The 252,974-nt window shown below is 42.0% G+C and overlaps 9 protein-coding genes and 1 long non-coding RNA gene across 30 annotated transcripts; 8 read left to right on the forward strand and 2 right to left on the reverse strand.

Moving 5' to 3' along the window:
- Positions 1-1,437: 1,437 nt before the first annotated feature.
- On the forward strand, positions 1,438-74,993 carry ptk7b (protein tyrosine kinase 7b). 2 transcript variants are annotated; one of them, XM_056395806.1, is made up of 20 exons: positions 1,438-2,009; positions 51,475-51,771; positions 58,187-58,289; positions 58,578-58,762; positions 60,460-60,607; positions 62,737-62,867; positions 64,594-64,860; positions 65,564-65,700; positions 65,835-65,970; positions 66,598-66,717; positions 67,041-67,190; positions 67,520-67,667; positions 68,807-68,934; positions 69,709-69,912; positions 71,049-71,210; positions 71,390-71,622; positions 71,724-71,804; positions 72,335-72,486; positions 72,638-72,816; positions 73,049-74,993. In XM_056395806.1, the coding sequence occupies exons 1-20, from the start codon at positions 1,889-1,891 to the stop codon at positions 73,207-73,209; spliced, it is 3,243 nt and encodes a 1,080-aa protein (XP_056251781.1). In that variant the 5' UTR covers positions 1,438-1,888; the 3' UTR covers positions 73,210-74,993. The 2 variants fall into 2 exon arrangements, with proteins under 2 accessions (XP_056251781.1, XP_056251782.1); XM_056395807.1 differs by having other exon boundaries at positions 1,439-2,009; positions 69,712-69,912.
- Positions 74,994-77,513: 2,520 nt separating this feature from the next.
- Positions 77,514-98,021, forward strand: srfb (serum response factor b). 4 transcript variants are annotated; one of them, XM_056395830.1, is made up of 8 exons: positions 77,514-78,397; positions 82,291-82,557; positions 92,339-92,579; positions 95,094-95,258; positions 95,505-95,615; positions 96,202-96,399; positions 96,556-96,657; positions 97,255-98,021. In XM_056395830.1, the coding sequence occupies exons 1-8, from the start codon at positions 77,747-77,749 to the stop codon at positions 97,290-97,292; spliced, it is 1,773 nt and encodes a 590-aa protein (XP_056251805.1). In that variant the 5' UTR covers positions 77,514-77,746; the 3' UTR covers positions 97,293-98,021. The 4 variants fall into 4 exon arrangements, with proteins under 4 accessions (XP_056251805.1, XP_056251803.1, XP_056251804.1 ...); XM_056395828.1 differs by having other exon boundaries at positions 96,556-96,632; XM_056395829.1 differs by having other exon boundaries at positions 95,097-95,258; positions 96,556-96,632.
- A 1,354-nt stretch (positions 98,022-99,375) lies between these two features.
- fhip2a (FHF complex subunit HOOK interacting protein 2) lies at positions 99,376-111,873 on the reverse strand. The gene is made up of 17 exons (XM_056395827.1): positions 111,564-111,873; positions 110,405-110,483; positions 108,924-109,093; positions 108,464-108,568; positions 108,210-108,332; positions 107,854-108,087; positions 107,546-107,742; positions 106,847-106,961; positions 106,621-106,697; positions 106,325-106,517; positions 105,790-105,953; positions 104,970-105,116; positions 104,793-104,883; positions 104,503-104,646; positions 103,299-103,439; positions 102,374-102,477; positions 99,376-102,289 (listed from the first exon to the last, which is right to left on the reverse strand). The coding sequence occupies exons 1-17, from the start codon at positions 111,606-111,608 to the stop codon at positions 102,178-102,180; spliced, it is 2,241 nt and encodes a 746-aa protein (XP_056251802.1). The 5' UTR covers positions 111,609-111,873; the 3' UTR covers positions 99,376-102,177.
- ablim1a (actin binding LIM protein 1a) lies at positions 111,263-152,232 on the forward strand. 13 transcript variants are annotated; one of them, XM_056395816.1, is made up of 27 exons: positions 111,263-111,287; positions 112,722-112,790; positions 131,219-131,356; positions 134,621-134,804; positions 135,491-135,600; positions 137,446-137,572; positions 137,697-137,790; positions 139,779-139,866; positions 141,040-141,104; positions 141,481-141,525; positions 142,175-142,252; positions 142,463-142,621; positions 142,899-142,943; positions 143,200-143,235; positions 143,457-143,586; positions 144,202-144,321; positions 145,080-145,184; positions 145,583-145,630; positions 147,025-147,165; positions 147,923-148,017; positions 148,221-148,344; positions 148,592-148,653; positions 148,920-148,980; positions 149,203-149,210; positions 149,777-149,851; positions 150,876-150,956; positions 151,180-152,232. In XM_056395816.1, the coding sequence occupies exons 1-27, from the start codon at positions 111,284-111,286 to the stop codon at positions 151,291-151,293; spliced, it is 2,406 nt and encodes an 801-aa protein (XP_056251791.1). In that variant the 5' UTR covers positions 111,263-111,283; the 3' UTR covers positions 151,294-152,232. The 13 variants fall into 13 exon arrangements, 11 of the variants coding, with proteins under 11 accessions (XP_056251791.1, XP_056251794.1, XP_056251790.1 ...); XM_056395819.1 differs by lacking the exon at positions 111,263-111,287 and adding an exon at positions 112,031-112,046; XM_056395815.1 differs by lacking the exons at positions 111,263-111,287; positions 112,722-112,790 and adding an exon at positions 116,333-116,571.
- A 3,071-nt stretch (positions 152,233-155,303) lies between these two features.
- On the forward strand, positions 155,304-157,247 carry LOC130181667 (probable E3 ubiquitin-protein ligase TRIML1). The gene is made up of 6 exons (XM_056396034.1): positions 155,304-155,345; positions 155,524-155,619; positions 155,790-156,023; positions 156,173-156,219; positions 156,315-156,457; positions 156,556-157,247. Exons 1-6 carry the CDS (start codon positions 155,304-155,306, stop codon positions 157,125-157,127), a joined length of 1,134 nt encoding a protein of 377 aa, XP_056252009.1. The 3' UTR covers positions 157,128-157,247.
- Positions 157,248-158,510: 1,263 nt separating this feature from the next.
- LOC130180940 (hyaluronan-binding protein 2-like) lies at positions 158,511-162,648 on the forward strand. Its single transcript, XM_056394605.1, has 13 exons — positions 158,511-158,665; positions 158,912-159,026; positions 159,223-159,321; positions 159,464-159,574; positions 159,702-159,818; positions 159,919-160,029; positions 160,127-160,298; positions 160,382-160,479; positions 160,567-160,939; positions 161,063-161,205; positions 161,477-161,611; positions 161,801-161,946; positions 162,072-162,648. The coding sequence occupies exons 1-13, from the start codon at positions 158,603-158,605 to the stop codon at positions 162,237-162,239; spliced, it is 1,851 nt and encodes a 616-aa protein (XP_056250580.1). The 5' UTR covers positions 158,511-158,602; the 3' UTR covers positions 162,240-162,648.
- Positions 162,649-162,690: 42 nt separating this feature from the next.
- On the reverse strand, positions 162,691-166,098 carry LOC130180941 (tripartite motif-containing protein 14-like). Its single transcript, XM_056394606.1, has 6 exons — positions 165,325-166,098; positions 165,106-165,201; positions 164,764-164,997; positions 164,619-164,641; positions 164,409-164,542; positions 162,691-164,321 (listed from the first exon to the last, which is right to left on the reverse strand). The coding sequence occupies exons 1-6, from the start codon at positions 165,919-165,921 to the stop codon at positions 163,759-163,761; spliced, it is 1,647 nt and encodes a 548-aa protein (XP_056250581.1). The 5' UTR covers positions 165,922-166,098; the 3' UTR covers positions 162,691-163,758.
- Positions 166,099-166,707: 609 nt separating this feature from the next.
- LOC130181834 (delta-1-pyrroline-5-carboxylate synthase-like) lies at positions 166,708-173,604 on the forward strand. 2 transcript variants are annotated; one of them, XM_056396285.1, is made up of 17 exons: positions 166,708-166,861; positions 167,420-167,537; positions 167,663-167,814; positions 167,992-168,141; positions 168,241-168,345; positions 168,438-168,596; positions 168,991-169,081; positions 169,664-169,788; positions 169,885-170,029; positions 170,127-170,200; positions 170,646-170,745; positions 171,164-171,384; positions 171,506-171,643; positions 171,726-171,921; positions 172,120-172,241; positions 172,436-172,718; positions 172,867-173,604. In XM_056396285.1, the coding sequence occupies exons 2-17, from the start codon at positions 167,441-167,443 to the stop codon at positions 173,046-173,048; spliced, it is 2,340 nt and encodes a 779-aa protein (XP_056252260.1). In that variant the 5' UTR covers positions 166,708-166,861; positions 167,420-167,440; the 3' UTR covers positions 173,049-173,604. The 2 variants fall into 2 exon arrangements, with proteins under 2 accessions (XP_056252260.1, XP_056252261.1); XM_056396286.1 differs by having other exon boundaries at positions 168,438-168,590.
- Positions 173,605-174,024: 420 nt separating this feature from the next.
- On the forward strand, positions 174,025-224,333 carry LOC130181646 (arginyl-tRNA--protein transferase 1). 3 transcript variants are annotated; one of them, XM_056396010.1, is made up of 12 exons: positions 174,025-174,184; positions 177,958-178,021; positions 178,162-178,224; positions 178,406-178,509; positions 178,787-179,023; positions 183,480-183,694; positions 186,342-186,470; positions 193,687-193,719; positions 199,309-199,490; positions 203,430-203,529; positions 216,752-216,889; positions 223,430-223,581. In XM_056396010.1, the coding sequence occupies exons 1-12, from the start codon at positions 174,085-174,087 to the stop codon at positions 223,445-223,447; spliced, it is 1,383 nt and encodes a 460-aa protein (XP_056251985.1). In that variant the 5' UTR covers positions 174,025-174,084; the 3' UTR covers positions 223,448-223,581. The 3 variants fall into 3 exon arrangements, with proteins under 3 accessions (XP_056251985.1, XP_056251983.1, XP_056251984.1); XM_056396008.1 differs by having other exon boundaries at positions 174,026-174,184; positions 216,752-216,872; positions 223,430-224,333; XM_056396009.1 differs by lacking the exon at positions 186,342-186,470 and adding an exon at positions 188,001-188,129 and having other exon boundaries at positions 174,026-174,184; positions 216,752-216,872; positions 223,430-224,333.
- A 12,085-nt stretch (positions 224,334-236,418) lies between these two features.
- On the forward strand, positions 236,419-249,821 carry LOC130181533 (uncharacterized). 2 transcript variants are annotated; one of them, XR_008829588.1, is made up of 3 exons: positions 236,419-236,498; positions 236,818-236,915; positions 248,727-249,821. It is a non-coding gene; the product is annotated as an uncharacterized LOC130181533 (long non-coding RNA). The 2 variants fall into 2 exon arrangements; XR_008829587.1 differs by lacking the exon at positions 236,419-236,498 and having other exon boundaries at positions 236,543-236,915.
- The last annotated feature ends 3,153 nt before the right edge of the window (positions 249,822-252,974 follow it).

Here is a 252,974-nt window from a genome sequence, read left to right on the forward strand (position 1 = left end):
GTTCATTAGTGCATGAATGTTGACACCATGCACGCAGAACCTTCAAATGCAAGATGTGTGCAGGTTGTAGCTGTTGCCTCCTGCTTCAAGCACTCCTGTTCCCTCATAAATCAGTAATTCACAGAGAATAAGGCAAGTGGCTGTCAGACTTTAATTTAATTTTACTACAATAGCCCCTTCAAAACACCCACTAACACTGTTTTTGACCCTTTAATCTTTTTGTCTGCTTGACTGCATGTTACTATCAGCCACAGTTATCCAGGTGCCAGCTGGACCAGCAACATGGCACCAGTCCCAGACACAGTACTACCAGTAGTGCCAGCAAGGGCTGTCCCGTTGTGCTGAGAGTGTGTATGTGCAAAGGCAGGACACACTGAGCTGGTGTCATTAGTTACCTGTCAACACTTAAATGTAAGGAATGTGTTAAATAACAGATGTGTGCGTTCCTGTTGGTTTAACTATATTATATGATATGATATGATATGATATGATATGATATGAGAGCATTATGATAAATGCTTTTCCAAAAACACCACTGTATTAATCACACTGAGGGGACTTTATACAACATTACAGTTGTTATTAGTCACAACATAGACCTACAGGAAGAATAGAATTACAGATATATCATATAGAGAAAACTATGGAGAAACCAATTTGATAGATTGTAATAGTATAAAAAATAGGTGAAGTTACTGTGAACTGACAATTTTTCTTTCCTTTTCAGATAATTTTGCATTTATTTTGCATTTTGACCAAATTAAATCAATTTCCAGATGCTGCCCTTAATATAATTTTTTTTTTATTGAGTTGCATGTCATGAAAGGATTCTGCACATTTGCAGTCGAAGGAAACAGTGATTCGGTTCAACCAGGGGGTCGCAGTGTTGTATTCCTTATCCCAGGTCAGGTACGGGCACCGGAAGCTGCACCGAGGGGAAAGAGGGAATATACGTCAAGCGATCAGCGATACACAGATTGATATAGGATATTTAAATTTCAAAATAAAAAGACTTATGTTCTGGTCTGTAAATTATGAATGAAAATATATTTCCTCACTTATATCATTAATTACAACCTACAAATGTGCAAAAACAATGAATGGGGCAAACAAATAAATGTGTGAAAGATATTGAACATTTACTGTACATAACGTGAAATATGAAAACACTACCTTATTGCTGCACCTGCAATAAGGTAGTGTTTGAGATTCTCTGCACAAATTTGCGTTTTCTAACACTATCTTCACATAGCACGAAAAGGTAGCTTTCTTCAGAGAATAAGCCTACTGTTGCTAAAAAGTAAAAGAAGAGATCAGACTTTGTAACATTTATTTTGAAAGTCCACACAGGAACTCACTCTTATTGTTTCGTGAGAATTGACGCTGGTGTAAAAAATCACACAGGCGGGTGGGAGGAAGCCAACTTGGAAACACCGCGGAGCGAAACTCCCTCTTGTAGGAGACTGAACTGGCCCGGCGGTCGGCGGCTCTGGACGCAGGCAAACGGCGGCAATACAGACCGGGTTGTTACGAACCATTGCGGCCTAAATTCACACCTAACCTCTGCTCCGTAAGCCACCTGGAAGTTTAAACTTCGCTTCAAACTTTCGGCGGTGCTTCTCAGTCTGGACTCGTTAAGTCGTTTGTCCGGCTGGCCTGTACACCGAAGCGTCCGTCCCACATGTTTCTGCCTTGTTCTCGCTAGTCTCCAAAACAACCAGGTGAGCAGGCCGTCTGGCTTCCCAGGGGACCTGCGCAGGTAACGGGGCTAGTTTACCTGTGCGCACACGGTGACGCACGGACCTCTTTGACGCTCCCTTTTCGCCCTACGGCTCTCCCGTAACCACCGGAGAACAGGACCGGGGAGCTGCGGAGCACCAGGACGGTCATGGATCTACCAGGAGAGAGCCAGACCCGGCGGAGGCGAGGCAGGAGAAACCCCGCGGCGATTAACAGGAGAAAAACACCGGTGGATACGGTGGTCGCCGTCAGTATTATCTGCTTCCAAGGTTGGTAACAAAACTACTGTACATTTCATACACACATTACACATACATTTGTGTTTGTTTCTATTCGCTTGTTGCTGTGAAACAAGACAAACGTTGAAATAAGACAAGACCCCGACATTGACCTCCATGCTTTTCTATGGGATTTTGCTGTCGCTGGTTCAAGTTGGTTCGTTGGGGTAACTGCGTGCATTGTGAGAGAAACAACAGAAACACTACCGAGGGTGAAAGTTGTGTCTGCAGCCGCTTTTCTCATTCATTTCTTCAGGCGAACACTTACCATGAAGTTTACTACTATGAAGAAATTTAAGGAATTTAAAGTACATTTTGTCTGGGGGGTTCATTGGGGGAAGGGGGCACCCCTCCCTTTCCCTCCCCTCCCCCATAACCTCAGTTTTGGGGGGGGCAACAACTGCAATTTTGTGGGTAAATCCAGCCTGCTGTCCTCAAAATGGCAGTTTATTTCATCCATATGTTTTAATGAAATTTTACTGGAAAATGATAGGATACTCTTAGTGTGCAAAAAAAAAAATGCTGAAAACAAGATTGCACAGTTTTACTCTATGTAACAACAGTCCTGTTTGAATATTACTCTAGTGACAGAGTAGTTAAATTTCTCATGTGGAGCAGGGGAATGGCAGGATGATAGCAGGTTTTCATCACTGAAGGCAGCCATGCCATGTCATTATGTATTCCCAGGAGTATACTACCATCCTCACACAACACATTGGATACACCATTTCTGATTATCATATTCATAACTCTGTTTGCATGTTTGAGCTGCCTCTCTGAGCCCCAGCTCCAAGTGCTTTTATGGGTGCCATTCATATGCATGGGTGGCGGAGAGCAGTGCTGTATCTGTGTCTGACTGTTACCCAAAAGAGAAGAGCAAGGAAAAAGAACAATTAACATGACGTGACGCCCTCCCACATTGTGGAAGCCTCTTTAAGTTCATAACCTCAGCAGAGTGAGAAGAAAGCCAGGATAGGATCCTTCCTAGTTTGTGCAAGGAATGCTCTTATCCTGCAAACGATCAGGCTCATTAACTCACCGCTCATCATGTCACAACTGAGTCACTTTTATCTGATCTCCACATGTAGACTGAAATGTAGACGAGTACAGAATGTGTTTGCCTGCGCCTTCAACACAGCCATGATAGTCAAAGTGGCTGAAAAATTCCTTTAAGTTGAAGTGTGTCTACGGCCCCCCCCCCCAAGTTCCCTCATGGTGCCCACTTTGGGATGAATGTGTCCTCTGTGTGCAAGCAGCAGGGGAGACCGGAGGCTGCTATGGGTTTGTGTTTATAAGATGCATGAATTGAGGCAAGCCAGGTAATGTCATGACTGCCTCGCGCTTTAGCCCGCTTTAGAAATGTCCTATTTTTAAAAGTGCTCTCTGAATATGTGAAAGCACTGCAAAGGCCAGAAATGGCGGTAAGTGAGACACTGTTTTTATTGTGGCTTTGTGCCCACATGAAGACGTCCACACCAAACACACCATGTTTCTGGAGGTTTGTCTAATCTGCAGGATCTGGGCACTGTGGTCAAATATTTACCCATATTTCTTTTTGTAGTCTACAATAATCACCCTGTTTTGCTGTTCCACTCTTTGCTTTTCTGTATCTTGCTCTGGTTTCTATTTGTAGTTCACCAGCGACCTGCTCTGAAGCAGCTCTCAGAGCAGATGAAAGCCACTTATGGAGTTAATGTCCATAATTCTAATGCAGCATCTCTCCCATTCGCCCCTCCTATTGCTTCCACCCTTCTTTCACTTTTCCCCTCTGCTTCATCAATGCCGTCTGATTCCTGAGGTATTTGTGTGAAAAAATGACTGGGCTTATTGCCGAAGTGCTGAGATGGATGTGAAATGTTTAAGTAACATCCACACACACTCGCCTCTTTTCAGATTCAGACCCTCCTCTTTGATCTCTTTCCCTCACGGTGCAGCTGGAGAAGATCTACATTTCAGGTCTCCCAGTGCATTAATAATTTGGATTCCTGTGCAAAAAAATAATAATCTCTTCACGATGATTTAGAGGTGTGCAGTCAAACTTCTTGATTGAATTCCCCAGTAAATCCAGACTGAGCTGACTTTGGAATCTTCTCTCTGGCTTCTACAACCCACTATGACTAAACAGCAGGAATAGAAAACCACAGTTGATATTATTGGGTTTGTGTGATGGATTTGTTTTTCTGTCAATGAATGGATGGTATTTTGTAGTATACAGATGAAGAATCAACTCGTATTTTGCTAAGTGGTGGTTCCACTGCATCTATTAGAAGGTCCATGAAGCTGAACTGCAGCATTTGCACCATATCAGCCCAGCGTCTGGAGTGCAACTCTAAACAGAGCCCATGAGGGCTTTTTTTCAGGATGTTTTGTTGGCATGCCCACCTGCCACTGCGTTATTTAAAATCCATATGTTTGGCTCTTATTAACCCCGCTTTGCCTGTAGGCTGTTTGGCTGCACACTGGTCCCGATTCTCTGAATGATCAGATTCAGAGATGAAAGCATGAACTAAATAAACATATATTGTATGATGCAAAATCTGTCGGGTACTACAGTGGTTTTCAATCCTGTGGTGGAAAATAATCATCAAAATGAAAATGTAGCCTTGGTATATATAGAATAGATCTGAGTGGATTACATTACAGAGCACAGCTTGAGATTGGTATCTGTCATGCACAGCTGTTGATCCAGCAAACCGCTGTTACCTCTATAGTTTTATCATATGACAGGACATTTTCCAGATTAATTTCCTTTAAACATAACTCTTAGTATGTAAATTTAATCTGGGCCTTGTTGTATTGTGTTTTTTTTTTTCTCCACTACACCAGGTGATTCTGATGTGTTGTTATTTCACTTTAGTGCACCATGGTTCAGATGTTATATGAACATCTTTGCAATCCACCACAACAGCCCTGTAACATGCTATGTCTGCTGTGCTTTGTTAAGCAACGTTAAATTTTTGTTAAGGCAGTGATTTGTGGTTATAACTATAGTTTGTCTAAGTGCTGGATAAGTTTTCTTTCAATCGATTAATCGCCTCGTCATTGCAGCTCCAGATGTGATCTTATTATATTATTGTTTTACATGGTTCTGTTGTCTAAATGAAGGATTCAGGACAAGTTGTAATTGAAACTAAATCAACTTTAAATTGGTCATTAAAGATTTTATCTATATATTGTTTTTTTTTAATATCGAAGGTGTGGTCAGTGTTTGAACATCAGTTTGATCATTTTCCATCTAAATTTGATCAGAACTGGACTTGAGGTTGGCATCGATGTCGATAGTTGAGAGTTTATGATTCAATTTCTAAATCCTCTTTTTTTTTCATTTTTGTATTGACATGATAACATAATGTGAACAAATACCTTTTGATAAAGATGCTTAAAGTGGTTTTTAACAGAAATGTGAAAAGATGGTGCACTGATGACATATACATTGATTACAGAGAGATCTGTAACAATCTATACTGGGCAATATACCAGTCTGACCAGATTAATTTAGCTTTGATTAACAATTTCTGATTCTTGAAAATAATATTGTGATGTTGATTTGAACCACATCACCCAGCCCTGGTTTGTGGTTTTGTATTGTTATTAGTTATTATTGTAAAGTGTAGGGTTTTTTGGTTGTTATTTCTGTTAAATAATAAGATCTAGTTCTCAGTGTTTTTTCACATGTCAGAAAGTTTGACTGGTAGCACAAGTTTTGAGACTGGTGGAGGATTTCTCAAGGTCTCCTATGGCTGTTGTTTCTGGTCATTTATCAGACAGTGTTTATTCAGGTTTAGGTGAAGCCTTTTGAACTTGAGAGTCATCTTTTTCAGCCAGTTGGTGTGTGCCGTTTGCACTCACTCCATTATAGAGGGCTCTTCTCTCAAGGGAGGATCTTCTTGCACTCTCTCAGAGATTACTATCATGGCTGCCTAGCCTCTCAGATTTAGGGTCCTTGGCATTTCTAAACTGATGAGCCCTCATCTTCTTGGTTGTCTGTCTTCCAGCTCATGACCCTGAATTTGATCTGGGTCTGCCATTTTTAAGGGTTTTTGGAGGAGCAATCGAGCAAAGAGCCTTATAGAGGATCCTGAAGTGAAGACACAAATGTGGCGTAACTGCAAATATACAACCGTGTCGCAACTTTGTGTAATTGTATCATTTGGGATGATGTTTAACTGAACAAGCTTTGCCATTTGTCAAATACATGTTACCCCAATGCTTCTATTCTCAGGTTCCTCCTCATGTCAGTGAATGAAGAAAGGAGGACATGCAGGTTGCATAAGTAGGAAATTAAAGATAACCGCCTCCTTCTTTCTTGCTGTAATTGTCCTCTCTGGACTTTTTCCTATGACTAAAATAAATTGCTGTAAGAGGAGAAAAATGCTTCATGCGTTTAGTGTCATTTTGTTTTTAGTTTTCTTTCCAGCATCTTTAAAATGTGTTCATTAGAATCATTTTGAAGTTATGGATCAACGGTTGCCAAAAACCACATTCTCATCGCCCTGGGGGACGGATTAATGAGAGAGAGATTGATATGATGATTTATAAGCTGTTGTGTATGCTAATATTTTCCAAGTGGTGACATTAAATATTTGGTATGAGTATGGAGTTAACATATATCTGCTGATCTGAGCAGGAAAGGACGAATTTCCCTGATCTACCTTTCTTGGACCAAAAAATAATATGATAATAACCACTGCTCTCCATGGCCCCCGCTGGCTTTGTGTGATCGATAAAGCCAAATAAACAAACGACTGCGAGAATCAAGCTGCTCACTTTAAATGCTGATTGCTGCACCTAATGACTTGTGCTTTAGCTGCTGTGTGTATGTGTGAGTGACAAAGTGCATGCGTGTTGGCTCATGTGTTTGAGGCTTAGCTGGCTCTGATGTTGGACCCTGTGGTTGTGATTGGATTCAGGCCTAGTAGATCTGTCTCTTTTTCCTTCTTTCCTGTCGTAGTTGGTCTGTTGCCCCTCGTGGCTGCCAGTCTTGTCTGGAAGGATCTCTGTTGTTTATTGACTTGGTGCCTGCCTGCACAGCTCTGTCTCCTGTCTGGGCTGGAGGAGGAGTTAGCCTGTACCCCAAACCGCCATTGCTGCTGACTTTGTTGTGTAACTCTCAGAAAAGTTTTTTTTGTCTTTTTGTTCTGTGTTATTTGTGATTGCTTGCTGCCGTGCTTCAGTGAGATACTATACCATAAGTCTCAAGACGGCTAAATATAACATTTAGTGGTGAACAGGGCTGTTAGTTAATTGTTAAGCAAAAACAGTTACAACTTCTTCAACTTCTCTTACTTGCCTTTCTTATACACCACAGTAAACTGAATATCTTTGGGTTAGAACTGATGGTCAAAGACAAATTAAAAATATCTTAAGTCATCTCCTTGGGGTATGAAAAATTACAGCAAGCATTTTTCATTTCATCGACAAAACAAATGGTCAATTAACTAAGAAAATATCAGCATATTAATCGATAATCGATAATTACAGCCCTGGTGGTGAGTTTTATTAACACAAGCAATACATACTAGATGTAGCTATACTTCTTAAAATGTTTTATTTTGAAGTAACACGTTTTCAAGGTTTAAGGTGGAAGTCCTTATGGCTCTAAAATTTAGGAAAATTACATTTAAAAAGACTAACAATTCATATCTGCCTTCAGTTCAAAGTTCTCCATGTTCATTGGAGATGATAGGCCTTTCAGATCCACTCAGGTATTACACACATTGACACAAAGACATGAGACCCACAGAAATGCAGTTCGATTAGACTGAGTATAATTTGAGTCTGGCCTGACTGGGTTGAATGGTTGTGGTCGGCGACGTTGATAAAATCTTTATCATGGTTCACATGTATAATTTCACACAGTGATATTGATATATATACTTTTGAGATGTAATGAAATTTCTCTATTGTGTAAAGTGTGTATAGATAAAATGGTCAGACGGGAATGTTGGGATTAAATACCCAAGAAATCAAGATTCCTCATCACTTATATGCAAAAAGTTATAATCCAATAAATAAAAATCCAGTAATCTCCTCTTGTTTCGTTGCCATGATCCCTCAATAATGTCACATTATTGTTCTCTTATCAGATGTAGTCGCCGACTATCTTTAACCATAACCCTTTCTAAATTGCTGTGGCTGGATCACTTTTCTGCTATTAGTGATAACCTGCGGTTTCAGGTTCACTTTTAAAATGATGAATAGAAATGTTTTTACTAGTTTGACAGATATCACCCACTCCGTAAGTTGTAAATCCTTACGACAACTTTCCCCCCGCAGGGCAGGTGTGAGGCCCTGGTGAGGGGAAGCTCGCCTACAGACTGAAACAAAATCCCTGTTTTGTTCCCATGTCAGTGCCAAAGCATGTGCGGCGCTGCCACAGCATTCAAATGCATCTGATCGAAACGTGCAGGAATGCCTAATTTGGCTTCAGCCCGTTTGAAGGGGAGGAGGGAAGAAAGGAGGGCAGGAGAGGAGAAAGGCGTCTGGCATGCCATTGCATAATCCCAACAGCTATTAACTCTTTGTGTCCCGAGGCTGAATGAACTCATCATAGCAACGGGCCACAGGCAGAGTGACATCAGGCAGCTCTCAATCAGCCCTCGGCTCCTCCCTGCCACACCAGCAGATTTAAACAAACTGAATGGGCCACTGGTGTTTAATGGGAAGGGCCTTCAACTCTGTTTGATTTCCAAATGAATGGGGTCAGCTGGCTACAACTGACCCTGCGGAGGGCCCAGTTGTTGTTTGGTAAGAATATATTTTCTTTGAGTCTTTGATATGTCCTCTTATCTGAGCTGGTTTACTGTATCACCTAGCTTACTTGATCTCTGTAGTGTTTGGCGGTGCATCTCATTATGCTGTGTTTTGTCTTCCTGCTGTGGGTTGCAGCTGAGCTCAAAGGCCACAGGAGGGCTAGATCTGTCTCCATGGCAGCCTGTACTGCGTTAACCTCCTAGTCCTGATACCTGACTAAACCTGCGCAGCTGGGATTTACCGTGTGCGATGGAACCAGCATAATGTGTGACTGAAGCGGGTGGCTTTATCTTGGCATGGGGAGCCTGTGAATGTTTTAGAGCTTCCCAGTTCTTTTGAATCCATGCTCATACATTTTGGATGTGCACCAAGTGCCACAGTTCTACTGGTGCTCTCCCAGGCGTTTGAGGAACACAGTTCTATCTTTTCAGCTGTTCACACAAAGAAGAATTTACCTTCATAATATTTCTTGAAAGGATTTTTTGGTGAAATTGACCCTTAAGAAATGTACAGTTGAAAGAAACAAAAAGGGTACAGAATTTTGCATTTGCAAATTTCCCATTTTTTTCCTTTTAACAAGCAGTCCTAAGAATTTGTTGGCTTAACGAGACTGAGTCTGTCTGTGCCACCACTGGCTGCTTCTACACTGCTTTAATATTCATAAGTGGAAAAGTTTTGTATCGCCATTGCCTTTGTTTACATATCCAACCAATGTCAATCTACACTTGATATCATTACTTGTGGTTTGATTTAGCTGACTAACTCTCCATCTCCTTCATTCTCATTTGTTTTCTTTTCTCTGCATAAAATACTTATTATAAAGTATCTTGAAATAATTTCATCGCTGTTGCTGTCGGAGCTTTGGTCATCATCCTTCCCTTTCCGTGGCCTCTTTGATTTTATGCCATGCTAGCATATGTATTCAGTGGTAAGTTTAGACCTCATTTTGCTATGTTTGGTTTCCTCCAATAGTAATGTTGTGATATAGCTTTGTAATTTTCTCTTTTAGCAAATATTTGGTCCTTTACGTTAGCTAGCAAGCTGGCAAGCTGGCAACTATCTTGTTTGCACAAGACACTGAGGCGTGTCGGTGATCACGGCCAAAATCAAAACACAACAGGTTTCTGATGTCCTAGTTTTATGGCTTGAGATCAAACTTCACCCTCTCTGCTAGGCTGAATATCTAGGCTATTTAACTTGTGGAATAAGAAGAGTAGAAGGAAAAATAACAAAATGTCCACCTCCGGCAGTTAATTGTTTTTAATTAGCAGAGCACTCCCAATGACCCAGCGAGTAATTCATTCAGACATTCATTTGCCTACTCACAGTGACTGCTAGACACATTAAACCATTATTGTAGTTCTGCAGAGCTGTGTGGGTTGTTCACTGAGTATGAGCCTATGTAGTATGCCTAACAATATGAAAATGTTGAAAAGTGGATTTATCTTTGATCTTTTCTCTTTCTTTGCCTCTTTTGCAGAGTTGCACTTGAGTAACGTTTGTATGTCACTCTTGTGCTCGGGTCAAGTTATATAGGCAGCATTTTATGTCTTTTGTTTTCATTCAAGTTAAATATATTTATATTTGTTTTCAGTGTTCATGAACGCGTTCAAATATATCGGCCGATATATTGATATTGGAATTTTTTTACTCCCTAATATCGGCATCGGCCCCAAAAATCCAATATCAATCAGGCTCTACTGCTGACCCATGGTCTGTTACCCTGCCATGTTTGATGATTATACATCTCTCCTGCAGCCGGTGCACCCAGCAGCATTAGTACATTATGACCAGCATTGTTCTGTATTAGTAGACAGTAATTACCACAGCAAAGAGGGAAGCTCATTACACAGCCAGCATCGTTATGTTCTGTGGTTTTAATTATGTTAAACAATCTCAGCAGCCTCCCCGGCCCCATCTTCATCTCTGCTGCTGCTGTCCTCGCACTCTATTTCACCCTTCTCTGCTCCTTTTCACTTTGTTCGTTCCACTTTCACAAACTATGCCAACTACCGAATCTCTTTAAACTCCATCTTCCTCTCTTCTGTCCTCTATCTGAACCTCCCCCTGAGTCTGCATTAAGCCAGACTTCAGTGTATTTTTAATCAGTTCTGACAGAGGGATGGCACAGAAGAAGCAGAATCACTGAGTAGGTCTGCTGCAAGAGGTTTTGGTAAAGCTGCACCTCTCTGCTCAGTGTTTGGGAAGTGAGTCTCTGGATGGGTTGAGATGAGCTCATAGCTGTTATATTCTGTCAGACAGTTTCTGTGGGGAAGTTGTGGTTATATCCAAACAAATTGTCTTTCTGTCCCTGGTCTGTGCTGACACGAAGGAGTCTGGTTCTTTACTCAGTATCAGGACTCTTGCTTATGTCCTGTCCCCATTTCTGACCAAAACGCCTCCAGAGCCTTTTTAATGTCCAACAGCTAGGTGTCATGTCAAGAGAAAATCTGTTGGTTTGTTTGGTGAGTTGTTTTTTTTACCAGTGCAGCAAGAGGTCACAGTAGTCCGGTAACATCAGCTACACGAAGGTGCTTCCTGTTTGTCTTGCATTATTCCCTCCATCCTTCCACCCTACTGTAGCTGTTATTTGGGAGACTGATATGATGTATTGGGCTATTCTTGGTGTTTTATTAAAACTTTGTTCATTGTACATTGTACAGTATATTTGTTGGAAACTACTCTGGCTGTTTAAGGCATTGAAAATGTTTCTGGTTTTTCTGGGTTTCCATGGAATTTTAGGACTTCATGGTCTACAAACTGTTTTAAAAGGATTTTCTGCTCTGCCAAAAATAAAAGTCTTGAGGGGCAAACTTGATCTTTGTATTTTTAGGGATTTTTTTCACATGAAAATGGTCCAGTATAAAGATACTGAATATCTGCACAGACTGGAAAACACCAACCCACGCTAACACTAAATATGGATAAAACATTTCCATTGATGAATCACTGAAAACTTTTTGAGATGACAACGCCTGAATTTATCTTTTACTCACTTGCGTTCTACCCTGTTGAATTACAAACTTGCTTAATTGTGTGAGTGAACAAGATCTGAGATACCGTTGTCCCCTTTTAAATTAAGGTTTCCTACAGCATTTTATAGTTGAGGTGCATGAAAGGAAGCTGCGCTAACATCAGAAGAAATTATCATATGTTTACAAACAATAACTTACGACTTACTAAGCCAATTAGGGCTGCAATTATTGATCTTTAAAATTTTGCCAGTTATTTTCTTTATTAATTAATTAAAAATGAATCTATAAAACACACTAAATAGTAAAAAACGCCCGATTCTAACTTTCCACAGTACAACCTGACGTATTCAGAGCTCTTGTTTTGTCCGACCAACAGCCATAACCCCAAAGATATTCAGTTTACTTTCATGTAGGATTAAGTAAAACATTGAGTTGTCATCTTAGAAGCCTGAATCAGAGAATATTGGGCATTAATTAGTGTTTTTGCTGTAAAAACTGCTGTAAAAACAAAAAAATTATTTGATAATCAGAATAGTTGCAGATTAATTGCTGTCGATCGACAAATCGGGTAATTGTTGCTGCTATAAAGCACGTTGCAGCATATTTGAGTGTGCAGCGGTCTCTTAACCAGGTCTCTGTTGAATGTATAATGGCACCGAAGACGTTCAACGCTGCACATTGATGAAGATGTTTACAAGTAATTATGGCCAGTTCACATTATCCCTGGCTGGTGTTATTTTAGCTCATCAGTCGTCTGTGGGTGAAATGAAAAGTTAATTCCAGACATTGTTATCAGTATCAGTTATTACCAGCCTGAGTCAATAATATCAGTATTTACCCTCATAAATCCCACAATAGTTGATGCTCACAGAGGACCAACATAATACACACCACTACAATAGGCTGCTCTGTGCAGGTGCAGCCAGCTAACACAGCCGTGTTGATTGGGGAGCACAGGGCAACACTTCCTGTACTTATCTGCTGAGGTGACAACAGATAGAAATGCCAGTGTTGTGTCTGACCATTGACAATGGTCCCCGGTTCCCCCTCCTGTGCCACATAGCAGAGGAAGTAGATGTTTTGTTGCGGTTGCTTCCTCCTGGCATTACGTCAGAGCAAATGAGGATCACTGCAGCGTCCCCTCTGTTCCAGGTTAGAGCTTTCACCACTGCTTTGTGTCCTCATCCAGGTTAGGACCCAGACAGAGGGCCACGTTCCTGTCTTTCCTCACCATGAACATTGTAGCTGGGGGTGTCAGCTCTGTTTGTGTGTGTGTGCGTGTGTGTGTGTGTGTGTGTGTGTGTGTGTGTGTGTGTGTGTGTGTGTGTGTGTGTGTGTGTGTGTGTGTGTGTGTGTGTGTTGTGTGTGTGTGTGGTCAGAATGGAGGGCAAAGGCTATGGTCTCCCAGAGGGTCTGGACAACAGCCGTGGCAGGAGAAGGCTGGCGGCTGCTTGGCTGTGGACTTCCTGTGGTGCAGATGGGGGGGGACCTGTGCGCCTGAACACACAGGGGCTTTTACTGCCTCTGGAATCTAAAGAATATGTAAACGCAGACTGACGCCACACAGGAAAGGCCATTTATGTATGTGCATGTGTTAGTATGGTATACACATGTAGCTTTAGCACCTGTGGGCACATATCTGTCATATCTGTATTTTTATAGCAAGTACTTTATATGTCCTTTTTACTGACCCTTGAATTTGCTGTTTCAAAAACTTTACCCCTTGTTTATCCTTCCTGCCCTGTTCTCATACATGACTGATGACAAAATTTTAAGTGAGTTCATCACTGCATGACAGCTGCTTCCCGAAATTATAAGTAAATAACCTTGTAGACCTACTTTGCAGCTGACAACATACAGGAAGCTTCAGTTAGGAGGGAGTGCCAGCTATTTATTTTATCTGAATTGGGCATTGGCCAGCCTACTTAGTAATTAGTTTCAGTGTCTGACAATTTCTGTAACTTTCCGAAACAACGTGACATTCACACCCACTTCATGCAGCAGTTGGCCAGGTATGTGTTGGTGAAAAAGCTGGCAGGGTTTGAATTCCTCCCATATGTGAATGGCCGAGAGCAACACCATGAATGCTTCCAAGGACAGACACCATGAAAATACCATTGAGTGTATTCCAGTGTGGCCGTTCAGAACATTTTCTTTTGTCTCTTAACGTGGTTGCATGACACATTGTACAAACTAGTTCTTATTGAGCATACTTGTCCCAGTTTCAAAAAGAGCTCAGTATCTACAGTACATAATGCCATCTACCAGTGATTTGTGCTGTGTATGTAATGACAAATTATCCATGTTGCATCACGCCGTTATATCAATATCCACTATCCTTAGGTCCTTTTCCGTGTCTTGTGCTTTCTCTGTCTTTTGGAAAAATCTGCTCGCCCATTATTCGGAGATAGAGCTGTGTATTTTTGCCTGTTGAATTTTTGCAACATGACTTCACCGGGGCTCTTTCATCTCTCTGTGGATGGTTTCCAGGCAGACGTCTTACTCTGCCTTTGTGTGCGCCCTCTCGTACTGTCATTTTGGAGCAAGCAAAGAAAAGGTTGCAGTGAAAGGTACACCCCTGCCTTCCCTGCAACCTCACAGGTCTAACTTAAAATGAGGTCAGATGACACACGAGCCCCGGGTGCACCTCTCGCTTCCTCCCTCTCCTTTTATATTCCTCCCTCGTGCTCTTTGAACACTCACAACATGGTGGTGTGCTTTTAGTAGAGAGAACTACTCTCTGACTGTGGAACAGAAAGTGCCTTGCACTCTGATGTAAAGAGAAACCCCGCTGTCTGTTTTCAAAAAATGCCATGTTGGAACTGTATGTGTCTCGAGTGACAATCAAATACGCATTACCGCATTCTTGACATGCAGACGTCAAAAGAAAGGAAATGTGTCAAACTGTCCCTGTCATGTGTTCCTTTTTGGATATTGAAATGTCGTAACCCTGGTTCATCAACGGTCATCAATACCGCCCCTTTTCACTTAAGTAATTTACAATGAAAAGCTGCTATGCTTTAATTTGATTCCCTTAAATCATGAAGAGCGTGAACATCACTGCATCCTGTCGAAAACAGCAGTTGTCTTGACATCAGGGCCACTTACTAGAAAAGCAAGTCTTCAGATTTTCAGCCAGCCAGGCTACACTTGACAACACCTCGCGGGAAAGAGGCTAGTCATGAATTAAACAAGCTCCTCTATTCAGAGACACCCGCACAAATGTTTCTCATCTCCTTCAAGAGCAAGAGTTGGATGTCCTGCAGCTTTTCCTCCACCCCTCCTCCTTTGTTTGATCTTTTTTTTTTTGTCTGGCAATGTAACTCTTTCTAAAACTCTGTGGCTGTTCAAAAGGCATTAAACATGAGCGAGTTCCCCAGTGCAAGGAAACGGTGAGAGACATTCACAGAATATGCTGAGTGTATTAAAGCCATACAACAGGCCCGAGCCTCCCAGGGCTGTTGGCCCCTGCACCCCGTTTCCCTCTGTAAACACTCACACTCACATTCACAAACTCACACTCACATTAGTTATTTTTTTAGAAATGTTTTACTTTGAAGTTACCGTTTGGGATTCTCTTAACTCTGTGCATTTCCTGAAGTCATTACTTTGGACCTTATTTTCTGGTAAGTGGTTGGTTTACTTTGGAAATATGAATATATTACGTAAATGTCTATGGAAAGCCAAGTGCACTTGGGCTTTGTTTTTATGCCTGGTGAGACCACATTTGGCTTACTATGAATAAATGTAAAATGCCCAGGATGGTATCATAATAAAGTTCATGTCTTTATTATGTCCCTTTTTAGAATTTAAGTGCCGAAATATTGGGAAAACACAAACTTGAGCTTGAAAACAGGGTTATCCAATCCGAGGCTGTTTTTTAAATGTCCCAAAGTAATTAGAACACTTGACTGATCAGTGAAAAACCTAACAGTCACAAATTTACATCTATAAGTTGGACATGAACTGCCTCCTCCTTTTTCATGTCACAGCTGGAAATCAGGAGTGAAAGGTTTAGCCGCTGCCTGTATTTCAAAGTAACATTTATTGCTGTTGGTGGGTTAGTCCATAAAAACACGGACAGTGGTTTACTGTGCTTCTAAAAATGTCCTAATGAAGACTTTAATTTCAGGCAGGAGTATGGGTAATTTGGGCAGCTGGAGGACATCAGACCATGAGGGAGAGAGGGAGGGAGGCCAGAGGGTCAGAGAGAAGACCTGCTCAGGTTTCAATACAGATGGACTCTAACAAGCACCGATCTGATTCAAACTGAGCAAGGGACGCAGGTTTTAAGCCACTACAGATGGAAGTGTGAGCTCCCAAGCGGAACCCCGTCAAGTTGAAAAGTGTAATGGATTATTATATGTCAGGGTCACACCAAGGATCCATTAGCTTCAGATACACTTTTTTCACAAATGGCTCCAAATTGGCTACATTTTTGACAATAGGTACTTGAATAGATCGCATGCCGATTTTTTACAGAGGAAATACAATGCAACACCTCATTCCAGCTGTGCCCTGATGACCAGGGCTTTGCTCAAGGAAAGAACGGCACTTTTCATTAGACACAGGGCTGCACTTAAATTTCAGAAATGCATGTTTAGGTGACTGTGTGTGCTTGGGGAAAAACTGACAGATACGTTCCGGTCACTTCCTTTCTTCCAGTTTGTCCAGACTCTCTGGCCCTGGCACTCACCAGCTTGATCTTGTGATCCTGATCTGATTTTCTCCGTGGATCAGGTGATGTGAAATGGCCAGGGCCTGTCCTACTGTGCTCCCATATTGATTTATTAAATACCAGTCTGAACCATGATGCATCAGCCTTTGACGCTACATGTAATCCCAGCAAACCCAGTATGGTTTACAAACGCACATTCAAACTTCCACAGAACAACTGTGAGGATGGTTCATGTTTACTCCCCCTGACAGTCATCATGAAGTCATCGTAACATTCATTCAAGTGCTTTGCGGTTACAGGATCATAAATTACAATACTAATGTGTCTTTTTTACAAGGTACTTCTCATGAGTTTTTTTTTTTTGCTTGTGTTATAATTAAATTACCACTACATATTACAGCAGCTTTCAGTGTTTCTGTAACTACCTGCAGGTTTTGCTAATCCTTCCTCAAACCTACACACATTTATGGTCACTGTCATGTATACATTTTGGGCAGGCACAATGTGTTTGAATATTGATTTGAGATTAGATTGATTCAGTTGCACGTCAGGAATGCTCAAGTAGATTTTTATAGTAATTGTTAACTGTTGCTGGATAATGTTGTTTATCATTTGTTGACAGTTAGATTTAGTGGTGACATTTTGGCACTTTTACAGCCAAATTTTATGAGCAAAATATGACTTCCCTCGTAGTGAGTCAGTCCTGAACATGACTCTTTCTGTACATATGCCTGTGAGGAAAATCACTGTACAGGATCTTGTGGTGTGTCTGATGTCTCTCTAAGGTCTTTTTCTTTCTTTTTTTTTTTTAAATGAATGAGTGCTGCTTTTAGGTGGCTAGTTCCTGAGGTCACCATGAGCCGTGTGGCTAGATTATTCCTCTGCAAGTTGTGCAGTGAACAAGTGGCTCTTGTAAAAATGTGAGCCGCAGAGAAAATGGCTGTAATTGAATGTAAAACCATATGCTTCTTATTTGGTAAAAATGCTTTTTTTTGTTTTAGATCTAGTTAAATATACTGTTGCCAGACTACTCAGTACATGCCATAAACAATGGCCCATTTTCAGCGTTTTATGATGGGAGTATTACTGTATGATGAAGACCAGTTCCCAAATAAGCTTCACGTAATTTAATGTGAGGCTTTCATTGATTTTTCCAGTTTGTAAATGAAACCTTTGTGCTTTTCTTTCCTTTGAGGCTCTGTTCTTTTCATTGACATGGTTCACTGAGAGTCTTATTCCATTGATGTGCTGTAGAAATGATGAATGAGTGAATCCCGGGGAAAATTCTGTACTAATAATTTTCATGTGATTTTAGCCCTGCAGCACATGATTGTACCAGACATCACTCTTCTGTAGTTTAACAATGTTATCCTCCTTTGAGAGACAACAAGAGCATCTTTGACTGCTCACCAATCTTCAGCCATCTTAACGATGGTACATTGCTAATAATGCCATTTGCTCTTAACTCGCTTAACACATGTGGCGTCGAGCAGGTGGTGCATGAATCTGAAATATAGGTTGGGTGGAGGTATTTGACGAGGTAGAGCTCGAGTGTGCTGTTTCTTTTGGCTGCATTCCAACAGAGCTATGCTAATCCAAATGAAATAACGGCTCGCTCTGCAAAATAAACAGAAATTTACTTGTACCTATTTTCAGGCAGCCTGCACATTTTTTCCTCTTTACATTCAATGTTTGCTTTAGCTTGTTAGTTGCTGGTTCGGTTGAAGCCCTTTGATGTCTCAAGAGGTTTGCACTTCATATGCTATAGAGAAGAAGAGGTGGGTTGTGGTAAAAGAATATATTTGCTACTGCAGAATATTAAGTTTCAGAGCTGTGAAATGTTTCTTCATTTGAGCTGTAAGTGGCACACTTGTCAGAAAGGTATTTTCATGGATTCGTGGCAGTGCAAGGAAGCTGGGTGTGTCTTCAGACTGTTATGGGTGAAATTCAGTTGCCTGGATCAGTGGCTCTTTGTTACTGCGTGTTATAAAATGACTATTCTGACCTTCAGTTGTGAGCCACAGTCTCCGTAGTTATAGGCCTGACCCTGGGTGTCAGACTGTCGGACAGAGTTGGAGCTTTTTGATCAAAGGTCAGGACATATGTTTTAACCTCAGGTCCTGAAACACTGGGGCTTCTGTATAACATGACCTCTCACCTTTTAAACAAGGCAAACCTGCTCCTTACAGGGTTATTATCTGATTATCCCCACCATGTAATTTCACACAGGAAACGCCATCTTAACCAGCAGCAGCCATGTTGTGTATTTAACAAGGTTTTAAATCTTTACAAATTGTCACTTTTCTCTAAACAGTCTCAGCTGCTGTCCATTGTCTGTTTACTCAGACAAAAGCGGGACTGTTGCAGTGTTGATAACTCTCAGGATGTAAATTCTTGTGTTCCTTGTGCTACGCAGACAAAGTCTCCACAGAAAATACAGTTTATCCAAACTTTAGTAAACTAACAATGTGCTGATGCAGTGGCTGTCACCGGCTGCTCGACCCCTCTCTTTTTGTTTGTGTGAAACTCAAACAAAGCCCATTCACCTTGCATACCTTCACATAGTGTAATAGATTTTTTTTGTCCACACTGTCAACAAAATGTATCATTCTCAAGGCGAAACAGTCAGAGGCAACCTCATCGGGCAGCTTTTCAGCACTGAGGTGTGGGACAGGGAGCAGGCAGAAAAACAGGTTCCCGGTGATAAATAGCAGGCCCGGTTTGGAGAGTGTCTCCTTTCTGACAGAGGATCGGGCTTTGTCTTGAAATGTGAGCTTCCTCTCTGCAGCCACTGGCAGCTTCTCAGGGGCTCTGACTTTTAACAGGGCAGAAAGAGAGGGGTGGAGGGAAGAGAGAAAGATTTATGTTACGGGGGGGATGCCTCGGGGTGACATGGAGGGATAAAAAGATTTGAGTAGCTGTTGCTGTCTGTTAAAGGGGATTACCATTTAATTAGAGTTATGGTCAAGTATTTTCCAATCAGTATATTTCAACATGAAGAGCTGCCTATCAGTGTCCTATGCTCACATCTTTGATAATATCAAGAGGCAATGAATTGGAAAATTTTTTTTTTTTTCTATACACATTTAACTTTATTAGAGCCACCGGTTTTATCTTTTACTTTAATGTTTAGAACACACACACACACTCATTGTGGTGTGTCTCTATGGGTTAGTGATAGTATGCGACTAGCTGTACTCTGAGCTTTAATGTGTAGTTGATATACTTATTTTAAGCTCATTTAACTGTTTAATTGGTCACTGTCACAGATGAAGAAACTGTTGAGCTTGAGATGAGCAGTTTTCAGTTGAATTTATGACTAATATTGTTTTTTTTGTTGTCTGTGAAACATTGCATTCATTCTGTGTGGTAAAAGTCCCCTTCAAGCTTTTAAATAAGCTTAACTAATCGAAAGACATGACACAGATTAGAGGGCCGGAATGATTTCTGCTTTTTCTTTCAAACAGTTACTGTATGTTATGACAAAAAGTGGAAATTCAAGGACCAGAAGAGCCTCATGTTTCACTCCAGAATTGTACCTGTACTCCCTTTAAAGACCTAATGTTTGGAGCTGATGTGGTCCATTAGAGCTGGCCGGCGGGATATGTCGAAGCTAACGTTTATAACAAGATCCCTCTGCTGTGGGCCTCTCTGTATTCCTGTTATAATGAATCAGGCTGCCAGGGTAACGCTGACCTTGCGTTTCCCATGATCTGGGTTTAGGCCAACCTTGCTTCAGCTCATCTCTTCCTGCACCTTGTTCCTCGTCTCCTCAGGTGTGATATGAATGTGGGTTTATCTCTGTGTTTGTGTGTAGGTGAGGTTTGTTATGCCAGGTGGTAAATTGAAATGGGGATTTGCGTCCAGCAGGAGCTTGGGTACCCAGCGTCCCTTTTCACGGGTCACAGATCTCACTTCAGTACATCCCTCTGGCACACTGGTATAGTCCCTGCTGTGCCCACAGCTGCACTCTATACTGAAAGACCTCCTTCCAAATTGACAAATACACTCGTATATATACTCAGGGGAGTGAAGCAGTGTGTTCCAGATCATGTTTCCTTGGAAGCCAGTCTGCAGGAGTAGTGTGTAATGTCAAGTGATGGATGCAGTCCTTCTAATCTGCACCCCATGTGTCATTGATGGATGTGGATGACTGGTTGACTGGTTAGGAGATTGTGTAAGCTCATTAGCATCGCTATCAGTGTCAAGGTGCCTGGACTCCTCTGCCCTTAGTGATCCCTGCATGCACATGCATGCATAGAATAACACTTGTTTGGTTTTACTCTGACCCTGCATCTACTAAATGCATAATGGATGGTGTGGTCAGCTTATGCTTTCGAAATGCATATCAGCTTGGCGAGGGCAAGTGTGACTCATTAGATTCAATGAGTTTCATTTTAATGTGTTTTCCGAAACCATGACTGGGTTTTTTGTCATACTCAAGAGCACTTTAAATGTTTACCCCCTACACATCATCTAAACACAGACAGAATGAAACACTTAACCTGTGGCTGATACAGCTGGGAGATCTGGGCTGTGAGAGATTCAAACAATGTGTGTCAGGCATTCCTGCCGGTGGGAGTGTGGTTTCCTGGACTTGTTAATATTAGCTATGAAGTCAGAAGAATACACAGTCTGAGCTCTGTCACAGAAGGCTTTGATCAGCCAATGAGACCAACAGGGAGTCGGCAAGAGTCATCCAAAGTGGGCGAATCTTGTGGGCAGCAACAGAATGGGGTCTTGCAGGACTAAACGGAAATGTGGTGGGGGATTGTTTATTGCTTCTTAAAAACATAGGTACGGACCATTTGGATATCTATTTTTGTGCAATATGTCCATAAGAAGGCAAAACCAATACAACAAAAGACGAAACTACATGTGTAGGTGCCCATTTGAGTGCATGTTATTGAGATGTGCCCTGAGGTTGCTAGTGCTGGAATTGTAGGCTAGGCTAACTGTATCTTACAGAGCTTGCATACAACTTTATCTTGAGGTGCCACAATTTTGCCGTCTACTGACCAAAGTCTTAAGTATTTCCAAATGGGGCTTTTTGGATTGCTCAGAGTGTAACTCACTCTCTCTGCGGCCGAACTGGGTTGTGAAACTTTTTGAAACCTTTTGTAATTGAATTGAAAAAACATTGGATAAAAGGTTGGGTGATTGATTGTTTATCAAGGTATTTATCAAGCAAAAATAACAAAAATCATCTGGTTCCTTTTTAACAAATATGAGGAGTTTATGCATTTCTTTGTTTCATATCACTTTGTTTATGTTGAGATTCTGCTCAGACAGAACTGCAATCTGAAGATGTATCTTGGGCTCTGGGAGCTTATGATGGGATGTTGCAGTTAGTTGATGTTTTAACAAGACAAGAATTCACTTCAGTACTTCCTCACAGCAGTAAAATGCTAACATACTCACAATGAGAATGCTAACATGTTGATGTTAATGTGGTGTTATGTTTACCACGTTCACCATCTTAGTATGTTAGCTTGCTAACATTTGCCAATTAGCACTAAACACAAAGTACAGCTGAGGCTGATGGAAATGTCATTAGTTTTGCAGGTATTTGGTCATGAACCAATTCAAACAAATTGAAATTTTGACCTTAAGGGATAAAAAGATTTGAGTAGCTGTTGCTGTCTGTTAAAGGGGATTGCCATTTAATTGGAGTTATGGTCAAGTATTTTCCACATCAGTATATTTCAACATGAAGAGCTGTCTATCAGTGTCCTATGCTCACGTCTTTGATAATAACAAGAGGCAATGAAGATGACGTTAGATGAAAAGTTAAGTAATCACCAAAGTAATTTTAACTCAGTTGTCATACCCAATGCTAGCATGGCTAAAAGGTACTACCTTCAAGATAGCATGGTACTAATATGCATTAGCATTTACTATTTCACATTATTCACGTAGCAGCGCAAACTGTGGTATATCAGGCAGATCATCCTCATGCATGAATATTCAAATTAAGCATCAATGTCGTGACATTCAACTCACTCACTTATCATTAATGATCAGTACTGGTAATGAATACATGTGATCTGAACATGTAATCACACCTACTAGCTTAATCTAATCAGATGGTTTTATGTTTGTAGTTGAAAATATGATTTACATTGCTGGAGTGCAGCTGTTTAATTGAACCATTTCATTAGCACTTGCCAATCCCTTTCTCCCTTTTTTTTTCCATGCCGTTGATGTTGCCCATCCCACTCTGGGCGAGCTGTTACCCATACTAATGCAGAGCAGGATTTTAGCGGAACCACTGTAGAGAGCTCATTCAAGGGGTTTTAAAGGGGGGTTGGGTTTAGCAGGGCTGTCACTCTCTCATTGAGGAGCAGAGTAGTCCGCCTCAACACATCTTACTTCAATACAAAGAGAGGCTGTGATGTACATACAAATGAGCCCATAATAGGTGGTTTTGTCACTCAATTCCTTCTTAGTTTAATCTGACAAATACACCCTCTGTGTGCCTATGTGTGTATGTGTATCATTTGTGCGTTCAAGTGTGCGTATGTGCACTTTTCACACATTCATGCTCGTGTTTTGAAGAGTCTGGTAAATAGAAACTCAACTCAGCCCCCCGTATTCTTACTCAATCCCCTCACTCCTGCCCTCACTCCCCCCTCAGCCTAAATCCTGGGAAAAGCAAAACATTGTTCATTCTCGGTGTGCATGACCTGCAGGAGATGGTGTGTAAAGCAGGAAGTAATTAGAGCTAATTATTCTGCTTTAATCATAGAAAAAAACTCCATGGCTGCCGCCTCGCCAGTGTCGTTGGTTAACCAGCGTTCTCACCATATAATTATTGTTCATAGTGGTTCGTTGTTCACAGTGAGACAGAAAGGCAAAGGCACATGATGCCCTTGGTTACAGTCAATCTGAGTCATCTGAATGTGCGTCAGAAATCTCTGATAAATTTGCTGGTATCAGACGCCAAACACGTCCACATTCCACATCTTTGTTGTTATACAACTCCCCTCAAACCTTCATTTAAAGCCCTTTCCTGTATTTTTTTGTTTTTAATGCTTTAGACCTCTCATCCTTTCCAGTAGGAACAAATTCTCATAGGAAACTTTGTTCATTTATTGCAAGTCATTCTGGACAAGTTGAACGACATCTCTGGAGTTCTCAGTTAATTTCTCTTCTACCCTTGCGGGCCAGCACTGCTGTCTGTCATCTCGATTTGCAATTCACAGCTAAAGTCCTGGCCTGACAATATCCGAAAATGTGCAGTCAGTGCACAGAGTCCATGTGCTCATAAATTTTGGTCTGCAATCTGCCCATTTCCATATGGACATTACAAAGCTTTACTTGCTGCTATGTGAATATGCAAAGTATCATTTGTGCTTCACCAAGGGATTATTGGTGTAACATCTGCATGTGAACAGCTGTATTACAAAATTGTATGTCTGCTGTTTGGAAATCAATGCACAAAATTTAATTTTTAATTAAGATATGATGTTTTTGGAAAGCATCTCCAGATGTGTACCAGGTGCAATTGCAAAACTTTTAAGGATTGTTGTTCTTTTTTTTCGGAAGTTTACTTTGCTCTGATGAAGCTTTTTTCTGCTGAAACTCATAAATCTGATAAATCAAACAATGGTAAATTACATCTACAAGGCTGCATCATCCTTTTATCTATTGAGAGTTCTACTTCAGTTGATATGATAGTTCACTATTCAGAGTACATTCTAATAAACTAACCAAATGAGTTATTTAAGTTTTTATTTGACACGTGTGAAGAGTTTTGTCTACTATAATACATAACAGTGGAACACCGTCCACTGCATGAACATCAGCTGATAATATTACCTGTTTTCTTTACACATTTCCCTTACAGTGATACCTATTCAGTGGCAGCTCAGTGAGCCACCTCTCTTCCTCTCTGTCACATCAATGTAGTGGCAGCATCCAGGCACGAATCTGTTGTGTCCCACACACTATAGATTACTAGCAGCTGACAGGTGGAATCTGGTCCACATGCCAAGGCTCAGTCACACGAGTGTCGACCCCACGGCTTGTTCACAAGTACCTGGGGGGAAGTGAGCCCTAATTGCCAGGGGAAATGGGACGGCCTTACAGGGAGGCTTCTATTGTACCCAAGGCAATTAACTTAGCTTCTTTCATCTGAGCGTCTCCTTTGAAAAAAGACATTGTACTTAGCTGCCCGGTGAGCACCAGGATGGGATTGAGCAGCTGCATTCCACCGCAGTGCCAGCAGGAAGGTGTGTGTGTATGTCAGGGATTGTTATTGGGACACCACAGACGCACTGTCCTTGATTGCTTGACCGTGTCGTGTCCCCAATGCTTGTCCAGTGAAAGACTTCCACTTCTTCAATGCTGTCAAGACAATAAGCATTGTGATCCCTGGGCCTCTACAGTTAAATAACAGCTGAGTCTGTCTAGACCTTCAACTCTGTGATTTCTCTTCACTATTTTACCTCAGAGAAGTTAGCACGGAGCCTGAACTTACTTTATAGCCCAGTTGTTGCAGTGAGCTGCTTGATCTTCTGCCTGACTTCTTATTGCTCTTTTTGAAGCCAGAGAACTGTTTGGGCGATTGGATATATGCCTTCAGGGACTTGGCTTACTGTAGCAAACCCTGGACCAAAATGGGCCCAGCTCTTTACATCTTTGAAAGAGGTAGATGATGTGTGCCGAACCAGGGTTGAGGCGATACTGGAGGGGAGTGGGGGGGGGTCGCGACACATCATGCTAGACACCATAACCAGGTTAAGGGAACAATGGGAGACCTGAGGAGGAGGGGATGAGACGCTGGTCTGTGAAGTTCTGCAGCCAAGCATTTACGATAGTCCTCTGCATGTCTGCTTCCCAGTGGAGTGGAAAGGAGGCCATGCAAGGCTGAGGGAAGCCAAGCTGTGCTGGGCCAAGGCATGTGGAGGAAGAGGTGGGATCCAAAGAATGGTGGGGGCAGACACCCCACACCCTGAACACTACACTGTGAAAGAGAAACTGACAGCCACAAATTAATTCAACATTTCAGTGAATCATCTCTTCATTTGGTTTCACTAATCCACCGCTCCCCTCTTTCTTTCCTGTACTCCCTCTTCTATTCTCCCCCCTCTGTACCCACGCACCCTTTGTAACCCTCTTCAAACCATCCAAACTCCTAAAACTCCAGGATGTCTGGAAAGAAAATTTCAGCTGGGTTGCATTATCTTTCCCTTCCTCCTACTCATCTACATTTAATTAAAACATCAGAGATAACACACAAGTGTTTGGGAGTGTGAAACAGTGCTGATCTTTGGGGAACATATGGCACTGAGTTTCTGTGACCCACTTTTTCATTAACCGCTGTACCCTGCAGGAATTTTGCAACTGATTAAGTTGTTACTGTGTTTGGAGATCTTTTTTTTTTTTTTTCCTACTATGTGGTTCAAGCACAGTTCTTAAGAACCTCAAATGACTGTATGTAAAGTTCAGTTGGGGACAATAATTGATTCTTAGATGCTTTGTGTGAACAATTCGACATCAATGCAACAACTCCTTAATCAGAATTTTAAATTAGTGCTTTATGAATAAATCTTTTTTATTGAGGAGTAGGCAGAGTTCAAGAAACCAGAATGTTAAAAGAACAAAGTGTGCGAGGTTAATAGTTTGAATCTTAAACCATTTGTATTTTGAAAAGAAGAAAGGCAGACTAGGGGAATCAGAAATTAAGATGAATCAAGAATTGTTTTGTAATTAAATCCTGGCACTTTGAATAGAGATTATACCAAATTGCAGTACACCTAGTACCTGCCAGTCCTGATGTTAAGTAGATTCATTTGTTTATGTTCATTGCACTAATGTAGTTCTGCAGTTATCATGCCCACTGTCATCTTACCTCCTCGCCTTATGTCTTCACAAACAGTAAACATAGTTGACCTCCTGGTTTCTGCTCCAGAGAAACTGATGAGATTGAGGACCTTCCTTCCAGCACCATGTGCAGGTCACCAGAGGAAAATAACCGAAAGACACCTTCTTAATAAAACATTCATCATGGTTTCATTACCTCACAGTGGTTTGTGTCTGTGTGGCTGCACTGTTGTAATATACATGTCGGTAGCTGGTCTCTGTTGAGTGCTCATGGTTGCTAAAGCAGTAGTGGTGCTTTAGACCTCTCGTCCTGCAGCCCCAGCCTTCCCTTTGCCCTTATGCTGCTCACTCAAGGAAAGGAGCTTGACGGTCCAGTGGCTCTCGCTGTGAATACCTATCATTGTCCCTGTGGTTTGGGGGAACTCTAGAGGCTGGCGTAGGACACGCTGGCTGGCGTTCAGGAACTCTGCAGGGCCAGAGATTAGCAAGGCATGGCAGGATCCCTGATAACTGACACCCTCCACGCAGGCATCTGAGCCGCTCTCCCATCCCGCTAAAGACTACAGCCACAAAGACGCCTTTCAGCGCTCGGCACGGTGGCGCTAATCCCCTTAGCACAAAGACCTGAGCCACCGATAGCATCTAAATAACTCTTCAGTAAATGTCATTTGCCTGAATTAGCTGTATAGTATCTCCCGATGCCGCTGGATTGCATTATGGGGCGTACAGAAAATATTTGTGCCTGTTGTGATTTCTCTTAATGTGCTGTTGAGTGCTGGCGTTTAATAAGCCATGAGGACAGGTCGCCCACTGAGCTGGTCTGCCAGTGGCTGTTTGGCCCGAGGGTTGGGGTCAATTTAGTACTGCCCCTTTGTCAAATGCATCCTTAACATTCATGTGGCATCTGACCGTCTTACTGTTGGCCCTCACTGACACCATAGCCTTTTAACCCTTGGAGGGGAGCGTCTGGATGGGGCAGGACTTGGTGGGTGAACACTTAACATCCATACAGTTGATATTGCCTCAGATTTCTTTTATGTGAAATGGCCTCAAGGCATTGTCTCGACTGCAGGCTTATTCAGGTCACCAAATGTCCTATTGAGGTTAGATTGAACTTGCAGTGTGGTTGTCACATAAAGGGTAAAGAAGCATTGATGCCTGTGAGGAGACGGAGGACAAACAGCGAAGGAAAACTGCCTTTTTCTGCTCTGGTTTAACAAACAGTTTCTACTGCAGAGTATTTCTGAAAATGCTTTTTGCAAGACCAGAATCATGCCATGCTCATATTAAATATCAATGAAGGAAAATATTTAACAAGTCAGCATGAAGCAAACAAAATACAGCAGCCAAAGGAAACTGTCACTGGTGAATTAACATTAACTCTCCTGCCTTTGAAGGATAAACATACTGGGAGGGTGGCTGCTTGAAGATAGGAGGATCATTGCCTCTCTCAGCAAAAATAAATTACCCTTAATTGACCTTTGACCACTGGTGAGGCTCCCTCTCCCAGGAGGATTATTGTCCTGCCTGCTCGTGGTTGCCACGGAAACGCCTGTTGGAAGATGCTGTCTGGTCAGAGAAATGCATGGGGGATGCTCTGAGTGCCTCAGGTTACCCCAACCCACCTTTCATATTGTGACACACAAACCACCACCTTCTTACAAACAAATTGTGTAAACGCTCAACCTTCCCTCGTGTGCTCTTGTACTTGCATCTGGTTATATGATGTGTTCATTTCACGATTGATGACCAGTAGGCTACTCCCATAACCAAAGGAGAATTCTTTCCATCTCTTTATAATGCAGCTCACATTCCCTCCTTGTGTCAGCCTATCAGCCACTTACAAGGGCATGTCTGGGTCTTCCTTAGACAAGACCTTGAGCAGCGCAGGGCTGCAGATCAATACATTTCACTGAAATGGAGAATGGAAACAAACAGCCTGTTTGTAGAGGTCTTCAAAGCATGAATGATCCTTAGCCCAGTGTTTTCGCTCTCCTCCCTGCTGTCCCACTGGTCCAGGATGAGTTTCAGAGTTTGAAAGGGGAGTTTTACTCACTACAGTGCCTTGTACCTCCCAGCTTCAATTCAATAGGGCTGATACCTGAGAACTGGACCAGGGCTGTGTTAGCCCTATAGCCTGGCTTGTGGTTGGAAAAACAGACCAGACTGTTACTGGACGCCAGAGATGGGTGGGCCATGGGGCTGAAATTAGACATGCAGATACTCCTGTTTTTACTGTGTAACATGATCCATTATTGTTTGGCATTTGCTAGTAAAGCATCACTGTTCTGTCGGGAAAGAGATCTTTTTGGTAGCAACAGGCAATTTAAAAGTCAAGGGAATGCTCTTTCACTGAAGCTCGCCCCGTCCATGAAGCCTGAGGAAAATCATTAAATCACTAGGTCTGGAGGCAGCGGTCACCATTGATGTGAGGAGAGGCAGAGCTGCTCTTTGTGCTACTGATACACGGGTGGGGGCGAGACAGTTACTGATGATGCTTAACAACGAGGGGTTTCCTTTACACCTTTTAAAAGCTGTGTGAGATTTATTGGACATCCTTCTTTTGAAGATGTTCAAAGATGAACTTGAGGCAGTGGGACTCAGGTGGGTTATGCTCATGTTAGTTAACTCTGGTTTGTTAACTGGAGTTTCATGTTGGTCTTTTGTCCTCTGTAAGGCAACAGCATGGAGAACTCAGTCTATTAAACAACAAGCATAGACTTTGCTCTGTGGTTTGACTTGCTTGTTTCCAGAGGTTTGGTGACATAGTGAGTACTCACAGGGCTGGTTGGTAAACCACTGTACTGCACAGTACTACTGTAATTGACCAGCTAGGGAACATGTTAATGCTAGTCAGTCAATTTCATTCAATAAAGAGTTTTTCAATGGGAATAAAACCTGTGTGAGCTAACGTTTACACAATTAATAAAAAAAAAAAAATCAAAAAGACGCATTTGTGCTATTGACTCTTATTTCATAACTGTTGCCAAACCATTCCTCACAGGTGAAACTGTAAAAGAGGAAGTTGGATCAAAGTGGATGGTCCAACAGAGCTAATATGTGATGAAAGCTTCCTCTGCTTTGGCCTCTCCAGCTGTTCATTTTCACCATAATCAAGACGGCTTGTTATCCGTCCATAGTACAAATTTCATCATTTCAATCATTGTGCCTTTTTTTTTTGAGTGAGGACAGTAGAGTGAGGACAGGAAATGAGGGCAAAGAGATAGGGAAAGACCTGCAACAAAAGCCTCCGGCCAGAGTCAAACCAGAGCTCATGGTCTATTTTAGGGCTGCACAATTAATTGAAATATTATCGAAATCGCAATATGGCCAAGTGCAATATCCAAGTCCCTGGAGCTGTAATTTTGTTGATAAAGGTAAATGAAGCTCTGAGATGCCCCAGCCTACAAATCATATTCTTCAGACGTAGGCTAAGGGAACATGCTTGTTTGGTACAAGACCCAACAAACTCATCATCATTTTGTATTTTTTTTCAGTGAAGATTAAATGAAAAAATTACCATTCCAACTGAAATCGTGAACTACGCCACAATCAGAATATCTGCCAAAATAGTTGAAGTATTATTTATTTTATTTTTTTTATTTTTTCACCTCTGGTCCAAACCTCAAAGTCCAAAGTTGAACTTGACCCAAAATATATGTATTGGTTTACTTTCACCCCCCAAGATTAAATCTTCTGATGGTGGCAATTCGATTTACATGACTGTGTACATGACTCTGTTGACATACTTCAGCGTATCTACTTGTCGTCTGAAAGTAACTCATTCCAGTGTCTCAATGATGTCAAGGCACCCAGAAGCCACTATCGGGGTTGTGTGACTCTGTGAATAGCTTGTGCATATACCTCCAAACCAGACGGTGTCCTGGAAACATTCACCTCGTACGAGCTCTGCGTTGAGTCGAACATCACGTCAGGCTACATATATGTGTTGCATTGTCCTTGTAATGGGACCTCCCCCTCAGGCTGGGAGAACTGGCAGAGACAGAACACCCTCCTGCTGTCTTTCTTTCTTTACTTAATCCTCTTATAAATAGGCCACTGTGTCTATTTTACAGGCAATAAAGCAATGTGTTCTGAGCATGTTAGTAAGATTCAGGGTTGAGCGAGAGGGCAAGGGCTATCCCGTGGTGGCAAAGGTCTTACTTTTTTTTTTTTTTTTTTTTCTTTTGAAGACACTGCAAATCAGTTATCCACCTTTCTCTCACTTTTCGATGTTTGCTTTTATTAAGCTTTTCCTTCTCTGCTCTCTCTCCTCCTGTGGCGTTCAGACTGAGGCAAGATGAGCCCAAAACACTGGGAAGATAAATGGGGAGAGGGAGCCAGTGAAGGGGAAAAAAATAGATTTATGTTGCACCGCTCACGGGGCCCTTTAGAAAATGTAGTAGGTGCACCTTTTCATAGATCGTCCCTCTGAGGCAGAGAGAAAGCAAGAGAGGAAGATGTGTTGACCTGAACCGCTCTTTCCTGGATGAAAGCATTACCCACAAGCCCTTTGTTTTGGCCCACGAGACTACTCCTGCTGCTGCCGCCAAGGCTGATACTGCCAGCAATGATGAACCGTAAATCCATCATGGCCATGTAGTTATGGGGAAATATATAAAGGATGAATAGATAGACTCATGTTTACACCTGGATTGATTTATCTCATCCAGTGCTCCATTCACATGCACAGAGGTTTATGTGCCAGGAGGCATCAAGCTGTTACAACAGTGCTGCATTTTGTGAGAAGTACATTAAAGAAAAGCACCTTTCAGATAGAAATGTTCATGTTGCCCCTAAGGTCATACTAAAAAAAAAAAAAAAAAAAATACCAAAGTGATGCTGAAGAAAAGAATCCCTCTCCTGTTTGTGCCGTTGAGCCCATGGGTAACATTCTTGTTTTCTTTCTTCTCTCCTCATGTCTGCTTGGATGTGACTGATGCGGCCATTATCGTCAAAGGTAAGCTTAAATACATTTCCACTGCCTTGCAAGCCAAATACATTTAGTTTGAGGTCATGGGAAATGGCCAGTTGACTGCTTCACAGTAAGACTTGTACTGTCAGTATTGCCTAGCTGCTTAACCTTTTCGGGAAAACATTGATCTTAAAGAGAAGAGCTGACTTTGTTGAAATACATGACTAAAAAGCGTCTGTTTACAGTGATACAATAGTTTGTACTACATTTCTGATTAGAACAAGAAAACGTCTGAGCTCCTTCTCTTGTTTGTTTGTAGAATATAAATAACTGATCAGGTAATAACAGAAGCTGAGTAAAAACTGAGCAATAGATAGCAGAATAATAACTCATTGTCAAACAAAGCAATTATAGACACAAGAGGCTGTATCATTTCATGTGCAAATGAAGCAATCTAAATTTAGTGGGGATAAATGAGTCCCTGGTTTGATTAGAGGTTTTCTGTAGATGCACTTTCTGTTATATCCTGTTGCATTCTGGGATGTCCTATTTTCAAGTTACTCTTGCTACACTAGTGTTGTATTTGAACACTGGTGCTTCTGCCTTTGCTCTGGAGTTGTTGATAGCTGATTCAACACTTAACACCTCTGCTGATATGTTTTGTGAAGGAAAATCCTGTATAATATTAGTCTAATTTCAAATGTGTGTGTTTTTCTGTCATGGATATAAAAGGTCTTTTTTTCTATACTGTATAAAATATATGATTACTTGAAACTGAGCCCTGGGGCCTATCCACCAGTTAATGTAGTTCAAGAAGCTTATCACATATAGAAATCCTAAGCTTTACAAATGTAGGACTTATTGCAGGGTTCTGGTATTGGGTTGCATCATATAGTACAAGATTAGCCAGTAATGGGTAAGTCAGAGTAAGCTTTTGTGTGGTAAAGATAAGTCAAGTGTAAGCTGGCAGGCAAACTTCAGCTTTCTAACTCGTGTATAGATAAAGTGCCTACCCTTAGACAGACCACCTCTTCACTTCCATGACTTCAAACTGTCTTGAAGAACTTCTGCTCTTCTGCTGCTGCATCTGTTAAAATAGGTCAAAATATACTTAGGCAGCCATTAGTATATCTGGGCAGGTCACCCAGTACAGGCTATACAGTATGTGGGGAAACACTAAACCCCTATATAATGCAGGCTGCCTCCTCTCTGTAGAGGGAAATGTAAAGCAACTTAAGGGCAGAGGGAACAAAAATATTTGAAAGGGCACCAGCAGAGCGCTGATGTGGCCTGTGTGGGGTGGGTAAGGATGGCAATGATTATGGGATAGCAGCCTTACAGTGGTCTCCTAGGCAGGAGGCACAACTCCGACAGTAAACCGCATTGTCCAATCGTGCTTAAAGACAAGCTCTGACAGAAAGACAGGAAGGGCTCCAGCTTCACACACAGGTAATTGGCTGTCGGCATGGGGGACAACTCAGCATGAGACCAGATTCTTTATTCCAGACACGCAGACGCACGTGCACACACACACACACACTCTCTTCCTCTTCTCTTCCTCCTCTCTTCACCTTTGAGAGAACTGCCTATAACAACAGCTGTGGCTCCGAACTCAGTTAGTATTCACACACAGCCAAGCAAGCCAATTAGTGGCCTTAGAGCGTATAATTGTGTGTGTGTGTGTGTGTGTGTGTGTGTGTGTGTGTGTGTGTGTGTGTGTGTGTGTGTGTGTGTGTGTGTGTGTGTGTAGGTGTCATTTCATTAAGTCTCAGGGGGTCGCGCCACCTCCTGCAGTGAGGTGTCTCTCCCCAGAGTGTGAGTGACAGTACTCTCGTAGGGAAGCCATTGTGTCAGTCAGGCCTCACTGGTTTCAAATGCTGTTTACATTAAAGGGGAGAGAAAACCAGTATGTTGTCGTCTTTTTTGTGTGTGTCTGCGTGTGTACGTGTGTGTACTGAAGCCTGAACCAACTCATAAACCTCTCATTCCACAAATGGTGGGAAAATGTGTGTGTGTGTGTGTTAAAAGTTAAAATTCAATTTATAATAGTTTGGACAAGTTTACTTGGTTATTACTTAAAAGATCAACTCTGTGTTGCTTTTAAAGTTGGCTTTTGTATATACAAAAAAATGTTGAGAAGAACTCCCACACACTATATTGCTTACTGCTGAAATATTTGACTACAGTGTTTTCGTTCTGTCCGACCATCAAAAACATGTCGCTCATTCAGTTGTGCAGAGATTTTTTTTCTAATTTGAGATATACAGCTTTTGCACAGTTTTGGAGAAATACATTGATGTAAATCTGTAGTCTTCCCTGTCTGACATGATATATTTAGGGTGAACTCTCGGTTTCCCATTTCCCTCTTTATTTACTGTGTGGTATGGACTTGAGACTGCCAGAGCAAACTCACTTTCCTTACAGTACAGGAAGTGCTATAAAGGCGAGTACTTCCTGTACTTAAGAAGAGAAAGCCTCTCTCCATTAAGAGAGGAGATAGATGGAGCTGTACATTAAATACCTTGTCAGAGACATCAGACTACTTCCCTCATATCATGGGATAATGTTGCTTTAGCAAATTGAGTGCTATATCCAAAGTCAGGCTAGTACAGATCCTTGAGCTGTAGCATTAAAATCAGCCTGCATGTTGGCCCATACAGTGTGGTCTGAAAGTCTGAGACCTCTTTCCCATTTTCATATCACCCAAATGATTCTATGACAAATTGCAGCTCTCCCCTATTTCATTTAAATTTGAAGAGACATCTTGTAGAATTAGTAGTTTGCATGAGGTCAAGCATTAGTGAGCTTGAGTCACAACCACCATTTCCCACTTCACATTTGTGCGAATCCGTCTACTCTTCCCTTCACTAATTGCACCCGCTACTCAGCTACAAATTTAGGTGATGAAAAAATAAATAGGAAGTGAATCCAGTAATTTTTCTTCACTCTTCTGAAATGCAACCATGAATCTCCACTGAGCCCGGAGTGAAGGGGGGATGGAGCTTGACTTGCTGGTCAGGATCACCGCTGGCCAAGCTGCGGTCTGTAACTCCATACACTGGCATCCTCATTAGACCAGAGCCCTGAGCAGAAACAGAACATCCAGATGAGAGCACACTGTCCATTTGATCCTCAAGATACATCCACATTGCCCCTGATCACAACCAGCATCTCGGCCATCAACAAACCAACAGAATGAAAAGCCTAAAGGCAAATAAACAGACATACTGACATGCATCGAACACATTCTCCACTTTGTCTCCCCCTCTCTCATTATTTCTGTTTTAAGATTTACCTCCCTGTTTGCCTGCCTCAGTTTCTCAATTTCCTCCAATGACAGCACACACCCATTCAACATGGACATTTGTACAACAGATGTAGAGATGGAAACCAGCTGCAGTTCTGCTCTGAAGTCTTTCCTCTTCTTGGAAGCTGATGAGTAGAAAGAGAAATGCGTCCCCGACCCCCACATCTCTGTCTCTCTCTTTCTCTCTCTCTCTTTCTCTCTCTCTCTGTCTCTTGTTGACTGTCCCTACTCTTCCCTGTATTTTCCTTTCCGCCAGTGGATTGCTACAATGGTGGGAAATTTGAGGGATTTTAAGTGTGAAAAGTAGACTAAGAAACCAAACTAAGTGATGTGTCCATTGACCTCCTCCGCTCCATTTCAATACGGGTACGGGTCACGTACAGACAACGAACAGCGCTGTCCGTGGTTCTGAAACAAGGACGAGACATAAGACATAAAGCCTATTTAACAGCACAGGTCTTTGCTTAAATGCCAGTCGGTTGGTCGGAGCGTGTGTGTGTGCACGTGTCGGTGTTGCAGGTGTCGGCTACATGCAGGAGATGCCGACTTAAATCTATGGCTAACAATTTGAAATGACAGAATAGAATAGGATTAATTTATTGTCATTGCACGCCGTCATTCAACGAAATGTGCTGTGCTGCTCCTGAAAACGTTTCACACATTAATTATTTCACACATATACCTGTCTGTGCAGGTAATACACATACAATAATAATACAAAAACATATTAGGTGCTATTGCATCTATGAGATGTAAATGCAAAGTGTACAGATTATTGTATATTCACAATTTTGGCATAATTCCTTCCATTTCATAGTGTAATTTTGTAGTGTTTCATTCATTTAGTCCTGTGGTGTGTTGGGAGAGGGGCAGTGTTTGTGGAGATCAGTTCAGTGATGGCTCTTAGGTAAAACTTTTTGAGCCTCAAAGTGCAGGTCTTTCAGGCCCTGTAGTGCCTTCTTGATGGGTGCACAGATAAGAGATGGTGAAATGGGTGAGTAACATCCTTCAGGATTCTGTTGGATCTGTTGAAGCAGTGTGATCTGAATGTCTTCCAGTGGGGGCAGGAGAAGTCGGATTATATTCTGTGATGTGGTAATGACGCTCTGGAGAGCTTTCCTGTCTGCTGCTGAACAGTTGGCATACCATGTTATGATGCAATACGTCAAGATGCTCTCTATAGAGCAGTGGTAGAAGGACTTAAGCAGCTTTGCAGACAGTGTCCTTAAAAAGCAGAGCTGCTGTTGAGCCTTCTTGATCAGAGCAGAGTTGGAGTTGGAGTTGATTTTCCATGTGAGGTCCTCAGAACTGTGGGTTCCCTGAAACTTAAAGCTGGAAACCCCCTCCACTTCCTCTCCGTTGATGTTGAAGAAGGAGTGGTCCTCACGGTGTCTCCTGAAGTCTAAAATGAGCTCTTGTTTTTTTGTTTGTTTTTTTGTTTGTTTTTTTGATGATCAGTGATGATTGTTGTTGGTAAATTGTAATCAAGCTGTTTTTTCCATAGATGAATATTCCTTCAGCTGTAAAGCAGACAGACAGAACCGTGCTTGTTGTTTAACAAAGACTTCAGGTTCTTTAGGTTGTTGATAGCTGTTTGTGGTATATGAAGGTGAAAGCCTACTGATAGCTTGGAGCCTTTAAGTTATTTGAGCAGGAAGGTCGTATACTGGTTCAGTTGTACCCACCATCTTAAACCCCCTTTGTGTTGGCGTTTATCGGTCACACTTATCCCCAAGGAAGTCTGTCTTCCTGTGCTATCTCAGATCGTCGCCTTCACTTTGTTGGTGTCTAGATGCCTATCAACAGGTGCAGTACCTGGACAAACACTTCACACAGCTATGACTCGGAGAGACCAAACATTTCATTTCCTGTCCATAAACCCATAATCTACAGTGCATAGGAGGTGGCGAGCCTACAGTAATCTGGCTTTGGTTGGTACAGCCCATGCTGCCTTATTTCTTGCGTGCTTGCAGTGTGAACACAAAGCGCTTTTCTCAGCACAGAGGTGTGGTGGGTGAGAGCTGAGCTCTTGAATTGTTCATAGAAACAACATAATCACTTTGACCGTGTTCAGCTCAACCTGTGTGGGTGGAAGCACGACAAGTGGCGTGTGTTGCCAAGTAACAGTACCCGTGATTAGCTGTGTGATCGTCCATAGTAATTATTTGATTTTGAAAGTCAGAGTCATTTCTCAAGGCTGGCAGACTATTGTTCCTATGGAAATGGGGCGATATCTGTTTGTTTGAGGGATTTTTCTTTGTTTTTGCCTATAATTTGATTCATCTGTGCTCTGCTCAGTACTTGCATCAGTTAGTTATCCTTCATCAGTATGTATCCCTGTGCTACAGCCAGCACCCACCTGATAGTCTGTTGGTGATTTACGACTAAATGGAACATAGATTATACAAGGAACCACTAAATCAGATATTCTTTCAACATGTCTGGCAGTAAAAAAGGAGACATTAAACATTTGTGGGTGATTTTCTTTTTTCTTTCCTCCTAATTGCTCTTTTTCCTCCCAGTTCTTCTCTCTTCACCACTCAGATGCAGCTCTCTCTATGCTAATACAAACATTGCTTTCAAAGCTAAATGCTGAACCTCACTGGGGGTCTGCCACATCCTGCCCATTCCTCTGTTATTGAAATTATCGCAGGCGCTTCAAATGTCATGAACCCCCTACAGCACACACAAAGTCATCCCTTGAGATTCTAAAGTGGCACTTACTCTGCAATGTCCTTTTGATATATTACGCTAAATGGCAACTGTAAATGAAACAGAGATTGATGCATTTAAATCTCAAAGGGAAATATCTCCTAATGGTTTTCTCAAACTCTCGCTGCATAAAAGATGCATGTGGAAATATGCTATTTTCTTTCTTTTTTTTAGGTGGAAAAAGTCAAGTCAGTTCGAATTGTTTCCAGTACATTTGAATCCATTCTGACATTCTTAATGGCCTTTTCACCTTTTGTTAAAAAATAGTTTTAAGCTTTCATAACTAAGAAAAATTACTTATTTAAATGGTTATGATTGCACGTATGCAGACATCACCACAGTTTTCTGTCCCAAAGAACTCACCAGTTGATACTGAGAAGCCCCTATGCTCCTGTTAACACTAGGCACTAAAATATGTCTTGAAATCCAGTCACAAATGACGGCTCTAAATACAACAGTAAAAATACCCTAAAATACATTAAGTAAACAAAAGGATCAAATCAATTGAGCCATGTTTTAATGTCAGAGTACCGCCCGTCCCACAGACCTCCCACATACCATGGACATACCAAAAAACTACTCCATGCCTAAAATGAAGTAGTGAAAAAGGCATGATGAGTTTTTCTCAGTGCATCACCTCATAAAACAAAATCCCATCACAGATGGCTGGCCAAGACATTGTTTAAACAGATTCTGATGCCAGGTGTGCACTGTAGTTTCATGTGGATCAAACTGGACTCAGTATGTGTATAGAAGATACCGAATCTGAACAGAGTCCCAAATAAGACCCTACATGGATATATGTAGGCTGTTCAAATGGACCACCTGTTGGCTTGTAAAATGATGGCACAGAGTGCCTTGTTTATTTAAAAGATAATACCGATAATGATTTGGGATACACATGCATGAAAAACATCAGGAAAAGTGTTGGAATGACACTTGCTCTTAAACTCTCACAATGGGATGCTTTTAATGTCAGATTACATAATCACATAATCATCAAGTGTGCAATTAGTTCAGTATGTTTCATGTCTGTTCTCACTGGTGTTTGGACCTGGTTCTGTGTTATGAATTACAGAGGCTGAGGGAGTTTGTTCTGTGTAGTTTTTGTTACTGCTTTAGCGTTGCTTTTCTTATGTTAGAATGCTCTGATAAGTTAATACTGTGTGTGGTGTGTTCAAATGTGGCATTAGTTTCAAACAATTGAAAAATCTCTATATTTCCTGTTAGTTTTGGACATGGCCAACTTCCCAGTGCTGATTTGAGACAGTTTGCTGTCCTTGTTGAGTTGAATTGTTTCCTGTTGTGGATAAAATTATAATCCCAGTACAATAAGTATAAATAAGTTGTGGGAGCTTTAATGAAACGAGCTGACACCCTGTGACGTTTGTTGTTACTGATGTCCTGCTGCTGGATGTTAACTTTCTAGCTTGAAATGGCTTTAATCAACCTTTTGTCATAGTGTTCATTTAAATAAATTGCGTCAGTGTTGAAATAAAGAAGTTAAAAGCTTGTTGACTGAAAACACCTCCACTGATCATTACAGAATATAAAGCAAATGCATCTTTGCTCACCTTCAGACTACATGTATGCAGTGTTGGATATCTCCCACTGAAACTCTCTGCTGTTTACAGAGTCAACACATTCATGAAAACACACAGTTGCACCTATGTGGTCCGCAGTCACAGGGACCTTTCTTACAGCTGTAGAGACTCCAGTGACTGCACTCACAGTAGACGTCTGTCCAAAGAGGTTGTGGCTAATTAAACCGTGGTGACTACACTGAGCTCACTCTGCAGAGCCAGCCAAGCTCTGCTAGGAAACCTATACCACAGAGTAGCTTGGTCCTGGAAACAACCTGGTTGCCATGTTTGTTTGATTCACGCCCCCCCCCCCCCCCCCGCCAGCATCAACATCTGTTTGTGTTTGTGTGTGGAGGAGAGGTAGATACAAAGAGGCCAGGAGGCCACCCATGTCTTTTTTTTTTCTTTTCTTTTTTTTTTTTTTTTTTCTGAATGAACTGATTGATACACACACCGTCCTGTTGCCTAGCTTTCATGACATTTCATGTCAAAGGTCTTTTTTTGAGTCAGCTTTAGACATGAAGTGGCATCAGGAGGAATTCAGTAGAAAAGCAAAAATAATTCTGTTTCACAGTTTCTTCAACGGGGATATTGCAGGTTGCTTTTACCAGAGGGATTCAGAAAGCTTTTAAAAACAGACTTCCGAAGGCCAGTGGCAGATGGACTGTTAAAGTGTGATGAGAGAGACAACAAGGCAGAATGAGAGAGAAACTGGGGTTTAATGGAGTCTTTATTTTACTCTGGAGCCCCATTCAGTGACTGTAAGAATCTGACTCTCAAGAATGGGCATATTCATCCATCCATCCATCATTAAGTATTCCATCCTCTCGTCTTTGTAAATTGTCTCATTAGATCATGAAATTGATACTGCCCTGACAGAGGAATCTCATTTCAAACCTCTTTTTTAATTATCTTGCTTAAATATATTAGCAGTTGGATGCTGTAGCAGAAACCTGACATTGGATTGACCTAGAATAAAATTGTAATCCTCATATCTCCCACACAATCTCCTGTCCTTCTTAGTTTGGTAGGTAATAGAGTAATGACGCTAGCAGACCCTCTTTTACAGCCTTCATGAAACCAAAAGCCCCAGTGACTCTGGGCATAATATAAGTTGTCCGAGTGACAGAAACAAGTGTTCAGGCCTCTTCTCCTGAATACATTTTCTTTTTTCTATCATTTTTTCTTAAAATCTTCCTTCTTTCTTATCTTGCCTTACTTTCTTCCATACTGGGTAGTTTGCCAAGGGATTGTAGAGTGCCACCACATGCCCAGTTGGCAGTCACGTCTGGACATAGCCGAGGTGCAGGCGTTAGCCAGAGCCGCCTGCAGAGAGGAGACCAACACTGGCAGCCAGGGACTCAGCACTCATCTGCTACCAGAGCCAGTGAGGGAACCATCATTTATTACCTCCGCTGATGCGAAAAGCAGCTCCTGTCACTCTGGAGACATATTGTCCTGTGATTTCTGCACTCTATAAGGTTTCCGTCCCAAGTCTGCTTGTTTGGCCCTGGGTTGTGCAGCGGAGGTATTTTTCCCTTCTCTCTGTTTAATCCATTGAAGTTGTTCATCCTCACAGATCATATTTCACAAGGCAGGAGAGTTGGAAACAGCATCCCACTTCTTCCAACTCTGCTTTATCTCATATCTGTCATTTTACTCTATTGAGGCTACGTCTGCAGGCCTGCAGAGGAAGGTTTAACCATGCAGCTGCCTACAGTTCTCTAACTCCCACTTACCCAGCAGACTCTTCAGCCTGTAACATCTATCAGACTGGTGTGTTTAGCCTGGCTGCAAACTGCTGAGCTCCTCTGATCCACTGTGACTTAATCTTCCATCTTTGGCTCATAATGCTGGAAAAATATTGTGAGTGTGACCCCAGATGTTTGACATTAGTGTTCCTTTATATGTAGTTTGATACTAAATCCTCCGTTAAGTTTAGCACATGCCCTCTGCAGGGTAGTTATAGCACTTACTTGTGTAAACAGTTTGCATTAGGCTTTCATGTCTGCTGTGTGTGGAGCCTTTGTTGTGTATATAAAAAAAACTAAACATATGTACAAGAAATGGCGGCCTTTATTCTCCACTGCTGCACTTTTCCCTCTAAAAAGTGGTCTCATTACTGGATTAGTGCCCAGTTTTTCAGGACCAAAGACACAGGAATGGCCCAGCCTACCTTACCTGAGCAAAGCCTAATCCGTCTTAATCTAATAATTGCTCCCATATTCATTCTGTCTCACAAGAGCACAGCTGCAGGGGATGGCTGTGGCTCCAGATTGCTGTGCACCATGGATAATGATACCCATGGTCCCTTTCATGGCCAGGATCAGATCGTTGGATGTCGCAAAGGTTTTTCATCATCATCGTTTGGGCGTTCCAGACAAATTGTATAACTTCTTATCAGTGTGCCTTTCTTGCCTCTGTTCCTCTTTCTTTCCCTCCCTCCTTCTCAGCTCATGTTTTGTTGGCGTGCGTAGGTTACACTGAGATGCATTAGGCTGCCTGTGTTTCAACAGTCAGCCTTTTATGAGTGGGTGTTGAAAATTGATGAGAGTTGGCCATGCTCACATGTCTATATGTTTATATTTAAGATACAGCATGACAGTTATGAAGCCTAGTGTAGAAGGACGGGGGGGGGTGATGAGCGATTGGGGTCATATCTCCCCTGGGAGGCGTCTTCATGTGCTGGAGCTTCATCTGTCATAAAGCAGGCAGATGACTCTCCGTGAACCACCATTTACACACCATACGATAACAAGGAATAGCATGACAATGTGATGCCATGGTAATGCTCTATGTTAAAGTTAAATTACCACAGCAGTGACATAAAAGAAGAGAGTCAATCCTTGGACACAGAAACATCTGCTTCTACAAACTGGTGACATGGAATTGGAGCAAAAATGTTATAGTAAGCGTACAGGAACAGAACTATTTGTAATTGTGAGCTATTTAGAAACACAAACGCCTTTTTCCAAAATCCAAAAATGTAAAATGATTCAGTTGAATTTATTTCTCATTCTTAAACTCTGAGCTATGATTATGTATGTTCCCCCTGCTGGCTATATAATGGAGATCCTTATTAGTGTTCCTCAGGGTCTAAACTAGTCCCAGTCCTCAGTCCCAGCCTAAAGCCTGCCGCAGGCCTCCTAGTACAACTAATAAGGCAGTAATGGCCTAGGATGGGTGGCCTATTAAAATAGATTTGGAGTAGTGTTTGGGTGGGGCCTGGCCAACACTTTGATCCTGTTGACCTCCCCCTGGTGCGTTTATTAAGACATAAGTGCACCAGCGCTTATCTCTTCTCCCTCCCCTCCTCCACAACTCACACTGTCACATGAGTGTTTTTATTATTTTTCTTGCCATGGAGACTATTTGGAGCACTTCTTTATAAAGGCAGATGTGTGCGGGCAAGCAGGGGCTCGTTGGGAGGCATGAGAGGGCATTTCATAATTGCATAGGAGAGGTGACATAACCTAAAGTATTCTTTGGAGGAAAATGAATTTCTGTCTATGGAGGAGCTGATTTTAAGAGTTAATTGTCAAAATGGGATCACACTAGAAAACTCCATTGGGGTGTCATGGATGAGGAAGGAGTGAAGAAAAACGTTGCGGTATTGTTCACCTGGAGAGGTTGCATGCCGGTTGCCATGCCAATGTTGCCTGGTAATAAGGTGGGGAGGGGGGGGTCTTTGTCTAGGTGGCGCAGAGCTCGCTCCCTGCCATCAGCGTTAAGATGAAGCGAAACGAGCTTAAACTGATAGTGATCTCAGCGAGGTTTTTTATAATGAGCCCGACCTTCTCATTGCACAGGAGCAAGTCACTCTGCAGAGCGCAACCCCTCCACAGTGCATTTACCTGCTACAATAAGAGCAGTGATTGAATTAAGGTAGCAGGTGTGCATACCACTGTCACTCGTAAAAAGGCAACTCGGCTCTGCTGCTTTGAACATGGTTTTCAATTAAAAGCAGCATAATGAACACAGAGATGTGTTCTGCTGATGTATGCCCCGCAGAGAATAAAATACTACCTGAGGTCAGTTTTTTTCGACGTAACGGAAAGAGACAGCAGGGACTCATTCTTTTGTGTTACTTTGATCCATTTCAACTTGATAGTGTGTGGGTGCACCTGTAATGGCTGAGGTTGAACATAGTGTATTTGGACAGAGCCAGGCTAGTTTGGAAAAACTCCATGTTTCTAGTGTTTATACTAAGCTAAGCTAACTGGCTGCTAGCTTCATTTTTAGCATCCATATGAGTGTAGTATTGATATTTTCATCTAACTCTAAAAAGCAAACGCTTCTCAAACTATTCTAAAAATCATTTATCAAACATTAATGCCTAACATCTCCTTCCAACAGTGTGAGGGTTTGTTTGTTTATCTATCACTGTGAATTTAATATTTTAGCATTTGGGACTCATGGTTGGACAGAATAAGCATCATCTTTCAGTAAATGCTTAATCAATCAATCCAGTAATTGAGATCAGTCAGTAATAAAAAAAATTGTTGCAATTAGTTGCAACCCCTGACTAGATTGGGATTCAATACATGAACGTCCTCTGGTATTGCACCTTGATTTCCCTGCATGAAGAAATTCTAGGAGAAAGTCACCGAGTTGAGTCCAACTCTACAGACGCAAACAGAGGTCAATAATGAGATCAGTCTGTGGTGAACCAAACTGTCACTTCCATTACAATGGTTTGACAGAGACATTGTACCTGGCCTGACTCCGTCCTGTTGAACGTCTCTGCTGTCAGGCTAAATAAGGCATCTTGACCTCTTTGTTTGGACGGCATTTCAGCTTCATGCACTGGTGAATTCTCTGTGTAATTCATGTTGGAAATACCAAACTACTGCTGACACACAGCATTGTTGAAAATACTGACCGAGAGGTCGGTGAAGCATGAAAATGCACTTTTAGTAAAATAAACTAAATTTGACATCAGTATCTGAGTTGAGCTCCCACTTTTCTTTGCTTTGTTTAGTAATAAAAATTATATTTTTTATCTCTCTTGTTTGTTTTAATAACAAAGAATAAATCTTAATTTTAGACCGGTTTGTTTATCTGAGGTACCCATGCATCTCATTATTTTTTGTTGTAGACGGAATTTAAGTTGTGATTTGTCGTCATATCACTTAATAAATCAGAATACATTTTATCATGCGGCCTGTTACCTGTTTCGTACTCTTTTGGGTTTTTCCACTGTGTTTATGAGACCATAAACCCTGTCAGTTTTAAGAAAGATCTTCTGCCAACAAGTTTTCATGGAGACAGCCATGAGAGGCTACTCAGTCAGTGGAAAACTCAAACACACACATGCACACACGCACACACGCACACTCACACACCCAGTAATTTGTTGACGGGACATGAAAGCTCTTTCAGTAGGCTTCAGTGCTTCCCATGACTTTGCCCTTCATTCCCACTCCAATTTATCTTCCAGACATCTCGGTCCACAAACACAACTGAGGATGAATCTATCACAGTTTTTCATCTGAGGTTTTACTTCATCCTTTAAAAACATGCTTGCACTGTGACAGATGGTTATCAGCCTCTTTTTTTTACTCCCCACCTCATTACATGAGCCCAAGCATGAAGAGGAGGCTCCACTCTGATTTTCAATCTTCCCTTTTTCCTCAAAAAGTCGACTGTAGCGCAGTAGATGTGTTTATCCTACAGCAGCTGCTAAAATAGATGCTTTTAAAGAGAGAGTCGTTTGCGTCAGTGTTTTCTCTACCCATCCTTTGTATTTTGAAAAATTGATGACATGTTTTTCCAGACTGTAGTCTTTGTGTTGGCCTTTGTCTGACCTTCTGATTGACATTAACTAAACAAGATGTTTCATTCAGACTCCAAATCATGCCAAGCTCACTTTTAGATCTTATGGGAACTCTTGGAGTTGTTAATAATTGATCCGATCAGAGGAGCTCTTATCGTGTCTGTGCCAAACCTTTTTTTTTTTTTTTTTTTTTTCTGATACTCTTTTGAAGTTGCACTGTTTGTTGTTAGTGTGTGCAGTTTTAGCAAAGAGGAGTGATGTTATCTGGAGTCTTGATGCTCTTATCCTTAATTGGGTTATGTAGATTTTGCAGCCGGGAGGAGGAGGGAGTAATGAAAATACAGTGATTATGGATCATAGTCATGTCCTCATAGGTTTGTGCTATTTTCATAGATCACAGAGTTTAAACTTGTGAATTTGGTAGCAAAATATTTGACAGAGGTTTGATGGATATCTGCAGCAGTTTAATGTGTGAGACTCTGGGAATTGCGTCTCTGTGAGGCTGAGGTGATGTTGAGATAAATATCTGTTAGCAGCCATGTTGAACGTTCCAATCACTGTCTCACGCTCCGTCAGCAGCCCTGATCTCTGCGACTCCAAGATTCCTCGTTGTGCTGTCCTCTCACTCTAAAACGTTTTAGAGCAGCTGCCTCTCTTCGACACGGTCCACTGAGAAGCTGTTAAAGCACACACATAGGGGCTATTTGAGCTCACACAGCGGGCGTGCCTGGTGCCAAGTGCTGGTGGGTGCTGCTGTCTGTGTCTGTGCAAGTGCTGGCGTCTTCCCCCCTTAACCTCTTGCAGCCTCAGTACTGTGTGTCATCCCTGGCTGTCGGCACCCTGCTGCAGCTTGTTTAGAGAAAGTTTCAGAGATAACATTGGGTTAGATGACCTGGTGGAGACACACAGTCCTGATTACAGGATCTTCACTGATAAGATAACATCATCTTTGATGCCTCTTTTTTTCTTTCATTTTTAAAATTTTTTTTTATTTACAAAACGCTGGTATTTTGACCTGATTTTCAGATGTTTGGGGTTGACGTCTGCACATCTTTGGTCAAGGCTCCGCTCCATGTGACGCTGATAACACTTGTGTACTACTACTATGGCCACCAGTGAATTGATCGCAGCTTGTTATATACAGGAAAGTCCCAATTCAACTTTTTATGCATCAGATCATCATTTGGAGCTCATTAAGCTCAGAGTATTTGGTTGAAGTGAAAAATTAGGTACTAGTATTTTCCAGCGGTTATTTCACTGACACTACAATCAATATCAATCATTAATCAATATTTCCGATCATCTGCTGCTCAGTTCATTTTCTACAAGTTGTCATCATAAATTAGGCCAGTTTCATTAATTTTGAAAATTTGATTCATTTAGTAGCTGTCAATGCAAATTGTAGGATTTCTGGCTTAGTGCCCAACAACAGCTGATCCCAGATCTGAGCTGAATCTGTGAGTTTTTCTTTAGAACTGAAAAATGATTAAATATAAATTTAATGATTTGATAAAGAGATTAGACTACTTGTACATGCTAACTCACAAACTCTCTTTCTTTGACCCAGACTTCATCTTGGATTCAGCCCTATGCTGGAGGTATAGTGTAGTTTTTCTTGAAATATGATTCAGCTCAGCCACCTCTGCCTGCCCGTGGCAGCAGACAAAGTTGAGAAAGAGAGAAGGGAGGCGGGAGCTGCTGATGAGCCCATTATGGTGGGTTCTGGCTGTCAGGCCGACTTAAAGGCGACTTCCACCTGACAGCCTTGACAGCCGAGCCAGGCTTAATGGGGTCGGCAGTGCAGCAAGTTTAGAAGGAGAATCCCTGTGTATAGACATTTTACCCCTCTCAGCAGTTTCCCTCTTCATCTTTAACCTACTTTCTGTCTCTTCCAACTTATTTTCAGATACCTAGATCGAAATCCAGGAAAAGTCAAACTTGTGAGAGAGTAGAGCTATTAATATTTCATAACTTTCGCTGCTCATACGGGTGCATTAGCTTGTTCGTCGTAAGCTTTTCCCGGTAAGTGCATATTGATTGGAATCGAAGCCAGAACTCTTATTGTTTTCTGTTTTTCTCAATCTATGAAGAAAGGGAAAGAGAGAGGCTCCCTAAAGAGCGAGAGAGGAACAGTTTTCTCCAGCTTTGATTTCAAATTGACATTAAATATCAATTGCATAAATTATCAAGACATTACATTCTTTCACAGTTATGAAGGTTTCTGGGTTTAAAAAAAAAAACACTTATTTAGTGCTGAATCAATTACTTGATTAATCGATAAGATGATTGGCAGTAACTTATCCATCTTACAAAATGTGAGGATTTGTTGCTTTTCTTTGTTTGATACATTTTTAAAAACCCCAGAATTTGGATTTTTGATCAGGCAAAGCCAGAAATCTGAACACAACACCCTGGCCTCTTAAAATAGGGAATTTTCAATTTGTTAATTTCATTTTAATATTTCATAAACAAAAAATAATAATATAAATAATCTACCTAAGTTATTATTTTCAATGAAAAAACTCATTTTAAAGCTAATTTTAAAAGGTGCTCTGTCAAGTTTTTGTGTAAACGAAGCGTTTCATTGCATGCATTTCCTTCTTCATAAAACATTTAAACACACACACACACACACACACACACACATATATATATATATATATATATATATATACACACATAGCATTACTAGTGGGCCTTTTAATGATCTACGTCACTGTATTTCTTAGTGTTATTATTAGTGCAGTTGTGGAGGGTTTGTCAGTTTAACTTCACCAATTTCTATACCTCACTCTTTGCATTAGAGAGTTTTTGTCTTAAGAAAATTCCGATCCCTCTGTCCTTGGTTTTAGCTGTTTGTTTCCCCCTTTATCTATAGCTTTTCCTTTCAACCACTCTGACTTTGAAGGGGCCCTCAGTAAGAGTTTCGATAGCATTTGCCCCGCTTATCTGTCAAATGTCACTCTGTGCAGATCCAAGCATTTCTCTCCCTCCAGCACTTCTGTGGCTCAATAAAGAAACATTGATTTGGTCAGACGGATGCATCATAGTGGAATTTGTGTTGCTGAGTGACTGTGTGATTGTGGTAGAGGGGATATTTGTGTGTGTGTTCACCCTTGAAGTTTCTTCTTGTGTATCTGTTTATAATAAGATTGTTAGAGAGACAGAGCTGCAGTGTGAGTGAGAGATGTAGGTCACCGGTGCCTTCTCTGTTTGAACGGTACAGTAAACTTGGCAGACTTCCTCACATGTGATTGACTGTGCCTCACTCTACCCCTCCCCCTCTCTTTCTCTTGTCTGTCATCCTGTGGTATGTAAAAACACCTTATCTGCCTGCACTCTCTCTGCTGGACTTTTCCCGGAAGTCATTCCCTCTGTACACAGATCTAAACACACACACACACACACACACACACACACACACACACACTGTATGTCAACATGCATCTGAAATTAAACCATCAACTGCATGCCACAGCTCCGCCGTGTCTCCACCAAAGCTCGTAACATTGCTGCACAGAGGAGGCTCAGTGTGATGGAAGTTGGCACGCTACCTCACACCCCAGCTGTAAGCTTGGCGTGGAGGCAGAGTGCTGTCTGTGCACATTACTTGATAGAATGTTTGAGGTGGATGTTGGGGATGACTCTGCTGGTGTTTCCAGCCCATCTGCTGCCTTTTATCCCAGTTTTACACAGATGGAACAAATTCACAGCCTCTTTGGGGAATTGTTAGACACCATTTGGTTATACAGAAGAGGAGTTGTAACAATCCTTTGCGCAATAAATCATGTGGGGCAATCTCACTGGAGCTCAGTTCAGATGATGAAAGAATGATTTATGAACAATGGCTAACTATTGTTTTATAAACAATAAATCTCTTGATTATTTCATTCTATTAATAGATTGTTTGGTCTTGAAATGTCAGAAAATAGTGAAAGATTTTCGTGAGCCAGTGTGACATCTTTAAGTTGCTTGTTTGACAGTCTAAAACTCAAATATATCTAATTAACAACGAGATAAAGCAGAGAAAAGCAGCAAATCCTCCAAATAATTTAAAGAACGTGTTGATCATCAAAACTTTTGTCCGATAATTATAACTAATTGTGGGAGGACACCACTTTTGGTCATTGTAAGTTAGTAAGTTAGGCTCTAACTTCAGTCTACAAACCATGACCCCATGTTGAGACAGAGCATGAAAGGAGAATGAGAATAAAAGAGAGAGAGAATAAAAGATATAAAGTCTATGTGTAGACATGAAGTGAGATGGTTGCCACTTCAGCTGAGGTGGCACAAATTGAGGTTAAGAGGTGACGTTTTATATCATGCGAGACATTTTAGCTTGATACTGTGAAGTAAAAGCCAATCATCTGCCAGCAAATGTTACTCCTCGTGGAGCCTGTAAATTTCTCTCTAACAGTGTATTCACAGCTGAGAGTAAAGCTGCGGGGCTGTCACCTCTAATACGCTGTCTCCAAGAAAAAAAAGAAAGAAAAAAAACTTTGATTCCCCACAGAAAGCATCGATCGCCCTTGGCTGCCAGACATGTGTGAAATTTAAAAAAAAAAAAAAAAAACATGATGGACTAAAAATAATAACACTGGAGCACAGTGTCATTGCTCCCTTACTCCTGGCTATTTTAACCGGTCAACAAAAGTGTAACCAACCTGAGGATTTTCCTTTTTGATTAAATGTGTTCACATATAGATCCAAAAGGAATAAGTGCATCAATAGAAAACTGGTTTGTAAGGAGCAGTCGGTGCAAAGCTCCTACAGGACATTTTAGAGACTAACTTTGATCAGCTTGATGTTAATTTCATAGCTGTCCTTGCTGTCAGTCACGATCACTCTTTTCTCAGCTGTAGCTTGTCAGAATGAGTGAGTTTGTGTTCGAGCGCTGAAGGGACAAGTTTCTCTGTGTGCTCTGTGAAACATAGAGTATGTCTTCTTCTACACTCATTTTTTAAATGCAAATCTGTAGCTGTGCATCACTGGATACGTCTGTGGATTTGTCCCACTGTAGGAAAGTATTTAATGGTGATTGTAGTCTTCAGTGCAGCTTGCTATTATCCATACAGTGAAAAGTGGAGGTGTTCAGTTAACAGATGTCCTTACTTGTGCTATAGCCGATTATGTGCTTTTGCATATAAAGAACACACCAGTCATGTTGTTTTATTTTGACTGAGTATGTGAGTCAATATTGCATATGGTCAACACTTTCTCCTGATTTTTTTTATAGCAGAGTTTGATCCACTTGCCCACCTTGTCTGTAACAGCAGATGGTAGTTCTGGAGTTTTGACTCTCTGACACAACTTGAAGTGGCCCACCTCTCCATCTGACACACTTATGTAGGTCAAACCCTCTTGACTGTGAAATTTAAGTTAAGGGGGCATTTAATGCAAATTTGTTTGTCCTTGTCCCACTTGGCCTACCCACAGCCTCTCTGGATGTCTTGTTTGACCTGCCTTTCTGCCTTGCTGCGTCTTTTTTTGCCTGCCTGTCTGTCAGCTCGCCACCTGCAGCTGAGACAAAGGTGAGCCTGATGAAGAGATGGACAGGCAGTAGAAGGACAGCGGTGGGATGAGGAGGGTCAAAGATGGAAGGATTACCTTGGCTCATCTTCAACAGGCTTTTTGATTAAACATTATTGAAAGATCCCCCTTTTTACTTGGCTCCAGTCCTGCAAGAAGCCTTGAAGATACACACACACACATGCGCACACACACACATTGTCATGCAGGTGTAGCTATGCTCGATCGACTCAGCACTGGACCGTTCCTTATGATAACAAACCGTGACATCAGGTGTGATAACATTGTGCAGAGGAGGGCCTGTCTTGACAAAGGGAGATGGAGATGGGCATTGATGAATAGTGCGATGTGGTGGTTGTGCAGATGGAACAGCTGTTGCGTTTAAATTAGAAAGAGCCAATCAGACTCTAAGACTGAGATTTTTCTAATTAACAACAATCATGAGAGCAGCTTGAACTGAACTGAAACAGAAATTATCTCTTTTTTTGTTTGTTTTTTTTGTTTGTTTGTTTGTTTTGGTCCTTCCACAGGAGTTGGACAGAAGAAAAATCAGATAGAGATGGATGATTTTCAATATTACACTGAGCTACAACAAGCAAGTGTAAAATCTCATCTGTGAGTCTATGTAAAAGATGAATTGTTTAGCTGCTGGATGTTGACCATTACACTGCTACCACATGCAACCATGTGCTCATTCAATGAATAAGAATAAGAATGTGAAACAGGAACAGAAACAGAAAATTCCCAGTGATGTGGAACCAAGACCAGACAGAGGAGAGATGCACATGCACATCTAGCTACCAACACTGTGACTCCATTCTTCTGTTTTCATTTTCTTCCCCCTGCATTTGCTTCTCACACGCTGTGATCTCTTACATTATAACCATATTGAATATCAGATGTGCTGTGACTGTGCAGTAGAATTGAATAGTATTCGTTCCGTGTTTACTGCAAGTCACACTCTACTCATTTCCTCCAGTGACATGTGGGTAACTGGAGCAGAAAACACATCTCTCACACAAAGCTTGTTCACAGTATCATAAGGGGAAATAAAAGTGTGTGTGTGTGTGTGTGTGTGTGTGTGTGTGTGTGTGTGTGTGTGGCACATCATGTCTTGTTTAGGAGACTTGTCTCACTGAGCTGATGGCACATGACTGGCGGCGGCACTCACAGCCTCGCTAACGGGGAAAAAGTATTTTCTCTGTGTTGGGTTTGATAATTTTACGACTAAATAATTCACAGTTGGCCAGTATTGTCTAAACATCACATTCCTCCACGAGGCTAAGTGGTCACCATGGCACACACTTAATGAACGGAAAAAGCAGTAAAATGTTAACAGCAGCCCCATTCTAATCCTCTGTCATTTCATTTCCCTCTCCATCTTTTTTCCTCTTTTCCAGTTCTGTCCATCCAAGCTGCAGCCATCCAGTTCACCAAGGAGCCCAAGTCCCAGGATGCCTTGCACGGCCGCAGCGCCATGCTACGCTGCGAGGTCAGCGATCCGGCTGACATCGCCTACAGCTGGCTCCACAACGGCCAGCCTCTGGAAAGCAGCGAGAGGCGTTTCCAGGAGGGCAGCAACCTCAAGTTCACCGCTGTGGATCGGCGGCTGGACGCAGGAAACTTTGAGTGCGTCGCACAAAACACGGCGTCAGGAGAGATGCTCCACTCCACCAACGCCTCCTTTAATATCAAGTGTGAGTGTTTCATTTCAAACCTAGAACAAACCCTGTGATTTCCTGAGTGTAATTTGCCAGCTGACAGGGTTTCATAATGGCAACATGGGTGTGCATCCAGTTTCTGGATCAAAAAAGCAAAACAAAAGTCACGGTATAAGATGACAGGTAGTATGAGCTGTAGGAATGTTTCCACCTTGTTGCCTTGTTCTCTGTGGCTTCATCTCCCTCTATCCAAAGGAAACTGGATATGTGTGCCACCAAGCATGTGTTTCTTGTTGCTTGTATCTTTTTTTTCTGTGTTGTGTAACACTCTTTTTTCCCATATGCTGTCAAAAGGCTTTTGTCTGGAAATTACTAAACAGCGTAATTTACCTTCCAGCTATAGAATTATTTAGGTTCAGATTAGCACCACCGTCCTTGCTCCAGCTTTTTATTCATGTCAAGTTTTTCACTCTGTCACTTTGTAAACGTTTTTTTCCCATTAGGGGGAGGCACACTAGTATCTTAATTTTATTGTTTAGCCCCATAACCAAACCACTCGATTACCCTCTTAAATTTCAGAGGAAGCCATGGGAATTCTGCACAGCCCTTTCTGGGATAAATAAAAACCTTGTTTGCGTATTGTGGAAGGCCCGCAGGTACCAGTCGTTACTGAAAAGCCTTTGTGTCTCACAATCACAGAGTTTGTACTGATGGCAAGAGAAAACAAAAAGCAGAACAGGGTGAAAAAAAGCTCCTTATGGAGTATGTTGTCCTCTCTCACTACACTCAGCCGGGAGGTTTTGTTTTTGTGCCGCTGTTACTTGTTCAAAGGCTGATTACAAGAACAGATGAGTGTCCGGACCTCCTGTAGCAAACTGAGAGATAAACTGAGAGGGACAGACGGAGGGAGAGAGCCGAGGTTTAACCTTTGCTCTGTGAAGTGTCTCCACCAGTGGATATTTGTGGTCTGTGATGTTGAGCCACTGACTGAATACAAAATTTTTAGCCAGATAAACCAAAGAAGCACATCAGTTTTCCAAACCTCGTCTGATCTGAAGGAAACTGCTTTTATGTGTTGCAATTAAACATGATCTAGTGTGTCAATAAAGCTCAACTGACAAACTCCCACAGATTGAAAAGAAAAAAAAACAAGTCAGACATGAAATACCAGTTCTTAAGAGCTGTCCCAGAATAAACTGTATCTTCTGCCAGGTCATTAACATTCCCACGCACTGGAAAAGAGAGGCATATTTTATTGTAAGGAATGTGCTGAATTAATTTTAATTTTGAAAAATCTAATTTTACCAGCTGCAGCAGCGAGGCTGGTATTAAATTCACCCTGTGTGTGTGTGTGTGTGCGTGCGTGTGCGTGCGTGTGTCTTGTCTCATCATGGCAAAATGTGGTCCTGGAGTCACCTACTGTAACGGGAACTACCACAGAGGCAGTTTTGACGACATTAGCAGGTGTTAATATGTCTGTTGGTTTTCCGGCTCACTACTTGACAATTCTGGTCCCCTCTCACCCCTCTTAAAGGGCGTCATTTCTAGATACAACAGTCGTGTGTTTTCTGCAAAAACGTTGATTGACCTTTTAGTGAGACAAAATTAGATGGACTAGGTGATGAACATAGAGCAGCATTTAGTGGCTAACAAGCCAGATATTTCCCTCAGGAGCTGGTGGAAACTCCAAATGAATGCTAATGTTGCTCGGTATCTGCTGGATGTGTAAATAAGCACTTTATGCCACATCTGTCATATGTCCATATTGGCCAAGAGATAAATTAATGCATATTGAAATAATTAGTCTTCACAAAACACATAGAAAGTTTTAAATGTAGGTCTTTGAAACTTGCTTGCTGCTAGTTTATTTGTAACCAGATGTAATGTATTTAATACACACAATACACACATTCTTCACTATTTGGAGGTATTAATAAATGTATATATTTGCATGCATGGACTCCCATCTGTCTCTGGGGGTGATGACAGGGCTTCATATCAAGTAGCCTTTCAAGGACACCTTAGAGATTGGCTGCTGGAGTGTCTCTCAGCCAATCCACCGCGAGCACAGAACATGATGCAAGATGATGGGGGTACACTTACTACACATTTTTCTCTTCTCAGATACGACAGTACTGTGGACATGCACTACACAAAGCGAGACATGAGCAGCAGATTAATAGCAGAGAGGCAGACATTAATGGATGTGGTGTTTTTAATGCATCAAACATTAACATTCTGCTCGGAATATGATCGATAGATTTGTGTCAGTTGGATGAGTATCCAACAACTTGAGTGGATTCCTCAGGCATTTCTTCAGATAAGAAACCACCTACAGTAGATTTTCTCTCCTCTGTTAGAGAATAAACAAGATAATTTATAGCACAGCACAGATATTTCAGAATCAAACGGACAAGGTGAAGTATCAAAAAGCAGTAAATCACCTCTAATCACTTTTGCACGCTGCATCTGTCTGTGTATATCAACAAATTTCTCTATCTGTCATAATGTGCAGGTTGGCTGGTCATCTATGGATCACTGTAGGTGGATCAGACAATGTTATGACAGATGTTCTCATATTTCCCCAACATACATTTAACAGGCGATAAAGCCGCACGCAGCTTTAAAGCAAAGACCCCTCTGGCATTAATCTTGTATGTGCGTTCACTCATGTGTATGCTTGTTTGCGTGCGTAGTAGTAAGTGTGGGTTGTGGGGGGGGGGCAAGTATTCCATATGTACTGTACATGGACTGTACCCGAGTAGTTTGTTCCCCCTCCCCCTTCCGCCCTCTGCAGAGAGAGAGAGTTAATTTGTCTCGCTCTCAATGGTGGGTGGGCAAATCCTGCCAGTTGAGAGTTATTCAGAGTAATTATCCCCCCTCTGTTTTCTCTAATAGAGGTTTTAGTCCCCCCCCCCCAGACAGACAGTGCTTTGATATTCTTTGACATAACTTGTAGGTAGAAGGGAAACATACAGTAGAAACACAGCCAAGCGGGCAACTGTTCCTGCCTATTTAATCTTCAAAATCACAGAGCTACTTGCACACGAGTACTCACACACGCCATCTCGGTTTAATCACAGCTTGTGTCCTTAACCTACATTTGCTCAGCAGATGCATTTTAGAGCATCCTCACTGATCACTAGCACAGCTCCACTTTTTTCTCATCCTCTCACAATGCCTCCAACCCCTTGCTTTTTTTCCCCCTGTCTTCTGTGAGCTGACAAAATGCAGCTCCTCATGCTTAATGACCCAAACTCCATCCGTCAGCTTCTCCCCTGCAGAGTGACTTTGCTCCAGTGTCAGAGTCTCTTTTTTCCCTTTATTCCGCCTCCTCGTGCCTTGTCACAGCAGCAGCAGCAGCATCTCTCTGAATTGCTGTAGTTTGCAGGCTGGCCTGTTGACCTCTGTCAGCCACAGCTGATAAAATCTGACACCTCATCTACCACAGTGCGCTGGGTCTGTCATGCTTTTTCCCGGGTCTGTGCTAGGGCATTTTTTTTCCACAAAGTTTACAATATGAAGCCACTCTGCCACATGTTTTAGTTATTTCCATACCCACATGGTGCTGTCAGTCAAATCACATCCCCAGTGCTCCCCTGGATAACACTATCTACCCTGCCTCTCTGTCGCAGAAACCGTTCTCCATGGCAACAAATCAGCTCACTGAATGAACCAGACACACACATACAGCTGCCTTTTGGCACAGTGAGGGATGAATGGTCCAAGCATCTGCCTTGACAATATCCTCACAATTCATCTGTTATCATCCCTGTGTTGATAGAGCTTACTGTTCTGCCTCCAACATAATAATTATACACCCCTAATTATGGCGTTAGCTGCCAGGCCTGCTCCAACACTTAGTCATGCATTCTGAGAGGGATTATGGGGAAGTATTTGCCACTAATAGGCTATGAAAGAGCGCCTTCTGTTTGTCGACTGGACAGCTGAGGAAACCTGAACTGTGAATGGCGCTATTAGTGGAGGAAAGGGTTCGAATGTGTGACTGTCCACAAAATCCAGGTCAAATTGGAAATGAATACCAAGAATTGGTTTTAACCTGCTGGATGACAAAATAGGTCAGGAGTGGTAGAAACTGTGGACAGTCACAAGGCAGTTTGAGTTGATGAGCGCTCAGTGTTGTAGAGTCTGCATACATGTAGAGGTCACTCATCAGTCACTGCGCCTGGTATTGTGATGACTTTTTCCCATTTTATGCACTTCTTTTCTTAATCCCTTCAGCCTTACTGCTCACTTCTTTTATGCTTTTATTTCAGACTCATGCTGCTGGGTTTTTTTATTCTTTGGACAGAAAACAACAGAAAAAAAACACATGGACTCTTATGAATGTAGCACAGAATATAAAATTTAGCCTTCTTGCTTGACAGTTTGACACCACCTGATACAGGAAACCTTCACCTGTTACTCCAGAAAGGTCAAAACACATTGTATGACTTCATTTGCAAATAACTGTCAGATGTGCTGCAGATGATACTTGTTGTTCCTTCCATCAAACTTTTTCTTACTCTCTCCTCCTCCTCCTCCTCTGTGACTCACTGTTTCCCCTTCTGGTTTTGTCGGGTTTTTATGCTTCCATTGCACTAATAGCAGGTCTGTCTGAGTGTCTGGCCCCAGGTCCCCGTTACTGGGTTGGCCTTCATCACCTCCTCCTCCTCCTCACTAAGTTACTGGAGCTATTTACTGGAATGTCCTTGAGTGAGACACACAAACAATTAGTATCCTGCGCTGAACTGTTAAAGGCATTTGAGCACACATGCATTCATGCTTAGGGGCACAAAATCATCAACTCTGTTTCCCTCCTCACCACCACATACACACACAGTTGTTGGGGCATCTGTGTTAGGTTGGAGCTAATGAGCGTTGCTTGCCCTAGATGAGGATAGAAGCGAGGGGGATGTAGGCCCTGTTACTGTAGACACGGTTTCCCATCATCCCCCTGTGTGCAGAGAACTGCCAGGTTGCTGTGTAATTCACTGTGACAGGTCTTCCTCTAGCGCCCCCTCTAACCTCACAGGGGTGGTGCTGCGCCCCCCCCTCCACTGCTTTCTCAGGTGGAGGCTCATGCCATGCATATTTCATAGATGATCCACACAGGGGCAGAGATGCAGACACACAATTCAGCCACAGGCCATAGGAATGAAGCTCAGCATGATGGAATGTGTTACACTAACACGCTAACACACAGTATACATACACACAAAACCTCCATAGACTCATGTAGAAGCCAGGGTAACCATAACAAACATGCTGTCTCAGAGAATGCATGTATGCACTCAGTAACCACACAGCGTGCACAGTTACTGCATGTCAGCTTATACATCATCACATTATAACAATTAGCACTTGTTCCCATTCAGTGTAAACACCAAGTATTTGTATCGTCAACACATTCAGGAGGGGAAGGGGAATTCCTGCAAGGTACACTAACTGTTCTCAGTGAAGGAGACAACTTTGGTCTCACTAAGTAACTGTTTATATTATTTTTATTTGTGCAGTACTCTTTAGTGTGCATCTAGCTCAGCAGCAGGCAGCCACTTTATCAGGAGATCAGTGCTGTGTCTGTCAGATCAAATATAGCATTTTTATGGCTACACTAAAAAGTCTTAGTTTACATCAACCACCACTGTCCTTTTTATTGAAAGAGGGGATGAAACGCCTCAGTACATCATGAGATATATGTACTATATGTCTCCTTGGACATTTTGGAGAATAAAACCCTGAAAATGTTTCAGTGTACTGGGTCACATCCTTGATGGGGAAACCACGCTGCACTGCATTTCTCCCTGTACCGTGATGCATTCAGGGGACGACTGTCGCCATCTGTTTTCTTCACTTGTCCTGTTATTCATGTGTCACTCAGACACCATTGATCAGGTTTCATGTTACTTGTGGGTGATGTCTCCCGTCACTTTGTTTTTATTTTGTTTTTTCTACTTACAGTGGTGCAAGTCTGCAGACTCCACTGATCAGAGTCAAAGGATTTTCTTAGCTAAGGATGCACCTCACAACTTTTCAAGCATTTTACAGACTATAAAGCGAGGCGCTATTGCTAAAAGTGAAACATGTTCACTGTTTCAGTTTATGGGCTGCTCTGACAGCGGAGTAGCCTTTTTAACAGAGCAAGTCAACGGACTGTCCATTAAATGTCCATAAAAAGCATTGTAAGAGCCCCTCTTGCTCTTGTGAGTGCAGGACAGTGGTATGCTGATGTAAGCTGACCCAGTGATGTCGTAGGTCCCTGCTCTGTCTCTCTGTTCCTGAGTCATAGTCCTGTCAAGTGCATTAGCATTGTCGTGTCTCCCGAGAGGACAGATGACAGGACCACCACTTAACTCAATTTTTCCTCCTGTCCTTCTCCTCAGTTATTCCCCTCGTCCTCCCATGCCCCGTCCCTCCTCCCGCTCACAGTCCGTTCTGTTTTCCTCTGCAGGGTTGGAAAGTGGTGGTGTGACTTTGAAGGAGCCCTCCTCAGAAGGAGAGATCGAGAGTTCTGCACCGGTCACGTTGCGCTGTCATATTGATGGACATCCACGGTGAGTCTCCCTCCCTGTCACCTCAGGTTCAGAGTTCACAGGGTTGAGGATCATGTTGAGGACTGTACTGGAAAAACTACTCTTCTGTCCTAACTGGCCTCTCTCATGCCCTTATGTTCCTCTTTACCTATTCTTCTTCTGTCCCCCCTCAACACAACTTTGTATCTGATCTTTTTTACTCTTTTTTTTTTTTTTTACATCAATCATCCTGCCCCTCTTCCCAAATTTTGTCTTCCTCTTCTAAACCTCTCTCACGCCTATTCTCTTTAATCCTCCTCTCCCTGTCAGGCCGACATGCCAGTGGTTCAAGGACGGGTTGAAGCTGACAGAGAAGAGCCATCAGATCAACAACAAGGAGAGGACACTCACCTTCAAGAGCGCCAGTCCAGACGACAACGGCCTGTACTACTGCTGTGCCAAGAATGCAGCAGGGCACGTCTGCAGCAACAGCAACTTCACGCTTAACATCATAGGTGTGTGTGTGTGTGTGTGTGTGTGTGTGTCTTTGCATGACAGTGTGCTGAGCCACTGCAACATATAAATGACATGAGGTTTCTTGAAAAATGACTTTAACAAAAAAACTGAAATTTGTTTATTACATTTCTGTTAAATAAACTAGTCAATGAACTGAATAGTTTCAGCTCTAGTTTTCATGTAAGAAATAATGTGATATTTTATGCTCTCAGTGAATTTTGCACATTTGCATACCTGCCAGGAAGTGTGCTGAAGAGGAGGGTGCGTAAGGACCATTAGTAGTGAGAGAGAGTAGGAAATGAAAGCGATGGAGCTCCTAATATGATTACCAGAGAGTGTGTTAGCACCTTCCTCTTCCGCCGCCCACGCAGACAGAAACAACATCATAAGCATCCACAGAGAAAACAATAACAGCGGTTCCCTCAGCAGCAGCATTGTTCTGTTGATTTCTCTTTGTAACCGTAGATTTCACAGACAGTTTGTTGTGTTGGGAGGCTATTTGTTTTTCTGCAGGCTCACAACATGACTTCTGCTGTTTACTCTGCGTGTGTGTGTGTGTGTGTGTGTGCGCGCACCCGTCGATTATCCCCCCCAGCACCGCAAAGAGCTGGTACAGTACATACAGCAGCACATCTGTGCATGAAACCTGATGCCCTGTTCCACTCTAATTAGCCACCTGCAACGCGCATACACAGACACGCTAGGTTAGCACCTGGGTCGAGGAAGAATGGATAATTGTTGAGTTTCCAGTTACCATGATGCCACCCTCTGCTCTTCTATAGGGCTTCACCTTAAGGAAAGGTTGACAGATTTAAACTTTTTTTTTTTTTTTTTTCAATGCACAATGCTCTTTGAGTTGAGGCCTCTCCACCGACTTCCTGGGTGGGCCAGGTGTGCTCTGAGTGCACGCCTTTCTGTTTCTTCACACTAACCAGTTGCCATGTAGTAATACTACTACTGGCACCATACCTCCTCTAGCTGTGCAGATTTGAAATACTCACACATAAAGTTGGATTAGGGATATTTTCGTGTTCTTGTTTCTTTATTGAGCTCGATGCCCTTTAGCTTTATATTTGGAGTGTAACAATGTCTTAAAATCTGTGTGGTAATTACTACTCCTCTAGGTTGTACTCTGCCTAATCTCTGCTTTTGGCAGGTCAGAGCAGCCTGGTCCAGTGTTAGCCAAAGCTAGGGGGTTTGAAGGCAGCTGGCAGGGAAGCAAAGGGCCAAAGAATGTGAATGGTGGGAAAAAACAATGCAGTTTAAGAACTTTTGTGTGATTGAAATTGACTGCATAAAATCCTGCATCCTCAAGTTTAAAAAAAAAAACCCAAAATGACCAGTTGACCCACCTGAGCCCTAACTCCAGTTTCTTGGAATAGCATGACTTTAGATCATCACAGCGAAGAGAGGGAGGATCTACCATGTGTGATTCTACTGTCCAGGTGGTAATAAAGGAAGGAGATAATGGTCCAGATAAGCTGCAGGGTCTGTTCCCTGACCTCATTACGGCTCCCCAGGGCCCCTGAGTTGTTGACACACGCACCGCCACCTGAAGGCTGCCTGCTCACCGGCCTCACACTGCTGTTGGCAGCTTTTAATAAACCTTGGAGTAAGAGTATCCACCCAGATGGAGCTTGATGGTCTGATGCCTGCAGATGTAATCATGCAGATGTTTGTCTACCTCTCTTAACAGATAAGAGTTTCCCGCGGCCGGTGGTCACTCCTGAGGACCAGGTGGTGTTGAAGAATGAGGAGGCCGTGTTCCACTGCCAGTTCACCGCTGTGCCGGCCCCCACGTTAGAGTGGTACCACGAAAACGAGCTGCTGGCAAACAAGTCTCGGTACGTTGTGAGCTAGATCCTCCTCCTCCTTCTCATCATCCATCTAACTCCCCCAGTTCTTCCTCTCACTCTCAAACTCCCCTCTCCCTCCATATCCTGCCCCTACTCCATTCCCTCTCCTCACTTACCATTATGTAAGCTTCAGCTTCGGGTATTCCTTTCAACCCAATGAGGTGGAACCTTGTGTCGGGCTCTCAGCTCTCTGAATGAATTGCACATTAAAGAATGTTATTACTGGAACAGAACACCGTAAAGTTATTCTGCGGTTTACTATACATCACTGGAACACAGCCTTTCTCTCCAGCCTATCAGAAAAGACTCTGCAGCTCTCCAGTGTTCACGCACTGAGCGGAAAAACCCCTCTGGCTACAATCAGCTTACCAGCATGTGCCTTATAAACGCATAAGCACTAGATAATAACCAATTTCTATACATCGTGCCAAGTATACCCTCTGGGTTCATAGCACCTCATGGTAATACATAGTCAGTCTGTAGGCAGCCTGTTCCACATGGAATGTAAAAGCCTGGTTTTCGATTGTAAAGTGATTATTGTGCTCACTGAGCGAGGGAGGTTAAGGAGTGCAATATCAATAGTTAGTCATTTGTGTAATGAGCCTGTCGGAGGCGGGGTTTGGTCACTTAGGTAGTGATGACTCGGCACCAGGAGTGCAGGGGGAAGAATAATAAAGTGTGGTTAAAAACACACACACACACACACACACACACACACACACACACACACACACACACACACACACACACACACACACAGACTATGTCTTTAAAAACCTGGCATAGTTGTGGTTAAGGTATTTCAGGCAGCCTTGTCTTTCGTGTGTTTATTGATCAGGGCTGATTATAATGCCAGAGGAATGCAGCTCTGCAGAGGATATCATCTGTTTTGCACCTGCACTCTTTAGACGACCCCACACACACACCCTACTCAGATTATGTGAATATTTGATGTGGATTGTTTTTCATATGTGTGAAACTAACTAAATATAATACCATTAACCTCAAGGCTATTTTTGCAGACAGAAAAATTCTGCCCCATGGGTCATACCAACTCCGGAGGCAAAACTGTGAAACCATACCCATTCTTTCTGTGAAGGATCCATGTAGCTATAAAGATGATTGCCTTGAGAGAAGAAAAATCAGTCTTTGTTCATTTTGTTTTGTGGTTATTTTAGAATATTTCCTCAGAGTGAAGTAATCTTCCACAGACTAGGTTTTTCTCACATGGAAACATACACAAGCTCCCAAAGCTCATTTCCCTCCCACTATTGAACAGAGAAGGAGAGATGAGATGACAGAGAAATATCACTTCTTCTCAGGGAATCCACTGCAGAGCCATTTAGTCCTGGATATATTCTGCTTTCAGAAACTCTTCTCAGGAATTATACAGCACCCCAAATGCATCCAGCACTGCCTGAACTTATTCCTCTCTGCTTTACATATTCACTTTCCCCATGAACTCTGTAATGACTTTGTCACACAGCAGTGACTAGCTGTTGATTTGTCCACTCTGTGGAGCAGATTTCTGTGCTGTGTGGGATTTGCAGCTCCCTATCTGTCATCCCTGGAGCTGGCCTAAGGTCAGCCTTTAATTACTTCTCATCCCGTCCATCTCTGGCACTGATACTCCCTGCAGCCTGGCAGAGGCCAGCCATCAGGATGGGCCTCCTAAAGCACAAGACTTTTTAAAATTAACTAGGACAGTTTTTTTTGTGTTCTATGGACAAATTCTTAGCATTTACTTCAACCTACTTGGAGCAGCAGATGGCTTGGGTTTAGTGAATCAGGGCAATTCAGATAGCGTCAGGTAAGATGCCAAGGATAAAAAAGTAGGCCTCTGTTAAAACATAGCCTAAATTTTCTGGCACTCATGTATTGTCCTGTTTGGCAGAGCATTTCCATCTGCTGTTCCAGGCAGGCCAAAACAAATGCTAAGAGTTATTTGCAGAAGGCATCTGAGTGAGATCTGGTGGGGGGGTAGTTGCACTAGTACATTCTGTGACATTTGTTGGTCTGTTATGTATAAGTAATATGTGACACATTGTTTGTTGGTCAGTGGTTGTGAGAAAGCCGTAATATGTAGATTTATAAACTGATCTGTTTCCTCTCCACAGAGTGATTCTGCTCTCCAACGGCACACTGCTGATCACGCAGGTCAAACCCAGGAACACAGGGACCTACAAATGTGTCGGCCGTGGCCTAAGAGGGTCCCAGGTTCCTTTGGAGGCCTCCCTCCTCATAGCTGGTACACACACACAACACACCCCCACACACACACACACACACACACACACACAAATTTGCAGTTGTTGAACTGGTGACGGATAAACACCTGTGATTCTGTAATCTGAGAGTGAGAGGGGCATTTGGGTTACATATTTATCCTGCCCTCCATCTCATTCTGCTCTCCCCTCCCTCCTTCTTCTGGCTCTTTCACTTAGAGCCAGATCTCTCCGATGATAATCACATCCCCTTATTGACATCCGGCCCAGCTGTATCCACTACACACACTGCACTGGAGCATTTTCCTGCCTTCCCTCCATACTATTTCCTCCAACAGACCAGCTGTGTGCCAAGCTTGATTAGCTCAACAAGCTTCCTCCGAAGTGTAAAAGCACCTGGCTGAGCAAGCAGCAAAAGTAACATTAGATAACATACCACAGGGACTCAAATGGGCAAACAAGCAGTGTAATTATGAGCTTGTTTAAATGTTTAATGTCATTAGAATTCCCCCCATGATTTCTATCCAACATTAGTTGAAACTTGCCAGGAAGAAATTATAAATTCCAGATGGGCAGGTTTATGAAATCAAAAAATATCAGCGGTATAACAAATATAACTTTGTGGTTGTGCATAAAGGTCAGATTCAGATACATGCAAGAAAAACAATGTAATATGCAAGTCGAGGCACATCAAAGCTGTTTTAATATTGCATAGAACAGCGCCCCCTCTTTTCCTTTCCAACCCTGACGCCAAAAAGAACTTAACAGCTTTTAAATGGCTGCTGGAGCTTAAAGCAAGAACAAGCCGTAGTATCTTCTCATCTTACTAATCAGCCAGCATTTTGAAATGCAAGTGCATGCAAGTCAAATATTTTGGATAAGCTTAGGGCTGGAATTTCTATGCGTTTCAGTGTCCCAAACACTTTATTCCTCTCAAACAGCCCCTTTTCCCCAAGGGTTTTGGATTAATGAGGTACGACTGTATCTGCAGTTTTAACCCAGTGAACCACAGCTCCATTTAAATACCTTAATTCACTTAATCTGATGGTAATCCCTGCAGGCATTATAGGGGATTGTGTCACAGTAGAATTCAGCATTTAGGGACAAGTTTAAACAGTCACTCCATCATTGCTCCACTTCATTCATTTCACTGCGCCCCCCTCCATCTTCCAGCTCGACTTCTCTTTCATCTGCTAAGAAATGTGTGTTTTCTTCTGTTCTCATTAATTGATTTAGATCTCAGACTTGTAGAAGGTCGTAACCGCTCACCAGCTTTCAGGGCAGTGTTGGCCAATAAAGTATTAATGACTTCCATTCGGGACACACAGTATTAAACCACACAGTAGTGGGAGGTCTTGTGAGTCTTTGGACTACAGATCACATTCCACTTTCTGTATAAGGGCTGCCAGTTTTGATATGACCCACCTCACACAGGCCCGAGTTAATTCCCATACTAAGAACAACCTATATACTCAGTTCGCCTACTGTGCGCTTTGTTCTCTAATTACTGTGGTCTGTGCTTCAAATCAGAAGTCCTTTCCTAACAAGATAGGAAATCTGTTAACAGAACTGTGAGTTGGAATTAAGTGTGCTCAGGGCCGCTCATGAAATTCAAAATCAGTAATGCCTCGCTGGCTTTGAAGACAGTTTGATGATTATCAGGGTCTTGCATACATGGAAATCAATTTCACCATTCAAATTGTTCCTTCACACTGAAAATCCTCTTGCTCTCTCTGCTCTCCATTACAGAGATAGAAGACATGGTGCCCAAGATGTCAAAGGTTTTCACCGCAGACACCCTGCAGAGAGTAGCCTGTCGCCCCCCACGCGGTCGACCTGAGCCCGAGGTGTGGTGGGAGAGAGAAGGTCAGCGGGTCCCCACAGAGGGCAGAGTGTACCAGGACGGCCTGGACCTGGTCTTCAGTCCCACAGAGGAGGGAGATTCAGGCACTTACACCTGTGTGGCTCAGAACAAGGCCGGACGCAAGACACAGGAGGTCACCTTCACTGTGGCCAGTGAGTCATCCACAGTCCATTCTAAAGGGGGGCGCCACCAATTTTACACATTTAAGTTTGTTTTACAGGGCGAACTACTCTGGTGAAATCTGTTGTGTAACAGAATTTTGTCGCATCAACAAGACAGGGCGAATTATGGGAAATGTAGGAACCAGTGTTTTTGGAGCTTTACCCATATTATATTTTTAAAATTTGTCTGTTATGAGTTTCGTAACTTTATTGAAGTAGAATGCTAAACCACTTAAGACAGAGAGAGAAAAATCAGATTAAATGATTTAAAGAACAGCTAGTGGTCAGTTGTCGCTATAAATCAATTCATTATTTTATTATCATAATATAGGAATTTAGCATTACATAATTTAAATGTCATGATTTAGTTTTAGAAATAGGGCAAATCAGTAGAACTACAGCTGAAAAAGTACACAAGTAACAGAAGATTGGGTAATTTATAGCTCATTGAATCACTCCTTAATAAAATAATAACTCATGTTCAGGATCAAGGTAGGAACACTGGGAACATCTACCACAGGGTTTATTTATGATGTCTTTGTCCAATAGGCCAAAGATTATCATTATCATTAACACTTTGCATATCCCTTCAAGGGTGTGCCACGCAGCTGAAGAACAGCTGTTTATACTGAATGTGTTAATGTAAAATGTCATGATTGGTTAATGTATTCTGTGTGTGTGTGTGTCTCCACAGCTGCCCCTGTGTGGGTGACAAGACCTCTTGACAGCTACTTAGAGGAAGGTAAACCAGGTTTCCTTCACTGTCACGCTCAAGCAAACCCTGAACCTGAGGTCACCTGGCTCCGCAACAACATCATGATCACACCTGAGGTGAGTTAGCACACACACAAACACACACAGTGTGTCTTTTTTCTGACAGGAAAACTCAATTGATTTAGATTATTTTGTGATATAACAGAATTTGACTTAAAATTAAAAAAACACCCTTTTTTCCTCCCCCCCAGGACTCTCGTTTTAAGTTGTTTCCTAATGGCACCCTCAGGATCAATAATGTAGAAGTTTATGATGGACAGATGTACGGCTGCGAAACCAAGACTGTCGGCGGCCGACTGTCTGGGCAAGCGAGAGTTATTGTGCTTGGTAAGCTGTGGGGGAATCACTCGGTTGATCAATATCTACAGTAGATTATACATTTCAAGTTATTCCCCAGACTGACTGAATGATAATTTGTAATGAGTGAAATCTTATTCAGGGTATAATGAGTCATACAGCACTGAGAGAAAATATAAAACAAATGTGGTCTTGCCCGTAGGCGTGTGTGTGCATGAGTGTGTGGGTTTCCTAAAATAGGAAGAGTGTGTCCATGTTGTGTCTCTGGGCGTCCTGCAGGACACCCACGGAGGTGTAAAATATGACTCATGCCCGGCAGCTTTATTCCAGCCTCCATTTTAACACATTACCTCCATGATAAATTCCTATCTGCTGCTACAGAGTTACTGTGATAGATGGCCTGGCATGTCAGTGTTTTGTCTGGCCAATCCCTGTTAATGTGATCTCAGCCTCAGATAGACCTCACTTGTTATACTCATCAGATCTGTGTGCCTGTAGCCACATTTCCCTGAATGTGTCTGAACATGATTTGCATCAGCTTAGTGTCATTTCATCTGCAGTGTGAGTTGCACAAAAGAGGCTTTGACATGCACTGCTCCCCGCTTTTGTGTTTACCACATATGTAATGTGCGTGTATTGTTTTGACTTGTGTTTCAGAGAAGCTGAAGTTCACTCCGACCCCCCAGCCTTCTCAGTGCCTGGAGCTGGATAATGAGATCACCATCCAGTGCTCTGCTAAAGGCAGAGAGATCCCCACCATCCGCTGGACCAAAGCAGGTGTGCACGTCGCTGGCTTAACCATAGCTCACACTATCTTAACTAAGATAAGGATTGACTGTTTCTGAAGGAAATATCTCATCCGAAAAGCAGCAATACACTTCATTCCTTTGTGACTAATGCTGTTTCCAAAGGAATATGTGGAGACCTGTACAAAATCTGCACTGTACAGGATGTGAGGAAGATTCATCATCATGGATCATTTCTCCCTTCATCTGCGTTAGCCATGATGGAGTCGATTTAACTTGACTTCGACATGCAGAGACAGACACAGCCCTGCTAACCCCCCTCGTCCCTGTGTGTCTCTCTGTCTCCCCCTGTAGACGGAGGAGAGCTGCCGCCTCACGTGGAGCAGAGGAACGGCCAGCTGCACTTCACCAAAGTCACACGGAGCGACGCCGGCAACTATACCTGCATCGCTTCCAACAGCCTCCAGGGGGAGATCAGAGCCATGGTGACCCTCACTGTGGCCGGTAAGCAGCTCACTCAGGGGTCAGGGTCACGCTACCATATAAATGATCGGTGCCACATCAGAAGTGCTTGTGGTCTCAGTACTTCTGTGGGTGGTTTTATGAGGAGACAGTCATTGATCATTATCATCAAGTGGCAAATGCAGCAGCATTTATTGTGTGCTTGGCGGTCTTTTTATACCCCAGTAATGAATTGCTTTTGGGCTGTAGAGTGTAACTGAGAGGATGTTAACCACAGTCACCACAGTCTGTAAATGAGATGTTATGGCCCAGTTGTTTTGTATTAATGAGCTTGTTTGTGTCTCCATGTGTTTGTTCTTGTGCACAAATAGTGTACATTCGCTTTAAGGTGGAGCCAGAGAATACAACAGTGTACCAGGGTCACCAAGCCGTCCTGCACTGTCAGGCCACCGGCGACCCCGAGCCTCACATCCACTGGATGGTTAAAGACAAGACGCTGGACATCAGCAAGAACTGGAGGTACATGAGACACTTCTGTGCAGCTCAGACGTTGTGTATTAGGATTACAGTTTGTAATTACAGGTTCCAAACAGAATTGATGCAGTTTCATTGCTGTGCATTCATTGTAGATTTAGCTTGTGCTAATATAGTATTACACACCTGAGTACAATGGGCCTTATGCAAGAACGTCTCGTGCAAACAGATTTGCTCTTAAGTGGCATGAAAGAGGGATTTAAGAGAACCAGTAATGCTTTCTCTCAAGTGTGAACAAAATTGGTTGAGACCAGTTGCACAAGTCACGAACAGATGCCTGCCTCCCTCCACAGGGACATAAAAACATCTTCACAGGTTTAATGCCTTAATGTGAATTAATTGGAGTTTAAATGTGTTTCCAAAGTCAACCAAAATAAAGACTAATAATAATATTTGAATTACCATGTCATTGGCTTGGCAATTTACTGAAAGTTTTGTTTGTTTTTTATATGTATTGGCATATTTTGGCACGGCAGCTTGTACATTTCAGTCGTCAGATAAGTTGTCTCATTCCAACAGCTGCCTCAGGGTTTTTAGGCTGGTCACTGTCCATGTGAACATCTGTCATTATAACACCTGACAGTGTAACATCACCTACATGAGCAGTGTAATATTCTGTTGTCCATCTCTGTGACTGTCACATATCCACTCGACTGCCTCCTGTCTAAGTTGGCTTTGCTGATGTTTTTCAGGCTCTAACTTCATGTCAAACCATTCTCTTCTCTTTCTGCCACAGTGCAGCGCTGCTCAGTTGACAGCTGTACTAATAATGTTTTCTAATCTGTTAAGAATCCTCTAATATCACTATTGACACAGCTGAATCTGTGCCTCTCTAATCTTAACATTTTTGTGAATGAAACCTGCCCACAAACAGAGTGCAACAGGCGTCCTTATATAACAATTTTCGGGGTGTTGATTATGCTAATAGTCAAATCTCACAAACGGCTATCTGCTCATGAATAGCTTGCGTTCATCGACTGAAAGAAGCGATGTATGGGAAGTTTGTGCAGCTAAACTGTGAATTTCAGAATGTTCCTGGCCTCCTTCTACTCTTCCCATCTTGTTTGCTGTGAATTGACATCCAGATCTCCACCTTCATCTTTGCTGACCTTTCTGTCTTCCAGGTTCCAGAAGATGCCCAATGGCTCCTTGGTGATTACAGATGTGACTACAGATGACACAGGCAGATATACCTGTGTGGCCGGAAACAGCTGCAGCATCAAAGACCGTGTGGCTCAGTTGTATGTAGTGGGTAAGTTTATCACACACACACACACACACACACACACAAAAACATATTTACACAAGTTTCCTTTATCAGGAACAAAGGAGCACACATGAGGCATAAGCCACAATCACAAGTTTAGGATGAAAGTATTAATTAAACCTTCACCCTCTGCATGTCATCCATCTTGACAGGTTAATAACCATGGCCACATCTCTGACGCCACGGCTGTCACTGAGGTGATAGGAATGGGCAGACGTTAGATCTAATAACGCTTCATACGCTGCGGCTCTTTATGTGCTGACTGAAGCTGAAAATTACAGTCACACACTTGTACTGGTGTCCCATATCAACAAATTTAGTAGCAGGACAGAATTCCAGATTAGTTCAAAGTAGGAGACAATTGAATTTAGTTGTTTCTCAAAGCTTGTCAGGGTTAGCGAGACAGCACAGCACTGTGCGAACTCAGGAAAATTTCCTTTTTATAGGCTTTATAAGCTTAAAAAGGAAGGGACAAGGTTAAACTTTTCAAATCATTACTCTCATGGATCTGTAACATGGAAAACCATGTCTTATTCAAGGAATATGATCTGCATATTTGCATCTACTTTTTCACTCTTGCAGCTTTTATTTCAAAGCGCCTGTTTTTGGAAAAAAAATTAGCTTAAATGCTAAATACTTCTAAAACAACAAAATGTTGTGTTTAATGATGTAACAGAATATGTTATGTTGATTAAAGGTTGTGATGTGTTGACAACACGTCAAGTACTTTTTCAGTGCATAACTAGTGCCTGTGTCCAGCAGACAAACCAGTTCATGGCAGTGAAGAGGATGAGGACAGGGCTCCTTACAAGATGATCCAAACCATCGGCCTGTCGGTGGGAGCGGCTGTGGCTTATATCATTGTGGTGCTGGGTCTCATGTTCTACTGCAAAAAGAGACGCAACGCCAAACGACTGCAGAAAGGCCAGGACGGAGAGGAGCCAGAGATGGAGTGTCTCAATGGTATGACTGAGAGATGGAGGAGAAAGTGAAGGAATTTGTGGGTAGACAGTTAGGGAAGGTTAAGTTAGTAGTTGATATTCCCACAACTTCATGTGTTTTGAAGCATTGTTGAGAAGTTTAGGATATTTGCTGCCATCTAGTGTTAATCCTGGGTGTTGCATTTAACATATAAAATGTTAGTTTGATGAGACATCAGCTGTGTCTCTGTTCCAACCTACACACCGTCTCTGAGCAGAATTCAGTATATTCAAAACATATATGATATACATACAAAATACTTTTTTCTGACATTTTTGAGTGCGTTATGGAGAAGCTGCTCACAGCTTCAAAACATTAAAACTGTTTATGGATGATGGTGGAAAAGTTCTTGGAACATTACACAACACAACAAAGTACTTTTCCAACTTCTTTATTTTGGAAAAACATTTGCTTTCTCTTTATGAAGTTTGAACTGGTAGTCCAAAGTCGCAGTTTGATTTACATTTGACAGTGTAACTACAAACTGTATATTTTGAAGATGAACTAGAATGACACTCAGTAGAGCACATACTTCTGCCAAGACCAAGCATTTTCTTCCACCAGATCCAGATGATCATCTGGATCTGCTTCAGATTGTACAAACTCATAAATATGTCTGATTTTTTGCATCAGGATCCAAACATTATTTCCTTAGACATGACAAAAATGTTGAAAAATCTCACCGTGTGTTAAAGAAAGTGATAAAACAAATTCTGGGTCCACCTTTTTAACCACATCAGCACCAAATTTTAAGTGGTTCTTCCCTGGCCGAAGACCCATCCCTCACCAGGTTTGTGCAAATCAGTTCAGTACTTTTACATAATGTTGCTTACAAACAAATATGGGTGGAAATATAACCTCCTTGGTAATAAAAAGCACATACTGTACAGAGTTTGTATGCAGTATGGAACTGGGACAGAGCAATAGTGGCATATGTGCAGACACCATTTTGTCTTTTTGTTTTTTCAACATCCCACACTGTCTCAATGTGTACTCAATGTAATTTCTAAACATCGTCTGTGCTCGAGCTTCTTTAACACTCACCTTAGATCAATATCCATTGAGATTTGCACTGTGTATGGCCTTTGACCCTGGGGTGTGTGTGTTGCGTTCATCAGGCGGGGCTATTCAACAGAATGGCCACACCACCACTGAGATCCAGGAAGAGGTGGCCCTCACCAACATGGGTACCATTGCAACAACGGAGAAACGCCACAGCCACATCAACAACGATAAGCTCCACTTTCCACGAGCAAACCTACAAACCATCACTACTTTAGGTAGACTTGTTGAAACAATTCTGTTTTGCAAATATTAACTGAGAATGAAATGGCCTGACCTTAAAGCTGCAATGTAATAGTGCGTCCGGGCTATTCACCATATAAAAACAAGATGTGTGACATTGATTGCTGAGCATCTGCTCTGACATGTGCTTTGTGGTGGGTGAATGTTTACACAGGTAAAGGGGAGTTTGGCGAGGTGTTGCTATCCAAGGCTAAGGGTATCGAGGAGAGCGAGGAGGAGACGGTGGTGCTGGTGAAGAGCCTCCAGACCAGAGATGAACAGCTCCAGCTCGACTTCCGCCGTGAAGCTGAAATGTTTGCCAAGCTCAGCCACCCCAACGTCGTCCGCCTGCTGGGCCTCTGCAGGGAGGCAGAACCCCACTACATGATCTTAGAGTACTATGACCTGGTAATTACACAGCAGCAGAACCTGGCACACATGTATCATGATGTTTTGTTTTATTTTTTTGCCTGATGTAACGCATTCTGTTTTTGCTTTCATCATCCCAGGGAGACCTTAAGCAGTTCCTGAGAATTTCCAAAAGCAAAGATGACAAGGTCAAATCTCAGCCTATCAGCACCAAGACCAAAGTAAGTGTTGAATGTCGCACCATGATTGACAACCCATAGCATACTGCTCACCTTCTGCCGTGCAAATAATACAACATATAAATTAATCAGTTTAGGCATATAAAGATATTTTAATACGAGTTGTGCTGTTCCCATTCCTCGTGAGCTCATGTTCCCTTAAAGCAATATTTAGGCATTTTAGAAAATACTTTTGGTGAGAAGATCAGTACCAGTCTGTCTGTATTTTAAGCAGAAAGCTAGAACCCTTCAAAGGTAAATAAAAGGTAAAAAAAAATCCACCTAGCAGCACCTTCAAAGCTCACGAATTAACACAGAATACCTTCTTTGTAGAAAGAAAAATGAGAAGTAGTGGTTTTAGTGGGGTTATGACTATTTCTTGGAGTCTTGTTGTCACTGTCAGGTTGCCCGGCAACAAGAGGAGTTTTTTTCAAATAAGAGCTAACTAATTTCTGCTGCCATTTTAAACTTATTTTCAAAGTCACATTACCATAACAGTTCCTTTGTTCTATGTTCTGCTGTTTCCTCTTCAGGTTTCCATCTGTGCCCAGGTGGCTCATGGGATGGAGCATCTGTCCAATCATCGTTTCGTTCACAAAGACTTAGCCGCTCGAAACTGTCTGATCAACAGTCAGAGGCGCGTGAAAGTGTCATCGCTCAGCCTCAGCAAGGACGTCTACAACAGGTCTGTCAGAAAATAATAATAATAATCCCACGCTCAAAACATCAATTACAGTAGAATGAATAAGTGAATTCTGGGACATCTCTTCGCCTTTCATCTGGCTAATCATCTTGTTTCCATCTCCTTGTCATTTCTCTTGTGTGCTTGTATGTAGTGAGTACTACCACTACAGACAGGCATGGATCCCACTGCGCTGGCTCCCAGCAGAGTCTGTGTTTGAGGACGACTTCTCCACCAAGTCTGATGTGTGGGCCTTTGGAGTGCTGATGTGGGAAGTGTTCAGTCATGGGGAAATGCCACATACCAAACTCAGTGATGACGAGGTTCTGGAAGGTCAGTATTTTTAGTCCAGGTTCTGATTCAGCAGACAACAAACAACATGAGAAGCTCTTTCCTGAGAAAACATCGCTATTGGTGAATCACTTGTTTGAATTGTCAGTTAATGTAAAATAGAGAGGTGACACATTTGTGTCTCCAAACAAGGATTTTTTCAGTCAACATCCTCGTCTCCTTGTTTCTGATTTGGTTTAACCGCCTTCTCTGTGCTTATCCTCCACTCCTCTAGGTCTGCAGGCAGGGAAGCTCAAGCTTCCCATCCCAGACGGATGTCCTTCCAAAATCTACAAGCTCATGGTGCGCTGCTGGGCGCTAAGTCTCAAAGAGCGCCCTTCCTTCACAGATATCGTCCACGCCCTGGGAGAGCTACCCTCTGACAGCAAAGTCTGAGACAACCATAACCGCACATGAGAGGGGAACTTTTACCAACATCTCTTCCCCAAAAGAAAGACAGGAATGCTGGATGTTAGTCTCACACATTTCAGGGAAGAAGGTTGAGGAGAAAACACTTTTTTTATATGCATTTCAAAACATGGCTGTGTGGATAAGACTTCTTTGCTATATCAGTGGAAACACACTCGCATATGTGTGGATGGCTTCTCGTGAGCAGTGCCAGGAGTTTACCTTTGCCTTAACCGCAGCATGGATGACCCTCCCCTCCTGTCCCTGTCTGTGGTTCCACTGTGACCCTGCCTGCCTGTCTGCAGCCGCTCTGTCCCAGAGACACTGTTTCACGGAGCCTCACAACCTCAGTGCCTCTACCCCTCCACACACACACGCACTCGCCTAAACTTCCAACTGCTTTGTAGGGATTTTAGTTACATTGCTTTCACTGGCTCTGATCAAATAAAAGTTATTGGACAGAACTTTAGGAAAACCCCTTGAAATTTAGGTTCACCGCTCTGATAAGTCCTCAGTGTTTTCTCATTAATTAGAAAGAATCTTGAAGGGAAAGTGGGATATAATGTGACTTCAGTGGAGCGTCGATGCTTCTTTAATATTCTATCATATTCCACTTAGGAGTGTGTTGAGTGAGATTGTTTCAGCTGGTCTGCTTGAACTTAAAATCCAGTCAGCTGCATCCTGAGTCTGCCACCCTAATCCTGGAGGAGACACACAGCTACTCTGACAACCAGGGACCCACCACCATCCTTCGGTGTGTGTGTGTGTGTGTGTGTGAGTGTGTGTGCGCGCCACTGAACTGTTCCCATGCTACAATGTACGTTCAAAGTGGAAGAGGAATGGGGTTTGTATGAAGGTTTGTTGTCGTGAGGAAACTTGTGGAAAAAGTCATCCATGTTATGATAACAATTCAGGAACAAAAAAAAAGATCAAGTTTATAGCCAAGGAATATAATGAATGGATGAGATTGTGCTAGTGTGGGCTTTGTATGTTTTTTTGTTTTTTTTTTATGAGTGTGTTCTGTTTTTGTATTAACTTTAAGGTGCTTATTGGTCACTACCTTTGGGTAAGAATACCCATTATACCACATTAATGTCATGGTGTCTCAGTTGCAGGGATACAGCCTATCACTGTTTAATCCGCAACATAATTTCTTCAGAGGTCCAATCACAATTTCCCTCTCGGTCCAGTTGTTTTGTGCAATGCTGCAAAGTGGACCATCACACCAGGCAATGTGTACATAATGTAGAAGCCATGCACTAACTTCACTTAAAAGAATATCCCTCTTTATCTCTATCATGTTGTGTAGAAGGACATGCAGGCGCCTGTTTATTTATGATGAAGGTCCTGTCTTTTTTTTTTTTTTTTTACTATGTTTATAATAGAAAGGTACTTCTCTGATGCTATGTATTCATTCTCATGGTCCATCTCCGTGTGCGTTCAGTCTGGTAACCAGCTGAATATGCTAACACAAAGTACAAAGGAGGTCAAAAGAGTGACTGCTGGTCACCAGAACTCATTTAAGTGCCTGGTAAATGAAGGATTATCTTAACTATTTCCCTCTTTTTTTACATTATCTAATCAAATGCAATGGCCTTTGTTTATGAACTTGTTTTTATACGTTATTTTTAGTGTAATGTTTTGTTTTTATGAATGCTAGGCACTCACACCTAGACCTCTTTTTTTAATCTGCTTCAGCAAATGTTCACAGTAATCACAGATATATACAAAAGTATACATGCTGCTGTCAATAAAGGTTCACAGTGTTTTTACCCATTGTGTTGTCATTCCTAATGCAGTTGGCAATGCAGCTTCAAGAACCACATCCGTGACAGTTTTTTGGTGTTTTTTGGTGTTTTTTTTCTTCTACCCTGGTAAGTTCGGTATGGAAACCAACTGAACTTTCAAATAATTTAAGCTTGCTTGAGATGAATCGCACTGAACACTCCCTTTAGCCCAAGTTTATGTGCTAATGCAGTTGCAAACATTTTGAAACGCATAAAACCAAAATATTGTGAAAAGGATAACGGAAATGTGTTTGTTTGCTTCATTCGTTTTAAAAATGTTACTACTTCTTAGCCAACTGAAGTGTTTCCATCATTGCTTCTGCTTGAAACTACATTACCTCGCAATACTGTGTTCAGTAAAAATAACAAAGGTGACAAAATGTTCACCTACCTCCATACAAGTTGAAACAAGATTTTCATATTGTGTGTAACAACAGCTGAGTGTAAGTACACCATTAATCTGAGAACCTCCCTTTTAATAGGGTCACAAGTAATAAAAACTATGCAGTTTATAGCTGATGTGGGCTGTTATTTGTAAGAGCACCTAAAGTCATAGCCCTTCTTTGTACTAGGAAATCCAAAGAGTTTTCAGATTAACCACTAGAGGGTGGGGTGGTACTTTTGTAGGTCTTTAAAACCTGACCCCAAAAGCTTGCCAATTTTTTTTTTCTTCACATAATTATGTTTAGAGTTTAATAGGATAACATAGCCTTTTATAGCTGCAAAAGATACTTCCATTATGAATCCATGCTGTCTTGTGTCAGTGACAGTGTTCTACTTTCATCTGATAAATGTCATTATTTAAAATGTCAGCTTTTATCTGTCCACAGGCAACTTCAGCAGGTCATCATTGATTATGAGGCATCATGGGTCTCCTCCTCTAAATTTTGATAAGAATTTCCCCTGTATTGTAGCCTATGCTGCACCTGGTTGGTGTGCTGCAGCTTTATAGTGATGGATGAAGAGGCTCAACTTCACACATTGATACAGACAATGAGAAAACTGATTTTCATAGCCTCAAAACCTATAATGACAGCAGTCATTCGATGTGTGTTGTCATGTGCATAGTTTTATGAAAAACCGAGGTTAAGTCTCTGAAACGTCAACTCAGTCAGTATTGGGATACCATAATAACCTCTTCCAGGTGCATATACACTTTAGTGAGCTCCTGTAAAAGCCTTTATATTTCAATAAATATCCTCCTTGCATCTTTCCAACAAATCTTGGATGAGAAACTTTCAAATACCACAATACATGGCATTTGTTTTAACCTGCCTGGAGTACCAGTGGGGTGGCGGTTTATTGCATCATTAAGTACTATCAGATCAGTTGCCAGACACACGCATAGCTCAATTCACATGTCAGTCTCACAGAAGATTTAGTTAGTAGGAAAAGAATAGGTGTAAATAAGATAAATGGCTGAATTTTATTTAGCTGCTTCAATATGGTGTGTATGCTGCGCTCACTGTAATGACGTACACTACTGGGACACTTGAATAGAACAGAGCCATCTTTAATGTTATTAGTAACACCTGTGCTTTTCCTACTATGTTGTAAGGTCTGCTGTGAAAACGGCCTGCTGTAAAAACTATGCAGGATTAGAATTGGTACGTGGCACAGCTACTTGTTTAATACAACTTGCATATACATTTCTTTCAAAGAAAGTCATTACAAATAATTATAGGCTCTGCTTGAACAGTGTTGTTGCAATTCTTGAGAAAGTCTGATATAGGTTTAACCTTCAACGTAAATACCGTGTGATAGGTGAGTATATTCTACTTTTTTGCAGGGGAAAGAGATTAGTTAAAGTAAAAAATAAAAACAGACACAACAGACCTTCACATTTGATTGTAAGAATAATCCTTGACCTTAAGTAGCCACATCTGACTGTCTGGATTTGCCTATACATAGGCTATATCTACTAACTATAACACAGTACAGAATCAGCTCAAGACCTTCAGCCAGCAGTGATGTATAAAAAGATATTCTGGCATAAAAACTTTGGGAAAACATGGGTTTATGACATAGCGCAACCTGTGGGGAATAAAAAGTTGGATGTTCTGTTATTTTGGTGCCTCTGCTTGTCCACTGTGACGTTGTCAGTAGCGCAACCATTTTGGTATTTATTCTAATGAGTGAGTCTTATTGACCAATGACAGCGCTACTCAGATAATCCTCAGCCAATCGATAGGCGACGCTGTGACTCACCAAATAAGGAGAGACAGCACCAAATAAGGAAACATTGTATCTCTTTATAAGGCGGGAAGTAGTTCCTCGGTTGTAATATTACTCCGCTGTCGTAAACACCGTTCTAAAATTAGACATTTTTATACATTTCTGAACCACAGGAAGAAAGATATTGTGACACTGAATGAGTAAAAATAGATAAATCGATATTAGCAGGCCTACAGTAGCGTTACTTTTGGTTCACAATGCGGACTACGCAACATGGCGGAGCCGCATCGCGGGCGTTCTTCGCGTTTTCCTTTTTGAGAAAGTGCTCAGAGTTTTGGAAATAGAGGAGGAGGGTGAACCAGCTGAGCCGGGGTTGAAGGTTTTGGGGGCAGCATCACTTTCGAAAGTTTGTTTCGGTTATTTCCTGGAGTCTCCAAACTATCTCCTGGCCTGGTTTGTTTACATTTTGTGGCCGAGGCGTGTGTGCGTTTTATCAGTCACTTACGACACAACGCGCTCCAGCTTCTTTGGCTGGTGTTTAGAGACTCGGTCCAGTAAATAGAATGTTACCGAGCCAGGTTGGATCTGCACCATCTGGAAACGGGTCAGCTTCAGGCAGGGGTACCACAGGACACGGTTCGGGGATTGTTGGTAGCGGGATCCGTCCCGTTTTGGTCAGGGCAGGGCAAGCTTTAGCTGGGGTCAGCGACAGCACTGGTGCTGCCGGGCGACTGGGGGAAAGAGACGCCATCGGGATGCTGGGGGCTAATGGTCCAGGGGGTCCGAGAGGTACGAGACCGGGGAACGGGACAGGGGTGACACCTCTACAGACCGCCGTCCAGGGAAACATGGTGGGGTTGAACACGGGAGTTGTGTTGCCTCACGGAGCCCGGTTCGACCCGGACAGAGAGAGTGCTCCGCTCTGCAGCGGCTCGGATAATGACTCGGACTCGGGAGATGATGACGACCCCGTGGGTTCACTCGGGGACAGCAGGAGAGGGGTGAAGCGGGAGAGAGGGGAGATGGAAGCTGCGGTGACGGGGCAGGAGGTGGGAGTACCTCCTGGAGGTTACGGCATGGTGCCCGGAGGGGTCGCCGGGGCAAAGCCGGGAAAGAAGACACGTGGGCGCGTAAAGATAAAGATGGAATTTATTGACAACAAGTTGAGACGCTACACGACTTTCAGCAAGAGGAAGACGGGTATTATGAAAAAGGTGAGTCAAATGATTGCCTTTGGATCTCATCCAACTACGTAACATTTGATTAGAGTGTCACTCAGATGTTGCTTGGCCTACAAATACTGCAGTATAATCTATGGCGCTTTGTGTTCATTACTTCATGGAAAACAGTGTCGTAGATTACACCATAATTACCTGTATAATCAGAACACCTGTTGGAACATTTGTATTGTTAATTATAATAACCACCAGAAACTAATGAGCTGCAGTAAATCTAATTTCAATTTCTTTCTCAAAAGACAAACAATAGTGGCACAAACTGACTGGATGTGAGGATGTCATAGCATTTATGACAGGCCACGGGCTTTAAATAAACTTGAGCAAATGACAAATCTATTTATGACCATGCCCACCCCCAGCTATGGCACACACATGGCCTCTCTCTCTCTCTCACACACACACACACACACACACACACACACACACACACACACACACAACACACACACACACACACACACACACACACACACACACACACACACACACACACACACACACACACACAAACACACACACACAGATTTCCAGCAGACTAATTCATACACACATAGCCTAACACCTTAGTAAACTGACTGACAGGCCTAGAACCGTCGGAGGTGGTTTCCATCGGTAGCCATCAGTGCACAGGCTGTTCCCTCTGCCACTGTGAAGCAGGGCTTTGCTTACAGGCAGCAGCCATGTGGTAATGAGCAGCAGCGGGCCTGTAGGTGCCAACAGCTGACCCAAATCAGAGGACAGTCAAAGAGCACTCAAACAGAAGAGAGAATGCAGGGACTGTCTGTGCATGCATTATGGCAGTGTACATTGTGGTACAAGCCTCATACAGTTTTGTTTTAGTTTTGTCCGGTCTGACAGACAAGCAGCTGTCATTAAAGATGGCACAACTTGCTGCATGGTAGTCATAACTGCCCTTGTACTGTCTACTAAGTTCAGCACCGAGCCATATTTCACTGGAAATGCACAACTCAACCACACAATCGCTGTCATGATAAAGTATTGCTATGTGGCATTTGGCGTCAAGGCATCCAAAGTTGATTATTTGGAGATGAGGTCAGCTGTTGACCAGAGCCACAGCAGTTGTTTTGCTGTAGACATGGCTATCTTTCATTATGACTTTAAATAAACACTTGTAAGCCATGCTTTATTGTAGTGCAAGAGTTTATCTGTCCTCATGTTACTTTGAAGCGCCTGTACTGTGTACTCTTTTGTATTTCTCTCTCCTTTTTTTTTTTTTTTTTTTTAAATTTATTAATTTATTTATTTATTTTATATATCCCAGACTGTTGTCGTGGAAACTGGGGTGTCTTTATGTAGGCTCTTGGCAACATGAACACTATTTGACACACTGTGGGGATAGAGATTTTGAAAATGTTGCCTACACTATGTCAGCCATCATAGAAACTGACAGGTGGGTGGAGTGGGAAGATTCATAGTAGACTGGTTTCAAATCGGTTTCAAGGATGAGCCTCGTTTCATTTGAAGGATGTGGTGAGTGAAGTCTGTGCCCTCTCTTCTCCTATCTGCCTTCGATCATGTGAACGCTTTCTCAATACAGCATTATTAGTGTTTCACAGGATTACTCAATTAATATTGGTGGTTCCTGTTTTTGGTTCCATTATTTGTCCAGAAAAGGGCACGTTTCCATTTGAACTCTTGCAGTAACCATGCTCAATAAACAATTTTTTATGGGAGACGCGTTGACTTGTCATGGCAAGAAAAGCACAAGTGTAACTAACAACATTAATAGTGGTTCCATTCAATTTAGGTTTCACAAAAACCTATGCGAGTGAGACGGCATGCAGAACACCAGGACTCTGAAACTGGTTTACCCAAATTGAATGTAGTCATTACTAATGTTATTATTTACACATTGGCTTTTATTGCGTACCTTGACAAGTCTAGTGCTGACACAATTGGTCAGTTAATTGATTGACCAAAAGTTAATCAACAAACATTTTTGTTAATTATTTGTCAAATGATCAGTGGCTCCAGCTTTTTAATGTGAAGAGTTAGGAATGCAGTCAAAACTGTTGTCATACATACATTTCTGTCAATCAGCCAATTACCTTCTAGACTAATTGTCTCAGCACTACTTCCGGTGCCTGCAAGCCACAGTTACTGACTTTGCACCCTTATATTGCACTCTTGCTTTAGGTCACTCCAACAGATGTTGTTGAGGGATTTAAACTAGTGCCTGTTTAGACTCATGACTTTGGGACTAATGATCTAGCTACATCAGACAAACAACAACAAGACGAAATTTGAAAAATAAGGCCACATGGATAACAAGCCTTGTTTTGTTTCTGTTTTGTTTTTTTGTCATCTTTGAATTTCACAACTGTATATATCCATGTTAGCGCTTGTGAGTGTGTCTTTTGCTCCTTCTTTAGGTGATATATAGGCTCGACGAGAAATTTGCACGTTGCAGAGGAACCAATTACAGCTGGAGCTGACCCCCCAACACACACACACACACACCCTGCAGTCATGAATATTTATGAGAAAATCAGCAGAGCAAGGAAACTTATTAAAGCATTGTGTAGGTCTAGTTTGTGCCGCCACCTAGCACACTTAAGTTGACAAATTAGTCCTTCTCTGTCTTGGACGCAGGCCAAACATCAGACTCTGTTGTTAGACACCCCTCTGTAGCTGCTGCACAGCCAATCAAGGGACACAGTGGACGAGGGTGACTAGAGCTGTAGTTCATTACCTGCCTCTGAAAGGCTGTATTAGCACTGGGTAAGGTGAATTATACAACCAGCCAGAGGTTCCTTCAACACTATCCTTCATTACACATAGAATAGCTCGACATTATAGAAGTTTGAAGTGTTCAGGTGTAATAAACACAGTATAGCATTGAACATTTATAGCAGTCACTGGTCATCATTGGCCTTTCTGTTCTCTGTCATCACATTATCACACACAAAAGTCAATTATGTGGTCAGCTTCAGCCAGCATGCCCATTTATAGAGGATTGGACTGATGGGACTTATAAGGAAGATAGTGTTTAAGAACAGTGAGCATGATGCAGTAGACTATGGTGAATGCACAGTTTTATAACGGCTCAATAAAATCCTTTTAATTTGAATGTGATTTGTCTCCTCCTCTTTGCTCCGTCTGACAGAGTATTACGCTCCAGCTTACAATTGCACATCTATCAGCTAGCTCCGGCTGCGCTATGTGCACCAAGGTGATGGTAATGGTACTGTGCCTTCATAGCACCAGAAGCATCCTCCACATAACTGATGACTCATTTAGATAAAAAGGCCTTCTCAGGAGTTCACTCTGAGTGCTGTGTGTGAGTGTGTGTGTGTGAGAGAGAGAGAGAGATGAAGTTGAGTCTCATTGTTGTCTGCATGCTGTATAATGAATGACAAGGCAGGCAGAGCGTGATGGTGGCCTCACGTTTCACAGCCAGCTACCTCTGGTGTTAAGAATGATTCCTCGTTTCCGCCGTCAGGAGTGCTACCACTCCCCCTGCCTGTGCAAGCCAATCCCCTGCTGCAATCAGTCTCTCAGCTATATCACACTCTCTATTCTGGGAGCCTTATCTCATGTTATTTTAGCTTCATTTGTGCTATACGTCAGAGTTCACCACAGGGGTATTTTGAAACACCTCACTCCGTTATCAAAGAACTGGGGATTACGTTAAGTAACTCAAAGTTTTCTTGGCTTGAGAATTTTTTTCCTAGAGGTTCATCTTTGGAATCTCTTACAGTCCCTCCTCCGTTGAGATTACTTTGTGTATGGTGGTGTATGTGTATGAAGGTAATCCAAGCCCTAATTTGGTGAACGATACATACATGATGTTTGAAAGGACCATTCATTCCATCAGATACTCACACTTTCTTCTTTCTCTTTCCCAGGCCTATGAACTCTCCACCCTGACGGGAACCCAGGTTCTGTTGCTTGTGGCCAGTGAAACTGGTCACGTTTACACTTTTGCCACCCGCAAACTCCAGCCAATGATCACCAGTGAAACGGGCAAAGCCCTGATCCAAACATGCCTCAACTCGCCGGACTCACCACCACGCTCTGACCCCTCCACGGACCAGCGCATGAGTGCCACAGGCTTCGAGGAGACGGACCTCACCTACCAGGTGTCGGAGTCGGAGAGCATGGGCGACACAAAGGTGAGAATTCAAAAAGTGGAAAGGTCTGCTTCTATAGACAAAGTTAAGAATGCACTCCATCTCTTTTGGGTAAGATCAAAGTGAGGCTGCAGCTGTGAATCTCCAAAATTGCATGCACTCATTTCTGTACCTGTCACCACAGCCCATTTCTCTTACATTCAGCAACAGTGGTGCTGGAGTTAAAGTTTTTCTGACTCACTGACTATCTGCTCTTTAATTGCAGTTCAAATTTTGAAAATAAAAAAGAATGGATAAAGTACCATAAAGAGTCACTAATGGATATATTGGGAAATCTCTCCAGAAAAGGCTCGACAAGCACACGAGGAGAGCAAATAAATCAAACCCACAAGCAGCTGCAGAAAAAAATCTTTGTCCTACTGTAAACAGTTCTGAACTTTCGGCTGTTATATGTGAGGCCTCTGTGTTGGGCTTGTGGTTTGGTTCTGAGCACCAAGTCATTTTTTTTTTAGTTAGAACAAAAAAGCCTCGGTGGTCCTTTAAAGGGCTCGAGACTGAGGGGAGAGGCAGATAAGATGTGGGGTATTATTCTACTCAGCTAAAGGGAGCTGACTACGTTTTACCTTTCTGACCTCTCATTCAGGAGGCCCTCTCTTAAAGATAAATCACAGCAGGTCTGGGGTGTATTAGGATGAGAAATATGCAGCCTGCTGTATGGAGGACTTTGGTGTTTATCTTTGATTTTGGGATGGTGCTGTCTTCACTGAGCTAGTTAAACAGAGATTATATTTCTGAGAATATTGGAAAATAACCATGACAGAAATTCATTTAGGACATGATGAGGTTTTTAAAAGATGAATTTATGCAGTCTTCATTGTTGTGTCTTTGTATTTCCCCTCTACGTTGCTGCGAGTGTTCTTAAACTTTGAGTGTTTGAGAGTTGAGAGTTAGAAGTGGAACGATAAATTAATCAGCAGACACACTTCAGCGTCCACACCTTTGTGCAATCACGTGCTGGAAGCTGAGATTCCCCCCATTCTTTACACGGCTTAAGGACGCCCCTTTGAAGACAGACACTTCGAGGCCTGTTTGCCTGCGTGCCGTTTTTGCAAGGCACTAACTAACACGTACCATACACCGTCAAGGATGAGAGATCAACCTTTGCACGTTAAGCCACTCTCATGCCCGCTCTCCTCATTGATAAAAATTAGATTCTGCCTCTGTTGCCATATATGGTATGGTTTCCCTGCCTGTTCTCTTGGCTGAGGCCCCTCACATTCCTTATAAGCTGCAGCTGTCTTTGGAGTCCTGTGATTTCTTCCCCCCCCCCCCCCCCTCACTCATTTAGTGATATGGAGGGGGAGGTATGGATGTAGATATGAGTGGGTGGAATGGAAACATTTGAACGATACTTTACGTCCCGTTTCATGTGATGTCTGTTTAGGTGGCTGTTAGTTACACTCTGACCTCTGCCCCCCGCTGCAGTTAGTGGGAGTGTGGGAGTCCAACATGGCTCCCCCCTGAGCCCTCCTCAACCAGAGGAACCAGTAGAAATTTTCATTGTGTTGTACATGTCAGAATCAGTTATGCTGTTATGACTCGGGCATGGCAGGTGGACACGGAGGTTTTCCATTCTGAGGGATCATCTCCGTGCAGTAGATCTGTTGCGTGATCGCCGTGTGCACCTCTGCAGCATCTGGACACTGTTCATCAAGAGAGTAGTATGTCATACATACAGTCCAAGCTAGTCTAAACAGTTCAGAGTTTGCGATGGCTGGTGGGGGAAGTGGAGGACATTTTGGAGACGCACAAGAGCGTGAAGTAAAGTAGACTCAAAAAATCAAGTGACAGTAGTAATTCTGGGGCTTACATGGTGTTACTTTTGCAGGATTAAAAAGAAAATTAAAGTGGAAAAGTATTAAAACTATTTAAACAGCTATTGGTAATGTAACTAGGCATCCATTTTGAAAGAAGATAAGAAGTAGTCTGCCACATGACCACCTGTAAACACCACAGCATGTAATTTTGGTATGGATTGCACAAACAAGATATAAAGTGTTAATTAGTGAGCTTTAGAGGTGCTGGTAGATGGATTTTGTTACCTTTGGATGGAGCCAGGCTAGCTGTTTCCACCCGTTTCCAGTCTTTATGCTAAGCTAAGCTAACCAGTTGCTGGCTATAGCCTGATGTTGGTTGATTGATTAGTCTTTAAACATTGCAGTTGATCCTCTTCTCATTTGACTCGATGCCGAGGATGCTTCTTTTTTTCCCAAAATGTCAAGGTGTTCCTTTTAAATATTGTGAATAATATTCATTATATTTAATATTGTGAATAATGGGCTAATTGCTGCCACAAGCTGTTTCATCATTAAGTTTTAGTGTTAGTCCTTCAGGATAATAGCATTGTCTAGCATATAACATCATTGATGAATTAGCTGTCCAGTAACGGGCCAGCAGTTCCTTCTTTCCCTCAACATAAACTCTTCCCTACACCTGTCCGCGGGAATGCACCACTAGCTGGGCTGTTGTTGGTCTTCGTTTCTGAACCTCAATGTGGGAAAACACGGCATCTGCTCTAGAAATGTTGTTATATTTTCCTGAACTATTCACCACAATTAGTTTCTAAATTAATTTTAAGGCGACAAATGGGCCGTGCAGTTTCGGAGTCACGCTTCGTATCACACCACAACTTGTTTTCATAGCTGATAGCTATGTGTGAGTGTTTCTTAAAGTATGAGACTTTGAAAAGGCCTGTGAGTCACATTATTATCATCTAATCATCTGCTGATTGGTGTGATGCATGGCTACATGGGCTGAACTCATTCTTGAGTCTGCGTCAGACCTGACACCGCTACTGAAAATTGAGCTCTCGGGATCATAGTGGAAGGCACGCACTTCTTTCTCAAAACATTATTTGGCATATTCGTTCAGCAATCACACCGGGAGGAATCATTATTCCATTGGGAGCGCCTTTAGCTGATCAGAGAGCAGCGTTAAGATGATAAGTCATTAAGTTTAACGTGTGTGACTCACTTTATGTCTGCAAAACCCAGCTTTTCTATTACTACTGCTCTCTCAGCTGAAAGCAACACATTCAAGACTGTTCTCTAAGGGCTGTTTGAATGCATTTAGGGAAATATAAAGTCTTGTGTAGAGGGGAGTGAGGTATGTTGAGGGGCAACTAGGGTGCACCAGAAATTAAAGGCCAGCACTTCACCAACTGGGCAGATTTGTATCTATTGTGCCTTCCCTGCATCCCCCAACAGATCCTTGGATTGTTTACAGCTGCTTCTTAATATTAGACGAGCCGAGAGGGCAGATGTTTTTATGTGTTTCGGGATTATTTTTGGAAAGGGATGGCAAATCCCACAACTCCTGTTTTTGCTCAGAGGATCCATGTTAGCACTAAATTCTAAGTATTGCAGGATCCTCCTCCCTCCTCCCTCCTCTCACTTTCTCTCTCTCCCTTCCTCCCTTTGCTCCATCCCTCTCTCTCCCTCTCTCTTTCTTTTTCTCTCTCTGTCTTCCCTCATTACCACAAATGACATTTCCATTGCCACTGTAATGTTGCAAGAAACACTGACCTGAAAACTTCCAGACTGAGGCTGCTGTCTTGACCACCAGCTGACATGTTTGTTTTTCCCTGTGTTGTGGCTCTTTAGACATACTGCGGCAGATTTGACAGCCTCGCTATTCAACATATTGTACATCCATGAATGTGTATGAATTTGATTTGGTCTCCCTAGAGAAATAACACTGATTTGATAATTAATTCAGTCTTAACTGGGGGGACTATGCTTAAATAGATAAAGTGTTTATCTTTTTACAACTGTCTGCTGTTGTTCTGTCTAACTGCTGTTGTAAGGGCAGAGTGGTGGCCTGAAGTAGGTGAGCAGAGAGAATCACTGAGATATTGGAAAGTTAATTTACTCAGATATGTGCTCTTATCACAGGGCTGCCGCTGAGCAGCGAGGTGGTGGTGGTGGTGTCTGAGGGATTCTAACTGTGTCGGCAGGGAGAACAGCATGTTGGCTGTGTTAGAGGGGGAGGAAAGCAACGTTATGTCACCCTCCACCCCACCACCTCCACCCCGTCTTCCGCCCCCCACCCCCCCACCCCCTTATTTTACAGCAAGCAACTGGACAGGTCAGCCGCCATTGGCTGCACCTCCTCCACTTGGGCTGCCTTGCCTTTTTTAGCAGTCCCAAATGGAGCTGCAAATTCCATGTTGCTGGCAGGGTGACAGACTGGGAGATGGGAGCCAGCAAATGGGAGATTAGACGAGGGCCAGCCACCAGTAAACTGCAACACTGGACTGGCCTGCCAGTTGTCACCTTCAATTTGGAATGATTAATCCCTCCATGAATAGGGAATCATTTGTGTCCTTCTCTTTTTAATTATTCTCTCATTTCCTCTTCCTTTAAAACAAGGTCCTTCGTATGATGTCTGTGAATGTAAGAAGGGCAAATGAGGCTTTTATTCTTTTACCATATATAGAACTCCTCAGAAGGCACAAAATTTTGGAAACCAGCATATTGAAACAACTCTTAAAGAGAAAACGTTTAGTCACCTTTGAGTTTTTGTAGCACCACTACCAAAACCTAACCTTAAAAGTGTGTAAATGAGATCGCTGGTGTCTTTCACGGTTGCGATTGTTAAATTCTGCTCCCTGATCCTTTTCATAGTAGGATTTCTCATATGTTGACAGGACAGTATGTATAATACTTAAGATCTCTCTGTTGCTGGAGTAAAATAATGTCCCTCTCTGCTAAAATGTATTACATAGCATGTTATAGAGGGTGCTCTCAGAGGCTGTGTAGTCTAGTCTGGAGGATTCATTGCTTATTCCAGACGACTCAGCCCTCCATTCGCACGACTATAAATTGTGACTTAATTTTTTATGCTCTGGTATCTCATTATACCAAGTGGAGTGTTTCCCCAGGTCGTGCTCTTTTTTTTTTTTTTCTTTTTTCAAAGCAAGGAGAACAGGAGGGAGGTTGGTTTGAAAACATGTGGTTAAAAGGGGGAATCTGATATAAATCTGTGAGATACTATTTCCTCTCAAGCTGATTTATTATCATAATGCAGAATCAACAACCCAACTCACCTAGTATCCAACAAGTAGTAATATATGATATTATAAAATAATAAATATACTGTAGGGCTGCAATTTGCTAAATAAAAGATTATTAGCTTTAAAAGATGTCACAAATGCTCATCAAAATTTCCTGAAACCCTGGGTGGCATCGTTAAAGCACTCCGGCCAACAGAGAGAAAATAACCTGCAAACCATTAATTGACTAATCAACTAATTGATTCAGGTTTAATATAGTATATTGCGTAATATACTGTACGTATGTTCCAGAATGACTGGAGCTGGTTTCCATTTTTACTCATGGAGATAATATGTATTAGTGTGTACGAGTGTATCAGAGGGAACAGGAGATGGACAGGACTTTAGGAGGAAATGAGAGTGCTGAGGCTGTGGCTACATCACAAAGATGATTCTCTGCTCTCACTTCTGGTCTGAAGGAATGCATTACACCATTGTGGCCTATGTTTACTATGCACTGCCTTGACTCTGAACTAAAAGCCAGCGCTGTTTATGGACTGGCCAGTTGAACAGGAGACACATGGAGATGGTCTAACAAAGCAGTAGGTCAGTAGAAGCTCTCTATGTAGGTCACTGAGATTGTAGCAGTAGGCTCTTAGATCACCACAGAGGTTAAAACCTGGATGCTCAAAACTGGTTTCACCTTCTGAGGCAGAACTGTGCTCCGAGTATAAAGGTATATGTTTCTCCACTGAGCAGTGTGACATGGAGAAGCTGGAACACAGTGACCTTGTCTCTGTAGAAAGCTGTGTTGTCTTTTTGACAATTGAAAAAGATGACGCGACTCAGTCGGTTTCCGGAGCTCAGTTGTTCAGTGGTGAGAACTGCTCAGCATCAGATGGCGGCTGTCTTTGCACGTGGCCTCCTGCTGCCTCAGCTGGCCTGCAAGGAGTTAATTCCCCCTCAGAGGTGCTCAGGTTTCCCGCCAGCTGTCTGTACTCTCAGCTGTCTGTACTCTCACCCCCATCCTGTCCCCTGTCCCGTACCTCACACAGGTCTGACTCTGCTTAGCCTGCCACACACAGACACACACTCTCTGTTACCACTGTGGCTACAATGTGCTACTTGCTCTGTTACCACTGTGGCTACAATGTGCTACTTGCTGCCACTCCGCTGTTAGCTTTCTTGATGTATGTTATCTAATGTGGCTGGAGTTTTCTTCTGCCTTCATTGGCACTATCATCTTCTTCTGGTACCATCTTAAAGAATTTTTTTTTTTTTTTTTTTTTACCTGTTATCATGACGTACAGTAATATCTGTAACGCCTCCGCCAGTGTAGAGTTGAGTAGTCCCCCATTTATCTTGTGAACATTAATGAAACAACCGTCACTTTAACTCAAAATCTGAAAGTCTCCCCGGAGAATGAAGACGTGGTGACAGCTGTGTCACAGTCTGACTGTCAGCAGTCACTGTGTGATGAATAGCAGGGCTGACAGTTGTATAGTAAATGGATTGTAGGTTGTTGTTGTGTGAATTTATTCAGTTTACCCTTTTGGTCGAAAGGGCAGAACAACTGTGAGTCCTCGGTGTAGCCCCCCCCTCCAACTTTCCAGCTGCTGTTTAACTAAAGAGGTAAAGGACCTTGGACCGTCAGAACCCCTCAGCAGTGCCTGGGTCTGAGCGGCAGACGAGCTAACTAACTGCTCTGTACTCTGTGGCACTGTTTCCCTGTTGATTCATAGCAGCTTGTATAAGACAACACCTGCTTAGCCATCTGTATGCCTAGAAGACTCTGAGTTCGCTGCAACACCCTTGATCATTTATTGGTTATTAATTAAGGAAAAATCTCCAAACATTGCATAGTTCTATCTCCTCAAAGGATTTTACAGTTTTTTATTAACTGAATTTGGACGGTTGTGGACCAAACAACCCATCAAATTAAACTCATACTAAAAGACTTTATTGAATACCAAGATGCGAGTAGACTGCAATGTGGCTGAAGACTGGGAGCTCGTCTGTACAGTAGCTCCACCTCCATGTTTGCATGATAGTGTGTGGTTGGACGGCCTTATCAGTTGAGTCCATGCTGGATCCTCCAACTCTCACCCATGTAATCAGTCACATATAAAAACCAATAGTGCTTTACTAAGAGAGGTTGGCCTTGCCTGCTCACACGCTACCTTTCTGTTATTCATAATGAAAGTGTCAGAATTTCAAGCTTAGAAGTTGTAACACAACTCATCCTCTTGCTTTCTCATAGTAAGCCTGTCTGTTGGGACACGTGGTTTTGTTTCCAGACACTAAACCTGGATCATTTACTCACTATTTCTGTTACACTGTTGCACTGTGAAGAGTGATTTGCATCATGACACAAACTTTGTCCCAGTTCCGTGGCTAGGACACAGCCACCAAAGATATGTCCCTTGTAGGACCTGATTTAAATGCTGACCCTGCACCTTCTCTCCAAATAATATTGTCTAGCATCAGAGTCAAAAATTATGGTTTTCAACTTGTAACATCAAATATCAATCAAATAAGGCTGCCCTCAAACAGCCAACTAAGTGTAACTTTGGCAAACTCCAGAGTTTTGAGTGCGAGTTGAGAATACATGATGTACAACTAACATATCGACACCCTCTTAAAATAATGGCCTAAGTCATTTTTTCAGGTTTTTCAGGAAACACAAAAAACTCAACAAAAGAGTCACACTTTTGACATAGGCCATTATACAACCGGGGGTAGAATTGCATGTTCCCCTCAACTGAGGATTCAGGCGATTTTACCAGAGGTGGCCAGCATCATGAGGGGGTGATTTAGGCAAAAAAAACATTTTTGTCAAAACATGACTTAGGCCATTATTTTAGGAAGGTGACGATATAGTGTACCAGGTTAATGGTAAAGACAGTGTAACTTGCACTTCTATGAAGCTGGGATGACTCAGAAGAGACAGACATAAAAAGAAATTGTCAAAATCAAACCAGGAGGACGGATATCCAAGATATCCTGACTGATAGCCCCTAGTGTGGGTCAAGCCCAATCAAGCAATACTGGATCCTACGTTTCCCATAAAACATCATTTCCTCAGAAGATGTTATGAAAATGTTTTCACAGACTGAGTTGTACTGTCCATGACTATTTAATTACAACAAAGAGTGGAGTTTATGTCTGGCCTCCATTATTTACATCTTGCAATCGATTTTTTTATTTGTACAGTTCGAGTGATGGCCAGTGATCCTGGTATTTCTTTTAATATATTTTTGGGCTTTAGTAGATGGTATGTGGTAGAGAGCAAACAGGATGGGGGGGGGGGGGGCATACAGCAAAGGTCCCTGACTGGACTCGAGTGCGGGATTGAAGAGGGGCACTGAGGACTGCAAAGGACAGACGAGGTTGTGTCCTCCAAATTCAGGGAAAAGAAAGCTGCATCCGGTGGAACGTCTGAAATGGGACAGGTTATGTGATTTTTCCCATGTACCGTACAAATGTAGAGAATCAGAAGATCCAGCCTCTAAAATGAGAGTGAGCACATGTATCCTTGATGCGCTCGCATGCAGCTGGTTTCTATGTTTGAAGCCCCCCCACTTTGCTTCATTTCATACTGTATAAATGCACATCTGTATTCACATTTAATCACCTGGAATCAAACCCTCCAAGAATATTGAACCCACATAAAAAATGCAAACTCTTTCATGCCTTCTAATGTGCTGGCCTATTCCCATTCTGCTATTACAGATCATTAGTATCACGTGATAAGTGTTTTTGTAAGTGCATAGAAACAGGCATGGTGGGTTTAGATGTTCTTTATAGTCCCGGCCTAACGCCTACCCTGCTCTTATCATGCAGCCCACTCACCAATACATACTGCTCTGCTGTTCAATGGATGTTCACATTAGTGTGTGTTTTGATGCTACATCTCACCTCCTTTGATCTTAAGTAAATGCGACCATCTCACCTGTCTGATTTCTGCCCCTTTTTACAGATGAAGTAACATGTTCTGTGGTCAGTTAGTTGTTATAGTAACTGGACAAAATAAATGATTTCTGTTCCTTGTCAGTGGAGTTAGGATACACAGCCATGTTACTAAAGCTGAATGATTTATAAGTCTTTCTTATCGTTGTGTCACCATCTTATATCGAAATTCCTACATTCATTGTTGAAAACAAGATTTTTTTTCTCCAACTTACATTTTAGACACTCTGAGAAACGCTCTCACTTTCTGCACTGCTTTGTATTTTACATATGGATGCTATTAGAGGGGTCCCGGCCTGTTTCTCCACCCTATTCATGTCATTTGCCCTGAGTCTATTAAAGCCCACTCTGGTTTCTGTCAGCCATCCATTGATCCCTGAGCATACTGCAATTATTAAAGACTTCTCCTCCTCCCTGCTTTCAGCTCCTCAAAGAGGAAAAGCCCCATTAATGGTGTTGTTTTAGGTGTCCTCATGTGAAACTCTCCCTCTCATGTTGCTTTTACATGCTCTATTTATTTATTTATTCATTTATTTCTTTATTTATTGTTAGCAGAGTGGAGCAAGTGCTAATGTGTGGAAATACTAGCAACTTCCAGGTAGTCATAAATACCTTAAAGAGGTTTCACACATCAAGTTCAGTTTACCCCTCAAGGTAAACCTGATGATGTATTCAGGTTTACCTTGGATTTTACTTCAGACTTCGGATTTTTATTATCTATTTTATTATTTATTATCATCATGTCATAAAAATGGTCTGCCTCTGACTTCCCTGCTCACAGCGTTTGCTTCCTCCCCACAGGATACACTGAAGCCGACGTTCACGGTAGCCAGCCTACCAGGCACTACCAGCAGCTCCCAGTCCACGGTACCCACCACCTCCACCACCATGCAGGTGAGCAGCGGGCCCTCTTTTCCCATCACCAACTACCTGGCGCCCGTCTCGGCCAGCAGCAACGTCAGCGCCAACGGCACCGTCCTCAAGACTGCCGGTGCCTCCACGGGGGTCATGCAGCTGCCCGGTGGCTTCACTTTCATGCCCGGTAGGTCGGGGAGCAAAAACACGGGGTGTCTTGTCCTCAACATCCAGATCTATGTTGCAATTCTTAATTCTTTCTTCTTCTTTATGGCTTGTTTATCTTACCGCCATCCTTTAGAATCTAAATGAGACTTCTGCAGACCTTTGTGTTTTGTTAATGTCACCGTGTTGTATAGTTTATTAGCTAATTAGAATTTGAATGCCATCCCCCCGTGACCTCAGCCGTCATCTCAGGGGGTTTGTGCCTCTCTCTCCAAGCTGTTCACGTCACACAACAACTCTTCATAGCCCGTCACTAACACTCAGCACCCTCCGTTTTTACAAAGCCGCCCGTATCCAGGAAAGCCATGTCTATTGGCGACTGGCCCTGCCTTTGATTATCACTTGGGGACAGGAATAATTAGATGAGAGGGACACAATAGACCTGGCAATGAGGGTTGAAGAACACGGCTCCTAATTAGTCATGAATATTCAATAAAGGATCAGTGGCTTGTGCTGAAATTATAATTGAGGTGTACTTTGTGGAGCTGGAGCCTTGTGACAGAGTGGTCCTGAACTAGACACGACCCTTCATTAAGGGGGACTTCACAGACACACTCTGCAACACAAGGGATCAGTGCATCAACTCAATTGAGGACTTTGGGGCAGCAGCCTCTGATGTGGGGATCCCCAAAGTGTTTTTAAATTGGTTTTCCCCAGTAATTATTTATTACACTTCCTTTTCATGGTGCATGTGCTGGGAAAATATTGGATCTACATTTGGGGGGCTCCAAGAGGGACCTGTGGAAGCCAAGAGGTCACGATTCCCCCAAAGACATGAGGAATATTTGAATTTCACAATAATTTGATATTATCCCATCTCTATGAGAAGCTCAGTGCGCTGGACCATTTATCTGGACTGTCCATGACATAAACAGGCTGGCTGACACTGAAACTCTGACTGGTGCAATCTCTTTCTATTGTGTAAGTTGTTGTTGTTGTTACCATGTAGACAAGGGTCCGTGTTGCACGTGTGAAGCCGAACAGGCCCAGTGCTTGTCAGCCTTTTCTCAGTACTGGCAGTAATGTCTCTAGTGAGCTGTTGCAGTGTGTTGGTTGACAGCGCTCTGCCACAACCGAACGGACGGACACATGATGCCCACTAATGGGTCCTATGTTATTTTGACGGACAGCTGAAGGACAGCCAGGCTTCTGTGTCTCTGTTCCCTTTCCTCCCTTTTTTTTCTTCCACCATCTTTCTCTTCCTTTTACAAGCTTCTCTCTCACCATCGCTCTCGTTCCACCCTCTCCCTCCCTCTACTGCTCTCTCTCTTGCCCACTTGCTCACTCCCTCTCTCCTCTTCACCACCTGTCTGGCACATAGCAGCAATGCCAGGTGGAACAACACACCCTCCCACACTCAAACCTCCTCAGCTGGCAGCTTGGACGGGCCTGCCCACCCGACTGCAGCAACTGTCTATAATGAAGCATATGACGAAATGTGAGGGCGTAACTCCGCAGTCATGTGCTCAAATGAAATATCTGTCATTTGTTAAGAAAAAGCAAGTTGAAAATGGAAACATCACGCAACATTTGCAAAGGATTTGGGGCTCACAAAATGATGCACATCTTAAGAATTTTAAATGTCACGTCATAGATTTACTGATTCATTTTTACATCCCTTAAAAATTACTAGAACACACAGAGATTTTTAAAGTAAACAAAAATGTCATTGTGCTATCCAATCACTTAATAAAGTCGTACAGTATGTGTCACTTGACTCAAACTTTAAATTAGAACGTAACACCAACTTAAAGGCACCCTGTGGAGGTTTTGACCACTAGTATTGCTATGGAGCAATGTGTTTAACAGTGAATCCCTGTTTTGTGCACATGCACAAGGATGCAAAACCGTTTGCACGTGCATGCAGGCAGTGCAGTTCACATCCTGCCGTAGGATTCTGACAAGGCAGTTGGTGTCGGTAACGTGCCAGCAAACGCAGCAATGTGCCAACAAAGGCAGGGAAGAACATGTAGACATAAAGAAATGTACAATAAATTAAAATGAACTTCACATTTAGAAATTGGCTTTGCAAATGTTTTATGAGGAAGAAAATGCACTCAACACGAGTAAACAACTTTTGTTCACTCCACCTTCGAAGATCTAATACTTGAAAATTAAGAAAAAAAATCACTCAAGTTGCTGCTTTCTTTGTTGCGCTGCAGTTATTGTATGTTATCCTCCAATCATATTGACTAATAGATAAATAATAATTTTCAATAAATATTTTAGTGAACCTTGCATCCCTCACTAAACAGGGTTCATCTGCTGCCATTCTCTTTCAGTCTTGAGCAACTGAAGATTGTAGAAACGTTCACTGGCTGAAATGAACTGAAGTTATTTGCACTTTTTCAAACTGTTCTATCCTTTCGCATTTAGTCTTATCCCTCCCGTGTGTATATGTGTGTGTGTGTGTGTGTGTGTGGTGTGTGTGTGTGTGTGTGTGTGTGTGTGTGTGTGTGTGTGTGTGCCTCTTCAGCAGGCACTCCTCTCCCCCCTGGTACCCCCACCATTCCTCTGAGCCAGCTGCAGCAGCACTCTCTGGCCCTCCAGGGGCAGCATGGTCAGACCCTGGCTGCCGCCCAGCAGCCACAGCAGGGACAGCAGGCTGTATTCCGCTTCCCTGCTGCTGTCTCCCTCACAGGTGACCTGCTCTGCATGCTGCCACCACTCTGTCTGCTTTTACTAATCACAATCATATCTTCATCTTAAATGGCTGCTGCTAATGCTACCTCTTCTGCTGTGAATGATAATGATGCACCTTATGCTAGTAAGTGCTACTGTATGCCAACCCCACTGCTGCACCCCCAGTGCAGGGGTATGTTCTACTCCCTGTGTGGGGAGTTTGATGACTTACTGTAGCCGCTGTGTGCCCGCTGTGTGTCTCCAGGAGCGGGGGTTCCCCAGCAGCTTCAGGCTATCCAGGTCCACCCCAACACCCAGTCCACCTCCAACAACGACAGCAGCCCCGAGATCTCCCACACCTCCACAAACTCCACGGGTAGGTCAGATCCCCTCTCTGGGAAAGACTCTGCTGTCCTGTCTCCTTCTGGTTGGATTAAAGTTTCTTTAACCTCTCTGTGGATGAGAATTTGTAGATTTTTTTCAGAGAACCATATTCATTTAAAAACTATGTACGTAGGTGCTCCAAATGGTGGCAGGAGGTCACCAGAAAATAAAAGTCAAGTATCCAAAATTAATGTAATCTAATGACGACATAGTAGGATTTTAGTTTCACTTGTGTACAAACCCACGATCAGAATTTTAGTTTGGCCTAAAGATGCGAATATACACCGTCTCCATGAGTGGAGATAGTGCGTGTTGCTGTCCCACTTTGTGCCACATAATAGACAAAAGTGTTTTTTTCTGCTCGCAATATTCTGTGTTTCATTCTGTTCTTGTTTGGGTTGAGCTGAGTCCTAAAGCTAAATATTGTGGTGCTGCCTCACTCGGCATAAGTAGGAGTTAGTAGTTGAATTTGGATAGATGTGAAGCGCCATCTGCTGGCCTACATCTGTGCACAGCTCTTACCGTGAGTATGACGAGCTTTCTTTCCCTCCTCCGCCCTCCCACCGCTCGCCTTTCAGCAACGGTGAGTCTCCCAGCAACCATCGTCACCTCGTCGGTGCCAACGTCTGTGGCGGGTCACATGATGTACCCCAGCCCCCACACAGTAATGTACGCCTCCACGCCGGCGCTGGCTGACGGGGGGCTGGCCGTGCTCAACGCCTTCTCCCAGGGCACCTCGGCCATGCAGGTGTCCCACGCACAGGCCCAAGACACAGGTGAGACACTGATCTACTGTCTTTGAACTCTTTCCTGGATCACAGAGGAGGATTAATATGTAATTTGTAAATCAATTCAAATTAAGATAAATATGCTGGTTATCCTGGAGAGTTTGCTGATGGAAAATTATGGGGGTTTTTTTTTATTCTCCACAGGTGCTGTCCCTCAGGTGTTCCTCACAGCACCTCCAGGCACGGTGCAGATCCCTGTCTCAGCGGTGCAGCTACACCCAGTACGGCAAGATCTGCATTTTACAAGTGAAACTCTCATATTCCCTATGCAACCAGCATGCCACGTGACCGCACTTATGCATCCTAACAGAGCACTGTCACACAGAGGCAGCAGGGGTTATTGCCTGTTGCTTCTTTGTCTGAATGTGGATGATCAGCCGGCATCTTGTGTTACCTGTGATTTGCAGCAAAATACACATGCAGTAGACTAAACAAAACACCACTGTTACAGTGCATGGAAATCAAACGTTTGATGTTTTTATTTACTTTATAGAATCCAGTCTAATGAAGGAAATCATAGGAATTACTTATTGTAAGATGGTTTAAAATATGTTGGTATTTTTTGAATATATACAGCTGGAAAAATCCCATAAAACGATAGGTTATAAAAACACACCTGTCCTATTAATGTGAATTTCACACTACAGAATATGATTTCTTAGAGTGAGCATCTTAATTGTTACAGGAAACATGATCTATTACAGTGTTACATCGCTCCATGATAAACAGCATGCAGTTTAGCAGGATCTCCATCTGTGCTGGGTGCTGTGTGATGTGATGACTTGTGATTGGCTGTCTGATAGGCCCTGTACTCTCTGCTGACGTAGCTGCATTGTGTTCCAGATGGTGATTGGCCAGCAGTCGAGCGGCAGCAGCAGTAACCTGACGGAGCTCCAGGTGGTCAATTTGGACGCCACACAGAACTCGAAGAGCGACTGACAGACGGCTGGAGCTGTTTAACACAGCAGACCCAGGGACACAGACAAACAGACAGACTGACTGACATCTCTATTTATTGATGCCTTCCGACAGAGTTTCACATCACACTTCTGAATGTGACTTTAAAGAACATATATATATATACACACACAATCAAGGGCATATGTGTGGCTGACCCTTATACAGTATACAGTATGTTTTGGTATATAAATATATATATATTCGCAAATGCATAGGAAATATATATCACTACATCCATCATCGGAACCTATTTTCTATGCCGTTAGATGGTGTCTTTTTTTTGTGTGTGTGCGTGTGTGTTTTTTGAAAATGTGTAATTACATGTACACACACTGCAAGGTGCCACAGCTTCACACCAGCCAAAGAGACATTTGTTTGTCTGAATGTTCCAGTGTGAGCAATTTGTGCACAAGCGTGTGTCTGTGTGCGCGTGCATATCTGGGGTTTGTAAATGGGCGGGGGAGAAGCTTATTGACTTAAAAAAAAAAAAGAAAAAAAGACACATTTGGAAATGTACATATTTTTTTTAAAATTGAAAACTCGTATTTTTAGCCTGGTTTAGTTTGTGCAACGGCATGTAGTTGTTTTTTACGTAGTGGTTTTGTATGTACATGAAAATGATTTGCATAAAGAAAATGAATTATTTACATGTATATGTAAATTAATTTAATATACCATCATATGTTGCGATACTGTCATGCAGTTGGGAGCTTTCACTACAAGATGGAGAAAGAACGCTGGATGTTTTTCTACATTTTTTTGATTGTGGCATTTGTAGGACTGTCCCTGACACAGTATCAAGTACCTGGGTCACAAAATGTAAACATAGGATATTTATGATTTGCTGTAAACACATATTTCGCTTTAGCTGGGAAGCTTTCGGTGCATCTGATGGCATGATTGTTTAGCATGACATCAGTTTAGCATGAGATGTTTCCTAATGAAGCCCTGACCTGGCACTTTGAGTGTAGAAAATGTTTAAACTATGACAATCTGATGGAAATCATTTTCATTTATCTCAACTTTTAGCATAATGCTATCTACATGTTCACCAGTGTTCACACACAAATGTGAATACAATTCTAACATTTAAAAAACTTGACTGTCACACACAGTTAATATCCTTAAGTGACTTGTTCACTTACTTTGAAGTGTGTGACTCGTTTCTCTGGGTAAAAACCTGAGCGTGCCAAACAGGTTTTCAGGACATCAGACAAATAAATGAACTCTATGTTGTCTAACGTGAGCCACTGTAAACCTGATTTGCCTCCACCAGACTGCAGAATTTTGATTATGTGATGCTACTACTGACTTAAGTCAGGGCATTGGACACAAATCTCATTTAACAAGACAGTGTATTAGACCTGGCAATTCCACTTAACACTGCAATCAAAGCATTAGTGTTTCCTCTAATGGAAGCACCGTGTGATTCACTGTTGTCTCAATGCTGTAATATTAAAACGGTAATGACTAGGAAGACTTTTAGGAGAACAAGGTTCTCTTAATTTGGAAAGGTTACTTCAGATATGATACTCCTTTAACGAGAACTGTAAGACCATAGCTGACTGCAATCTCAGTATGTACCTCAGCAATCATTAAGAATGAACAAGAGTTATTAGACTGAGAGCCTTCTTTCTGCACCATAGTGCCTCTTTTCCGTGGCTGTTTCCTAAATCACTGCAAGGCAAGGGAAATGTAGGATTTACTTATTTCCAGACCACCTCACATGACTTTGGACCTGTCATACAATCCTCAGCTGTGCCCGGAGAGTGAGATTTTTGACTCATTTCTACAGAATTAGCTGGATGACTGAGCATGGCAGGCTGGAAGCCAAAGAGAATCTGACATAGGATAAAGTACCCATGCTGACTGCTATTCAGTTACTCACTGGCGAGAGAGGTCATTTTCACGCTCGATGTTCTCTGGTATGTTCCTGTAGGCTACATGTTGTCATGTCATCCTGCAGTGCTGTTTGAATACAAAAAAAAAAACTCACACGATGAAGACTTTCAATTGTCCCATTTTATCTGGTGGTTGAGAGGAAAGATTTTTTTTTTAAAAGGAGATTGAACAGAATTTGTGGTTTTCACCTTGTCACTGAAAGAAGTGGTTATTTTGTGTATTTTTGTTTTGTTGTACAGACATTTTGTAATAAAAAACAAGATAAAACACAGTGAACTGTTCAAAGAATGACCACATCTGCTGGAGAGCTTTTTTTTTTTTTTTTAATTGGGACGGAGAATGTTAAACAAAACCATATTGTCCTGAATGAGACCTAATACATGTGTATAACAGCAGTGATGAAATGAAGACGGCTGATGAGGAATAAATGAACTGCAGTGATCGCTTCTTATTACTCTGTGAAGCACTGGGAGGCAGGAGGAGTGAGCATGCACATTACCTTAATGTTTCAGTTATGCATTGCACAATCACATAATCAAACTGGCCATGAGATAGAAGAAGTGTAATGAGACTCATCCCGTTTCACACCAGAGGAAAGAAGCGATGAACGTGATGAAATGCAGCACAATGATACAGTGATTGGTCTAAGCCGACACAAGGAAAGAAATCAGTTGGCATCAGATTTTTTGACTATACCGAGAGTCCTGTACATCTTCACGAACCAAATAAAGTCTATGTAACACAAGAGAAGCATAATAAGATCACAACAAACTGTAGTGAAGCAGAAACCCCTTACACATCGATTCTAGGAGTCCTCAGAGATCCACAGTGTGAAGTAAGGCATCATATCTCCCTGTCAGAACAAAGTGCTGACAGCTAAGAAATCATCACAGATGGCTGGACTGCCTTTTTTTTCTCCTTTCTTTAAACAAAGAAAAATAATGTATAAGCATGCATTTACACCAGGTAGTATATCTCTATTGCTATTGTACACATACAATATACAACTGTACAGAAAAAGTTGGAAAGATAGTTGATTAAAAAATGTGCATGATTGACAATTTAAAAAAAGTTTCCCATTAAAATAGAAATGTTACTCCTGGTTCAGGCTAGATTTTGTTTTTGGTTTATGAAACAAAACATTTGGAAAGCAAACAAACAAAAGCTTTTTGTTGTGTATATTTACAATATGAACAAGGATGAAGAAAGACAATGTGCAAATCTGATTCCATGCAAGCCGTTGCATAATGTAGCTTAGGTGCTTGAGTGATATGAGTTAAAGGTGGGACCAGAAGAGAGAAAGGGGGGTGGGGGCTTCAATGAACGACTCTGCCCATTCTCCACCGCATTAAGTCGTCACACACACCTAAATAAGCTCGTCGCCAAACATACCAACCCACCAATCATGGAAATATTCACACTGGGAACATAAGATGAGAACCTAAGTTACAAAAAGTAGCATCTTAATTTAGACTAACTGGAATCTCTGATCTGTGAGATGAGATGAGATTTATAGTTTCCGACTGAGATATCCAGGTAACGTGCAACCCGACAACCTGTTCCAGCAATACACAGCACCGTGAGTATATTTCATCATCATTTACTGGGGGGTCACTGGGGGTGTGCACCGCAAAAATGTTTTTTTTTTTTTAGACTTTCTTCTAATTTTTTGTTTTTTTTCTGGTGAATTACTGGATGATTTCAAATAAATACAACAATCTGATCCAGAAACCACAGCTGTAATTAAATAAAATCAAGGTTATCTCCCTCTGCACCCTACCATGGTCTTTTACACAAAACGAATACTGATGTGTGAGAAATGCAACACTGTGTCCGTAGAACGACATTTCGGAACAAAAACTTAAGCAGAATCAAAATCAAGGTATCTTTTTCCATAAATGCCAACCTGACATTTCCTGAACGCCAACCAAAAAAACTAAAAGCATGAAGAAACTTGAATAATGTAACAAGTGCAATGTAATGAGGTCCATGTGCAAATTCACATAACTTGCAAAATTCACCATTTCATTGAGCAAAATGTGATGGATGGTGATGTCTTTGGGTGACGGTGATTACAGATGAGCTTTGACAGCACAAGCACTTAAAGACAAACGAAGGAAAGACGAGGAAAACAAACAAAGTAAATAGCATCCGCTTAGTCAGTCATGACTTTGACTGTTTTAAATTCGTTCCATCTTAATATGACATTAGTTAAAAAGGCAACCTGAAAGCAAACAAATAAATAAAAGGACTTGGCATTTAAAATGAGTGCAGTATCGTAAATACTGCAGCTCACTATTCATGTAACTACAGGGCTGAGGGTCGTGGACTCTGGGTGGGTCTCTGCAGCCTCTTGTCTTCAAACAGACAACGTGAGGGGTTAAGATAAAAATGTTTCAAAAGGAAACAATTTTCTGTAACTGAAAGGTGTGACACCACACTAAGGCAATGACGTTTACAAATGGGTGACAATGGGAGAGGAAATAAATACACAAACATCTTTTCTCCTTGACATAATAATTACAGGGCTTTCATTTTTTGGCTGGTGAGAAGGAAAGATGGAAGGGGGTGGGGCAGTGAGAGAAAATGCAGAGGCTGAAAAAAGTCCAGTGAAAATCTCTCTGCCCCTCCTCCTCCTCCTCCTATTCCCCTGCCGGCTGGGCAGTGTCTGTGCTCTGACCTGCTCAAAAACAAGACCAAAGACTTTTTCTGGTGGAGCCCGAGAGGCCAGAAGAGGGGGAGTGATGAAACCCATCGGTGTGGGCATTAACAGTCTTGCAGGGATGAGCAATTAGTGGTAATGTTTTGCCGACCCTGTGCCACCGGTAGCACCACACCCCAAAGGCCCAGTTTTATCATGACCTGTCTGCCTGGCCGAGGCAGATGGATGAGCAGCAGGAAAGATTACGGTGAGGAGGACGCAGCTGCATGGTATTTGACAAAGGCGATGGCTGCCAGCTCTTTGCAGAACTCCTCTAGCACGATCACCCCCTCCAGCAGAGTCATGTGGTCGATACTAAAAGAGGAAAAGACAGATTAAAAACTGCATCCACAAAAATAAACAGAAGATAAGTGCACCGATCCATGTGGAAGTCCGTACTTGATGCCCTCTGGCTCTAGACCTAATAATCTCTTCCTCACGAGCAGCAGTTTGGGTGTGAAGTCTGGGATGCGATGAATCCTCAACATGAGATCTCCCACCACCTAACACATGCAGGAACAGAGACAAATACCAAAACTCAACATCACTGCTTCAATCCCTGGGTTACGGTGCAACACCACGGCCCTGTTCAGACCTGGCATTAACATGTGTCTTCAGTGCTCCGATCACCAGCGGAGAGAAGAGAGTGGAGTAGGCAGTAGGCGGTCCTTCATTGTGGCCCAGGATGCATTTGCGTTCACACTTCTAAAAGAATGTGGCCACATGTGTCCCAGACCATCTCTGAATGTGGTCTGAGTGATCAGTTCTCAAATGTGTCCTCAATGCGTCTTGGGTGCATTCACACATGAACTTAGAGCTGTCCACTTGTGATCAGATCACCCGTGACAGATGTTAATGCCAGGTCTGAACATGACCCATGACTGTAATAATTACCACAAACAAAAGAGAACATCAACATGAAAATTAGCTGCTTCCACCAGCCTATTAACTGTTGTTTACACTGTGCCACTGGGACAGATTTCAAAGAAAAGGAATTGCAGTGATTCACAGAATAAGACAGTCAGAGAGGTGCTGTTCTTCCAGTCAGAAGCAGGTCGAGTAGCAGCATGCTCACGAGATTACTGGGAAATGAGTTTCAGAGAAACACTTGCCCTTAGTTTACACACAGGCCAACAGTTGTCTCAAACATGATTGTTTTACTTTTGTTGCACCAAACACTTTTGGAAATACAATACTACACCTGACAAAATAAACATCAAGCAAGACAAGGAAGAAACCTCAACACGCCCAGACAACTGCATGGCAGTGTCAGCTATCAGTGATGGATAAGATAACCAATGTCTAATCTAGACAGGAGTCTTACCCTGACAATGACAGAGAACAGAGACCTGCAGCCAGGGGCCAGGCTGATATAAGGGTCCAGCAGGTACTCGTGCAAGTGGGGGTGTGGTAACAAAGACAGCTTGGACAGCACAGCGGTCACCTGCAGGTTAACATCGTAGGGCTGGAAGACATAGGAGACATCAGACATAAACCTGTACACTGAGACAGGAAATGAACCGGGGACGAAGTGTGAAAAATGTGAGGAAATTTTAAAATCTGTCCATACAACATAAATGTGTGTAGAAACACGGGCATTAATAAATAACAGAATGCCTCACATTAGTCAGAAGGTGTTAATGAGAAACACGATAATTAATATAAACTCTCCCTTGAAGCATTTTGAAAATCAAATTAAATAGTTGATTTCCCAAAACGCACAGAAAACCTAAGAGCTGCCAAAAATTGCATTTTGTTTCTGAATCGCATTTAGTCGTCTTCATAGCTCCATTTAACATCATTTGTCAAATTATGTTTATCGCGAGCCTTCGTTATCTATGTTTTTTGTTTTTCACAAAATAGATGGCCTCTGCATAATCAGCAGCTCATTTTTCTCTTCACTTTGCATTAGTGGAATCAATTTTAAACATAAGAGTAACTCATTTACATTCAGCTGCACTGAACTGTTTTCTTGTGGCGAGAAATTACAGTTGTGTGTATGGGATCATTAAATCTGAGTGACAATCAGTTTGAATTGATCTGCTTCTTAAAAAACAAATAAGGATTTTTGGTTAAAATCAGTAAAAACAGAAATGCTGGCTCTCACTTAGTTTGACCTTAAATACAATTTTGTGCATGCAGAAAGCTTAATTCACTCACTGGAATCTGGTTGTGCATGTCAAGCTGGATCAACCAGTTTATCTCACAAAACCTTGCCTTGGAAACTTATCATCTGAGATTCACTGAGTTTGATAGGTCTTCATATTTCCATCAACTAAAAGGCAGTTTAATTTTTATTCAAATGGCGCTCCCTGCACAGCACAGTACCTGTTCTGTTTGCTTCATTTACTTTCTAGAGCCGATGGGGCATTTGTGATTTCCAAGAGATCGCTTTTACTGTGGGAGTCTTGCTATTCAGACTTGTGGACTAGTGGAGTGTATTCGATATTTCAACAGTAAAGCGTCCGGTTGTTCTGAACAATGCCAGTATTACTACGTATGTTTACTATATGGTGAATCAAACTGACCTGATCGAGGATGCGACCCATCCTGTCGAAAAGAACCTTGAGGAAATGGCCTTCAAAGAACGCAATGTCCAAGTTACATTTCTCAAGAGGCTTTGGATTTCCTCTCCAGTCCCACCGCTGGCAGACCCCACAATAGTCCCTGAACTGAGGGGAACAATTAAGCAAAAATAATTAGCAACAGTAGCTAAGAAGCTGCCTCGGAATTATTAATAAGGTAAAAACACAGCTAGGAAAAACTAAAACTTAATTTTCTCTTCAATGTTATTTGTCCAGTGTATCTGCAGCCTTACCTGTCTGTGTGCATCTCTGAGGTAGGTGTCATACCCTGTGCCTTCAACATGATACGATGACTTGGCCTCATCAGGCACCAAACACAGGAAACTGCATGAATAAAATTCTTAGTTAGAACTTTAAAGTGAAGGCAGGCTGAGCACCTCACATGTTGTACCATGAGCAGGACACTACACCTGTTGACAATCTTGTGGACCTCTGTCTTCCCGTCAGACTTAGCGTGGTCAGGACTCTGCTGTGGAGAGGAGCTGAGCCAATCAGAACCAGACAACCTGTTCTCTGGAGAGAGGTCGTCACCGAACAGTGGATCCTCCTCAAGGTCTCTGCACAAAAGGCACAGGTTCAGTAAAAATTACTTATTATTATTATTACTTATCAGATTTCAATGATTTCTTCATCCCTCAACACAATGCATAGCTTGGTCGAGAGACTCACTGGTTGCAATATTGTGAGCTATTTTATCTGTTCTAACATTTCAAACAGAGAGTTCAGAACTACATGGGCTGATAGTAATTTATAACACTATGGGTCTGTTGTATAATGTGGTAGACAGATTTTAAATTGAGTTTTTCTGGAAAGACGTGTGTTTGAAGATATACTTAACAAAAAATAAGCATACAAGAAAACTAATCAACTATAAATTTAGACATCTTGGGGGTTTATGTCTTATTGTGATTTTCATTCATCACATAAACCTAAGCAAGAATAAACAAGCAAATTATTTATCATTATGTTTCAGTCTCCCAAAAGTGACTTATAGTAGTAAGTGGCTGACATGCATTATCATGATCCCACTTAATCAGGACTCAAAAGAATCCCACCAGTTGAACAGACAGTAATGAATGATGCAGAGGAGGTGGCAGGACATCTGAAAAACACAGCTAGTTGATGCATTGACTTTATTTCAGCCGATGTGTGTCTGTGCAAAGGATTTTCCACAAAGTGCATGTAAAGCAGGCAGCTCAGCGAGGTCAAAGGTCAGACGCAGGTCCTTACACAGCATCATGGGGCTGGCCGTTCTCCAGGGGCTCCCGCTCCTCCTGCGGCTTGTTCTCCAGGTAGTTCCTCTCCTCCAGGCTCCGCAGCACCAAGCTGTGGAGGATGTGCTGGTTGGGCTTCTGGATCAGCTGCTCAAATAGCCGCAGTGTCATGATGCTGATCTGGGGACAAGGAAAAGATGAGGCTTAGCTCCCACTAAAAATCCATGGCAATATGCCAAGTCTTTGCTTTCTGTCAGAAAAGTAGGCAGGGGCTGCTTAAACATCAAAGAGATGATTCATCCCTCTTTTGTGTGGTGAAAATGTCTGCAATGGCTCTGCCAGATACTAATTAAAATTCATGTGCTTTTGGTTAATCATAAGATTCACTGGAACTCAGAATCTTTGAAGGGCAGATGGCCATTTGTACTTTTGAAAAAGAAAAAATTATAAATATTAATGCCAATGCCATCAAGAAAGGATGTACTAAAAAGTCTCATCAGCCAGACATAAATGATGTTAAACCTGAATAATAACAATTGTGTGAGAAGAACCTCATCTGACAGGTGGTCGCAGTGCTCAATCAGTCTGTGTCTGAGTGGATTCTGAGCGATAGTGGCTGGAGTCTCTGGCTCTCTCTCCTCCCCCAGCAGGAAGTAAACCATCTCCTGCAGCAGAGCCTCTGATGTCACCTGCCTGATGATCCTGTTCAGCAGGGCTGTGGAGGTCAGGATGCCCACCTCAGACCTACATGAACCCATAAACACACCACATGTGTAACTGAGCCATCACAACACATAACACACTGACAAGACTAATTTCAGCATAGGATGATTGATTGATGACTTACGTCTGCATAAGCTGTGGCTCCATCACAGACACAAAGAATCTCTCTCTCACTGCTTTTGCCATCACTACAGCTGCTGACTGAAAGACAGTGAAGAAAAACAAAAAATGTATTTCAGCCTTCTGTGGCTTTTAGATACAAAGCAACTTCTTTGGAGAGATTATTATTCTGTCAATTCTTAATACAATATGATGCATCGAAACACAGTGAGTCAACATTGGTTAAGGACCTTGTGAGCCTCCTTGATTAGTTGGTCACAGTAATCTAGCCACGACAGGAAGGAGATGAGAGCCCTCTTCCCTGTAAAGACAGCAGCGTCTTCCTTCAGGTTATATACATCGAGCCTGAAAGAAAGAGAGATAAAAATATGAAAGGTTTGAAACTACTCTTCAACTTTATCCATAGAGAATATCATTTGACAGAGGATGCTATTTAAAGGATACCTGCAAAGTCAAATTAAATCAAAACTTTAGATCATGACATATTTGAATCGTATGCAAGTGGCAGTTACAAATGATTGCACTGATCCTGATCATGTTGATAGACTTGTGTTTCTGGCAAATAATATGAGAAATTAGGTCGGACCGTTTGGCTTGACTATTGGTTCCATGTTTTACCTTGCTACATTTTTAGTTCAAAGCTGACGGAGCTCCCTCCTATTATCTGTGATGTGACTTTTTTTAGGCTTATTCATCATACTATGTGTTCTATGTTACTGTAGCACTTTGAGAGTTTTATTGAGAGCAAGGTAGAAGTGTGGGGTGTGTGTGTGTGGGGGGGAGAGAGAGAGAGAGAGAGAGAGAGAGAGAGAGAATTAGGATTATTTTGAATTTGTCTGATTTTTTGAAGTGACAGCCCTACAAGTGATTACACTTCTGATTTCATTAAATATGTGGTTTTCGGACATAAACACTAGAAAGATATTTACCCCCAGTTGACCGACTCCACTGTCTCAATGTCCAAGGGGTCCATGGACTGTGGCAGGGCTTTATAGAAGGAGACCAGCCTGTCAGTCAGAAGCTCACAGAGCTCGGTGTTTTCAGTTAAACACTTGGCAGCAGCCGGCTCTGGTAAACTGACCAACAACATCAGGCCTTCACACGCCTTCACCACTATTCGGCCATCCTGAATAAGGAATGGATGGATACAAAGGAGAACATGGGTTATGGATACCAACTTTGAACACACCAAAAGGAAAAGACATATAATACTTAACTTAAATCATGGGTTACTCACAGGGCTCTTTGTGAGGTTGAGCAGGGAGGTGACAAGATTGTAATTGCTGTTGTTATTGTTGTTGCTTGTTGGACTAGAGGTGGAGGCGGCAGCAGCAGCAGCAGCAGCCTGTGGCTCCTCTGGGCAGTCAGCCTGTTCCCCTGCTGGAGACTGACCAGTGTCTGGAGCCAAAACATCCTCCTTTACCTCCCCTGCTCTTTCAGGACTCTTGGTCTCTGGTCTCTTCAACTTGTTCTGCAAGTAAAATCACAAAATAATTTTGAAATCCTGTAAGGCTCTTGCTAGTAATACATACAGATGAATATTTATGACTGTGCAGCTCAACTTTTATTCCCGCTGGTGTCATAGCAACGCACCTCAAGGAAGAAGTTGACGAGGTATGGGTCCTGCTTCAGTTTGGCACAGACTATACAAAGGAACTGAATCTCTTCATTTTCTGTAGGAGCAGCCAGCACCTCCCCACACAGACGAACCAGTTTCTGACAGAGCAATGTCACAGCCACAGAAAAAAAAAGTTACAAATAAGTTACATAAGCTGTCCGTTAGTGGACCATTTTGAGGAGAAGAACTGTCAAAAACACACAGAAATCCAGACTGTAACACTTCTCACCTGTACGGGTCTGTGGACATTGATGTGCGGCAGGAGAGGCTGACGAATATGTGCTAGCAGCTTTGTGTAGAAGGTAAGCACCTGCTGCTTCATCCCCGGAGGACACTGATGGGAGATCATACAAACAGAATACGTTAGAATTTATTTGGGTGCTCCACCAAAACAGATGTGCCCTCTCTCCATGTGGAAATGCAACTCACAGTGCTGATTAACTGAAGAGTCTACCTAAATTGTGCATTCACATATAATCATTTGAATTCACTGTTGAACTTCAGCCAATTGCATACTTGAAGCTGCGTCCAGCTGTCCCAACCTCCGGGGGCTCAGTGGCCAAAATTAATTCTCAACCTTGATTTCTTTTAGATTTTCATCCAATATCACATATATAGGTACCATATCATGATATATTTATTTTCCTGGAGGTATAGTTCATGTAGTTACCAAAGTATGACTGTCTTACATCAGCCTTGCCCAAGGTGTAGAGAGTCTCCAGGATCTTATGGTGTAGGAGATACTCCATGCAGGGTCCTGTCTCTCCAGACTCCCTTTCCCCTTCCTCCTGGGTCAGGATGTCCAGCATCTGTTCCAGGTGAGATGGGATGTTGGTGTCTGTGACTGGAGCTTTGTCATCTAAAACACAGGGGAAAACACAGAAACATGTTTAAGAAACCTTTGCTTGTCCATGAGGTATAAACACAAGGGAAAAGGCCTCTCAACCTCAGCATAAAAGCTTCTGAACTTTTATCTGACCACTTCACCTGTGCAAAGCCAATTGTTTTCCTTTCTCTCTTTTTTTTTGCTCACATGCAAAAACAAAACTACTAAACTACATGGCTTCCATGTAACATTCATTTCACTTTTATTGTGACACACATGCTAAAAGTGGTGAGTTATTGACAACTGCCAAAATTTGCTTAACCCAGTACATGAAGGTAACATGAGAGAAAACAACAGTGCTATATTATGCACAAGCGGTTGAAACTGTGGATCACATCAGTTGAAATAAAATACCAATGTATGTATTGTGCTTAATCTAGCAAAGGACAAAATGCTAAAATGTGGTCAGTGATGCAAGAATAACAAGTGTGTGAAATTAGGTTTCTAAGATAAAAAACAACCACTTAACCACAAAATAACCTTATGATTTCTAAAAATCAACAATCATGCGGCCTGATGAAGGTCGAGCTGCTCAAAAGTTCGCCAGTGATACATGAAAACAAATCTGCTAATACTAGTGCTGATAATCCTCTAGCGGCTGTTCAGAGTGAATTTTGTTAAACTGCCCAAACTAAGAGAACTACAGCAAAGAAGTTGTTCAGAGTGAAGAATAAGAAAAGGAGACTTTCCTGGTCCAAACACGAAAAGAGGCACCGTCATAGAGAAGGGCTGCTTTAGTCCAGAGAGAATTGTTGAAGTATATTGCAAATTCAAGCAGCATGGCATTCCCAGCATACTTCTCAACTAGCCTTTCCATTTGGATTTTCTTTATAACCATTCCCTTTGCACTGCCTGAGCCCAGTGGTACTACATGAGTAAGTAATTAGTCAACCAATAGAAAATTTTATAATCAATGATAGTTGAGGAAAAATAGTAAATGTTAGTAATGCAGTTAAAACTTTAAAACACTGCCTTTTGCTTTCTTTTCAATTAAGTTTAAGGCAAATCTATAGGATCTGGAAACTAGTTATTATCATTATACATTATTTATCATCTTTAGTATACTGAATATTATCAGATTAAGTAATAGATGGATTAATCAACAGTGTATACATCATTATCTGTAACCATAGAACTGTTTCAAGTATGAACAACTTATGAACAGATCAGTTTCCTGCAAGTGTACACAAACTTTTGACTTGTGCCCTTGGTACAAAAGACATTAACATCTTTGAAGGCAATCAAGCTACTTCTGTTATGCTTATTCTTTCAGACTTTTCTTACCAGAAGTCTCAATGTAATAATGTGTAATGGCCTTCCAGTGATAGACAAAGTCCTCCTGCAGGGGCAGCGATGGGGCAAGCTGAAAAAGACAGATTATAAACATAAGCATATTTTATGTTTAAACTGCAGGCCCATAGAAACCCCACTAATTATAATGACAACATGTCTACATGTCTCAGTCATTTTAAGATTTCAAACAGAGACTGAGAAGACTGTTTGGAAGATGTGGGTCTTATGCTCAGGCTACTAGTTCCACATAACACCTTCTCATTTTTTAAATGGATCTAATGTACAAATTAACACACTGTTGTGAACCGAGACACAACAACTTTCAAAACGTGTAAAGATTAGGATAGGGTAAAAAATTTCACTTTCATGTGACATGGTCTACACTTATCGTTGCTCCTATCCTCATACGCTCCAATAAACTCCATGACAGAATAATTAGTTGGTATTAGACGTTTGCCTATCAACTCACATCTACGCCGTAAGTCAAAGGTTTTCGTCTATTGTTTGAAACCCCTAACAGGAGCAACTTGAGAACAGGTTTCAGACAGGTTACTACTGGTTTCTGACTAGTTAGCTAGCTAGGTAACGTCTAACATTAAGCTCTCCAAAAAGAGATGTGCGAAATGCTCCGTAGACTGGGGCTTTATTATTAACGTTAAAACTTTTGCGCAACATTAAAAAAGGGTGTCATGTCATTTCAACATCACTCCTTATGATAAAACCCTGCTATTTGAACGACATAGCTAACTAGCTAGCTACGACGTTAGCTTAGCTTCTTGAAGCGGTTATCAGCTGACGTCGGGGGCTAACTAGCTCAGTTTGTGAAGCTACATTTAACACAGATGACTCGCTGCAATTAAGAAAATTGTAATGGGTAAGTATGTTAGTTAGGATCGCAAGTGAGTAGACAAACAAACACACTTATAGGTATACAGTAGCTAACAAGAAAAAAAAATACAAATTGAAAACACAAACACAAAACGCTAACATTCGCTTATGCTAATTAGTTAGCTCGCTAGTTAGCAACGTATCCCTAATGCTGACGTTATGATATGTTGATGTCTGGTCGACCAAAGGCCCCTTCTAACCTAAATAGATACTACACAAAAGCAAGCCAATGGACAGACATATATTTTTGGTTAACACTCACCGCTTCCACGGCATGCTGGAGAATGGACGTAAATTTGGAGAACATTTTGTTCTTCGACTGGACTAGTTTCTCCCGAGAAGACCTAGAGAATTCCTCTATCTTCTTCTTCCTGTTGCTACCGCCTCGATCCAGATTGGAGGTTTCATATAATGACCCTTGTAACGAAAGAATAAATGTGAGCAATAAAACCGTAACACGTTGCTGGCCACACGACTTCACGGGCCTGGCACAACCACTGTAAACAAGACGTCTACAGACTCAAGTAACGTATGCTCACTTTGGACACGGTGGCACTTCCCTCGCCAAACGCTACTCTTCAGAACCACCAGGGGGCGCAGGAACACAAGACACTGCCTTATAATTACTGACAGCGATCGATGCATACAAATGGAGACAGCAACCAATACACTCAATGTGGGACGATGATCAATATCTTCAGCATGGAAACGAGGATCAATAAGCCCACTTCAAATGTATAAGCAAGTATGGGATTCCGATAACCGAGAAATATAAATTATCCCGAAAATCTCAGTGAGCTGGGAAATCAACTGATTATCTTCCCACATGATGCACTGATTTGGGTTATATCTCAGAATTCCCAGTTTTTCTCACAATAGGGTGGAGGTTACGCTTGCTTAAAGTGTCACTGCTTTTCGGAAAAAAAGTTAAGGAATCCACGTGATGAAGAGATTGCCAAATATTTTTTCAAAGCAGCCAGGTTAACGGGGGGGAAATGAAAAGCAACATTCATTGCTCCAGAGCGCCTGTCAACTTTACGATTTAGCCCAACTACCACGTCCAGAACAGCACAGTCATCCCAGACAAAAAAGTAGGCTAGCCGGTTTAAGATTTAGGTGACCTGACAGCAGCTGCAGGCGAGGAATTTCAAAAATTAGTTAATTTATAAATCCGCTATTCTGTGATATTATGTTCAAATATGGAAATAAACTTGTTGGAAAATAAGAAGGATGCTGTCTGTTCCAGGACACGCCCTGTCGCTGGGAAAGTGCTCTCTCCATCGCGCAGCCTAGTCTAGTCTCCCAAATCGCAGGCTGTATGTTTCCCTGCGTTTAATCCCATTAGATGACAGCCAAAAACTTAAAGCATAGATAATATCAGACTGTCAACCGGTCTTTTCCCTCTTCTTCTAAACTGCAGCGGGGCATCTCCTCCTGATAATCTCGGCAAAGAAAGAGAAGCTCTACCTACCAGGCATGTCTGCTAGAGGTGAGTATCTTTTGCCGCAGAAGCCTTCATAACAATACATATAAAGGAGAAAAGTCTCTTAATTTTGGGAGTGGAGTGGGGTCTTGGTTCAAGGATGGATGCAATGGAGAAGAGAGCCCATTTGCGTCGTCTTTCGGAGGATCAGGCTCTGATAATGGCTCTGTTATTCTAAGTAGGTTACACCGGTGCATAGCTGGAACTACAGCTTCCACTGCTGCAGCCTTTTCTAGACAACTTATTTTCTTGTTATGAATACTATGCATTGTGATTCAACCTATAAATAGATTACACTTTTTTTTTTTTTTTTTTTTTTTTTTTTTTAAATCCCAGCAGTGATAATAGACCTCCTCTGACTGCTGTTCCTTTTGACATTTCATATTGTCTTTAATCAGGGATGGTGCATATCATTAGTTGAAAGCTGCACTCACTCTAATTGTTGCCTAAATGAATGCTGTTGCTGGAGGACTGCATATTCTGCACATTCCTAACTGACTGGTTGTGATACAATGGAGTTGTGAAATTTGATGATGACTTCTTTCAAGTGTTGAGCTGGAGAGGGGTCAAAACAAGTGGGAGTACAATCTTTTTGGAAAGAAATGCAAACTATTTTTTGGTGCAACAATCTCACCCTGTCTGAGTTGAGGAGATTTTTTAATTTCCTGTTGAGTATAAAACAAACTGATACCTGCAAACAGTGCAGGTGAACCATGTTTGTTCCCATCAGCTGGGCTTTTGTGCTGTCCTGGATCTGTGTCAGGTGACTGTGTTCTCTGGCAGAGGAGATAAAGAGCCTCCAGCTGCTATAGGTTAAGATCAGACGGGCTGACTGACTGATTGAGATCTGGATAAAAGCAGAGGTTACAATATTATCATGACCTCAAGGTTATTATTGTGTTAAATCTGCAGCTGGATTCATCTCTATGGGCCTGATCCTGTTATTGGGTAAAACATAAGCCTTTTATAAAGCAGCTCTAGCTGTACAGTATGTCGCTCTTCTTCAGGCTCAGTATGGCTGAGCATATGTAGCAAGATGGCTTTGAACTCCCCCTGTCACTGATGTGGCCTACTGTATCTGTCCTCCATGGCTGCTGGTCGAGATTGATGGAACTCAGAGCCCCCCTTGACAGCCCCCCTGTGGTACATGGATCTGATTAGCACGCTTAAGCCCCTGCAAACAGCTATCAATATTCATGATAAGTAACTACCCCACACCCTACAGTTGTCCGATAGTGAAGTGCCAATTATCTCTATGTTGGTTAGATGAATGAGGCAATATTCATTAATTATCGCAGATAAATCAGGCACATTGTCACAAATACAAATGTTTGTAAGAATTTGTCAAATCAAATACGTATTTGTCATGGGCCAACCTGAGCCAATGCTTGTTCAGTTGCACTGGTCATTTATGTACTTTAGAAGCTTAATTTCTTTTATTTTCACAATATTTAACAAGGGTGCATAAAGTATTTTTGTAATAAGATAATGATTGAAAATATTTTTTGATTAGTCCATTGACAGAATCACACATATTTTGATTGTCACAAAATTTTCCACTTTTGTGAACACAATGGGCTAAAGAAATTTCTGATGGAATTTTCTGACATTTTATGGACGAACAGATTGAGAAAAGAATCACAAGTTGCAGCTTTAAAGGAGCTATTTGTACGTTTTGCTATTGCTATTGCTACATAGCCAGCGTTAGCATTTACAGCCAACATTACCGGTCTAGAGGAAACGTTGCAATTCAGCATCAAACTTCATTCCTTTCCTCGCCAAGAGCTGTCTCCAGTGATGGAAAACTACACCAATGTTAACTCTTGTTTCTATCACATACTTTCTTCTATTGAAGTTCGCATTCTAATCAGCTAGCCCCATCCACTTTCATCACTTTCCAATAGTGAGTCATTGAAGCCTCCAAACTACTTCTTGTATCTTCTTGAACTTAATGGACATGATCCTGCAACTTTTATGAATGTTCTAGTAGCACCCATCAAAAAATATAGGCAAGAAAAACATGTTCAAGGCAATTGATTTTGTTCCCACAGTATGCAGGAAGTGAAAAAACAATGGCTGAAATGTCTCCACTTTCCCCTCTCAGTATACATTTATGTTTACCAGTGACCTTCTCAGTTGTCCAGCGAGCATCAGCCATTACTGTGCTCTCAGTCTTGCAGTCGCCTACCCCCCACCCTTTCATCGGCATAGGGCCATCAGCTTTTACCTTGGTAGTGATGCCCCTCCATTAGTCACCCCACCTTATAATACACCCTTGCGGCCATACTACTTTATCTGGGCTTTTCAGTGTCATCATATTTCCTGTGCTGTTTTTTTTTTTGTCTGGAATCTCTTAACATGATTTTATAAAAACCTTTATTATCCTGGGGTTGTTGACAGAGTGCATACTATATATTATTTCAAGCAGTGCAGTCACTTTCATTTCTACCTATGAGCTGCTCAGTGTGAGTGTGCTGCTCATGGCTATTGAGCAGAGAGGTTAAGTGCATTGTTCAAGGTCACCCCAGTAATGCCATGTGAGGGATGGCGGGGCGGTTCTCATCAAATCCCTCCATCCACAGTACATTCTCGCTCTTGGTGTGGGAAACCTCCCACAGTTTTGCCATTTAGCATAATCTCCTCATTTGTTTTTATAGCTGAATGTTTTGTTACTGCTAATGCTTTTGGTTCTTCACTGTTTTGGTTAGCTTTGTGGGAGAATTTATTGTTCAACTTGGTCCATTTAAGCTGGTTGTCGCTGCTCCACTGGAGAAACTTAAAGCAACATGTTGGACGGCAGAGTGCTCACATATGTGGGTCAGTGTTATTCATTCAGGTTTCTGCTACTCCTGGGCTGTTGTAGAAGTTGGTCATATTTTATATTAGATTTTATAGACCTCTTTGAAGGCATTGTTGTGAAGTAGTAAAGTGGACTGAATTTATGCATTTTAGGTCTTTCCTATCTTCCTAATGAAACTTTAAACAAGGTTTCAGTGTCGAAACGTGTAATGTTTAAGCCTGTGATCAAACTCAATATCAATAAAAGCTATTTTATTTTCTGAAAAACAATTATTATGTCATTCCGTTATTTTCATGTAGATTTGGTCATGGTTATGCTCTGTTTTTTCCCCATCTTCAACAGACCAGATTATTGATGTGATTTATTTTCTTCCAGTAATCAGATCTTTAATTAATCGTTGCATTTGGATGTGTAGATAGCTTTAAATGACCAGCACCAAAGAGAGTCCCCCCTGCCCCCAACACCTGGTACCTCTCCAGTTTTGCCTCACTCTGACTTCCTTCTCCGCCCCGCCCTTTCCTTGAGCAGGGTTAGCACATCTTGAACACTGTACCTGTTACACTGCAGTGCAATCTGGATGATCAATGGTGGATGAAAAAGGAGGCATGGCTCCATTCTGCAGTAACCCAATCTGATGCCTCTTCCTTATCCGACCACTGGAGAGGGCTGCTCATGCTCCAGCAGCACGACCCTCTGCATCAGCACTTTTATCTCTCTCTCTCTCTCTCTCTCTCTCTCTCTCTCTCACTGTGTGTGTGTGTGTATACTATATGTCGCGTAGGAGGATTGGTGTGCACGCGCATGCATGTGTCCTGGCAAAAGCCTGAATAATTAATGAGCAGGGGAAGGAGTGAAAGTGCTGCCGGACGGGACGGTGTGTGTGGGAGTGTGTAGAGATGGGGGAGAGGAATTCAGAGAGGCAGCAGCCTGGCTACGATGGGCTCTGCAACTACGCCCAAAAAATCACCTCCTGCTTCGGACTGGATGGTAAGACAAGGCAAACATGAAGAGCAGGGGGGTGTGTTTCTGCTAGTGTGGAGCAGGATGCAGAAACGGCAGAGGCTATGAGAAACATTCAGGATGTATTTTGTGTGCGATGCGAATTTGTCTGTGTGCAGAGGCAGCAGTCTTGTTTTACGAGCATGTATGTGTTGATTTGCGAGTGTGTGGGTAGTTGAGTCAAAGCTACCACAGAGTGGATGACGATTGGAGGGCAGTGCCTCACTGCAGCAGAGTAGCATGTCCTTAGGTACACCCAGGTCCATGTGTCTGCATGTGTGGGTGTAGGTGAACCTAAATCAGTTAAGTACTGCATCGATGTAAATTGTAAACTAAGGCAGCTGAGCTCCAGCCATCCTGTCCTTGTGCACCCTCTCAGACAAAGAGGAAATTCATTAAATCTGAAGTGCAGGCCAAGCCCGACATCTCAGACAAAAAGGATATTTTGTGCTTTGTCATTGTCTGCTGTGCTTTTCATCATATCTACTTACCTCATTTGGTGGGGGAAAGTAGATAGCTGTAATTACCCTTATCTGTTTGATGAATATTAGATGTCATGGAGAGTTTTTTTTTTGTTATTAATCTGTGTATATGCCAGAGCCAGTGCTGTCTTTTCAGTGCCAGTTTTTATGTTTTCATGAAACCATAATGTTTCTGCTTGTTTTCAAACATACCTTTGGGGTTATGTTGTTTTTGTTGAGTTTGCTCAGATTCTCGTAAATTTTCACCTCCCACCATAACAATTTGATGACTCAAAAATTACCTCATACTTATCTCACATTTCTGAGGAGGGTCAATATATCTTTGACTCAAGAAAGATCATCCAGGTCATGAGACTCAAGAAATACTGCTTATAAAAATTCAAAGGCTAGATTTTGGTTATATGGATTTGGCTTGTTAAGATGACGTTCTGGAAATTTTTGCAGAAACAAATCCATCCCAACATTAGATGCTTTGAAGATTAAGAACTCAGAACATGGCTTCTTACTAAGTTACATATTCCAAAATCCTATTGCTTCATCCAGCGATTTTATCGGATAATAGAGAGCCACTGCTGGCATTTCCACCCCAGTGCTGATGTAGTCACACCATCTTTTATTTTGCAGGATCCTGCTGATCATTAACAGTGGGTTTGTGCATTGTTGGCCATTGCAATGACCTTGCTGGTTTCTGACCTCCTAAAGGACTGGCAGACTTCCAAGGCAATCTACCCTGAAAGTATGTCTTGGCTCACTGTGATGCTGTACACTGATATGCATCCATTCATCTGCCTTTCTGTACCTGAATCCACCTGAACGAAAATAACATTTCACACAAAACCACCTTGTGTGAACAGAATGGGATCCAGATGCATCTAAAACGTTCTCAGAAAAGATCTGGTTGTTTATTGTCACGTACTTTGATGTAAATTGTGACTGTCAAGGTCTGACAGATTCTCAACATCATTGGACAGATGCGAAAAAAAAACAGAGCAGTGATGGGGATGCACATGGGTCACATCAGGTATAGAGACTCCCACCATACACTGGGCCAACCTGATGTAGAGCTACCTAACCCCACCCAGAAGATAATCATAGGCTCGACGTCAGCCCTAAGCTGCTTAAGGCACCAGGCTGGTTATGCTGAAGACACTCGCAGTGTAAGCTTCTTTCTATGTGTCTCACTCTGCTCTACCTGCAGCGGAGTGCTTTGTAATACCTGCTGCCTGATGTTTGGTGTCTCCACCTCAAGGTGGACATCAGTGTTCCTCTTCTTACATCTGCTGCACATCTGAGGTGACAGGTGGAGGGATCCTAACAGGAGGAGTTTCCACCAGAGGCCTCACTGGATATTGCCATGGTTTAATGATGAGCTGCTGTGAAGTTTCCCGTCAAGCTCTGGCTCCTTTGCTTCTGTTTTGTGCCTCTATGAACACCCCTCATTCTACATGACTGAAGACAACTGGATTTTAGAGCAGGTGTGAGCTCGATCCTGGCTGACGTCTACTTGCTGTGCTTCACCCTTTTCTGTGGGACGGTGGAAGGGGAGGAAGCCACCATGCCCACTCTGCCCAATCTCAACAGCCTTGGCAAGCTGTGCAGCTCCAGCCGCAGTCACAGTGTCGACCGCGTCCGGGTGAAGCGCAAGAGCTCGGTCAAGCGCATGTCCATTATTGAGGATGGGCATGTGGCTGAGGTCCTGTACCTCATTCCCAAACAGTACATGGAGCAGCTGCCCTACCTCAACCCAAACGATTATTACCTAAGTGAGAGGCTGAACGATGTCGCTACAGGTAGGACCAGAGAAAAGATGCATCTAGATCTATCCGTGTAAAACACTTTTTTACCCATCTTCCATTGCAGCCATCCATCCTAGCTGTGGCTAACATCAGTCAGCTTTAGTGATGATTGCTTATTCAATGAGTAATAAAAACGGACCATTAAAATGGATTCAATGCTAGAAAATTGTTCTACCTTTTGACACTTTGGACACTTTAATTAAAGTTACATTCCATTTTATTATTTCTTTCCTCTTTTCCTTTCCTTCTCTTCTACTTTCCCCCCTTCAACAGTCATTTGTTAACACCATGAGAAAATTCTGTTTTAGTCCCGTACTGCAGTTCGGCTGCTCTGCTTTGAACTCTCTTTGCGAGTAGGTGTCTGCAAGTGAATTGATTAGTTGATGCTCAGAGATAACTTGATTTTAATTGGATGACAGTAAGTGATTACACGTCTTGTGGCTTTTCACATCTGACCTGTGTGCATGTGTGAAAGCTCCCATGCACAAGTTACACAACCAAACCTCCCGACGCCAAAAAGTCCTACTAAAAATGTTTGTAAAAGTCAGGAAATTAATCACCATGCTCTCCATAGTTATATAATGCAAACCCATATGCAAGGGCAGACCTACTGGACTATGCCAAGCAACAGTACATGACGAAGCGACTTGGTGGCTTACATCAGGATTACAATATGGGCATGAGGACAAGTTGAGATTTCAGACCTTATGTAGCCTCTGACTGCATGCCAGACACAGTAGTAAAATCATCATTGCTTGGCACTAAGCTGTTTGCAAATGCTGCAGACAACAGCACCTTCTATTTTAGAGCTAAAGTTTGATTTTGACTTTTAGCCCTGGTTCAAGGAAGGTTTGTCTCTGCAAACTGACCCCGGGGTCAAAGATCACAGAAGTCAAGGCTTATTGTAGCCCCTACATTTCCTCAGTGACAGCTAAAATCAATCAAACAGTGACAGTGACAGTTGATTGCTGCTGATATTCAGCGAGTTCTGTAGAGGCCAAGTCTGGGTCATTTCACTGCTGCTTTAAATTTTTTGGACAGGAAAAATTCTTCCATGACTCTTCTGAGACCCAGTATCAGTAAAAAAAAGAAATAATGGGTCTCAAGTGAGTTTGCAAGAATTTCAAACTCACAAAGAAACAATAGTCGTCATTTTATTCACCCCGAACCTTTTCTTTACCATGTTAGTGTTGAGACATCAGCCCCAACAAAGCTGCAACATTGTGTTCACTCTTTCCATACTGTAAACAATGCTGCATTATTTCACCAGCTGAGTGCTTTTGAATATGAGTGGCAATGATTCTGCTCCACAATTATCCAGTGAGCATTTGATGTTACCACAAAGAAACATTTCACATGACAATAAGTCAGCAGACCAAGCTTCCTGTTGGGTTGTGGATAGGAAAACATGCTCTTTATGTTTGTAGATTTTTTAAATTTAAAATGCAATGTTTTTAATTGGTAGGTTCTTGTGAAAACACATTTCTGTTTGCTCAAAGTAGCTGCAAAACAGGAATGTTAATGTAGCCTGTGTGAAATGCACTATGAAGGAGTGAACCTGGTAGCCCAGGATTGCTGTTTAAATGGTTCTCACTGTTTTGTAACCCATTTTAAAATAGAAACAAGCTGGTGAAGTGCTTGTCATTATCCAGAGACAGAAAGGCAGGTCTGCCTATGCTCCGAAAGAGTTGAGAAGTTCATCTTTGTTATTAGTATTTACTGACAGCTACGTTATGTGTCTGTTGGACCTGCAAATCATCATCCAGTGCATAGGATGTGTAGCTAAGAGTGTTGACACATATAGGTTCTGTATGCAATTTTGTGTGCGTCTGTATGTAGAGTCTGGCATCCGTCAATCCTAATTTTAATTAATGTGATAAATGTGTAGTATATCCACACAAACCACTGTTGTTTACTGTAAATGTGACCTTTTGCATTATAATGTCAGTCTGGTTTTACAACCCAATGCAATAGTCTATAACTGTAGATCAAATGGCTTTTATTGCTGTCTATGAAATACACATGCTATGTGATAACCGTGCTTAATGTCAGTGATATGAGGGCTGTGCTGTCTAAAGCTCCCTGGTCAGGTTATTAATGGACGGTCAGACATGGATCATCCATAGGTGAGCCAAATACAGTAGAAACCTTTCATCCATTGATAATAGGCTTTGCTACTCAGGAATTGCTCTTGGCAGGCCTTATGTGGCATGAATGTCCAGTAGCTCCTACAGTGATTATTAAATAGGCAAGATGATAATAGGTCCATTGCACACAGTAACAGGCCATCTTTATGTTGCATTTAGCTGTTAGTAGCCACACTGTAAAACTCTAATTTTCTTAAGTAGGTGGTTTTTGACCAAACACAGCATTTGGAAAACATTTTTTTTTTTTTTTTAAAAAAACACTCAAATCCTCAGTCATCACAAACTCATGACATATTTCCCTCCCTTCATAATAAAAAAGGGCGTAGTGCTGAAGAAACGTCCGCTAACTATTTATACCGTTTGCCTCACAGGCATGTCGCCATCGCCTGATGAGAGGAAAACGCCCCTGTGGTATCTGATGCACATTGATGGGTATCCAGCAGGTGGCACAGTTGACACTGCAGTGGATGAATGCATGCTGAATGCATAATGCGCTGCATGCATCAGCAATTACAGAGGTGGTGCTGATGCAAAACTAACCCCCCTCTCTCTCAGCCATAGAAAGAAACAGTGAGGTTCCAGCATGGGACACATGGATCAGTGACTGTGTGGTCACCAGTATCTGCTGGTGTGACATGGCTGAGTTACTTATGAAATCATATTTCATTTCAAACATTGTATTGGTTGATGTTATTTGCTCCCTAAGAGGCAAATACAGAGCTTTATTAACACGTTATACTGTAGAGCACTGTCTCAGTTAGTTAGTCAGTTAGTGTTAGGGAGTAGCAGTACGGTTACAATTTATGCTATACTAAAACAGTGTGATATCCCAAGCAACAAAATAAAAAAAATAAAAGTGATTTGCATTCATTTTTCATGCTGCAAATGTTTTTTTTTTTTTATCCCCCTTGCAGATGGGAAACTTGCTTATGCTTTGCAACATTCTTATGATAGAGTAAACTCTCTAAAGCAGAGTTTACAAGTAATGTCAACATTTCATACAGTCATTTCAGAGGCATATGATATAAGAGCTGGTGTGTTTGCCGGGATCACAGGAAGTGCTCTCCCGTGCTCTCTGTAATTGGATTACAGAGGATCCACTAAAGATATTAATACAAAGCTCATGCTAGGAGCAGTGCGATTATTAGCAACTTAGGGCTGTCACTCAAGGTGAGCCTGGCTTTAGTTCATGATGATCAGTTCGACAGTGTTGAATGGATTTGATTAGATAACCCTAATTCTCACATGATCAAAAAGCGCTTAACATCCTACCAGCATTTTCTGAAGTGTGGGTACTCTGTTTAGTACATTTTTTATTGAATTTTAATTATTAATTTTGGTGCTATAACCACCTCCGGTTACTGTCACGAAAGACCACAATTTCCAAAAGAACTCAGTCTTTTGCTGTGTGGCTTCATATTTCATGATTTTCAGGCTCATGCTCTTTTACTATTTGTCAAATACAGTCATCTTTGTTAAACGAAACTGGTCTTTCAGTGCAGCAGGCTAATTACTGCACTGGAGAAAGTAATTAATCTCTGCCTGCTGCCCTGTTGTAGTGATAAAAAGTCTTGGTGTCGAGGTGTGTGTTATACAGTACAGTGATGTGGTAAAGGATTATTCCAAGTTAAACTTAGCTTGCTGAGTTCTTTAATCATAGCACATCATACCTATAGTTTGCAGTGGAAGCAGAGTCAAACTGACGTGTCATGAGGACAAGATGTTATAGCTGAAAAAGAAGAAAAACAGATGTTACAGATTATATATATATATACACATGTAGGGGATTTTGGGTCAAACAGAGGCAGCAGCAGCAGCCACCTGGTTGCTGCAATGAGGAGGCGGCTGACACAACAGAGGGGCTGAGAAAGGGACTAGGAGGGGAAGAGGAGGGAGGAGGAGGGGGAGGAGTGGGCAGAGGAGGAGGAGGAGGAGAGGGATGGGAGGAAAGCAGCCAGTCAGGAGGCAAACCCCACGCTGTAACGGTGATTTCAGGAGGAGAGCTCAGCAGCGCCTACACCTCTCTCTCCTCTCTCTCTCTCTCTCTCTCTCTCTCTCTCTCTCTCTCTTCGTGGGGGCTCTCTTTCTCCAGTCTTGACTAAGAAAAGGAAGTAGCAGCTCCTGTGTTACTGGTGATCGATTCTCAGATCCTTTTCTGGTGCAGATTTACCTGGATTCCAATGGTCATGGTCAAAGAAAAAGGTATTCCAGCGGTCTCGGTCAGAGAGCGTGTGTGTATGTGTGTGTGTGTGTGTAGGAGTATGTTTTTTATGGGATGTGCTTTGCCTGTTGTGTTGTTGACTGTCTGCACTGTGTGTAGATGTGCAGCATGTCCAGTCTGATCTGCACTCTTGTGTCTGGCTGCTTGAATTAGATTTAGTTTGACTAAATCCAGAGACTCTGGTTTGGTTAAATGTGTGGCTATATGATGTAGTCATGGGAATGTGGATATGGGTTTCGTTATATGGCTGTGTGTTGCTTGGAAGAATCATGACTAATGACACAGTATAAATGTGCATCTTCAACATAACACTCTCTATGTTCAAGACTTGAACATGCTACGCCCTTCTCGATACTCTCTAGCAGCTGATGCTTGGGTTGAAGCTTCATTTGGCAGCGTCAGGCTTTATGTAAATGTATGTGTTGGAACAAAGCATCTGGCTTGTTGTGTAGGAGCGTGACACCAAATGTAAAATGGTCAGGGCTGCGATGTGATCGTTCTCGCTGAACACACTATGGAGACCGAGGTAAAGAGGTAACATGTATAGGGAGGAAAAGTGGAGCACTAGTGTAGGGATCCACACTGCGCAGAGCTATGGACCTGCACTCTCCGTCTCTCTCTCTCCCTCTCTCTCGCTCTGTCTGCAGCCGTTGCCATGGCGACCATCTAAAAGGTACACTCCATTGTTGTCAGCTGTGGCCTCATTCATAGTGTCGTGTTAAGAGAAAAAGATGATTGTTTCCACCTATAACTGAGGTCACCCAGCTGTGTGGGATGAATTAGGTGAAATTAAGGGGCATGGTCCGGAGATGTTAACATTCCCAGCAATTTACTGGGGTATGTCAGGTTGACCATTGTTTGTCAGTATGACTCACAGCAAGCAGAAACGTAGACACAATTTTCTATGATACAAAAAGCTCCTGTTTAAAATCATTCAAAAAATAAGTAACGGCAATAATTCTCTACCACTGAGTAAAATTAAGAACAAATATTTAATTGAAATTAAACTGAAATAGCTTCTGTAGCCTCAACATATATACATTCCTTAGACTTTATTTGCTGTAATGGAAAAGGCAAAGTATTACATCACCTTCCCGCTTGGCTCACTGGACTGGAAATGAACATAAGAGCCATTAATCACAGTAATAAGTCGGTCTACGTCATCACCAGTTAGTATTACACTCAAGTCCCTTCTAAAGTGAAATGAACTTGATATATTACTGCTGTGTTTCAGTGGTTGTTTAATGGGTTAATCTTCCAGCTTGTGTAGATAGAGTTTGCGTTCTATGTGTGGGCAAGTGATATTTTTGTTTTTTGTCTGAAAATATTTCTATCACAAAAAAAAAAGAAAAAAAAAAGAAAATCCAAATGTGAGCGTGTAGGTTTGTTTATGTATTTGACAGTACACTGGTGGCTGGAGGCGGCGTCTGACTCTGGAGCTGTCCTCTTGATGTGGATTCGACAGGCCACAAAGAAAAGGCCTTTGCCACTGAGTTCCCCGTGCTGGCAGAACACCCGTAACCTCTGGCTGCCACATGTTCATCTTCCACAGTCCCTCTCTGAAAGTTTTCCGTTAGACTTAACCCGCTACTTCGCCTGCCGACTCTTGGGATTTGTTGGTGGCAGGCGGCTTGTCTGGGTTTGTTGTTCACATTTGGAGGCCTGTACTTTTTCGTTCCTCTAAACAGAAAGCTATGGGAATTTGCTTTTGCAACCTAAGATTTCTTCATGTATCCTCCAGGGATCTCATCTTGCAACCTGTCAGGAGGCCAGCCAGGTGGGCTCTGTACCATCAGCTTGCAAAGCTGACCAAATAGTACGCTCAGAATGATGAATCATAATCAAGGGATTGCAGTGTTAGCGTTTTGAGCGCGTGCAGGCGGTTGTCCTATTTTCAAAGCCAAGAATACCCTTGAAGTAGTTTGTAATTTATTGGGGCCATGTGTACCCAAGGCAGTCTGATCTTTTTTTTACCTTGATTTACACATGATTCTGAGATTTGTTGCACGTTGAACATCCCGCTGATTTATTTGTGCACTTTCTCTTTCTCACGTTGTCTGCATTAAATTGCGTAAGAAGCCCTGCTGACTGCACTCTGTGAAATTAGATCATCGTCTTCACATGTACGTCGGCTGCCTCGTGCACAGAAACACCAACTCCCTGCACTCTCTCTGCATTCAAAATCTGAACATTTTCTTTTGACATGAAAGTCCAGTATCATGTGCCTCTGTAGCTGCCTAACGTGATTTCGCAGAGTGCTGCAGACAAACTGCAGTGGTGCCTCATCTTTGAAGCTTGCCAGTGTCTACCCCCTGAAAGAGGAGCTAAACCCTTTCACAGACATCAATGCAACACACACCCTCATAGACACATACTGTTTGTACAGCTGGCACAGAGGACCAGAATATACAGATGAGATAAGTGGTCGGCCGGGGGAGAGACAGTCACTGACCTAAAATATGCAGGCTAAAACAACATGGGAGACATGAGAATCGCATGAAAGAAATACAGACTGTAGCCATACATCAACAAACATCCTCCCTGTCTGGCATCAATCGGTTTGATTATCAGAGGAAACACGGCACAGGAGTGTGGGGCCGTAACGGGCTGCCATTCAGAGGCAAAGAGCCAAGGCCTTCATCAGCTCCACTTCTGCAAACACAATGACTTCTGCAGTTCATGAAGCCACCATTGTCTCCTCTCAGATAAGTGACTGGGACTGGAAGTCTCTCTCTCTCTCTCTGTTTATCAGCGCATTATTATTCTTGTGTACCTGCCCAGCAACAAACGCTCCGCACTGTGGCGTTCAACCATTCAGAGCAGATCATTATTCCAAACCCAGGTCCCTGAGGATTAGCTATTCAAGGTTGGGGGGCCTGGTGGAGGCCAATAGAGTTCTCCCCCCGCAATTTGTGCCCGCGTTTGAAGTGCTTTGTCTGGGACACTGGTAGTGGGGCACAGGGTTGGGGAGGCGGTGAATACAGCCATACATATTCATGGAGGGGAGGGTTAAGAGCTCCTTGTTATGTCTGGGTGATAAAGAGCTCCAAATGCCCTCCCCCCAAATGCATGCACAAGCAAGCACGCGCGCGCACACACACACACACACACACACACACACACACACTCTCGTCAGATCAGGCTTTGGGATTTCATGGTGGGCATATTTTGTGCCCTTTGATATTCCAAACTGACTGGGATGGATATAAGTATATATAAGTATATAGTAAAAAGTGAAAGTGTGTGCGTGTGTGTGTGTGTGTGTGTGTGTGTGTGTGTGTGTGTGTGTGTGTGTGTGTGTGTGTGTGCCCGTTTGTGTGCTTTGTTGCCAATGAAGCAGACACATCTGGAGCCAAAAGTATTGGCATAGATGCCAGAAGTGGAGATGACTGCTTTTACCTCTCTCTTCATCTGCCCTCATCTTTGTCACTCACACTTGAGCACATGCATGCATACTGTACAGACACACACACACACACAAGCATGCACACACACTCCTTTGGGTCTGCTGTCTGTCTGTACTGGAAACTCTTGTGTCTGTGAATCTTACGGTAACAAAGGCAGCGAGCGACTGAATATTTTATTAGGCCTTTTCATCTTTCCTCTATTGTTTAATTGAATTCCCCCCTCTCCCACTGCATTTCCAAACTGCTACTATGGTTATACATTCCTCTGGGTTTATGGTAGGAAATGAAGTCAACAAAGTCGGAATCTTCCTAAGCAAATCCTGCACTCTCTATCAATAGCCCCACTCTTATTGTTATTTACTAGCGAGGCCGGGGCACGTGTTATGGGAAAATCTGTCCTCAGGGGATTCAAGATGGCCTTCTTCACTTCCCTCTAGAGTATCATCTGCAGCCTTTATTATTGCCAACGCAGCTAGGCTTTGCTTAAATGGGTGTGGGGGTGGGGGGCTTGGGTGGGATGTAGGGGTGGAGAGAGCACCCCCCTTTCCTCTGTGCCTGGCTTTGGGATGCTCTGCTGGTTATTGTTCCCTCTGTGCCATGGTTTTGTGTGCGTGTGTGTGTGTGTGTGTGTGTGTGTGTGTGTGCGGGCGTGTGTGTGTGTGTGTGTGTGTGTGTGAGTGTGTGTGTGTTCATTGTGTGTTTAGGCTCATATCAGTCACTTTATCCCCTGGTGATGAGGCAGGACAGATCACTCTGTCAGCACAGCCAACACCAGCCCAGAATGAGGAATGTGAGCACCAGTCGGAAAAATTGTGCTACTGTATATTTCACAGTAAGTTGCTCTGCGCTGAGGTTGCTTCGTGTACCGCATGCTTATGTATTTATAGAGTTACATAATATATACAGTATATATCCTGGCAAATCAAGCGCCATTTTGCTGTTATCACAAGAACCCTTAAAGACCCACTAATGGATTTATTTCAAGTCCATGTTACTGAAGTAAAACTGCTTGAAGTCATGCTTTTGTAGACACACAGTGATAAGTGTGGCAGCCTGCTAAACATTTGAAAGAGATCTCACTGATGGATTTTATATCCAAACAAATCCTATAAATCTAAATCATTTCAACAAATTTAACAGCCCCTTTTATGTGTGTTTTTGTAATGTATGAAGAGTTGCCCTCCTGGCTTGATTTTGCCAGTCTCACTCCCCTCCCATGCAGCCGCTGCTGAGGCAAACACAGAGCTTTACAGTGGAAGAGGCAGGGTTAAGCTGGAAAAACACACAGTGCTCACAGATTCCCATCCAAACCTCATTTTTTTAGATCCTCTGTGCAAGGAATTCAAACATCTGTCTTGGATTTTTGTCAAACTGTTATGACGTTAGCAGTGTTGACTTTTCCATTCTGGGTTGTCCCTACTGACAGCACAACACTCAATGAAATGTTAAAGATAGTAAGTCAGCAACAGAAACAGGCTCAAAGGGAGATTATTGGCATCACAGCAATGAAAAATATATACTTTAAAGCTGCTCTTATATTGATGTTGAATAAAATGACTGTGTAATGTGAAAGATTTTTATCATAGTGACAAACCCACAAAGAATTAGATCTGTCCCTCAGGAGTTGATGGAGACCAGAGCAGCTAACAGGAGAGTGAATATTGTATTAAGGAGTAGGAATAAGCAAAATCTTGGCTTTATTATATCAACTCCATGAAGTGAAAATGTCAGTGTTGTGTTTACAGCGTGTTGCATGTTAAAAATATGTCAATTTCTTGACTCCATTACTTCAAAAATATATAAAGGTGGTGGTATTTTGTTTACTAAAATAAGAGTTAATCTACGCTATGTTGGAAACAAGTTGAACTACCCTAAGAAGATATTGGCTGAGTGATCAAATAAAAATATAGCAGATTTCAGGTAAATAGAAAATAAGTATTGCATGGTTGGATGGTGGGGTCCAGGTGGGATGGTCTTGGGGCATGGCTGAGGTGACTGCTTTGTTATGACATCACAAAGTTACAGAAGTCCTGACAGCTAAGCTGTTAAGGCTCAGTGTCTGAATACAGGCTGTGTGCATTTCTCTGTGGGCGCTTTGATGCTTTTACAGTATTAATATAGAACCTAGACCTGCTTCATAATCAAACAACACATGGACATCTACCTTTATACTATATGGACATTTAAAGGATTTATCAGTTTATCAAAACTTGGGTCTCATTTTGTAGTTTCGGCCATCATTACCATCAGTAATAATAACAGTAATAATAGCAGTGTACTCAGAGGATAGACAGACTTCTGACTGCTTATTTCTTGCCCTGTCACACGTTGTATAGTGATGTCTGTGTTCTCAGATCTGAGCAAATGCTTTTATGAGTGTAGTGTTATCCTAACCAATAAAAACGATGGCCAAAACTATGTAAATAAGACCTAAATTGTTGTGAACTTGAATTCTCCTTTAAGTTGCTCCAGTGTGTGCACAAGGCTTCAGTAACTTGTTAGGCTGGATATTTTTGCAATGTGCAGTTACACAGATGGCCTCTGTTTTCTATGGAGGTGCAATGTCACACACAGAGGTGCTGAGATTCAGTTCACTGTCACAGTAGTCTGGTTCACCCATAGATGACTCATTGTCCTGCTGAGTGTGATCACATTAGAGATACCAGGGAGACAGATCCTCCCACCCCACCCACGCCCCCCTGCCCCTTGTACCCACATTCTTTCCAGCCTCCCTCCTGCCACACTGTCTTCTTCTTCCACTGATTTTCACCATTTCAGCCCTCTATCTGTTCCTCCAATCCAAATTATGAATAGACTGATGCTCTCTGAATTGTATCCACAAGAACTGGCATAGGACATTCCAGACTGCCCCTAGAGGATGAATCAAAGAGTGCTCAAGTGTCTCATTAAAAAAAATAATGTTTTGAAGACTGGGCTCTCAATATCAGACAGCCAGTGCGACTCTAGAAGTGGGATACAAGCTAGGCCAAGTCATCAATAATCCAGAGTAATGTCTCTCTTTAATGGGCCATCGATTGGTCATCATGCTATTTCTGTGCCTTTGGTGGTGTCTTATTTTAGCCTTGCCGACTAATGATTCATTGCAGAGCAGAAAGAGCAGAGATCCTTTCATGTATATTCTTAGTGTGTGTGTGTGTGTGTGTGCATGTTTGTGTCTGTGTGTGTATCTTTGTTTGCAAAAGAGACAGAAAGAGGAAATGAGAGGATGAAAGAGTGAGGCTGCCTTGCTAGTTAAAGCTCCTGAATGTGAAATAATCTGCTGCTCCCCTCAATAGCTGATAAGCTGTGTGCAGTGCGGCACTGCAGCAGTGTTTACGCCCCATACACTAGTGCTGGATTCATGTCTGTCTATGTCTCTGTCTAACCCTAACTTTTTACTGAGGAGGGCCACAGACTGACATGGATCTAAACATAGTACTTGATACTGCTTGTATGGATAAAGCAAGTTGATAATAGCTTCTCTGTCCTGTGTAATTATGATGGTTGTCAAAATACTCTCATTAAGAACGTGATGTCTAAAGCTTTACTCAGATTAAGAGCTATGCATGCTAGCGAAACCAGAGTAGTTTCATGGATTGGCCAAAAACCTGTGACATGTTCACGGTTCCCAGACGATGGATCCTGCTGACTTTGGTGATCCCCTTGACTTTTTCCCCAGCACCAACATGAGGTTGAGATTTGCAGCCTGCGTCGAATGTCTCGGCAAATAGTGGGCGGACTGGCCATGAAATTTAGTTCAGATACTCTACTCAGGATGAATTGTAATCACTTTGCTGAGCCCCTGACTTTTCACATAGCAGTGATCCGGTCAAATTTTTCATTTGTCAAATGCAGTTTTTGACCACTAATAACATACCTATCAAGGACTGTTAACATAAACAATACACCTGATACACATCAACATGACGGTAGCATGTAGCTCAAATTAACACTGTGTTTCGATTATTTTATTCATTGTCTTTGATAGCATATGATAGAGGTTAAACTCAAGCTGTGTTTGTGATTAAAACTTACTTTTTAAAGATGGTAAAAAAGAAAGAAGTCACAGTGGGATAGTTAGATAATTGCTGGGAACATACGCGAAGTATAGAAGGGAAATGGCCCATAAATTAAATTGATATTTTCCTTTGAGGATGAAAGTACAGTAAACTCAGTAGTGAAAGAGATTTCGTCAATACCCTTTTAGCGTGCCATTTACCAAGCCCTGCTCCCCTCAGCATTTTGACTTTCCATCCGCCACTGATCAAGGCAGACTATATTTAGGTTATTGCTCCCTAGAGAGCCTATCTGGGACGTGAACCCCAAGTTCTGCTGTCCTTCTTAATGTTATTCTGTTTTTTTTTTTGTTTTTTTTTTACCCTGACAGCCTCACAGCAGTTGGTTTTTATCTGTGGTGTTTGTGTGATGCTGCAGATTCAGGTGCTTGTGCAGAGCGTGTCTTCAGATAAACTTAAAAAAAACAGCAATGTCACAAATAATGCAGAGACTACCACATCCAGAGACCACGATGACTCATCAACATTACAATTCAATAGTAATGCTAATGTCTCCTCTCTTGCAGTGGCTCATGCGCAGGACACACACCACCACCCCTCAGAGAAGCCCCTGATTCAGTGTTACAAGTGTGGGGAGCCATGTAAGGGTGAGGTGCTGCGGGTACAGAACAAGCACTTCCACCTCAAGTGCTTCACCTGTAAAGGTACGGTGTTACACAGCTGATTAATGAAGAAAATAATGAAACCATTTCAGTAAAGATACTATTTGCCATTGGTAATTGGGCTTTTTATGTAATGAAATATCTGGTGTTGAATGGGTTTTTCTTGTATTTACTACTTGTGAATTAGCTCAGCCTTACTCTCTACTTGATCACCCTAATATTATGATGAAAAAGACCGGTCTTTTGTAAATAAGTAAACATGTTTACAATTTAAAAATGAGCCATCAGACAGTTTAGACAGTATTTTTTTCTGAATAGAAGAAGGAGAATGTGGGAGTTGCGTGAAAATTGGCAGCTAATGTGTGAAGTTTTAAAATTCATTGCTAATTTGATACTGTCACAATAGTAGGACATTTCCTTCCTTCCATTCAGTACATGCTATCTAATGAACAACATATGATTCTCCTCTATGAGGTGTGTACTGGTGAAGTATGATAGTCAACTACAGAGGGACAAGTATAGAGGGACTGATGTGTCTTAAAATAAAAAGACAAAAGTGTAAGTGAATAAATTATTTTTCCATGACTGTCCCAAAAAGCATCCCAATCACCCAGCTGGATAGGAACTGTACAAGCCCCTAAAGGCCACAACGTCCTTTCCATCTTCCTCTAATGAGGGAGATACATGGAGGCAGAACTCATGTTCACTTCTCAGACCTCAGACTTCAAATAAAGTACAATCCAGACTGCTGTGACAAGCGACAGTACAAATCCTTCTGCATTTAGCCTTATTACTGATGGATTTCTGGCATTCTGGCATGATTACAATGGAGCCGCCCACATCTGACCATGCAGTCCCACTCTTGTAAGCTGAACCTGCCCCACTGAAGCCCTCGTAGTTAATCTGTGACTGGAGCACTGTTATAGAGTTAGCTTAGTTCACCAAGGGCCCAAAATAACACAAACAAACACTAAGATTAGTACCTAATTCCATTCTTTACAAGTGGATATGCATGCCTTTAGAGAGTCGCTGGTGATAAAATCGTATGTGACAATGTATACGTGTGTGTGTGTGTGAGTTAGCAGTTGCCAAAGAAGACAAGAAGACAGCTTTAATAGCCAAAAGACACACTGTCCTAGTCCTTGCTCTAAATTTATGTGTGCATTTGTCAATTATCCAACCTGTGAGAGTTGTGGTCATGCCAGGTTAACTGAGCTTATTGACACTGAGAGGCTATTAACAGATACTATCCCTTGGTTGACAAATCCCAAATAGCTATTTTTTTGTGTTGATCTCATTCCATGAAATGCATGAAAGTGAAACCTTTCAGTTTCCATATATTCATTTTCATTTCAGTTTCATTAGTTCACCCTATTCAATTTCCAAAAAGGCATTTTATGTAATGGCATGCATCTGTTGAAAAGCTGAGGTGGTTGGACATCAGAGTCAAAGGTCACCAGATCTCCACTGCTGGTTTTCTCTCGACTCAGTTAGCTTACAAGCTAATCTCATCATCCCTGAGCCCTAATGCAATTAAATCTGATTCTTTCCCTCACACACTCCCATTCATCCCCAGGATTTATTGTGGCTCATTGCATAAGAATGATTAGGTGCTGTTATCTCAACATCAAAATATTTTCCCTCTTAGATGTGGTGTTTTCGAAAGGCTATTAAATTCCCAGGCTCACTCTGAGGTGCTGGAAGGTGGTGGACTGCATAGCACATGTGATCAAAAAAATCAAAAGGAAGCAAAGACTATTACTAATATTTTCAGTTTTTTTTTTGCTAGTGCAATGACTCATGTTCCTTTGATGAAATTTTTGGAGGGAGTGACTTGACGTTTCTGGAATATGATATAATTACACAAGACAAGATTTATTTAGGTTTATGTGTTGGTATCAGTCAACCACTTTGGTCCAGACTGAACAGCTATTGGATGGACTGCCATCACATTTTGTATAGACATTCATGGTCCCCAGAAGATGAATCCTAATGACTTTGGTGATCCCCTGACTTTTCCTCTAGAGTCACCAGGAGGTTGTCATTAGTGGTTTTGAGTGAAATGTTTCTACAACTACTGGATGATATTTGGTATAGACATTCATGTTCTCCTAAGGATGAATTGTAATCACTATGGTTATTTTGTAACTTTCCATTATTAAGTCCAAATTTTAATTTGTCCATTTGTTTTATGACCAAATACTTATAATAACATTGTCATCAACCTCAGCTGTACTTGGTGTTTAGTGCTAATTAGCAAATGTTCATGCATGCTAACATGCTAAACTAAGATTGTGAAGAGGGTAAACATTAGACCTGCTAAACATTAGCATGCTTAGCAGCTTAGCATATTGTGAGATTTTAGCATGCTGATGTTAGCATTTAGCTCAAAGTGCCGCAATGCCTGAGTACAGCCTCACTACAGCACCACAGCCTTATTATACACGTGATGTGAACCTATTAAAATTTTATGACTGACTGCTGAAAAGCAGACACAATGAAATCCTATTTGAAGATGGCTAACACACAGGGGATGGTCAAATCATGCTAAGTTAAAAACTTGTGTTTCATGACGGACCAACCAAAAAATGAAAATTCAGAAATCTTTAACCACCCTGAAGGTCTCTGGTTGATATCACAGAGCCACTGTTGGGTTGTACATTCAACATTTTCCTGCAGTATTAACAATCTTTCATGTGATTAATAGTAAAACCAAACCCTAACAGTGTCACACCAACATTGAAATATTCCACTCTCTCAATTGTTCCCTCATTTATATTTCTGCCTTTGTCAGCCTTTCATGTTTGCCTAGATGAGAAGGTTATATTTGAATGGAAGGAAGCTTGTTATAGACTGACAATGTAGTATGGAGTATTTAGAGCCGGTTATCTTCAGAAACAGATTAAGGCTATTTCCTGGGCTGGACAATTGTAGAATTGTTATTGCATTGAACAGTCTACCTCCATGCTGACAATGAAATGACCTTGCTATAGTGATGCTGATTAATTGACTCAAGCCCTCAATTCATAAAGTTCTGTCAGTGGGAGAAGCTTCAAGATTTTTATTGTAACTGTGAGCACTGCTGATGAAAAGATTTTGTTATGCTTCACATCGTAACACACAGAGCTGTTAAAATGTATCATTCACAGATTTTTTAGTCAGCATCCATTTCATGCATTCAGTGAGCCTCTCAGGATTACACAGACTAGCAAGTCTTAACAAAGCCATTGATACATGGAGAAGCTGGGTGGCTTGATGGTTGGACCTGACTTGCAGAGTGCCAATATGTGTGTGTGCCCGGTACAGTGTGTGGATGTGACCTTGCCCAGGGGGGCTTCTTTATGAAGAATGGAGAGTATCTGTGCACGCTGGACTACCAACGCATGCACGGCACCCGCTGCAATGGCTGTGGGGATTTTGTGGAGGGTGAAGTGGTCACCGCCCTGGGCAAGACCTACCACCCTGCCTGCTTCGTCTGCACCATCTGCAAGTAAGACATCCAGTCTTTTCATGCCACTATTATTACCTGATAAACCACAGATCAAACTGAGGTAACTCTTGTGAATTTCAGAAATAGTGTAATTACATTGCGAAACAAGCAGTAAATTTGTCTGTTGGTTTGGAGGAAGTGCAGGCCAAGGGATGTGCCCATGTAAAGAAGAAAAAAGGTCAATAATAACATAATTGGAGCATTTGAAGGGAAACATGACATGATAATATCTCAGTCTTCCTGATTGAATTTGTACTAATAACATATCTGTGGCCAAAATTGACCAGAATTTTCCACATTATTTTCCATTACATTTATTCATTCTGATCAAAATCACTAGATCTAATTACATCTTACTTTTTTGCATTTGTGTATGACTTTCCAATACAGTGATAATGACATTTTAGCTCAGAAACATGTAAAGTGATGTAAAAACAAAAGTTGAAGTCAAAGATGGCGGGAATACCAGCAGAAGTATATAATACCATGCTGTATGTCACATCTGTGTCGTAAAAACTAAATGGCCTCCTCATATGGACAGCATTAACACACGTGCACATCATCAGGCCCTATCATGTTTAGCACCATCAGACAACCTGCAAGCCACAGCTAATAAACCCTTGCACTTGCCACAGGGCCATAGTTCATGTCTTGTTGACCAATTGTTGATGTCATCCCACTTGCAGACGACCGTTCCCTGCAGGGGACAGGGTGACCTTTAACGGGAAGGACTGTCTGTGCCAGTACTGTGTCGAGCCCATGTCTCCAGGACCAAAGGACATCCTGGGCTCCAGCAGTAAGTAGCCATAGACTAATAAACACATGCATACAGGGGACTGCACATGAAGGCATTTACTTTCGCATGATGCTATTTTGGCTTCCACACAGACGTTTGCAGTAGAATTGAAAGTGTATTACTGCAACTGAAATCAGGAAAGTTTTACAAAAACAAAAAGTCTAGAAAATTAAGCTTTCATGTGTGATTCATGTGTGACATTTAATGTAACTGTTGACCAGTCAACCACCAGTTACTGCTGTGATATTTGTGCTGTGAAGAATAATTTTCACATCAATCATCTTGCCCGCTCAGTATTAGCATAAACCTAACTAAACACCAACCAAAATGTTCAGATCTGTTCAAGACATAAAAAACTATTGTAAAATATATGGAATGGTGAACCTCACTACTACCCCCTTAGACAAACATTGTTCAAACCCATAAAGCTTTTCTTAAAATTTTTGTAGTGTTTGAATTTTGGGGTAATGTGTATGAAATGTTGCACAGGATAGCTGGAATATTTCATTTTCTGCTTTCTTTTCAAGAGTTAGCTGAAAAGATCGATACACTCTCAAGTCTGCATGTGTGATAGCAACTGATTAGCTTAGCTTAGCAAAATCCCAATTTAGGGTTAGGGTTAGGGTTAGGGTTGGTTTTTGAACAGTGTAAACAAACAAAATACAAAGTGTTATTGAGATTTGGAGGTGCTGGTAGGCAGATCTTGGTAACTCTGTACTGAGCCAGGCTAGGTAGCTATTTCCTCCTGTTTCCTGCAGCCGCTAAGCCAACCAACAGCTGAATATATCTTCATTTTGAATGTACAGATATGAAAGTGGTATCAATCTTCTCTAATTCTCAGAAAGATTACAAATAATATTTCTCAAAATGTCAAACAATTTCTTTAAGAGGAAATAAAGGAGGAAAATATCAATTAAGTAAGTGTGTGTAAGAGTTTGTAGCTGGTGCTCCGCAACAGTTTCACATAATAGTACAGTATAGCAGAAAATTGTTTGTGAGGAGCTCTCCTGCAACCCAGTTATGCTTGAAGACTGAATACTGAGGAGGTATCCATCAGGGAGTTCTTCCACCTTTCTTCACTTCTTCTCTGTAAACGCAGCTGTGTTCGGCCAGCCATGTTCCTTTATGAATAACACCAAGACAGGTCTTGCTAAATAATGCATGGCCATGCATTTCCTTTCCTCTGGAACAGCGAATGTGAAGCCCTCAAACCCCTGCTCTTCCAACTCCTGTCATCCTCCCTCTTCTTCTTTTCTCTCTTTCTCTTCCTGTTCTTTCTCCCTCTCCCTCTCTCCCTCTCTCCCTCTCTCCCTCTCTCCTTCTCTCCCTCTCTCCCCCTCTCTCTCACCTCCACTGGTCTCTCTGTTGGCATTTGAAGAGCTTTTAGACAAGGTCACCTATAAATAAGGCATGCTGATTCTCCTCACGTCATCATCGCAGCCTCGTTATGCCTTACATAGTTATCGTCCCCTGTGGTTGCAGTGGGCTCAGTGTTGCTTTCATCCTCTATTCATTAAAGAAGAGATGACAAGAAGATTGTTCATTTAGAATCCAACCTCTTACACTTTTAGAGCCTCTGTATCCTACTTGGATATGGATGGAGCTTTTAGAGCCATGGTAAGAGAAATGTGGATGATGGAAAGAGGCAGCTGTCAGAACATTGCCGGTTACCCTCTATCACCACCTAGTGTCTTGGGTTAGATCTGACAAGATGTCTCACTCTTGGCATGCAATAATTTATCCCCTGGTTATTAATGTGAGCCCATTAAAGGCGTTGTTTTTTCATGACCGAGCATTAATTCACCTTTATGTGTTTTTAAGCCATGACACTTTTGCTTTTCACAGATTGCGCAGGATGTGGTCGAGACATTAAGAATGGACAGGCTCTTCTAGCATTGGACAGACAGTGGCATCTGGGCTGCTTCAAGTGTAAGGCCTGCAACAAAGTGCTTACCGGCGAGTACATCAGCAAGTAAGCGGCGCATATATGCTGTGGTTACAGGCTACTTGTTCAAATTCAGGCTTGCATGAAGTTCACATACTAGGATATTTCACTGTCAAGGCCGTAGCACTTAAGTTTGTGTCTTCCCTCCCAGGGATGGTGCCCCTTACTGTGAGAAGGACTACCAGATCCATTTTGGAGTTCAGTGTGAGGCGTGTCATCAGTTCATTACAGGGAAGGTGCTTGAGGTAAGACACACACCCACACCAACACACACACAGCTGTCACCATCTGACTGGCTCCCTAGCTAGTACAGGCAGATGTCTCTCTGTGCAGCTGAATATTCTTCTGTAAACTGACTATTAATATTGCACCTGGATTTCATATGAATCCTGTTTAAGGTAAGTTTGAAAGAGTTCTAAGGGAACAAATACTTTCACTTGATCTTGAGTCATTATGTTTATTTAACAATTAGAGGAGATGGATTTGCAACATTTACCTCAAGTAAAGTTTTGTGTTATGTGGATTTAGATATTGCGCATAGAAGTAAGTTCACAGTTAACAAATTCTGGTGCTCAGCTGCAACATCTGCATTCTGCTCCCTGTAGAGACAGAGGATGTTGCATTGGAGTGAAATTGTGAAATGCAGTTTGATAATCTCCAGTGTAATCTCTTCAGAAACGAGCCAAATAGACTTTTGACATGACTGTATTCAACTAAAAGATTAATTCGTAGCAGATTTTTAGGTCTCTCCAACTCTGCCTAAATACACATGCTCGCACACACTCAAACAAGCTTGCTCTGCCACAAATTATATAACTATTACATAAAACACCTAATGTGATCAGACATTTAGGAAGTGATCATTATTCATTAATACTGTGTGTTATGCAGCTGTTATGAAACTCTTGTGAAACTTTATCAACATTGTCTGGGTTGGGTTTATGTAAAAATGTTACCAGCACTTCTGCCCTTCACTCGGTCTCATTTCACTAGTCTCTAGTGAAGTGCTAGCCTGTCTGTTCTGCAGACAGTGATCCAATCAGACACTGAGTTATGTGTCATTTAATGGTATGAAAATGTCAATGCTAGCCAGCCAACCAGGCTTACATTAATCCACCACTAAGGCAGGCCTTTATGACAATAGGAAAAGGCCTCAGCATCACACCCCTGAGCTCCTGCCAATGGATCAGTGGGACCAAAGCCACACCAGTCTGTCTGATAGTCTAATCACTGACCCAAGACCCAGGTCAAATACTGTGTAGACATTGGCAGGTTTGCATATTGTCTGCTGCTCTGGGAGTGCAATGTGAATTGCTCATTAATGCATTAATGTAGCTATTAAAGACAGAGAGAAATAGGCAGCCTACACATATAGCATAAGTACCTTTATTATCCCTGAGAGGGAAATTCAGTTTTACAGTGTACATTAGGAAAGTATTAGGTAGGAGGTGCTATGAAGGGAGCTCTTGCTATAGCCACTCTGTAGATGTTTTTGATACAGTAAAATATAAAATGCAAATATTAGTCAGTGGTTCCATATCTCTGAGTGGCCACTTGCCTGTTGAAATGTTACTGAGGGTTGTTATACAGCAGGCGAAATTTCATTTGGTTATTTATCGCTCCCGGTCAAAGTCACACAAGCTTTATAATGGAGCACTCTGCATGTAAAGTACCACATCAGTGTGGATGGAAACTGAGCCACTGTAGCTGCGAGATCATTTTATTGCATTGCATTATGCAGGTTATCACAAAGAGGAACACTCAGATATTTGAAAGCAGGTTGACTGTGTCAAACTGGCAGGTGTCATGGTGGTCATAGTCGATATGAACAATCTTACCATTTTTGTACAGTAGGATTAAATTACTTGTCATTGTAATATACTGTCATGGATCATCACTTAAGCTCATCAACTACTGAGGAACAGGCTGTTTTCAGGATCCTATACAACATTTTCAGGGGAACATTTTGTCTCACAGCTGCCCAGTGCCACTGTTTCATCAACAGTTGTTTTTGAAAGAACGGAGAACAGTTACCAGTGCACATGGTCTGATGAAACACTCCCTTGCACTAACACAGTCTGGCTGTTCGAGGAAAGAAATGTGGCTGAGAGTAGGTAGAACACTGGCTTTATTTTCAGGAAGTCACAGCACTGCTTCACTCACTTCACTGCAGACTTCATTGATCTTCATTTTCCTGTGATGTCAAGTCTGCTTTGTGCGCTGTGTTTTCCAGGCAGGAGATAAGCACTACCACCCCAGCTGTGCGAGATGCAGCAGGTGCAATCAGATGTTCACAGAAGGAGAAGAGATGTATCTGCAAGGTGAGCTACATGACCTATATTTTCGTTACTTCCCTTCTGGTTATTTTCATGTTATAACTGAAATTGAAGCTCCTCTTTAGGTTCAGTAAAAGTTGAGTTTGAAATCCATTGGCAATGGGATTAAATGAGATGTTTAACTCTTATTAGTACATCAAGCATGCTAATATATACTGTATATATAGATTGGTAAAGAAAATGATTATTCATTGTGTGATTGTGTGTTATATCTGCGAATATATGTTATGCTGGTGACACTGTTGTGCATTTTTCCATGCTGTACTAAAAACAAGTTGGCTTTTAAATTTAAATTGGCAATTAAAGTGAAGTGCAGTGAAGAAAAGCTGAGTGTCTTAGTGGAGTGCTTGGCCATGACAAGCCAACAGAAGAGCTTTAATCCTCCCTCTATAAGTCTCTAAAACTCCACATAAGAGATCAACACCGTTAATCCAAAAGATCTTCTCTCATGTGGTGTTTTCATAATGATATTTAGAGAGCTCTCCAGTATCCCTTATTATCTCTTATAGGTGTTCAATTAGGTTGAGATTTGGTGACTGCAAAGGCCATAGCATGTGATTTGTGTCACTTTCATACTGAAAATGTATATTTTTCTTTTAATTTGCCAAAGATAGGTTGAATTCCTGCTCACTGTCAGCACTATGTTATTGATATTCAGTCATAAATCAGCAGGCATAAACTCAACAATATGAAATGTTTATACTGCAGACACAGAATCAAATCACAAATAATGTCAATAGTTGATCCATCCATCAATTATTGATGGTGTAATAGTCAAAGCTGTTTTTTATTGGTTGCTACAGTCTATGGCTAGAATATAAATATGTTGTTGTTTCTTATTGTGAGTATTATCACCAATCTCATCAAGGTCAGTACGGTTAGTGCTGACAGTGTGCAGGGAATCTGAACTGTCTTTTTCATATTATAATTTTTCCTGTGTGCCTGTATACCAGATGTGCATTAAGCAACACTTAATTTGCACTTTACTTTGTCATCCAGAATCGGAACAAACTTTTATAAAAAAAAGCAAGGAGTCTCATAAGTTCTGGACTACATTTAGTCATGTGTGCAAGTAAATCATATATTTCAATAATGTGACTATACTTTATTTCCATAAGTAACATAAGTAATATTTTCACTCTCTGTCTTCCTACTCAGGATCAACAGTTTGGCATCCTGGCTGCAAGAACACTACCAGAACAGAGGAGAGACACAGGGAGCGGGTAGGAATTTGGGTGTCACTGACTCCATTGTCCTTCACTTTGTCTCGACTGAAAGCACCTTTCTGTTCATGTCTCATGACAGTGTTTTATTGGAAAAGACAGAAATTCAGAATATGGAACATGGGATTCTGCATGGGCTGTTACCACTCCCTTGCTGAACTGTTAAACCCTAACCTAGTGCGGTTTAAGTAATTTGCCTATTCAGGCGATATTGCGTGAGTGTGTGCCTTGCATGTGTGTGTGTATAAATACTTGTTCGTGTGCATATTTACATGTGGACATGTTCGCTTTGATGTATGTGTGAACTGTGAGTCAGGCTGGAGAGGCACAACCCCTGTGTGATGTCCTGTGAACCCCCCTCTCCCTTCCTCCACAGCTATTGCCTCCGTCCCTCTTATTCCTCCAAAAAACAGAAAGGCAGGTACTGTATTCGCTATTGGCTATGAGATGGCATCATCCTGTGTTCCACCATATACTGTACATAGGACTCGATGCACTGTATGCTGCCATCTGCCAGCCCTCTGTGTGTGTGTCATACAGAGCCATTCACTCTTGTCTATTAACACCTTAAACTACGCTCATATCAAAGGTGCATGAGACAAAGATGTGCACACATTTGGAGGAGCAGACACAATATCACCGATGGCTAATTTATCCTTTCAAAAATCCCCATTTACCCATTAGACGAAAAGCTTGTTTAATTACACCACATTCAGACCTGCTGCTGCCATCCAAACGATTCATTTCCCATAAACAGGCATGAGGTTCTTAAGAACATAAAATCACAGCGCTAAAGCAGTCATTCACTTTGCAAATTTGCAAATGAATGAAGCAATCATGAAATGACATATTACTATTTCAGAGGTACTTCATGTAAGTCATGAAACATAAATATAGGGGTTGCAGCTCTCTCTCATCACTCATATAGTATAAAGGCCAAACGGTGTAATGTGTTTTGGGTAATAATCGTGGGTTATATGGAGATGGCAGGGGGCTGTGGATCATGGGAGACTGACAGCCTGACAGACGTCATTGCGACTAATAGCCACTTGTGTGTTTTCTTCTCACAGCCTACGAGGTCGTCGTCCGAGAGTATTTGTTCCAGACCTGGTTCAAGCATACCTGGCTCACCGGGTCACACGATCTATGTAAGATATATCACAGACCTGAATGTATAAAAAGTTTGTGCTAAGACTGTCAGTTGTTCTGTCTCTCCAGTCAGAAATGACCTTGCCTTTTTTTTAATAATAACAATAGTTTGACTGTTGCTCATTGTTCACTAATAGTACAGTATTACAGTAGTAATCTCCCTTTACTCTTTTCCTTGTGTACATGTTTGTCTTTATTTGTCTCCCTAGGCAAAAGTAGACAATGAGATCCTTGATTACAGAGACCTAGCTGCTATTCCAAAAGTCAAAGCCATTTATGACATTGAGCGCCCTGATCTTATTACCTATGAACCTATGTACACCACCTCCCTGGATGAGAGAGAGGAGAGACGAGAGAGTGTGGGAGAGGTAAACACACAGACCGCATGCTTCTTTTCCTGCATGCACACTGTCTTACTGTCTGTCTTACTGTGCACATACAGTTCTGTACATTGAGAGAAATATTCTTAAAATGATCTTCTGTTTTGCTGTGGGATAAGTTTTCCTCTGGTACGACTTTTCCTCTTGAAAAAACAAGGAACGAAAAAAGATTAAGGAACTCAAAAGAGTTGTCGCTGGTTGTGTGATATTTTTCGTGCCTTAATAAAAGGTTTTATGTAGCACTAAACTTCTTTGTCCCTTACAGCTCCACACTGCCCGGAGGGAGCGTTCCCCCTTGCCCGATGACAAGGTAAGATACGTCGTTGTATGCTGATGATGATAAACGACCCTAAATTGCAGAGAAAAGAACAGAGGCGTGTGTCATGTAAAAAGGATCAGCCATTCTCAGTCCTGGGACGGAGTTGTGTTTTTAATAGGCTGTTAACACAATTATACTATGATATTTACATCTGGTTGTCTTAGCTGTTTTTCCTCGATGGAGCAGTCCAACGTTATCTAGATAAACTGACAAAGCTTTAATTAAGACTTGTTTGATTCTTCTCTAGTCCTCAAGAAACATGTCACCAACCCCACCCAGTGAGGTGAGCAGATCATTTTGTCAAAATCACTCTCCCCTGTATGCAAAGTAAATGCTGTATATAATACATTCTTCCAGTGATTTGTGTAATAACCTTTGTGTGTGTGTGTGTGTGTGTGTGTGTGTGTCTGTGTGTTTGTGTGTGTGTGTGTGTGTCTGTGTGTTTGTGTGTGTGTGTGTGTGTGTGTGTGTCTGTGTGTTTGTGTGTGTGTGTGTGTGTGTCAGGGCTCTTACGACAGGAGGGAACGCATCCTTCAAAGATCCACAAGTCAGGGCTCCATAGGATCACCAGTTTATAATCGCCACGGTTACACCCCCACCTTGTCACGGTCACCACAGCATTTTCACAGGCCAGGTGCGTACTTAAAATGACCATTTTCTGTGTGTGTACATGTGTATTGTTACTTTGTCTGTGATAAAATCAGCTATTTAGGGTTTTTATCAGGTGTATCGATGAGATCTTTACTGGTCAGATAGATGACAGTTGTTCAAACACTTTGGATGAGTTCAGTGACCCTCCATTTTCAGGTTCTCACTTCTTTCCCTCTGATCTGTTTACCACTTTCAAGGGGAACTTCACCAAAATTGACTTTGGTTGGTTATGCTATTGATTTTCTTTCTTGTTATACTTTGGTTTGACATGATGAACAATCCCTCCTTTTGCAGAATAACAACCTTAAAGTCAATTTTGCACCTTTAACAACACAATTTCTCCTGGTCTTGCTATTCTTTCCATTGAAACATTTGATTTCAAAGTGTAATACTCCTTGTTTCTTGCTGTTCATCTTGAATACACCTTACTTCTCACTTTGGGTGTCTTTTATTTCCTCTTTTCGACATTTGATTCCTATATATCTTCCTTTTCTTTTATCCCTCACCTTCTCACCTTCTATCTCCTCCCCACATTGTCCACCTCTGCTGCCTGATCGTGGGGTTTTTTTCCCCTGTCCCCCAACCTCCCTCCCTGCAGAGGCTCTGACAGGCATGCAGAAGCTCTGCTCCTCCCTGTGCAGTAACAGTGTGGGCTCCAGAAATAGTGACTCCCGCCCTACCTCCCCTTTCAGACACCACTTCCTCCCCCATAGCCAAGGTAAGGGCCCCACTCAGTTCTTTGCTACCACCTTCCCAAAGGCAATCCACCATCTCCATCGTCACATGGGATGCCACCTCCCCTCAATTTCCCATCTGTTATTTTGGGTCCATCGCCATTTCTCAGTAGACTACAACTGCCATCCCGAATGGTCAAACCCATGTCTTAGTTAACCCATACAGCCAAGGCACTGATTCTTCACGAACACGCGCTCCCTCACCTCTGACTAACACAGCCTCTGCCAAAGTTACTGACAGGCTCTGTGTTTGTGTTTGCAGCTTTGCATGCACTGTGCCTGAGAGATACTAGTAATCCACATACAATATCCAAACTGACAGCTCCCTGAATGTTGGATGATGTGATGACTTTTTTGCATTTTCAGAATGAGTCTCTGGACTCCAGTAAACTGTAAGGCTGAGATAAAAAGAACAGTTTTGTAATATAATTTTGCAGTTGCATGCTGAGAGGTATTCACTTCTTAACAGTCTAACAGACTTTATACTTCATGACTAATAACACATCTCCCAAGCATTTAATCTTGCTATTTTATACTCTGCTGGCTTGATCTGCTTTTGTACTTTCATCTTGTACATTATACAGCTCCATTAACTCCATTTATCAGAACCAAACAGAATGTCTCCCATTCGCTCAAAATTACTTCAACTGGTCCCGTTGGTCCCTGTGTGTTGCACCGTTCAGACTGTGGTTCCCCTTTAGTATCCCTGCTTATGTTCTGTTCTTGGTTGTTCTCACTGGAGGCACTGACCCGCCAAGCGGCCGGAGCTCCCCCCTTCCGCTCAGGCCTGACAGCCGGCCGGTCACCCCGCCTCTCTCTCAGACCCCTAAACATTTCCACCTCCCAGGTAGGAGCTGGAGCGCACCCTGTCACTGCTCGTCCCTTCTTTCTTTCTTTCTTTCTTTCTTTCTTTCTTTCTTTCTTTCTTTCTTTCTTTCTTTCTTTCTTTCTTTCTTTCTATCTATCTATCTATCTATCTATCTATCTATCTATCTATCTATCTATCTATCTATCTATCTATCTATCTATCTATCTATCTATCTAGCTATGGCATTATACTTCATTTGGGATCAGGTTTTGCTTTTTCCTCTCTTTCTTCATAACTATACAGATCTCTCACTGGAAAAAGGGTGACATTCAATATAATGGTGTTGAGATGTTTTTAAAAATTGATTTTTAATTTGTATAATACAGGCCCTGTATACCCCGTAAATGTCTTTTCTGTCTGTATTTGAATATTTTCAGATCAAGGGAGCAACATCTACAGAAAACCACCCATCTACAAACAACACGGTACCTTTCCTCTTAAAGTATAGTATATTTTACTGTAAAAAGAGCAGGGATATCATATATATCCTAGGTGAGATCTATGTGATTCCCAACCAGGGGTAACACCTAAACACTACAAGTTACAGTTATGTAAGAGTGCATGAAAAGTTAGCAAGCAAGCCTAGAAGTTTAAACGGGTAGCTAAAAGTAAAGGATAAAAGTTTGAAATAGCTAGCTACAAGTAATGGATAAACTGTTGAATGAGATTGCTAAAAGTAATGGATAAAAGGTGGAAATAGGTAAACATAACAGATAAAAGGTGGAAAATTGTTTGGTAAAAGTCATGTGTACACTGTTGAATTAGATAGCTAAAAGTAATAGATTAAAAGTTTAAATAGTTTGCTACAAGTAACAGATAAATGGTTAAACCATTCAGCCTCACTGCAAGTGATGGAAATATGATTGCTGACCAAATGAACCTAAATACCGACAGTTCCATCACATGAAAATATAACCCGTGGTAGTGTACATTCGGAACATGATAGGTGGGAATCGATGAAGGGGTCTGACAGGACTGTGGGGATATCGCAGACCAAAAAGGTTGGGAACCGCTGAATAATTAATGTTATTGAGCTCGGCTCTTTACTGAAAATGCTTTTGTTAAACAAGTGAAACTGTGTATTCATCTAACCATGTAGTCACCCCCAGTCTCAATGTATGAGCACTGTTTGAAGTCTGTCTCCAATCCTCTTCTGTCTGACCTGGAGCTATCTTTACACTGCACATTGTCTATCTTAACAAGTCACAGTAATAATAGTAAGCCCTTAAAAAGAAATTATGTAAAGGAGTTGTGAGAATTACAGGATAATGACAATTGATTTTCCAAGAGTCAGATGGCAGCCTGACAAAGAACACAAGGAACACAGCGAAACTCTTCCTACGTTGTTTTTACTTCTTGTTTTACTTTCGTGATAAATCCATTGAAATGTTTATCTGTGATATGCTAAAATGTAGTGCAACAGCAGCACATGTAGAGAAGAGAGATGCGTTGAACTGACCCAGTAATGCCAAATGTAGTGAACTTAAATGAACTTAACTTTTCATTCACAATTAAGTGATGTTTCTCAGACCAGGTACAATCTCGCTTGTGGAAGATGTCACACAAACCACACTCGCTCTTAGCTTCTGGCAGTTCTTCACCACTTGTTTGAGAAGATTAGATTTAAGGCTCTATCCAATATTTAGTGACTTGTTAGGACAGACATTTTTTGCATTGTAGATGTTTTTTATTTTAAACCACCATGAACCAAGATTAAATGATCGTTGAGCCCGACGATCTGATGGTTCTTTGATGTTTACCTTTGGTTGAGACTGTGACCCAGACACTGATAGATCAGTTCCCATGATTACCAACCTAGATACAGCTGCCATAGCACGTCAAAGCAAGTCTGCTGATGACATCATCAGATCCGCCACCTTCCCCGCTGCCCATGCTCCCTCTCCGGATGACAGCTCATGGAGTGAGGGCGATCATTGGCCCTACTCTCTCGCTGTATTAGGTACAGTAGGCTCCTGATGGGCATGCTTGCACTGCTACCTTCAAGCGGTACAATAGACACCTTATCACAACCTAACTCTTCTTGTTCCTCAGTTCTAGCTACCCCAAAAGCTTAACTGCATCCCTGCTTCACACTGAGCTCACGCTGTATTTCAGGCGTTCCAGCACTTGCTTTTAAGTTTTGCTTGCACAAAGCAGAAGCGTTGTTTGGTTTCTGTTGCAGTCATATTATTTTCTGCTTGAGGTAGCATCAGTTTCACCATTTTACGTTCACTTGCTTCACAGGATGGGTGCACTAGCTATACACAATAGTGCCACAAATGACTTGGACAGAGATAACTGAGACTGACTTCAAACTGACTTTTGTTTGTCTGTCTTACATTGTGCTGTTCTGTGTATTTGACATCCGGTAAAATCTTGACATGATTGATGAAGTGTAAACATCCGTCATGTCAGCCAAGCCAAATATTTCAATAAGTCCCTCTGTTTGTCTGTCTCGTCAACTCTGTCTCACATTTGTGTTCTACTGTCCACCTATTTGTCATTTACTGTGTGTATTCCTCACTGCTCTACAGCCAAATGAAGCAGCTATATCTTTCTGTCATTCTCTAAATTTGAACAGTGGATGAAGCATTTCATCTTCGTTGTACTATACAAGTACATGTGAAGCATGGTTTTGGCTAAATAGATGTTTTTTTTTGTGTCTTTTTCGGGTGTGTGGGTATGTGTTTTGTTTAACTTTTTGGGCTTGTGCACAGCACCCATAGGTTCAGAAGGGAGGAGACGATCCAGAGAAGAGGAGGAAGAAGAGGCCTTGAAAAGAAAGCAGCTCCAGGAGGAACATCTCAGCAAGGTCAGGGGGATAACAGCCACTAATGCCAACATAAATGCACACTGTTATTGTTACTGTAGTTACAATATATTTTACATTAATCAAAACCCCTGCCTTAACTACACACATGTATCTTTGGATATCATGAGCCTGAGGTGAAGGGCTTCTTACTGTAGAGATAGATTGATGCTTATCTGCACTGTAAATCATTTGTGTGTGTGTAGATTCAATCTGGTTTGGGGAAGCTCATTCTGAAGGAGGAGATGGAAAAAGAACAGATCAGGGAGCGTCATGCACGTAGCCTCTCCGCTCAGCGCTACGACCCCAAACAGACAAACTGTGACGCAGGTACAGCACAGCTTCATCAGCTAATATGCTCTTGAGTTGTCAGCAATGTACTCTAACACAAGACCTGCGCTATGTAACACCTGTTTGTAAAACTTTGCATCTGTTAACATGTATGGATTATTTAAAAGCTCTCTAAATGACGTAAATGTTACTGAATGGATCAGCAGCATTTTTCTACAAAACCAGGTAGCGCTATTTCATTTTAAATCTAAAACCAAATATAATTTGAACAATGTTTATGTTTCAGATCCAACTTCTCCAACAAAAACTAACTCTTTGCCTGGCTATGGAAGGAACGGGCTACATCGGGTGAGACCTCACTCATACTTATTCTATACTCATTTTCCACAAGATTGCTTTTGTTTATGTAATACACATGCAATCACAAAAACTTTATTAACCAAGTAACAGAAATTGCTTGTTAAAATACAGTATATCTTGGCACCAATGCCAGAAACATCAATTCTGCCCATACTTTATACATTATAATTTGATTTAAATCTCAATGTGTTCCTATCTCACAAATAAAATGCCCATCTGTCAATGCTGATGTTTTGTTCTCTGTGTTCCAACAGCCCCAGTCGACAGATTTCACTCAGTACAACAGCTATGGTGACATGTGTGGAGGAGGCAGAGGTGAGAGCTGCTCCTAAAATATGGCCACCAAACAAATCTCTTGCCAGTTTCACCAGAGCTATTCAGCATCAGTTCTCAGAAATGGCTTGCTACATGTACATAAATGGACATGCATTTTGAAATATCAGGGACAGCAGTGTTGTAGATAGTAGCCTGGCAGGGGGATTTGACAGCAGAACCATTAACTGTGAGTCTCATTTTCTGTCCCATTTTGTCCTGCAGAGTTTCAGGTATGTCTCTCATCTGCTTTTTCATATGGCATGCTTCCTCACCTTGCATCATATATTTGCTTGCTCTTGGGTTGCAAGAGATACTTTGCCCTGAATGCACACCGCCCACTCCTGCTACATGCTTGCGTCACTGTTGGGTTAATGTCAACTACAGGGCATGCTGTGCAGTGATTTCAAATGCCCAAACATGCACTGCCCAGTAGCTGAACCAGTGTACTGTAAATGCAATGTACTATCATGGCCTCATGTCTTGTTCTGTGTGTTGTTTACCAGTGTTATGACTCAAGCTAAATGTCACATTTAAATATATGATTTCAAACCCCGTATATATACATATATGTATATATATATATATGTATATATATTTTTTTAAAAAACTACAGAGACATTCAGAAAACATGTAAACATATGCCCATCTTTAATACTTATTAAGATACTGAACAGTATCCAAGTTACTTGCTCCATCGAGTGAAAACTGTGCCCACTGTCATTAGTGGACATGTTCATGCCATTAACCCTGCAGTCCCCTTCCACTATATTACATTTGTGTATGTTCTATTCTTTAGCACATTAAGGATGGCCGTGCAGCACTTGCAAGGATGGACAGGGGAGTATCTATGCCTAATATGTTGGAACCAAAAGCAAGTATCTTCTTCTTTTTGTACTGACGACAACATTGTAATCCACACTGATATATGTTACAAAACTTATATATCGTTCACTTATTCAAGTACATTTCTAACTTGTAAATAAGGATACATTTAGAGAGAGTCTAACCAGCCCAAAACGATAAGGATGAAATAGATATAATTAGCGTGTTGTATTTACCTCCGTTGAACGGGGACATTGGTGGAAGAAATAGGGAGATTAAAGTTATTTTTACTGGAAGTGAAAGACTCACATTAGCTGGGTTCCTGATTTAGCATGCTGCTTCAGGAGCTGCCGAGTCACTAGCGCTTAGCATGCTGGCTTCTCCATGCTCATCTGCACATAGCTTTGATTTACAGTGGCTGGATACTGTATGCAGCATACAGTGGAGAATCCAATGCCCAAATTGTCATCCAAACAACTCATATCACTATATACTGTGTAGTATATAAGGGAGCGGACACACTACTGTGTGGATATGAGTTGGTTAGAGGCCTCACAGAACTTCTAGTTGCTTATTATTGAGCATTTCCAATAAAATACCAACTATAATTTGCCAGTTTGTTCTTGTACAGAAGGAATTAGTTATTTAGAAAAGTAGAAGCACCTCAGTTTTCCAGGACAAACATTCCCAGGTGGATTTACTTGGCCTACATTATTGATGTTAGTTCTTTTTTTAGTTTGCATTAAATTACTCTAAAAATACGGACTGTTGCATAACTCTGTTCCTGTTTTTGCCCTTACCTAATCTATTGTACATTTCTACGCCAAAAATGTGTGCACACCATATCACCACACATTTCCCCAACAACGTGAAAAAAAACAGCTCTCACTCCCAGTCAGCCTCCTGTCACCCTCCTGTTCTCCCACCCAGTGTTCCCTTTGTCACAGTCAGAATTACCAAAATATCCAAATTTTGTAGTTCGTTTAATAAAAATGGTTTGTAAAGTTTTTTTTTTAAGCTTGACTCTAGCTTGTAGGTTTGACCTGTTCACTGATGAGTGTCTCCTTCTGAAGGTGTACCCCTATGAAATGCTCATGATAACCAGTAGAGGGAGAGCTAAACTGCCCAGGGATGTGGACAGAACCAGACTGGAGGTATCAGTTTTCCACCTGACTGTTCGCAATTGATACTGGATTTCTCTACTTTGTGTAAATAGCATGTTACACAAATACAATTGTAGCAAGGAATGTGCAGTATCCATTGCTTCTTGTCATTTTTGCATTGACCCTTTTTATGGCTTTGGTGCTAACCACAAACACCCCCCTCCCCTCCCACCCTCCCCTCCTTTGTTTTCTCCACCTTTGTTCTCAATTCTAGCGCCACTTAGCACCTGAAACGTTCTTTGACATCTTTGGAATGGAGATCCAGGAGTTTGACAGGCTTCCCCTGTGGAAACGCAACGACATGAAAAAGAAGGCCAAGCTCTTCTAGCACTCAGAGCAGCATGCATATACTGTACATTCACTCAGATAGCACACAACAACTGTAATCTAGATGTAGGTTTTGGTTTATTTCCTTTTCTTCTGGTTTTTTGTTTTATCCTGACATAATCAAGGAAGCCATGAAATGGACTCTTTTTGCTCTGATGCTTCCTGAGACTGTGAGCTGAAAGACTTGTCCAGTTAGACTTGCACAGGAAACAAGGAATGGGAATCTCTTCCATGTTCAAAAATGACAAAGAATGAGAATGAATGATAAATAGGGTCATGTTATTTGGTTTGACCGCGCTTGTTTTACTTCTTGCTTTGCTTTGAGTGGAACTGCTTTCCTTTGTTTCTTGCTTGTTTATTCCTACTATTTGTTGCTGTTGATTCCTGTGGAACTTTGTAAGTACAGTAGAAACTCATGGCGCCATTTACGAAATGTCCATGCTCGTAGCTTGAACATGTGTCAGCTTCCTTCGCTTGGGCTGAAACAGTTTTAGTCCAAAGTTTGCAAGAATCGGCTCAGTGAGTCTTTGAATTAAAAAAAAAAAAAAAAAAGGCAATGGGAAAGCAGTCAGCTGACCCACCAACTGTTTCTCTGGATCTACCTGGAAATGAATCATCCAAGCACCTACACATCATCAGTCTCCTTCCCCTGGCTAATGTACACGCCAAACATTCATCTGACCCTGACAAAAAGAAAACGTCTCTATTCTCAGGCTCTCATAAACATGGCCACACACTTTCCCTTTACATGTATTGGAAATACAAATCTTAATATATTTTATTGCCATATCCAACATCCAGTAACTAACAAATAGATAAAACACATAATGTAAGAAGCAACTGTATTTGAAAGTACTGTTTTATAAATGAAAACCCACACTGCCATTTGTTGTATTGAAATCTAAGCCAATAAAGCTTTAAATCACCACAAACCATATGATCCTCGGCTATACCAAAGGTACCCACAGACTCTTTTCTGCTCTCTGTTTTCTTCTTTGCATTTCACCAATAAACACTGTGGTTCAGTGACGTTACACAGGGTGAGAGGTAGTCTGAGGAGTGGTTGACTTTTACAGGACCAATCAGAGGGTGGAGTCTTTTGAGCTTCTATACAAACTCTGATTAGTTGGGGCCCCTGTGAAGACACATCTTTTTCCACGCTTTAGGCATTATACTCTAGTGCAAATATTTACAGCATGTTTCATCAGTACATATACAACTATAAATACATTACTTGATTACAGATTTTACCTTGAGACCATAGACCATTTACAACAAATCATGTGCTGCATATTCACTATAATTGACCATTTTCCATAGCATGCCACAGTTTTTTAAAATTAACTAATAAGGTTGCCCATCATTCCAAGCAGCTACTTAATTCATGGAGGAAGGTTTTAAAAACCATTTTGCTATTTGAATCTTGCGTTAGAAAGATTAAGCTTCACTGTGAACATTATGTAAGTAGCCTTCTGTTATGCTAGTTACAAACAATGATAATTACACTTCTTCCAGATTGATGCATTTAAGTGCAAGTCGTAAGGCAAGACATGTAAGACTTGGCTCAAGTTTCCAAATCCTATTATCCTATTTATGATATCCATGTTTTCCTATTGTTTATCCTCTGGGCTTGCATTTTCAACATCTTTGTATATTCATGAAAGCAAAGCAGCTAACTCTTAATAAAAGAGTACTCCACAGATTTACTGTTGTGCTAGCATAAAATAAGCGGGCTCATGATGAACATTTAAAAAAACAAAGTTGTCTGCATCAAAATTGATGCCACAGAACCAGAGATATTGTCATTTTTACTCCGCACATTCTTACTTCTTGTGAAAACCTGGTGGCTACTTTACCCACAATGCAACATGACTTCTGACCTTTTGTTTGGAGATGCATTAGATGTGTTATGCTGGTAGTGGCTAATGTAGCCTTGAGCTGTTAGCCTTGGTCAGAGATGAGGAGTTGCCTACAAAGGTCTCACTCTATAATTCTACACCCTCAAATGATCATTTTCAGACTTGTAGCCTTAAGAGATAATCCACGCTAACTCATGTGACATCATTTGAGGACATTTTTTATCAGAAATGGCAGAGCTCCCTCTGAAAGGCTTTAGACAAACTTTTTTCACACACATAACAGTACTGTAAAAAGACTTTAATGGGTAAAATTGGTTCAGATGCCCTTTCTGTAAATATCAGACGTCAGCGCTTCTCACTTTACACATTACAGCACTGTCAATTAGACCGTACAAGACACTGCTAGACTTTGACTTAATTACCCCAGGGCGATAATTTCACTTTGACAAAAAAGGCATACTTACCTCTCCAATTTTAATTTCCATATTTACTGAAATGTAGAGTAATGGATCCCTGGATGGCAGGAAGACCCCCTCCAGACACGTTATAAGACATAAAAATACTCATAAATACTTAATAAATAAAAGTTTGTGTGTTATTGTTCTTCCACAAAAAGTTAAATAAACCAGTTAAAAATGGTCAAACTACTACACACAAGATGTCTCCTACTTCACTGAGAAATCCATTGTCAGTGCATGTGCGCTGGAGGTTCTCAACACATCAATCTTGAGATCTTGTGTAACTTTGTATTATTTGTATTATATTGGACGACAAACCTCTAAAGTTGTGATGTTACAAAATTATCCTGTACATGTACATGGTAAACTCAGATTGACGGGGAGCACAGAGAAACTCTCCCCCTTCACCACATGAATGTGTAAACAGCTGGTGTCAAACTCTGCACATACATCACTCTGCACAGTGAAGCATCCAAGTGAGGTAACAATAAGCAAGTGGAGTGGAGGGGGACTTTTAACAGTGCAGAAAACTATTGTGTGCTTTGGAAAATGGTCAGCAGTGGTGTAAAGCATGATGAAATTTCTAGTAACAAATAAAAATTCACAATCACACCAGTATGGTCTGCAAGGGGAATGGGACAAATGTTAATGACTATAGACTCAATAATTCATCATAATCTTCAGTATAACACCTATGATTTAAAGTGTAATTTTGTATGCATCAGGTACCAATTAGACACTTACTTGTTCCTACTGGCACTTAAATTTAGGTACAGTGGACAAAAACAAGTCTACAAGGGAGTAACAATTTAGCATTTTAAAGGAAAGGAGAAATAAATTATACTCAAGTATTGTGGGTACAGTGCTGGGAAACAAAACGGAAGTTTGAAAAAAGAAAAGCAGTTAACAACAGTAAAACAAGGAGAACGGCCACATTGTTTTACAGCCCACATTCCTTATTCCTACTGTGTAATGTAAAATTCATGTTGTAGTATCACAGCTACCATTCACTCTACTTATGTCATATTTATGTCTTCTACTTCATAATATTCATTGTTAATGAGGCCAAGTCAAGAAATGGGTCTATACTTTTGGAAATTTGCTCCTAGCAGCATATTCATTCACAGGTACAGCATAACAAGTTCAATGGAGCAGAAAACAAATGTTCCTTTCTTACATACACAGCTGTAGAAGCGTCCTGTTGTCGTCTGAGGGGGGAAAAAAACTAGAACAAAGTAATGTGATAGAAGAACACAGATACTCAAACATGGTTAATCTTAATTGTTTAATGATCACTATTTTAATTTTTTTGATTACACAATAAAAACAAGGGATGCAGGCTGTAGTATATAATATATGAATGTGTGGTTGTTCTCTTCTTTTTACATTTTAATTACACAATAAGAAAATGATTGCTGACACTATTTTTTTTTCCAAACTTCAGTTTTGTTTCACAATACAGTACTGTACCCTGTGATTACTTAGTGTATAATTGATTTCTCCTTTCCACTAAAATATGTAGTTGTTAGTCCCTTGCTCCCCTATGGTCTTGCACCAGTAGGAAACAGTAAATATTTTATCAACACCTGATTCTTCTAAATCTAATTCTAAATCATGGGCTGTAAGATAAAGTGTTATCTGCTCTTCCTCCTGGAGAAGGCAGTTCTGACAAATACTTAGAATACGGAAGACAGATGCTTGCCTCTGGAGTCACAACACTGAACAACGTCGATCATGTAATTGCAATGAGGAGTTTGATTGGAAACAGTTTTTAGCTTGATTGAGTTGTAGCAACAAGTCCCATGATAAACTGCCTGTGCTTCTGCAGCTGCACCTCACCACAAATAATTAGGCTAAGTCCACTTTGATGATGTTGAATGGAGCTGTGCTGAATGTGTGCAACCCTTTCTACAGGAGACATTAGAAAAGCAACAGGAGAGTCTAAAGAAGCAAAGAGAAGCAGTGAAATACAGACTGAAGAAACTGGCAGCACGGCAATCAGAAATCACTGTAAGTTCAGACCAGTCAGTGCTGAAATTTTGCCACAACATGAAATCGTTTCTGTCTTTGTTGAGACCTTACATTTAAGAATTTGTTATCTTGCAACAAAAATACTGACAGTATAATTACACCTGTGATTAGGCAACGTAATAAACTCATAAATACTTATGCCTGATCAGAAAAAGTCCACAGTGATAAGGGAGAATATCATAAGGAAATATCGGGAGATCCAGGCCGTTCTGGACGAGGACTTGAGGATTACCCTGTCCCATCTGGAGATGGAGGAGCGGGCTGCGGTCTCTGCTCTGGATGGACTGATGGAGAGGAACTGTTCTCTAATCCAGGAGATAGAGCAGGACCTGGCCAGACTCACTGTGGCCCTAGACCAGACCGATACAGAGCCTGATTCAATGGTGATTCAACTTGAAATATCCACTAGATCAAATAGGATTTGAAATTTCATATTTACCCTCTCATTTGTGTATGGGAACTATAAGTGTTATGATATGAAACATTTTGTTTTCAAAAGGCATTTAATCTTAATTTTTCTGCTTTTCCTCAGTCTTTCTTTTCATACCCTGAACAGCAAGACATGGAGACAGTGGACAGGTATGGAATCAGGTCATAATTAATTAAAGAAAACTCTTCAATAAGAAGCAGTCGAGCAAAAACTGATGTTTCTTACTATGGTCTGCCTCCTCCAGAGTGATGGATCTGCTCAACAGGACTGATCCGAGCAGTGTGAGCCTGGACGAGGCTAAAGCTGAACAGATCCTCAGCCTCACCAACAACATGCTTCTGCTTATCTGCTCGCAAACACCTATAATCAAGAAACTCATCAAGAGTTGTCAGTTCACACTTTGTTTATATAGTGTTTATAACCACTATTGGACCTCTTTAATATGTTGCCTTTTTTATATAAAAATGTTGAATATTGGTCTCCAGATTCCAGTGAGGTGTGTCTGGATCCACAGACGGCCCACCCAAAGCTGATCATCTCCCACCAAGGTGACAGTGCCACCTACACGGACACCTGGCAGCAACTTCAGGATCTCCCTGGACGCTTTGACACCACCCTCAATGTCATCAGCTTGCAAGGCTTCACCTTTGGTCGCCATTACTGGGAGATTGATGTGACTGGGAAGACCTACTGGGAGCTAGGTGTTACCTACCCCAAAATTCCTCGCAAGGGAACCACTGAGGATTGCTGGCTGGGCCGTGGGGAGGAGTCTTGGTGCGTTGAGTTTTTTGATGGGGAGTATACAGCCTGGCATGGAGGGGTGCCCCATCAGTTGCCTTTCACAAAACGCTTCTCTCGGATTGGTATATTGTGTAGTTTCCCTGCAGGATCGGTGACATTTCTCGAGGCAGACAAAATGACGCCGCTGTTCTCGTTCTGTGCAGGAACCTTCTCAGACTGCCTCCACCTGGCCCTGTGCCCTGGCCATGACCACAATGGCGCCAATGCAAAGCCTATTGTAATCTGTAATGCTCCATCTCCAACCAGTGATCTCTGACTAGTAGCGCCACAGAAAAGCTTTTAAACACTACTTTCTATTAAGGCACCAATTGTAAAGACCCATACTGTAAATTGTAACTACTGGCTTTGTTAGTAATTAAACAGGACTAAGAGTTGATAGCCACGCTTAATACTCTTTTTTTCTTTGAGCTAAATGCTAACATCAGCAGGCTAACATGCTATTGTTTAGTAGGTATACACTTACCATCTTCCCCGTGATAGTTTAGCATGCTAGCATGTCAACATCTGCTAATTAGCAATAATCACAAAATACTGCTGAGGCTGATGGGAAGGATGTTAGATGTTAAGCTACTTCACAAGATAAGGGAAAACTTTGACCTGATAGTGATGCTAGAGAAAAAGTCAGGCAATCACCAAAGTCAGTAGGATTCATCTTCTAGGTGACCATGAATATCAAGACAAAATGTCATGGCAATCAGTCTCCAAGGTAAGTGGCCAAACAGTCCAGGAGTTTCCAGAGAGATAACGCAAGTTTCATGCAGGAGGAGGATAAACATAATTTATAAAGCATTACAAATGTTTTATTAATGCTCAATAAAGCCAGTAGGTACAACCTAAAATCCCTTTAGAAAGGCTGCCATATTAGAAAGTGGTACACCTGCTATTTGCTCCCTTTTAAAATAACTGAATGTATTTCATGATACAGAGAAGAAGAAAATCTCCAGTTGCAAGAGAGTTCCATAAGAATCATGTTAAAGGAGAATACTACACTTTTATCCCAATGCCAGATAAACTTTTAGATAGATGTACAGAATTATTAGATGCAGTGCCTCATCTCTAAGTTCATTTAACTAAGAAACAGGTCCAAGAAGTGTTTTATGCATTTTGAGTTTTATATATTCTCCTTCTGTAACAAAATATTGTTTAAAAAAGTTTCTGTTTTATTTGGATGTGATAAATGTTATGAACACTCATATACAAGAGATCTTATAGTATATTTATTTTAAAATATAATCATCGCAAAAGTATTCCACTTTTGTAAATATATATAGAGATCTAAAAAAGCACACAATAACTCATCCTGAAATGCACCTCGTGTACGAGGATCCAAGGTTCAAACATTCAAACAAACAACTTGCTCACTGCAAATATGCTCTCTGAGCCTTTGTGTTGAATCTGAGTGTATGCTTAGCCTATTTGTCAAAATTCATTTGAAGGAATTTCAATACGGAAAATGCTTCAAAGGTGGCAGAGACAGTGATATTGATTTTGTGCCGTTCATTTGTCAAAAATTCATGAACAGTATTCTGCCTATTATTATTATTGTAAAAAAAAAAACTATCCAAGATTAAGCTAAAATCAATATAACTGACTCAGCAACAAGTGTGGATGCCAGAGAACCCCCGTGAATCAAAGGTTAGTGTACTTCCACAAATGTTTAGAAAAGTGTGAGTGATCTGCCAGACAGCGCACTCTCATTTTACTCTCCTGGATGTCCCCTGATCCGCTGACATGATGAACCTAAAGCTCCTCTTCTTTTGCCTCTTCTTAGCGGTGCTGCTCATACCTGCTGAAGTATGTACTTACTGTATGTATTATACAGCAATTGTGTAGCAATAAGCAAATATATTGGCACTTATTTATAATGTTGCATTGTTTGATAATGGATTTTGCCGTGAATAAACTGCAGTAGAGCTTGTTGTCCATGTTTATGTTTTGAGAGATGAATTAATGAATTCAAATTCTACTTAGCAACTGCACTTTTTTATCATTGTGATTTCTTATGTGGTGCTGCCATGGGAATGTTTTTTTTTTTTTCAGCTGAAACGTAAAAAAGACAAAAAACATCATCATCATCATCATGACCAAGATCATGAGCATGGAGTATATGGCCGACATGAGAAAAAGAGAGGAAGATTTAAGGATATAATTGAAGGTAAATACCTCTTTCAAATAAATGTTCATAACACATTATATGTAGAACAATATTTGACATTTAGTGTCCTGTAAGTCCTCACACTGCTTTACTGTTAACAACAGTGAATCTCACCCTACTGAACTATCTGCAAGTTTTATAGGGAGAGAGGGGAAGCCAACGATGCTTCATATCTAATGGAAAAACACTGTTCTAGATTTCTTCTTTGAGGTCATAGATGGAGTTTCTGGTGATGATGACGATGACGATGACCAAAGTAATTCTGACTGGCTTTTTGAAATTCAAGAGCCAGAAGGTAAGAGAGTGAACTCTCAGGTATTCTTTCAAACATATTACTGTAATACCAATTTGTGTAATGTCGCATGAACAGGCTACATTGTATTGGAAAGCTCTCATTTAAAGCTTATGATTGTTCCTTAATGTTCCCTGTCTCTCAGGCCAATGCAACCCAAACCCTTGCCTTAACAACGGAGTGTGTGAGGAGAAAAACAAGAGAAGATTCAAATGTGACTGTCCCAGACCTTTCAAGGGAAGGAGATGCCAGAAAGGTTTTGAAAAAATTCCCTTTTGTTCAACCATGTTGTTGGACTGCAGACTGATCATATATGTACAATATAAAATGAGAAAAATGGAATTAATACTAAAACTAATTTCTTTATTGTGCTATCGTCTCAGGTCCAAAGGTTTGTAGGAGAGGTATATGTGGGCGTGGTGAGTGTGTGCTGACTTCAAATCCACCGTTTTACGAGTGCAAATGCAAGGAGCCCTTCCAGCCTCCGGACTGCAAGCGTTGTAAGGAGTATTTCTTCATCCAAACAAGGCAGAATATCTCTGTTCCACTTTTTTCCACAGTTGGAAGAAGGCTTACACCGTGCATTGTTTTTCTCCAAAGATTCACTGTGTGAGCCTAACCCATGTAGGAATGGTGGACAATGTGTCATTGATGGTAATGACTTTGACTGCCAGTGCCCTCCAGGGTACAGAGGACGTTTCTGCCATGTTGGTAAATACTAAATCCTATCATTGTTTACCATTTTCCAGGCTAACATCATTATAACTCATATGCTGAGTTACATTGCTGAGTGTGGTATATTTCTTAGGTCCAAATGACTGCTATGTGGATGATGGAGAGTCGTATCGTGGCAATGTGAGCGAGACAGATGACGGTGATGAATGCCTTTACTGGAACTCACACTTCATCCTGGAGAATGGAGCTGATCCCTTCAACTCCTTTGAGGACAAAGATGGACTTGGCCATCACAACTTCTGCAGGTCAGGACAAAAGAAATAAATGTATTCAAACTCCAAACGACAGCTACAAGAGGATGGTCACTCACACATTTTCTATGACACAGAAACCCAGATGGAGACAAGATGCCTTGGTGTTTCTACAGAAGAGGCCGCAGGTTGCTGTGGGAGCACTGTGATGTGATAGAGTGTCCTGTGCCATCAGGTCAGCTTTAAAGCTTCAGACAACTTTCTGCTTATGAGCATGGTCAACAAAAACAGTTGTGTTATCTTCTTGCGTATGTGTTTCCAGACGTCACGCCAACCGAAATTGTCCCCACAGTCCCTGATCCCGCTATCCCCGAGCCACAACCAACAAAACCTGAACCTACCATCCCCACAAAGACTGAAAAGCCCAGCCAAGCTCCACAAACTTCTCCTGCACCCACTGATGCTCTTCCCACCCCCTTGATCACTGTTGCACCGCCACCTTTCTCCACCTGCGGGAAGCCTCAGCCAAAAAAAGCCATTACCCGAATTTTTGGGGGTCTGAAGGTCGCTCCTGGGGCAATACCCTGGCAGGTGTCCCTGCAAGTGAGACCAAAGAACACCAACCAGCCATTCAGACATATCTGTGGAGGAGTTCTCATTGCTAGCTGTTGGGTACTGACAGCTGCGCACTGCATGTAAGCACAATCGTAATGATTACAAATCTGAGAAAACATAAAACATCGACCGATTCTGGAAAGGTTCACACATGTGGACATAATCGTCATGTGTTGAATCATGTGTTGTTTGTGTTTGAACAGTGAACAAAGAAAGGAGATGCAGGTGGTTTTGGGAAGTCTGTCACAGGATGTGACAGAACACACAGAGCAAACCATAAAAGTTGAAGAGGCTATTGTACATGAGAACTACAGAGAGACTCGTTCAGCTGTATACAATGACATAGGTGATACATGTCTCTCTTATTTAATATCAAATATAGTATCCACAATTTAGATAGAGCATGCTGAGAGCACTTTACATCTGTATCTTGATCTTTCTTTTAGTTAAATGAGATTGGGATGTGATAGCGTCAAATAGTCCATCTGTAATGATATAATTGATCAAATCTACAGTATTGGTAGTCTATGCAGTAAACAGTAAATGCAGTAAAAATAGTAAAAAGACATGATGAGATTGTGCTGTAAAGAAATTAAGTACTTTTGAACTTTCCAAAGCCTTGCTGAAGCTGGAAGGTACCGGCGGAGTTTGTGCCAATGAAACTCAGTTTGTGAAGACAGCCTGTCTGCCTGATGCCCCACTGCCTGATGGGATGGAGTGTACCATTTCTGGATGGGGTGCCACTGAAGAATGTAAGACCATTTTTGCATATCCAGGCTGCAAAATATAAGCAGATCCTCTGGTTTGTTTTAGAGGCACCTAAGGGTTGAAATGTTTTTTTAAAGGCCCCTTTAAACCTTGAATTTTATTTGCATGTGACCAAAGACATCAGATACAACTGCATTTGTTGTTATATCTTTTTATATCTATTTTTTCTGCAGCTGACTATGGTTCCAGCCACCTGCTGGAGGCCAATGTACTGCTGATCGGCCAGGAGAAATGCTCCGAACCAAAGGTTTATGGCACGGTCCTGGATAATAGCATGTTCTGTGCTGGCTACCTGCAGGGAGGGGTGGATTCCTGCCAGGTTAGTAGAAGAATCTTGCTACTCAAGTGCATACTAACATGTGACCAACTTATCTGGGGTAGGTTCTTAACATAGTTGCATGCAGTAGTGGATTTAATATCTGGTCACCTGTACTCTTGTTTCAGGGCGACTCTGGAGGACCATTGACTTGTAAGCAGGACCATACCAGCGTTATTTATGGCCTGGTCAGTTGGGGGGACCAATGTGGGAGGAAGAACAAGCCTGGCGTCTACACTCGGGTCACTAATTTCCTGAACTGGATAAAATCAAAGATGCAAGCAGCATCTCCATAAGCAGCATGCCAGACAGTGTAGCCAAGGGATTGGATATGAATGGAACAAGTCCCACTCATGATGATTAAGCTTTTGGATTGTGTGCAGTTGAACCTGGTATTTTGCTTCTCAGATCTATGTCACTGTATATTGTAATGCTCCCTAAATCAACCTTTAAAAAAAAAAATCTGATCTGACATATCAGACTGTTTCATCATTGACTAGATTTGCATTGTCATTTCATTTAAATGGGTTTTTAGCTGTTACATATGGAACAGAACAGAAAAGCCTGAAATCTGTTCATCTAAATGTCCTATTTCCTTCTCTTCGCTCTGAAACTTTTATTCCAGCCAAAGGTTTTTTCCAAACCTCATATTATAAGTGATGTGCATGTGGTAAAAGAAAAGACACAATAAATTTTAAAACATTATTGCTGTAAGCCCTTTAAGAAGAAAGGTGTCATATTTTCTTATTTATCAGACGGTATATTAATCAGTGGTCTCTCAATTCATCATTCCTTGTTGAAATGGGGTCAGATGCATCAGTGTTCTGACGGGATATTCTTGCTGTTCTGTGCCTTCATGTCTTTACTGTATGTCTTCACCAGGCCCAAGGGTGGCAGAACTATTAGGTACACCCCTGATCAAAATTAGACTCATAGTGCTGGAATATCCTAAAAATCAGAAATGCAGATAAAATGTATGATAATGGGTTCCTGTGTCATTCTAGTTTTCATGAACAAGATCAAAACAAGGTTACATTTCATCACCACTGTTTAAAAGCTTATTATGTAATGCAAAGTTCTGTGGATGAGCCCCAAAATAAACAGTGAGTCAAAGAACTTAGTGAAAAGAAGCAAATTGGTGGATAAGAGTTTTCATTTTACTCTTTTCAAAAAGTTTTAAAACATTAATGTACAAAGAGAAAACCATACTGTAAGATTAATAATAATAAAAAGAGATCTAAGTCTTATGTCCTCTATACACATACAGTGTTCATGTTATTTGGCCTCACTGACTATTGTTTGCTGCAGGGCAGCAGCTCTGTAAGGCCACTGACATGTGAGAATGAAGGCTTACATGTTCTTGAGGGGACAATTGTACAAAGATCAAGCCAGTAGTTTACCCAGGGGTCATTTTCTTCCTGAACTAGGCTACATCAGGTCGAACATGAGAACTGCTAAGCCGCTGAACGAGAAGCTAGACTTTACTGCAGAACAAAAGTGCTGTTTGGCGATGCACCTGATACCACTTGATAAAATATTTACTGTTACATGACAACTGCAAACAATGGAAAGTTATTATAGGGATGACTATATGACTATAGAGAAGACTAAAACACCAAAACTCTTCAGCTATAATTTTATTACTTAACAGCTTAATTTTTTACACAAACACATGATTTTAAGCATGTATGATATTTCCATCGTTTGATTTAATCTAACCAAAAATGGAAATAAAATATAGAGTTTGATCAGTGTATCATTTAAGGTTGTCCTCCAAGATCACTCTATATCTCCATCTCTGTTTACATGCCACTCCTAGGGATCCTTAATGCAAAACAAGGTAAGAGGCTGCCTGTTCAGTCCCTTCACATCAATGCATGGGTTTAGCATGGGGTACAGAGGCTCTGTGCACTGCACACAGAAAGAGTGAAGCAGGGTGATAGCATCAGCATCGTAGAATGACAGCTCCCCCTTCTGGAGATTGGTCAGTATACCCAGCTTTCTGACTCTCTTTCCCACTGACAGTTGCTTCTCCTGGGTATCATGACATGCCAGGTACTGCCCATCTCCATGGTAGATGCACCAGGATGTGTTGGTCACACCCAGGCTGGAGGAACTCTGACTTGATCCATCTTTTTTATCAGCTGGTCCAGTGGTCATACCTATCAGCCAGTAGGGTTTCTCCTGGACAATGACCTCCCAGTAGTGCTGGCCAGTAGTAAAACTCTCCTGAGCCAGGACACTGCACTGGGAGTCATATGGTTGAGGGCTCAGATCCTCGCTGACAGGTTCTCTTCTCCAGTACACTTGCTTCCTGTCTTGGGATATTTCCAGTTTCGGATGGGCTGTCTTGGAGTCCAGAGCAGGAGAACTTAGATCTGCAAATATAAATCTACAATTGGTACACTACTACGGACGTAGCGGGGGTTGATTTTAGATTGGTAAATATTTGGTACTTTACTAACATGACCACATTCGTGGAAAGTGTTGGGACAGAGCCACCGAAAGCTCGTCCACCAGCTTTTCTACGGTTCTCAGTTTCTCAGGATCACACAGAACCCTGTCTACTTCCTGGATAGGTGCTAAATCCAAAGGTTCACTGCAATAAAAACTGAACACCATTAGAGGGCCAAAAATAAAGCAGCTAGGATGGAAAAGAGAAATTATATACTCACCAAAGATTCTGTGCTGTGATTTGCTGTTGAAAATAAACAGGTCATGTACAGCTGCAGTCACAGAAAATATATAATCTGCATTTGTGCTACACATTCACATGTCACATTATCACAATGACACACTGTCATAACAAGAGGTACCTACCTGCAGGAATCTCAGATCATTTGTGTCCTGTAGGAGTGATTTGCTGGAGGCTCTGAGGCTATCTATCTGTTTGATCTGGGCCTCCATGATGCCCCTCTGGGCTTCTAGCCACTCTGTCATGTATGTCTCCTCTTCATCTATAATCTGCATCATCAGGCGCTCATCACCATCCAGCACGACGCGGATTCTGCTGTACTTGTCTGAGATTCTCTCTCTGAAATCTGCAGCAGACTTCTAGGAAATAAAAAAAAATAAACATTGTTTGAATACATACAAGAGGGGATTATGTTAATGATTTAAAAAAAATGTGATTAAAAAAGGCAGCTTTCATATTGATTGTACCACTGTTTGCGTATACAGTGACTCCAAGTCCTTGATGGCAAGTTCTGCTTCGCTTCTCCTCTTCAGCAGTTGGTTCATAGTGGTCTCTAACATGCCCTAAAGACAGAAATACAACAGGCCTATAGAAAATGAATACCCTGACAGAAAAATAAAGAAATAGTCATCACACTTAAGGAAATAAAACACACTAGCCAATGACAACACAGTACTGATATTCACCTTGAAGTGTACGCAGGCATCATGGAGTTGAGATGCTTTGTGGTTCTTGTGCATGCCAACCAGGACACACAAACAACACACAGGGACCCTTTCCTCCATACAGAAGAGCTTGAGCTCATCACGATGCTCCCTGCACTTCAGAGACAGCGGATCTCCTGTCACCTCCACAACTGTGTGCTCCCTCAGAGCAGACCTCTGCTCGTGCAGCAGGGCATGAGCCTGGCACAGTGAGGCATCACAGGTCAGACAGGTCTTTATGGCCACTGCTGGCGTCTCTATGCAGTGGTCACAGTGGATGGTTGAAGATGATTTGGTTGCCCTGCTTGGAGCTGTTGTCTGTAGCTGTGCTGTTGGTGGCCTGTTAGTGGTGAAGTCCTTTACTTTGGTCTGAAGCCTGGTGTTTATCTCCAGAGTGAGGTCAGAGGGGAGGAATATCTGACACTCTGGACAAAAGAAAGGACCTTCATTAGGCCCATCTGTTTCCCAGACAGCCTGGATACAGGTGAGACAGAAGTCATGTCCACATGGGAGCGTCACTGGATCTGTGAAGAAATCCTGGCAGACAGGACACTTCCAACTTTCCTCAACCGTCCCCATAGCTCTGCTTGCACCTGGTATGGCAGCACAGTGTGCTCTGTGCTCCCAGCCTTCCTGCTCATGAATGTTTCAAAGGCCTCAGTGTCAGATTACTAAAGAAGAGTTAATAGCTTCCAGTAGCTGTTTCACACCATTGACTCTCAGGGAGACCACACAATGGCACATTTCCAACAAACTGGATTAGGTGAAATAAATGACCAGTTTTTTGTTCTAGATGTAGTTTCGTTAAAAAAAGAAACAAAGGAATCAATTTTAGTATGAACTTTCATCCTTGAACTGTGGTTTGAAATAAAAAACGAAAGTCGCTTTTTCAGAAGCTTTCAACAGCATCTCAAGCATCTTCATCAGCAAATACTGGCATGACAGCTTGACGAGTTATTAAGTCAGAAAACGAATTAAAATTTATGGAATGTGCCTACACTAATATCCAGCGTTAATTAGAGCTGTTATATTGTTATATGGTCAGCTTTACAATTTGTCATGAATACACTGTTATTTTTCATAAACAAATATGTGACATTGTGTTTTATTTGATGAATTCGGATAATTACATTTTTACAGGTGATGTTTTTGAGTCGTTGTGTTTAAAGTCAAAATGAATCCATATTATCACTATGAAACATTCATCCCACACATCAAAATAAAAATGCATTTACTCTCTTGTTCCTGTGCTTGTACTTCCCATAGCTACGCAAAGTGTCCGCCCATCAAAAGAACTATTTCTACGTATGCAACAGTTGATCTGCTTTAGTCAGTCTCTTCCTACGTGAACATATCCTACGTAGACGTCCTTCGTGAATAGCTCAATTAACGCTGTACTCAACCAACGTGGGCTGTGGATGTGGCAGCAAAGTAACGCCAGTCCTGCTGACTACGTGTCCTCTGCAGTGCACTCACAAGTGTAGTTGTGGTTCGTGTTTGTATATTTCCGTATTGTCTGGTAAGTAGTCCTTTTGTATAAATATTCTTCCGTCCATTTTGCCAGAGATAACCGCTTTGCAGTGAGGTAGCCGGTCATTGCTAATGCTAGCTAACGTTAGCTAGCCCCAAGTATCACTGAATAACAGCAGTAACACTAAACATATAGCTCCAGTCTGTTAGCCATATTAACTAACTTGCTAACTTCAGTTACTTCACATATGTTGGAGGTTTTTGGTGTGAATAGCGCCTAGCCCCTGGCTATTTAGCTAATGTTTTTAGCAAATGTTAATAAACTATCTAGTACAAATATTGTCATCTTCACTAGGTCAGTATGCCAAGTTCAAGTACCAACACAGTGCTGAACATCATAATGCATAGATTTCCAGTTACTAAATAATGCTCAAATTAATAATAATCTTTATTGGTTTTGTTATGGTATTTTATCTTCTTCATACTTTAAGCCTTTATGTAGAAAGCCACCCATACACACTGTCTATCAATCCTTAAGGCTGCATATCACAGATGAGGTTATTGCACTGTTACAGTAACCTGGCACTGGTTTATGTGTTCATCACAGCTGTCCTCAAGCATCAGTGCCATGTTTGCCAGGCTGGCCTTGTGCTCTCGCCTGCCATCCAGAAACTGGCAGTCAAATTGCAGTCGAGTTTCCATCAGAGCTTTTTCCCAAGCTAAATGTGAGTAATCAGCCAACTTCTTACCTGAAGTGGACATTGTTCTCACCATCTCTTTCCCTTTGCTATGTATGATACAATGATGCATGCTGATGAGTAATAAAATGTTACTGTGTTTTTCTCTTCAGTCTCACTCCCACGTCCCCATGGGAAGTCTTTTGCCCACCGCAGTGAGTTAAAGCAGGCCAAACGCATTGTAGTGAAGCTGGGGAGTGCTGTGGTGACACGTGGAGATGAGTGCGGCCTGGCACTGGGCCGACTGGCCTCAATAGTAGAGCAGGTAAAACCACATTAATATTGTTGATACAGACAAGAGATGAACTTTTGTTGATGATAGTTGTTTTTTTACGTGCGATCATATGTGAGACAGCACACATTACAAAGTGGACATCCTTGATGAGTGATCTTGGCCATTAAAGAGGAACTTGAATGGTGTTGTCCTCGTCTGTCCTATCAGGTGGCCATGCTACAGAATCAAGGCAGGGAGATGATGATTGTCACCAGTGGTGCTGTGGCGTTTGGGAAGCAGAGACTGAGACATGAGATCCTGCTGTCTCAGAGTGTCAGACAAGCCTTGCATTCTGGACAAAACCAACTCAAAGACATGGTGAATAATAGCATTTAACCCCAAATAGGACATAAACATTTGTTAGATTTTGTTCATAACCTTGTATTTTAACCTTAGTGAAATTTCTCGGTTTTTCAGTCAATTCCAGTTTTGGAGGCAAGAGCCTGTGCAGCTGCTGGACAGAGCGGTCTGATGGCCTTGTATGAAGCTATGTTCACCCAGTACAGCATCTGCACTGCACAAGTATATACTAGACTTTTATCACAGAATACAATGCTGACAGAGAATGACTGAAGCATCTTTACATTTTCTTGCATTTCGGTCTCCTTCTTTAGATTCTGGTCACCAATCTGGATTTCCATGATGAGCAGAAGCGCCGCAATCTGAACAGCACACTTCATGAACTGCTACGGATGAACATAGTTCCTATCATCAACACCAATGATGCTGTTGTTCCACCCCCTGTTCCCAACAGTGATTTACAGGGGGTAAATGTGGGTACTGTGTGATGGGCGCACTGGGAATGCTAAATGTTGTCCAGAGTTGTGGTGGCTTGCCTAAAGCATGCATACACAAAAGACGTATGTTTCTTTTCACTTACATTTCCACCCTCACTGACACTTACTTCTTGGACGTATGGTTTAATTTTTGTGGTTGCTTTAAATGTTCTCTGCTAATTCAAACGTGGTTTTCTTATTTTCTGCCATTATATCGTGCACAGAGCTACCTGTGTTATCTCCTTTTGGAAAGAGGTGAACATATGTTGTTTGTTTTACACCTGAATGGGACTGTCAGGCTTTTGTTGCATGGTAGCAACTGACAAGATGTTCGATGATGAGCTACAATGACTTTCCATTTGGCTTAATGAATTTTCTGTTTGTATTTCAGGTAATAAGTATCAAGGATAATGACAGCTTGGCTGCACGACTTGCTGTTGAAATGAAAGCGGACCTCCTTATTGCCCTGTCTGATGTTCAAGGTACAGATAAAACCATTAATTTGTTGATGTATGTTAATTTGCATGTAAGCATTAATTTTAGTTCACTGTATGTGCTATTAAATGTTTTCAAAGGGGCTACATCTAAGGAATAAATAAATAATTAATTTCACTCTGATTTCTTAACACATTCAACATAATTTATAACAAATTATGTTATTGGTAAATTATTATATTGAGTACCAAAACACTGAACCAAAATCCCTTTAAAAACATATAAATATGTCACACAGATAAAAACTTCAAATCTGTTTTTGAGGGGGTGACCAACAAATAATAAATTTTACAGAGACAGTATATAATTGACACATGTTAAATAAATTTCAACACTAGTTCACAAAGGCCTCTGATTCTCTTTTTCACCTTCCATATTAAGCCATCTCTGCTTTGCTTTTATTCATTACCTTATGTCTCTGAGTCATATATAAATAGTAAACTTTCTACTGTACATACTGTCTGGTCATACCGTCTGGTCAGGTTTTTCTTGATGAAAAGATATCAATATCAGCGTGACTGCTTCGGTTCTATAAAGGATTTAAAAAGGAAAACAATTCTGTCCAACAGGCTTATTCGACAGTCCCCCGGGAACAGATGATGCCAAGCTTATTGATATATTCTATCCTGGAGACCAGCAGTCAATCACGTACGGCACTAAGTCCAGAGTTGGCATTGGCGGCATGGAAGCCAAGGTCAGCATGACAGAAAGTATTTGATTTCACAGTGTAAACAGGACTGAGTTGGTTTAATGATGAAAAAGTTATACTCAAGGATTTTGTCTGAATCAGGTCAAAGCAGCACTTTGGGCACTACAGGGTGGGACGTCTGTTGTCATTGCCAATGGCACAGATCCTAAAGTCACAGGCCATGTCATCACAGACATTGTGGAAGGGAAGAAAGTTGGCACCTTCTTCTCAGAAGTGAAACCTGCAGGTAATGGGTAAAACCATCTGGAAAGAATATTTTACTCACTTGTGTGTGTGTGTGTGTGTTTTTTTATACTTGATGCACGTGTTTTTGACACCACCAGGTCCAACTGTGGAGCAGCAGACAGAGATGGCCCGGCATGCAGGCAGGGCTTTGGCCTCCCTGCTCCCTGAACAGGTGAGTTTCTTGCTCCCTCGATGTGGTGGGGCTAACTGAAGAGACGTTTTAAAATATTATATAGTATATGAAGACTATTTTATCAAGAGGTCCAAATTGTTTTAGGCTCGATTGCAGCAGAATCATCTCCAATGTCAAATCAATATCTTTTTATATCTTCTCTCACTGACACAGTGAAATAGCACTTGCAGTTTAATCAAACATGTTTTCATTAAGGTGATCTTTAGGTCAAATCCCCTAATTACAGTATATTGACCTCATGTCATTCCTAAATTAATTAAATGCCAAGATTAAAAACAGGAAAAAAGTAAAAAATCATTTTCACAACGAGATGCAGGGAGTTGCCAATTTCATTTAGTTTTAAGTTCTTCTGGTAGTGGCTTTAATTACTCTGTAAGTCTGGTATGTGTTAATAACATTGAGGTGTGTTTATTTTTTTTTCCAGAGAGGAGAGATCATCTGCTGCCTTTCTGAGCTGCTCACAGAGAAGAAAGAAGAGATTCTCAGTGCCAACAAGAGAGACATGGAGTTAGCAACAGCATCAGGTACAGTCACAGAGAAGAGACACTCATCACCTTAATCCACAGCTGCCTGACTCAAACGTCATGCCCTGCCACTCATCTGTAGCAGGGGAAACTGACATAAGAAGGAGGCTTTGATCATCTGGTTGTCAGCATTGGTTGACATTTGCCCTAGCTCTGGTGTCCATCAGCCATGTTGGCAGTAAGATGCTTATGAATGCATAGTACTTGTAAGTTTTGCAGGAGTCATTGTGTGCCTTGTGTTGTAGGGCTGCATGGCATTGTGTGTAGGGAGACTGCTCTTCATGTGGATGAGCAAAGTTCTTACTCCTGCTTTACAGTGTCTCTGTTTGCTGAAAGCAGAAAGACTTACTCTGCACAGATCTATGGAGTAATGCATTGTCAGTATTTACTCATATCTTTCATGTATCTCTCCTCATAGGTCGTTTCTCCCAGGCTCTGATCGACCGCCTGAGTCTGTCAACTGCTAAGCTAAACAGCCTCGCCATTGGCCTCCGTCAGCTTGCTGTGTCCTCCAGAGATAGTGTGGGACGGGTGCTGAGGAGGACCAGGGTGGCCAACAACCTGGAGCTGGAACAGATCACTGTCCCCATCGGTGTCTTGCTGGTCATTTTTGAGTCGCGTCCTGATTGTCTCCCGCAGGTCAGTGAAGCCCAGTGCTCAGCCTGTAGACTTAATCACCATTAGCTGCTGGTTTGCGAGACTTAATGACTTTGTCATTAAAAGTTAAACACTCATTCTCGTATTTGATTTTGTGTTTCAGGTGTCAGCTCTGGCTATCGCCAGTGGAAATGCTTTGCTACTGAAGGGGGGTAAAGAAGCTGCTCACACTAACAAAATTTTACATCAACTAACCCAGGAAGCACTTTCCATTCATGGAGTGACAGATGCCATTCAACTGGTAAATCTAAACACATTTTCACATCATTATTAACATAAACTCAGAAATTCTGTAATATCCTAAAATGTACCTTGACATGTAGGTGAGCACACGAGAAGAAGTTGAAGATCTTTGCAGACTAGATAAATTGATCGACCTCATCATTCCAAGGGGCTCATCCGAGCTGGTCCGGGAAATCCAAAGGGCAGCAAAGGGTATTCCCGTACTGGGCCACAGCGAGGGCGTTTGTCACGTCTACGTAGACAACGATGCCAGCATAGACAAGGCTATTGATGTTGGTATGTGTTTCCTGTGTGTAGCTGTGAATGTTGGAGATAATTTTGATATTTTGTATTTCTGCTATAATTTGGTCAAAGTATTTTACAGGTTGTAGGAGTACTTCTAGTAGTTGTAAGAGTTTATTATTTTTTTATTATGAACTTGTTGGGGTAACCCAGAACGTCTGAATAAATATCCTAACTTATGTTTTATTTTAGTTAAAGACTCCAAATGTGACTACCCTGCGGCCTGTAATGCCATGGAGACCCTCCTTATCCACAAAGACTTACTGCGAACTCCTATATTTGACCAGATCATTGATATGCTGAGAATAGAACACGTAAGAAACATTCAGAAACACTTCTTAACTTTGGGCGCAAATATTACACATAGAATTACATTATATGGTAAAATATTTTATATACTTTGATGAAGGTTTGTGCTCCAGAAACTGAGACGAACTTTCTGGAGAAATGGTTTGGCAGTTATTTCATGTCAATAAAGTATTTTCTGTTTATTTTTGATTTCTCTCAGGTGAAGATTCATGCAGGGCCCCGGTTTGCATCCTATTTAACTTTCAGCCCATCCGAGGTGAAGTCTCTGAGGTCAGAGTATGGGGACCTGGAGTGCTGCATTGAGGTGGTAGACAGCATGCAGGAAGCTGTGGACCACATCCACAAATATGGCAGCTCCCACACGGATGTCATTGTTACAGAAAACGAAGAAACTGCTGAACAGTTTCTGCAGCAGGTGGACAGTGCCTGTGTATTCTGGAACTCCAGTTCTCGCTTTGCTGATGGCTACCGTTTTGGCCTAGGTATGTACAGTATCAGGCATGGTTTTACTTCTCATTACTATCTGAAAAAAAAAGAGAATATAATATACATCCTATTGTAAATGGATCTGACTGACCACTGTCTTGAAAATGGGGCAGAAGAGTTAATTTTACAGTACTTATTTTACAGGCGCTGAAGTTGGTATCAGTACGGCGCGCATACATGCCAGAGGTCCAGTGGGTTTGGAGGGGCTTCTGACCACCAAATGGATTCTTCGAGGAGAAGGGCACACAGTGGCTGACTTCTCTGAGCAAGGCAGTATGAAATACCTTCATGAAAACATCCCTATACCCCAGGGGAGTTTTAGTTAGGTGCTCAACCAAAAAGCCATCACCAGGAGTCAAGATAAGTGTTGTCTGCCCAGTTTATTTAAAGGATTGTGTCTGCCAGTAGCACTTCATCTTTTCAGCTGCTGCATCATCACCTGTATAAATCCCTCATGGTGGTGCAGGAAGCTTGCATGCATGCTGAATTGAGGCTATTTTTACTGGAAAAACAAGTTCCTGGTTTTGTGAACCTGTGCATAAACCTCAGAATCTGTTTTTTTTAAAAGATGAATACCAATCTCCTGACTGCTTCTTACACAATATACATATATATTATGGTAAAAAGAAAAAAGGAAATTAATTCCGTCATGTATGTGTGACAGTGTGACAGGTGAAACTCTTTCATCTGTAGTGTCATTTTTTTATAATGGCAGAAAAATAAATCATTGGTCCAGCTGTGATTTTTTAACTTATTTTTCTACATACAAACTCTCCATTGGTGTTTTTGTAATTTACTGTAAGTGTTTTGGGCGGGATTTTGGTTCAGTTTTATCTTGCTGTCCTTTTTGCACAGATGATTGAATAAATACAGTGTACAGTTCTTTACTCTTGATTTTGTGTTCTGTATCTGTCACAAACATAAATATTGAAAAATCATCATAAAGTCCATGGTTTACAAATGCATTTAATTAATAGCCTGATTTTAGTTATTGCACATTTTAATCGAGGTAAGTTTTTTAAATATACAGTAATGCTAACCTTCAGTAGCTTAACAGATTACTCTTTTCAGACTTGGTTCTACTCTCAAATAGTTGCCACCCTTGCACCTATTATTTGCGAAGAGAACATAAAACGCTCATTTTAGACATGTAAACAATACAGTGGTTCATTTCTGATTAAACCAACGTGTACAACTCAAAGCTGTTTAGATATAAGAGGTCTGATGTTCAGTACTTTGGAATTTCCTACATGCCATCAACGCAGCACTGGTGACGTCCTAGGTGTGGGCGGAGTTTTAACGTCCAGCAGTACTTGCCCGGACACCGGGCAAACTCAGCTGTCATCTGTTTCGATACTAAAGATGGCAGGAAACAAGTCTTACACTATAGTAGAATATTTCGGCGGCGATGACGGTTACCGCTGTGGTTACTGCAAAAATGAAAAGGGAAATTTTTCTCATGGTAAGTGTCTAATGAATTATTGAAGAAACACAGCTAGATGGTATAGCAGAACTAGCGGATGCTAAGGACCTAGCTCCGTCTACTTGCTGGGCTAGTGACCGGTTTTGATTAGAGTGCTTGCGAACTGTAATCCAAATGTAAATTTGACTAAGCTATAGCTGATGTACTGACTCCGGAAGACAGTACACAGTGAGTAACAGATTAGTTAGCGTACTCGCAACGTTACTTGGATGATGTTCAGGTTATTGACGTAGCTGAGTGTCTAGCCATTAGCGTCTTTCAGCACAACTGTTTCACACTGTGAAACAAAACAAGACTGTTGAAGAATAAAATTAGCGATATTGAGCTGTTGTTGAATGGCTATTAAATTTGGAAATAATGAGTAACTCAAGGCTAATGCTGTAACATGACCAGATTAGCAGCAGACTTGTTAACATCTCTATTAGCATCTAGCTAACGAACAGTATATAAGCAGTGCAGGACAGGAAAACACGACTGTTGCCCTCACACGCAAAAGTGCGGCTGCCTTTCTTCCATTTGGCCTGCCCGTCTGTGACACCGATATAGAGGCCTTTAAGTATCAGATGAAATGCGGAAATGAAGAAAAGCGCTAACGTGTCTTTAACTGTCACAATAATATTTTGGTGTATATAGTTTATAGCTGATGGTAAGAGCACCGGGGTTTTATTTAATGTTACTCAAAGCTAAACGCTTTTAGGTCGCATTATATAATTGAAGTGAATTGCGCATTAACTACAATAGTTATTCATACTTTTTTGAGTTGACTAAGTTTTGCAGGTGTAGCAGACAGTGTGGATTATATTATAAACCGAGTGGAGTGCTGTAACAGCATAAACATGAGACGGAATATGAGACAGTGATAACAACATGCTGAAACAGAAGACAGTATGTTTACGACATGTACCGTTAGCAATCTCAACAGACTGTGCAGCCTTGTTACTATGGCAGCATCATCAGAGATAAAATGGTGATACATTTAATGACCCACATTCTGTATTTAATTCGATTGATTTTTACTCCTGGTTGAATGTAGGCAGATGAGAAAACGGTCTGTGCAGCTGTAATGGAAATCCTCTCTCCCTGATCCAGTTGTGAGTTGGTCAAGGTTCCCTTCCAAGTGAACAAGAATACAAAAACGGCCAATAGACAAAGCATTTAATAGAAATACATTTCTGTTCATATTCACTTATACTTCTCACACTGTCAATAGCATAGTATAGGATACCACTGCTTGATCCTAAATGAAGTCCAAACAACAAAATTGTTTGTTTACATATCTGTTTGTCAGGAAGTTTTAAAATAAATGCCAGACTTGCACAACCATATAAATTAATATCATAAAAAAAAAAAGCTTGTTTATCATTTTTCAGTCAGTGGGGAACTAGTAACACACATTGAAAGCTCTAAGGCTGTATTTGTGAGTATTGTGTCTTGGGTAGCTCTGTTCCATAAAGGAGCCTTTCCACCCACTGCCTGTTATATAGCCGTATACTTAATGAAAAGTAAGAGAAGATTGGTATATTGCCAAATTTGGTGTATTAGGTTAATTCAGGGTATAGTTTCAATAGCCTGCTAAAATCCTGCATTGCCAGGATTTCACAAAAGGTTGACACAGACCACAGAATCACCTGCTATCAAGGTTTATAAGCGATCTATTGAAAGTTGGGGTGGACGGTTTAGCAGAGCTCAAAGGGCACTGAAATGAAAAGGTTGTACTGCCTGTTCAGAAAAACCTGCGCTATGTTAACTGCACTTTTGGAAGTTTGACTTTGATACAGAGCTATAAAAAAGCTGTGTAAGAAGATGGGAAGGGATTTTCCGTGCAGGAAAGAATAGTGTCATTCAGTTGAGGTGAGCAGGTGCGAGACAGGTTGACTATAATTAGACTTCAGGCAGTTCCTGGTGAAGTCAAAGAGCGATTGGGCTCAGAGCCTGCAGACGATGCTGTTGTCTAATCTAAGAGTGGTAATGATGTTACATCATGTGGGCATGACAGGTTCTGGAGAATAGGGAAGACTGAACTGTCTGTGTAACTCTTATAGATGGTCCCTATGGATGTTAAAAGGTTAAAGGTTCCCTTTGTGGATACAGGTTAAATGAAAGTGCACTAGACTTGCAACTATAGAGTTGAATCTGTTATTTCAGGCCACTGGCTTCTGAAGTAATGTTGCAGCTTAATGCACCCTTAATAAAGCTGAAATGCTTTTATTTTCCTGGGAAGAGGTGTTGAAACAGTCTGTAGATCGACCGATATATGAGCACAGTGTTTTATGTTGTAATGTAGACTTTTCCAAGCAGGTGCTCAGTAAGATAATGTTTTCCTCGAGAGCAGTGGTTCTTATCAACAGTGTTGTTACATGAGAAGCAAAAGCGACTCCAAACACTACAGAGCACAACATCTGCCCTCCTCTGTGCTGCTGTGTGTGTCATGCCTCAGTGGAGGCTGGAGAATGGATCAGGCGCTCCATTTGTGTCATGATGACGGCAGCTGTTGCACTCACATCAAGCTCATAGGGCTTGATTCAGTTGAACTTTTGCCTTTTTAAACTTCTGACTTTCTGCCAGTTTTTGTCCCATTTTTTTTGGGCTTGCCGTGGTATTCCCCAAATTTACCTTCTCTTGAAAGTTTGTAGGATGTTCTGTTCAGTAAGTTTAACAGTGTTAATGTGGTTCAACCCTTAAAAGTCACAATCATCCATATAATATTTTTATTTAATTATTGGCAACATATGTTGTCAAGAATTGTATAAAAGAATGAAAGTTTCACAAAGCCTTTGATCCGGTGTGATTTAAAAAAAAAAAAAAAAAAAAAAAAAAAAATTTATGCAATTTATTCAGTATTTCTTTTTGTCAAACAAACCTGGATGCAAATAATAATAATGTTGTTTATGCAGCAGTATGTGTAGCTGCACCACAGTGTACAACAGACAAAAGATTTAGACATACTTACTGACATATCTGATCTATAAGATGTGTAAAAAAGGTGTTTTACCTAATACACATTGTTAATTAAAAGCCCCTTGATTGGTGGTCCAGTGATGATAATACCTCTCACAGAGTGTTTCTGCCATTGTCATTAAAGAAAACCTGCAGTCTCGCTGCTGTGTGTGTAGGCCTTAGAGCTGGCTCCAGTCATTCACTGTTTCAGTGTTTGTAGTGTCACTCTGTTGGCTCACACAGTGTTGTCCCATTGTCTCTGTGGACTCTGTGTAAGCAGCATTCTCCTGGGACATGGAACATTATACTCAGTTGCAAACTAAGTGTGTGTTGTGTGAACTGGTATACAGCCAGTTCCCTCGGTTGTTTTAGATGTAAACTGATAGTGGTCTCACCATAAAGTTTCTGGTGTGTGCGCATGAGCAAACTGTGTATATAGTTGCAGAAGAAAAGGTCAAGAGTTGACACAGGGAGCTCAGACCTCAGTTCTGGGAAGAAGGATCCAAGCTGCTCTGGCTACAAATAATAAATTTGTTTACATGGGGGCCTTAAAGCACTGTGGGAATGCACTTTGGGGGAAACTGTGATTTAAACTGCAACAAAAATATGGACCTTCCATCGGACTGTCAAGCAGCTTGCTGACAACTACGCATTAATTATATACATGCTTCCTATTTCAGCCTTATTTTGTAATGAAAAGTGCAAAAAAAAAAAAGTGTTCTCTGGTTTTATGCGGATAAAGCAAAGTATAGTATTGTATTGTAAGAAATCATTTAAATGTTTTAAAGCAGTGATGTTGGTTTTGTTTTCTACAGGGATGTGGTCTCACACCATGACAGTACAAGACTACCAAGACCTCATAGATCGAGGATGGAGGAGGTGAGTAGCTGTCTCCTGGTTTCAGTTTGCACAGTTACATAAGCACCTTTTTGAATTTTGTCATTTATATAGAAACATCATGTTGAATATCTCAAATCATTGATAATGTATTTTGCAGTTAAGACTGTTCTCGTTTTCAGAAGTGGGAAATATGTCTATAAGCCCATAATGAACAAGACATGCTGTCCACAGTACACCATCAGGTAATGAAATTTCGCTCATCAGAATTTCCTTCACAACTGACAAGAGCAGAATAACATGGAACACATGAAGATGGCCCATGGCAGATTGACTAATAGTCTTTTAAATATTTTTGTAACAGCAGAAATATATGTAAATGTATGTTGTTCTAACCAAACATTTACCTTTGTGCTCTCTGTCAAGGTGTCATGCAGTGAAATTTCAGCCTTCCAAATCCCACAAGAAAATCCTGAAGAAGATGAGCAAATTCATTTCTAAAGGGGAATTACCAACAGGACAGGATGATGGTGAGAGTATTTTTATTTTCATAACATAGTTATTAATATCCGTGTATTGTCTGATCATTTTCTCTGTATTGGCATTGTAGATCCATGAAAAAATGGATAAAACAGCAGTCACTCAGCTGTCAGCAGTCAACGCTGTTGCACTGTTGGACTGCAAATGCATCAGGATTCATGGTTGAAAATACATTTGGAGTTGGGCACAAACTCACAACAGGGTTTGTACTGTGGCTCTGTAGACCACAGTATCTGGTGTAAACGATACTGATTTTTTGCCTTGTAGGGGAGCCAATGGACTCTGTGTGTGAAGAAGCAGGTCCACGGGAACCGAGTAAAGTCTCTCACGCAGAAGTGAAGTGTCCTGTAGTGACAGACATTCAGAAGGAAGTAGCAGAGTGTCCCGCTATCACAGAGGTTCAGAAGGAGGTAGCTGACGCTTTGCCCACAGGCTCAGAAATGCCAAGAAAGGATCCTGTATCTGTTCCGGATGGAAGAACGACAGCCACACCTCCAAAACCAGGTAAGAAATCTAGTTCCCTTTCAAATGGCTTTTTTTTTTCAATATAAAGAGCATGGACCATGAAGTTAGAGCTGCAATGATTCATGGATCTAAAAAAAATGAATCTGCAACTATTTTGATCATCACTTGCATTATCACTACATAATTTTTTACAAGCAAAAATGCTTGGGCAGTGGGAAATCATAGCATGCAGTTTTCAAGATTTACTTATATTTTATACACAAAACAATGAATTGATTTATCAAGTAAATAAATGGCAGATTAATTGAGGGTGAAAATAATCTTTAGTTGCAGGGACCATATGAATCCTTTAACTTGTATACAGCAGCATAATGCTAAATATATGCTGGTTCATGCCACCTTAGTGTGAATGTGATATTACAGCAGCTGCATGTATCAGTCAGTTAATGAGTTATTAGAGCAGAGAGAAGAGGCTAAAAGAACGTAATGGCTGACTGAGTAATGGAGTGGTGGCTCCACTACAGTTTGTATAATGCTTATGCTAATTATTATTAGTGTCATCAATCACTCAGGAACAGGATATCGTAGATTTCTTAAGATCTTGTGTTATGCTGAACGCATTAATTACTGCATGTATTTATCTCATTAACTCTCTTGTAACACCAAGATGTTATAATACCATCTTGGTAGGAACAGGTGGAACTTTTAAATTTACTGCATTTAATATAAGTATTTTGTTGGGGATGATGATATAGAGCAAATGAAAGTGCTATTTATTAACAGGTTAATCCCAGAACTGAATAGTCACTATTCAACTAGCCAGCCACGACTTTACACAGGACTGTGAATGATGGTTGGTTATTTGCTTTAAAGGAGCTATTTGTAAGATTTGCTATTGCTACATAGCAACGTTACCATTAACAGCTGTTTACTTACCAGTCTAGAAGAAACGTTGGGAGTTCAGCCTCAAACTTAATTCCTTGCTAACCAGCTAGCCCTGGCCCAGTCAGACTGTCTCGTCACTTATTGATACCGATTCACTGTAGTGTCCAGGCTGCCCTGAAGAAGTAGCACTTCTCGGAGGGACGTATTATAACTTCTTGTCTTGTAAACACAACAAAGGCTGAAACTCTTGGCAAGACTGGTGAGTAAACAGCTATTAATGCTAATGCTGGCTATGTAGCAATACCAAAATCTTCAAATACCTCCTTAAAGAGGCAGGTTGAATAGCCACAATAAAATCTCCTACATTTACTCTTAAGACTTGTCCTATCCTGACTCCACACAGTGTTGTCTACTCAGTACTTATTGTGTCTCCTAAGAGCAAGTGGCATCATGCTGTGGTTCTTCTGCGCCTACCAAAAAACTTGTTTGCTGTTTTCCTTTTTTTATTATTCATTTTGGATTTATTGAAAGTGCATTAAGGATGACTTAAGACATAGTGACTGTAGCTTTAATGACAATCGATGGCAATCAATTGTAAAACCGTCACTGTGGTTTTCTGCAATAGCAAAAGCACCATTGTTTGCCAGAGGGTGTCACTGTTCACCTTGTAATAGACTCCACTGTGCAGCGGCCTGGTGAATGAGGCTGCAGTGTCCTCAGTGTTTTCAGGAGTGTGTCTGGTTTGGGCTTATCTGTCATGTTCTCCAGTACAGGATATCCTCACAGCCAACTCACAGTAATGAATTAATAACACTCGTAGTGAAGAGATAATAAACTCCCCATTAGACACAGGAAGCAGCACTCCTAACAAATGTTCTTGTTTCCTTCACCACTTTTCACCTACTTTCTTTTCCTCTCAAACATCTAATGAGAACACTCATCGTCAAAAGACAACGACGTACTGTATATTGGAGCAGGAAGCTTGGTACTGGCACGAGTCGATCAAGATGCAGACATAAACATACAGAGAATTTTCAGCAGTGCCAGTGTCCTCCTGCTCTTACACCTGTGTCAGCAGCACCACGCTCCTCCTGCTCAGACTGTCAGAAACAACAAGCTGTTTTAGGAGGCTAGCAAAGAGGAAGCAAAGAGGATTTACTATGTTGAGCCAGCGGTTCTCCACACCCCCCTTATTCACCTCCAACAGAAAACACCTGGACATATCTCTCCTGTAGCTTTATGACTGAAGCGCTTTATAGCTTTGGGCAGGTTCCAGCTCTCGCTTGAGAAAGCATGGCTCCCCATCTGCCATATATCGCACATAAAGCCAGAGGTAAACAGGTACAGAGGGACATATGGAAGGTGTTTTTCTTTTTTTGAAAGCTGTGTTGGGATCTGTTTTTGTGGGAATCAAAAGTGAAACATTCGTGGATTTATTTGTGCTCCGTCTTGAAAATAAGTCCTTTATCAATTCCGAAGACAGTGTAGCAGTAAAGAAGCTTAAGTCTGGGGAACTAGTCAATACTGAAATGAAAGATGAAACTATTTTAATTGCGCTGAAGGGACTCATTTTGTAACATTAACAGATGCACTAAATATTTATTTTAAAATGATTTTTTTCCAAAGTGAAATAATTTACCAGGGTTAGGGTTTAAGCAAGTCGAGCAAAGAATAGTGTTCATCAGTGTGCTGGTGCAGATTGTGGTATTGGTTAGAGTGGCAGCATGTTGGTTGATGACCCAAAATTGTGGCTTTGTAGGAAGCAGTGCAGTGTGTTTTTTAAGTAGGCAGAGTTGACAGAGTGGTGGTATAACATACAGTTACCCCATAAAAAGACACTGCATCCACCCATGTTAGTATTTTAGTGGCTGCTCACAGATAACAGATATCCTCCTCCCACAGTAAATTAGTTTTGTGGCTCTACGTGTTTACATGCAAGAAAGCAGTATGTCACAATTCTAGCCAGTTTACTCTGATTGTGAGAGTCATATTTGTGCCTGGGGAAGCGGGGAGGGAGAGTGTCATAGCTTTTATGAAGTGCTAACTGCTGGAGCGAGAGCATCTGTCTTCCACAGGAACTGATCTGTCACACTTTATCTTAACCATGGCTGCATACGCTGTCCTCAGAAGTACCTGTGTCTGCGTGTGAGAGAGAGAGAGAGAGAGAGAGAGAGAGAGAGAGAGAGAGAGAGAGAGAGAGAGAGAGAGAGAGAGAGAGAGAGAGAGAGAGAGAGAGAGAGAGAGAGAGAGAGAGAGAGAGAGAGAGAGAGAGAGAGAGAGAGAGAGAGAGAGAGAGAGAGAGAGAGAGAGAGAGAGAGAGAGTATAGTGAGTGTGTAATTATAGGGAGAGAGAGGCACGTGGACGAAGTGATCGTGAGAAATGCTTCCCTTCTTTAGTGACTGTTATTGATACAAAACTCATATCTCAGAACTATTGAAATAATATCTATAAGGAGCTCTTGCTGTGATCCACATTTACTATTCACAGGATAGCATCTTACAGTAGACAATAAAGGACTTTAAATTTGAGTCAGCTGAAGCCGAATGCTGCCAGTGAACCTTGGCCAGTGCCAGAGTTTCCCTCTCCACTTGTCAGGACCGGGTGTCCCCCTCTTCCTTGTGACATTGACGGAGGAGAAACTTAGTAAGTGAGCTAATGGTGACGGCTGGCAATAAGACAAGCAGGAAATGGCTCTCGTTTCCTTATTGCTCCAAACAGGATGTGGGCGTGTAAACTGTTGACATGGGATGCCCGGAGAGCTGGAGGGCTTGGCAAGAGCCCAGGAGGAGGAGGAGGAGGATGAGGAGGATGAGGAGGATGAGGAGGAGGAGGAGGAGGATGAGGAGAAGCAGCAGAAGCATGAGGAGGGGCACTGAGAGAGGGAAATGGGGAGAGACTGAGTTGCTTCAGTGAATGTTCATGTTAGTCATGTTGAGAGAGAAAAACGGAGAGATTGTATGAGTGTGTGTTCTGTTAATAGAAACCTCAGGTGTGGCGAGCAGAGCTACTCATTCAAGTGTCCACATCACACCCTTGGATTCATTATATCTTCTGTTTCTGCTTCTTCTCTTCCTTTTATAAATACACACTAGCTATCTGCTAACTACTTGGACTTAACTACCACAGACCATATTGTTTTATAGCCTCCTAAGCCATGATGTAATGTAAAGACTATTGAGGCAGTGAAACAAGAAAATTACTTCCATAGGGCTCTTTGTTGAGACTGGCTTCTTAGGCAGGGGGTACACTAAAGCAAACATGGCAGCTCATTTGCCCAGAGGGGCAGGGAAAAATCCATCAAAAACATGGTGTAAGATTCACAAAATCTGTCCCAAATTTGAAAATCATCAACGTGAGCATCTTGAAGTTACCCCTTTTTATACTCCTGTGTTAAGTGTTCTTCAGAAGGCAGCATAAAAGCAAAACTTTTCATCCACACCCTGAAAGGATTTATTGAGTTATTTCTTAAGTGCCTATTTTTCTGGAAAAGCTTTGAAAATGTGATGGCGTGTCTTTTGCACAAAAGCAGATTAACAATGATGTTTTTTTTGTAGCACTCCTCCTAACCGGCACCCTCTTCCCTTCTTCTCGCTTTTCTCTGAGCTGCAGGGATGGGAGCTGATCCTAGCCGGCCGCCATGTCGGAAGGCCAAAGACTTAAGGAAGGAGCGACGTATCCAGAAAGAGCAGATGAGACAACACGCTGACGGGGTCTCCTCTATTGTCTCACCTACCCCAAGCACCCCCACCCAGACCAACCAACCCAAAAATCTGGAAGATTTCATCAATGAGTCATTGCCTGACAACTCTTCTCATTGCCTTGAGGTGAGCAGAAATAAAGAGTAGCTGCTTTGTTTTCTCTTTTTATGTGACTTGGAATAAACATTAGCCTATTGTGATGATTCCAGCTATCATTAAGAAAAAGTGTTGTTGGTTTAGCTTTCCGTCTCCATAATGTTTGGATTCAGTTAGCTTGAAAATTTGGTTTCATAGAGCCCTCTTCCCTAGCCCCAGTGACTTCACCATGTGTTTATGTGTGCTGAGAGGATAGCTGGCCAAAGCAGAGTGGAAAAACCACCCCTTCCCAGTTCGAATTCAACCAAATGACAGGCACACCACACAAACTGGGTCGCGTTACCCTGCTGATGACATTAAAACCACAGCTCCCAGCTCAGCCGGTACGAGAGGACATGGAAATGAACTATTGGCAGGAAGCAGCACAATGTAGAAAGATCCCTGGCGAAGGCCTCAAGCTGAGGTTGGTAGTGTAACGTCATTCTTGGTCTTGACCAAGATTTGAGCCAGATGCAGTGATGAACCAGGCAGTGTCTGTCTCGTCTCTGTAGCCCCTGAGACTAGACTTCCTCCCGCTTCGTTCTTTTCAATTGGATTAATTTGTTTGCCTGCAGTTATGGTTAAATTTCACTAAGTGGGGATGAATACAAGGTTATCTTTTGCAAATGAAGGTTAATAATATATTTTACAAGTGAAATAATTGAGAGATGCCTGTATTTATTAAAGAATATGTGGCTAAAGGAACAATTTGGATGATAAGCAACTTAATGAATCAATGTGATGTTGAGTCTTGGCTTTCTGAACTGTTGACTGAGTTCAAAGAGGCTTTCACACCAGCGCCAGAGGATAGCTGTTTACACAAGAGCAATTAAATGCAGCGCAGCTCAGTTTGACCCTAAGCACGTCCATGTCACGCTATTTGACTGATGGGAAAAAGATAAATGTGACATCTTCGAAAATAAATATAGTCAGGAAAAGGAAATTTGGTGATTAAACATCCCTTTGCCTTGGTGGTGCCATAGGCTCACCTTAGTGTGAAACTGCTCAGTTGAAATTTTTCTCTTGACATGTTTGTTACACAATCTGGCATCTGTGGTACTTTTGAAGTAATTTAAATGCAGTGCAAAGAGATAAGTGACAGTGACAGGGAAGTCAAGTTCAGATGTATGTACAGTCCCGTAGTAACCTGTGTCCGGGCTTTAAATGCAGCTTTGGTTTGACTATCCACCACCAGGGGTCAGTGTGAGAACGTGATTCAGAGCCCCTCAGGCACCTCAGGAAAGTGTGGAATTGTTCATCCGCTATTCTCCTCATGAGTATTGTCTACCATCACCACACTTTTCTCATTAACATAATGTCTCCTCTGTTATATTACTTTATAATGGTGTAGTGAAATATTCAGGTTCAGGGCAGAACATGTTTCAGTTAAAGAGAAAGAGAGAAAACATGATCTTTCATTTTAATTAAAGCCAAACAAAAGCCACTGGTATTATGTGGCTTTATTTGAACATTCTTAAAGTGGTCAAGCATTTTAGACTTGGTGTCAAATTTCAAGACTGTTATGAGAATTGTTAAAATTTCATTTTCATGCTTTCCACCAACTGCTGCAGTGTTGGTTCACCAAAAGGATTTCAGCCTATCAAAATATATATCTAGCTTTAGTACAAAATTAAAGAGACCGAACTTGAGCATTGTCCTTTTATGTAAGAGGCCCAACGTCTCTGTTTGACTAAAGGATGTGGATGCCAAGTGGTCATATGAGAGAGACCCGCTTAGGTCCAACTCAAACAAACCCCAGGTTCAGTTCCTCTATCCTGTCCGTCCAGGGGATTCATATGGCAAAGCCTCTGTGGCCAACAAAAGCTTCCAAACGAAGAGACGGTTAATTAAATGGGGCCGGAGGATGAGAAAGTTGAATTCATCTGTAGATTTTGTGACATTAGCAACACTCAGCCAAATTTTCTCTCCATCACAGGCTTCTCCTGATCCTCCCTGTTAAGACTGATTTATAGCACTGCATGGACAACATTAAGAAATGCTGTGTGTGAGGTTGCAAATGGGTCTTAGCATGAATATCTTTATGCCTTGGTTTATTATGCATCTATCACATGTATATATGGATTCATTGATTTGGTAACTTGCATGTTTTTTTTGTTTGGTTTTTTTTGCTAACTTGGGGTAGGTTAGCTGAGCATGAACTCATTGCACTTGAAGTAATAATTCAAAACGTAAACAAATTTGGTTTGTGGTTTCTGTTGGACATGATCAGGATGAAGAATAAAACGACATGGTGAAGCATTGGAAATGGGCTCATACACACACTACAATAAATAGGCTAATGATTATTCCTGCTTTTTCTGCAACAAATGTTTTTTTTTTTTATGTGCAATTTTGTGTCACAGTGGAGATGGACATAACTCACCCCACTCTGTACTGTTCTTGTTCTCCCATGAGTTGGATGTTTTTGAATTTGTCTATAAAATGGTTAAAACTCTTAATGACACTCAGCTGCAAGAGGGTGGGTTTATGTCAGTCTCTCTCTCTTTTCACAGCTCTTTCACACTTTTTCTCTCTTTGATTTTTTTTTTTAAATATACAGTATATCCACTTATGTTATTCTCAGCACTTCTTATCCATTTTGATGTTAACCCCTTGTCTGCCCATATTCTTTTTGAAGGTGAGGCTAGTGCGCTCCAATCCCCCTAGCCCGCAGTTCAAAGCCTCTTTCGACGCCTCCTACCAGGTGTACAAACTCTACCAGATGGCCATTCACAAGGACCCTCCTGACAAACCCTCCGAGAGCCAGGTCAGAGGGTGGGGGCCGCATAGGTCAACCTGCTTTAGGGGCACTCAGGGAGGGGGGCAGAGGGCTGAAAAGTTTGGGTGCCTACAGGGGCATCAAAAGGATTTTATCTTGCTCTAATCATTTGGTCCCTTTTCAAAATTTCAAACTTTCTATATCATATAATAGATAGAGAAATTTATCATTGGTTCAGTTGTTCTTTGTTGTAAGCGCCAGGTGTGATTCGTATGTTTATGATGTTTTTATACATTTTTTTTAAACAAATGCAACACAGGGAGTAATATTTTTGGATGTGTCTGTTTATTTGTAATTATTATTTACTTAGTAACAGTATTTAGTAACAGTTAGTCATTGTTAAGTTTATACTTTAATTATGTAATGGGTATTGTTTTTACCTTTTTTTTTTTTAATTTTAAATCATAATGAACCACAGTCAGGACTGCACCTTAGATATCTACAATTGGAAACAAGATTGGAATTGGTAAATAATTGGTGCTTCAACTTTCCAACATCAAGCCTCAGGGGGAAAAACCAAAATGTCTGTATGAATGAAAAAAAAGTGAATTAACATGTTAGTATTAAAAGAGAGTGTATGTGTATAAGAGCGTGAGTCAAAGGGAGAGGAAATGGAGGGGAAAATGTTTCCATACGCCACGGTTGAGAGCAGTGTTTCTCCAGGTGTCGGAGTTGGCCCTCAGTCGACCAGCAGGGTCGTTAGTCTTGAGTTGTTTCAGTTTTTTTTTTTTTTTTTGGAGGGGGGCGGGGGCAGTTCATCAGCTGAGCGCACCCGGCCTTCACACATTTACCTCGTCTGTGCCCCCCCCCCCCCCCCCATCACCCTACCCTCATGATAGTTCCCTTTGTCTGAGATGGAATCTCATTTCAATTTAGGATTAGGTGCTGGTAATGAGATTTTAATTATCTTTGTGCGTGCAGTCTGTTTTACTCTGTTTACTTTCTTGAGGCGTCTGTAGTGTGGGAAGAGTCTGTATGTGTCTAGCTGAGATGATCCATTCAGACACGAGTCTGGATCTCTGCTGCTCTGGACCTTACACGCAGAGTGTTGAATCGTGAGTTCACAGTTTTCTCCGGGTGATTTGTGGTAGACAAGCTGGGCAGTGCACTAGCCTCATCCTCAAGTTGCCTGACATCTTACTCTTTTAAAAACACACTCTCAGTCTCCTAGAATCCCATTGGTTCTTTTTTTTTAAATTCATGTGTCCTTCTTGTTCAACAATCTGATTAAATCAATAAATCAAGTCTCAAACTCAAAACAGACCTTCTGTGTTACCAGCTGGCCTCGAGGACTAGGAGACTGATGTGAACCCTAAAATGTCAAAGCACTTGTATAACACTGTTGTGTAAAACCTCTACTGCTGATTCCTGCATTGTTCATTCCATCGAAGCATCTATCCTTCCTCCCCTTCTTTTTTTAAATTCATTTTCTAATTACTGTCTTCGCATTCATTGTCAACCCTGATAAAACCTCCCTCCACCTTACCGCCAATTTCCCTCCACACCCTGTGCTTGAAGGTGAGGCTAGTGCCGGTCAGCTTTGAGGACCCTCAATTCACAGCGTCCTATGAGCAGTCAGTGGCACTGTACACCCGCTACCAGATGGCCATTCATGGTGATGACCCCAGCGAATGTAGTGAGAGTGAGGTACTGCATGATTATTTTTCCACACCTACTTTAGGGCACGACTGCACACGCTTCTTCCAGCTTCATACACGACATAACATTCACATGAGAATTTGCTGCTGCTGTTTTCTGTTGATTTAGTGTCAAATCTTTTGGATTTTGGAGGGTTGAATGTAAGCACTTAGTAGCCCTGGTAAATAATTAGGATCATTAAAATGTTTCTACTGTACGGTTAATCATTATTCTTGTGTATGCGTAATGTGTAAGCTGTAATTGTAAACTCTGTAAACTAGAGAGCGAGAGGGTTCACCAGTTTATGCAGTGAATGAGACGTATTGTCCAGAAATGAATGAGAACAGGAAACGCAAAGAGTAACCAAGTATAAAGCCATTACGTTTAAAAATGAATTTATAAAACACAGTAAATATTAGAAATTATATACGCATGGTTCTCTTTCTCCAGATTATATATATATATAAGAGGAGAAAAAGTCTAGTCAGGATGCAGAATTGCTGGACATCCTTTCTAACCTGAGAGGGCCTTTTGTCCCTCAGGGCTGGAAAAACAACCTCCCCCTCCACCCTCCTGCCAGCAGGCCTCAGTAAATTACTGAATTCTCCAGCTTGTAAAAGTAAGGTAATTAATAAATAATAAAAACTGTCAGATTGGGCAGACTGTGGCAGATTCTTTCCTAGTGCCATAACACCAGCTCTATTAATAGGGAGTGTGTGTTTGTGAGTGTTTGTGTTTGTGTGCACAGCTTCAGCTTTAGGTTTATAACTGGACAGGGATTGGATGGGTTCAAGAACTAGAGGAATAACATCTAAAATAAATAAAAAGGTGTGAGCTGCACAAACAGTTCTGCTGTCTGTTTGGTTGCCCAGAAAGTAAAGTTCTTTTTTAATTGATGGTCTTTCCAGGTTGGATACTAACTGAATGTAGTGTTGTGTAAAAGCACAGAGTGAATTAAGGTTGGGTTCATTATTTTTACAGGTGAGCACGTTCATTGTATTTCATCTTGACGTCTCTACCTGAGGGAGTGGTATAGGGAAATTTTGACAGGGTTTAATAAAGATGATAAAATGTACAATTCCTACATTCAGGCATTTTCTGTGCTTCATGGAGATGTTCTAGAGGTGGACTCTAAACAAGTCCATACAAGACTTCCCTCCTGGCATCAGCCACTAGACACTTCGGTGTTGTATCACATTAATACCAGCCTTGTAGATGTTTTCCTCTCCAGGTTCACTGCAGTTGATTTATACACAACCAGCCCTAATTATTCCCACTCAAACAAATTTAACTTTACTGTATTCCCCTTAGTTGGACTCACTACTATGACAACCACTCCTGAGCCCACAGTACTAAACGCTGCTGATTTTATTTTCTTGCCCGTCAAGCTCCCGGTGAACTCCCCTGTTCTCTTCCCAGAAGCTCAGAGCCCCCCCCATTGTCCTGTGGCATTCATAAAGAAATGGGAAACACATTGTTGATGTGGTGATGGCACATTCTGGTGCCATGCCATTCTAGGCCTGGTGCTGCTACCTAGGAAGTTGGGTCATTTAGTATTTACAGAGGTATTTATTAATCTATTAAAGTATTACCTAGGGACAGAATGTGGAATACCATCAGCCTGGCTCTGAGCCAGGCGATAGGAGAGATTGTGTGTTTGTGCAAGTTGAATTACCCTGCCAAAATTGTACTATCATTAGACAGTATGATGTCCTAGAGCGGAATGGCTTTATTTGTTTAAGGATGCATGCATTTCCTGTCATACCATGACTGGAAGGGAGCCAGACATTATTCCATCCACATCCAATCCTGGTTTCCTGACAGAGCTGAAGCACATACTTGCAATTATTTAGACATATGCACATATACACACATATACACACACACACACACACACACAAACACACACACACACTCTCACTCACACTTACTGTTCTTAACTGTTGTGCTGAGCCGTGACTCTGAGTTCCAGCACATGTGGCATTCATTTTCAGGAATACAAATCCTGTTAAATCTGTATTTACTCTTGTTGATGGCTAGAGTCTCAACCAAGACACGTGAAAAAAGAGAAAAGTATATGGAAAAATAACTTTTGGCTGAGATTATCCTAAAGCTATTTGCAACATGCTTATGCACAATAATGAAAAATTCAATGTAAGCTGTAAGCAGCTTTATCATCATAGATCTGCTTGCAGCTAGGTTCCTGAAGCTCCTTCATACACTCTGAGATCAACAAAGATCTAGTCAGCAGAAGTTTGGGATGGAGAAAAAAAACTGTGTTGGGGTTGTTTTTATTGTTTTATAATGTGAGACGGAATACAAGCACCTTGTCGCTCAAATAAGCACAGCAATTTGAGCAAGTAAAGAGCACAGTGACGAGGGGTTTAAGTGGCAATTAGGTTTAAGCAGATGTGTGTGTTTATATGTACTGTATGTGCGCGAGTGAAGACACGACAGCTTGTGTGTGCATGTGTGTTTGTGTATGTGTGTTTGTGTGTGTGTGTGTCTAAGAGACGGCTGCTTGCCCTCCTAATCGTACACAGATGAATGTTTACTATAGGAAAGGGAGAGTTAGAGAGGAAGTGATGGACTCCATGTGTTGGTGATGAGAACGTTCCAGAAGGTACTCTGCACTCGGCTCCGTTTACAGGCATATGTGTTGTTGTATTAGAGATAGAGGGAGAGAGGAAGCTGAGATTGTATTCACATGTTTGTTCCCTTATTGTCTTCGGTGCTTGAGTGACTGTGCCTACACATGAGACTGTCTGTCTCTTGCAGAGTGTGTTTGTGTGTGTGTGTGTGTCTGTGTGTGTCTGTGTCTGTGTCAGCCTTTCAGGACCGTGTGGTCTGTTGTTTGTCAGTGACCAGAGAGGGGTCAACCTTGCCAGGCTCCAGGAGAGCAGCCTCACCCAGCCAAGCGAGGTTAACGCAGCAGTGGAAGGCTGCTGTGCTCCACTGCTTGTTCCTGTCGGTGTGATTACCCAGCAGCCCCCCAGCAGTAGGAGGAGGAGCGAGGTCCTCATAGGTGTCAGAACTTAACATGACACACACACCCAAGTTCACACACTTGTACACTAGTAATCAAATAATCAAATAATACAGCGTTTTACTACCAAGTCCACTGGAGACTCACAGCAGCCAGTGTCGTAGCATGGTCTCTATAAATGATGTCATCTAATAACTGCAGCTGTTGGTAAACCGTTTAGTTTTCCTTTTTTTTTTTTGAGAGAGAGTTTTAAACAAAAGTTTCATTTGTGCCCCTCAGCAGTATTACACATTGTGAGGCTTTGCTGTTGGTAATTTGTTGACTGGCAAAGCAGTAGTCACTGCAGAATTAGGAGTGGAAAATTACACTTTACTGGCATTGGTTACACAGGTGGAGAACTCAATAAGAATGTTTTCGCATGAGCAAGGATCACTGTCGACTAAACAGATGTAGTCAGTCTGATTTCCATATTGGTCATGGAAAGTGTGAAAGTTAAGCAAAATCCTTTTCTCTTCAGCAGGTGAATGGAATTTTAATACATTTACATTAAATAATATGTATGTATTCTTTCTGCATTCCCCTCTACTCCTCTCCACCCTGGCGTGAGGTTGAATTGAGGGAAAAGGCGTGTTGCACAATTTGTGAGACTGTTACAGCTCAGCACAGCACCTCTCAGCAAGACTTATATGCACTGCTGCAATGCATGAATTGTTTTTTTGTTCTGCAAGTTCTGTGCTCGATCCTTATATTTTATAGATTTGCTTATTTTTATGACTCTAACTTAACTAATATTTTATGGATTTAGTCATTTTTTCTGATGAGAATCCAACTCGAGTGGGCGAGTCTGAAAGGCAGTGAAAACTGTTTGGGTGTTTGCCTCAGGCAAAGGTAAAATAGAAATGACAGATGACAGCGCATCATTCTTTAGCTCATGTCTGCCAAAACAACCCCCGTGTTGGAGAACACTGTATTAGTGTCACCGACACACACATCAGCTGTGGCAGACAAATGGAGAAACACACACTCTTTTGGATGAGTTCAGGCTACTGGCAGGACTTTGAGTTGCATCTAAGCCAGGACTGTCCCACCCAGTGAACCATGCCTTCAGCAGTCATCACTATTACTAGCTGTACTGCTGTGCACAGACACACTAACACACAAACAGAGGATGTTGGTGTGCTTGTGGGAATTTCCAGTAACCCGTCGAGCATCTCGGTTGTAACGAGAAGGAACGGCCGCCACCTCTATATGGCAGTACAGAGCTGCCTCATATAAGAGGAAAACCAAGATTTATTGACAGAGGATCTGCGAAAGACCAGTCCTGTTCCAAATACCAGCAATTGTACTGGTCTTTTTACCCAGTTACTAGTCTGTTATTTGTCACTGACAACATTTACTTCCGGTTAACCCACCTCAGAGACATGCAATTAGCATGTGTTTGAATGTAGATTTGAAGTGTCCAAAGTGCTATTTTCCACTCTGACAAGAACAGGATTACAGGGGGGGGGGGGAGCAAACTCTGACTTAGTAGAACTTTGGGGAGGTAATGAAATTCCTAAAATCTGCTCAAAGTATCAGCCATTGGCTATTTCTGTCAAATATATTGCCATTAATAAGCCTGTATAAGTCAAACCCAAGCTGGAGTCGGGGTTTGAGTGAGGTAAACCAAGAAAAAAGCAACACATTAATGGCAGCCTTTGGTTAATAAGGAGTGTCATTATGTTACCTCCTATTTTATGAGCCATTTTACATCATTTATATCCCAACCTTGTTTATTTTTTTCATTTATATCCCGTCCTGTCTGGACCCTTTGTATCCTATGTTTATGATACTCTGGTGTTATTCTACACCCGTGTTTCACTCACTCACGCAGACAGTGGACCCGAAGTTGAACATAGCATACAGTATACAAACGACGCAGCTGGATTGTAGCATTTCCTTGTGAAATATGAAATTGAAACATGTGTTTATGAGTGTGTGCGTATGAGGGTGAGATAGACTTGAATAAAGCTGTCCATCACTACTCCACTTTTTTCTCATTATAGAATGGTTTTGGCCCTAAATGTGGAAGCGTGCTATGTTTGTCCTCCAGTCCTGCAGGTCAGCTCATCTGTAAACACACTGCTCTCAACTCTGGCGCAAAAAAAAAAAAAAAAAGAAGGAGCAAAGGAAATAGTAGAGAGAATGGAAGAAAGATTTAAAGTTTCCACAGACATAAAGTCCCCCAGTAATTGGTATCTGATGTGCATTTTTAAGCGTGTTAAGAAATCTGCTATTTTGACATCAGCGACGCTGCGTATTTAAGCTGTCACTATGTCCTCCCTGGACTGTGAGCTTTAGTTGATAGGCTAAATGTTTTCATTTGTGAAAATACAATCTTCCTTTTTATGCCCCTTTGTGAATGGGGGGGCTGCATTTGATATGTGACACCTGAGCAGGGAGAAAACAGGGAGGGATAAACTATGTAGGACAGCAATGGACGCATGTATGGTTTTCATTTATGCTTTTTCTAAAAGGTTGGTGACCCAGAGAACTAACTGTTTTTCTCTCTGTTCCCCCTCCCTCTGTCTCCCTCCACAGTTCCGGAGATTTCTCTGTGATTCACCACTAGAGGTATGTATTTCCTTTGGCCTGTTGACAGTTTAATAAAACCCCTTTTTTAAATGCCTCGGTTCATCCATATGTGTTACCTGCAATGATTTGCTCCAACAAAGACAAGGTCATCCCGGGGAAATTACTGTCATAGATGAAGATAATGATTTTAAAAATGTCCAGCGTTTCAGTATTTAGTTCTTCATCAAGCACACTCAAGAGGGGGATAAATGCACACTAGTTCCCCCTCATGCAGCACATACCTACCCACCCACCTTCGCTCTATCTCTTCAAGAGCCCTCCAGCTGGATCGAGGGGTGGGTTAAGGGATTCAGGAGGGGGTTTTGTTTCATATTGGAGGGGCTTTAATTTAGCCCCGTTGAAGTGAAAGGGGGGTGTTGAGGGAGGAAAACGGTGAAATGTGGTGTCCAGATTGCGTTGCGTCTGTGTTCAGCACAGGGTCTTCAGATCAGTCCTTTCTTCTGGCCTTGACAGAACGGGACACACCACACACTCTTCACGTTGTTCGGTGTGGTACAGATTACCGGCTGATGAGGCAGCTTCGTGGGCACTAATTTGGGACCTAACAGATGGCTATTGGTCTAGTTAGCAAAAACAGGGAATTATTTAGGCTCCATAGGAAGTTTGATTTCAGCTTCTGGTGCATTAATTAATACAATCTTGCTGGTAATCTGTTTACAAATTAAAGATTTAGCCGGTTATGATATGAAGGATGTTGATGGCATCTGGAAGAGGATTTGTAGTTAAGATGTGCATATTCTCTGTGGTCACTGAGTGAGATGTAGGTGCATCCAGGCATCACTGAGTGCTGAGCAGGCCTGGTGAGCTGCTGCCTTCAGAAACACCAGTGGACGTGTTGGGTCAGGATAATTACACCAGCAATTAGACCCAGGATGGGCACTTATAACAGCCACTTTAATAGGATTGAGGTCCAAGAGCACACACGAACTGACTGACACAGAGACACACAAACACACTCACTCTGTGCTGCCCTGTGGGCCCCCTCAGGTCTTCACTAATGAACATCATTAGTGTTTATAGGAAACAAGCTTTTATCACCTCGTCAAGGCAGGCGTCCAGGCACAGTGAATTACACAGGTCTGCGCGCACACACACACACACACACACACACACACACACACACACACACACACACACGTGCGCACACGTACTGTGGCCTCACATATCTTCCTGCCTCCACTGTCCCCTCCTCTGAGACTGATTCAGGGGGCCGTCTTCACTCATTTGGCCTCCTCTCGCCCGACTTGTTTTTATTCCTTTTTCTGATCTCTCTCTCTCTCTCTTTCTCTCTCTCTCTCTCCCTCTCCCTCTCTGTCTTCTCCAAATGCTCTCCATTTCAGAGTTATTATGCGTGGCTTTCTGAGCTACCTCTGCGTGTTGGCCTCCATCTGTCTCCAATCAGGGTGCTATTAAAATACACACACACAGACACTCACCACATGGACCTGCATACTGTGTGGTTGATCAGCTCACATGTAAGCCTGCATTCATACAAATGTATGCAAACAGCATACTTAAAAATTCAACTGCAGCTAATTAGGAGCCAGGTTGTCTGACTTGTTTGTTTTTTGCCCTGCTCCATTTTACCAAAATTGCAGAGGATTCGTGCTGAAACTCAGACGTAATTAACATCAGCTGTTACCGATTCCTCTGTTGTTTTTTTTTTGTTTTTTTTATATTTAAAACAAACAAACAGACAAGTAAAAACACATTTGTGCTGTCTGATAAACAGTGGCGCATCAGTGCCCGCAGACATGAGCAGCAGTCGTGCAGGTGTCTCTCGCTGCACTTGGCCTTGGCGAGGTCAAGAAACTCTGGGTTTTATGGGCTGTGCGGGGTTCACGCACTCATTCTGTTTCTGTTTATTTGTCTTTACAGCCTCCTAATGTGTCTAACCTAGGGGCAAACACTCATTAACAGAGGTGTCCACCAATTAGTCACTTTATTTTTTTATAGACCCAGGCCCTTAGCCACTCCTCTGAAACTCTTTATTTGTCCGTCTGTGTTTCTGTGTGTTCACTTCCCGAGGAGGAAGAGGATGAGAATTCTCATGATGTAAAGTAAATGAAATACACATCAGCAGGAAAGGCACCAGCTGACATACCACACTGGTGAGCACACAGACTTCACTGTACATGCCCCACCTGTAAGCCAAAAGCAGAAAAGGTCTACTAGCTGCATCTAGAGTGAAACAACAGACTCTTCTGTAAATGAGTTAAATACTAAAATAAATTTCACTCTGTCCTTTTAAAGCATGGGAGAAATGCGTACTGTTGCAGAGCGACAATAAGAGGTGCTCATGATGTGAGCTGTGCTACACCTGCAGCCTGTTTGCAGGTGTTGCTCGGGAGAGATTTGCAGTTGTGTGTGGATGCACATTTGTGAGTTAAATAAGGAGAGAAAGTTTACAATGTCTTAGTTCTAGGGCTGAAGAATTAATTGTGTAGCTACAGATACGCCCTGGGCCTGCAACTCATGTCCTCCAGACATAAGGGAACATACTTGTTTGGTACAAAACCCAACAAAAATGACATCATCATTTTATTTCCATGTGTGAAAATGCAAAAATGACCATTCCAGCTCACATTTTGAGGCATATCACAAACGCAACATCTGCCAAAATAATCGCAGTGTGCTTTTTTTGCAAACCATTCAGCCCCAGTTAGTTCTATAGTTGTTGGTCTGTGCCACAATCATAACATCATAACAGCATAATTGCTACAGCAGGTCTAACAACAGAGTCACACAGAGTTGAGGTTTAGCAGAAGAAAAAAGTGGCAACATGGTAAACACTGCTCCTCCACTGAATGATTTCCACCCAAAAGCAATTATTAGCAACTGAGCAATTAATAGACTTAATCTGCTTGTTTATCTACAGCAGTTAACTGTAGTAAACATGTTCAGCACAATTGACCTACGAAACCACACATCACAGGAGTCTGCTGAGTGTTGTAGTATTACTTGGAAATAATATGTTTATTATCCACATGAAAAAGCTTAATAGGTAAAGACATGCTACAAAAATAGAAAACAGAAAAAGTACAAGGAAACGGGGAATAGAAATCAATCCAACCCCAAAAATTATTGTGTAATTCACAGATTGTTGTGAGGAAATGGGATAAAGTCACAGCTATTTCCAAAATCTGTTCTTCAACTGATATCTGACACATCCAAACCCTCTAAGCAGGAGTCAAGCCTAAAACAATGTTCAAAACAGCTGTGGTTTCATCACATTAAATAAAATGTCTCCCTCTTTGTCCAAATTGGGGCTTTTGATCAGTGTGTCTTTTCAGCCCCATATAGTAATGTCCTTGAAATGTCACACATGAGTCCCGTAAAGCCACTGAAGTCATTTCTACAAAATGTTGCAACCCTTGCGATTTACATAATTATAACAGCATTTTTGTTGAAGTTTTTGTTAATATACAATCATGATCTAATTCAGCAAGGTATTTTTATTGTACTTAATACCTCAGCTCTGGGCTGTAAAGTGAATATCATATATTGGATCCTTGTTTCAAACAGTTTTACATAATGAGCTGCTCCGATAAGTGTCTCTCTAAGCAGGCGAAACAAACCTCCCTGCTCAAATGGCCCTGTGTTTAAGCCATATGAGAGTGATTTGGGGCTGCAGTGGAGGATCTGGGGTGGTTTGATGTGCTCCAGAGAATGTTTAGATTGTTGTCACAGCGGCAAGGACACAACCATTAAGCTGTCGTCTGAGGTGACGCACGGGTCGGTCAGACAAGATCAGCCTTGAACGTGGTATGAACTTATAAACAAACATACAGACCCAGGCAGCCATTACTTCTATCACGCTGGCATTCGCGTTCATAGAATTGTGCTCGAGCATGTATACTCGAGGTGAGGTAAGAAAAATCTCCCTCTCTTACACACACTGATCAGCGCTCAGCTCGCTCTCCTTTTACTTACAACCTCTAAATGATGCCGAGGGGCCTCTGACAAAGCCTCCAGTGTTTCTGGGAGTGCCGGTGCCAAGAAATAACAGGCTGCCTGCTTATACAGACGGACAGTTCCCCCAGACACACACACACACACACACACACACACACACACACACACACACACACAAATACACAGCGACGTAGAGTGCAGTGCTTGCTCCAGATGTGGTGTCTGTCACCCTTCAGCAGCACCCCCAGCTATCTCCTCCACATAACGGTTCATTTTTATTCTAGGTTCTTCCCTCTGCCAGTCATTTACAGCTAATGTGCAGTAAACCCACATCATCTCTATGTCATATCATATGTCCTGTGATGTGGAGGAGCATTTAGACGATGTAATCATCCCTCCCCACCCAATTACCCACACATAAAAAAAGAATAAATGGACTCTAGTGTACATTGTGTCAGACATGAAATCAGACCTGGGTGTCCAAGCGCCTGAGCCGGAGGGATATAGTTTTATTTATATTACCAGCTCTGCTTAAGAAAACCTTACATGGTGCAAAGGAGGAATGTGGCACACAGTCACCCCATTGGTGATGTTCAGCCCTGTGGGGTCACAGAGCTGCAGGGTGTGAGTGTGAGTGTGAGTGTGAGTGTGAGTGTGAGTGTGAGTGTGAGTGTGTGTGTGTGTGTGTGTGTGTGTGTGTGTGTGTGTGTGTGTGTGTGTGTGTGTGTGTGTGTGTGTGTGTGTGTGTGTGTGTGTGTGTGTGTGTGTGTTTGGTGAAATTTAGAGTGTGGGCCCAGTGTACACGCTGGATAAGAGAGCTCACTCTCTCAGTGTTGTGATAACTAGCAGCGTCTGCGCTATTTAACTGGGTCCAGATGAAAGTTGGCAGAGGAGAAGGATCCTGTTACTCGTGTACTGAAGACAGGCACACACACACACACACAAACACACACACACACACAAACATAAACCAATACCCTAGCTTAACATGACTTTTAACCCTAACCCCAAGCCTCTCGTCTTAAGCCTCTGTGATAAAAGCAGTCAAGCCACTTGATTGAAAAACCCAGCGTGCGGATCCCTATGAGAAACTCCAATGTGTGTCAAACACTTAACTGTTTTATTAATGGGGTAGACTGAGGCACGCGGGTGCACACCTACGCCCACATTCTTTCATGCCTCATGGAGAGAGCAGACACAGACATATATAGGAGAAAGCTTGGCAACACTCCACTACCGCCTGGTGAAATGGATTTTGCTCATGCAGGGTCTTTTTATTAAAAAGTCCTCTCCTGGAGTGTTTCTGTGACCAGTCCCTCCCCACCCCCCAAAATCCACCCTGCTCCTGCTCTCGCTCCACATTTGGGAGCCATTAGCAGGCTGAACGTGAGGCTACTGTACACCCCCACACATAATGCGTGAGGCCTGGCGGGGAAAAGCCGGGGTTATAATACACCATAGTACAGGTGTGTGTATATAAGACAGAGAAAGTAGATCTGTAGTAGAAAGTGAAAACAATCCTTTTAAATACCACATTCTCATTCTGCTGTGATTTATATGTTTTACATACAGCCTCTATTGCACACAAGAGTACTGTTACTGTTTTGACCAGCGACCACTTTCCCTTACTGTTTTTCACTCTCCTCTCCACAGGCCGAATATTCTCCCGATGGGCCCGAGGTGGGCTACGGCTCCTTCCATCAGCAGTACTGGCTGGACGGACGCATCGTGGCCGTGGGGGTGATCGACATCCTGCCTACCTGTGTGTCTTCTGTCTACCTGTACTACCACCCAGAATTTGCCTCAATGTCTCTAGGCTCCTACTCTGCTCTCAGGTTGGTTCCCAGGACTTTGACGAGCCACCTCATCCCATTTTTTGTTGTTTTAAAAGCCTTCTCATATGAGATGATGATGGAGAGGAATAGTCTCCTAACCAGGGACAGTGTCTGTGCTCATGTTCCATAAAATCAGGACCATGTTTTTGTTTCTTATCAATATCTGCATTTTTCACAGTAATTGTACTATGTCTTTAAATGAATAGGGCCAATGCAACATGTATCTCCCTTTAAGGAGGGGTAATGCTGTTCTTCTCATTGTTGAACATTCTCGTCTTGTTTTTTAGCCCTATTTCTTTGTTCTTTCTTTTCTTCTTCCTCTCTTTTCATTCCCTCATATCTGCCCTCCTCTTAACCTGCTCTCTCCCGGACTCTTGATCTTTTCAGCCCCTCCCAAATTTTTTTTTATCTTTCCTTAGAACTGTATACTATAAGTGCCATAATACTGTAGGTTGGGGAAAAATACCTCTTTCTTCGCACTTGATTGGCTGAGGCAGTGCTCTGTTTGTGGTTCAGCTGACGACAGTTCTCTCTGCCAAGATGAAATAAGAGATCACACACACATACACTGCAGGCACACGTATCTGGCGTTTCCTGTAAAATGTAACCCAATAATATGAGAAAGGCTTTTTAAAATATTTCTGCACAGATGTGCGAGACTGGGTGATCTCCACTATAAAGTTAGTGTGTACAGGTGTTCGTATGCGAGTTGCGAGCGTTCAAGTGTGTGTGCATCATGCACTAAGTCAGCCTGGCAGTTAGAACAGACAGGCTCTGCTCATATAGAGGGAACACCCTGGTCATCATAAGCACACAGCTCCTCATCACTTATTATTTTAAGAGTCTGACTCCAAGAGTAACAGAGTGCTCGGTGTGTGGAGGAGGCCTTGGAGAAGGGAGCCAGCAGGACTGAAATCCTCCCGCTTGTTTACAGACACCAGAACCCAGGCCTTTGATCAGGTCTGGACACTCCCTAGTCTGCTTGGCCTGGCTGACTCTGTCCAAGACTTATTGTACAGGATGCATGTGCACAATCCCCCCCCCCGCACACGCACACACACACACACACACACACACACACACGCACACACACTAAAGAAACATTCATTACATGAGATAGTTTTGCTTCTTCACAGCGTGACTGGAACCTGGGCTGTTCAACCATGTAAAAGTGTTCTCCTTTAAAGAAACTGCATTTAAAAATCATGGAGGAATTACGTGTAAAATATGTAACAGAAGTTTATTGTTGTTGTAGTGACAAGCGGCCATGGAAAGGTTGTGGAAAGACACGGAAAAGTTTTTGGATTTTATACAATGCCTTAGTGGGAACCCTGATTTGTTGGGGCATTTTTCCCCAGTTGTCATCTGGGAAAACAGGTGTAGAGTTTGGATGATGTTACACTTCGGGTTAAATATGTATGTTAGGCTTCACAAAACAAGAACAGCACTGTGTGCATTGTGGTCTTCTGTGCAGCAGCATGTGTGTGATTCAGCAGTAGGAACAGGAGAGGGGGGTGTTGAGAAATTTCTTGCAGGAGTGTAGCTCCTTCTGCCTCAGGCCCCGAGGAGAGAAGTGAAGAAGGAGGAGGAGAAGAAAAGAGGCATATAATGAGGTGCCTGCAGCACTGTGTAGGAAACGCAGCTGGTGTCCAACCTGGATCACTTTCTTATGGGGATCTCCTGATTATATTGTGCTGCCCCTCATCCTGATCCAAGTCCTTAAATACTCAGCATTTGCTGATGTGGCATCCAGTCCCATGTTTTTTGATGTACATGTATATTTTTTTTTTATACACAAGAAGTGGCAGAATGCACTTAGAGCCTGCAGTGAGCTTATATTGAAATGAGATTTTGGATTTGGATTTTTTTTTATTTTCTGTCATTTTCTATTATATTTTGTATAGCATCTCATATTGTTGTGTATACATTTTAGAGGAAAGAAAGCAGTTAAAGTTGTAAATGTACAGTTCAAGTCTTTAAAGGTACCTTGCACCTGCAAAATTTAGCAGATGCAAAGCAGCATTTTTTAAACCCGAAGAGGCTCTGTGCACATGGCTTTCTCGCTGCCGCATCCTCTCGTATCAGTGATTGGAACTGCAGGCTGCTGTTTTGTTTGTTTTGTGTGCTATTCAGTTCATTTGGCTTTAACGTGCTCCCAACTTTGTACACTTCCAGTTTTTAAGGGATCCCGATGGAGCATTTTTGACAGCTGCTTAGCCAGAGTACACAAATGAGGGATTGGAAATGGATCGAGCTCGACATAGCGATTGCTTATCCATCGGAAAGGCCTGGATTGGCCCCATCTTAATCCTGCAGACTGGCTGTTTTATATAGAGTACATAGATATACTGTGTGAGTTCAGGCTATTTTCCTTAGTTAAATAAGCTTCTGTATCTTCCCACCACTAGTAGCTCACTCTGTATTTTATATCTGGCTAATCAACACTATTCTTGTAGTGTTTGGTAATGAAATGTTTCCGCATGCATGCGAGGCTGCAGTAAGTACCTCGTGGTGCGCACTATTATGGGCCCTTTGTATCTGGGTGTGTATGTGTATGCACATCAGTATGAGCGAAGCTGTGCAGGAGCAGAGGGCTTGATAATTGGCTTGTGCTGGAGTGTCAGATGGCTGAAGAGGGGATAATGGCGGACTCAAGCTGCTGCCATGGGGGTGGAGGTGGGGGTGTGAAGGCCTCAAGTGAAGGGGGGGGGGGCACAGGGCTTTTTGTGAATGGGCCCCTCGCCTCTCTTGACCCCCCTCCCCCAATTCAGGCCTGCCGGGCCCTTTTGTGGAGAGGGGATGGGAACCCAGGAACCTGGCAGCAAGCGGGTGACCTTCTAGCACCTCGCTCTAGCTGCCTCTCTTCTCCCTCCCTTTCTCTTTCTTGACCCCCCCCTCTTTTATATTCTCCTCCTGCTCTCTCTCTCTCCCTCTCTCTCCCCCTCCCTGTCCTGGCCTGCTTTGTCCCATGTCTTATTTTTCAGTGCATCTATTTTATTTTAAGGCCTCTTTCTCTCTCTCTTAAGTATTGTAAGAAAGAGAATTCTCCCCCTTCATTTAAGCGGGTGAAACACAGAGGGGTGGAAGGAAGAGTGAAACAAAAAGGGAGAAGAAAGAGGAGCTGGAATTTAGTTATGGAATAGTGAAGGAAATGGTGGAGGGAAAAGGGGGAAAATAGGCTTTTAGTAAAAGGATGCAATTAAGGGAGAAACTATTGGGGAAAAATAAAGCGAGCAAGACATTTACTGTATTTGAAGAAGCTGTATAAATCTTCCAAGTTCTAAATCTTTATTTTACACGCTCTCTCCCTCTTTTTTTCACCATCTCCTTTTCTGGTCAAGGGCTCAATGCCGATAGAGAGAAGGCAGTTGTTTTTGTGTAATGAAATGAGACCAAGAAAAGCTGCCTTTTTGAGTGTGGGTGTTTACTTCCTCAGCTTGGGCACTGCTCTAGTCGGAGCTGCTAGTCCCTATTTTATTTCTCATTGCCCTCATTTACACTTAAATATTCTAATATTAACTAATATATTCTAAGTGACGCAAATGTCTGGTCAGTTCTGATCTGTCATTATTGGCTTAGACAGTCTTAACCGCATGTGTATATATTTACAGCTAAAACACAATGAAAACTACTTTATATTTTAAATGTCCTGAACTTTAATTGAAGTTTAAAAAGAAATTATGTCGTTTATTTAATTGATGCCAAAATGATGGTAAATACAATGTAGACAAACAAACATTCTGTACCATCTGAAATTTACTGCAGTGCTTGTCCCATGCACCAGGGATTGACTGCAAAGCAGCAAGTGCTGCTGGTGTGAGCCGTCATCTTAAGAAATAAACATCAAGCTACAAGTATGTGTGCTGTTTCTGAAAGCAGTGCCTGTCTTTGCGGTACTTCTCTGAAAAGGTGTGTTCATGTGTTTCCCACCCACCACAGGGAGATCGCTTTCACCAGGCATCTGCAGAAACAGTCCCCCAAGCTGTCCTACTACTACCTGGGCTTTTACATTCACTCCTGCCCCAAGATGCGGTACAAGGTATGTATCGTCTGCGACACATTTCTCATGTTTCTCACCTTTGTATAAACAGCATCTTCAGTTTAAATAGCTCAGCTGATTTTTATTCTGTCACAACAACCAAATTCTAAAAAAGATTACATTGAATTATACAGTGTATCTGCATGTTTGATATTTTAATATTTTTGACCTTTGGTAACAAAGGACTGTCTCAACAATAGACGATCCTAGTTTGAGTTCCACAAAATGAATCAAATAAGATAATGGCAACGCATACTAAATTACTGTTCCACTTCTCTGTCCTGAAATGTTTAATTTGGGTTAGAATGACAACCTGTTTTAATGGATGTACATCACTGAGCTCATCAATGTATTTCCATGCTTTGTTTATAATATTTCACTGAAATGTTCCCCGCTACACAAAATGCCACGATGATATATGACCAACATTTTGATGTGCAAGCCCATTTCGCGTGAGACAAATGTTTCTGCTCTGTCTGTTTGGTGTTTTAATGATTCACACTGAGCCTCACGTTCCACAACATCTCTCTGTACGTGAGCCATGATCTGTTCTCCGCTGCATTGTCAGAGTAAAGAGTAAAGACGATAAAGTTCAGCTGTTCTATGGGCGCATCAGGATGATGCTGCAGGGTCATGTGTCAAGAAATGTGTTGATCGCTCTCTCGCGCTATTTACATATCTCTCTCTCTCTCTCTCTGTCTCTCTCTCTCTCAGTCTATCCCCCTCCTCCCTGAACTGGTCCTCCTGGACCACAGTGGCGTTCCTCTGATTACTTTTGCATCATATAAGTTTCTGTCAGGAATTAAAGGTCCCAACTGCCTGCTTATAAAGGAAGAGGAAGACCGTCCTTCCCCCTTTTTTCCTCTTCTACTTTTGTTATCATAGGTGCAAAGGCCTCTACAGGACCCTACTTCTGTTCTTTTCATTTTGTTTTCCACATGTCACCTGCTTAATTTTTCATGTACTGCAGTCTTGAATGTTGCCGTCCATAAGTGTATCCAGCTTAGTATATTAACATATTAAGGAGCACAGTTGGTTAATGATAGATTCTTTACCTTAAAGATATATTGTTCGTCAGAGAGCTTTTATGTCTCCAACGTAAACACGCATATGTATTATATGCTCACATGTACATGGAATAGTTATTACGCCTAAACAGCTGATTCATACACAGTAAAGTTAAGAGGGTTAAAAACAAGGAGAGATTTAAGTAGATTCGATGGAGTGAATCCCGACAGAGGGAGCGTGAGAGAGAAAAAAGGGGATGTAGGGGAGGTACAGGCAAAGGCAAGGAAGAGAGGATAAGGCTGCTGAAGACATTAAAGGTTGAGCGAGAGGTCATGCTCGCAACATCAACTCGGAGGCAAGAAGTGTGTGGCACATATGCACAGATGTATGCATATATTTTTTTTTTACACAAGCACAGTGGATGTACTGTGGAAACTTTTTCGTAAATGCATAATGTACATGCGCACACAGGAGCCGCGACTCACACAAACATTCACACCAAACGCCACTTAAAGATCTATAGCTTCAGGAGGACGGTGAAAGAAAGTCCATTAGTTTGGCCAAGGTTCTTTCTCTCATTCATCTACTAATTCCTCTATTTCTCAGTCATTTCATTCAGATATTCCCAGAGCTTGTTCTTGCCCATGGGAGAATGATGTCTTTTTGGGGATTATGGCAAAGTGCCACACCTTTCTCTCCATTTACATCTTGCTTTAGAGTTTGCATTGTGCTTTGCCCATTTTCTCAGTTTGGGAGTCTGTGTATGGAATGCATGTGAGTGTGTTTGCTCTGTTTATGTGTCTGTGTGTTGAATCTTGATCACACTGTTCTGTCTGAGAACGCTGTTACCACAGCACCTAACCCCCCCCTGCACTGGCATTTACTCCCCAACCCCCCATATCTGTTTTTGTGTGTTTGCCATTGCAGCATCTTGTTCGCAGCCTCCCCACTTCTTCCTATTTTACCCTTGGGGAGGAACACAGAACAAGGGTGAGAAGGTTGCCCAGTTCCCACCTTTGCGCTCTCACACTCCCACAGAAACACACCCACGCTCAAACACGCTCTCAGCACATGCACAGTGTCTCGCTCCATTGTCTGATTTGCATATAAGCCTGAGTAGTTCATTAATGCACAGACATACTGTGGAATTGTTCGAGTCTCAAAGATGGGGAGCCCCAAAACTCCACTGTCATTGTGTTGGAGGTTTACTGGTTTCTGGAGCTCAGTCCTGCTGCTTGCCTCTTTAAGGACCAAAACACCAGCACTTGAACCCTGCTGGACACCACTCAGACTCCTTCAACACCACTCCCTCTCTCCATTTTATCCACCGACCCCTCCTTTCCACTTTCCCATTTCTTTGGGAACTCTCTGTACCCATCACTTTTGCTGAGACCATGTCCACACTAATATGGATAATACGTTTAAAAACAAAACAAAACAAAACAAAAAATCCCCTCCATTTGGGCCCTCTGTGCATGAGGTGGGGCTTTTCACACACAAAACGTGGGAGTGAAAAGCACTTTGGAAATATTTGGAAATTTGAATAAATAGGAAAATAATTAAATAACATAGATAAAATATCAAAAAGAATGTATTATTGTCAACTTGTAAACAAAGACATACTTTAGGAGCTAGCTCTCTAATTGACTAACAGAGGGAAAAACATAATTTATTTTTTTATTGTTTCATCATTTTAATTTGGACGGAAAAGTTGTACAGAAATCATTTGTGCTGTAAACTTTCCACTTCAGAACTTTGATTCTAATCACTGTCGATTTAGTTGAAGCTTAAAAGGCCTTCGTTAACACAACACAACTTAGAGGAATACTAAAATATTGGAATTTCACAATTGTTCATACAGTACTCTCATTCCCTGAGGAGCTATAGAGCTGCATTGTTTATGTAACTGATACCAGCAGCATTGTGAAAGTCGTATTATGGTGCCTCCATACAGTGTTCATAGACGTACTGGAGAGTTTGTAAAAGTAATTGTAAGGTAACACTTTTAAGCCTCCACCTGAGCTGCTCCTTTGTGTTAAGATTGGTCTGTGTGACGCTACATTCTAAGAGACTGACTCTTATCTGTGTTTCCATCTCAGTGTATTCTTGTCTTCTGTGTTGGGAAGAAAGTCCTTTCTGCCAGGTCACATCTCCTGGCACAGGCGCACAGCTCCATGTGCGATGGGTTGAAAACTTCTGAGCAGTGCCAAAGCCTGGACATGGTCCTGCAGAGCAGCCTTAAAGGGTCCTAGAAGACTTGGAGTCCAGCCAGGAACAGGGCGCTGCCTGGCCAGTGTCAGACCCTCTCCTTTGTTCTCAAAGCTGGGACGGAGCGTCCCACAGAGCCTTGCTGGTTTGGCTGGTGGGTTCAGGGTTAGACGTGACATCCTGCCCCTGGCTCATGTCCCTGGTCCTCTGGCCCTCCCTGGCCCTGCCTGGCTCTCTGATGTTGAGCTGTAGAGAGCAGAAGGTGAAGCTGTTGGAGGCTAAATGAGACCAAAGGTCTTGGCCCTCCTGCCATTCTTCTTTTTTTCTCATTGCCTCTCATGTGTAGCTTAAAGTCATCTGAATTAAACGCTCTCATGACTTCAGACAGAGTAACTGAGACTTTGTGGTTTGTGGAGAGCTAAATTCTCTGGCTTGTTGATCTTTGCCTGAAATGTCACGCAGCATATTTGTAGCTAGTTTGGATAGATTATGGTCAAATATAAACAAACACTGAAAGTGTACATCTGCCCAGTGACGGGGGCCGCCCTGACGAAAGAACCTGCATGCTAAGTAAAGATTCTGTCGCCATCAAGACATGTTTCAATAGGCCTATATCTGGATGCAGCTGCAGTTTATATTCTTTTATATTTTCTAAAAGCACCTGAGATTGAGTTCAGCTCTTGGCACGATCTGCATTAGGATGTTTATCCTAAACCATAAACAACCGCCTTAACCTACATTTGAACTCACACATTTTACACACCATATTTTATTCCCTTGTCCTCCGGTAACCCCACCATCCAGCTTCAGCAGCTAGCGCACTTAGAGTTTCATTAGCTGTCATCTTCTAAATGTCCACTTTTTTATTTTGCACAGAACAAAGAGTAATAAATCCGTGCCACGTTCTAGTGATTTTCCATTTCTTCACCAGAGATGTGTGTATGTGTGAGCACTTGTCTGTGTCAGTTACTTTTAAGTAGTGAATAAGCAGACTTTGATGATAACAAACGAGGCGGTCACCCACTTGGCTTTACCAGTCTGCAGTACCTGGTCCAAACACATGAAGTAATTTTCAAGTGTGTCATGCACGCACGCACGTACACACACACACACACACACACACACACACACACACACACACACACACACACACAGAGAGACAGAATACCCGGTTTTACCCACTTGGTGAGGGAGTGAGAGAGTTACATGAAGTGGCTCTTACTCTTGTTATTATTGTTCACAGTGAAAGAATGTCTCGCTCTGAGCCCAGGAAACCATTAAATTTTCCACAGAGAGGAAGAATGAAGGAGTGAGCAAAATGAGTGAAAGGAGGAGGAAGAGGGCAGATGGAGAGAGAAAAAAAAACCAAAAAAAACAGGAGTGACAAAATGTGTGCCAAATGAGAAAAGGAGGCAAGATGAAAAGGATTATTCGTTTCCCGGTGGTACTTCGCTGACTTTTAAAGAGCCCTTTCGCAGCAGCTGCACCTCCGTTCCCCTTCAACCCAACTCCTCCTCGCCGACAAACAACAAACAGTGACACAGAGCCGGTCAGTTCTCTAGCAACAGCCAGCAGTTTTCCACATGGCCAAAGCTTTTGAATTCAGCAGACCTGAAATTAATCCATCTAGGTGTCAGCAGCCACTGTGTGGAAAAGTTTGTTAGGATACTACTGATGAAAGAATTTGATGTTGGTTTCAGTTCCCGTTGCTGCTATGCTAATATTTGCCTTAATCGGTGTGTGCCTGCAGGCTTTTCTGTCACCTGCTGCATGGGCTTAGTTATCATGACAACATTAGACATGACAAAGTGCCTCCCAGCTCCGGCATGTACATCGGACCTCATTTTCTCAAGACACACAAGTGCATACCTGCACACTCATGTTTTTCAAAGTTAAGTTATGATCGATTCTAAAACTTTCTCCTACCCCTCATTCTTTTTCTCACTGATTTAATTTGAGCTCGGTCACATCAGTTCTGAACAGCTGATCCGAGAAGAGAAACAACACTCACGCAGTGCCATCAGTAACCAGCAGCATATGTTAATGTAATGAGCCTTCCCCTCAACAAGTCCGTCTCCTCTCCAGGTACGCAGTGGCAGGTTATGACATGCTAAAAGGCTCCAAGCCACAGCTATCAGGACTATGCATGCATGTTATTTTCATTGAAGGGGCCCATTCAGACAGTATGTTATGTGTACGTGTGTGACCTCACATTCTATGTGTCACTTGTTGTACATCTGGGCAGATTAAGAGTGACAGTGTGTGAGTTTGAGGCATCTAGAGGTGAGCGTTTCCCACAGAGGTTTGAGTGTTTGCCTGCGTACGAACGCCAGTAGTGTTGGATTTGTTCGCGAGGGCTTTGCTTTCTTATGTATCTTGCTGATTGTTGTTCTGCTCCCTGCATAAACGTTATAACCCGTTGATGGATTTTTGATGAGTCGTACTGAAAAGCTTACAGCGAACACCGGTGTTTGTGTGGAACCGGTGGGTTTACGCTTCACAGGTCCTACAGGTCCAGGCACAGTGCAGCCAGCCCTTTTTCTCTTTTTTGTTTCCATTCTTCTTTCAGCAACTGTTCAAGAAACCAGCCACCATGCTGGTTGGGATGAAAGATTGATAGAGAAGGGATCGGACTAAAAAAACTTTCAACTGATTTCATTCAGAGATAAAACACGGCAACACATTTTGTTGATTTAGTCCAAAGGTATTACAGACCCTGATCCTGTTCCGCCAATTCATAGCTACATGCTAAGATGCACCAAGGCTCAAACAGAGCTGGTATAAAGTTACTGTGGTGAGTTCATTGTTCCATGTTGAAACTGTCGGCCTTTCTCACGTTTTTATCATCACACTTTAGTTTCTTTAGACCTCTTTTTTTTTTTTTTCCCCAGTTTCTTTTCCTCAGATGAAGCAATATTAGGTTTGTTTTTAGAGGGCATTTTTCTGCTATGCCAGGAGCATTACCTTCCAACAATGTGCCTATCAAAACCTGTGCCCATCAAAATAAGATCAAACCCAACCAGGCTCATTTTCTCCCTCTCTGTGAAATTTATAAGCTAAAGCAAACCCCTTTCTCTACCTTCCAGTTCCCCCCTCCCCCTGTCTTAAATTAGAGCATTTCTGACAGAAACAGCGTTGTTTGATTTAGCTCGACAGGAGACCACCAACAGTGCACCTCTCAGCAGAAACATTTGTTTAAAGTTTTTGATAATTTTGCTTCTCTTTTATGCCTCATCACCCCCCCCCCCCCCCCCCCCCTTCTGTCCTGCCATGTGTTTTTAACAAATCATTAACAGGCTACAGCACGGTCTGAGGGCAGCCTCTGCCTGGCACCCCCAAGGAGGATTGCTGACAGGGTGAGGGTCTGAGGGAGCATAGTTCAAGAGGTCAGGTCAGACGATTCAGTCGTACTGCTGGTGGAAGGACGGAGATGGGTGAAGGCGGGTGGCAGGAGGGAAAGAGCTAGGGGGAGGTGTGAAGGTCACAAGGGTGAAAATGAGAGTTTAGAGAGGGTGTCATGCTGAGCTGATCCAGAGCCCTCTAGCTGCCAGCCTGAGGTGTTTGCCTTGCCATTAACTTTGCCACTATTTATTTTCAAACCTGCTGCAGCTGCGCCACTTTGTCTGAAACGCCTGGTTTCTTTTTGGCAAGGCAATGCATTCAGGTTTTTGATAAGCACCACTGGACAGAATGAGCTGGTCTCATAAATGCAGCTAGACATTTATTCAGTGTGCGGGTAGATGGCCTCTGGTTTGGTCTTGCAGTGAGAAGTTTGAGGTGGGCTTTTAAGACCAAGATTAGGGGCAAGTCAGTAAGCTGTGGTCTGTGTCAGACAGGCGTAACAGCTCGCTTGCCCATAAAGCCAGAGGAGATAAAGAGATAAAAGTGCCCAGTCTGTGAGCTGATGCCCATAAAAGCGCTGCCATTGGTTCTCAGGGCTCCGTCGAAATGCGATCCTGTAAAAATATTTTCTCCTCATTAACCTGTCATCCGTGGAGCCGTGACGCATAGCCAGGCGAGGGAGTGCTGGGACAGAGTTTGGTGGATTGTGGGGGCTGTCAGGGGCCCAAGGGGGAGACTTACCAGTCTGGAAGCTTTATTTGAAGGTCGTCCTGTGGTAATGTGTTGAGTAGGGTGAAAAGGCCTTGGTGGGCCCCGAGTGTTTAAACAGCAGCAGTTAGCGTAAATCTCCCCAAACGCAGACCCCAGACATGTTCAGGGCACTCGCACACATAACTCAATACACACACACACACACACACACACACACACACACACACACACACACACACACACACAAATGCATATGTACATATTGTCACAGACTGTGGTGAAAGTGCATCTGTGTGGGCTACTATTCTGAGATACAGCTTGTTTGGACATGTCTTTCACTGGTGCTGTCCCTCTGTCCACCCTGCTTGGTTTTTAGTGCTATTTGTCTAGCTGCAGTTGTGTTTGTGTGACCCGCGCTGTTTACGTGTGTCCATCAGCGGCCAGAGGCCCCCCCAGCCATGCCCCCGTGTCTGGGCAGAATGTGTGTGTTTCAACAGTCTAAAGACCAAAGAGGGGGTGCATTGTGAGAGTGTATGTTGGAGAGAGAGTACGGATGTAGGGATCAAGGCCTGTGTTTATTGGTTTTTGACTAAGATTGGCTGAATGTGACCCTGGGTCAGAGTGCTGGCCTGGGCCGGTCTAGGTTTGGTCTGCTTGGCTCTGGGTCACACTAGGCCTCTTTGTATACCCACTGAGTCCAGATAGATCCGGGGTGACAAGTAGCTGAATAACGTACTGCGAAGAGACCACAAATGCGACATGGTGACCATATTTGTCTGTTTGGGTCAAATGTCCACTTCTGTCTGCGAGTGCTTGAGCAATATGTAATCCTACATAATATCATATTCACTATTGTGTTCATGCTTGACCTCCCATATTATAAAACAGACTCCTTTTTGTATGGCATGTTATTTTTGGATAATATATCTTTTGCCGGAGCCAAACAGAGTCTCACATTAGTGACCTCATCTATTCTGCAACCAGACTTACGTCACACTCTTGGAGCCGCTCTGTCTCACACTGAAGTAGGTGTTCAGTTGACCAGCAGATTATTGTATAACTCAATGCTCCATCCTGAAGAGATTTGAGCTGCACTGATACTGTTAACAAGAATAGACTCATTGAAACTGCAGCTAGACTTTCTGTACAGTGCCTGACTTGTGCACACACACGTACAGGGACACATCAGCGAGCGGTAGGCTGGGTGAAAACTCAACTGGAGATATGAGCAGGAAATCAGCAGCAGATGTGGGGTGTAAAGTAATGCAGATGGAGGCAGGGAAACCCTGTCACTGTGACAACCAGTCCACCTCCCGGCTTCGGGTCTTTCCTCCACCAAGCATGAGAGAGGACAACTTTGAGCCATGATACTGCGGTGTGACTGCAAAACAATGAGGGAGATCCTCAAATGGAAGATGTGATAGTACCTTAGGTCTCTTTCATGAGAGCATATTGGTGTATTTTATTATATAGGGAATAATAATAAAAGACAGTAATCACAAGCAGGAGAAAGCACAAAGGATAACAAAGGGTACAAATCCTTAAAAAGTGATTTAAATTGATACTAATTCTGCTGGTCTTAAATTCTTATACAGAATTTCATCCAAAATTGTCGTCAGAATTCAATTGTTTTATTTAATCAATCGTCCAAAAACCAAAGATTTTCAATTTATGTTATAAAACAGAAAAGCAGCTAATTTACATTCTAAAAAGCTGAAACCAGGGAATGTATCTTTGACATTTTTGCTTGAAAAATGGCTTCAAAGGTGAATCTTTATAAGTAAATGAAGTAAATGCTAACTGCAGAGTTCATCCTCTGTTTGTTCCACACAAACCCATTTTGTTGTTGCGAGAAGCATAAACATATCATTTCCTTTGCTCCAGAGATAGTGTTGTGATAAAAAAAACCGGCGTAAAAACTTATGCTTTGTTTTTACTGGAGCAAAATTTTAATTAACTTTTTAACTGATAATAAGCTGAGTCACAGTTTTTACCTGGCTGCCATTTTGGACAGGCTCGACACGGTTCTGGCTGATAGTCTCGGTTGATGAAAGTTGTCTCCGCTCTCCAAAGACCACACTCACATGTCTGCTTCCTAGTCAGACAGGGAGGAAGAAAAGAAGCAGAAGGCAAAAGAGGTGTAGGTTTTCATGAGGTTTTCTTGGCTGCGGCAAAAAACTCGATTTATGTGTCTGATTAATTGCTTTTCGTATAAATCATAGGCATGGGGCCTGGGGCATCCCCTCCCTGCCTTGAGATGTGTGAGAAAACAAGACAGAAATGGAGAGAAGGGTGCACAACGAAGGAAAGGAAAAAGGTGACAGCTATGTGTTGGAGTCGATGAGTTGGTAATAAAGTTTGCTCTGACAGCAGCTCCCGCCGCTATCTGTATGTGAGTGAAGTCTGTGTGGCCTGAAAAGAACGATGCTGTGTGTGTCACCAAGGGTGGTCAGAGTGATAATAGATCTGCAAAGTATTGTGTAACTGCGGGTCAAGCCCTGTGGAGATATGTGTTTGTTTACCTCTGATGAGTTGAGGTTGTGTAATTGTTTACGCTGGAGCATCTTGTTATTCAAATGAGGTTGAGCAGTTTTTACTCTCTTGCCTTGTTAAAGTTCAGTTCTCTGGGAAATCTGCACTGAAGAAGATTGCTTTCCTTTAAGCAGTGACCTTCGCACGTTCATTAGCCAACGCATAGGAAAACACTAGATTTATATGCACTGCACAGCAGTAAATGAACAGTTTCCATTTTGTTTCTAACTCTTTATGTGACTGCTATTGAATGTAGCTTTTTATTTTCTCCTCTCATCTGCTCCCCCCCCCCCCCCCCCCCCCCCCCTTTTCTGTCTCTTTCCAACCCCTCCCTCTTCATCCCGGGCTTCCAACATCCTCTCTCAGCGCTGGCACTGAAACTTCTCCTATCACTCCCATAAGCCTCTCCTCAGTCTGTCTCATTGACGTTAAATACCATCCCTTTACTCATCTGTACCTAATTTTCACTCGTCCCTCCCTGTCTACCTCCTATCTCCATCTCGTTTCTCACACCTCTGATGGCGGCCAGTTCTGTCCGCTGAAGTTTGTACATGTTCCCTTCTTTCTCCGCTCGTTTGTTCATCCCCCATCTCCCCCTCTGTCTCTCTAAACGAGCCTTTCAGCATTTGTCAGTTATCGGCGTCACCTCCGCATTCGTCTGAACTTGCGAGCGAGGAACGGAGAGGGAAGGATGGTGACGGATGGGTTGTTGTGGGAGGCTCTGAGCATTTAGAAAGGGAGGAATAGAGCCACTGAAGAGAGGAGGACCAAGCCTTCGTCTGGAAAGCCTCAACTTGGTTATCTGTCGAGTGGCTAGGTAGCCCTTAATGGAAATGAGTGGACACATTAAAAAAACACATATATACTCACACAAAAAACCTTATGACATGGTTTTGTGGCCATGATCACTTCCTCTGGCCTCCTTACGTCACTGGCCACTCAGCAACATAGATTTGCAGACGTAGCATTATCACTTCCAGCTATTTGATTGGTTTCTCATCAGTCCTCTCTCTCAAGAATCTATGTTCCAGGAAACCATTACTGCAGCTTCTGTCAGTATTAGTAACTGTTAGATAAAGAGATGGATGTTGTGAGCAAACAGAGGCAAAAGCCGAAAACACAGAGCTGAAGATGAGCCAAGGAAGCTGCAGGGGCAGCTGTGAATTACAGGCCCCTTCAAGCCAACTGGGGGAAGTAAAAAAAAAAATCAGTGGGAAGATAAAGAAAGTCAGTGGTGAACTCAGTCTTTACTTTCAGTCCAATAAAAAAAAAAAAAGCTGACAGATAGGTAGTGGCAAGTCATACTTTTTCTTTTCTTCCTTCTGTCTTCTTTTCTCTCTCCTCTGTCCAGACCACTAATAGCTGTGTCCTTTCATACTCTTCATCCCACTCTGCGTCCCTTTTTTTTTTCTTTTCAAGGGGAGAATTGAGGAATTGTGTGTGAGCCATGAGCAAACTCTGGGTCTCATTTTGGTTAGATTGGCCTCTCCTCCTGCTGGAACTTTACAGCAAAGGACTGGATATATCATTGTGGATTGCAGAAACAAAACATAAACCTACAGAAATCAGGAATCCTCTTTATTTTTGGAATAATAGTCCTCGCATGTTCTCATTCTTCTATTGCTTTCACTCTTTGTCGTTAAAGGCTAGCTCCTCAATTCAGACCTCTGTTTCTCCCTTCCTCCCTCCTTCTGCACATTCACATTGGGTTGAGGTATAATGTCAGGGTGCAGGGGCCTATAGCAGGACGTATGTGTGTCTCACTGTGTTTCTACTGCTGAACAGGTGCGTGCGTGCGTGCGTGCGTGCGTGTGTGTGTTTTCTGCATATCTAGAGGTGTGTCCCACTGCAGTGTTGAAGGAGTGTATAGAGGTGAGGTAGAGTGTGAGAGTGTCAGGCTGACTGCGCTGACAGTTGTAGAAGGCTGTAGGTTGTTGGGACACGGCGAGCATCCCATCAATGTGTGTGTCCGTTGCAGCTATGGATTTGTAGCATTCCACCTCCAGCCATCTGTTAGCAGAAGCACTTAAAGCATGTTTGTGTCCTTTGCTTCACTCTTGAATTGCTTCTTTTATTTTCCTCTTTACAGCCTTCCCTTTACATCGGTATGGGCACTTATTGCATGACTGTATGAATGCATTAATTTTACCTTTTACCCCTTGACTTGATATTGGGGGAGGAGAAGAAAAGATGGCTCTAGATGAGGACCCCAGCTTGAGGGGAAATCCTGACCAATCAGTGTGTCCTTCACATTCTTCTGTTTTTAATTTTTCATGGCATCCTATCCTGCATGTAAAGGCAGGCTGCATATTTTCCATAAAGGCCGACTGATAGATGGGTCGTGGTCAGAGTGTGTGCCTAGCAACAGTATTTTAAAGGGGTTTGGTATTTCCTTTGTCTTGCTTACTGTGAGTTTCTTGTGACAGTTGTGTTTTTCTTTTTGTTGTAAGTTTAATCACCCAGCACTTTTTGACCTCAGTTGTATATATAAAAAAAAGTGCGCTTATGAAATGCTGGAGTCCTTGTCCTACAGTTTAGTGTCTCACAAACCATAAATATTATTGTGTATGATGAGACAGTGCAGCGGGCCTGTTGCAGGCGCCTGCTTGTTTACAGAGCTCTCTCAGCAGTTTGTATTTGTTTGGAGTCATGTGATAGAACGCAGGTCTCTGATAATGGAGTCTCTTCCTCCTCCTCCTCCTTTCTGTTCATTCAACCCCAGTCTCAGTTTTTTTCTTTCTTTGCCCTGCAGCTGTTTTTGTTCAGCTTGGTTTATTTTCCATCCAAAATGTTAGGTCAAATACAGACTTGTACCTATTTCACAAGCACACTTTACAATATGCTCGTGTGTTTACATTTCCTGCTCAGCACTGCAGACGACATAACACTCCTGCCGGAGAGAAGCATAGCGCTCGAACAAAGAACTTAAACAGAGCAAAGTTTGATCCAGGTCTCAACCTTCCTCCTGACCCTGAGGTCAGTTTACAACTTGTCAAAAACCTTTGACCCTGAATCGGCACTCGCGTTGTGTGAAAATGGTTTTACTGACACTGCAACAAATGATCATTTTTTATTACTAAATTATTTGTCAGCAATGTTTTAGATAAATTAATTAGTCTATAAAATTTATGAAAACATTAATAAAGCTAAAAAACATGCTCAACATGATGTCTTCAAGTTGCTCGTTGTGTCCGGCAAACAGTAAAAAACTGAAGATATTGATCAAAATATTTAAAAAAAGCAAGAAGTTCTTGCATTCAGGAAGTTGTGATAAACTGATGTTTGGCATTTTTGCTTTGATAAAACACTCAGCTTTCAAGCTTGTTGACATTTTATGTAGATCGATTTATTGGTTATAAATAATGAATCATTTTTAGCAGGAGGTGTAACCCCTTCTCTCTGTCCCTTTCTCATTCCCCAGGGGCAGTACCGGCCTTCAGACCTCCTGTGCCCGGAGACCTACGTCTGGGTACCAATAGAGCGATGCCTTCCGCAGCTGGAGAACTCCCGCTATGCTCGTTTCAGCCAGGATCCTGATGCAGGTACGCTCCGCTCTGTTGTAAGTCATTTACAGTGTTGTAAGTCATTTAATAAGTCATTTAAACGAAACAGCATTTTCTCACATCTCTCTCGCATGCAGTTGCCTACATTCATTACATTACTAGCTCACTGTCCTGCTGCTGTGAGCTTGGTCTTTGATCCTCCAGTGCTTCGTACACGCTTTTCTGGATGAACCCATGAACCTTGTGTTAACATCTGATCCGGTTTCACTGTGATGGTGTACTGAAAACCGTGGGCCCGCTCCAAGGCAGCGTGCAGTCGTTGAACAGGGGTAGACGGAGGGCCAGCAGCTCTGATCACACAGTCTGCTCTCCCCATGAGCCTTCAGTGTGGTCAGAGCAGGGCCAGTGCTGTCGTTATGGAAGGTCCATGTTGTCATTAGATGAATAGTGATATCAGTGGTAATAAACCACATTCAGAAGGTAGACTGGCAGACGCCCATTGCCTGGACTGTCGGGTTAGAGACTGGGGCCAGGGAGAGTTGATGTGAGTTTAAAAGTTTTGACAGGAGAGTTTTTGCATGATTTTTCTGCAGAGGTGCATGGCCAGATACGTTTTCTGTCTCCCTATGTTTTAAATCTCTTTCTGCTCACCCTCCCGTGTTGACTCTGCATTTTTGTCCCTTAGGTTAGGTTTTAGGTGAATATTCACACACATGCTGTGGGTATTGTAAGTGCTTGTAACCTGGATGATTGAGTTTACGGGGGCCGGCCATCTCCTGTTTACTATTCCCCATTAATCTGCATCACCAAACAGGAAAGGGCCACTGATGGACAGTAATAGGGGATGTGAGAGGACAAGAATTTGATTGTCAAGTAGACAGGGACCGATAGATGGAGGGTAAGAGAGGGGGTAATGGAAGAGAAGATGGAGGGGCGGAGGGGACGTCTGATAAAAAATGATTTTATAGAAATGGAAAGTGAAAGGGAGGGAGGCTGGTGGCGGTACGCTGGCACCAGAAGTGAGAGAAGTACAATAAAATGAGAGACAGGTTGACAGAGAGGTGGAGGGCGAAGGAGGAATACATGAAAGTAGAGAGACAGATTAAGAGTTTGATGTAGTGAGGTCATACTTGGACTTGGTGCCTGGCAGAGAGGTAAAAACCAGCACACACGATAAACTTATATGAAACAAAACCTTCTTAAATACACATGCCCCTTTCTCCTGTCCCCTATGGTAGGGGACAGATTGTGGGATCAGCTAAGGGATGTAGGCATTAAATTCACCATCTATGAAGAATCTAAATCTCAACACATGTTGTTAGAAAATGAGGATTCTGCACCTTTTTTTGATTTTCTGGCTAGCTTTTGTTGTTGACTCAAATGGTGTTGAAAGCACCACACCCAGGAGAATTGAGGGCGTTTAAAAGACCATTAGTAGGCCGGCCATTTACAACATTGCCATTAACAGCTTAGCCAGTGGTAGGTCTGACCTTTTCCTGTCAATCATACCCTTAATCCCTGAGTAGGCACAAATTACTGAGGACAAAGTGGCGGTCTCAGACTGTGCCATTTTCACTGTGGCCAGTGTATGTTTGTGTGTCTGTGGCTCTTGTGGTGCCTCCGTTCCAGCGTTTGACTGTTGATCTTGGACAGAGTCAGACATTATTTTAGGCCAAGCTATCCAAACGCAGTGTCATTATATCTCAGTGCTAGCTGTCTTGATGGTTGGCTCTCACGTCTGTTGCCAAGCTTGTGGGGTTGAACTGTGGCCTCTGCCAGACTGGCTGTGGTGTGGAGGTTTCTTGTCTTGTTCAGAAATACGCCCAGTGGTCAGTCAGTCACCAGGTCAGCCTGCCCTGTGTCATCATCAGGTTAGCAGCATGGCACACTGTTGAGGCTTGTGGGCTAGTCCTAATTGGTATTGTGTGGCTTGTTTTTGGTCTAAATAAAGACATGTTGCAATTTGTATTTAAGTCCCGGGGAAGACCTGACTTCATGTAACAGTGCTGGAATCTCTTGTGTATCTTTTATGAACTAACTACCTATTGCAGTTTCATTTATTTAGCTGCAGTGGCCACAGAAGTAAAATGTGTGATATTTTATCAACAAATATTCAGCATTATATATCATCATTTATCTTGAGGTTGGTTGTCAAGTACAACTCCTTAGAGTTTTATCAATAACCATATCAACAGGGTTCATTACTGGTACAAAAGATAGATTAGTTATAGTGAGATATACCTTGAAAATCTTGGCAGAGCTTAGACTTAGCTTTAAATTTAGCCGTATAAATAATGATGACAACAAAGGGTCTTGATCTAAAAATAAAAAAGCAACTTGGCAGAAAAAAATGTTGAAGAAATGTCTGTTTTCACCAAAACTGCCTTGAAAATCCCCCATTAATTTCAACTCCAAGCTTCATTCAGGGGTGAATGAGAACTGGGGTGCTGGAGTCGCGTTAAGGGTGACCGGGTTACAGAGCTGTCCTAATGAGGTGTGTAAAGACAACTAATCTAAAGTTTACACAACTCTGTCCAAAGCTGACTCGCATTGATTACATGCCTGCCGCTGACACATCGAGGGCCTCGAGGGCCTTGTTGTGGCCTCTCACAGATGTCTATACAGTATGTACACACACACACACACACACGTACGACACCACACATATGTAACTTCTCTCACACACACTAATAATCAGTGTGCAGAGACAGGGGTAGGGGCATTGCCCGCTCAGTAGAATAAACACTTGCAAAAATGTGTGACACAAATAGTCGCCCCCGGACTTTAAGTGCGTCCAGGAGGCGCCAAGTAAAATGAACAAAAATGCATATTTCATACACACACACTACACTAGCAATAAGTCAAATATCTAAAAATGTTTAAATAAAATGATCCCATTCTGTTTGTCTCTCTTTCATCTCTCATACAAATACATTCACCTCTCATGAAGCTGATTGACTTTTAGATCCTGTGCTTTGTGCTTTCAGTAACATTGACATTAACATAAACATTAGTCGGGGGAGACGGTGGTAGGCTGACAGCATACACCCATTACCCCCAAGCCACTTGCTTCTCCACTATATATTTATCTTTTACAGTATACACTTTCATATCTTGTCTCGCTGTCAGAGCCACTTTGCTCTGCTCTTCGCTGGGCTTTCTGCTCCTTAGCCTGACATGCACTAATGTTCCCATTGAGAGTGGAGGGGAGACAGATATGACTCCTCTCTGTCTCTTATGTTATAATGCAGAAGTTAGGTTTTTTTTTTTTTTTTTGTCCGGATCTGCTACACTTTTCCCGCTGTGGAAGAACCTTTCCCTCATTTTAATAACAACAATAATGTTAATATCCTTCATAATCCAGAGGAATTCTCTTGTCGCTCTCTTTGCTGTGTGGGTCAAAATTTGTGGTCAGCTACAGAGATTCAGGGTCAGCTGGACGGATGTGTGATAACACAGGGGCTTGAACCCAGGTCTTCCAGTCAAAGAGTAGTCTTTTTACTCACTACACCACTATTTTGGCCTTTTTCTTTTCAAAAGTAAGCCCTGTTTTGGGTTTGCAACACTGGGTCATAGTGAGTGGTCATAACCCGATGGCCTGCCTTTGACCAGCATCCTGTCTTAAGCAAGTGTTTTGAAATTTTAGATGGATGGGAAGAGAGAGAGGAGCGTGGCGAGGTGTCAAGGCCCCTAGCCTCGGCCCTGACCCTCTCACTCCCTGACCGACCCTCACCACTCCTCTTCCCCCCGACCCTTGAACCCCGACACCGAGAAGCTGTGACCTCAGAGTGGCGTGTCACTGAACGTCCGGTGGGCCTGACGGAAACAGAGCCTGCAGCTCCTCAAAATGAGGAGGGGGGCATGGATGGAGGGCAGAGTGATTGAAGAAGAAAAGGAAAGTTGTTTATGTGAGCAGCGGATGTTTGGATTGCCTTGAGTAAGAGAGAGAGAGAGAGAGGGATAGGACCCCTGCTCAGTTTTACTGTTAAGATTAATAGGCCGTCTTAAAGCTGCATGCTGCTGTCCATAGTGGTCTATGAAATGTTCACTACTTAATATCTTAACAAGGGGACAGTGGTGCTTCAGAGCAGTGTCACGCATTGGAGTGGAAAAGCTTAACTTTGCGTAATAGTTGTTTAAGTGGGCTGGCTGACACACTGATAAACAAGACTAGGTCCAAACCTAGTGTATGTCTGGACCATATCGGAGGCTTTTTGCATTCTGCCTGGTGTCAGCTCCTTTATCTGTTTGCTTCTCTCCTTCTCTCTGTGCTCTCACAGTACAGTCAAAAGTTTGGACACAATTTCCCATGCAAGTGATTCGATTTGCTGCGACGTTTGATAAAATCACCCTACACATGAATAGACAGACTGTGATTTTGGCTTTATTTAATTGTAAAATGATGAGAAAGTTAGAAGCGACAGAATATTCGGGTGTTTTCACATGTATTCCTTTTGAAACAAACCAAACTCAGTCTTCTTAAAGTAGAGCGACTCTGAAACCAACCGAATTTGAAAGAGGACTCAGTTCTCTGTATGGTCCGCTTCAGTTCCTCTTTCTGTTCACACTATAGTTCCTCTGGAGTTCTCAGAAATTCACTGCTTTGGATTATGGCTAGCTTTCGGTCAGTCAGTCAGTCAGTCAGTCAGTCACAAATCGCAACCGCTGTTGTAGTCCATCCAAAAACATGAGGCACATAGTGCTTGGAGAGACTGTACCACTAATACTGAAGGCTGCTTAAGTGATTAAGGAAGCATCCATCCAACGTTTAAATATTTTCACTTTCATCCCATCAGGACACATTAATTCTTCATGGACCAAAATTATGGACATGTGGAAGTTACATAACACGTTTGCATCTTTTAAAAATCCATTTCCCCACATGGTGAGACTTAATATACTGCTGATTTTCTTCATTTAAAAGTTTGTATCAAGCATTCTTCACTTATATGACTCAGCAGTTTGTAGAGAACAGGGGGAAACGCAGTGGTTAGGGCATTACTGAGCAGGGAAATGAGCCTAATAAATAAAACATGAATCCACAGTGTAGCTTGAAAATCTTGGTTGAAATATGAAAATATATTGATGGAAATGGGGGTGTGAGAGCTAAAGAGCTTCAGGGCTTTATGTTTATACCAGCTCTCTTCTTTCCTCTGTCTTGCTCTTCAGTTAGAGATACAGGAATCGTTGGGGACATTCACTTATATTTGCTCGAACCAAATTTTGACCGCTGTCCTGATTTAGTCACTGTCCATTTCAGTGATACTTAAGTTCTGTAACAACTTAACTGATCACATCCAGCTCAGGAATTTTCAGGGTCCGGTCAGAGTGGGTTTGAGTTCTCTTTAAACTGGGGATCCATTTAACATCTGGAGCAAGAGACAAGACTTTTTTTTGGGCGGCTTGCCTCTTTCTTATCTCGTCTTCCCAGTTGATTGGGTTGATGGTGGTTGGATTTGGCGGCACTTGGCGGCATCCTAAATATTTTCGGAAATAGGCAGAAAAACTTGCGCTCACATCATTCGTACCACCTGGGTGCTCAGCTGCGAGCCACATGGGTTGTTGTCATGGGGAACGGTAGTGGTGAGTAGGAGGCCCTGAGCTCTATTAATACCAAATCCAACTCGCTCCTGTTTGACTGATGTGTCGCCATAGGCCTGGCAAGCTCGTCCACTCCACTCCACAGCCTGGCCCCAGGTTTATTTTCATCTGCTTCCTCTCAGCTCGGCCAGACCAAGATTGCTCCAGACGGGACAGGCTGAATGGATGAAATATTATGTGCAGAGTGTGTAGGGGATGTGCATTTTAGGCACAATATAAATTTTACATTTTAGGCATTTTGCAAAGGGAGAAAAAGCCGAATGTTTGGAAAAGACATGGAATAAAAGCTAACGAGAGAGATTAAAGCATTTTAAGAGGGCAATTACAGTGAGTAGAGCTGGGATGTAAATCACTGGAGAGACATGAGATATCTACTGAAGTTCCAGTGAATGACAGCAAATGAAGGACTCCTCAGACTGGGAAGATGATTAGCACTAACTACGGATTTTGAGAACCACTTGCAGTATATCTCGGCTCAGTTGGTATTCCCCGCTCTGCTGCCCCTTGCGTGTCCTCTTGGCTTTGCCCCTCGCTCCTGGAGGCAGCGGTTTTAGTGTCAGAGCGAGGGTCATCGTTTTTCGCCTTTTTTTTCCCCCATCTGACTCTCCGACCATTCCTCGCTCCTCCTAAACACGCACACTTGAGATTAGCAGTCCTTTCGCTGGTCTGATGGGAGCTGGCAGTGCATGACACAAGACCTAATGAGATGCTGAGTTTGGCACGGCAGCAGGGAGCAAGGCTCCATAAACAAGGCCAACGAACTAGCCTGCTCATGCACCTCCGTGACTCCAGGTTTAAGGCAAATTGGAATTAGTGCTGTGGGGGGAAAAATGCTCTCTGCTCCTCCAACAGCTTCTCGGAATAATGGCGTATCCCTGCCAAGTCACTCAGAGGTTAACTCAAATGAACGAGGGAAAATAAGGACAGTGTTTATTGTGCTTGATGTGTCTACGCTGGTCCTTATTATGTTCTCATGTGTGCCTGTTTGTGTCCAGGAGATGCTCGGGCGCTGAAGGATGTGGGAAGAGCGCTGGTGCTATACAGACGGGCCGTCATGCCCTACGCTGCCTACTCACGCAAACGCAAGAGCTCCAGCGACGAGACGGAGGTGCAGCAGTACGCCGGCTTGGTCGGCCAGGACTGTGCTGAGAGGATCCTGCTGTACCGCGCCTAAACATACAACAACACACCACTGCACCTTTTTGATTTACGTGAATACACACCTCCCAGCATTGTCTGTCCCTGTATTTTGTCTCATCGCTGTCTGTGAAAGTGCTTTCCGTTGCTCTAGTCTCACCATGCTTCACTCTACACAGGCTGGAACGAGGCAGTGGTCATCTAGTGTATGTATACACCCATTCACCCACAGCCCTCATGCATCAGTGAGCTGTCATTTACATTTACTTTATTTTTTCACTCAGCAGAATCCATTTTCAGTTTAGCTCTTGTGCATCCTTTTGCTTGATTTGAATCCATACAGGGACCAGAACCCTTGTGTGTTATTTTAATATCACCTGTTCATCACTTTGATTTTCTTTGCACCATCCTCAATCCTGTATACTTAACTAATGATGTTGAAAAGGAGCATTTAGCCGCACATAGGTGACAGCTTTCATCTGAACAGACACGGGTTTGGATTCTTGTCAACGTTGCCAGTTGAAGAGCATGTTCTCCTTTGAATGTCCAGTGATTTTCTAAAAGGTTTTCGGTTGCTTACATTGCATACCAGAACTTCAAACTGACTCATACTACAGCACGACATGTAAAGATTTTTATTTAAAGCAAGGAACTAATTGTTTTCAATGTTTTTGTCTGTTATATATTTATAGCTTTATTTGCTTTTCTTTTAATATTGACACTGTTAATTTTGGTTAAACCAAATAAAGGGGTTGTATATTCCCTGCTTGCACTTGTGACTTTCTTTGCATGCGAATTATGCAGCACAAGTCTGAATCCAAAGGCAGCAGGATTCTGGGAGTAGGCCAGTAATCATTTAGATTCTCAAACTGTGTAAATTTTTACACATACGGTAGTAAGCGTATGTCTCCCAAAGCACACCCAGAGATAAGTGCTTGAGTTGCACTTGTTGAACTGGGCCAAGCAACAGGTGTTAGATATATGAGCTGGCAGAACACAAATGCGAATGGCCTCTGGCCCCCAAACAGAGTGTCAACAGCAGCGCAGCTCTCGGCCAGGGAACGACTCGGCCGAGCCAAGAGAGTCCTGGTGTCAGCAGGCAGGCCTCAGGTCTTAAAGCACAGACATGCATGCTTTCAACTACATATTTTAACAACACAAGCTAAAGTGATCATGGAAGCAGCTCGGGATCTAAACGCTACTTCTGTGTTAAGTCGTTTTGGTCGATTTTGGTGATTGTAACATTCTTGAGATGATTTCTGCAAATTTTGAATGGAAAAAGTACCAGGCAGCGGAGGTCTTGGTGTCAACCAGCTTTGCACCCCCAGTGTAACTAATTAGTCAAAATAACTAAAACTAAACCTAAAATCTCACTCTGATGATGATCAAATTAAAGGTTGAGTGTGGAGTTTTGCTGTGAAACAGTGTTTAGTTTGATGGGCCCCTGCTCTCATGCATGTGTTGGGTGGCCAGCTAATAATTTCACACTATTCCACTTATAGTGGTAAAGTGGTAAAGTGTCAAAAAGTAAGCAAATGCACCATCCAAAGCAGTGAAGAAGAAGATGGCAAGCTAGTAAACATGGACATAAAAATGCAGGTTTCAAACCTGTAAAGAAAGTTGCTTTTGCAAACCATTTATGAGAAAGGAAATGCATTTAACATGTCCGTCACGCACAGTGCATCTTGATGAGTCACACTGAATGTAAACCAACAAGAAAACATCTTTAAGACATTTTCTTAAGCATAAAAATTTATCGCAGTGGCTGTTGTCATAACATCCATGGGTACAGCGCAAAGAGGAACTGCGGAGTCGGTGATAGACATATATTGTCTGTTTTTTTGTGATGACAGTATATTCTGTGATATTGTAAATCTAGAAAATCGAATCAAGGAAATGTTTGACAATATCAGCCTTGTCAACTGTGTGCTCCACATTAAGAATCTAAAATGATGCCATATCCTCATTCCTTCAGTGTTGCTTGTTTTCCTTCTCAGGAATTCAGGCTAGGTGCTCACACAAGGAAAGTAAGCACTTGAGCGGTGGCGGCAGTATGTCAGAATGAGACGTAAGATCTGCGGCAGACTCAACAAATGACAACAACAACGGCGTGAAATTTGGAAGAGAAATCCTCCAGGTACACAGAGACCCCAGCGTGCTCACATAAAATTACTTCTTAGGTATTTAGCCAAGTTGTATCCAGCTGGGTAAACATCCTGCTCCTCTAGATGCTTTTCTCTTGGTCGGACAAATGCAGTTGGTGATTAGAGTAACAGACTAACTGCAGACTGGTAAGTGTGAGCTTGACCCTGGACTAGACTCGTATTTGTGCAGCAGCTCTGCTCTTCAGTGCGACCTGACCTGCCACACATCAGCCAGCCTGCTTTTCTGCACCTAATCCTGGGCAAACAGTTGAGGGAGTTTGTGTGTCCAGTTTAAACTCAGCCTTGGTTTTAGAGCAGCCTGTGTCCTCGGAAATTAGACTGGATTGATAGGCTAATTCTCCAAGAAGGGAACACTGATGCTGGCTAGTGACCATGTTGGATTCACTGTTTCTCTCCCACATTAGGCATGCTTCCCCTCGGACTTAATGTCCACACACACGCACAGCGCACACACACCTGGCACTGTCGCGAGTAGTTAGTCTTGGTGGACGCCACACATGAGGACATGTGCCAGTGCTGTGGTGGACCTCTTTCTGTCAAAACAGAAAGTGGCCTGGACCGGTTGGCTATTTCATAATGAGTCCGTAATGCTGCGAGACACAGCATGGGAGGGTTTGGGCATTACTCTGATATATGACTGTGTCACTGCTCATAACTCTTATTAAATATGAGGTCTGTACTGACCATGCACTGCTGCTGAAAGACCGTTCAGCTAAAGGTCAGTGATCAGAGAAGAAAGGGGCCTGGACAGAAGGCTTTACTTTCATGTCAGACCTGAGTCACAGAGATGGTTTAAGTACTCTCTGTGGTTTATTTCAGACTGTGTCGGCGCCAAATGGGTGGGGTTTGTCACACTGGAAAATAAAGAGACTTCCAAAAAGCTGAGAAAGGAGAGTGTGACCCTGGAGTAAGCAAGGACAGATTACTGAATGGGCCTACCTGACACAGGCCCAAACAGCGGCCTGGACCGGTTCAGAGAACAAGGGGCCCCTGATCTCTTGGGCCCCTGGGCCAGAGCTTCTGTATAGACTGACTGTTAATATGTCTTGTGTGAAAGTCACAGAGGTCAGTAGACACAGAAACAAAATAACTACTAAGAGACACAAAATGACTACAAGGAATTGAAAAAACAGCATAAGGTGACACAAAATGACCATAAAGAGACAGGAAACTACCATAAAGAGAGGAAAAATTAACATAAAGAGACACAAAACTACTATTAAGAGAGGTAAAATGAACATAAAGAGACACAAAACTACTATTAAGAGAGGTAAAATGAACATAAAGAGACAGGAAACTATCATAAAGAGTTGAAAAATGACCATAAAGAGACAGGAAACTACCATAAAGAGATGAAAAATTAACATAAAGAGACACAAAACTACTATTAAGAGAGGAAAAATGAACATAAAGAGACAAGAAACTACCATAAAGAGATGAAAAATGAAAATAAAGAGATGAAAAATGAAAATAAAGAGATGCAAGAGACAAAATGATGCAAACATGTCGTTTATTGTCTCCTTCCGTCTGAGGGTCCTGTATAGAACGGGTTGAGTGTCTTTTACCTGTCCGCGCCCTCATATCCTCATAATCTGTAAATGGTAATATTTAAAATGAGAGAATCAAGAAAATGTAAGTGTGCACACTATAAACAAAACATCTTAAAATGCAAAGATTTGTGGTTGAAGTTGAACCAAAGAATTTCAGATAAGGTCGAAATGTCATTTTTAATGTGAGCACCTGCAAGTTTATAATTATTCACTAGAAGTTTTTTTTTTTTTCTAATATCTCTATTCTGTTCCCTAATAACTGATTGCTATCTGCTGCAGCTTCTCCACAGACGTATTGTGGCCAGATGAAAATGCCAGTGGACCCACAGAGGAAAGGGGACGTGTCAGCGTGAAATACTATGGGAAGGAAAAGCAAGTCTGAAACCAGGAAAAAGATACACCATGCCTGAAGTTTTCCCTTTTTTTTCCAAACCTCTAATCCAAACGTGTGTGTGGAAATCATGTCAGAGAAATATGGAATAACATCCCTCAGCTGTTTACGTAAATGTCCCCAAATGTTATATGAGTATTATTTGTTTTTGTGGTAAAAATGTGTTTAGGAAAAGAACGATTTTGCAGATTTAATCTCTTTTAAATATAAATTTTCCCCTTACGGTAGGAACACAAATGCTGCCAGGGGATAGAGTTGATGTGTATGCGTCATCCACCAGCATCCCCTGATCACATCTACTGTATGTATGAGTGAACCGGGACTCCGTGCTGCATCTGAGGGGGCTATTACATGACACTGTCTTCCTGTTTGTAAATATGAAACTATCTGTAGGCAGCGAGTTGTGTTTGATCTCTCTCTCTCTCTTTCTGTCCTTCACTGAGATAATCTTTCTACAGTACACGCAAGCTTTGTCTCATTGTACCCAGGGGCAGAATGTAAACACTGCCTCTGCCCACAGTCGGTAGTGTGTGTGTGTGTGTGTGTGTGTGTGTGTGTGTGTGTGTGTGTGTGTGTGTGTGTGTGCGCGTGCGTGCGTGCGTGCGTGCGTGCGTGCGTGCGTGCGTTGATTCGCGCTGGCCCTTGTGTGCGTGGGCTGCTTGTTTGGATTGGCTCCCCATAAGGACAGTGTGAATTTACATGTTTGTTTTTTTGAGTCCTGCCATACTCACCGCTCTGTCCACCATGCATGTCTGTGTGTGTGTGTGTGTGTGTGTGTGTGTGTGTGTGTGTGTGTGTGTGTGTGTATCTATATGTCTGTTGTTTGTTCCATTGCAATGTGGTTGTGTATTATTGGCGAATGTTTGTACTGGCACCCACACCAGGCCCCCTGGACCAGCGGAAGCTCCCAGGCCAGAGGAAGTGCCGGGCTCCTTTGTGAACAAGGTCTCCCCGGATTAGACGTATCGCGCCCTAAATGCAGGCCCTTTCTCCTGGGGATTATCTAAGGGACAGGGGGGCGCCCACTCCCACTGGGGCCCTGTCACCCAAATTCAACACAGCGTCACCAGACCGCTCCCTAGCCCCCTTGCTAGGATACAGCACATTGTGCATTGTGCCCCTAGAGACAATGCTAAAGTGATTAGCCTGAGTTATTAAAGGACCATAGAAAATGCATTTTGACATGGGGCTTTAAGTTGATCCCACTCACTGCTGGACATAGTGAAAATATTCACAAGCATCAGGTTGTTGTGTACATAGGTTGAGGCATTCTTAATTGGACTGAAGCCGACCTGATTTATTTGCAAAATAGTTTAAATTCATTGCCTGTGTAATACGCCTGTCAAAGTGGTGGACACTTTATAAAGATATACGAGGAACTTTAACGATGACAGAAGCATAATGAACTCTTCTTAACAGATGTGATTTATATTGATTGTTACTTGTTTTGTGACAATCAGTGAGCGAAGTTTACACACTTATTCTCTATTACATCTCTGCACCAGAGCCTCAAGCAGAAAATCACCTCTTTTCTGTGCTTAATGTAGTTTGCATTGTTTTTCCATTGGGAATACCTACTGTACTCAAGTACATTTACTCAAGTATGCTACATAAGTCCAATATTGAGGTACTAGTACTATAGTATTCTTGTTTTATGCCACTTTATACAATTTATATTTCAGAGGAAAATATTGTACCTGTATATCCTATGCCAATACATTTATTTGACATAATACTTTTCAGATTAAGATTTTTTTAAAAACAAAAACACATATATACTCATAAAATACAATGCATCATTACAGATTACACCCGTGGTTCACAACCTTTTTGACTTGTGACTCCATTACAAAAAAGCAGTGTCAGATTGGGCCCCTTTGTCACATTTCAGATGTCTATGAGTTTTTACCAGTTCAACCAAAAGGACATTTCCACTTTAACCCTCTCAGATGGTTTCATTAAAATAAGTGTTTTAAGCCCAAAGAGGAAAAACTCCCCAGTATAAAGAGTAGGGAAATAAATAATTTAAAAAAAGATGCTTTTTTTTAATCACAGAATTTCGTTTTGGTTTTTATTCAACTCCACTGATCATCTTACAAACCATGGAAACCACTCCTGCTCCTTACACATTGGTGCATCAGTATTTACAGTTTAATAATTTAAAATATAATAACATATAAGTCAACTTCTGTACTTCTACTTGGGTAGGGTTTTAAATGCAGGACTTTTACATGAGTAAAATATTTTACATTTGGTACATTTGGGTACCAGAACTTTTACTAAGGTTGAAAATAGTGAATATATCCCAACACATGTTTTGTAGAACAAAGGTTCTGTGGTAATTCATCATTATTAATTCATTGTTTGACTATAAAGGTGAACCAGCGTGCACCGACATGAGAAGAGAGCCCCTCTGGCCTTAAATAGTTGCTGTGTAGGCATGGAGACATAGAGTGCAGGGAGATAAATGTTGCCATCATATAAAACCCCATCTATGTGTTAGTGCTTCTCTACTCTCTCTCTGCCTCCAGGTTTTTACCACACTAATGTCTCTCTTCTGTTTACCCCTCCCTCGTGCTCCTTCATTGTCTTTACTCCTGCTCCTCTGGCACAGGCCTGTGCATCTCTTTCTCTCTGAGGCAGTCATACATATTCCCACTGGCATTAGAATACTAATGTGTCAGTGTGAATAGAGTAAAGCTGTTGGGCGGTGGTGGGAGTCGACCCACCTCTCAATATGTGCGCTGTCTCTTCTGGGGAGTCTAAATCTTTTTTCGCTCGTTCACTCCCTTCTGTTCTCTCAGCCTCCAGTCTCATTTAACTCCACTACGGAAACTTCCCTCTCCCTGTCGCCTGTCCCCTGTAGTTTCTACTGCATGTGGGAAATATATTTAGAAAAGGTAGAGGTAAGAGTCACAACCAACACCAACCCCCCTACTAAACTTCTATCCCTCCCTTTCCTGACCCATGAAAGCCAACCCAGCCAATATTTGCAGAGCTCTAAATCTTCGCCTGTTGAATGCTGCTGTTGTTGTGGAGGGGAGTGCTTGGCATTGTCACGGTAACCTGCTGGGTCTGAGGGAGAGCTGGCCCATGGAGGAGAACAGAAAATGTCTCTATAATTAAGATTATAAAAACGTTGATATTTATAGCCTATGCAGGCTACAGAACTCCAGTGGGGCGAGAGAAGTCGTTGCAGCAAAACTGAATCCTTTTGACACTGTTCCACCTCGCTGCGTCGTTAACGGTGTTTTTCTTGATGGAGGTGTCGTACAAGACATCAGTACACTGTGCCGTTTTTTTTTCATGCATCTCACACTCACTCAAGTATTTTCATGCATTTTCTGTGGAACAAGCAAATTTGTATGAAATTTCTCCAGTTGCCTTCACTGTAAAAGCTTGCAAGTATTCGCACTTTCCTTTGTCTGCACAAGATGCACCTCATCCCCAGCCTCTCATTTTCCTCTTTTACTCACACCTCTTTTCATGCTCTAAATGCTGTTGGCTCTCAGATTTAACCAATAAAGAGTACAATCTTTCCTCCTAATGGCCTATAATATCTTAATAAGCCATTTTTCCTCACCAGTAACAATTCTTTTTATGATTAGATTTGGAGTAAGTACTCATAGTGTAGGTGCTTAATTGTCAAAGTGGCTAAAAAAGGGTTTTGTTCACCATATCATGCAAAATAATACAGAGTTGTATTCACAGCATACTTGACCCACACACTATTTTTTTCATTAAATGAACAGACCACAAACCTATCACAATATATCAATCATCAGCAGATCGTTTGCAGGATTGTATGTTCTGCACCCTAAGTGTTATACAGCTCTACAGCATCACCTCCCCCCTTAATCTCCCTCCAGTTAGAGAATCCTCCCAACATGAGCAGCCATTCCTGATTAGCCACACATTCGAGAAATGTCAGAAATGTTTCATGCGCCTTGTCTCAGCTCAACTGGTGCAGTCAGACGTCCGTACAGGACCGATAAAGGCAGAGGGCCCGGGAGCCGAGGGGTTCAGAGAGGAGGCACTGCATGCCATGGGGCCACTGTTTGGTTTGGAGGATGAAACCTCGACCAGTTTCTGCCAGCCGTGATGTGTAGAATGTGCAACTGATGTCTTTTTTTTTTTTTGTCCTTTCTGTGAGAAATCAGATGGCAGAACTGAAATCAGTCCATTCATTATGTGCCAGACCATCTGAACTCCAGTTGCCCGACAGCCCGTGAGACTGTTGAGCCATTTGCAGAAACGCTTAACTGGACAAATGTTTTTATTTCTGGCAAAAAGTGGGCACAACAGTGGGAGAGGGTGCGGCTACTGGTGGAGCTGCCAGGTGTGGATGGATGAGGCGAGGGGGGCAGATGGGGTAGTGGAGCACAATGCATTTATGAAATGGAATCTGGAGAAGACTAACGTCGGGAAAAACGTGTAGCAGCATTTTTCATATACTACATATACAGTTTAATGACCATCTTTATGATGTTATTTAGGATAAGTGGTGCTACACGTAGGTTGCAAGTACACTGTCAAAGGAATATAACCCCATTGTGAGTAGATTTTATTATTTTTGTAAGTTTATACCGAATAAATTCCATAAATAATATTGTAACTGTATAGGTTTACCCTCAAAAACACGCATGAGAACGATGCAAAAAAAAAAAAAAGTCAAGTGCAGTAAGTTCTAGTAACAGCCAATACATCAATATAAACCGCAATTGTATTAAATACTTTGGTTGATGTGGTTCCCTTGGACAGTGTACGCAGAGTGAGAATCAGTGTCTGGGTTTTGACTTTGCGGTAGCTACATGGCGCCCGTAAATCGAACCAAATAAGGAACGTGGCCAGAAATCATGCTCACTCCAAAAGCTGGAGCCTCCAAGCCATACGGAGATAGGAGAGATTCACTGATCCCAGAAATCCCCCGTGGCATGCAGCCTGGCCTGCTCTCATCCAGCCACTGTGGCCACTGGATCAGGGCCCATCAGTGGCTGATCAGTCTCACAGAACACAGAACTGTTCCACACTCTCGGGGGGGGGGATGTTGGATGTGCGTGAGTGTGCTGGCTTAAAGTGCTCTCTGCAGGTTTATTGCTGACTTTGCTGATGCATGATCAGGGATTCACTCACTGACTATTCCTTCATACCAGCGCTCATCCAAGTCAGAGTAGAGCCACATTAAATAGAATGATTAACTATTCTTTTCTTTGATATCGTTCTACCAACCTAGGCGTCCATATTGAATTCTTGGTCACTGCTAAACAAAAGACAGCATGGGCCAAAGTGTCTCTCAACAGTGATTCAACAGACGCTTGATCAGGTCAGCATATGAGGCCGCAGTGAAGAAAGTTGCTGGCAGAGGGGATTTCTCAGAAAATATCCCCTTCACTGGTTAGCAAGCCACAAATCCCTGCTTCGGCCAAAGGACTTTGCTGAATGTGCAAGAAAAAATAGGGGGTAGCAGATGAGAAAAATGGAAGAAAATAGTGAGCTGCCATACAAATTAAATGCAGATTGTGTATGTATGATTTTTATGTCACAAATGAAAAAAAAAAAAAGGGAAAAGATGAAAAATGGAGAGAAATAAACATCATCGGGCTGGCTGAGCCTCTTGTTTCATTTGGCGAATTGAGACTCAGCACCATTACAGTCATTAACCAGGAATCCAGAGTTAGGGAAAAGAAAACCAGGTCTTTCCTTCCTCTTTTTCTTCCTCCTTTCATCCCTTTCACTCAGTTTCTCTCACCTTCTACATCAATACTTTTCTCTTTTTCTATTTCTCATCGTCTCCTTTCCCTGTCGTCTTATTCTCTTGTTTGTTCCCAGCAGCATCGTCTGTTCTCCTGAGGGATATTTTCAAGGCAGTTCTAATTCACTTACAAGCCCTTAAGGACCCCAGCATGCTGCAGAAAGGAGGTATTTCACCCTGTTTTGGGGTTAGAATAAATTCTACTGTTGGTATGAGCTTGAGATTTTTAAGTGCACCACTTTGAAAAAGCACTTGATAATTTTGGGTTATGGTTTAGGAAGCACTCTGGCAGCCAGTGCTGTAATACGAAGAATAATATAACAAAAACCTGATCTGCAATGCTGCGGGAAAGGAAGTGTTTTGGGCTCTGGTCACGTTATTAGTGTTATTCTTCATGAAATGGGTTCCTTTCTGGTGGGAATGAGGAGCCTCAGACTGAGCCCACGTCGGTCTGTGGCCTCCAGCTTTTACTGTTCAGTAAACAGAGCAGGGGAGAAGATGGTCTACGCCACACATGTAGAGAACCCAAGAAACTTCAGCATTTGAATCAAAAACGTCTGTTCAGGAAAGCACTCGAAGCCCGGTGCCAGCTTTACCACACAGGATACAGCAGCTAGAAGTTAGGAGGGAGGAGAGGCGAGGAGCAGCGGGTTGGGTGTATGGGTGGGTGCAGTTGAGAAGTGGGTTAAGGCTGGAAAACTGATCTTCTTTTGTGCCCCCTGGATTCACACAAAAACAGCATGAGGGTGCAAATTGGAATAAGATTTTATATTTTACACTTTGTTTCATGCATTCCTTTTTTTTCCTATAGAAAAATAATGATAACAGTAATTGCTGTCACTGGATTGACAGATGGAGTGAGATACAGAGAGACAAAGATAGAAGGAGACGGAGATAGTCATGCATGACCTGTATTATCCCTGATCACAACACTGGAACCAGGTTGTTGTTGCTATGGAAATTACCATCACAAACTACACACTGAGGCTCACTCTCATTCGCAGGGAAAGACATATTTATTATCCTTTTAAGATAACACCCCATGTGGCTCTTCCAAAGTACACTTCTTGCTGTGATTTTTCCACTGCATTAACCTGTGTGTGTGTGTGTGTGTGTGTGTGTGTGTGTGTGTCCGAGGCTGACCCTACAGATTATCTCATCTTCTGACAGAAAGGCTCTTCTCTTCCTCCCATAACTTTCCTCTTAATTCATAATTCTTTAAAGCAGCTGGCTTCAGACAGGGAGAGCTGAGTTCCTGGCCTACTGAGGTGACTTTCCATCACACTGATGTGTTTCTGGAGACAGGACTGCCCCCCCGCCCCACCCCCCCCCCACCCCCGTGGGCCTCAATTTAGGGGTTTGGTATGGGGCTGTGGTTGGGTACCTGATTGGTGTATGGTGCAAACATGGACAGATGGCAAGATAGAGAAGCTTTTGGGAACAAGGTAAGCTTGAAATAGGCCTATCAGCAGTCACACAGATCTAAATAAAATACTGGACACAATGTTTCCTAGAACTGGAAATTATAATGAGTAACCTGACCACAGCATAAACAGAAAACAGTTCATTTTCAAAAAAATGTTGGCAATTCACAGTGAAACTATAAATGCATCTAAGATCTGTTAGCTGCAGCTGTCACAAGGTTCTTGCATTTCCTATAACAGGAAACATTTCCAATTCACTGAAATCTACACACACCAGTGACAACAACATACTTTATTGCATGCTAGACATTACTAAAGATTATCTGATGGATTTGTAAGTAGTTTATTTGTAGAAAACCAAGGTAAACTTACTACATCACCACTTAACTAAAATTTTTATATGAGAATTATTTGAATTTCCTGTAAAAATATCCCCAGTGCAGTAATGTCAATTCACAAACCCCAATCCCAGATAGACAAAGTGCTGGTTCTATTTATGCCTTAATCAAACTCGAAGATCATTGAGGGTAAAGCCCTCATTTACAATGATGTAGAGTAGATAAAAATACCAGTTAAAAAAAGAACATCAAGTTAAAACAAACAAGAATCAATTAAAGCAGGTACAAACAGAAGTTAAAGGTTAGAGATTAAAATCTAAAATGACCGAGAGGTACCAATGAATTCATTTTTAAAGTGCTTTGTACCCAGCTAGAAGCCACATGATTGGCTTTTGCATTAAAGGAGCTATTTGTAAGTTCTGCTTCTGCTATATAGCCACTGTTAACATTACCAGCTTTTTACATACCAGTCTAGCGAGTTGCGAGTTCAGCATCAGATATCAATCCTTTACTCACCAGCACCTGTCTGCAGAGGTGGAAAATGTGAACTCTTGTTTCTATCACGTCTTTTCTTCCACTGCAGTTAGGATGCTAACTAACTAGCCCCGGCACATCTCATTACTTTCCGATAACGACTCATTATTTGTTAGGCTCTCCCTACCTAGTTAATGCCCGTGTTTATTAAACCTAATGCACCGAGTTCTGTTTGTTATATCTTTCGCAATTACTTGTTACAGGCTGAGCAGAACACCCTGTGCCACAGTTTACCGTTATGTGTTAAATGTGGTAAAGTTCTCCTTTAGACTATAGCTACAGAAAGTTACAGTTATTTTTTATGCAGCTCAGTTGCATGCAAATCATGTCACTGTCAGGGTGTCATTGACAGTACTGTTTTGTCACATTGATCCAAGCTGCATGAAAAGGTTTTATGAGCTGCACACTGCTCAGTTTTTTCCTTTCAGCTTGATGAGCTGACTTGCCCATTTACCAGCATTGATGCTGTGAAACAACAGTTATGCAAGTGGCAAAATATAGAAAGTTTAGAGAATTGGTGTTGAGACTACACTAGACTGAGATGTCACGAGAACTGATACTTCAATACCAAGTCCATGCAAAAATTCTGAAAACATGACTATGCCTTCTTGTTTTTCTACAGTAGCCTACCAGAAGTGCCGAAGATACCATAGATGTCTTAGGCATATATATATATACATATATAGTTCCAGGACTGACAAGAGCAGTATGATAACACTACAAGCCTCGTTTGCCAAACTCGGAGAGAAGAAGAAGGCAGGCACAGCAAACAGGTAAATAACAATGACAGGTGGAATGACAGCAGTAAGTGGACTTGTGCAAATTGGGAATAAGAACACTGGTTGGTTACGGGTGCTTCAGAAAGAGACAGCTAGAAAAGTAATTAAATTCCTCAAATCTACAGGTCTATATCACAAGTTATAGATCTCAGCGTTAACGTAGCAATTACGTTATTCAGCCAGTGGTAGGCAGTAATGCACTAAACCATGCCCAGGCTTAAAGAAGAAGAAGACAGCAGACTACTTGTAAAAAAACAAAAACAAACACATGATGACTGTATGGAGATATTCTGTATTTGATGCATATCATCAGGTACAAGTTATAGATAATGAAAAGCCAGGACGCAAGCGGTGCCACAGGAGGAAAGCAGCTCAAAGACAGACATCTGGATCTGTACACAGAGTTTCATGGTGAGTGAGTTTCAGTTGTAAACTTTATATTAACAACATGTCGTCAGCATATTCATGTCCTGAAATGTTTCAGTCATCATTTGTGAATTGCGACACCATGTTGTAATGACGCTCCACATACAATGTTCGTAATTGCTAACGTTAGCTTGTTTGGGCTAACATGGGAAAGCTTCTAACACAGCTGGGTGCTAACATTAACAGGCAGTGAAAACTGCAACTTGAACACTATATGGAGGTGTGTACACCTCTATGCCTGCATGCATGCACACTTGCATGTGTGTTAGCACACTGTTTGTGAAGCAGCTTCTGTTGTTTTATGTTTTTTGCTGTGGTGTCAAATTTGGTATCAAGAATCGCAGAATTTCGTAGGTATTTGTACAAAAATTCTGGTATTGTGACATTCCAAGTTAAGACATTTCTCATGTTTTAAAATCCAAATAGACCTATTAACTTACTTCACTTACTATGTGAAGTAAGTTATTAATTTACTTACTTCATTAAACTAACTTACTCCACTTACTAAGTGAAGTATGTTAATCAGTAAGTGAATTGCTGATTCACTGAACTGGCCTCTCCAGCCAACTTGTGTTCCTTAACAAGAAGTGAAAAGTTTAAAAAGACATCAGAGCTTGATACAGAAAATATAGCCAAATTGGTCCTAAATGCCAAATATGCTGTGATGTTGTAGGACAGAGGGCTGTGGTCCTTGGCTCCTGCCAGGAGCATCTGTGTCATTGTGCCAGGGGGAGGGTGGCATCAGTGTCAACCTTTTTACACCACCCACCATCTCTTGTGGGCAGATTTAGCATGGTGCATTCTTCCTTTTCAAAGGGTCTGGAAAAGACAGAAAGAGACCCTATTCATGACTGGACAAGGTGGAGTTACTGGGCACTGTGCCCACACTCGCTCCTCCCCTCCTCCCCCACTGCTGGACTTACAAGTGACAAGGGTGTGAGGCTGATCCTTTTGTCAGTCATCTTAATGAGTGGCAGGCCAGACTGAATGATTTTTAATGTGTGTGGTTTTTTGGGGGGGTGGATATATCTGGAGTGGGCGTGAGCGTCAGAGTGTGGGCTGACGGGTGTTGTCAGTCAGAGGGGCTGACAGACAGGCGAGCTGTGGGAACGGGTGACAGGCCATCCGGGGCCTTCATGGGCTAACATGGGGGCCTTTTATGGGTTTATCAAACTGCTGACCCCCCGTCACCCAGTGAACAGGAAGCGCTCTGGCAGATGAATGGAGAGATCATGTCAATGTGGAGGATGGGGCCTGGGACAAGAGGCAGAGTTGGGGTGAGTCATGTGGAGAGGGGAAGATGAGCAAGGGGGAATTGTGGGTAAACTTGGGTTGAGATGGAGATTCAGAGATGAGGATAAAGCTCATAACACTCTGAACAACTTAAGCACATATAGGAATAGTTCAACATAAATATTTCTTGCTGAGAGTTAAATGAGACGGCTCTTATGTATGATATATGAATCTACACCCATCAGTTTGTTAGTTTAGCTTAGCACAAAGACTGGCTAAGCATATTTTTTCTAAGCTAAGCAATGGCATCATTGTTCAAATGCACTTCAGTATGTACATGAGTAAGTGAACACATCAATCATTACACCACATGATTGTGACAGAGCTATCAAATCATCATTTGATAGCTCACTATGTATCACAGTTAAGATGACAATGGTGCTTTCAGTCACCAGTGAGTGACCATGGTGATCAGTATAATAAGTTCTGTGTTAAAAATTTGTTCATATGTGTACTGAACTGGAAGAGCTTGGCTGGCTCCTGTGCTACTTTGTGTTTAAATGTTCCTTCGCCTGAGACCGTCTAATCACCTTCGTGCTGCAGTCTGAAACTGAGCTTGAGGTTAATTGTGTGAGTCAGTTATGATCCCCTTAAAACAGCCTTTTGTCGTTTCTCTCCCTCTACCCGGCAGCTAAGTACAGTATTGGTAAACAGATCATGTAGCATTGCAGCAGCCGTCGCAGACAGATCAGCTCGATGATAAGGAGGATGGCAAAAGTTAGCGGGAGGGGGAGGGGTTGTCAAGACAAGGGGAGACAATAAGAGCATTTTTGAGAGTTTCAGAAAAGTATACGATGCTACGCTCAATGATTTAAGAGAAACAATGTGATATGAAATGCAGCGTGTCAAGTGTGGGGCCTGTGCTTGTCAGATTAAAATATCTGCCATATCAGGCGAAAAGATCTTAATCCGTATCTTCTTTTATGGTTCATCCCTCCAATAATCTATATACTGTAAATCCATTATTTACGCAAAACTCTTCCCTTTATCAACCTTCCATGTGGGAGTTATACAAAACATATCTCTCTCTGAGACAGATATGTGAGAGAATAACATAAGAAGGCGCTGTGGAGCTCAACATCAATCTCCCTTTCAAAGAGTGTGGAGGCGAACACATTTATATGAAGCTGACCTGTGACCTCTATAACTGCGTTTAAGGGGCAGTGAAAGTGAGCTGCCCTGGTTCCCTGTCTCTGCGTGTACTGTATGTGTGTGTATGTGTGTCTGGGTTGGTTTAGTCCAAGCTGGGCTGTCTGGATTTAAGGCCAGGGCCCCTGTACTCTGCGTCTGGGTGTCTGGCTTTGGGCGTCTTTCTCTATCCATGCTGGCTTATTTATGGCCTGAGCCGAGCCTGGTCCAACAGCCAGAGACAGAGAGGAGAGGAGGGATTGAGTGCCGCATAACACCGGTGCATTCCTACGCACACAAGACCTGACTGACACACATTCGCATTAAAACACACACAGACACACTACAGATAAGGAGATGGAAATATCTCCCATGATCTCATATCAGAGAGTGTGAGTGCAAGGCTATAGAGTGAGCCACTTTCCCTCCCTTCTTATATCTCCACAGTCCTCCACAGTGTGCTTTAATTGCTAAATTGTATATATTTTTATATTTACTATGGGAGAAAACTCTCTTTTAACCCTTTAGTTGGATGGCAATAGGTCTGGCAGCCGGGAGAATCAATCCTGTGCCGTCTGGTTGACGTGAAAGTTTGTGAACAGTTTGAACAGCTTGATGCCTCGTATTGTGACCTCTTCTGCATCATTTCATTCGACCTTTGAGATGTTCAGATGGAGCATTTTAGCCGTATTGCTTTATGTTATGAGAGCAGATAGACTGCAGATGCTGATGCTTCTACTTGCTTTAACATACTGAGGCTTCTCTATAGTCAGCTTGGATTAGGGAGGATACAGTTCAAAAACTGTGGATCCTTTCTTTCTGCATCTTGTCCCTCCCTGCTGTCTTTTCACCTTTCCCCCCTTATGTAAAGGCTTGGCCCTGTCTTACATCACTGCTCAGTCATCTCAGTGTCAGTGAACCCTTGAATACCAAAAGGGTTGTATATGTTGAACATAGAAATGAAAGAGGTCGTCTTTACTTTTCCGGGGCTTTAAACAACTCAGCAGCAAAGCTGTGGCTGCTGCTGCTGGTTTTCTGTTGTGAACATGTAAAAGAGATGGGATGGATAAGAGAGTGCTTTACTGCGCCTCTCTTTTTTTTTTTTTTTTTTAATTTGCTCTTCCTTTTTTGCAGTTAAATGCTGCGGAAAATTGGACGGCCTGGCAAAGCAGAGGTGGATGTTTTCCCCGAAGCAGAGTGCGGATGGAGCACATTCCAGAGGAAAGCTGTGTAAATCCCTCCATTGATTTGGTGCGAAACCCTACTGACCTCTGGAATACATTAGCAGATTAGCCATGGAGGCCATGTGCACACAGCTCTTTTAGCTCAGCTGCCGACCTATTCAGACTCCACGCCAGCAGCAGTCTGCCCGTGGCCCCCCAAACACAGAGCCCGGATACCAGGGGCAGATGGGCCCACACCCGCTCTTATACTCTCAAAACCCAATTACAGCTCTGTGTGTATGTACTTATGTATGCACTTGTAGTAACGTACACTTTGCTCGCTTCATATATCTCTTGGAGTGGTGCATTGTCACTCAATTTTTAAAAAAAGTGTGAACATTTTAAGCCTTGTTTAGTAACTTCAATTGCTCCTTAACCTTCACTTTCTTGAGTTAGACCCCGTTTTGCAAATGTAATGTACCTCAACTGCCTGTGATGGATTTCTTAGATTCAGACTGCAGTGTTATTCTGATTCTGAAGAAAAAAAGTGGATCTTTCAACTTAAATATAGTATGATGTCTTGTCAACTGTATCTGTATCATCATTTCTTTTCTACATGTCTTTGCTGCTGCAATGAGCATTGTGTGCGTGAGTTTGGGATGGGAGGTCTGTGGTGTGTTTTGAGGCTTTCTTTAATAGAGCCTCATCACTTGCAGTAGAGAATGTGGTCAATTCTTCGTCCTGTCCAGCTTGAAACACCAGTGATTATGGGTTTCAGTGTTTGAAGTTGGGACCTTCGCTCTGTTTAGTGGATGAATAGTGTGTTGGCATTACTGATAGTAGACCCTGAGTGTGAATCCGGACAACAGCTTTTCCATTGTATTGCAGTCTCTCACTACCATGTGCTTTTCATAACATTGTAAGCTCATATAAAAGCTAACGCAGTGTTAATAGATCGAGCAAGTGGCCATTGACCTGGTATTGTGCATATGTGTGTTTGGATGCGTGCGTCTCGTTTGGGGTGAGGGGTGGTGCTCTGGGTCAGGGGAACAGGCATCATGGTCACAGGCTGCAAGACCCACCGGGACCCCTGTGCCCCCCTCGGAGGGGACACATGGCCCCGACACCCCCTGACAGACCCCCGCGCCACAGGCAGACAGTTCACCCACCAGCCAAGCAGCCTGACACCCAGATGGCGGCTGCTCGCTCGCTGTCCGCCTTCTGATGTGAGACAGAGATGATGAAATCAACTCATCTGTCATCAGTGTGTTCTGTTTGTTTTCACTGATCACTGAGGGGGCCACACTCCTCTGAGAATAATCAAGTTATGGCTCATTCTACTCTACTTTATCCCATTCTACTCTATTCTATTCTACCTTACTCTTCTCCACTCTATTATATTCTACTCTGCTCTACCCCAATCCGCTCTACTCTACTATTTACACTGCTCTACTCTGCAATACTCTGCTCTGCACTACTCTACTCTGCTCTGTTCTACTCTACTATGCTCTACTCTGTGCTGTGTTTAGTTGTTAATTTTCTTTAAGCGGCTCTACTCACAGCTCTGTTGCTCTACCATACTTTATTCCTGTTCCTTATATTATTGTTCTGGACTGTATGCTCCTCTACTCTACTCTACTCTACTCTACTCTACTATGTTTACTTTTTTACTTCCCATCAGCAATGCAATCTCTACAGCATAACTCTGCTGATAGTTGATACTCAATTCAGAAAATTTAAAAAACATATCTAAACTTCTACATAACAATAACTATAACAACAATACTTCCTCTTTGTGCAGTGTCACTTGTCGGCAGCTGACAATCACTTCTGACAAAAGGAAAAACATTACAGATGGGAAAATTTGCTTGTATCCGTCTCTGCGCTGTTGCTGTTGTTGAGTATAAACAACATCTGTCTAGACTGGCTAGGGGCTGTAATGGTTGAATACAGAGGACATCCAGTGAAATACACATGGCACACATGCCACCACCTCATGCACAACTGGTGTATTAGCATGATGAGGGAAATTGTTTTTATTTTTTAATAAATAAGCCTTGTCTAAATTTATATTCTCATAGTGATATCTGAAATTCATGTCTTCATATTCACTGAACATGTTTGAGTTTCTGTACTGAAAATAGGCTGCATGCCCAAAAAACACATTACACACCTAGTAAATATTTAGTGAGTTCCTCATATTCTGTGGGAACTTCCTGTTAAATTGAGTTAAAGGTTAAGGACTTTCACTGTCACTGTTTGCCTTTGTACGGAGTTTGGTTGAGAAGCTGCCCTGTTTGTCATTCCCTGTATGAGTGAATTCTTTTTCCCCTGAAAGAGTTTCCCGCCCTCCAGCTCTCTGCACCCTGGTTAATATTTACACCCTGATTGATTTGGCTCCCCTGAGTAATGCTAAACTAACAACAACTGATCAGTACTATTGGCACATGGAGCCTCAGAAGTGGTTGTGCCCTGCCAGAGAACAATTTGGCTCCTCGGTTGGAAAGAAAAAGCGGAGAGCCCAAAGGTGCCATGTTTTCACACCATCTTTGATTTACGCCTTGTCTTCGGCTGAACCTTGGGTCATGTTCCTTTTTCTCTCTCCTTCTCTCTTTTCTCCCAGCCTTCCCTCCTCCCTCCTATTTCCATTTCATTCCTATTTCTCTACTTATTGGTATTCTTCCCTTTGCTCCTATTTCCCTGCCCGGCTTTTTTGTCTACTTTTTAAGTGCTCAAGGTCTCACAGGGAAAGAAAGTTCTCCTCACACTTGTACAAAACCTCAAACTAAGAGCTGCATTTGAGAAGGGGTGTGAAACTTAAACTGCGACGACCCCCCCCCCCCCCCCCCCCCCATAGGGTCAGAGGTCACCAGCCTACTATTCCTCAACCTATCAACCCCTCTGACAGGACCATATTGATTGTCAGACCTATTGTGGCCTTTCAGAATAACAACAGCCAAATCCAAAAATATATATATATTGTGCGTTTTTCTTCTGTGGCAGCGCAGCAGGAAGTCATAACCTGGAAGTAAATATTAAATGGGTTTTGAGCAGATATGGCAGATAATGGGTTTATATGCATGACAATAGCTGCCCCTCCCCTTTGGCCTTCTCCTTCTAGTCTTTCTACCCTATGGCCTCTTTCTCATCTCTCTGTCCCCTCCTAAATGTCCCCTTCTGCCCCCTCTCTTCTTCCAAGTCTCCAACTCTCCACCCCCACCCCTCAGTGGTCTGTGAGGGATCATGGGTACTGTGTAGCATAGCCAGTTGTTTGTTGTCCCTGTGAATTACGGTGACATACTAAAGGAGTGACAGCTCATGGTAGGTAGCACGGGCAAGACAGAGAGAGGCCAGGCTGGGGTGGAGATGGGTGTTTTGAGGGAAAGGGGAGGGTGGGCTTTCTCCCGCTGCTTTGCCCCCAAGCTTAAATGTTCAGGGAAGAGAGAGGGGAGGGACGTTCAGCATGAACATCAGGATTCTCAGGGATCAGTTTACAAGGTGTGTCTCCTTAACTTTCACTGTTACAGTAATTACAAGCTGAGGTTTTCCCACACTACTGCACTGCACCGGTTGTACATTTAATTACAGCAAACCCTCATGCCACAGGATGAGATTATTTGTGGCTTTTCAAGGCTGACAAGACATATTGTTACAAGAATTCATTCTGTTACAGGTTGTTTACATTGACTATTTATCTTTTCAACTATAGTGTGCATAGTAGACTACATACAGTCCATTATAAATACAATGCAAGCCTTTACCAAAATCCTGTTGCATATTTATATATTCATGTAAGTATGTGTTTGTGTGTGCTTTTAAAGGGACTAAACCTCAAGCTAAACATTTCCACTTTCACCTCATTTTTATAAAAGTTTTATATTATAACTAATTGCTCTACTAATGATTAATAAATAGATCAATTGTTTAAAGATCAATAATAATCCATTGAAAAAAGACAACTATTGCGTGGTTGTGAAAAATCTATTTGGCAGCAAGTCATGCAGAAAAACATACATACACCAGGTTTGTATGATTCTGCATGACTTGCTGTTTTTTAAAAGTCGCTCCTTAAGGGTGCACTCAACTTACTTCCTGAAAACATCTGTAAAACATCTGTGTCATTTTATTTATTACCAACTTAACTCCAGACTTGATGAATTACTAGAATGTGAGAAACCAATGACCCTTTATTAATGCGTTTTTACAAATGCAGAACCACTGGCTCATTAGAAAGTGAGTGAGCCACTGAGAATTTTTCCCAAACAATAGTCAGTCAAAACGTGTTATATCTGAACGTATATGTGCACATACTTCAGTTATTAGTTATGACTGCTGTTATAAATTATGAATCTTTTCCAGGGACCAAGAGGTTAACTGCTCCACTGGAAGGGTCATCCTGATTAATTCATTAGCTGACTGATACACAACAACAAACAATAACGAGGATTTTTTTTTGTTTTTAACAGCCTGGCAACCCAAACACCATTCTTTCAAAAGGCTAATTATTGATCGGTGATGCATTGATGAATAATTTATTATCCATTACTAAAGCAATTAGTTGCAACTTGGAAATCCCATTATACGGCATACTTCATTAAAAAGTGGCATAAACTTAAAATTAAGCCAAAAAAGTCAACTCAACTAAACCCTTTACTTAGAAACATTATATAACAGCTCAGCTCACAGATGTGTTTCTCTGCTGCTCTCTAATCATACTGTAGTTTTCAACACAAACCACATTTACAGCTCCATCATTCTTTGCTAAAATGCTGCTCTGTTGGAACAGTTCTGTATGTTGGCCTCTTCCCATCTTTCCAGAGTGATTTGATCATGATTGATGGAATATGCACTAACGGGGCACCCAAACTGCTAAGTGCTTTGAAAAGAAGTGTAGCATTCAGCTTGATTAATTTATTTGTACGGAGCAGTTTTTCAGTGAGAATAAGAGAAGTGTACATTAGCCACCACATGTTGAGGCATAAATGTCTGTATACTTGAACACAGACTTATAAGGACTTTTCCTGGCAAGTCTCCAGGGTTGGTGTAGGCATAATCTTTTATATAAATGAATAAGTCAATAGCTCTTTTGTCTTTAGGTGCATTCAGTTCTGCAGAGGAGTCTATCCAGGTGCCTTCATAAGTACTTGGTTATTTTATAGGCCTAGTAGGAGTTTTTAATCTGCCCTGCTTTGCACAGCTCAGAGTTTCTGCCATCGCTGTGGGCAAGAGGGTGGGAGAAATGGAAACCGGTAGATGCTGAGAGATGGGTTTTTCAGGGGATGCCATTGCTCAACAGCATGATTAGGACTTGCAAGTGCAGAACGATGTGGTAGACAACAATGTAAGTCAGCCAGTCTGTGCTCCGGAGGTGGGCATGCTGCAACCTGAAGCCTTGAGTCGAGCCAGCTCGCTCACAGTCGCTCCTCTGTTACTGAGTACGGGAAACCATGTAAACAGTGGGGAAACCAACATGCACACATGCACACAGAAAAGATAGCATAAATCCAAATTTGTAATTTGTACTTTTTAAAGCTGTGTTGTGACTGTGTGTTGTCGTGTGTACACAAGCTTTATTTGTGCGGATGCAGGGTGTAGACATGCTTAATAAGTCTGTCACTCTCCTTCTCTTCCTTTATCTATCTCTCTGGATGCAGTGCAGAGGCTGCTTGAGGGGGTCAAAGGTCAGGGCCCTGGTGAGGAGGTTACTCCTCAGGAGACCGCTCAACTTAAATTAGGCCTCAGATTGCCGTTCACGGTCAAAATAGTTAACCTCAGCCCACCTCATCGTCTCTTAAGAAAACATATGCTTTGCCTCAATGCCTCAGTCTTGTTTTAACAAACTCTGTCACCCACCCAAGGACCAGTGACACACGTCTAAACATCTCCTGAATAAACAGTTACGTTAAAATACCCTTATTAGCACAGAGAACGAATCATGCCTGTGGGCAATATTTTTCAAGATAATTAGGAACTAGGACCAAATAAAACATGTTGGAGTTTGTTTACTGCTCCCATAACTTACGATATGTTGTGCCCTTGCCACTGCACAGAGCTGTAAGTAGGGACACAGAGAAACAATAAACAGAGTTAAATGTGGGAGCAGGACATGGAAAACAGCACCAAGTCAAGGTCAAGTCTATAACTGCCGCCCTATAGAGTGATTTAGGTGCTGTGGCCAGGGGGCTCGTCCAATAGCAGCTCAGCAGAGTGAGTTAGGGTGGGATGGTAGAGGTGTTGAGAGCCTTGCTAGTAATGACTTGCTGATGACATCAGGACATAGAGCAGAGTCTTTTCTCAGCCCGGGGGTTAAAGGTCAGACAGCCCATTCACTGACCTTGTGATTTATTCTCTGGGCCTCCCTCAATCTATTCTCACAATAAAAGCTATATGTATGCTAGGAATGCATGACTCTCTCTCTGAGGTGGGCACTCCAGAGAGACTCTGAATACTTTGTTTGTTTCTTCAGCCCTCTTATCCCTCACTTTTACCACTGTCTGCAACAACCAACATTTAGTAAAGATGAGCTGGATGACAGGCAGTGCTCATCTTCAGAGGGTGTAAAGACTCACAATGGAAAACACCTGCCTTCAAAATGCAGTGAAAGTTTTTCAGAAGCCCCACTGCCTTTTTAAAAGAGAGTCCATGAGGACATCCTCAAAGATAACATCAGTTCTCTGCATAGCAGCGGATAGCGCTGCTGGTAAGAGCATTAGATCACAGGCACTACAAAGCACACATCCTGTGAGTTGTCACTCAGAGCTGCTGCCAGTTCGGGGGAAAGGTTCGGCTCTGAACACTGTGAAATGTTTAACCTGACTTCCTGCTGCTCTGTGGAGAGAGGAGTTGTAGGGATCACTGCAGTCAGCGCTAATATCTAACTTCCTCCGACAGTGGCCGAAGTTAGATATTTTTTGAACAAGTAATCCAATCTAACACTGAGCATTTAAGTTTGAGTTTTAAAAATGTATTGCTGGGGTGAGAGTCACTTCTTTCCAACTTTTGTAACTTTTAACTTCACCTTTTTAATAAGTTTGCAGATGAGATCTTGGGAAATAGGCTTATTTACTTTCTGTTGGATGAAGGGATTGATATCACTCTGTGCCTTCAGAATGAAGCTACAGCCAAGTTTAACTACTAAAATCGAGGTGTAAAAATAATAGTCTGCCAATTTACCAGGGTTTATGTGCCAGACTAGTGAGTAAACTTTAGGTAGATGTAGGTGTTTCTGTCTATTGGATATTACTGATGTAGTTCACTGACTTTATTTTCTTAACCTGTGTTATCATTTGTCGTTGTTGAGTCAGTGTCGCATCGTGTTTGCGGTCCAACAAAAGCTATATATAGGTTTACTTTAAGACCTTTCATGGTTATTGTCATTTCATTAAAAAAAAAAAATTTTCAAAAAAGAATCAAGAACAAATTAAAAGACTTCACCCAGCAGCTATTTTTTCACGTTTGTAAGATTTAAAAAGAGATTCACTTTCAATAGCAACACGACTTTTTCTTTTCTGTCCAAACTCCTCACTGCTGGTAGAAACACTGAGCCTGAGCCCTGAGTCACTGTGAAATAATGAATCTCTGGCTTTGCAATGACGTAAGTCTTACAACTCAGGATGTGTAGGTTTACTAAAGAGGAACATTGAGCTGTTGTTGGTAACTCTTGAAGAACTGGCAGCTCAAGGACAAAAACAAAGCGAACTTCAACAGTGTCAGCACCAGCTGAAGCCCTGACAAAGTATTTCATACTCAGAATGACGGAAGTGACCAGTTTGTATCTGTGTGTGTGTGTGTGTGTGTGTGTGTTTGTATATGTGTGTGTGTGTGTGTGTGTTTGTATATGTGTGTGTGTGCATAATGCTGATGTGTTGTGTGACTGTTGGACCGTGGAAAAAGGGGAAAAAACAAGGATGAAAAAAAAGAGGGACATAGACAGAGAGTGAAGAAGTGAGAGAGAAATCCTTTTCGAATTTTGAAATGCCAGGAAAAATCTCTATTCATTCTTCATTTTATATAGAGGTATAAAGTTGTCAATTCCACTCAGCATTTCTCTGTGTTTCTCCCTGGAAAAAGTTCTGTGTTATTTTTATTGGGAGTAATGCTGCCAGTCAGGTGGGAGGGAAAGCAGACATTTTGATCAGGAGTTATACTGCAACACTGCAGCGTGCATCATGTTTCTGCTTCATGTGCTGCTGTTTGCTGTTTCCCACTGCAGCTTGAAGGAGATGAAACCACCAAACTCCCAGTTTCAAGTTGGAGACATCACCCCCCCCCCACCTCGTCTCCTTGTGCTCCCCTTTTAGCTGAGCTACACTGCAAGCTCAATCTGCTGGCATCCCAGCTATTTCAAACACTCTGAAGTACTGAGGTGGAAACATGTGAGGAATCTGGATGATTGAACCTCCACTCCCCCTCCATCCACTCCCTCTGTCCCTGCTCTCTGTTACCTGCTGAGGGGGAGGAGAGGACAGCGGAGGCCTGGTTGTCTGGACGAGGTTATTACGGCATATCAGTGACACTGAGGAGGAAGACCCGCTGACTTATGGAGTGATGCCTGGTGGGCTGAAAGCAGAGGGACTCTGCAGTGCGAGATGGCTCATGGCGGGTGGAGTGGGAGGGTTCAGCAGTAAGAGCTGGCCTCCTGGATGGAGGAGATGTCCTGAGTGCCCACATGATGAGAATAAGAGGCTTCTCTCAGAAAAGTTTGCCATTATCAAACCCATTTCTTGGGCTCCTGCTACAGATTTTTGTTCCTGTCTATCCGAACACCTAAACTCCGCTCTCGCACGTTCTGCCAGGGTTCGTTTACATCACCACATGGCTACAGAGAAGCTATATGGTTCAAATTAGACCCTCAGGCGTGCATCTACTTCTGACTTCTCTCCAATCTCCCCCACCCCCCCGCCACACACTCGGCGCATTTGTTTCATATTTTGCACAGGATATGACTCACCTATGTTTGATGTTTTAATTATACAGTGTCAGTGATATATTGGGAGAAGAAGGAGAGGTCTCTGTAAGATTTGGCGCTGTGGAGTTACAATAACATATCACTGCCATTCATGATTAACAGCAGCACCCTCGAGGAAGAACAAAGAATGATCTTTCTCAGGAGAACAAGTCTGTTTTGTACTCAGTGATTCTCAACAGTGAGTATGTTGGTTAGGCTTCTATAGCATTTAGAGAGACGGGGAGGGACTTTTGCAGCTCTGGCCCAGTTCACTGTAAGGGAGTGGATTGTCTATGTGCCACTGTAGTAAAAAAAACCCTGTATAATGGTTGATTGACTCAATAAAGGCTTACAACACAACCATTGCCTATGTTATCACTTATATAGTCATGATGATATTGTGATGACTGCAGCTGCTTAAAATAGGCATGACCCTTCATGAACCGCAACAGAAAGATAGAATCACCTTCATAACAAAAGAAACAAAACAAAGAGTCTGCAGCCAAACAGCTCCCTGAGTGTGTCATGTTCGATGTTCACTGTTTTAGTTTAACGTGTTAGCACGTTTACATTTGCTAATTAGCACTGAACACAAAGAGGACAGCTGAGGCTGATGGGAAAGATCATTTTTGTAGATATTTGGTCATTCACAGAAGTATTGAACAAGTTAACCTTTTGACCTCTCGGTGGCACGAGAAGAAAAGTCAGGGACCACAAAAGGCACTAGGATTCATCCTCTGGGCACCAGGAGTGTCAATGTAAAATCTACCTGGCAATCCATCCAATAGCTGCTGAGATGTCTCAGTCTGAACCTAAATGATTGACACTGAGCCATGCTGCTAGACGTTACTGGCATCGGGCAAAATATTAGCACTATAAAGTGAAGAGGTTTAACAAGTGAGGACTGATCCTCTCCAGACATGTTTTAAAACATATAAAAATACTTGAATTTGAATAATAAATTGTGTCTGACATGTTTTTTTTCCCACAAAAATTTAAAAAGCACATCCACTCCCTCTCTCATTAAAAAAATCTTGAGTATTTTTCTCTTTTGTTTGAAAAGGTTCAGCTGCTGGATGCAAGACGTCTCCTACTTCACCGTGAAGTCCGTATGTTTTTCTATTTTCCACATCACACTTTATAAGTTGCATACTGGACCATGACTGGCCTCCAAACTAGTTTGGATGAAAAGTAGTAACAAGTACTTTTAATTGAAAGTGAAAACAACCTTCTAGTGACAAACTCTGCACATCAATCACTCTGCACAGTGAAGCTCAAACAAGTGAAGTTACAATAAGCAAAACACATTTTAGACTTGAGAGGGACTTTAATGTGAACCAATTAGCTGGTCCATAGACAAAGGGAAGTAACGGCTAGTTGCTGATTAGCTCACTTCAACAGCATCTCAGATTTGCATAGCAGCGGGAGGTGTGTTTAATGACTGGTGAGTGGCTCAGACTCAAACATCACTCACAGCTTCAATCGCTGCAGAAATAAGAGGAATTCTCACCATTAGCACATGGTTATCAGAGAGCCTCTGCAGTCACTACCTGCCTGTTGATTTCTATCAACAACGGAATCAAAATGTTCGTCTAGGATGCCGATGACGAGCTGTTAGCTTGTCGCTTGCTTTTCCTCTCACTCTCTTCTCTCATTCCAAACACTGCCGGCGCAGGAGGGATTAAGGAAGAAAGACGACTGAAGAAAAGATTGGAGATGAAGAGGGACAATGACAGGTTGATGGATACCACAGCGCAGGGGCATTGAGTCCAGTTCTCAGTCAAAGGCCCATGAGGTTCTGCCTGATGAGATTTCTTTCAAATGTGGGATGCCCGAGCAGTGGAAAATAAATTGGGCAACTGTAAATAGACTTATGCAGTGGGAGGAAAGAGACACACAGAGAGGGAGAAACAGTGGGGGGTATTTTGTGCCACTCTTGAAAAATGAGTCAAACTCTCCTTCCTCACCTCTCGTACTCTCTTTATTTCTAGCCAACCTGTCAGCTCCACTGTTATCTGATGGCTTTACTGGTGGAGGCAGAGATGGGAGAGGAGAGAAAAACAGACGTAGAACTCTCCATTCACAGGCCAAACCTTTCCCTCAGGGGAAAAAAAAAAAACTCTTGTTAGTGCCTCTTTTCAAAATGAATGGAAGCGTTTTCCCTCCCTTGTTTAAAAAAAAAAAGGAGGACTTCAGCAGTGGAAGCAAGACAAAAATAAAAAGTCTGTGGAGATTAGAGTCTTCCACCCTCCCCTGTGTCTCTTTCAGAGCACTTGAACGCCTGAACCAATGCAGGAGACAGCTTGAAGCAGTGAGGGACGAGCTACAGGGGGCCAGCCTTCAGTCTCTCTCTCTCTCTCTCTCTCTCTCTGGGTAGCTGCGGACAGATCTGTTCAGTTGTAGGAAAGTTATGAACTTCACTTACTCCTACATCTGCGACAACGCACAATAGCAGAAAAAAAACTTTAGTTCATGTCCTCTTGTCTTGTCTGTCGCAGGTACTGTATTACTGCATGCTCACAAACATTATGTTTGTGATGAATATCATGCTGTAAAAAAATCCCTTTTACAACCAGAAGCCCTACATTCAAAACCTCAGCCAGCGGAACGAAAGTAGCAGCAGAAAAATGTATTAAAAGTGAAAGTTAAATTACTGTATGTTATGTTATTGAGGTATTATTATTGTTGCATTAAAATGCGAGCAGCAATTTCATGGAAGTGGAGCCAATTTGAACTCAGTGTTAGGCACTCACATCTATAACAATATGTCACTGATCACAACCGATCACAGTATTTTGTCTGTAAATTAACAACTAAACCACATGTAGTGGAGCAGAAGTATGAAGTAGCATCAAATCAAAGTACTAGCATCAAAACGCTCAAGTGAAGTTTTACTCAAGCACAACGGTGTATCAGTCGCTCTTTATCCAAATACATGTTTATTTCTCTTGTGCTCCAAAACCATGACAATCTGTTTATTACAGTGCTGACATGTTCATTTTAGAAAATGGCACATAAGACAGATCTCACTCACCATCTGACATTCTTATAAAAACAAAAGGCAGATGACAATAGATCTAAGTAGTCCATGCTTGCCAAAGTCTCTTTGAGCAAGACTCAAGGCTGACTTGATGTGAAGGGGCTACACAAGCTGACTAACTGATTGTTTTGGTTGATGTCTCAACCCTCATGCAGCATCTCAGTGGTGGACAGTAACAAGGTATTTTTTACTGCAGCTCTGTACTTAAGAACGAGTTTGATGTTGTTTTACTTCACTTGAGTTACTGTCCATTTTATACTGCTTTATACTTCAACTCCATCATATTTTAGAGCAAATATTGAACTTTTTACTGTTGGCAGATAAAATTAATAGCAGGCTGCTTGTTGTGAAACATTACAGCTTTGAAACTGATATATTTATGTATATTTTAATGTTGTCTCTTTTAAAGTAATTTGTTGCTTTCCATGAAAAATCATATCATCAATCATTTTGCTGATAATACTTCAGTACTA

This window comes from Seriola aureovittata, chromosome 14 (genome assembly GCF_021018895.1).
Source record: "Seriola aureovittata isolate HTS-2021-v1 ecotype China chromosome 14, ASM2101889v1, whole genome shotgun sequence".
In the NCBI taxonomy this organism is placed as follows: Eukaryota; Metazoa; Chordata; class Actinopteri; order Carangiformes; family Carangidae; genus Seriola; species Seriola aureovittata.

Excerpts from the sequence above, each read along its gene's own strand:
- ptk7b (XM_056395806.1), top strand. The coding sequence starts at position 1,889 with ATGGATCTACCAGGAGAGAGCCAGACCCGGCGGAGGCGAGGCAGGAGA. Across the intron at positions 65,971-66,597 it reads AGCGAGAGTTATTGTGCTTG|AGAAGCTGAAGTTCACTCCG; the intron begins GTAAGCTGTGGG and ends CTTGTGTTTCAG. Across the intron at positions 66,718-67,040 it reads CATCCGCTGGACCAAAGCAG|ACGGAGGAGAGCTGCCGCCT; the intron begins GTGTGCACGTCG and ends CTCCCCCTGTAG.
- srfb (XM_056395828.1), top strand. The coding sequence starts at position 77,747 with ATGTTACCGAGCCAGGTTGGATCTGCACCATCTGGAAACGGGTCAGCT. Across the intron at positions 96,400-96,555 it reads CGCACAGGCCCAAGACACAG|GTGCTGTCCCTCAGGTGTTC; the intron begins GTGAGACACTGA and ends TATTCTCCACAG. Across the intron at positions 96,633-97,254 it reads CAGCGGTGCAGCTACACCCA|ATGGTGATTGGCCAGCAGTC; the intron begins GTACGGCAAGAT and ends ATTGTGTTCCAG.
- fhip2a (XM_056395827.1), bottom strand. The coding sequence starts at position 111,608 with ATGTTCTCCAAATTTACGTCCATTCTCCAGCATGCCGTGGAAGCG. Across the intron at positions 108,333-108,463 it reads ATGTCCACAGACCCGTACAG|AAACTGGTTCGTCTGTGTGG; the intron begins GTGAGAAGTGTT and ends TTGCTCTGTCAG. Across the intron at positions 106,518-106,620 it reads GAGCCACAGCTTATGCAGAC|GTCTGAGGTGGGCATCCTGA; the intron begins GTAAGTCATCAA and ends GGGTTCATGTAG.
- ablim1a (XM_056395815.1), top strand. The coding sequence starts at position 116,481 with ATGGGGGAGAGGAATTCAGAGAGGCAGCAGCCTGGCTACGATGGGCTC. Across the intron at positions 145,185-145,582 it reads TAAACATTTCCACCTCCCAG|ATCAAGGGAGCAACATCTAC; the intron begins GTAGGAGCTGGA and ends GAATATTTTCAG. Across the intron at positions 149,852-150,875 it reads CTAATATGTTGGAACCAAAA|GTGTACCCCTATGAAATGCT; the intron begins GCAAGTATCTTC and ends CTCCTTCTGAAG.
- LOC130181667 (XM_056396034.1), top strand. The coding sequence starts at position 155,304 with ATGCTTGCCTCTGGAGTCACAACACTGAACAACGTCGATCAT. Across the intron at positions 155,346-155,523 it reads CACTGAACAACGTCGATCAT|GAGACATTAGAAAAGCAACA; the intron begins GTAATTGCAATG and ends CCCTTTCTACAG. Across the intron at positions 156,458-156,555 it reads CAAGAAACTCATCAAGAGTT|ATTCCAGTGAGGTGTGTCTG; the intron begins GTCAGTTCACAC and ends ATTGGTCTCCAG.
- LOC130180940 (XM_056394605.1), top strand. The coding sequence starts at position 158,603 with ATGATGAACCTAAAGCTCCTCTTCTTTTGCCTCTTCTTAGCGGTGCTG. Across the intron at positions 161,612-161,800 it reads ATGGGGTGCCACTGAAGAAT|CTGACTATGGTTCCAGCCAC; the intron begins GTAAGACCATTT and ends TTTTTTCTGCAG. Across the intron at positions 161,947-162,071 it reads GAGGGGTGGATTCCTGCCAG|GGCGACTCTGGAGGACCATT; the intron begins GTTAGTAGAAGA and ends CTCTTGTTTCAG.
- LOC130180941 (XM_056394606.1), bottom strand. The coding sequence starts at position 165,921 with ATGGGGACGGTTGAGGAAAGTTGGAAGTGTCCTGTCTGCCAGGATTTC. Across the intron at positions 164,998-165,105 it reads CACTGTATACGCAAACAGTG|AAGTCTGCTGCAGATTTCAG; the intron begins GTACAATCAATA and ends TTTATTTCCTAG. Across the intron at positions 164,543-164,618 it reads ATCACAGCACAGAATCTTTG|TGAACCTTTGGATTTAGCAC; the intron begins GTGAGTATATAA and ends TTTTTATTGCAG.
- LOC130181834 (XM_056396285.1), top strand. The coding sequence starts at position 167,441 with ATGTTTGCCAGGCTGGCCTTGTGCTCTCGCCTGCCATCCAGAAACTGG. Across the intron at positions 171,644-171,725 it reads TGACAGATGCCATTCAACTG|GTGAGCACACGAGAAGAAGT; the intron begins GTAAATCTAAAC and ends CTTGACATGTAG. Across the intron at positions 172,242-172,435 it reads ATATGCTGAGAATAGAACAC|GTGAAGATTCATGCAGGGCC; the intron begins GTAAGAAACATT and ends GATTTCTCTCAG.
- LOC130181646 (XM_056396008.1), top strand. The coding sequence starts at position 174,085 with ATGGCAGGAAACAAGTCTTACACTATAGTAGAATATTTCGGCGGCGAT. Across the intron at positions 178,022-178,161 it reads ATAGATCGAGGATGGAGGAG|AAGTGGGAAATATGTCTATA; the intron begins GTGAGTAGCTGT and ends TCTCGTTTTCAG. Across the intron at positions 178,510-178,786 it reads ACCAACAGGACAGGATGATG|GGGAGCCAATGGACTCTGTG; the intron begins GTGAGAGTATTT and ends TTTGCCTTGTAG.